This window comes from Rhinoderma darwinii, chromosome 3 (genome assembly GCF_050947455.1).
Source record: "Rhinoderma darwinii isolate aRhiDar2 chromosome 3, aRhiDar2.hap1, whole genome shotgun sequence".
In the NCBI taxonomy this organism is placed as follows: domain Eukaryota; kingdom Metazoa; phylum Chordata; class Amphibia; order Anura; family Rhinodermatidae; genus Rhinoderma; species Rhinoderma darwinii.
The window spans coordinates 253,111,570-253,399,927 of NC_134689.1; the positions used below are offsets into that span (position 1 = coordinate 253,111,570).

The following is a 288,358-nucleotide window of genomic DNA, read 5'->3' on the forward strand; positions in this document are numbered from 1 at the left end:
GTGGCACATCTTGCTGAAGCGGTCGACTACCACCCACACCACCGACTTGCCCTGAGATGGAGGCAAATCGGTGATAAAATCCATGGAGATATGGGTCCAAGGTCTCTGGGGAATGGGCAAGGAACGTAGTAGGCCCGCAGGTCGGGACCTAGGTGTTTTGGACCTAGCGCAAACCTCACAAGCGGCGACGTAAGCCCTAACGTCTTTAGGCAACCCAGGCCACCAATAGTTTCTGGTAATGAGGTGTTTGGTGCCCAAGATGCCAGGATGACCAGATAGAGCGGAGTCATGGTTTTCCCTGAGTACCCTCAGCCGGTATTGCAGGGGAACAAACAGTTTGTCCCCAGGGACGTTCCCGGGAGCTGCACCCTGATCAGCCGCGATATCAGAAGCTAAATCAGAATCCGTGGCAGAGACGATTATACCAGGGGGTAAAATACAAGCAGGATCCTTCTCAGATGGAGGATTGGCCATGAAACTACGTGACAGAGCATCAGCCTTAATATTCTTGGACCCAGCCCTATAGGTAACCAAGAAATTAAATCTGGTAAAGAATAGTGCCCACCGAGCTTGTCTAGGATTAAGCCTCCGGGCCGATTCTAGGAAAACCAGATTCTTGTGATCCGTAAGGACCGTTACCTGGTGTCTGGCCCCCTCCAGGAAGTGCCGCCACTCCTCAAAAGCCCATTTAATGGCTAGAAGTTTGCGGTTGCCAATATCATAGTTACTCTCCGTGGGCGAAAACTTCCTAGAGAAGTAAGCACAGGGGCGGAGATGGGTGAGGGAGCTGGTACCCTGGGACAAGACGGCCCCCACTCCCACCTCGGAAGCGTCAACCTCCACAATAAATGGCTCCTCCTGGTTGGGCTGAATCAGCACGGGGGCCGAGATAAAGCACTTCTTGAGGGTCTCAAAGGCCAGGACGGCCTCAGGGGGCCAATGGAGGACATCAGCACCCTTGCGGGTAAGGTCCGTAAGAGGCTTAGCGACGACCGAGAAGTTGGCAATAAATCTCCTGTAATAGTTGGCGAACCCTAAAAAACACTGTAACGCCTTAAGGGAGGCAGGTTGGACCCATTCCGCCACAGCCTGAACCTTGGCAGAGTCCATGCGGAATTCATGAGGAGTGAGGATTTGCCCTAAAAATGGTATCTCCTGTACCCCAAAGACACATTTTTCAGTCTTAGCAAACAGATTATTCTCCCGAAGGACCTGGAGCACCTTCCTGACATGCTCCACGTGGGAGGACCAGTCCTTGGAAAACACCAGTATGTCATCAAGGTACACAACAAGAAAATTACCCAGGTACTCTCTCAGGATTTCATTAATAAAATTCTGGAAGACAGCAGGGGCATTACACAACCCAAAGGGCATGACCAGGTATTCGAAATGACCCTCGGGTGTGTTGAACGCAGTTTTCCACTCATCCCCCTCTTTGATGCGGATAAGGTTATATGCCCCCCGTAGATCGAACTTAGAAAACCATTGGGCTCCCTGAACCTGATTAAAAAGATCCGGAATCAAAGGAAGTGGGTACTGGTTCCTTACGGTGACTTTATTCAGGTTACGATAATCAATGCACGGCCTAAGACCACCATCCTTCTTCCCCACGAAGAAGAAGCCAGCACCTACAGGAGAAGTCGAGGGGCGAATGAAACCCTTGGCCAGGCATTCTTGGATATACACCCTCATGGCTTCACGTTCAGGACATGAAAGATTAAATATCCTACCCTTAGGAAGCTTGGCACCAGGCACCAAATCGATAGCGCAATCGTAATCTCTATGGGGGGGCAACACCTCGGAGGCCTCCTTAGAAAACACATCGGCGAAGTCCTGAACAAACTCAGGAAGCGTGTTTACCTCCTCCCGGGGAGAAATAGAGTTAACAGAAAGACATGACATAAGACATTCATTACCCCATTTGGTGAGATCCCCAGTATTCCAATCAAACGTGGGATTATGCAACTGCAACCAGGGAAGGCCTAAAACCAGATCAGACGATAATCCCTGCATCACCAGTACAGAGCACTGCTCCAAATGCATGGAGCCAACAAGGAGTTCAAAAACAGGAGTATGCTGAGTAAAATAACCATTAGCAAGGGGAGTTGAGTCGATTCCTACTACAGGGATAGGATAAGGTAAATCAATACAAGGCATCTTTAGAGACATAGCAAATTCCGCAGACATGATATTAGCAGATGACCCTGAATCCACGAAAGCACTGCCCGTGGCAGCCCGGCCAGCAAACGAGACCTGTAAGGGAAGCAAAATTTTATTGCGTTTCACATTAACGGGAAATACCTGTGCGCCCAAGTGACCTCCCCGATGATCACTTAGGCGCGGAAGTTTTCCGGCTTCTTATTCTTGCGCCTGGGACAGGTGTTCAGTAGATGCTTGTCGTCCCCACAGTAGAAGCAGAGACCATTCATTCTGCGAAACTCCCTACGTTGTCGAGGGGACATGGAGGCCCCGAGTTGCATAGGTACCTCCGAGTCCTCCGTGGAGGGGCGAGGAGACGGGACCTCGGGGGGGATCGCAGAAAAGTCAGAGGGGAGCACACTGAAGCGTTCTAGCTGACGTTCCCTGAGACGTCGGTCAAGTCGTACTGCTAGGGCCATAACCTGGTCAAGGGAGTCAGACGAGGGGTAGCTAACCAGCAGATCCTTCAGGGCGTCAGATAATCCTAACCTAAACTGGCACCTTAGGGCCGGATCGTTCCACTGAGAAGCTACGCACCACTTCCTAAAATCAGAACAGTATTCCTCAACCGGTCTCCTACCCTGACGTAAGGTCACCAGCTGACTCTCGGCTAAGGCAGTCCTGTCAGTCTCGTCGTAAATGAGTCCGAGGGCAGAGAAAAAACGATCAACAGAGGAAAGTTCAGGGGCGTCAGGAGCCAAGGAGAAAGCCCACTCTTGGGGCCCTTCCTGGAGTCGGGATATGATGATACCCACCCGCTGGTTCTCGGAACCTGAGGAGTGGGGCTTTAGGCGGAAATACAGTCTGCAACTCTCCCGGAAGGAGAGAAACGTCTTACGGTCCCCTGAGAACCGGTCAGGTAACTTGAGGTCGGGTTCTAGAGGTGAGGTGAGGGGTACTACTAAAGCAGCGTCACCCTGATTGACCCTTTGGGCCAGGGCCTGGACCTGTAGGGAGAGGCCCTGCATCTGCTGGGCCAGGGTCTCAAGGGGGTCCATGATAGCGTCAGCGTAGGAGAAATGGTAGACTAGGTAAAGGCTTGTAATTATGTAATGGCCGGAAGGAGGTGAAGGGAAAGTGAGCCCTAATCTACCCACCGCCCTGTCCCTGCCTACTTGCAACGACCCGCCCTAGGCGACGAGGTACAACTGGGCGGCGGTCCCTACGCTGTCTAAGTGCACAGGAAAACAAACAGGGAACATGCAAGGGAAGGGGCAGTAGCCACGGAACGCCACGAGGAAAAGGAGCGGCGAACGGACAGTCAGGACCAGGACGAAGTGAGTACACCCAAGCGGGCAAGGAGACAGAAGCAAGCCAGGGGCAAAGCAAAGCAGGTCAAGCAGAACTGCAGCAAGGCAGAAGCACGGCAGAAGCAGGCTGGAGCAAGCAGCAGTGGGGCCAGGAATCCAAAAGAATTACAAGCACTGAGGGAGAGAACAGGGCCTGTAATAAAGGACAGGGGGCGGAGCTAACTCCGACAGACCAGGCCGCGATAGGCTCTCCCACTCCTGAGCCTGCCACCCTGGTTGGTGGGAGATGGTGTCAGTCGAACAGGTCTGGCCTCAGGTGTGGATTGATTAATCCCAGGAGTATACCTAGATGAAGTACCTGGCAGATCCCTAACAACTGTCCCTGGAAATACGCCCCAAAACCACAAGCACCTGATGCATCCGTAAAGAGCTCCAAATCCACACTGGACACTGGCTTATACATGAGAACAGACCGCCCATTGTAGCTTTGCATAAACTCCCCCCACACCAACAAATCCGCTTTTAACTCACAGGGCAACCTAATGAAATGATGGGGAGAATGAACCCCCGCGGTAGCGCTAACCAACCGCCTACAAAAAACCTGCCCCATAGGCATAATCCTACATGCAAAATTCAAATCCCAATAATGATTGCAAGTCCCGCAACTGAATCTTCTTCTTGCGCAACGCACTCGCCACCAACTCTCTCAATTCCAGCAATTTATCCTCAGGCAAACGACATTCTATTCTGTCCAAGTCAATCATTATTCCTGGAAACTTGATGACCGTTGTCGTAGGACCGATAAACAAAAAATTGTTGAGATAGTGCAATGCCGATGGCACCTGCTCCTTGCGCCGAACCACCCACTCCAAAAACGTGCTAAACATTTCAAAATAAGCGCAGGAAATGGAGCAGCCCATCGGGAGGCAACAATCAACTAAATAACCATCCTGCCAACAACAACCTAACAAACAAAAACTTTCCGGGTTCACCAGCAACAAACGAAACGCTGACTCAATATCAGTTTTCGCCAGCAGTGAGCCCTTCCCATACTTTCGAACCCAAACGACCGCCGCACCAAAGGAAGTGTAACTAACTGCGCAAAGGTTAGGATCGATGCCATCGTTCACCGACTCCCCTTCCGGATAAGATAAATGATTAATAAGGCGCAATTTGTTAACCTCCTTTTTCGGAACCAAACCCAAAAGGGGAAACCCGCAGAGCAGGAACGGGGGGGGGGGGGGCAAACGGGCCAGCCATGCGTCCCAAAGCCACCTCTTTCATCAATTTATCAGTAACCAATTCGGGCCGCGCCAAGGCAGATGACAAATTGCGGACCACCCCATCCCGTACCGCAGAAGTACAAGGAAGTACAGGGAAGATGGCTGTGGCCCCACTCCTCCTGCCACCTCCAATCCCACCCGCCTGCAGGGATTCCTCCCTGACCTCCTAGCCCCAAAGCCTGGTGCCCGCTTAGGAGCCGGAGGAGGAGGGTCCTTAGTGGGGCTCCCACCGGGCTGAAAGCTCTGCGGCCCTCCACACCCTACACTGCAGCTGCTGTAACAGGAGGAAGAGCCTTAGAAAAATGCTGCACCAACCAGCCGGGCACGAATCCTGACCATCATGGACTCCAAAGAAACATCCATGCTGAAGGTAAGTGACTCCCTCACACTGCACTGCACTACACAAAAACTTTCTTCTGTTGTCCAGCGGGAAAAAGGGCTGCCTCTATCCCACCAGGGCTTATATACAACATACTCCTCCCTTCACTTAATGATACACCCCTATGGCCAATCCCCTTTTCCTTAACCCCTCAAAGCCCTTAAACTTAGCCTCCAACTTATAGCATTACCCAAACCACCTTGTCATGCGCTCTCTTCATTACGTCTGCGCCTACATTACGTTGGGCTTACTGACCTGAAAAACAACTTGTTCCAGTTATCAATTATAGCAATAGTGAAATCTTTAAAACAAATCACAATTGAGACACTTTTCATAGGCCTTGCAACAGACATAAGTCAAGTTAATAACATGCATATCTAATACAGTATCTATATAAATTGCATATAGATACAAAGTAGCATGAGATAGTGGAGTCGCGGCGTAGTAGTTTTAGTCAACGTCTATTACAGTTACGGTGTGGCAAGGAGACGTTTAGATGTTCGTTTACTCCACATATGTCTGTGTATGGGTTAACATTCATATATTATGCGAATTTCAATGTATTTATGTACGTTGATTGTATATTATTGTAGAATGCCTATGTGGGTTTTATGTTTGTTTTGTGTGTGCAATATTCAGAGTTGTAAAAAACACAATAATTTCCCCGTAGGGATAAATAAAGTTTTTATTTATCTATCTATTATTAAAATATGTCCCTGTGATCGATAATCTGCCCCGCTTGGATGGGTTCAGGGTTCAGACAGGGCTTTTTCTTTTGCATTTTAAAACGCATGTTAAAAAAAACCAAAAAAAAGTTTGAAGCATTTTTACATATTTTTAATGTTTTTGGCGTTGTTTTTTGTAATATTTAGCTGTATGTTATGCATGCATTTTTCCACGCGTTTTGAAGTACTATAAAGAAGCCTATGGAGCCAAATGACAGAATTTTTTTTTTAATACAGAAATATATATATATATATATATATATATATATATATATACATATATATATATACAGTCCAGCAATATATATATAAATGCTGCATTTTAATAAAAATGACACTTTCCCCCAAAAAGCCACAAAAATTGCATAAACCAAAACGCTGTGTGTGGGTGGATGTTCTAATAATTGCTTATAGACTCCAAGAAAATATCTGATCGCATTGTTTTAGCCCAAGAAAAAAAAACGCAGAAAAAAAACACCATGCAAAACCAAGGAAAAATACCACTAAACACTGTAAGGCTATGTGCACATGCTTAATAAAAAAACGTCTGAAAATACAGAGCTGTTTTCAAGCGAAAATAGCTCCTGATTTTCAGACGTTTTTTAAGCAACTTGCGTTTTTCGCGGGGTTTTTTTACTACCGTTTTTGGAGCTGTTTTTCTATAGAGTCAATGAAAAACGGCTCCAAAAACGGCTCAATGCTGGTTCTTTCCATCCCCAGATATATATGTAGGCTTAGTCCCAGTTCTGGGCGTATGTGCAGAGTAAGTCCCCACCTTACAGAGGTCGCCTTGTCGTGGCAGATGGGCAAACGCTTTTCGATCAAAATGTGCACTAAGTACCTCCCTATTATAAGTATATTTAGCAGTAATGCATATTTATTTATATTTAGCGGTATAGGTTGCATTGGCGTTCACAGTGTGCTGTCGCCATTTTTTGTCTGCTGTATATTTGCAGTCACTGGTGTTCTTGCACCTGCATAGACATTTTATATGATTTTGTTGGACTGTGCTATTCAAACTTTTGTGTTGTTTATGTGATCCATATATAGACAGTGACGTCAGGGGATCCTCCTGGAGCGGAATCCCCAGCCAGAGCATTGCCGACGCTATGGCCTGGGATTCTGCTCCTGGAAGAGCCCCTGGCGTCACTATCCATATATAGGCAGTGACGTAAGGGGATCCTCCTCGAGTGTAATCCCCGGACAAAGCATTGCCGACGCACTAGCCGGTGATTCCACTCCTGGAAGAGCCCCTGGCGTCACTATCCATATATGGACTATGGACAGTGATGTCAGGGGATCCTCCTGTAGCGGAAACCATTGCCAGAGCGTTGGCAATGCTCTAGCCAGTCATTCTGCTCTTAGAGGAGCCCTTGGCGTCACTATCCATGTAAGGACAGTAATCTCAAGGGAATCCTCCTGGAGCGCAATCCCCGGCCAGAGCGTCGGCAACGCTCTGGCTGGGGATTCCGCTCCTAGAGGGAGCGCCAATGAAGGGGGAGGGGGTGTCTGGCTCTATATACAGGGGGGTGTCTGGCGCCGTCTACAAGGGAGTGTGTCTGGCACTATCTACAGGGGAGGGTGCCTGGCGGCGCTATCTACAGGGGAGGGTATCTGGCAGCACTATCTACATGGGAAGGTGTCTGGTGGTGCTATCTACGGGGGGGGGGGGGGTCCGTGTGGCGCTATCTACAGGGGTGTTGTGTGGTGCTATCTACGGGGGATGTCGTGGGGCGCTATCTTCAAGGGGGGGTGCCACTATCTACATGGGCACTGTGGCACTATATGGGCACTATCTAGGGGGACACTGGTGCCATCTACATGGGCATTGGGTGTCACTATCTACATGGGCACTGGGTGGCACTATCTACATGGGCACTGTGGCACTATCTACATGGGCACTGTGGCACTATCTACATGGGCACTGTGACACTATATACAGGGGCATTGCGGCACTATCTACATGGGCACTGTGATGTTTTCAGGGGGTTTGGACAAAAAAAAAAATACAAATTAAATCCATCAGTTTTTTTAAGGGCGATGAAAAACGGATGGCAAATGGATGACAAACGGCCATTAAAAACGGACAGAAATGGATGAAAATTTGGAGACACACCGATGCAAAACGGTCATTAAAAACGGACAGTTGATCAACTTTTAATGGCCATTTTTTTACACTGTCGTGTGAAAGTCGCCCAAAAAGGTCTCATTCTCACGAGCATGAATCTCGTCTGTGTGCTGTGCGTTGAAACAACGCAAAGCACACGGCCACATTGATTTCAATGTGGCTATTCACACATGCGTGAGTTTTGACGCAGCATGTCCGTCGCGTGAAATTCACTGCATGCCCTATATTGGTGCGTTTTCAGGCACCTAGCCATCCATTTTTACATGCATTAATCTGTTACGCTCGTGCGAATGTAGCTTAAGGCCTTATTCAGACGAAAGTTGTATACGTCCGTGTGCTGTGCGTGAAAAAAACAGACAGCACACCGACCTATGCAACTCAATGTGGCTATTCAGACATGCATGATTTTTCACGCAGCGTGTTTCCGTTGCGTGGAACTCACTGCATATCCTATTTTGGTGCGTTTTTGCGGATCACGCACCCATTGAAGTCAATCACAGACAATACACGGATGTCCTCCGTGTGCTGTCCGTGATTCACGAACCAGTTGCTAAAGAAATGCAGAGAAAATAAATAAATAAACTGTTCACCAGCACTGACATAAAAAACGGATGCCACACGGAACACACACTGATGCCACACGGAACTGCAATGCAGGAAAATTTTACATTTTTTGCAGACACAAAATGGACATGTTCGTGTGAATATAGCAGCTTCGTTCACATCTGTGTCGGGCTTCCGTTCATGGGTTCCGTCAGAATTTCCATCAGGGGAACCCATGAACGGAAACCATAGCTTTCCGTTTCCATTGATTTCAATGGTAATGCTTCCGTTGAAAATGTTTTCCGTTTGTCTCCGTTCTGTAAGGTTTCCATTTTTTTGGCAGAATTAATAGGGCAGTCAACTATGCCATTGATTCCGCCAAAAAAAACAATACCTTACAGAACGGAGACAAACCAAAACCATTTGATTCGGAACCATTAACATTGAAATCAATGGTAATGCAAATGGAAAGCTGTGGTTTCCGTTTGGTTTCCGTTCATGGGTTCCCCTGATGGAAAGGTCTGACGGAACCCATGAAGGAAAGCCCGACGCAGATGTGAACGAAGCTTAAGGTCTTATGCACACGACCGTTGTGCTACTCGGGCCGTTTTTGATGCCATCCGAGTGGCACCCGATATTCTTCACGGACCCATTTACTTTAGCGGGTGAATCTAGTCCGTGTGCATGAGGCGTTAGGCTACATTCACACGACAGTGAAACAAAAATGGCCATTGCATCAGTGTGTCACAAAATTTTCATCCATTTCTAGTCCGTCTGTCCGTTTTCAATGGCCGTTTGTCATCCGTTTGCCATCCGTTTTTCATGGCCATTAAAAAAAACAGATGGATTTCATTTGTCAGGATTTTTTTGTCTCAATCCCCTGAAAACACAACAGTGCCCTATCTAGATAGTGCCGCAATGTCCCTGTAGATAGTGCCACAGTGCCAACATAGTACCACAGTGCCCACATATAAAGTGACATAGTGCCCACATATAAAGTGCCAGTGCCCACATAGTGCCACAGTGCCCATTGTAGATAGTGCCAGAGTGTCCCCTGTAGATAGCACCACACCCCCATATAGTGCCACAGTGCCCATGTAGATAGCGCCACAAACCCCTGTAGCTAGCACCAACCCCCCTTTAGATAGCACCAACCCCTTTTGATAGCAACACCCCCCCCCCCCTGTAGATAGCACCAAGCCCCCCTGTAGATAGCACCAAGCCCCCCTGTAGATAGCACCACCCCCTGTAGATAGCGCCACTGTAGCTTCCGTTAGGGGCGGAATCCCTCTATCCATATATGGACAGTGACTTCAGGGACTCACTCTAAGAACGGAGTCCCCTGCCAGAGCATTGGCAGCGCTCTGGCCAGGGATTCCGCTTCAGGAGAAGCACCTGACGTCACTGTCCATATATGAATAGTGACGCCAGGGGCTTCTCCAGGAGCAGGGTCTGGCCGGGGATTCCACTACTACAAGGGAGTTACAGTGGCGCTAGCTATGGGAGGGGTGGGGTGCTGTCTACGGAGGACGTTGATACTATTTACAGGGGGTGCGATCTACAAGGGGGGGATGCTATCCACAGGGGGGTTGTCAGCTGGAGCCCCTGACATCACTGTCCATATATGCTCAGCGCTCAAAGTAGCACTCAAAGCGCTCCATATATGCTCAGCGCTCAAAGTAGCGCTGTGCCCGGGGAGTCCTCGGCCAGGATCAGTTTTTACTGGCCGTTACAAGGATTGATTCCTTAAAAACGGCCATTAAAAACTGATCCATTGAGTTCTGCCAGTATTCAGGGGCCGTAAAGAAAAAATGGCCGTGTGAATACACCCATAGAACTTCATTGTTCTGAAGACGCCATTCGACGGTCGTTAAAAAAAACTGCCATCACACAGCCGTTTTTCACTGTCTAAGGCTATATTCACATGACAGTGAAAACAAATGGCCATTAAAAATTGATCAACTGTCAGTTAGGACCCACGCACACGACCGTATTTTTCAACCGTAATTACGGACCCATTCATTTCTATTGGCCACGGAAACCTTTCCGTATTTTTACGGATGGGTGTCCATGCTGAAGACATTATAGAACCTGTCCTATTCTTGTCCATAATTACGGCACAGACTCTCCCATAGAAGCCTATAGGCGCTTCTATAAAAACAACGGACGGCTACGGATGTGCATCCATAAATCGTCCGTATTTACGGAAGCGTTGCTATGCAACATGGTGGTGACATCATTTGGAGCTTTCCTCTTTTTTACGGATCCGTATATACGGATCAAATACGGATGCACTGCTGACCATATTTGCGGATACCGTTCCGTATATACGGATAAGTTACGGATGACTACGGATCCGTATTTACAGACAGTATTTACGAATGGATGAAAATACGGTTGTGTGCATGGGGCCTTGTTCATGGTCGTGTTTCATCGGTGTGTCTCCAAATTTTCATCCAATTCAAGTCCGTCTGGCCATTTTTAATGCCCATTTGTCATCAGTTTGCCATCCGTTTTCCATGGCCGTTAAAAAAACGGATGTATTTAATTTGTTAGGGTTTTTATGTCCTAACTTCCAGAAAAAACCACAGTGCCCATGTAGATAGTGCCACAATGCCCCTGTAGATAGTGCCACAGTGTCCACTGTAGATAGTACCCACATAGTGCCACAGTGCCCACATAGTTACACAATGCTGACTGTTGATAGTGCCATAGTGCCCACATAGCGCCACAGCACCCACATTTAAGTGCTATATGAAGTGCCATAGTGCCCACATATAAAGTTAGTCCCTTAACTTTTTCCTCGTCTCTTCCCTTTTTCCCATACCTTGGTTGAACTTCATGGACATGTGTCTTTTTTCAACCGTACTAACTATGTAACATACATAGTGCCACAGTGCCTAAGTAGATAGTGCCACACACAGTGCCCATGTAGATAGCACCAGTGTCCCCTGTAGATAGTGTCCATAAAGTGCCACAGTGCCCATGTAGATTTTGCCACACCCCTCTTGAAAACAACACCACACCCACTGTAGATAGCGCCACACATCCCCTGTAGATAGCCGCACAAACACCACCCTGTAGATAGCGCTAAACCCCCCTGTAGGTAGCTCCCTCTAGGAGGGGTATGACTAGCCTGATCATTGACAATGATCTGGCTCGGGATTCCGCTTCTGGAGGAGCACCTGACGTCCCTGTCCATATATGAACGGTGACGTCAGGGACTCCTTCAGTCGGCAACGCTCTGGCCCGAATTCCGCTCCTGGAGGAGCCCTGGACTTTACGGTCATATGAATACGGAGGTAAGGGGCTCCCTCTGGAAGCGGAATCTCATGCCAGAGCGTCGGTAACGCTTTGGCTAGGGATTATGCTCCAGGACAGGGGCTCCCTCTAGGAGCGGAATTCCCGGCCAGACCATCGGCAATCCTCTAGCCAGGAATTCCGCTCCAGGAGGTGCACCTGACGTCACTGTCCATGTATGGACAGTGATGTTAGGGGCTTGGAGATTCCGGAAACCTCAGCCAGCTGGGAATCCCGCTCTTGGGGGAGCCACTGTCAGGAGCTTCCACAGCACCAAAGTCCCAGGGCAGAGCACTAGCAGATGCTTTGCCCCGGGACTCCGCCACCCCCCTTCCCCTGACTGCCTGGTTGTCAGGTCAAAGTTAATTTTGTTTTAGAAAAAAAAAATGCTTCTGCAGCTGCCCCACTAGTGGATGCCCTATGCACTGCTCCCCCAGTGCCTAGTGGCAAATACGGGCCTGTCTGCTCTGTGTGATTGTGACTTTCATGCAGTAACTTACACTGCGGATGTCTTGAATTTTGTCGATGTGTCCTAACAAAATAGCTGCTGTTGAATATTCATAAGGGGTTCTGCCCTTGTCCAGACCCCTTTTTAAGCAGCTGATTGGTTAATCGTTTCACCTGACATTCCTTCCAGAAACTGATTGGCCAGAGCCCCTTAAAGCAGCTCCAGTCTTTAGGGCTTGTCCACACATAACGGATTCGCTGCAGAAAATTGCTGCAGCAATGCCGTTGAAAACCGCAGACATTCCGCAGCGGGAAAAAACACACCATTTCCTCCGGTTTTTACTGCAGAAAATGGTGCGTGTTTTTCACAATGCCGGGAGATGGTGACATGTCCTCTGAAAAACTCAGCAATACAGTCCGCATTCCGCAGCAGTTATTGACATGCTGCATTCCAAAAAATACAAATTTTTACGCAGCGTGTGGATGAGATTTGTTAAATCTCACCCACTTTACTGCTACTATATTCTGCTGCATTTTTTTCTGTTCGCAATTCCAGACTGGAAAAAACGCTATGTGTGGGCAAGTTCTTAGACTCATTCATACACTCCTCAGACTCATATACTCCAAAGCGAACATTACTGAAAAAAGACATAAAGAGACATTAAAAAAATATATGTTCTTTATCTGAATGCCTGCAAGGGGATATATTATAAACGTATTAAACACCCAAAAAGTTGGTGACAGTTGCAATTTAAGTAAGAAGGAAAATAAATAAAATTGTATTACCTAGAATGAATGTGAAGAGAAAACAGTGCAGTTAAATACAGGAGTACAGGACACATAAAATGAGCAAAGATGATACAACTTTTAGTTCTTCAAATACATACAAAGATTTTGGTCAAACCTTTTTTGCACCAACTTGAGAATTTCCCATCTTCCAGCAGGACAACCAGTCACTCTACAACTCTTATCTCTTTCAGACAGATTTCTCAGCTTGGATGTTTGAAGTCTGAATCCAAACAGTTTAATTTTATCCCACAACACGGTCTGAACGCGAGGGATTAGCATCATCTGCCTAAACAGTAATTAAGGGCACTATGATGTTGAGGCCGGGCACCCAGGATCCTGTGCTTCTCTCCCTAATGAAAGACACAGCAGGCAATGCAAATGTAACATATTGAGAAAACACATAATTAGAACAAATGTTGGGAATAGCTGATGTGGTACAAGTTAATTGCTTGCAATGGAAATTAGTGGAAACTTACACAGCACACAAATCTATTATGCACAAAGGGGGCAACAATAACAGATCTGCCAGTTTAATGCAAAAAGAATCCAGTCAACCCAGCCATCCTAGAGAAATGTACCACTGCAAATATGGTTCCAAGGTTCTTGTTAGGCCATGATCACACACACACACAGTTTTGATGCAGTTTTTGGCTCAGTTTTTTTTAGCCCAACACAGGAGTGGACACAAAAGAAAGGAGACATATCAGTATTTTCTTCATACCTTTCCTTCTTTTTCCAACCACTTCTGGCTTTCGCTCAAATAACAGAGCCAAAAACTGCATCAAAAATTGCTTCAAAGCTTGTGTGTGATCCTGGCCTTAGTATGCTCAGATTGACAATTAGGCCTTATTTACACGAGCGTGTTAAACGTCCCTGGGACAGCCGGCCCACGGACCTCTGTAATTCAAAGTGGCCGTTCACACAGCCGTTGTTTCAACGGACCGTGTGAAGGATCCGTGGGAAAATAGGACATGTTCTATCTTTTCACGCATCACGCATCCCTCCATAGACTCTCATCTATTTGGGATGCGAGACATCGCGTCCCGCAGCGCCGAGCACGGATGCACCTCGGCTGTGAAAAACTGTCGTTTTACGGGCCGTTTTAAGGGCCGTTCTCCCATTATAAAGTATAGTAGCACGGCCCGTAAAATAAAAAAATAGGATATTTTCTATATTTTTCAACGGCACGGGCACCTTCCCGTAAGCAAACTGGAAAGTACCCGTGGCCAATAGAAGTCTATGGGCCCGTAATTACGGCCAGTAATTACGGGCGTTTTTATATTCGTGTGCATGGGGCCTTAGACTGTAGATGAAAGGCAGATGATACGTTTACTTACATTCCCAAGGTGGTACAAAAACTTCCAGTACTTAGATGTAAATGTAACCATACTGTCAAGTATTCCATGTATAGTGGTGCTTGAAAGTTTCTGAACCCATCAGAACTTTCTATATTTCTGTATAAATATGACCTAAAAATACATCAGATTTTCTCAGAAGTTCTAAAAGTAGATAAAGAGAACCAAATCAAACAAATGAGTCAAAAGTATTAGATTTGGTCATTAATTTTTTGAGGAAAATGATCCAATATCACATATTTGTGAGTGCCAAAAGTATGTGAACCTTTAGGATTAGCATATGATTTGAAGGTGAAATAAGAGTCAGGTGTTTTCAGTCAATAGGATGACAATCAGGTGTGGGTGGCCATTTATGTACTGCATAATGTACTGGGAAGCTGCAAAAAAATATTTTGTGGGGTGAAATGGACAAAAAACTGCGATAATGGGTTTTGATTTTACGGCATCCATCAGGCAGTAAAAACTACATATTCACCTGATTCTACAGGATGATACGATTACAGCGATACCAAATTTATATGATTTTTTAATGTTTTAGCACTTTTAGAAAAAAAAACAATTTGCTAAAAAAAAATGTTTTGTGTCGCCATATTCTGAGAGCACTAACTTTTTCTCTTTCCATCCCTCCCCTGGAGCGATCGACCAACAAAGATCACGCCAAGAGCAAGGTGTATAATAGTTTGCGATGTCACAATGGTACTAAAGGCCATTCTCACATTAGCTAATGTTAATGTTCATGAGTCTATCATCAGGACACTGAACAACAATTGCGCGCATGGCTGGATTGCAAGGAGAAAGTCGCTGCTCTACAAATAGAACATTGCCCATCTGCAGTTTAATAAAGATCACCTGGACAAGTCAGAAGGCTATTGAAACAATGTTTTGTGGACGGATGAGACCAAAATAGGGCTTTTTGGTTTAACCCCTTAACGACCGGCCACCGTCTTTTGATGGCAGGTGGGGCATGTGCTTAGTCTACAGCGACGTATTTTGGCGTTGCTGTAGAAGAGACTCATAAGCGCTCCTGTGAGCGCTCATCCTCTAAGCAGGAGCTGTAACTTACAGCTCCTGATCGTAGAGAAGCCTGCGGAATACAGCCGGGGTCGGAAAACATTCGGACCCCAGTTGTTTAACCCTTTGATCGCCGCAGTCTGTGAAAGGAAACCCGGTGACGTGATCAAAGAGCAGGGAATACCTCTGCAGTCAGCCCTGGGGACCTACAAAGGACCCCAGGGCTGTCTGTTCAGTTTGCCTGCTGTTAGGGCACTCTATGTGCTGCCCTAACAGCAGCCTGTGTCATAGTGATACAGTATATTGTATTAGCATACAGGAGTATGGTAATACATTACAAGTAAAAAGTAAAGTTATAAATAAAGTGAATGACGGCAGTGACAAATACCAACGATGCGCATGAGAACTCATTGAATTTAATGGATTCTGCCGGGCTTCTGTCATTGTTTCCGCTGGATACTGCACTATTTTGTCAGGGATTTTTGTCATAATGAGGTCAACACAGATGTGAACACAGGCTATGCTGCTTCTCTCCTGCTGCAGATTGTTTAGGCTGTACTCCTTCCAGCTTTTCTTATGGTCCCCTCTCACCCTCTCTCCTTCCATCTCAGCTACTTACACTCAGATAGCTCCCTTCTTCTTCCTCTGTCAGTCCCAGCCCATCAAAGGTGCACACATAGATGTCACACTAGGATGAGAGGTCAGCACGAGGGCTGATTCTAGCTTTTCTGCTGTCTGAGGTGAAAATTTAAATGGCGCCACCCAGATTTTGATTGACATCCCCCTGGCTGTTCTACATCACTAGCAGCCTCCTCAAACTCTTGCAGATGCGCCGTTGCCTTGTACAGGCATGTGCGGTGCAGCCGGGCTGAGTACACCTTGCTGCATGGTGCGTGCCCAAGTACACAAGGCAATGGCGCATCAGTCAAGTGTCAAGCATGGAAAGTTGGGTTTGGAGGCAGGACTATGTGACTCTTCAGGATGGCAGCACCGCTCCCTGATCCTTTATTGAGTAATTAGCATATAGTGTGCGCCGTTTTAAAAGTTGATTTTATAGATTTTTCTGCATCTGTAAACAACATACAGGGGACTGTTTGGAAATATTGTCAGGTAATGTATTACTGCATCATGGCGGTTCAATGGGTTAAAACTACCTGACAGGTTCCCATTAAATATACAATGAATTGAAAACAATTCCATCTGCCCTGCAATTTTGTTATTATAAATATATCCTATATAATTACAGCTCCAGAACCAATCCCATACATATATGCAGTACCAGAACCAAGCTCAATACATATACACAGCAGCAGAACCAACCTCAGTACATATATACAACACCAGACCCAAGCTCAGTACATATATACAGCACCAGAACCAAGCTCAGTACATATATACAGCACCAGAACCAAGCTCAGTACATATATACAGCACCAGAACAAAGCTCAGTACATATATACAGCACCAGAACCAAGCTCAGTACATATATACAGCACCAGAACAAAGCTCAGTATATATATATATATATACAGCATCAGAACAAAGCTCAGTACATATATACAGCAGCAGAACAAGGCTCAGTACATATATACAGCCCCAGAACCAAGCTCAGTACATATTTACAGCACCAGAACAAAGCACAGTACATGAATACAACACTAGCACCAAGCTCAGTACATATATACAGCAACAGAACTAAGCTCATACATATATACAACACCAGAACCAAACTTAGTACATACATACAGACCCAGAACCAAGCTCAGTACATATATACAGCTCCAGAATCAAGCTCAGCACATAAATACAACACCAGCACAAATACAGCTAAATGTAGTGCAACCCCTGCTGTATAGGTTTGTACGGCCTAAAACTACATCTCCCAGCATGAACCGAACACTGGTAAGGATATGCTGGGAGTTGCTGTTTCACAAAAAAAATCATACCACCCATCATCTGGCTGCAAATCATACTGTGACTACAGTACTGATTTGAGTCAGAATATTTACATTCAGTGACTCACCGGTGACGTCTTTTCAGATTCTAGTTGTTCTTTTTCTCTTTTCTTCTCCATCCAGTCCAGACCTCTATGATGACCTCTCCCCACCACAGCCCATTTCTGCAGTTTACCTCTCAGATGTCTTCAGCTTCTCATTTTTCAAAAATTTCTGCACTTATAAACGAAGATAAAATTCTCATGGTGCCACACACGCCCCTAAATATAATAGCGCCATACACTGCATCTCTAATTATAATAGCAAAATACACTGTGTCCCTGATTATAATAGCACCATACGCTGTGACCCTGATTATAATTGCACCATACGCTGTGTCACACACACACACACACACACACACACACACACACACACACACACACACACACACACACACACAGTGCTCCCTGTAGATGGTCCCCCCCTGTAGATAGTTCCCCCATGGAGCCCCCTGTAGATAGTACCCCCCATAGATCCCCCTGTAAATAGTACCCACATACAGTCCCCTGTAGATAGTGCCCTACATAGATCCCCTGTAGATAGTGCTCCTCATAGATCCCCTGTAGATAGTGCTCCTCATAGATCCCCCTGTAGATAGTACCCACATACAGCCCCCTGTAGACAGTGGCCCACATATAGCCCCCTGTAGATAGTGCCCCACCTATAGCCCCACTGCAGATAGCGCTCTACATATAGCCCCCTGTAGATAGCGCTCTAAATATAGCCACCCTGTAGATAGTGCCCTACATATAGCCCCCTGTAGATAGTGCCCCACATACAGGGCCCCCTGTTATAGTGCCCCACATATAGCCCCCTGTAGATAGTGCCCTACATATAGCCCCCCTGTAGATAATGTCCAACATATAGCCTCTCCTGTAGAATGTGTCCCACATATAGCTCCCCCATATATAATGCCACTCACACTTTTAAGTGAAAAAAAAACAAACATTACATACCTTGATCCCGTTCCTGCACTGTCCTGTGTCAATGCAGGCCTGCTCTATTCTGATTAGGTCTGCTGGGGCTGAATGACACAAGCGGCACGATGATGTCATTGTGCCGCTTGCGCTGTTGAAAGGCGCTGATTGGCAGGGCTGAATGACTTGCCCCGCCAATCAGCGCCTTTCAACAACGGATGCGCTAGCGTCATTGAAAGGCGCTGAACGGTGGGGCAAGTCATTCTGCCCTGCCAATCAGCGTCATTGTAAGACGCTGAATGGTCGGGCACGGTCGGCCATTCAGCGCTTATGCATGTAATTGTATCTGCGTGCTATAGACGCAGGTACAATTAGTGCACTAGGGAAAGCCGGCGGCTGGTTTCAGTTGCGCCGCCGACCCCTCAAAGAGGCAGCAGGCCTCAGCCTGAGGCAAGAAGCTCATCTCGCCTTATGGACGGTGCGGCCCTGGTCAGCACTATTGCAGTCTCTCAGGTGGGGCCAGGGGAAGAAACCACAGCTAACCAGCTGAACGGTTCTGTCATGCAGCAATATAGCTGACCCCCTCATACACATATAATTGGAGCCTACAGACGACATATAGTAATGAATACCGATACAGTGGCAAAAGTTGGAGGCTTCACGGGAGATAAGCATCAGGAGTATTTCCCATTTAATACCTCAGGTGTACACAGCAAACGCAGTGAGGGCAGGGCCTAATACATTTATAAAAAAAAGTAATGTTATTGAGGGTTGTAAGAGAGTAGAAAATCAAAAAGCCGCTCTTTATCCCCAGTCGTTCCTTTGCTATTTCTCCTGGAGATGTATGATTAAATTGACAACTGGGTGTTACCATTCGCCTTGTCAACGGGGCGTGTGTCTACACACACTGACACTGTCTAATCAATGCTGACAGTGTCAGATTGTGTAGCGACACACCCTATTGACAAGTAGAATGGTAACACGCAGTTCTGAAGTTATTAATACATTTCTAGGAGGAATAACAGAGGAATGGCACAATGCAGATTTATGAGAAAAGATGCTCCAAGATTAGTAATTCAAGGGGAATGCAAGTATTTACTAGAATAGACATGTCAGTAGATCTACAACATCCTCTTTCATATAGATAAAAACAATGGGAACCAGGTGGGATCCACTGTAAAAAAGAGACACCATCCAGGCGCAATACTTCCACGAGTCCAACACGTTTTTAAGAAGAAGAAAAAATAATATTTTATTGTCTAAAACAATAGAATCTACAATGGAGGGTCTCTTGAGGTACAACGCGTCTCAGGGAGACAGAACCCCTTTATCAAGTAATCATGAGACCATGAAGTGTTTGTTCTCTCTGTTCCCAACCAGCTTTTATATCCATCTGTAATATAGAAGGAGTTTATGACGAAGTACAAGAAGGGTTGATAAGTGTTGAATAAACGTGAATAAAAACAGATGGGAGTGCATGAGAAAGTGATGATGAACAATTTATATCATGGGGTGACACTCTAGGAAAAAATGTATGTGGCAGTAATGATAACATGCAGTATTAAATGTATAACTCAAAAAGGAAAGAATGTATCAGAATGAGGAGGGATTGAAGGAACACCCAGAGAGTGAATGTGTGAGACTGGAAGGAAAATATTATAATTCATGATAAAAGAGAAAATGAGCATGAGAATAACATGTTTTGCAACATACTGCTTGTCATTATCCACTCAAATCCTCCATTGTGCCTGTTCTGATGTCCTCCTGCTTGTAATGGGGTAACTCTCATATCCCCCTACCTTTCAGTAATTGTATGTGTTCCTCTTTTAAGTCATTGCCCCATGTGACATCCATTGCATTACACTGGACATGGCACGGTAAACTAGCTTATGCGTTAGTCAATGGAGGCCGCTGCCGGACATGCCTGATCACATGCCCGATCACATGCCCCTCCATCAGCGGCCAAGTACTAATATATAGATGGGGACATTATCAACCACTATTATGAATTGCAAATACAACATTAAAATTCTGCAATGGCAAAACCCAGGGTCAGCATGCTTTGTGCTTTTCTATTTTATACTGATCGATTTTATACGCTCGAATTGCTTTTACCCTTGTGAGTATATTTAAAACCATTTTATTTGAAACGCTACCTTGTAGTGCTGCTCTTTCATTAATTCCTAAGAGACAAACTACAGTACATCAGGAGTAGGACTACAGAGCCCAGAGTGAATGTGTGAGACTGGAAGGAAAATATTATAATTCATGATAAAAGAGAAAATGAGCATGAGAATAACATGTTTTGCAACATACTGCTTGTCATTATCCACTCAAATCCTCCATTGTGCCTGTTCTGATGTCCTCCTGCTTGTAATGGGGTAACTCTCATATCCCCCTACCTTTCAGTAATTGTATGTGTTCCTCTTTTAAGTCATTGCCCCATGTGACATCCATTGCATTACACTGGACATGGCACGGTAAACTAGCTTATGCGTTAGTCAATGGAGGCCGCTGCCGGACATGCCTGATCACATGCCCGATCACATGCCCCTCCATCAGCGGCCAAGTACTAATATATAGATGGGGACATTATCAACCACTATTATGAATTGCAAATACAACATTAAAATTCTGCAATGGCAAAACCCAGGGTCAGCATGCTTTGTGCTTTTCTATTTTATACTGATCGATTTTATACGCTCGAATTGCTTTTACCCTTGTGAGTATATTTAAAACCATTTTATTTGAAACGCTACCTTGTAGTGCTGCTCTTTCATTAATTCCTAAGAGACAAACTACAGTACATCAGGAGTAGGACTACAGAGCCCAGATAAACTTTGATTTGGAGCTTCACTTGCTGCGTTTATTATTACTTGATGTGGATAAGAGAAGTTGCCTTTCCTGGAAGAGTGAATTGACTTTGCATCACGGACTCTTTGCCTTCCATAGGGCGGCATATTCAGGTGATAGAGATGGATTGAATAAATATGAAGATATGGGAGATACTGTAGTATATACCCGTTAAAAATAACTTTAAAAAAAAAAATAAGGTAAAGGAATAAGAAGTGGTACATTGCAGCAGTGTAATAAGAATTGAAGGGGCCCATAGCAAAGCCACCTAATTTGCAGTAAACGGAACTTTAGTAATGAACAAGGAGGCATTGCTATTTTTCTTGACCAGCAATTTAGGGATGCATAGTAGTGTCATATAGAACAGCTCCATCACTATGGTCTTGTTCACACAGTGCAGATTTGATGCAGATTTTGCATGCATTTTTTTTAAAACAACACCAGAACTGGATCCTGGAGAGGAGACACTTTAAGGTTTTCCTTTATATATTTTTTCTGTTAAGCTTCTGTTCCTGGTGTGCCTTAAAAAATACATGCAAAATCTGCACTGTGTGAACAAGGCCTAAGGAGGAGCCACATTAAAGTTCCAGGTAGAAGAGAGCCAGCACCTTTTTTTTTTTACCCACATAGAGGAACAACTCTCATATGCCTGAGTGACCCCCCCCCCCCCCCCCCTTAGCCTTTAGGGACCTTAGCTAGTATATCTATATGTTTAAAAAGTAGAGAAATACTGGTTTATGACAAGTTAATGTGACTGAAGTGCTAGATTGAAGTTTAACATGTCACTTGGGGAATAGCAGTAACCTACTGCCAATGGGGCACATGGGTACTAGGTATTATGTTGCTGCCAGCATTGCAGAAATGTTTCTTGGGATATAATCTGCTGGAAGAGGAAATTTCAATGCGTCACTCAAGCTCTTTAGTCCTTCACAGCATGTAGTTGGCTCAGAACCATACAAGTAACATATACGGTACGTCTATACTTATATAATTAAGGACTTAGGTCTTATTCGGTCATGTGAAAAAGTAAGAACACCCCCATGTAAAGTATTATATGTGAACATAGCAATATTTGATCTCCATTCAAACAGTATGTAACGATAAAAGTTATATAATTGGATGTATGAATATTTGCCAACAGTCCAGATTTTGGCAGAACAGTCCCACGAACGAGAGTAGAAGAAACTTATTAATGCTAATTTGAGGCAAAATTGGGAGTTTCTGTGTGTTTTGGTTCATTCTCTGGCAAAATGGAGTGGGGCTTAAGGGCATGACCACACATGGCGGAATTCCTCCGCAACTGTCCGCATCAATGCCGCACAGAATCTGCGTTGCAGATTCTGCAGCGGATCTGCACAAAATGTGCAGAAAATTGATGCGGACTGGCCGCTGCGGACTGCAGGAAAAGTGCTTCTCTTCTCCCTATTCAGTGCAGGATAGAGAGAAGGGACAGCACTTTCCCTAGTGAAAGTCAAAGAAATTCATACTTACCGCCCGTTGTCTTGGTGACGCGTCCCTCTTTCGGCATCCGGCCCGACCTCCCTGGATGACGCTCCAGTCCATGTGACCGCTGCAGCCTGTGCTTGGCCTGTGATTGGCTGCAGCCGTCACTTACACTGAAACGTCATCCTGGGAGGCCGGACTGTAGACAGACGCAGGGAGTTCTCGGTAAGTATGAACTTATATTTTTTTTTACAGATACATGTATATTGAGATCGGTAGTCACTGTCCCGGGTGCAGAAACAGTTACTGCCGATCGCGTAACTCTTTCAGCACCCTGGACAGTGACTATTTACAGACGTCTCCTAGCAACGCTCCCGTCATTACGGGAGCCCCATTGACTTCCTCAGTCTGGCTGTAGACCTAGAAATACATAGGTCCAGCCAGAATGAAGAAATGTCATGGTAGTAAAAACAATACGCTCCGCAGCACACATAAGATCTGCGGACTTCATTGCGGAATTTTGACTCTCCATTGAAGTCAATGGAGAAATTCCGCCATGAGTCCGCAACCAGTCCGCCACTGCTCCGCAACAGACAGAGCATGCTGCGGACACCAAATTCCGCTCCGCAGCCTATGCTCCGCAGCGGAATTGTACGCATCGTGTAAACGAACACTGCTAAATTAAAGTGAAAGTCAATGGAGAAACGGCTCCGCTGCGGATTAACGCTGCGGAGTGTCCGCAGCGGAATTTAAGTGAAATTCCGCTATGTGTGAACCCGCCCTAATAGTCCTGTGAGTTGGTTTTCAAATGCTGGTATGTGTATGAAAGGCTAAATTTATGCCACGTTTGTGGTGTACGGTCAGCATACATTTAGTTACGATAATTGGAATGCAGAAGACCTAACTATATTGAAAAGTGCAGTCTGTATAAAATACATATATTAAAAAAAGTATACATTTATGCATACACCGTTCAACTACAACATTAAACCCCCCTGACTAATATTGTGGAGGTCCCCCCGTAATGCCAAAACAGCTCTGACTCATGGAGGCACGAACTCCACAAGATCTCTGAAGGTGTCCTACAGTATCTGGCACCAAGATGTTAGCAGCAGACATCAGATACTTTAGGGCCTGTAAGTTGCAAGGTGGGGCCTCCATGGATCAGACTTGTTTTTCCAGCACATCCCACATATGCTCGATTGAATTTAAATCTGAGGATGGTCAGTATCAACATCTTGAACTCTTGACTGGCCTAAGTAGAGTCATGTGTTATTTAAAACCTTTTACTCCTATTCACCCCTTTTCTGGCCCACCACCCAATAACGACACGTGACAACCGAGGTTGGATATGAAATGGCCACAGCAGCCGTTTATTTATTTACATAATTTTAAATGCAATTTGATCCGAAACATTCGGATAACTCCTTTTGGAATTCGACCGGAGAATTCCTCCTCTAATTCACATGACCCAACATGGGTCAGAATCAGAATTAACAATCAACATTTTTAATACTTTAACAGAGCAGGGGAAGTCCTTGAAGCCATTTTAAAACCGGATTTCCTTTAAGTTAGCCATCTGCAAACCACCACCAACTCTTTACCTCCAGCCGTAAACCAGCTCGGAGGCACCGCTCACCTCTGCAGATGGCTCCAACCACCAGAAGACCACTTCGAAGGGATAACACCCTATGAAGTCTTCAAATGATATACCTTTTTGGGGGACGCATACCCCCGATGCGACCCCCCCACCATTTTGTACTGACCAACCTCAAGGACTCTCCCCGCCACAGCGAAACAGGCCTTGACTACCTTAAGCCTGTGAGTTCCTCCATACCACAACCACCCTCTCAATTCCTTCTGCTAAGGCCAAGCTCCACAGATCAATTCCAGCCTCGGTCAAATGCACCCCATCACTGCGCCAATAATTTCCAACCCCAGACTCCAGATCCCTGTGCCGAACACAAATGCCCCCGTTCTTGGCAACGAATCGTGACACCACCCGATTCACCTTAATGCGGGCCTTATTGACCCTCTCCACCGACCTTGCCAGGCGCCAAAACTTCCTCGGAACTATGTCCGACCACACAATCACCAAGGACGGATGAGACACCCACAGACACAACAAATCGTGCTTTATATCCCGCACTAGCTCACGAAAGGGGCGTACCCCCAACATGCAACACCAAAACCTCCGGGACTCTATCCAGCAAAGCATATGTTTGAAACTCGGCCAGTACCCGGCTCCATAACATACCTTGAAATCCCAACCAATGTAAAACCGCATCATGCCGCGGAATGCGAAGCTGGCGGCCATCCAGGCGCACGTCTGCCCGCAGTGCCCCCCAGTGCACAAAAGAATGTCCTAACAGCCAGACTAAACATGGGCGATGATCTGAAATGAAAGGACAAGAAACTCAAAGAAAAGCCATAAGAAACAATGTACAACTCATAACAAATGAGGGCGAGCGTAAGTCTTAAACCTATTGGACTCCCAGCGGCCAATGCGACGCACACCCTCGTCATCCAACCCCCAACGCCCAGCTTCTGTAGCCGCGCCAATTCTGAACGAGTGAGACGAGTAACACCCGTCCCCCACACCAAACACAGCCAAGCATTTTCTGAATATTGCATCAAATTGATACTTAGACAGAAATGCGCCATTCTCATGGCGGAGCAATGGCGCCTCCGGCACCTCGCCAAGTGGCTTGAACGCAACCATGCAAGCGACCGGACACATCGTCGACCCCGGGAGAGCAAACAACACTATCCGCTTACCACGGCCCAACTGATCAGTCTTGGACCGCCGCACCAACAACTCGAGTCTATCCCCGTAAAAACCCACATCCGCCTGTCGCAACCCCCCAGCCTTAGCCTTACTAGGGGAGACCAACCGAAACAAATCTTCCTCATAAGGTGAATTACAAACAGCCTCCAGCGATGCGCCCAGTGAACCAAGGAGGGCAAAAGACACGGGTCGCCTCTGATCTGCTTCGGCCCTGCCTCTACGCAAACCTTTCAAAGCTTACCTTACTAGAAAATGCTTGGATACATCCAGGAAACCCCGTAATTTGAAACCGAACGCCAAACCAGCAACGAAACGATTCACCTTAGCCAGAGAAAACACCGCCTCCCACGCATCACCCAACCAGTACAACAATGCTACCAACCTGTCTTGTTCCGTGCAGATGTTGCCCAATACTCTTACCCACTCCTCCCATTGCTGCCATCAAGCCGAATAAGCGTTCCAAGTCGCCCTAGCCAGCGACCGTTCAATCAACCCGTCCACGGGACCGAAACCAGCTCCCAGAGATGCTCCGGGCAAGCCAAGCCGGACGCATCCACTCCCGGTGCCAATTGACGAAAACGATCACACTGCAAGCGAGAAAGAGCATCAGCAATACAGTTGGACACCCCTGGCACATGCACCGCCACTACCCACGCGTTCAGCGACAAGCACAATAACACTAGGTGACGCAACAACTGAACCACCGGTGAAGACGATGCTGATGAGTTGTTAATTGCTAACACCACCCCCATGTTATCGCAGTGGAAACAAACCTTTTTATCCCTGAGCCTGTCCCCCCAAATGGTCGCCGCAACCACGATGGGAAACAGCTCGAGCAGGGCCAGATTTTGCGTAAGCCCACTGACCACCCAGCTGTCCGGCCAGTTCCCCGCACACCATTGACCCCCCGCATATGCGCCAAAACCACCGGACCCCGCCGCGTCAGTAAAGAACTCCAACTCGCTCATTTCTTGCACCGGGGACAATTCCAAAATCCGACGCAACCTTCTGCAAGCAATACAATAGGTTACCACAAACAGGGGAACCGCTAGGGCCGACACACAAAAAGTCATCCAGATAATGTATCAATGAGTCCACCCCAGCTACACCCTTCGTCACCCATTTCACGAAGCTACTAAAAGCCTCAAAGTATGCGCACGACAGAGAACACCCCATTGGAAGACACCTATCGACATAAAACCCCCCGTTCCAGAAGCAACCCAACAGCCGTTGGCTCTCCGGATGTACCGGCAGCAAACGAAAAGCCGCCTCAATGTCTGTCTTCGCCAACAACGCCCCGGGTCCTGCCCCTCGCAACAACGCCACCGCTTTATCAAATGACGTGTAAACCACCGAGCATAAATCGTGATCTATCCCATCATTTACCGACGCTCCCCTGGGAAAGGACAAATGGTGAATCAAATGGAATTTATGGGGCTCCCGCTTCGGCACAATTCCCAAGGGGGATACAACTAAATTTACAATAGGCGGCTCGACAAAAGGACCGGCCATGCGCCCCAGCGAAACCTCTTTCAACAGCTTTTCTGAAAAAACCGCCGAGTGCAAATAAGCCGACTTAAGGTTACGCCGTGTAACCGGGACCTCATACGGAGGAGGGGGAATAACAAAACCAAACGAAAACCCCTCAAAAATTAACTTGGCTGCAACCCTATCCGGATATTCAGTTAGATACGGTGCCATTCTTTCCACCCTCACCGGTGACCGCCCCTTGGCCAACGGAGGAGGACTGAGGACCTGACCGCTTCCCTTTCCGCATACATTTTGCAGCCCCATGAGAGGAGCCATTACACTCCGAACAGACATGTTTAAATTTGCATGAGGCCCCGAACTTACACTGGCCATCATTGAACTGCCAGCAGAACCCATGTTTTGAACCGGAACCCTGTCCGGACTGACCCGACTGACCTCCTTGGCCAACGCTCCCGGGAAAGGACTGCTTAATCGGGGCCGTAACCCGTAACCACAACGCAATATCTTTTTGATCCCACCGAATCGCCGGCCGTACCGCTTTCCGCTGGCGAAATTGCTCATCATACCGCAACCACGCCTGCCCCCCGTACGCCCTATAGGCCTCCCCGATAGCATCGAAATAACAGAACAACACCGAGCAATTTTCCGGCGCCTTTTCTCCGATCACGCTCGCCAAAATAGCAAAAGCTTGAGACCAGTTAACGAACGTCTGCGGAATAAGCCTATACCGCCGTCGTTCTTCTTCTTCTTTTTTACTCTCATCCCGCTTGCCTTTATCCAAGTTGAACTTTGCAAGCGGCAGAAGAGAAAATATTTCCACGTATTCATCCTTCTAAATCCGGTCCCTCACCTCCTGCTTCAGGTGAGCCCCTAACGGACCCTCAAAACAGACATAAACCTCGCCCCGAGCACGATCATCCAGCCTAATTCTATCCCCATCCTTCTGCGCCTCAGTTTGAACCGACACTGCTACTGCTTCTCTTGACAACCCTGAAACATTACTACCCACGGACCGCGGCAATACATCACGATGACCTTCCCATACCACCGCCGGGGACACCGCAGGCACTACAGGGGCCGCTGCCCTATCTAAGCGCCCGACTAACTCGCGCAAACAACCCACCAAATCCGATAAGCCATCGTGCCCGACAACGCCACTATCGACAGCCGCAACCTCCGCGCTCGCTGCCCCACCCTCAAAACCCGACATGAAAATTGCTGGATACGGTAACGTAGGAGTTACACACTCACCGGGCTGCCCAGGCGCTGTATTCCCGCCAGCCGGAAAATCCTGACCGCGCTGCGTCTCATCCAGCTCTCCATCTTCTAGATCCTCTCTTGCTTCCGACTGGTGCTCACACCGACATCTCCGACATGGGGACCCCGATATGCTGACCGAGGGGCCGGCCACCTGCCGCCCGACCGTAGGGACCCAAACCTCCGACCGGACTTGTTGCCTCGACGTCGTCGTTGATCCTGTCGTCCTCCCCGATGATCTCGAGGAAGCCTGCCCCCTGGCCGGCACATCACCATGTGGGGTGGCCGTGGACTGCACCCGGCATACTGCGGTTGAAGGCGGGGGTGTGATAGGGAGCCCGGCCTGCGACTCCCTGTTAGCCGCCGAGCCCCGTCGCGGCTGGGGATTCCTGCCAGGACGCAGGCCCTGGGAGGAGGCGCCCGTCCCAGCAACCTGGCCTGCAGCGTCCTTAGAAGGGCTCCCCCTGCGACGCCCGGCCCGTGGGGCCATATCTGGGCTCAGACGCTCTGGTGGACGGGACCACCGGGAGTGGCGGGGTGACCGGGCCTGAGCCACCGCTCCCGACGACGCCCTCTGCTTTATTGGAGCAGGGGCCGCAGTGATCATCTCTCCCCCTGCTGCTATATTGCTAACGCCTGTGAGGAGGGCGGGGGAAGGGGGCGCCTCTGTGCCGGCTGCCGACACAGAGTGCGACGGGCCTGCCTGAGGGATCCGGGCTAGCGCTGCAACTGTTTCCTCCAGCCAGCCCAGATCATGGAACACCGCTGCAGCCTGCAGCTGCTCGAGCAATGCGGCCGGGGAAGGCATACTACTACTGCAGAGGCAGGTAAGTGAACGGCAAGCTCTCTCAGCACGTTCTCTCTCAGCTAAATTTCTACCTGTTGTACCTCCGGCTGCTTCCGGCTCAATGCCGAAAACAGCGGGAGGAACAGATACCTCCCCCCTGTCCCCTCCCCTATACGTCTCCTCCTTTCCCCCACCAACTATCTCCTCTCCTATTGGCTCCCTCTCCCTCCTATGGCAGTCATGGAGGCTTCCCCTTAAGTCCTCCGCGCTGTCGTCCAGCCTCGTCTTTCTCATGTTCCTCAAACCACTGCACTGTGGCAGGGTGCTTTATACTGCTGGAAGAGGCCACACCATTGCCATGAAGGGGCGTATTTGGTCTGCAACAATGTTTAGGTAGGTGGTATGTGATAAAGTAACATCCACATGAGTGCCAGGACCCAAGGTTTCCCAGAAGAACATTGCCCAGAGCATTGCACTGCCTCCGCCTGCTTGTCTTCTTCACATAGTGCATCCTTATGTCATCTCTTTACCAGGTAAGTCACATACACGAACCCTGCCATCCACGTGATGTAAAAGAAAACGTGAGTTATCAGACCAGGCCATCTTCCTCCATGTCTCCATGGTCCAGTTCTGATGCTTACGTGCCAATTGTAGGCGCTCTCAGCATTGGACAGAGGTCAGCATGATCACTCTACCTAATCTGTGGCTAGACAGCCACAAACACTGCAATCTGCGATGTACCCTGTGTGCTGACACCTTTCTATCATAGTCATCAATAACTTTTTTTTACAATTTGTGCTACAGTCGCTCTTCTATAGGATCGGAACAGACAGGTTAGCCTTTGCTCCCCATGCGCTCTAGGGAGTATTGGGCGCCCATGACACTGTTGCCGCGGTACTAACCGAAACATACTGGGAACAACCCACAAGACCTGCCATTTTAGAGACGCTCTGACCCAAACATCTTGATTACAATTTGGCCCGTGTCAAAGTCACTCAGATCCTTACGCTTGCCCATTTTTCTGCTCCCAACATTAACTTCAGGAATTGACTGTTCACTTGTGCCATTGTAATGAGATAATCATTGGTATTCACCACTTATCATTGTTTTTTAACTCCTTAGTGACCACAAATATGCCTTTTACGGTAGTCTCTAAAGCGCCTTAGGCTAGAGTGCCGCCTTTTGACGGCGCACTAGTCCAAGTGCTGCACAAGTGACCCGTGCCATCTAGACTGAGTGCTGACAGCCAAGTTGCTGCATTAATGGCCAGGATCAGAGGATCCTGGCAGTTTAACCCCTCAGATATTGCGGTCATTAGCGTCCACGACACCTAAGTGGTTTACGAAAAAGGTTGCTACCTCTGTAAGCCCATCGGCGCCCCATCTTTTTTTTCATATTTTTATAAAATAACAAATGATATTGTAAATATTTCAGAAATTATTAAATGGAAAGAAATAGATGTTTTTTAAGGTAGGATCTAGTGAGACCACATTGTAAAATAGAAGGACTGTATGAGCAGCTTATTGCACTAATGTAAGCAAATCTTATTATATTGTTTGTAAGAAACCTAAAAGTCTGATGTATCATGTAAGGCTCTGTTTACATCACGTCAGAGCAATACGTCAGAGGTATATGTTGGGAGCATTTCCTGATGTATACCCCCGATGTAAGGCTCAGACTTTGCGTGGTATACGTTTTTTGCGGTGGCCCAATGCATAAGAAAGTGCTGTTTGGGGGCTACGTTTGGCGTACATGCGCATATGCCAAACGTTCACATAATGTGATGTGAACAGAGCCTAACAACTTCGCAATGAAAAATAGAATCACTCTTGAAATCAGATTGCAATGTGAACAATGTATGTTAAAACAGATTCAGTGGGTGCTGCAATGATACCAAATCCCCAGTAACGGTGGGTGTAGAAGGTGATGTCAGCATTAAGCAATGAGTCATCTCACAAGAATGAGATTTCCAGAAATGATGATCTGATATTTCCTGGGAACTGTAATAATTCCCCTTATCATACAAAAGTCTGAGATAGACACTAAAATATTTATTAACCCCTTAATTTATTAACCCCTTAATGATTAACTCACACTGGGGCTAATTTTATTGACAAAAATACAGTAAAGCCTTGTTTACCAGCGCAATTTTGGTTCAGTTTTTGCATGAGTTCCCTGTAGTCAAAGGAAGGAGTAAATCCAAACAAGATGATAAATAGTTAGCAGACTTTCCGCTGCAAATTTTGCACGGATTTCACTTTATGCATTTCAAAGGGGAAAATCCACATCTTTTCATCAAAAAATGAACATGCTGCGGATTTGAAAATGCACATGATGCCTTGATTTCCATGTGGAATTGTCGTCTTTTGTACTGTAACTTTCCCAGGTTTTCAGTCTGAACGTGGTCTGGGGGTATATTTACACGCGGCAGATTAGTTGCAAACAATTCTGTGCTATATATCTGAATGGAGCTTTCAGAAATCCATGCACATGCAGAGTCTTTCTTTTATACTAGAAATGCACAACCTTTTCTGGTCGTAGGGCCACATTCCAGATTTTACTACTCCCAAGGGCTGCAATAATACTTAAAAGAGTATTTCAGATACAGTTGATGCACTGTGTTAATCCTAGTGCAAGTTCTAAGGGGGCAGTGCATGATACAGGCTTCAAAGAGCACCAAAGAGAGAATTGATGTAGCGTGCATAACCCCTCAGCTCCTGCACAAGGCATAACACAGATCAGTTTTGTCCAAATTCCTCCTTTAAAGGGGTTATCTCTGACTATTTAAAATCGGCAGCAGGGCATGGAATGGCAGAACATGAGAAGCTTGCAGATATTTACCCCTTAGGGCAAAGCCCCACGTGGCGGAATTGCTCTGGAATTCCGCTGCGGACAATCCGCAGCTTTAATCCGCAGCGGACCCGTTTCTCCATTGCTTTCCACTGCTTTTTAGTAGGGTTCGTTTAGACGATGCGGAAAATTCCGCTGCGGAGCATAGGCTGCGGTGCGGAATTTGGTGTCCGCAGCATACAATGGATGTTGCGGACGTGTGGCGGACTGGTTGCAGACTCATTGCGGAAGTTCTCCATTGACTTCAATGGAGATTCTAAATTCCGCAATGAAGTCCGCAGATGTCATGTACATGTTATGTGTGCTGCGGAGCGTATTGGTTTTTTAACATGACATTTCTTCATTCTGGCTGGACCTATGTATTTCTAGGTCTACAGCCAGACTGAGGAAGTCAATGGGGCTCCCATAATTACGGGTGACTACGTGTGTGCACCCATAATTACGGGTGACTACGTGTGTGCACCCATAATTACGGGTGACTACGTGTGTGCACCCGTAATTATGGGAGCGTTGCTAGGCGACGTCAGTAAATAGTCACGGTTCAGGGTGCTGAAAGAGTTAAGCGATCGGCAGTAACTGTTTCAGCACCCTGGACAGTGACTACCGATCACAATATACATCAACCTGTAAAAAAAATAGAAGTTCATACTTACCGAGAACTCCCTGCTTCTTTCTCCAGTCCGGCTTCCCAGGATGACGTTTCAGTCTAAGTGACGGCTGCGGCCAATCACAGGCTGCAGAGGTCACATGGACTGCCGCGTCATCCAGGGAGGTCGGGCTGGATGCCGAAAGAGGGACGCGTCACCAAGACAACGGCCGGTAAGTATGAAATTCTTTTACTTTCACTAGGGAAAGTGCTGTCCCTTCTCTCTATCCTGCACTGATAGAGAGAAGGGAAGTACTTTCACCTCAATACGCAACGACTAGTACGCATCAATTTACTGCACATTTTGGGCAGATCCGCAACAGAATCTGCAACGCAGATTCTGTGCGGCATTGATGCGGACAGTTGCGGAAGAAATACGCCACGTGGGGCTTTGCCCTTAAATTGCCCCCTGTCTCTAGCGCTGATGTCCCGTTCTCGCTCTGGTCTGGTAACCTCCTGCAACGGTCACTGCTGCCGATTTTAAAAAGTCCCGGATAATCCCTTTAAGTTGCTTTACACCTTAATGGAGTGCTCAATTTTGGACTTTAATTTTGGTTTTGGACTTTATTAATTTCGGCAGCCATAACCCATTTTTTCACTGACATAGCTGTATGAGGCCTTGTTTTATGCAGGAGGAATTGTATGCTTTTATCTTTAAACTGCTAATGGTTCACACTAAATATCCAGTTAAATTAATTTTTCAAGTTATTATGGTCCTGGGGATACCAAATACGTGTATGATTTTTATTATTATATAAGATAGGCATAAGAAACTTAATTTTATACTAAATAACCACGTTTAATGATTCTTTTCTAGACATGTTTTCTTTATTTTGTCATTGCATTTTATATTACCTTTTTTATTTCCATTCAGGAATTACTGTTTACTTTTTTTTTTTTTAATTAAATGTATAATATATTATCATACTTTTATGATAAAGAAAAATAACTATTATATCTTTTCCTGGCAGACCGCTACCAACCTTACCAAATTGATCTTTGCAGTCTTGGGGGCATATGTGAGGTCATATTATCAATGACATCAAGAGTGCATTGGGTGCTACCAGTTTACATTCCTTAAACGTCCACATTCCAATGGAATCTGGTTTACACGCCTTCTGCTCCCAGTTGGGCACTTCCTGTGGAGAACAGTCTTTTTGCCGCATAATCATTAATTGATCTTTATCAGATAGTTCAATTGAAGGAAAACATTTAAAAATGACAACTTTAAGTTAAGCATGTACATTGAGCAGTATACTAAATGTGATATATGCAAACTGATGTTCTTCTTTTTATATATACTTCCTCATGTTTCCCGTATACATAACTGAAAGAGACTAAGATAATCCTACCCCCCCCCCCCCCCCCCCCGGTCAGGTCCTGAAAGTGCCTGATTAATACAAAAAACTAAAAAAATTGTGTTACTAAAATCCAGAATAAAACTAACACTGTTCAGCCAATGTTCAGGTAATAATCACCTCCTCCCCATCTGAGTCTATAAAGACTCGCCTATCTAAGGCCAGATTCATACGAGCGTGTGCGTTTTGCGCACGCAAAAAACGCGTCGTTTTGCGCGCGCAAAAGGTCCATAACAGCTCCGTGTGTCAGCAGCATATGATGCGTGGCTGCGTGATTTTCGCGCAGCCGCCATTATGACACTCTGTTTGTATGTTTGTAAACAGAAAAGCACGTGGTGCTTTTCTGTTTTCATTCATAGTTTTGACTACTGTAGCGAGCATCGCACGCGGCACACGGAAGTGCTTCCCTGTGCAGGTGCGCGGTTTTCACGCACCCATTGACTTCAATGGGTGTGTGATGCGCGAAAAATGGGCAAATATGGGACATGTCGTGAGTTTTACGCAGCGGACATAAGCTGCATGAAAATCACGGACAGTCTGAATGGCCCCATTGACTAACATAGGTCCGTGCGAGGCGCGTGAAAATCACGCGCGTTGCACGGACGTATTATACGTTCGTCTGAATAAGCCCTAACAGTGCAGAATAGTGCACTATCACAAACAATAGGGTTATCACTGTTTTCCTCATTGCCATTGGGGTACAAAGGAAATGATAAAGATCAATTAACGAGAACCTTTCACCTCCCCATACATGTGCGGCTGAGTGCAGCATTTAATGGGCAGCGTTGCACAAACCCTGGAGCACTTTACATTATTTTTCTACCCTCCGTTATTTAGATATCGGTGCCGTTATATTTGGCGCCCGATATTTAAATAACCCCCTTAACTGTCAATGGGGCGCGTAATGGCAAGGAGGCGTGTTACTATGGCTATGACACTGTCCAATCAGATACGGACAGTCTTACAGCAAGACCTGGAGAGAGGAGAGCGTGTACGCGCACGCTCTCACTCTTCAGCTGTCAAGATCAGTCTTCTGACGAACTGGCAAGGGGGCGTGTCACTGCTACGGACAGTGTAAGAGCTGGAGAGAGGAGAGCGTGCATGCGCGCTCTCCTATCTTCAGCTCTTGCGAGAGATCAGTCTTGTACTTTGTCTGCTGAACTTGCAAGGGGGAGTGTCAATGCTACGGACACTGTAAGAGCTGGAGAGAGGAGAGCGCGCATGCACATTTTTAAATATCGGGCACCAAATATAACGGCACTGATATCTAAATTACGGAGGAGGGTAGAAAAAAATGTAAAGTGCCCCACGGTTTGTGCAGCCCCTGCCCATTACATGCTGCACTCAGCTGCACATGCATGGGCAGGTGAAAGGTTCTCTTTAAGGATTATTCGGCAAAAAGATTGTTCTCCACAAGAGGTGTCCAACTGGGAACAGAAGGAGTGAAAACCAGATTCTAATGAAATGTTGAAGTATAAGGAAGGTAAACCGCTAGCACCCAAGCACTGGTTTGAGTGGGGTTTTCAGACTAAGCCAATAGTAGTGAAATTGTTTAATATTTGGATTCAGGCTTTTGCGTTCCTGGCTAGTATTGTAGGGCAAAAGTATCCAGATCGGGCTTGTCAGCTATTCATGCATTTAGATACTATTTTTAGTACCTACAAGGTACACGGCGGTTCTGCATGGTGGCACTTTGATGGGGAATTCTGGAGGCGTATGGTGCAGATGGCTGATGTTCGTTGGGAGTCCAAGGCGACTGAGGCTTGGTTACGCCTTATTACCAATTTGACATTATTGGAACTGTGATGGTGCATTATGTGTGGTTTATTGTGAGCCCTCATCAGAGAGGAATGCATTCTGTAATCAGGTACCACAGGTCGTGTCTCCAGCGTATGGACAATCAGATGAGTCAGAGGTGCAGCCACAAGACATAAAATGTCCTAATTCTCCAGTCTCCACAGGGGATCATCTGGCGGCACCACCATCACTCAGCTAGTGTGCAGACCAGCAAACCAAGCAGATCCAATTATCTCCCCCCACTGTGTTCTCATCCTGGCTGTGGCAGACAATAGTTGGGTAATTCACATAATAGTATGGTTGGTGTGATACAATGGTTGGTGTGATACAAGGAGGAAATGGCAGCTCTGGGACCAGTCGTTACTCCAGAGTGTATGTTGGAAGCTGCTCGCATGGCAAAATATATACAAGCTGCAATGGAGGCTGAAACAGCGCAGAATATTACCTGGGGTGAGAACCAGGGAATCCAGGAACCTTTACGTGTCACCCGGAAGTACTTCAAGAAATTGAATGAGGTAACTGGGGATGTGGAAGGGTTTTTCCAGGACTTTTAACAGCAGTGCGCCCTTCTGGATGTACCTACCTCTGATTGGATGCGTTTTTTAGTGAGGCTTCTTGAAGGTGCCGCCGCAGAAGCATACCGGACCTTAGACCCACAGTGGAACCGGGACTATAACATTGTGAAACAAACTATTTTGGATTATTATGCCGTCACCCAGACTCACATCAGGCCCATTTCCGAGACCTTCCCTGTACTACTGGAGGATTTTTTAGCATGTATGCCCATAAAATGTCCCAGGCGTGTCGGAGATGGGTGGAAGTGGAAAGTGCATTCACTGTGAACAGTATTCTGCAAGCGTTCCTGAAATAAGTTTTATAAGTGCCCCCAGGAAATACAGGAATGGGTCTGGGAACGTAAGCCACCAACATTGAATAGAGCTGCAGCCCTGGCTGATGAGGAACTTACCATCAAAGCTCAGTGGAGGAGTCTGCTGGACAATAAACCTCAGCCTTACCCAGCCCCCCAGCCACCTCCTGTTATATATTCCCCTCAACCCATCCGCAGGCTAATGACAACCAGGCCAAACAATCCGGGGACCCCACAATTCCGACCACGATATGGAGGGTTCTCAAAAAGGAAATGTTATGGGTGCGGGCCACTTACAGTCCTGGTGCCCCTCAAGAAATCGAAGGGAGCTCCGACCTTTTCCCCCTTGCCCTGGGCATCTTGTGCACTCCATCCTGCCTGAGGAAGAGTTACCACCACCCCAACCAGAGTGGACTGCCGAACCCTGCACCATGGAGACCCCCTCTGGCATGTATGGCATTCAACCCCTTGCGCAAAGTTACCTAGAGCAAAAGCAGCACCATCTGCAGAATGCCTTGATTGATGGATACAGGTGACGGGCTTTAGAAACACTGGGGAGTACCTGACCATTGCTGACTCCCGTGTGGTTCAGCCAGAGGCAATCCAGGAATACCCATCGAACTGGCATGGGGTATTCACAAATATATCCAGGAGGCTGCTGTACATTTGGATTATGGTTACGGGGAAAGACTCTGCTGGATTGGTGTTATGTGGGGACTTCCTGCGGATGGTCTCCTTGGCAATGACATTGGGGAATTACAGTGCCATTTTGTGGGAGCTGCCACTAAGCTGCCCAAGCACAGAGAGTTTCAGAATTGACCGTGGAGCAGCCTCCAGGACCCCCAACCGAAATGGTAAGAGCTGCATCCACTGCTTATACATTGGGAGACTTTTGGGACCGGGAAGAGTTTAGGCAAAAAAAAAAAGATGATCTGACCTTGGCAGCTATTAAACTAAGGGCAGAAACTGGGCAAGAGGGTGAGAATGGGGATAGGATCACCAGAGATAAGGGATTGTATTATCGGTTAGTAGAGGCCTTGGATGGGGTCATCCCTGAAGTAACTACCAGGCAACTCATTGTCCCTCAAAAATATAGGCTGCAGCTACTCCAACTGGCTCATGACATCCCGTTATCGAGACATCAAGATAAGAAAACGGACAGAGAAAAGACTCACCGACAACTTTTACTGGCCTGGCATTTTGCAATCAGTAGTTCAATACTGCCGTAGCTGTAATATGTTTCAACGGATGCGACATACAGGCGCCCATCACAAGGTACCCATGCAACCCCTGCCAATCATTGAGGAGCCATTTATGCGTGTAGCTGTGGATATAATAGGACAGCTGGTGCACCCCAGCAGAACAGGGAAACGGTATATCCTGACGGTGGTGGACTATACCACCCGGTATCCTGAGGCCGTGGCTCTGTCCAGCATTACAGCCATGAAGGTAGCAGAGGCTCTTGTTACCGCCTTCACCCGAGTAGGGACCCTGTTCATGTCAGACTTGGTCCAGTCCCTCTGGCACACATGTGGCGGTCGAGCCATTCGCACCACCCCATACCACCCCTAAACCAATGACTGTGTGAGCGTTTTAATGGAACCCTAAAACATATGCTACGTGCCTTTGTAGACACTGAATGGGACTGGGAGCAATACCTGCCATATCTCCTGTTTGCCTACATGCTGAAAGAGTACCACAACCGGTCCCTGCCAGTTTTTGCCATCTGCTATCCCCCTAGTGATATGGAGGGAGGCGACTCCCTCCCGGACATTCTACATCTGGTTCGAGCTGGGGGTACTCTGGACCAAGTACCCCTGGGACCCCATCTGTCAGACATCCAAAAGGGTGATATTCTCACCTTGCTGGGACTGAGTGTTCTCCTCAGCCCCCGGACGGACAACTCTCACCAACCACCATGTGGAAACTCCAGGACAATGCCCCATCCAGCAAGCCCTTCTACGAAGTTCCAGAGGCCATTCGGGACATGATCAAGAATGAACTGGCGGACATGAAACAACTTGGGATTTTTAGGCCATCCCCTATGGTACTAGTGCCCAAGAAAGATGGCACAACGCCATTGTAATGTCGGGGTAGGGAAACAGGCCAGACGGAGCTAGCTCCCGCCCTCTGTCTATTTATACCTGCCTTTCCTGTTCCTCCTTTGCTTGTGATTCTTCTCTGTTGGTTTCCTGGCCCTGCTGTAGCTTCTTGAACTACTGATCCTCTGCTTGTGATTGACCTTGGCTTTTCTGACCACTCTTCTGCTCTGCGTTTTTGTACCTCGCTCATCTCCTGGTTTGACTCGGCTGGTTCACCTCGCTTGTTGCTCACGGTGTTCCCGTGGGCAACTTCCCCATTTCCCTGGCTTCTTTGTACCCTTGTCTGTTTGTCTGTCGTGCACCTATTGAGTGTAGGGAATGTCGCCCAGTTGTACCCCGTCGCCTAGGGCGGGTCGTTGCAAGTAGGCAGGGACTGAGTGGCGAGTAGATTAGGGCTCACTTGTCTGTCTCCCCACCACCTGTCATTACATAATCACAAGCCCATACCTAGTCTACCCTGGTCCCTGACACCACTATGGACCCCCTTGAGACCCTGGCTCAGCAAATGCAGGGTCTCTCCCTACAGGTCCAGGCCCTGGCTCAGAGTGTCAACCAGCCTGATGCTACCTTGGTAGTCCCCCTCACCTCACCTCTTGAACCCCACCTCAAGTTGCCGGACCGGTTCTCAGGGGACCGGAAGACTTTTCTCTCCTTTCGGGAGAGTTGTAGGCTCTATTTTCGTTTAAAGCCCCACTCCTCAGGTTCTGAGAGCCAGCGGGTGGGTATAATTATGTCCCGGCTCCAGGAAGGGCACCAAGAATGGGCCTTCTCCTTGGCTCCTGACGCCCCTGAACTTTCCTCCGTTGATCTTTTTTTTTCTGCTCTCGGACTCATCTATGACGAGACTGACAAGACTGCTTTTGCCGAGAGTCAGCTGGTGACCTTAAGTCAGGGTAAGAGACCTGTTGAGGAGTATTGCTCTGACTTTAGGAAGTGGTGCGTAGCTTCTCGGTGGAATGACCCTGCCTTAAGGTACCAGTTTAGGTTGGGTCTGTCGAACACCCTGAAAGACCTGCTAGTTAGCTATCCTTCTTCTGACTCCCTAGACCAGGTTATGGCTTTAGCGGTACGACTTGACCGAAGAAGAAGCCAGCACCTACTTCTCCGGTAGGTGCTGGCTTCTTCTTCGTAGGGAAGAAGGATGGTGGTCTTAGGCCATGCATTGACTACCGAAGCTTGAATAAGGTCACTGTAAGGAACCAGTATCCCCTTCCTCTGTTTCCTGATCTCTTTAATCAGGTTCAGGGGCCCAATGGTTCTCTAAGTTTGATCTACGGGGGGCGTATAACCGTATCCGCATCAAAGAGGGGGATGAGTGGAAGACTGCGTTTAACACGCCCGAAGGTCATTTCGAATACCTCGTCATGCCCTTTGGGTTGTGTAATGCTCCCGCGGTCTTCCAGAATTTCATAAATGAGATTTTAAGAGACTACCTGGGGTTATTTCTTGTAGTGTACCTTGATGACATACTTGTGTTTTCCAAGGACTGGTCCTCCCACATTGAGCATGTCAGGAAGGTGCTCCAGGTCCTTCGAGAAAACAAACTGTTTGCAAAGACCGAAAAATGTGTGTTTGGGGTGCAGGAGATACCATTTTTGGGCCAAATCCTCACTCCTCATGAATTCCGCATGGACCCCGCCAAGGTCCAGGCTGTGGCAGAATGGGTCCAACCTGCCTCCCTGAAGGTGTTACAGTGCTTTCTGTGGTTCGCTAATTATTACAGGAGGTTTATTGCTAACTTCTCGGTCATCGCTAAGCCTCTTACGGATCTCACTCGCAAAGGTGCTGATCTCCTCCACCGGCCTCCTGAGGCTGTCCAGGCTTTTGAGGTCCTTAAGAAGTGCTTTATCTCGGCCCCAGTGCTGGTTCAGCCCAACCAAATGGAGCCATTTATCGTGGAGGTTGACGCGTCCGAGGTGGGAGTGGGGGCTGTCTTGTCCCAGGGTACCAGGTCCCTCACCCATCTCCGTCCCTGTGCCTACTTCTCTAGGAAGTTTTCACCCACTGAGAGTAACTATGATATTGGCAACAGCGAACTCTTAGCTATTAAATGGGCATTTGAAGAGTGGCGCCACTTCCTGGAGGGGGCTAGGCACCAGGTAACGGTCCTTACCGACCACAAGAATCTGGTTTTCCTAGAATCTGCCCGGAGGCTAAACCCGAGACAAGCTCGTTGGGCGTTATTTTTTACCAGATTCAACTTTGTGGTTACCTATAGGGCTGGGTCTAAAAATGTTAAGGCTGATGCACTGTCACGTAGTTTGATGGCCAGCCCTCCTTCGGAGGAAGATCCTGCTTGTATTTTGCCTCCAGGTATAATCATTTCCGCTATTGATTCTTATTTAGTCTCTGAAATTGCGGCTGATCAAGGTTCAGCTCCCGGGAGCCTTCCTGAGAACAAGCTGTTTGTTCCCCTGCAATTCCAGCTAAGGGTACTTAGGGAAAATCATGACTCTGGAAGAGCGAAGCAACGGAACCTCGGGAGGCATCATGGGGGAGTCAGAGGGGAAAACACAAAAACGTTCAAGTTGTCGTTCCCTGAGACGTCGGTCAAGTCGTACCTCTAAAGCCATAGCCTGATCTAGGGAGTCAGAAGAGGGATAGCTAACTAGCAGGTCTTTCAGGGTGTTCGACAGACCCAATCTAAATTGGCACCTTAAGCCAGGGTCATTCCACCGAGAAGCTACACAACACTTCCTAAAGTCAGAGCAATACTCCTCAACAGGTCTCTTACCCTGACGTAAGGTCACCAGCTGACTCTCGGCAAAGGCAGTCTTGTCAGTCTCGTCATAAATGAGCCCGAGAGCAGAAAAGAAAAGATCAACGGAGGAAAGTTCAGGGGCGTCAGGAGCCAAGGAGAAGGCCCATTCTTGGGGCCCGTCCTGGAGACGGGACATAATTATACCCACCCGCTGGCTCTCAGAACCAGAGGAGTGGGGCTTTAAGCGAAAATAGAGCCTACAACTCTCCCGAAAGGAGAAAAAAGTCTTCCGGTCCCCTGAGAACCGGTCAGGCAACTTGAGGTGGGGTTCAAGAGGTGAGGTGAGGGGCACTACCATGGTAGCATCAGGCTGGTTGACCCTCTGAGCCAGGGCCTGGACCTGTAGGAAGAGACCCTGCATTTGCTGAGCCAGGGTCTCAAGGGGGTCCATAGTAGTGTCAGGGACCAGGGTAGACTAGGTATATGGGCTTGTGATTATGTAATGTCGGGGTAGGGAAACAGACAAGTGAGCCCTAATCTACCCGCCACTCAGTCCCTGCCTACTTGCAACGACCCGCCCTAGGCGACGGGGTACAACTGGGCGACAGTCCCTACACTCAATAGGTGCACGACAGACAAACAGACAAGGGTACAAAGAAGCCAGGGAAATGGGGAAGTTGCCCACGGGAACACCATGAGCAACAAGCGAGGTGAACGAGCCGAGTCAAACCAGGAGATGAGCGAGGTACAAAAACGCAGAGCAGAAGAGTGGTCAGAAAAGCCAAGGTCAATCACAAGCAGTAGTTCAAGAAGCTGCAGCAGGGCCAGGAAACCAACAGAGAAGAATCACAAGCAAAGGAGGAACAGGAAAGGCAGGTATAAATAGACAGAGGGCGGGAGCTAGCTCCGTCTGGCAAGGCTGTGATAGGCTCTCCCACTCCTAAGCCTGCCATCCTGGGTGGTGGAAGATGGAGTCAGTCTCACAGACATAGAAGCAGGTGCAGACTTATTACCTATGGGCGTCGACACAGAAGTTGTGTCTGGCAGATCCTTTACAGCCATTCTGCGCAGATTACCGGTGCCTAAACCATGCCACCAAATGTGACACATACCCTATACCCCAGTTTGATGATCTATTGAATCGGCTAGCCAGTGCTCAATTTGTAACTACATTAGTCTTGAGCCATAAACTCCTCCATGTAGATAGCGCCCCCACCTTTCCCTTGCAGATAGTGCCATACAGCCCCCCTGTCGATAACACCCCCCAAACAAATAAAACAAAAAAATTATACTCACCTAGGCCCCATTCCCACGATGAACGGAGCTGCTCCACAGCATCCTCGGCAGGCGTCACGGGCTCCCTGATGCCGAGGGCCTCGTAGCAGCCGCTATGTCTGCTACAGTGGTAGTTACGCCACTGCTTACACCCTTACTGCTTCTCCATCCAATACAAAAACACCGAAAAAGGCCATACTTACAAATGGACACAGCCAGGCCAGAAATGCTGATGAAAGGGCGAGCAGGTGCTTTAAATAATAATAGCCACTCCCACTAGTCTTGAGGGAGTGGTGTGTGGTGCATGGTCCCATGCACCACACACCACTCCCCTCAAGACTAGTGGGAGTGGCTATTATTATTTAAAGCACCTGCTCGCCCTTTCATCAGCATTTCTGGCCTGGCTGTGTCCATTTGTAAGTATGGCCTTTTTCGGTGTTTTTGTATATGTCCCTGTGTTTTTATCGGTTCTGTTTGTGCATCAGGAACGTTCTGTTCCAGTTTAGGAGTTAGGGACTCGCAAGTCTGGGGATCCTTGTCGTGGATTGCGAGCTTGCGTCCTTTTGGCCAAAATGATTACCAATACCCCAGGTATTTTTCATTATTATGTATATTCACTTCTCTTGGACACAGCCGGGTCTTTGATGCTGGGAGAGCATGGTGTGTTGTTGTTTGGCATAGCAAGCAGGGTAGCCCGCTCTATGAATTATCAAGGCGTCACAAATAGGCTTCTACCTGGCTATACACGTTGTGCCTCATGACGTACACACTATCCCTCCATGTTTCACTCACTTGCACTCTATTATCCATTTATTTCTATTGAGGCACTTCATTTATTACTGCCCCCTATATTTCACTTATAGTATTACACTTGCACACACACTATTCATTTATTATTTCTTACTACACATCCCATGCACCACACACCACTCCCCTCAAGACTAGTGGGAGTGGCTATTATTATTTAAAGCACCTGCTCGCCCTTTCATCAGCATTTCTGGCCTGGCTGTGTCCATTTGTAAGTATGGCCTTTTTCGGTGTTTTTGTATATGTCCCTGTGTTTTTATCGGTTCTGTTTGTGCATCAGGAACGTTCTGTTCCATTTTAGGAGTTAGGGACTCGCAAGTCTGGGGATCCTTGTCGTGGATTGCGAGCTTGCGTCCTTTTGGCCAAAATGATTACCAATACCCCAGGTATTTTTCATTATTATGTATATTCGCTTCTCTTGGACACAGCCGGGTCTTTGATGCTGGGAGAGCATGGTGTGTTGTTGTTTGGCATAGCAAGCAGGGTAGCCCGCTCTATGAATTATCAAGGCGTCACAAATAGGCTTCTACCTGGCTATACACGTTGTGCCTCATGACGTACACACTATCCCTCCATGTTTCACTCACTTGCACTCCATTATCCATTTATTTCTATTGAGGCTCTTCATTTATTACTGCCCCCTATATTTCACTTATAGTATTACACTTGCACACACACTATTCATTTATTATTTCTTACTACACATCCCATGCACCACACACCACTCCCCTCAAGACTAGTGGGAGTGGCTATTATTATTTAAAGCACCTGCTCGCCCTTTCATCAGCATTTCTGGCCTGGCTGTGTCCATTTGTAAGTATGGCCTTTTTCGGTGTTTTTGTATATGTCCCTGTGTTTTTATCGGTTCTGTCCATACAATACAAACCGTGAAGCCAGCTGATGGACTGTCCTGACAAGAAGAGCCACAGACTGCCCTTCCCCCCTGTGATGATCGAGGAACCCGGCAACTGTTAGGAATTGTTTTGCGGTCGTACAATAAACTGTCAAATGTGGATCAGTGTGCACTACGAGTGAGGTGGCCAGCGGCCTGTATGCCACATGGCCAGCTTACTTATTGCATGAGGGGAGAGGTTGTGATGGTGCATTATGTGTGGTTTATTGTGAGCCCTCAGCAGAGAGGAATGCATTCTGTAATCTGGTACCACAGGTCGTGTCTCCAGCATATGGACAATCAGATGAGTCAGAGGTGCAGCCACAAGACATATAGTGTCCTCATTGTCCAGTCTCCACAGGGGATCATCGGGGGGCACCACCATCACTCAGCTAGAGAGTAGACCAGCAAACCCAGCAGATCCAATTATCTCCCAACACTGTGTTCTCATCTTGGCTGTGGCAGACAATAGTTGGGCAATACACATAATAGTACAAAAGACCACAGCTCATATACAGACAGTAGAAATACAAACTAAAGTCAATATTATAATAAATCATGGTGATTAGAAACTGCCAAGATGTTCCTCCCCCTGAGTGGATGTAGACTCCTGGATGTAGACTTTAATGAGAGCTGAAGCTGAGGCCAGCGCTCTGAGGAGTTTTCTGTGATTACCTGATTTTGTGGACTGTGGGCTTCACTGCGTGGAAGGCGACCTGGTCTGGAAGAATTGGATACAATAAATCCTGTTGGAGTTACACTATCTTCACTGGCTCTGTTGATCGTGTATTAACCTAACAAACCCCATGACAGGTACTTTTTCCAATTGTGGTGGTGGTTGAACTGTGGTGCGGGCCATATGGCTAATCGGTCTGTCCTTTTTTGGTCGGATAATTTGGGTGCTGTCCACACTATTAACAATCTGACTTCGTCCTCTGAGCCGGTTGTGGTTTTATTGTGTCACCTTGTGTTCTGTTGCCTTCAGTATAATCACTTCTGGGCACGGCACGTTCCTGGTGTAGATAATGTCATTGCTGACTATCTCTCTTATTTTAATTGGCAGGTTTTTCGTTCTCTACTTCCACAGGCGCAACAAGAAGGGACCTGCTGTTCGGATTCCCTGTGGCTGATGTTGGAGCTCCTTTGCTCCCGTTAGTCAGATCATCTTTGGCTCCTTCCAGATGATCTGGGCATGGTAAGGCGTGGGGGGGGGGGGAGTGTTTGGAGGTGGCCGAGGATAGTGTTTGGATCAGCTTTGTTCTTCCATTACTTTATAGTACCTGACTGTCTTGCAAGATAAAGGGGTTTCTAGCAGTGGCGTAACTACCGCGGTAGCCGCCATAGCGACTGCTATGGCTGCTACAGTACGACACAACTGAACACTACGGCAGAGCAGGGAGGTATCTCCCCATTCTGCCATTAAAGGGTTGTTCCTACAAAACACATGTATCCCCTATCCACAGGATAGGAGATACAGGTGTGATCGCTGGGACCCCCAGCGATAAGGAGAACCGAAGGTCCCCCGAAGTTCTCCCTGAGAAACCTCGGACTTCCGGGTTTTGTGTAGGCAGCTCCATAGAACCTAATTGAACGTCGTTCCCGCTTGTGCACATGCGTGACCAGCGCTCCTTTAATTTTTATTGAGCTGCCGGACACAGACCCCGGTAGTCCGAGGTTTCTCATGGAGAACTTCGGGGGACTTTCAGTCACCCGTTCTCCTTATCGCTGGGGATCCCAGCAAGCAATCACACATGTATTCCCTATCCTGTGGATAGGGGATACATGTCTTTTGTGGGACAAATCATAGGCTACAGGCCATTTTTTTCTGGGGGGTTGGGGCTGTATGGTGCTATATACAGGGAGGCTGTATGATCCTATATACAGGGGGGCTGTATGGCGCTATATACAGGGGGCTGTATGGCGCTATCTAGAGGGGGCTGTATGGTGCTATATACAGAGAGAGGGCTGTATGGCGCTATATACAGGGGGGCTGTATGATGCTATATACAGGGAGGGGGCTGTATGGCGCTATCTACAGGGGGCTGTATGGTGCTATCTACAGGGGGCTGTATGGCGCTATATACAGGGAGGGGACTGTATGATGCAATCTTCAGGGAGATGTATGGCGCTATCTACAGGGGGGCTGTATGGTGCTTTATACAGGGAGGGGGCTGTATGGCGCTATCTACAGGGGGGCTGTATCGTGCTATCTACAGGGGGCTGTGTATGGTGCTATCTACAGTGGGGCTGTATGGTGCTATCTACAGGGGGGAGCTATGTGGCGGAATCTACAGGGAGTAACTATCTACAAGAAGGGGTTGTGTGGCACCCAGCGGAGGGGGGCCCCAGTCAAAAGTTTGCTATGAGGCCCAGTCTTTCCTAGTTATGCCCCTGGTTCATAGCCTGGTCACCCAGGGTCGTTTGGGGGAGTATCTTTTTTCTTAAAACATCGCTGTTGGTCTGATGTTACTAAATCATTTTTTATTCAGCAGGTCTTGCGGGGTTGGAAGAAATTCCCGGTTCGTCACAAAGCTCGTCGTCACTATTTCCATCCTAGTCAAGCTTATGTTGGTGCTGCCTTCAGTCTGTTCTGATTAGTTTGAAGTCTCGTTGTTTCGCACCGCTTTTGTTTTGGCGTTTTACGATGCCCTTCGCATATATGAACTTTTTCCTCCCAGCGCGGTCTGCCCCGGAGGTTTGTTATATGAGGATGTGGTTTTGTCTCGCTCTGTTTTGCGTTTTCGTATTCGCCGTACTAAAACTCACATTTTTGGCAAGGGTTGTTGTGTGTCTCTTCATCCAGTCCTGTTTCTTCTGTTTCCAACTATCTGCAACTGCAGCATTTCGGGGAGTGTTTTTTGTCTGACTGCAACGATTCGCCGTTGACACGTTTTCAGTTTACAGCAGTTTTTAAATAAGCGTTATCTCATTCTGGTTTTTCCCCCTCGGAATTCGGCACCCACTATTTTCGGATTGGTGCGGCCTCTTGGTCGGTGGCGATCCGACTGTTTTGCTAGTTATATTTGCCCTGAATTGTTGTCTCATTGATTAATTATTTTTGCAGGTTTTTGTCCAGCTGTTTGGATCGTCTGTGATTCGAATGTATCCTGGTCAGAACATCAGGCTGTCATCCGCCCTGGAGGTCGTTCCCTTAGATTTACGTCAGCTGATGTGCATTGGCGTGGACTTCGGGGCTTGTGCTGGCTGCAGGATTTGCCCGAAGTAGTGGACATCAGCAGAAACCGCATGGTTCTAACAGTTCTAGTGTTCATGTTGGCGGCAACGATCTGCGCAAAGTGCGGTTGGGGGAATTGATTTCGCTTATTCAGTTGGATTTAGAGTGTTTTGCCTCTGTGTTGGTCGGAGGTTATTCCTCAGGCAGTGTGACATGGGGCTAGTGATGTCAATGCTTTTGAATACCAGGGTTTCGAGGTTTGTGAGGTCCCGTGGGGGAGTGGTGGTTAGGCATAGACAGCTGGAGGGTGATAATCGAATGGCTACTAATGGACGGAGTTCACTTGACGGACATAGGCCTGGATATCTATTTATCTGGTCTTCAGGATGGTGGGGAGAAGGTGTTTTTGTTGGCTGGGGGTCGAAGGGTTGTGTAGGTGGGTTTACACATCCTCCTTACTGGCAGTCTTTTGTATTTATATCAGTCTACCTACATGCTCCTACGTAAGGACTGTTTGGCATTCAGGTATTTTTAAACTGAGGGTTAATTTGTTTTGGTATGAATTAACATTGTTCAAGTAAAGTAATAAACAAGTTTATAATTAAATAAATAACTTTGACTGACCACAAGTCAACCCATAATAGAAATTCAATTGGCTTTGAGTCTTTTATTATATTTTATTTACCTAGCGTAACTTTACAGAAAAGGACATTATTTAGGCAGTCTCATGTAAAGTTCTGGATCACTTGCCTTGGAATTGGACTATTGGAGGCTTGTGTCAGAGAAAAGGGGCCGCAGCGTGTTATAACTATATAAATGACAACTTCTCATTAGAAACAGATTCCCATTTATAAAAATTTTTTATTGTGAAAGGAAAACTTTAGAAAAGAAAATTCAGATCAGAAACTAGACATGGACCTGATCTCTTGTGTAAACAATATTATTTTGTTTGCCGAGGATTGAACCAGCTGTTTTATAAGAACATTTTGTTACATTTATAGGGCCGTGATTTGGATCAGAAAGCCGTCTAAACACCTCAGTATGGGGTAACCATTCAGGGTATGTTCACACGCCCTATTTACGGGTGTAATTCAGGCATTTTACGCCTCGAATTATGGACGAAAAAACGGCTCCAAACCGTCTGCAAACATCTGCCCATTGAATTCAATGTGTCTTACGGTGTTCTGTGCAGACAGGCTTTTTTTTTTACGTACCGCTGTCAAAAGTCGGCGCGTAAAAAGACGCCCGCATCAAAGAAGTGCATGTCACTTCTTGGGACGTAATTGGAGCCGTTTTTAATTGACTCCAATGAAAACCAGCTCCAATTACGTCCATAAAAGACGTGGTGAAAAATGCGTGCACTTGTCAAAACGTCTGAAATTCAGGAGCTGTTTTCGCCTGAAAACAGCTCTGTAATTTCAGACGTAATTGGCGTTGCCGTGTGAACATACCCGAATAACTATACTTATCCTCTCCCTTTTTCTATTGCTCAGGTTTGGCATGGTGTAAGTTGTCTTCCGTATCATTATGCGGTTTTCACTCTCAGATATAATTAATTGTTTAAATTGTGCGATCAGGGGAAGGTTTGAGGAGATTCCAGCCTGAGACTTGTTATTATTACTTCTGTGCTTTCTATCTCTTCACTTAGAAGTTGTTCCACACGGGAACACCCCGACAGGTTAAGGACTACTGACCATTTGTGGCAAGGAGCAGGCCTGAGTTTGTACCAGTTCTGGGAGCTGGGTCTGTGGGCTCTGGGAGACAGATTTTAACACAATGGGGCCAAGTGCAGTCACTTGCAGTTTCAGAGGTTCTGGGAATCAGCCCGCTCGCAGTGATGAGATTTACACATGGTCTAACCTTAAAGCGCCATCTCATACGCATCTCGTATGTCAGCCTAACACAGCCACGTTGGGCATGTATTTGCAGTACATACAGATAGTGTTTTCCGTGCAAGGCTCTCCTTTCCGCCAACTGTAACAATTATTAAAGAAAACAACAATAAGAATGGTGTAACAAATCAGAATAGAATCATCTATCATATCAATAAGCACATCCAATTAAGAACTCCGTAAAAAATATAAATGCTGTATTTTATGGTGGGTGATTGGGAAAACAACACCAGACAATGGATGCTGGGTGAGGAGATGGGGTGAGCACAGAGTATAAATATTGCTGCCTCAGGACCCCAGGGAAAGACCAATGGGGCCACAAGTAAAGTCTGTGATGGAAAGTAAGAAGAAGCCCTACCCCTTCAACATCACACTCTCCACCTCCCGACTACTTCTCAGGCACCTGCCTTAAGCAGTGTTATGCCTTTATACTTCCCTTGCCCTGCTCCCGCACTGCTCCCCTGACAAGTGCAAAATCTGGAAAATGCATGTAAGAGCCCTTAAAGAGGCTCTGTCACCAGATTATAAGTGCTCTATCTCCTACATAATCTGATCTGCGCTGTAATGTAGATAACAACAGTGGTTTTTATTTTGAAAAATGATCATTTTTGAGCAAGTTATGAGCAATTTTAGATTTATGCTAATTAGTTTCTTAAAGACCAACTGGGTGTGTTTTTACTTTTGACCAAGTGGGTGTTGTAAAGAAGTGTATGAGGCTGACCAATCAGTGACCAATCAGCCTCATACACTTCTCATTGTTCCAGCCCAGCATGATCCACAGAAAACAGTGTGATTGTGCAGTGAAAGAAGCTGGGCTGGAACAATGAGAAGTGTATGACGCTGATTGGTCACTGATTGGTCAGCCTCACACTTCTTTACAACACCCACTTGGTCAAAAGCACCCACCTACATGTTCACTTTACCCTAGTAGTCACATCCCAGCCCTTAATTCCCCCCAATAGTCACCCCAGCCCACTTGCCGCCAGTAGTCAATGTATGGACTCTATAGTAAACACAGCAGTCCAACTTCCCCCAGTAATCACAGTATGGACTCTTCCCTTCCTACAATAGTCATGGGTCTAGCCTTTAAGCATGGCAATATGTCAATAAAGAAACCTAGCTTTAACCCCTTAACGACCAAGGACGAAAATGAACGTCATGGTCGGCTGCTAGTTCCCGCACCATGACGTTCATTTTCGTCCGCATTTCAAACTGTCACTCTGTGTAAACACAGAGTGACAGACCCTCGCTGACAGTTGTCCCCGACAGCTGAGACATCAGTCTTGCCGGACAGCGGACCATCGCCGCTGATTTCGGCAGTTAACCCCTTAAGTGCGGCGACGGATTGCCGTCGCCGCATTTAAGTGGTTTGAAGCACATCAGCAGCCCCCACGAAGTGATCGTGGGGGCTACCGATGCTTGTCACGGCAATCGGAGGTCAGATAATGACCTCCGGGTTGCCATGCACGGAAGCCTCGGAGGAACAGCCTCCGGCCGTTCCTCCTCGGCTTCCTGTCAGTGTGACAGTCACGTCACAATGACAGTTAGAGTACATTACACTACGTGTGTAGTGTAATGTACTCTAGCAGCGAGCAAAGCTGCAAGACTAAGTGTCCCCTAGTGCGACAAGTTAAAAAAGTAATAAATTTTTTTTAAAAAAAGTGTCAAAATAAAAGTTATAAGTTCTATAAACACTAAATGCTTTTTTTCCTATAATAAGACTTTTATTATAGAAAAAAAATGAACACGTTAAAAAAGTACACATATCTGGTATCACCGCGTTCGTAACGAACCCAACTATAAAACTATAATGTTATTTTTCCCGCACGATGAACACCCCAAAAAAAATCAATAAAAAACTACGACAGAATCGCAATTTTTTGGGTCACCACCGCTCCCTAAATAAAGAATAAAAAGTGATCAAAAAGTCGCATGGACCCGAAAATAGTACCAATAAAAACTTCTATCCGTCCCGCAAAAAACAAGCCCTTACACAGCTTTTTTGACGAAAAAATTTAAAAATTATGGCTCTCAGAATATGGTGACACAGAATTTTTTTTTTTAATAAATAAGTCATTTTATTGCGCAAACGCTAAAAAAAAGGACCAAACCTATATACATATGGTATCGCCGTAATCGTACCAACCTGCAGAATAAAGTAAAAATGTAATTTATAGCGTACGGTGAGCGCCGCAAAAAAAAAACTAAAAAACGGTGTCAGAATTCCTGTTTTTTGCTCAGGATTGCAAAAAAATTGAATAAAAAGTGATCAAAAAAAAATCGCATGTACCCCAAAATGGTACCAATGAAAACTACAGATTGTCCCGCAACAAATAAGCCTTCACACCACTCTATTGATGGAAAAATAAAAAAGTTATGGCTCTTGGAAAGCGGGGAGTGAAAATCTAAAATATGAAAGCAAAAAATGGATCAGTCCTGAAAGGGTTAATTCATTTCTAATGAAAAAACGTATGACCACATGTGGGGTATTTCCGTACTCGGGAGAAATTGCTTTATAAAAAAATGGTTGTTTTTTTCCTCCTTTATCCCTTGTGAAAATGAGAAAATGCAACATTTTAGTAGAAAAAATGTTGATATTAATTTTTGCGCCCTAATTCTAATAAACTCTGCAAAAGACCTGTGGGGTCTAAATGCTCACTATACCCCTAGAAAAATTCCTTGAAGGTTTTTCCAAAATGGGGTCACTTTTGGTGGGTTTCCACTGTTTTGGACCCTCCAGTGCATTGCAAATGCGACATGGCACCGAAAACCATTCCAGCAAAATCATAAATCCAAATGGCGCTCCTTCCCTTCTGAGCCCTGCTGTGGGTCCAAACAGCAGTTTATTACCACATATGGGGTATTGTCGTAATCGGGAGACATTGCTTTACAAATGTTGGGGTGCATTTTCTTCGTTATTCCTTGTAAATAATAAAAATTTCTATGTTGTTTCAGAAAAAAAGTACATTTTAATTCTTACAGACTAATTTCAATATATTTAGCGAAAAACCTGTGTGGTCAAAATGCTAACTATACCCCTAGATAAATACCTTAAGGGGTCTAGTTTTCGAAATGGGGTAGTTTATGGGGAGTTTCTATCATTCTGGCAGCTCAAAGCTTCTCCAAATGTACATTGGGGCCTAAAACATTTTCAAGCAAAATATGAGTCCTGAAAGCCTCCGGGTGTTCCCTTCCTTTGGGGCCCTGCCGTGTGTCCAAACAACACATTAGGGCCACAATGTTGGTATTTTTGAAAACAGGAGAAACAGGGTGATAGATTTTGTGGTGTGTTTCTTCATTCTCATGGTCGCTTTACAAAGAAATTGGTCTTCAAACAAATACTTTTATGAAAAAAAGTGAAATTTTTTTTTTCTTCACCTGCTATGTATTAAATTTAGCAAAAAACTGTGGGGTCAAAATACTTACTATACCCTTAGGTAAATACCTTAAGGGGTCTAGTTTTCTAAATGGGGTCATTTGTGGGGGTTTCCACCATTCTGACACCTATGAGCCTCTGAAAACCTGGCTTGGTGCAGGAAAACAAAATGTACTTCAAAATGTATACAATTATTATTCAATTTGTAAGTCCTCTAAATTGCTGAAAATTTATTTTATTTTTTCAAAAGTGCTGCCAAAATGGAGTAAAGAGATAGAAATATATATTTAATTAAAAAAATTGTACAGTATGTATGTACATATGTGACATATTGCAGTTAAAAATATGGGAAAATGGTAATTTTTACAAAATTTCTTCCACTTTTCTATTTTTTCATTAATTTCCGCAAATCGTATCAGTCTACTTTTACATCTAAAATAAAGTACAACATGTGACGAAAAAACAATGTCAGAATTACTTGGATATTCAAAACTTTCACAGAGTTATTCTCTGATAAAGTCAGACATACCAGATTTGACAAATCTGGCTTGGTCATTAAGGTACAAACATGCCCGGTCATTAAGGGGTTAACTTTGACATTGATTAAAATAATGCAATTTTTGATAAATGTGGGCCTGTGCCTTGTATCCAGTCAACTGTATAATAGAAGTAGCTACAGATAAATAAAAAAAATAAAAAAATAGATAAGCAAAACAATGCTGAATAATTAAGCTTGGAATTCCAATACATTTCCAAGGAGATCAATGTATCACGAGTATATCAATAATATAATCTAGCTTGTATCATAGTGAGAGAAGGTCTGGGGCAAATTGTCAGATGTTACAGCTGATAGCAGGAAATAGACTTTGACAGTCGATAAGGACAGTTCTAAGTTAATAAACTAGCAAGTGAAATGTGTCATTAATCTGAGCACACGGATGTAAACACTTCCCCAGACTGCTAACCAATTCATTTTTCAGGGCCTGGACTGTTTTTTTAGTACCCGGACTCTGATCTAGAAATATAAAACCTCAATATGGTAAGTGTAAGGCTATGTTCACATGAATCCGATACGCTGTGGAAAAATATGCAGCATATCCGACCCAGATTCTGCAGGGAAATCTGGCCGAATATTTGCACCAAATGGTTAGCGGATATTCGGCCGAATTGACTACTGCGGAAAATGACTGACAGAAAAACAGACTATACTCAACTCTCTTGATGCTTTTATAGCCATGTTTCTGTGCTGCCCCAACTGGTCTCTGTATAGCTTGTCGTGACATTTTATCACATATGACAGCTGCAGCCTGTGAGCTGTCTGGGTGTACGATCGTCAGTGTACTGGTTATAGTCACTGCATTATACCTGATCACTCACCCAGTGAAGTTTTCTGTGTCATTTACACCAAGGAGAAAGAAAGAAATATGATCCAGCACTGAAAAGTCACTTAAAAGGGAAACAATGTTCCTAATTTTATTAGTAAACAAAAAAGTAAAATATCGGGACGCAATAGAGAGGCGGTTTATAATAATGAGTCGTCTACGCATTTCAGACACACTTTGTGTCCTTAGTCATTTACACCAAGCCTGAGATTTAGGTCGTAGACCCTGTGTGTCCAGGCCTAACTACCTATTCTGACATGAGGATTTTTGGGGAATAGAATTTGGATTATTAAACAGACCATAGGTCCTTAAATTCACTGAGTGTTTGAAATACCTCGTTTGTTTTCCCTAGTAAGGTTTTGATTAGTCACTGGTTTATGTCTTTAGGGATATATACTGTAATGAGACGATATCACTGTATTTTATTCAAAATGCAACCTGCTTCTGTTTGATTGCCACTATTAGCTCTGTGACCTGCTGGATATTTCAGATCTCCAGCAGGTCACAGAGCTAATAGTGGCAATGTTAGTGCATTTGCACTTGTACTAAGCAATGACATTACTGCAGTCTGCACTGTGTATCAAACAGAAGCAGGTTGCATTTTGAATAAAATACAGTGATATTGTCACATTACAGTATATATCCCTAAAGACATAAACCAGTGACAGACCATAGGTCCCCAAACATTTAAGAAAACCTATAAACGAGTCTTTAAGCTCATTAAAAAGAAATACTTTATTTCATAATATTAAAATTTAACAATAAAAATGAATCCACTCTGATGACAATAAAATCACCACTACAGGGATGTCGTATACAGATAGCACAAAAAATAGTGCAAGAATATTGAACAATTACATATATGACATGAATAAATATAAATTGAGATTCAGTATATATATATATAAATATATATATATATATATATATATATATATATATATATATATATATATATATATATATAAAATTAGAAAAGTAATAATAATAATAATCTTTATTTATATAGCGCCAACATATTACGCAGCACTTTACATTTTAGAGGGAACATGAAACAAACAATATCAGACATTATATAGTGACAAAGTTAATTTGCAATAAAAAACTTGAGGAGTGAGGACCCTGCTCGCAAGAGCTTACTATCTATGAGGAAATAAGGGAGACACAAAGTGTAACAGTGTTTGTTCTGTACAATAGTCCAACCATTTTTATACACATGGGTGGTACACATAAAGCTGCATGAGCAGGTCACCAGCCAGTATCCGTGTATGACGGACATGAAGAGGAGTGTGAGGGAATCTTATTCTGATGACTAATCTAAAAAGGAGGGCCATGGAAAGGAGTCAGATTAGGGAATGTTATAGGCCTGTCTAAATAGATGTGTTTTCAGGGCACGTTTAAAACTGTGGATATTGGGAATTAATCTCATTGTCTGGGGTAGCGCATTCCAGAGGACGGGTGCAGCACGAGAAAAATCTTGGAGACGGGAGTGGGAGGTTCGGATTATGGAGGATTTTAATCTAAGGTTGTTAGCAGAACGTAGAGCCCGAGTAGGGTGGTAGACAGAGATGAGGGAGGAGATGTAAGGAGGTGCAGCACTGTGGAGAGCTTTGTGGGTGAGAGTAATAAGTTTGAATTTTATTCGGAAGGGGATGGGCAACCAGTGCAATGACTGGCACAGATTATGGGCGTTGGTTTAGCGGTTGGTCATAAATATGAGCCTGGCTGCTGCATTGAGGATAGATTGGAGAGGGGAGAGTTTGGTGAGGGGAAGACCGACTAGTAATGAGTTACAGTAGTCAAGACGAGAGTGAATCAGAGCAACAATGAGAGTTTTGGCTGTTTCCTCAGTAAGAAAAGGCCGGATTCTGGAAATGTTTTTAAGGTGAAAATGACATAAAGCAGCACAGCGACAGCAGTGGGTGCAGGCCTCCTAGGTTAAGGCTATATACTCTATATGATGCTATATTACCAGTGGCCAATAAGCTAATATATGATCAATAGTTATATGTATTAGTACTACAGGTGCTCGTAAGCTACTATTCAAAAAACCAGAGTTTTGCCACGTGTGAAATTTGAAAGTGCTGAGTGCGGACCTTGATGAGACGTTATACCAAACCACCACAGCACTGCATTACCAATACTGACCAGTCAATTCTCGTTCCCTCAAATGGAATCTGTCCCCAACCATTTGTAGCTTGTGAACCACTTTGAAATACGACAGATTGTATTAGCCACAATGAATATTAAATGGCAAAAAGTCTATTGGTACGACTAACGAATATGGCTGGATGAGTCTATTCACACTTCTGTTAATTATTTTATGTTGCTCTTTGCCAGCCAAAATAGTGGAGCATGCTGCGCTATTTTATCCAGTGGAAAAAAAAATCAGAAACCAGACAGACCATTTATAATTCAATATGGTTGGTTAGTATCTGTAACAAAATGGATCATAACTGATCTATCATATCTGTTATGTTCCTGTAAAAACACAAGTGTGAACAAAGCCTTACCCCAGTGTTAGCTGTCGGTTATATGGTTTTGACTCTGATGTTAAATTCTAGTAATGTCATGACATCCCTGGTGCCAGTGGCAGATTAAGCGGACCATAGGCCCTGGGCTGTTACCCAAACTTGTGCCCCCCTTCTCCACCGCCGCCCTGTAACTATTGTTAGCACTTCCTTTTTGTCCAGACATTAACAAATGGGTGTTACTCTTCCCCTTATCAAAGGGCTGTGTCCCCACATCGCTGACAACCATCCATCGCTGACAGTATCACACCGTGTAGGGACACATTCTCCTGACAAGGGGAATAGTAACACTTATTTGTCTATCAGTCCTGGACTGCACAAAGACTTTTTGTGAAATACAAGGATTTCCTATAATAAACATGTCAGGAGAGATGACAAATTGTCTATAAATCTAGTGACTCACAGGTGACGACTTCGTTTTTTTCCTCTTTTCTTCTCCATCCGGTCCAGACTTCATGACGACTTTTCCCGGCCAATACCCATTTCTGCAGAATTTGCCACTCAAATGTCTTTGGCTCCTCACTTTTCCAACATTTCCACACCTATAAACAAAGATAATATTATCATGGTGCTACACACTGTGCCCCTAAATATAATAGCACCAAACACTGAACCCCTGAATAAAATAGTACCAAATGCTGGGCCCCTAAATATTATAGCACAATAGACTGCGCCACTGAATATAATTGTGTCAAACACTATAGAGTAAAGCACCACATACACACAGCCCCTGTAGATAGCACCACACACAACCCCCTGTAGATAGCGCTACACACAGGTCCCTGTAGATAGAGCCACACACAGCCCCCTGTAGATAGTGCTACACACTTACCCCTGTAAATAGCGCTACACAGCCCTCCCCCTCTGTAAATAGCATCACATAGTCCTCCCCCTCTTGTATATAGGGCTACACAGCAATGCCCCATAGATATAGTGATACACAGCGCTCCCCCCTTCTATATAGTGCTATACAGCAATCCCCCCTTGTATATAGTGCCACATAGCGCCACCCCCCTTGTATATAGTGCTACACAGCGCCTCCCCCTTGGACCTGCAGCTCTTGTAATTGCTCAGTATAATGTCACCCATAGCTGCCCCCACCATATATTACCACCCATAGCTGCCCCATACAGTATAATGCCCTCCATAGCTGCCTCTACACAGTATAATGTTCCCTTTAGCTGTCCTACACAGTATAATGCCCTCCATAGCTGCCTCTACACAGTATAATGTTCCCCGTAGCTGTCCTATACAGTATAATGCCCCCATAGCTGCTACACAGTATAATGTCATCCATAGCTGCCTCTACACAGTATAATGTTCCCCTTAGTTGTCCTATACAGTATAATGCCCCCATAGCTGCTACACAGTATATTGCCCTCCATCGCTGCCTCTACACAGTATAATGTTCCCCTTAGCTGTCCTACACAGTATAATGCCCTCCATAGCTGCCTCTACACAGTATAATGTTCCCCTTAGCTGTCCTATACAGTATAATGCCCTCATAGCTGCTACACAGTAGAATGCCCTCCATAGCTGCCTCTACACCAGGGGTCTCAAACTTGGCAGGGTAAGTGGGCCGCATATAGAAAAAATGGGAAGTTGACGGGCCGCATTACTTTCAAATTTGATACAACACAAAATGATTGTTAATAAATTACTTATTTGAACTACTATAACACTATATTAATATAATACTAATACTACATTACTATAATAATACTGCTAGGTTTAAAATTTGAGATATTTCTCCACGTGCTTATTTCAACAATCCAGTTTTCCAGTTTAAGTGTCGCTAAATGCAGTCTGGCGGCTCAGTTGGCAGCGTTTGGCAGACACACATGTCAAGATTGGGCAGCCCCTTTTTAGATAGTGCCACAGTGCCCTCTGTAGATGCTGCCACAGTGCCCTCTGTAGATGCTGTCGCTGTGCCCTCTGTGGATGCTGCCGCAGTGCCCTCTGTGGATGCTGCCGCAGTGCCCTCTGTAGATGCTGCCACAGAGTCTTCTGTAGATGCTGCCACATAGTCCTCTGTAGATACAGCCACAGTGTCATCTGTAGATGCTGCCGCAGTGCTCTCTGTAGATGCTGCCGCAGTGCCCTCTCTAGATGCTGCCGCAGTGCCCTCTCTAGATGCTGCCGCAGTGCCCTCTCTAGATGCTGCCGCAGTGCCCTCCGTAGATGCTGTCACAGTGCCCTCCGTAGATGCTGCCACAGTGCCCTCCGTAGATGCTGCCACAGTGCGCTTCCGCAGATGCTGCCACAGTGCCCTTCGCAGATGCTGCCACAGTGATGTCAGGGGCTTGCCCAGAGCTGGAGTCCCGGAGCAGAGCCGCTTCTAGCACTCTGCCTGGGATTCCAGCTCTGTTCCTGACATCACTGTCCATATATGGACAGAGATGTCAGGGGTAACCCCAGAGCTGGAGTCCCGGGCAGAGCGCTAGTAGGTTCTTCCTGGGACTCCAGGGGTGGTCCTGACATCACTGGGACTCCTGCTCTGGGGAAGCCCCTGACATCATTGTCGATGTATGGACAGTGATGTCAGGGAATTCCACAGAGTCCCAGAGCAGAGCCTGTACTAGAGCTCTGCACTGGACTCCGGCTCTGGGGAAGCCCCAGACATCGCGTGTCCAAACATGAACACCAATGTCAGGGAATTCGACAGAGTCCCGGAGCAGAGCCGATACTAGCGCTCTGCCCGGGTCTCCGCTCTGGGGAAGACCCTGACACACTGTCCATATATGGACAGCGATGTCAGGGAATTCCACAGAGTTTTGGAGCAGAGCCGATACTAGCGCTCTGCTCGGGACTCCGCTCTGGGGAAGACCCTGACACACTGTCCATATATGGACAGCGATGTCAGGGAATTCCACAGAGTCCCGGAGCAGAGCCTGTACTAGCGCTCTGCTCGGGACTCCGCTCTGGGGAAGACCCTGACACACTGTCCATATATGGACAGCGATGTCAGGGAATTTTACAGAGTCCCGGAGCAGAGCCTGTACTAGCTCTCTGCTCGGGACTCCACTCTGGGGTAGAACCCTGACACACTGTCCATATATGGACTGACTGGGGATTGAGGATTCCGCTCCTACAGGGAGCAAAAAAATACCCTCCTCTTATGCACTTCGCACTGTGAGGAGGAGGAGGAGAGAGCGATGGATAACACAGCCGTCACTCAGAACACATTCAAGTGATGGCTGTGTATTACCCGGCCCCGTAGACTTCTATGGGAGCCGGGGGGCCGGGAGAATGGCTGAAAATAGGGCATGTCCCATTGTTTCCCAGGCCGTCAAAAAATCGTTCGTGTGAATAGCCCCATTTGGGGTCCATTGTTCTTACTGCGGCCGTGTGACGGCTGTTTTTTGAACGGCCGTCGCACGGCCGGGAAACCCTGTCGTGTGAGTAGGGCCTTACTGGTGAGCTTGTGTTTATATACAGCAGCCAATCTAAAAAGACAGAGCAGCAGTGTGGAAGAAGAGAGCATCAGTCTGACTCAATGATTAGGCTGGAGGTGGATTTCAGACTACCTCTGACTCTTGTAGGCACTGTAGACTAGCTGTAGTTCCAGATCCCTGCTCTGCCTAATGGACCAGGCACATTTTACAGTACATTTTCAGCAGATTGTGGCACACTGAAATCTAAATATAAAGTATCCAGTTCACATTAAAACTAAAACACTTTCTCCATATATACAATCTAGTCAGCCGGCTGAGTGGCTCCACAAATGGCTATCTGATGTTAAAAAAGCAGAGCTGTATGGGTTGATGAGGTAATATACAATAGGTTTATTGATTTCTATCTGCAATATACAAATGAACACACAGCTGCACACCAGTCTTATGATGGAAAAACTGACTTTTTATTTTCATTGCTCAAAATGGCTAAACACACCCAATCCTTTGTTTTGTGGTGCGGAGAATTCCTGCAGGTGAATTCTGATAAATAATAGTTTTATGGGAAGGTATCAGTTTATGTATATTACATGCATTCCGTCATATTTTATTTAAGCTGAGCCATAAGGGTTAATAATTCTTATTCTGTTTGCTTTGTATTTAGCACTCATAAACTACGTGTATTTTATTACTTTGGAGATTACAGAGCTCAGGGCTCCGAGAGCTCTATGTTTTGTATGGTACAAAATCTCTATATAGTATCAACCATAGTAGCATAGTAGTTCTAAACGCCATAGAGTAGAATCTATGACAAGCAGCTGCAGGTTGAAGGGTTTGACAGCTGGGAAGTTTATGAGAGAAATAAAGAACTGTGAGACCGGGTATGAGTAAATGATATAGAATTTTTGTTTAGGAATTCTATTGTATTTTCCATTTTAACAAATTACAGGGGTTCTCCGGGACTAATAAAGTTTAATGAAGAGGCCGTAGCGGGTGCTCACACTTAAGTAACATATTCTATGTAGTAATTCAGTCTCCCGGAGTACATATCAGGGACCACAGCTACAGGTGCTCCTTACTCATCCATAGATGAAGAATACATAGGTAGACTTGCTCCATGTAAAAGAAAAAATACAGAAGCATTCTTAGCAAGTCTCAGGGACTAAATATCTCAACACACCACAAAGTTACATTGCACATTTGAATTGTTAGTCCTAGAGACCCTTTATCACATAAAATGAGGTTCCAAAAAGAAGCTAAAAGCCAATGAATTCCAAATTGTACAGCAAACTAATAGACGTGAAATAAGTGGTTAATGAACACAGTGTTCTATTAACTGAGCTGCATGAGTGTTTCACTAAGCTACAAACACAGTATCAGATGGATCAAAAGGACAAGATTCAGGTATACAATAAATTGTTTATATGGATTACACAAAGACTAGAGGTATGTCAGGAAGTTACTAATGTAGTCTTATGAGTCCCACTACCAACATCCACACCCCCCTTTTCTTGGATAACATCCACTACCTTCTTGCTGTGCGGGGTGTAAAGTTCTCCCCCCTCCCACTGAACTTTGCCTGCTCTGTCTGGGCGCTCTCCCCCACCTCCTCATCTCAGATAAATCACCCCCCCCCCCAATCACTTCCAGACCAGAGGAGTAAGGAGAGCGTGCACATATTTTCTTCTATCAGAATACAGGTGTCTCTGCTGCTCAGCACCTGCAGCATACAGGGAGGGCCACTTCCACCATAGGACAAAAGGTTTGTCTTTTTTTTTTTTTTTAGCAGGTGGATTAATATTCAAATAAAAAAAAAAAGGAAAACTTGGATGCAGGGACAGAGGTTATTCGGTATCTACGAGGAAGAGTACGGTAAAGGAAAAGACAGCACAGTAGGGTAAGGGTGACCTTTCTGTCACATTGTGGCTCTGACAGAGATTATTAGAAACTTTTCAGCATATTCAAAGATTGTATTGAGAGCAAAACTGCAGTTTAAGGTCTTAAACAGTGCATTGACCTGCGACTTACTAATGAAAGTAGACCAGAATCAGCTACCTGTAAAGCAGTGTGCCCTTATAGGCACAATTGTTCTTATGGAAAATCTGAAAAACTAATAAACAAAACAATAGCAACAAAACAGATGAGCGCGACCAATACGTTTCTTATTTGGACAGCCATATCTGAGTCTAAGGGTTAGAGTAGTAAAATGAATGAAGCTAGGTTATAGTCTTATTGGTAACATTGTTCTAACACAATTACTAGAAAGTGTCCGGTATGAAGTTTGTATGAGAAAATGAATTATTGCATTATCTACATTAAACAATATATTTAAGACCCATATAGTTGTATATACATATTCCAGGACCAGGCACCAGACAGAAACTGCATTGCCCGGAATTCATTCCTCACATATGGCTTATATGTCTTTATGATCTTTGAGTGCTGGTTCCATAACATTGCAGTCTATCATAATATTTCGGTAATACAGGAGCTCTCCACATTTTAGTTTAGTACTTTTAGTATATTGTTCTACACAACAGACAAAACAAAAAGAAAAGACCAACATTCCTTATCATTCAAACATATAATAACATTGCAACATTTTATGAAATGTTTCTAATAATAATTGTTGTTTTCAAGCTGATTTATACATATTGACAATGAAATTATACTATTATATGTTATATTCAGTATATGTTTTGTTCTGCTCAATGATATTTATAATGCTGTTTTACTTTAGAAACCTTGTATACTGCACAAAATGTGAAGATTTCCCGGTCACGTTAATGTGTAACAAATTACAATTCATTAATATTGAGTGCAACAAGAACATTTTAAGTTAACATATACAATATTTCCAATTTCTTGTCTTACATTTGTGTTCTTTAAACCCACTCATTATACATTCTCCCCCACCTCTGATGGCCTCTCACCCCAACATTCAGCGTTTGAAAGAATTATAACCCATTTTATTAAAAGCCTAACACTACTTTCACCCTACAAGAGGGGAGGAGATGTCAATAAATAGTAGGGGGCCTGCTCCCTAGTGGTGATAGATAGGGGTAATAGAAAGGTTCCTCATAAATTCACATATAAGCGCCCATTCACTTCCAGAATAGCCACATTACATTACTGATGAGATGTAAAGCAGCCCTCAGGCTACAGTAGTATTAGCAGACATTGAGAGATAACATAGTTCCTGCAGAGTAAGGATTCTGAAGTGCTGATATAGTACCAATTATGTCATTGCATGGTAGCCACGATTCTCCATATGGAGCAGCATTTTACATCATTGACCTGATGTGGCTTAAGCGTAAGAGACTCATTCATTTATGGCAGTTTGGAAAGTGAAATGCATTACAATGGCTAGTATAGAATAGCAGGAATATAGTTAGAAGCTGATATACCACTAAATAATATCTGAATAATTCACAAATGACACCAATGGGAAAACATTGTTATTTCAAGCCAATTAAGGTCTTAGGCCTCTTTATTACTCGCTAGAATATGATCTAATTTGATTAAAACTGACTTGATTTCACTTTACTGCAAGTACAGTACAAATCACAATGTATATGGAACGTCTTGAAGGCAATAATATATGTAATTATCAACCTCTTAACCATTTGGGAACCCCTGACTAATTCCTTCCCTCTCATTAGATGCCTTCTTCAACCCCTACCATAAAAATGCTTGATGTTGGGGTGGGCACAACTTGTGCCCAAGGTTTGTTGAGTTTTTCTTGCCCCCAGGCCCAGCATCTTTGAACAGGCTGAGATAAGTTTGCCATCCCTACTGTAAGGGCTCGTCCACACGTTGCAAAATTGCTGCGTTTCTGCAATTAACAAAACGCAGCAGAATACAGTAACAGCAAAGTGGGTGAGATAGAACAAATCTCATCCAAACGCTGCTTAAAAATTCCCACCAGATATTGACCTGCAGTGCATATTTTTCGGCCGCAGTATGTCAATTCCTGCTGCGGAAAGTGGACTGAATTGCTGCGTTTTTCAGAGGAGATGTCAACATCTCCCAGCACTGTAAAAAACGGCGCAAAATAGGCACCATTTTCTGCAGTGAAAACCGCAGGAAATGGTGCGTTTTTTCCGCAGTGGAAAGTCTGCTACTTTCAACGGAATTGCTGCAGAAATTTTCTGCAGCAATTCCGTTGTGTGTGGACAAGCCTTAAAGTGACAGCTCTTTCTCCTGCTGTGTGGGGAACCTCTAACCACAGTACTGCGGAACCCTGGTTGGGAAACATTGCCCATGACAATTGAATCAGCCTCAGAATAGATGGTTACATTGTGTCAGATGGATTTGCAAGCTTAGACTAGCTGACATATTTACTGCCAACGGCAAATCCTCTATAGAAAATTACATGACATACCAGGTTGTCATCAAAAGTTAAAAAACACAGAGAAGCCATGTTGTTTGTATGGGTTACATCAGGCCTGTGATCCAAGATATACAGCAGTCATTACCATTAAAGCTAGGTAATAAAGTGTTCAATAACTGGATGATAAGAGAGCAATAAGGCTCAGTGATTCTGAATAATCAGTCATTGTTCAGCCATCACTGAGGGGATCTGTCCTCATGTGACATGGACGATTATATTAATTAGTATTCTCATATTACTTATGAGCTGTTGGGAGTCATGTTGGTCTGCCATTGTAGAAGGGGATTAGACATCTGAAAGGGGTTGGAAAAGTTCAAGTTAATGTTACTTGCGTGCCACTGGACCCAACACATGTGAATGATCACCTAGCGTCTTCTACATAAATCTGTCTCTTCTTTATTGACTATGGACATGTTTCTTATACTTTCTAACCCTATAGTTTTCTACAAGTCTTCCTGTTATCCCATGCAAAAGTTTCTTCTGCCATTCCTCTGTCACTTTCTGATCCTAAGGGAATGTATATAATCCCTTAAACAAAAGGATGCTGTACAGGGCAGTCAGCTGAGCACGGTTATATAAGGTAGGGTCTTTCTTGTCCAGTTACAGGAGCAGTAAGTGAGCAGCATTATGTCAAGTCTACAGGGGAGCCCCGAACCTGGACAGGATGACCTTCTCTATGATGACTGGTATATTGATGATCCCCAAGAACCAACCGTGCCAGCTCATGAGTAAGTCACCCTTTATTTAGTGTTTTTATTCATTTAAAAACTTTCCAGCTTGTACCTAACATGAACCAAATGTTAATAAAAAAAAGTTTATTTATTTTTCTCCTAGAATTATCTTACCATGTTTCCCAACATTGTCTGATGGATTATATCACCTTATCCTGGCACCTGTATCTGTGAGTATATATAGTTAATCATAATTTTGACTTCTTTTTTTTTTTTTCATTAAATCCAACCAATGTTGCTTAATGACATCCCTGGAACATTACATAGTCCCACTTCGCTATCATGCATCATTTATAGTACTGCCCACCACCTATGGGACATGGTGACCTTTTGGGGCCCCTGAGGCTCCAGGGCCCATGGGTACAGCCACAACTGCTGTATTCCCTATAGCAATGCCCCTGGATTATAGTGGTTTTTAAAGCTTGGTCAAAAGTAGAATGTACACTATGCTTACAAAAAATGAATTGTCATCTTCTAAGCTTTATCTATGCATTTTATTGGATAGGGGGCATATATATATATATATATATATATATATATATATATATATATATATATATATGTATGCTGCAACTTCTGATCAATTAAGTAGATAAGATCAGAGTATTTTCTACTGAATGTTGGCTAAATACATTAAAAGCTTTGGCTTATGCACCTGTGCACAAAATGTCATGTCTTGCTGTTGCATTCAATTATTGAAATGTGATGCCCGTGGTTTTGGATGCCTCCTGTTTCCATAAAAGTTAACACCCAACACCCCCCAAAAAAAATATACGGGGTGACATTTGTGCTTTCTAAGAAGCACATGTCGTAGCTAATAATATTTCTATAAGTTTGTTCTTGTCTACAACTTTATTGTTTAAAAATCGGGGGCATATTTATTGTGGGGTTAGGGGTGCATTACTGCTTCAAATAGTCAAATTTGCATCCAACCACCCTAAATGTATTGCAGCAATGATAAGTCCTCAACAATTTTCCACCTCTAGGTTGCTTAAAATAATGGAACCGTTGCTACGATTCTATTACCTAGTTAGCACTATTTGTAAGATTGGTTTATTGCCACTAGCTTCCCTTCCCTGTGTTGATCAGCATAGTGCCCTTACTATAGACATAGCAAAGCATGCATCACTATCCTCATAAATCCAATTACGTAGTTTGTTTCATTTGGCCCTAGTTCAATAGTTACATTGGTTTAGTTCTGGTATTTAAACATCAAGAGACAAGTTTTAATAGAATTAAGTAAACTATGTAAGGTGGATTTAATATTCTACATTGTGATCAACCCTTCTTAATTTTACACAGTTTCTTTCTGTGGTTTATCCTGCACCATGTATCCCTTCCTTCCTAGCTGTGTACATTGCTGCTTCTATCTTTCCTGGTTAGAAGACGGAAGCTTTGCACCTCTTTCTGTTGGGGCATCCCCGGTGTGCTAAGGTATTTTGTTGTCACCATCTCCCTTGCTGGTATCAACCAATTTCCCGCTCTCAGTCTCAGTTTCATTGGTTTCCACATAGTACACCATATTTACCTATCATATTTACCTTTACAGTCCTTTGAATCTCTTGGAAGGTTCTGGCAACAACTGGGTGCCCTGTGCAGCATTTGGGTTGCTATTTTCCTCAATTTGTCGGATGCTTTTAGACCCTTCTGCTCTCAACTTCCTTCCTAACAGTGATGGGTCGCCCAAAGGTAACTTTCTAGTAATAATACAGTTCTGTTTGCATGAAATTTGGTATCAATTGCACAGAATCACTCCCCATCTTCTATGACATTACACAGTGTCAGATATTCCAGTCCATAAAATAAACAATAATTTTTCATGTTGCCTTTAAGGGCATACATCCCTTAGAGGCAGCCCGTGTAGCTGATATGGGCCCCCTGGAGACAGGGTGCCTAGCCTTGGATGGCTGGATCACTTATTTTAACCCCTTCTCGCCGCAGTCATTTTTCGGATTATCATTTTCATTTTTTTCTCCCCACCTTCCAAAAGCCATAACTTTTTTATTTTTCCGTCAATATAGCCGTGAGGGCTTGATTTTTTTGGGGCGAGTTCTAGTTTTTCATGGCACCATTTATTGTACTCTATACTGGGAAGCTGGTAAAAAAAATCTTTTTGGGGTGGAATGGGAGAAAAACAGCAATTCCTCAATTTTTTAGGAGGTTTCGTTTTACGGTGTTCACCGTTCAGTAAACGTCATGTTAACTTTATTCTGCGAGTCAATACTATTATTTATAAAATGTATATTGTTTTTTTTTTATGTTTTACTACTTTTATAAGGAAAAATAAAATTGATAAAAATAAAATTAGTTTCGTGTCGCCATTTTCTGAGAGACATAACTTTTTTATGTTTCCTTTGATTGAGCAGTATAAGGGCTTATTTATTTCAGGACGAGCTATGATTTCTATTGGTACAATTATGGGGTCCATGAGACTTTTTGATCAGTTTTTATTCTATTTTATATGGGAGATGTGATGACCAAAAAACAGAGATTCTGGCGTTTTAATTTATTTTTTACGGCGTTCACTGTGCGTTTTAAATAATGTTATATTGTGATAATTCTGACTTTTACAGCCACAGCGATACCAGTTATGTTATTTTTTAATATATTTTTTTACACTGCTTTTTGGGGGGAAATGGGAAAAGGTTTTTTTCTTTTATATATATATATATATATATATATATATATATATATATATATATATATATATATATATATGAAAAAAACTTTATTTAACTGTTTTTAACTTTTGTCTCTAGTCCCCTTAGGGAACTTGAACTAGCGATCATTGGATCACTTACATGATATACAGCAATACTAATGTATCACAATTTATCATGTTTCTGACAGGCACTTATTAAGCTTTTCTGTTGGCAGGGCTTGATAGGTGTACAAAGATGGCAGACTTGGAGGCCTTCATTAGGCCCCCAAGCTGCCATAACGACGACTGGAACCCTGCGATTGCGTTGCAGCGGCCGATGGCACATCAGAGGGTCCACCCCTTCATTCTAATGGCTTAGATGCCATGGTCATTATTGACTGTGGCATCTAAGGCAGTGGTCCCCAATCACCAGGCCATGTACTAATACCGGGCCGTGCATCATTTGGTACCGGGCTGCGGGTGCATACGCTGCGTAAAATTACACTGCGTAACCACCCCGGTGGCCACAGGGAATTCTGGGCAAAAAACACACCAAACTGGTGCAGTTTTTCACCCGGAATGTCCGCTGCGGGAAAACTGCTGCATTTAGCTGGCCTGCTACCAGGCCGGCCTCCTGGGATGATGTTTCATCCCAGGAGACCCCTGAAGCCTGTGTTTGGCTGCAGTTCCGGTCAAATGGGATGAAATGGGTTAATGGGTTGTGAGAACTTGTGTGAGATCTACTCTACCATAGGGTGTACTGTTAGAAAACAAGGATTGGGAAATAACTCAAGAATCATGGAAAGGAGACAGGGAGAAAACAAACACCAAAGTAAGTAGATGTATGGGGAAATCACCCAGTACCAGATAGGGCTCCCTAACCTTTATGTATGTTCCTGCCTGCATTTCCTAAGACTGGATATTATGGATTATGTAAATAAAATGTCTTAAACTAGACATTAACACACAGATTTACCTCAATGTAAGACATTTTACAATATGTTTGTTACGGTATTTTAATATTTTGCATCAGACAGTATGCATGTGACCACATTTACATAACATTTACATTCTATTACATTTACATAACACGTATAGAATCAATTCTTCCCATAGAATCAGAGTAAAAATGAAAATGTGATTAATTAATTGTTAGACAATATAAATTGAGTAATGATGATGTGTGATAAATATTCTGATCAAAAATTCAGCAAAAAAATCAGCACTGATGCTTATTTTATGTTTACTCGCTTTTATATTGTCATGCTATAACATTCTATATATCTGCAGAGCTTTGGAAAATCCTCGCCCTTTTCTATTATCCTGCATTGTACTACCCACTTCTGGCAAGTCATAGTGTGCAAAATATACCTGGGTACATTGCTGGCACCATTTTATCATGGATGCACTGTGGGGCATTGATATGGCAGAAGGCAGAATGTCCACAGACAACACAGGTAAGACACTAAACAAAATAAATTACTGCCAGATAGTGGACAGAAGTGTAAAACCATAGTAAGAAGAATGCTATATTGTAGAATACTATAGTAGAAGAGCAAACATGTTGAATAAAAACTAGAAGTTTTTTTTTATAATGTTTCAAAAAAAAGGACTAAAAATAATTACCTGGGTCAGCTTTAGGCTGGGTTCACACAGAGTTTTTTGCAGGCAGAAAATCTGCGTCAAAATTCAGTTTTGAATTTTGAGGCAGATTTTGCTCTGCCTGCACGCCGACTTTTGCTGCGTTTTTTGCCCGTGGCCATTGAGCGCCGTAAAAAAACCTCTGAATATAATAAACCAAATGAACAAGGTTTTTATGCATGTAGGCAAAAAGACACTAAATCTGGAATCCACAAATTATTAAAGGAGTTGCAAATATCATTCACATACTGTACATGTATGTAAATTCTTCTAGAGGTTATCAGAACTGTATATATATGAGATATATTAGATAAAGTAGTGATTTTGGGGGCAACATTTTTCTGGACTTCCTTTCAGTAATCCTTTTGAAATAGATTGCATCCAACTGGAAAGGAAATCTAGGGAAAAAATAGAATTTGGGTTAAAATTGCATAGTTGCATGAATTTATCACCAATAAGCTCATGTGTATGTGGATAGCCAGCCTGTCCCCTGACATCTATCTTTGGGGGAAGCTTGGTTGGATTTTAACCTATCCAATCCTTTCTTTAATCTGGAGATAAGCACATAGTTGCCTGGCAGCCACATGTTAATTTAGCCAACCAGATTAGGCTTGTTTCTGAGGGAGTCAGGGAAGATAGCTGTAGGCTGAGTGTTACGTATATAGCTTAAAGAAGACCTCCTGTGGAAACACAACTTTCCATGTCTGCATTCCCCACCTGACTGTATACCATACTCTACACTTCTATATTGATTTTTGGATTTACCCAGCTTTCTCTTCGTCTCTGCTTTGCTATCAATTCCATGATGCTTCAGCACAGCATCACATGACCAGTTAAAGACCATTTCTGCATGCTGGTGAACACGATGATGATCATTCTCTCTATATTCTCCTAAATAAGCTGAGAAACCATAAGTATGCAGACAGGAAGGCCTCACTATATACTTGTACATTATACCTGTGTGATGGGCACCTGTCTAAGTATCAGTGGTAGCTGATGATAGAAGTTTCTGTCCCCCCTGTGGAAAACTAGTGTGGTTCAGGAACTGCTGAAGCCTGTGATGGGTGACACATAGACCTCCATTTAATCAAGCCTGATACACACTGTTGTTAAGCAACCATCCCAGCCTGATATATAGATAGATAGATAGATAGATAGATAGATAGATAGATAGATAGATAGATAGATAGATAGATAGATAGATAGATAGATAGATAGATAGAGAGAGAGGAGCAGCAAGGAAAACAACAGGTGAGAGACTGATGCATGCAATACCATAATAGTACACATGGGAAAGTTTAGTTTTGGCCGGAATGTCCCTTTAAGTTTCCCTTTAGTACAGAAAACCATTTATGGAGGATAGATAGATTCCTGGTGTTAACTCTGTGCTATAGATAACAAATCTTCTGATACTATATATTTTATTTTTTTTGCTTTCAGTTCTACAGGTATTATTCCTTATTATCAACTGTGCCACAGATCTGCTGCCTTCTTCTGCTTAGTGGCATCTACCCTACGCTACTCCTTCAAAAAATACGCCAGCCCTCTCACTCCAAGCAGGTAGGTAGCAATCCCAATTCTGCTTAGATTCTGCTTAGATTTTGTGCTTGGAATCAAGGCTTATACTGTATGCAATGTGCCATGCTGTGTTTAAGAATGACTGACAGCATGAAAAGATGTCTGGCAAGATTTCTCTGCTCTGTATAAAAATAGAGGGTTTAGTGTGAGCTGGCACCAACCGAGTTATGTCCTGCTGTGCGTATTAATGGAGGAATTGGGTTGTTGGATTCTGTTCTTTTTTTTTCTTAATTCTGGACACAGTTTTTGGATTTTATAGTTCACAAATATGTTAATATACACCCCTGTATAAAATACTCATTGACAAGTTGTATGGTGTGTTAGTATGTGTTTTATTACAAATCTTTATATGTAACTGTAGAATGCTGATAAATATGATAGATTGTATGTGAGGTATTCTAATGTATAAAGGTATTTGCAAGGGGCACTAGTACAGCTATATTTTTGATATGATAGTAGACAGAATAAAGGTACCCCATTTTGGAGAAAATATGTGAGGAAGGGGGGCATAGCTAAAGAAGAGGCTACAAGAAGAGTGGCAAGGAAGTAGGAAAGAGGATTATAGGGAAGGGGATATTTAGTAAAGTAGGAGAAGTGTTATGTAACAGGAGTGGGCAGGGGAACAAGGATTTCTCCCATATTTGAATAATAAGATTTAAGGAATAAAGACCAGCTCATCCATTAAAGGGGTTTTCCCACGACTGGACAACCCCTTTAAAGACATACAGATTCATTTGTAGGATTTCTGCTGGTGTGTAGATCCTGTATAGTCCACATTATGTATGACAGATAGACAAATCATAACTCATCAATTAAAAAGGCAAAATCCAGACATCATCCCAAAAGGCAGAGATCTTCGGTAAAGTTTTATAACGCGTGCAGGCATAGAAATTGCCCTTAGTTATAGCATACAGAAGAAGCCAGATTTAGCAGGAGCCGTATAGGAGAACACATATTTCTACTATCTCCCATCTGTTCTATTATTTGACAGGCAATGGTGTTTTTGTGATAGGAGTGCACCCATTGCAGAGGCACTAAACGTGGCCCTGTAATGGTGCCAACCTCTGGGATCCCTTTACAATTTAAGCCAAACTACACATACTACAGTGCCAGCATCCGTGCACCCATTACAGTGCTCACTGCAAATCTCCCATTACAGTGCTAGCCACAGGGCACCCAAAGTGCCCTCATAACATAACCAGCCGAAGTTGCCTCCATTACAGTGCCAGCTGCAGATCCTCATTATCATCACAAGCCAAATGGCACCTAATATAGTACCAGCCATAGTGCAGCGATAACGTTGTTGAACCAGCCACAATGACCTCCATACCCCCATGTTACCCTTCTATACACCACTATAGAAATGTCTACATTTGGGTGTTCCTCGCTTTCTCGAATGATTGTTATCTGTGGCCAATGAGATATCATGCTTTTGGTTCATTGAGGTTCTAGACATTTTAGTTGGTATGGGTAAACTAAAAAAAGTGATGACCAGCACGTGAAATATTAACTCCTGGATTCTTAGTCCTCTTGGAATGTTAATATGTTACCTAATCGCTAATTGATTCATAAAGTAGTGTATCCATACAGTACCCATAGGGTCTCTTTTTGGCAGCACAGTGATGTCCATATAGATTTCATGAAGTGTAGTAGTAGAAATACTAGACTTACTCCTGTTGTCTTTGCACCAGCTGCAGATAGAACTAGAAGTATAACTATACACTGTTGCCCTCTGAAAATCCTGGCAAACTGTGTGCGATGGAAAGCTGGCATTGCTGCAGCCCACTTTAGATGTTACCTAAGTCGTGTCCGTGTAAAGGGATTTCAAGTGGGGAATGAAGTCCCACTGAATAGACTCATTGTCCCAAAAATCTGTCCCATGTGATTAATCAGCCTGGTTCCCATGGCGACAGGCCGTTACTTAACGCAGACTTTATCTGATTAATTGTCAGGTGATGTGACTGTATCGGATGTGTGCGAGTTTATGTTACATTTATATTATAGATACAGAACGTTATTTATTAGGTGGTGGGATAAACAGAATGTACTAATTAACCCTCGCATGTACCGATGCGAATAGACAAAGTGGCCTTTTTATAATGTGGATTTTACAACAACTTAGCCACTCCCATTTCTAACTACACTTTTTCGAAGACGTTAAAATGAAGCACATTTTTTCAAGTGCACCATTTTTTTTCTAGTGGTATAAATGATTTTGCCACAAATTACAACATTACAACATTTTTACCCTGCCGTATATTCATGCGTCCTATGTTACTAAATTTCCCCTATTTTTCTTGTGTCACTTGCACGCATTTATTCACATTTCCATGAAATCCCATGTTTTTTTTTTCCTGTTTGGATAATCCATCGAACAGTAATTAACCCTTGCCTAGCATTATTCAACTCTTCCCTCTATTTGTATTTTCAGCGTACAATTTATTTTCTCAGTATAATGGTTAGACCTTCCTTATGCAGATGCAGAATACAAAGTAAAGGGAATAAATACAGAACATCAGTCATTTTCCTTAGAGCCACACATTTACTAATAGTCCTGTTGGCATAATGTATGCATCATTTGCTGCATTATACCTGTCCCCAAATAATTGTGGGTGACAGGCTGTGCTGCATGGGGCATGAAAATTGCTTTGGCAGCTGTTTCAAGAGTGTTAGTGCTCTCCTGAAGCATAATGCGCAGCTTCAACCAGGCAAACATTTAGAACAATTGTACCAAGTGCACATTTATTCTTATAATATAAGCCTTATTCTAAAGTCACAATAGTAATGAATGTGTGACATTCATTATATATAATAAAGCAAAGCATCCAAGTGACCCATTGAAGCTACAAATTCTATTCGCTTATCACAGAGGTGATGGGTTATTATGGAACAAAAACCATATCCACTACATCTCTACCAATAAATATGTGACAATTAATATTTATATTATTATTATTATTATCATTATCATCCGAGACATTGCACAACCATAATTGTGAAACTGTATAAAATAAATATGTTAATAGCGTGGACTGGGCCTTCGATAATATTAAAATAATTATTTTGTAGTGGACTCTGTAGGGTGACAAGCGGAGTCATATTATGGACCTGTAGGCACTCTACGTGATACATAGCGGCCATGCATGCCTGCTGGTGAATAAGGTCTGTTTTATTTGTACTCTTTGTTGTTTGCTCCCCAGTCTCATTGACGTTCCATTATTCATAATTCAGCAATATATACGTAGTTATGAAACACAGATTTCAGCCCTCTATTTTTGGTATTCATGTCCTTAGGCTAAGTTCACACATAGAAGAGTCCCAGTGGTACAGTTGCAAAAAAACAAAACAAAAAACAACAACAAAGAACTATGTTCCTGTAAATAAACCTAGACAGTCTATATGGAAATGTAAATTTTAAGAAAGTATTCACAGTGTTTTCACAAGGATTTATTTGTATTCATTCCCACCCCCACCCCCCCCCCCCCCTGCTTATTTAGGTCAATGGAGAAAACAGTTTACTCGCTGTTATCTTTTGTATAAAAATGCAGTAAACACAAAAAACATGCAGGATAAATGTGCCACCTTAAATGTTAAGGAACTACCAGTCCCAGCATGACCTACCAAACAGAACCGTTTCCTAAGCAGGATCGTGTTATCTCCTTACTAATGATTTTTCTCAATGCCCCAATACTCCCTTTGGCTTTCAATTTACAAGTAGTGATAGGTGCCTGTTACTGCCTAGGCAATTTTCTTGTATCTTTCTGGTTGTCATGGACATTCAGCAGGGAGTCCTGTTTGTCAGTACATCACTACGCCACCCCCCGCACCTCTCTGACACCAGGTGGACTCCTCACACTGTGTCCATCCATTATTGCGTTTCCATTTGTCATTTGTACTGTTGCCCTGGCCTTATTAAAATCTAATATGATGTGACTTTTATAACCCCTTATAGACAACAATGATATTGAATCATACACTTAGTTATGGACAATAATATATAGAACAAAGTTGAATCTCATGCACACGACAGTAAAATAGCCTTGTTCCTGCTGAGTAGCAGTTTATGGGGCCATACTATTTCTCCCTATATCTACAGTTTCATGCAGAGGTTTCTTTTGTAAAATTTATATGGAATTCAAGCCCCATCGAATGCCACATTGTAAATGTACAGGAATATCTGCATTAGGCTGGGTTCACATGTGGCATAATTGGTAAAGATTTTTCATGTGGAATTTTGCCACAACATAATACAGTACAATGCAAGTGAATGGGGTTAGGCAAAACTCCATTGACGTGCTAAAGAAAATAATCTGCGGATTTTAGGACATTCTGTGAATTTTCAAGTCCACAGCATGCTCTATATGTGTGTATTGTGCCCGATTTTAGCATTCAATTTTACCTTTGAAATGCAAAGAGTGATATTTGCGTCAAATCTGCAGCACAAATCAGTCTTGCCTGAACTTTGCTTAAGGCCCCATGCATACGAACGTAAAAACGCCCGTAATCACGGGGCGTAATTACGGCCCGTAATTACAGGTCCATACACTTCTATTGGCCACGGGTACCTCCCGTGCTTACGGAAAGGTGCCCGTGCCGTTGAAAAATATAGAACATGTCCTATTTTAGGCCGTAATTACGGCACGGGCAGACCCATAGAAGTCTATGGGGCTCTCATAATTACGGGTGACTACGTGTGTGCATCTGTAATTATGGGAGCGTTGCTAGGCGACGTCAGTGGATAGTCACTGTCCAGGGTGCTGAAAGAGTTAACTGATCGGCTGTAACTCTTTCAGCACCAGGGACAGTGATTACCGATCACAATATAAATCAAGGTGTAAAAAAAAATATAAGTTCATACTTACCCAGAACTCCCTGCTTCTTCCTCCAGTCCGGCCTCCCGGGATGACGTTACAGCCCATGTGACCGCTGCAGCCAATCACAGGCCAATCACAGGCTGCAGCGGTCACATGGACTGCCGCGTCATCCAGGGAGGTCGGGCTGGATGTCGAAAGAGGGACACGTCACGAAGACAAGGCCGGGTAAGTATGAATTTCTTTTACTTTGACCTCAGAAGGGGCTGCACCTTCTCTCTATCCTGCACTGATAGAGAGAAGGGGCTGCAGATTAGTGCAGTGCAATTCTGCAGCGAAAACGTGCCCGTAAATATGTGTGGAATACTGGTGACACCGGACCCGTATTTACGGGCACGGGTCCGTAAATACTGGTGCAATACAGGTCGAATACGTGTGACCAAGGACCCGTATTTACGCCAGTATTTACGGGTGGACAAAAATACGCTCATGTGCATGAGGCCTAATACTGTGTCATTTAGAGGCACCATATTCCATCATACAGACAACTTGCACATTTGCTGTGTGCATGAAAACTACAGGAAATATTATGAAGAGGGACTGTCAATCCTCGTGACATGTCTATTTTTGTAAATACTTTCATTGCCCATAAAATAACAATTCTGGAGCATCTTTCTAAACACTTAATTGAATAATTCTTCTATTATTCCTCATGGCAATAATATCAGCACAGTGCCATACCTCCCTCCTTTGATCGCCGAGGACTCCCCGGGTACAGTCCTATATTAAGTACTGTGCTCGGGGTAGCCCTTGACGTTACTGTCCATATATGGGGCAGCTAAGGGGGCATTATACTGTATGGGGGCAGCTATGGGGGCATTAAGCTGTATGGGGGAATTTGTTTGGGCATTATGCTGTATGGGGGAATTTGTTTGGGCATTATACTGCATGGGGGCATCTGTATGGGGATTATACTGCATGGGGGCATCTGTGTTGACTTTATACTCTATGGGTGCAACTATAGGGCAGTATACTGTTTGTGGCAGCTATTGGGGCATTATACTGTATGGTGGCAGCTATGGGGACATTATACTGTATGGTGGCAGCTATGGGGGCATTATACTGTATGGTGGCAGCTATGGGGGTATTATACTGTGTGGGGGCAGCTATGGCGGCATTATACTGTATGGTGGCAGCTATGAGGGCATTATACTGTATGTTGGCAGCTATGGGGGCATTATACTGTGTGGGGGCAGCTATTTGGTATTATACTGTGCAGGAGGCACAATACTTGGAGCATGATAATGTGTGGGCTGAACCAAGTGTGCATGAGCAGGGATTGGGTGGGATTAGAAACATGGGTTAAAAGAAAAAAAATTGCAGTTCTGCAGTGCGCCGCATCGGTTGTCCCTCTTTGTGATACTTGAAAGTTGGGAGGTATGCAATGCAGAGTTTAAACAAAGAATCTGAGTATGTGCTATATGGACGTACTATATTTATAACTTGTGAATTTTTAACAAGGGCTGCAAAACCACTATGATGTCTTGTTCGCACAAGCACTTTCATGTCAGGTGTACACATGTCAATTTTGCAGCATTCTTTTTGCAGTATTTTTTTTTGCAGTCCTTTCTTTTGGTGTGTGTTCTTAGTGAAAAAAACAAAAGAAACATAAGTTAACTGTGAGTGAATAGACCAATATGAATTTATCTTTACAATGCGAGAGACTGAAAAAAGTGCTGAGAAAAGTGACAGTGAACTATGCCAGGTACATGTTGGTGTAGACCAGTAGCTATATAATATTACTCAATAGATGTGCACCATTTTGGGGAATACGCTGCATAGTACACTGGCATAATGGCATGCTTGGGTTCTACTTGGTGGTATACCAGTATTAGTCAATGTTCCTAGGAGCAATTAAAGAGTACCTAAAGAAGACTTTTCAGAATATGCCGTCATATGTGTGTACATGGTGAATAACACTATTTCTGGCCATTATATGACCTGTACTCTGCATTTTTTTTTAGAAGCTTTCCCCTCTGCAAGGTCTATCTTCAGTTCTTAGTTGTCTCTGGGCTAGTCGGTGGAGCTTAACTGCTATCATGTCCCCTGTACACTGCACACATAGAAGAGGAGAATCCTGCTCTCCTATTTCTATTTACCACATATATAGAAGCTGCAGCAGCATGGAGGAGATTATACAGCAGTACTGAGCAGTGTAGCTGAGATTCCAGCATCTGGGGGAAATAGTAACACTTACCAGGAAGCTGCTGCATCCTCTGTCTGTGTCTTGTTCACTCTGCTCTTGCTCCCTCTCCCCTCTGCATAGACTTCTATGGGCAGCGTGTCTGTGTCTCTTTCAGCTCCTCCCCCTCCCCTCTCCATAGACTTGTATAGTCAGGCAGACACACACACGCAGACACACACACACACACACACACACACACACACACACACACACACACACACACACACACAACTTCTGCAGTCCATCTGTAACTAGAGACAGATTTTGCTTGACAACAGGGGGTGGACAGCAGATTACAGGAAGGGAGACACCTAGTGGCAGCAACTTTACACAGAATTTGCATGGATAAAACAACTACATTTTAACAGTAAGTAAATTACAAATATGATATATATATATCAGCTATACTATTAGATTACCATAAGTTGTTTGAATAGTTAGTGTCCATTTAAGCCTCTTTGATACCTCCATGCACACGGAGTCCGATGAAACATGCCACAATTTTATTTTCTGTTGGACTCTAAAGGAATCTCACAGAAATAAGGCATAGAGATGTACATTAAGGTCGAGTACACTATGGCCCTGTACGTGAGCCATAAATTTGTTTCTGTTTGTAGAGTTGTATGTGCATTTTTTTACCATGGTGTGTTTTTCAAAATGTCAGCATTCTCTAGATGTTGTGTTTTAGTGGCATTTTTCACCCGCCTCAATTCACAGCAAAAATACAAAAAGGAAAAACAAATGATTGTTGTTTTGTGATGCATGTAAAGCACATTTTCATGTATGAACGAGCCCTATAACTGCGAGCACAAACCTCTCACCCAGTGTGATATCATAAACACTCCACTGTCTGTATTATACAGGCAATAAGGTCATTGAATATAGTCTTGTGGACTTGAAGGTTGTTTTATTTGAAGTTTTCATTAAAAGTACAAGATATCCACAAGTAATGAGACATTGATCACATTTGGCATGTAAACAGGGGTGAACCTAGCCCGTCTGCCGCCTGAGGCGAATTATAAAAAGGCGCCCCCCCCCCCCAAAATCTATCAGAGTTTTCTCATTCCTAACTTTACACATCAAATACGCAATATATAAATTTTTTAAATAGGAAAACATTTGATGTTTATTTGTTAGGCCCTGTTTACACGGAGTATTTTGCCGAGTTTTTGGGCGCGGAGACCGCTCCGCAAAACTCGTCAAAAACCGGCCGAAAATGCCTCCCGAGAAAGAAGGGACATGCCCTATCTTCGCACGTTTACGCCTCTGACCTCCTATTGACATCAATGGGAGGCAGAGAAAGGGTATTTCGCTGAGTTTTTTGCCCGTAGGACTCAATGGCCGTGAGCGAAAAACGCGGTGAAAATCGCGGCAAACGACGTGCAGGAAGGACAAAATCTGCCTCAAAATCCCAAACAGAATTTTGAGGCAGAATTTTCCTCCTGCAAAAAACTCAGTGTGAACACAGCCTTAAAGTGCTGTTTGAAGTATGGAAAATATTTAAAGAATTATTTTTACTGCCTATCAGTGCAGTGCAAATAGTACAGTCTGCCCTGCACTGCCCCATATCTCTCCTTGGCAGCCAGTCTCATTTGTGGCGTCACTCTCTGTAATTACATTCAGGCCAGTCCAGGACGGACTTAGCGCTGTTTTGAAGCGCGGGGGTTGTGAAAAATAGCGGGAACCCCACGTCTTTTTAAAAAAATAAATAGAAAAAAAATTACGTGAGATCCACTCCATTTTTCATTACCAGCCAGATACAATAAAGCAGCAGCAGCAGCCTAGCATTACCAGGGTGGGAAGGGCCATGGTTTTTTGCCATTCCGAGCCTGATATTACCTGCCTGCAGCCACGCCAGTACCCGCCCTTCTCTTCAGACGGTCGGGTGCTGGATCGTACCCAGCTCTTCCCGGTACTCCTGGTGGCGGTGGGTACCAGGGTAATAATAGGGGTTAGTGATAGCCTTATTACTGGCTAACACTAAGCCCCTTCTTAGTAATGGACGCTCTCAATCAGACAGCAGCCATTACTAAGGCGGTAATGAAGTATTAAAAAACAGAGACATAAAGAAATTAATTTTATTGAAATGACAACTCTTCCACAGAATCCACTTTAACCATTTTCTAAAAAAAAAAAAAAAAGAAATAAAGCTTAAATCAGCGAAATAGTCCAACGAATCTACGACGTAGTCCAAGTGGTCCAGCGGAACCTGCAAAACAAAAATTAGCAGTATGAAAAATAAAAATAAAGTTGGCTGCCCCCACAGACGTACAAACATATGAATAAATAGCTACCTTCGGAAACATATTAAAATAATTAGAAAAATTAGGACCATAAAATAAAACATATCAAATAAAAAATAAATAAAATGAGAACACCTTTCTTTTAAAGAGAACCTTTCACCTCCCCATACATGTGCAGCTGAGTGCAGCATGTAATGGGGAGGGCTGCACAAACTCTGGGGCACTTTACATTTTTTTTCTTAGCCTCCTTCGTTATTTAGATATCAGTGCTGTAATATTTGGCGCCCGATATTTAAATAACCCCATAAACTGTCAATGGGGAGGTAATTGGCAAGGGGCGTGTAACATCGCTGTGACACTGTCCAATCAGCTACGGTCAGCGTTACAGCAAGAGCTGGAGAGAGCGCGCGTGCGCGCAGCTCCGCCACCACTAAGGAACACAAGAGCAGAAGAAGAGTGTGAATTCTTCTTCTTCTGTTCCATGGCATCGGAGCTGTGCGCGCACGCACGCTCTCACTCTTTAGCTCTCGGCAGACAAGGACGACAAGACTGATCTCTCACCTGAGATCACAGTCTTGTACTTAACTTCCGAGAGCTGAAGAGTGAGAGCGTGCGTGCGTGCGCACATGATCTCCTCTCTCCAGCTCATGCTGTTGATATGGTCCGTAGCGGATTGGGCAGTGTCACAGCGATGTTACACATCCCCTTGCCAATTACCGCCCCATTGGCAGTTCATGGGGTTATTTAAATATCGGGCGCCAAATATTGCAGCACCGATATCTAAGTAAGGAAAGAGGGTAGGAAAAAATATATAAAGTGCCCCAGAGTTTGTGCAGCCCTGACCATTACATGATGCACTCAAATGCAAATCTGTGGGCAGGTGAAAGATTCTCTTTAAAGTGTAACATTATTTTTTTAAACTTTTGACATGTCAGAAGTTTTGATCAGTGGGGTCCGAACACTGAGACCCCCCACTAGTCGCTAAAACGAAGCAGCAGAAGTGCTCGGGTGAGCGGTGTGCCGCTTCAATTCTATTTGGCTTTCCTTGGAGCAGTGTACGGGCTCAATAGAAAGTCTAGGAGTCCGTACACCGCTCACTCGGCTGAAATTCGATCATAAATGAAGCGGCACAGCGCTCACCCGAGCACTTCTGCTGCTTCGTTTTAGAGATTGGTGGGGGCCTCAGTGCTCGGTCCCCCACCGATGAAAACTTCGGACATGTCAATATGATATATAAAGATATCTATTAATGCGATTGGTGCAAGTTTTAATTACTTTTTATTGAAAATGATTTGTGCTTTTTGAGATACAGCTGCTTTGTATCCTGTATATAGAGCAGCTGTATATAGCGCTGAGACCTGAATGCATTAGGTCGCCTATTACTGATCACATCTAAGTTATGAACTTAGATGTGATCGGTAACAGCTCGATCCTGCAGGACTCGCTGACACTGAATCAGTCAGTCCCGCTGACCTGACAGATGCAGGATACAGCGCTATATACATTATATAATATATTTATTTTAATTAGCGGGGTCAGGTTTATGGGGAAGGATTAGGGCCTGTTCACATCAGCGTTGGCTTTCCGTTCCGGGGTTCCGTGGGAGGTTTCCGTCGGGTGAACCCCGCAACGGAAAGTCAAACTGAAACCACAGCTTCCGTTTCAGTCACCATTGAAATCAATGGTGACGGAAACATTGCTAATGGTTTCCGTTTGTCACCATTCCGGCAGGTTTACGTTTTTGTGACGGAATCAATAGTGCAGTCGACTGCGCTAATGGTGACAGAAACGGAAGCTGTGGTTTCAGTTTGACTTTCCGTTGCGGGGTTACCTCCGACGGAACCCCAGAACAGAAAGCCAACGCTGATGTGAACAGGCCCTAAGGCTTCTTTCACACTAGCATTAATATACGTTTACCTCTCTTCCGTCAGAGGAAGAGAGGATCGATACGTTAAACGGAAAGCAACGGTTCCATTAGAATTACCATTGCTTTCAATGGTAATTCTTTTGTATCAGTTGCTTTCCGTTTGTCTCCGTTCGCTAAGTTTCCGTTTTTTTTTAAAGGAAACAAAAGTGCAGTCTGCAGAACTTTTATTTCTGTTCAAAAGAACGGACACCTAGCGAACGGAGACAAACGCAAAGCAACTGATACAAAATAATTACCATTGAAAGCAATGGTAATTCTAATGGAGCCGTTGCTTTCAGTTTAACGTATCGATCCTCTCTTCCTCTGACGGAAGAGAGGTAAACGTATATTAATGCTAGTGTGAACAAAGCCCAATACAAGATATTAATAATATTAAAAAAAAAAAAACCCCCATCGGGATTTGAACCAACAACCCTCCATGTGTAAGGCAGACAAGCTAACCACTACACTATATAAGCTGTCAGTCAATGCCTGTGAAACTGTAGTAGTTGAGGGTTTATTCAACGACAGGCACTATCAGTCTATCCTGTCTCTCTGCTGCGGTGACTGGTCAGAGACTCACAGTCAGACTGAATGCCGCAGCTGCTGCATGCAGTGTGCACTGGGAGTGACTGTGAGACTCACCAGTCACAGCCCTGCTTGTAGCTTTCCCACGCTAATTAAGCACAGGAAAGCTACAAAGCCAGGAGTATACTGCAAGGGGGGGGGGAGGGTGTGGGCGTTTTACTGACAGCAGAGGGCTCTATAGGGGGGAATTATCCCCCCACCATAGAGCCCTGACTAGTTACTATACTGAAAGGTTAGGGGGGTCTGAGCATCTGACTGACTGCTCTAAAGGGGGGGGGCAGCATCCCCCCCTATAGAGCTCTCTGCAGTAAGTCAGACAGACGCTCAGACCCTCCCCCACCCACACTAATCCTTCCATTATAGTGATGTGAGGGCTCTATGGGGTGGATTATTCCAGCCCCATAGAGCCCTCTGCTGTCGGTAAAATGCCCAGACCCCCCCTTGCAGTATACTCACGTCACGGGTCCCGGTCCCAGCAAGGCAGGAACTTACCTCGTGCTGCTCGTCGCTCCTCCTGCAGACTTGCTCCTCTCTGGCTGCATGTGCTGTGTACAGTGTCAGAGAGGAGGAGTGTTTCAGACGTTCGGCACATCTTCTATGTGCGTCTGCATGGCCCCTCCCCCCGGTCCAGTCCGTCCCGGGCTGAAAATGCCCCCCCCCCCCGTTTGGGTAGGTGGTGCCGCCTGAAGCCGTCAGCTCACCTGGCCTCATGGCAGGTGCGGCACTGCATGTAAATAACGAGACAACAAACTCTTTACAGAGAATTGGAGTAGGAAACATTATATAAATACAATCACAGGGTCATGTGTGAGGGAATGTGAGAATATACAGTATTCCCCCAGGGCCGATTCTAGCTTTTCTGCTGCCTGAGGTGAAAATTGAAATGGTGCCCCCCATATTTTGATTGACATCCCCCTGGCTGTTCTACATCTCTAGCAGCCTCCTCTAACTCTTGCGGAAGCGCCTTTGCCTTGTACTCCCTTGGCATGCACGGTGCAGCGATGAAACTGGGCAGAGTACACCTCACTGCACGGTGCATGCCCAAGTAGTACAAGACAATGGCACATCCGAAAAAGTTGGAGGAGGCTGCTAGTGATGTATAACAGCCAGGGGGATGTCAATAAAAAATGGGTTTGAGGGCAGGACTGTGACTCTTCAGGATAGCGGCACCACACCATGACCCTTTAATAAGTAATTAGTACATAGTGTGCGCCGTTTTACACAGCTAAATTGTATATATTTTGCTGCATCTGAAAAAAACCATACAAGGACATGTTTGGATATATTGTCAGGTCATGTATTACTGCATGATGGTGGTTCAAGGGGTTAAAACTACCAGACAGGTTCCCATTAAATTCCCAATGAATTGCAACATTTCCATCTGCCCTGGAATTTTGTTATTATAAATATATTCTATATAATTACAGCTTCAGAACAAAGTTCATACATATATTCAACACCAGAACCAAGCTCAATACATAAATACATCCCCAGAACCAAGATCAGTACATCAATACAACACCAGAGCGAAGCTATCTACATAAATAAAGCGCCAGCACAAATACAGCTCAATTTAGTGCAACCCCTGCAATAGATGTTTGTACCGCGTAAAACTACAGCTCCCAGCATGGCCCGAACAATGGTAAGGATATGCTGGGAGTTTAAAAAAAAAAAAAAAGAATCATACCACCCATCATCTTGCTGCAGATCATACAGTGACTACAGTACTGATTAGAGGCAGAATAAACATTTACATTAAGTGACTTACAGGTGACGTCTTCTCAGGTTATTCTTTTTCTTTTTTCTTCTCCATCCGGTCCAGACCTCTATGATGACTTCTCGCAGCCACAGCCCATTTCTGCAGTTTGCCGCTCAGATGTGTTCAGCTTCTCACTTTTCAAACATTTCTACACCTATAAACAAAGATAAAATTCTAATGATGACACACACTACACTCCTAAATATAATAGCGCCATACACTGCATCCCTAATTCTAATGTGTCACACACACACACACACACACACACACACACACACACACACACACACACACACACACACACACACACACAGTGCCCCCTGTAGATAGTACCCCCTTAGAGTCCCCTGTAGATAGTGCCCACCCATAGAGCCCCCTGTAGATAGTGCCCCACATAGAGCCCCCTGTAGACAGTGCTTCACATAGAGCCCCCTGTAGACAGTGCCCCACATAGAGCCCCCTGTAGACAGTGCCCCACATAGAGCCCCCTGTAGACAGTGCCCCACATAGAGCCCCCTGTAGACCGTGGCCCACATAAAGCCCCCTGTAGACAGTGTCCCACATAGAGCCCCTTGTATACAGTGCCCCACATAAAGCCCCCTGTAGATAGTGCCCCACATAGAGCCCCCTGTAGACAGTGCTTCACATAGAGCCCCCTGTAGACAGTGCCCCACATAGAGCCCCCTGTAGACCGTGGCCCACATAAAGCCCCCTGTAGACAGTGTCCCACATAGAGCCCCTTGTATACAGTGCCCCACATAAAGCCCCCTGTAGATAGTGCCCCACATAGAGCCCCCTGTAGACAGTGCTTCACATAGAGCCCCCTGTAGACAGTGCCCCACATAGAGCCCCCTGTAGACCGTGGCCCACATAAAGCCCCCTGCAGACCGTGCCCCACATAAAGCCCCCTGTAGACAGTGTCCCACATAGAGCCCCCTGTATACAGTGCCCCACATAAAGCCCCCTGTAGATAGTGCCCCAAATAGAGCCCCCTGTAGACAGTGCTTCACATAGAGCCCCCTGTAGATAGTGCTTCACATAGAGCCCCCTGTAGACAGTGCCCCACATAGAGCCCCCTGTAGACAGTGCCCCACATAGAGCCCCCTGTAGACAGTGCCCCACATAAAGCCCCCTGTGGACCGTGCCCCACATAAAGCCCCCTGTAGACAGTGCCCCACATAGAGCCCCTTGTATACAGTGCCCCACATAAAGCCCCCTGTAGACAGTGCCCCACATATATAGTTCCCCCTATGGAGCCCCATGTAGATGCAGCCCTCCATAGAGCCCAATGTAGACAGTGCCCCTCATAGAGCCCCTGTAGATAGTGCCCCCCATAGAGCCCCTGTAGATAGTGCCCCCCATATAGCCCCCTGTAAATAGAGCCCCTGTAGATAGTGCCCCCCATAGAGCCCCTGTAGATGCTGCCCCCCATAGAGCCCCCTGTAGATAGTGCCCCCTGAAGATAGTGCCCTACATAGATTTCCCTGTAGATAGTGGCCCCCATAGATTCCCCTGTAGATAGTGCCCTACATAGAGCCCCCTGTAGATAGTGGTCCCCATAGATCCACCTGTAGATAGTAGCCCCTGTAGAAAGTGCCCCACATATCGCCTCCCTGTAGATAGTTCCCTACATATAGCCTCCCCTGTAGTTAGTGCCCCACATATAGCTCCCCTGTAGATAGTGCCCCACATATAGCCGACCCCTCTGTAGAAACTTTGCATACTCACCTGATCCTATTCCCGTGCCGTCCTGTTGCTATTCAGGCCTGCTCTCTTCTGAGCAGGTCTGCTGCGGCTGAATGACACAAGCGGCGCGATGATGTCATCGCGCCGCTTGCGTCGTTGAAAGACGCTGATTGGCAGGGCAGAATGACTTGCCCTGCCACTCAGTACCTATTAACGAATAAATCGGTGCGATGACATCATCGCGCCACATGCATCCGTAAAAGACGTTGAGTGGCAGGGCAAGTCATTCCCCCCGCCAATCGGCATCTTTCTATGACGCAAACAGCGCGATGACGTCATCTCGCCGCTTGTGTCATTGAATGGCCCTGAATAGCAGGGCACGGAACGTTCCCTCCCATTCAATGCTTATGCATGTAATTGTATCTGCGTCCTATAGACGCAGATACAATTATAGTGTAGGAGGGGGTGGTGGCGGCCGGTTTCAGTGGCGCCGCCACCCCTTCAGAGCAGCAGCAGGCTGCAGCCTGAGGCCAAGAAACTCATCTTGCCTTATGGACGGCACGGCCCTCTACGCACCTGTAATGCAGTACGTCGAATAGTGACAATAAAGGTAATCTGACGACTCCTCCATACTGCCCTCTATGGGAGCAGCATGCAGTAGTGACAGGCTCACTGTATTGTACATTGATGCAGATTTACTAATACTGTCTTAGACCCAGTGGCAGATTAAGAAGACCATTGGCCCTGGACTGTTACCCAAACTTTGGCCCCCCTTCACCACCGCCACCCTGCTGCGTCGTAACTATTGCTAACACTACCTTTTTGCACAAGCATTAACAAATGGGTGTTACGATTCCCCTTGTCACAGGGCTGTGTCCCTACATACTGACAGTATCACACTGTGCAGGGACACATCCTCCTGACAAGGGAATTGGTAACACCAATTTTTCTATCAGTCCTGGACTGCACAAAGACGTTATGTGGAATACAAGGATTTCCTATAATAAACATGTCAGGAGAGGGGACAGATTCTCTACAAATCCAGTGACTCACAGGTGACGTCTCAGATGCTAGTAGTTTTTTTTCCTCTTTTCTTCTCCATCCGGTCCAGAGCTCATGACGACTTCTCCTGGCCATGACCCATTTCTGCAGCACTTAAATATAATATCATCATGCACTACGCCCCTGAATATAATTGTGTCACACACTGTAAAGTAAAGCACCACATACACAGTGCCCCCTGTAGATAGCGCCAACCCCCCCATGTAGACAACGACACACACACCCCCTGTAGATAGCGCCACACCCCCCCTGTAGATAGCGCCACACACACACACACACACACACACACACACACCTGTAGAGAGCGCCACAAACAGAACACCCTATAGAGAGCGTCACACAGCCCCTATAGATAGCGTCACACAGCCCCCTATAGATAGAGCCACACAGCCCCTATAGATAGAGACACACAGCCCCCTATAGATAGAGCCACACAGCACTCCCCCTTGTATATAGCGCCACACAGCGATCCCTTCCTTATATATAGTGCCACACAGCGCTCCCTTCCTTATATATAGTACAACACAGCGCTCCCTTCCTTATATATAGTGCCACACAGCGCTCCCTTCCTTATATATAGTGCCACACAGCTCTCCCCCCCTTGTATATAGTGCTACACAGCGTCGCTACAGTGCAGCCCTGGGATGTAATTTTATCCAATATTACTGCTGCAGTCTGTGATTGGCTGCAGCGGTCACATGGGGTGAAATGTCATCCCAGGAGGCCGGCCCGGACGAAGAAACTGAATTCTGGGCAAGTATAAGATTATTATTTTTTCTGAATTGCGTTTTTACATAACATCTGTTATTTGTTGCAGGTTTTACCTCCCCATTGAATTAAATGGGGAAAACCCGGAACAAATGAGCAGCATTTACGCAAATACAATTGACATGCTGCGGAATAAAAAACCGCACCGCAGGTCAATTTCTGAGCTTTTTTTCCCCACTTATCATTTACGCAGCGTGTGGGTGAGATTTGTTCACATCTAATCTACTCTGATGCTACTGTATTAGGGCTTGTCCACACTTAACGGAATTGCTGCGTATTTTTCGCCCGGAAAATACGCAGAATACAGTAGTGGCAAAGTGAGTGAGATTTACCAAATCTCATCCAGACGCTGCGTAAAATTTCCGACCAAACATTTTGTCCTGCGGTGCGTATTTCTCGTACTGCAGCATGTCAATTCCTGCTGTGGAAAGTGACTGAATTGCTGCGTTTTTTCAGAGGAGACGTCACCATCCCCCAACACTGAGAAAAACGCCGCAAAATACGCAACATTTTCTGCAGCAAAAAACGCAGGAAATGGTGCTTTTTTTCTGCAGCGGAATTTCTGCTAGTTTCTGCGGAATTGCTGCAGAAATATATATATATATATATATATATATATATATATGCAGGGTGGGCCATTTATATGGATACACCTAAATAAAATGGGAATGGTTGGTGATATTAACTTCCTATTTAGTATATGGGAGGGGGGAAACTTTTCAAGCTGGGTGTTGACCATGGCAGCCATTTTGAAGTCGGCCATTTTGTATCCAACTTTAGTTTTTTCAATGGGAAGAGGGTCATGTGACACATCAAACTTATCGAGAATTTCACAAGAAAAACAATGGTGTGCTTGGTTTTAACGTTACTTTATTCTTTCATGAGTTATTTACACGTTTCTGACCACTTATAAAATGTGTTCAAAGTGCTGCCCATTGTGTTGGATTGTCAATGCAACCCTCTTCTCCCACTCTTCACACACTGATAGCAATTTTCTTGTGAAATTCTCGATAAGTTTGATGTGTCACATGACCCTCTTCCCATTGAAAAAACGAAAGTTGGATACAAAATGGCCGACTTTAAAATGGCCACCATGGTCAACACCCAGCTTGAAAAGTTTCCCCCCTCCCATATACTAATGTGCCACAAACAGGAAGTTAATATCACCAACCATTCCCATTTTATTTAGGTGTATCCATATAAATGGCCCACCCTGTGTATGTATGTATGTATGTATGTATGTATATATATATATATATATATATATATATATATACACACACACACTATATATATATATATATATATATATATATACATACATACACACACACACTATATACATACATACATACATACATACACATGTACACATCAGAGACACATGAGTATGCACATTATACACATATAAAGTACACATTGTAAACACATTATACACATATAAAGTACACATTGTAAACACATTATGCACATATAAAGTACACATTGTAAACACACATGCACTTACCTTTTATGTAGGATATTTGTGAAGGGCGTTCAGCAGGTTGATGTGGCGGGAGCCTTCACTGCATCTCTTCTCCTGCTCACAGCACGACACAGAGCCCGCAGACAGTCTCCCCTGCCCCATGTCCCGACTGCTAGCAGCAGGAGGAGAGGTGTGTAGAGCAGGGTAGGGGGGCTGGTGGGGGAGCTTCTAAAGCAGCACAGGGAGAGATCGCAGCACAGACCATGGCTGCTAAGTAGGAGCGAAGCTCACCTCGCCTCATGACAGGTGCGGTCCTGGCACCGGGGCTCCCTACGGTGCTAGCGACGCCACCGGGCATGAGGGGGTTCTTGGGCTGCCCGAACCGCCCTAATGATGATCCGCCACTGCTTAGACCACTTTCACATGGCAGTATTTTTGGTCAGTATTTTGCATTAGTATTTCGAAGCCAAAACCAGGCCAGAGGTAGAAATCTTTTTATTACACTTTTTCTCTGTTTAGGTTCCACTCCTGGTTTTGGGGTTTTGGCTTACAACTACTGAAGCAAAATATTGCCAGCGAAAGTGGCCTTAAATTTAGCTAGCTTAGAATTAGACTATATGCGCCTAATTTATAACATAGGCTCATGCTGTATGATAAATGTGCGCATCTTTAGACACTACTGTCTAACTTTATACCACCTCTTTATTTTGGCACAATTCGACACATCTTACAACCAGCGGCGGCTGGGCAAGAGGAGCTCATGAACACGCAGGACTCCAGGATCAACAATGTGCACATGACCTGCAGCTAATAAAATGTTACGTTTAGCCAAATGACTCCATATTGATACATAAAAGACAGACTGTTTTCAGAACAGTGTACCTGTCCCTACTGCATGCTGCTCTTAGACCCAGGTTCCAACGTAGCATAAGCGCTGTGGATGAAATATGAACCTTTTTCTTTTTCCGCCTGAAAAACTGCACCATGACGTGGTGCGTTTTTTCGGATGGAATGTGCTGTGGATTCCAGGTCAGTTACGCTGCGTAGTATTACGCAGCGTATCCGATCCGTGGGAACCTAACCTTATAGAGGGCAGTATGAAATAGTCAACAGATTCCCTTTGACCCTTTTGCTGCCAGGGGTTTTTCGACATTTTGCACCTTTGATAGCCTGGACAATTTTCAGACTTTTGACAAGCACAATTAAAACCTAAATTACAAAATAAATAAATACTAAGCCCACATACTTATATAGTTTCTGATAAGTAGATACCTGGCACATTGTAAAAAAAAAGCCACTCAGCACTTTATATACAGAGGCACCGACGTGCAATTTTGTGTAAAAATGCAATTTTTCATTAAAAAAAAATATTTACAAATTGATATTTGGGGCTAAAAGTGTGACCCAAGCTGAAAATATGATACCCCACACATTCTAAAAATAAAATTTTAATATGTGCAGAGTTCATACATACCACTTATGCCTATGTTTAAATTCATATATAATCATAAAATCACCAGAATTGAAGAGACCAAAAAAAAATCTGGTTTTAGGCTGGAAGTGTAAAAAAGTAACAGCCTATAAAATACAGGGATTACACACCTTAAAAATGGAGTGCACCCCTAAACCCTATACATTTCCTGAAAGCAGACAACCTGTCGATTGCAATTGGTGTGACGTGCTCTTGGCCGCCTCGTTCAACCTTACATAACTTTGTGACACACAGGAATTATTTTTTCCTGTTTGTACAAGTAGTGGCTTACACACAAAAATAATATGAATATAATAGACTAAGGTGCAATGTTCATATATACCACATACTTGTATCCATTTATACGTGAATATGCCATAAATTTCTAAAATTGGAAAGCCCCTTTAACCCCTTAACGACCGCCAATACGCCTTTTCACGGCGCTGTGACATAAACCGGGCACAGGTGTCCTTTGCCGGCTAAAGCGGGTGTCGGGCGGTCTAAAGACTTCCGGGCACCTGCTCTAACGGGCCGGATCGATATCAACATCGATCTCACCCGTTTAACCCCTTAGATGCGGCGCTCAATAGCGAGCGCCGCAGCAAAGTAGTTTTGGAGGGAGGGGTCTCCCTCTCTCACCCCACCGGGACCCTGCAATTGCAATCACAGGGTGCCGATGGCTTCTATGGCAGCCGGGGGCCTAACAAAGGCCCCCAGGTCTGCCTGTAGTGGATGCCTGCTAGGCCATGCCAGAGGCATGACTTAGCAGGTGCCTGTCAGTTTTACACTGAGAGGTAGTAATACACTGCAATACAGAAGTATTGCAGTGTATTATAAAAGCGATCAGAAAATCACATAGTGAAGTCCCGTAGTGAGACTAAAAATAAAGTTATGAAAAAGTTTAATAAAGTTAATAATAAATAAATAAAAATCCCAAGTAAAAATAAATGAAAAACCCACTTTTTCCCATATAAAATACTTTAGGCCTCATGCACACGACCGTAGCCGTGTGCACGGCCGTGATTTTCGGGTCGGCCGGCTGCGGACTGTCAGCGGACTGTCAGCCGCAGGCCGCCCGCAAATCGTGGGACATGCACATGGCCGCGGCCATTGTTTTCAATGAGCCCGGACCGCAGAACCGGGCCGTAATAAGACATGCCCGTTCTTTCTGTGGTCCGGGCTCCCGGGCCGTGCACGGACCGCAAAAACTACAGTCGTGTGCACGGCCCCATAGAAAAGAATGGGGCCGCAATTCTCCCGTGCATTTTCGGGGGAATTGCGGCCGCAAAAACACGGTCGTGTGCATGAGGCCTTAATATGGAAAAAAATAAATAAAATTAAAACATTACACATATTTGGTAGTGCCGTAACGTCCGTAAGACCCCACCTATAAAGCTATTATGTTATTTAACCCGCATGGTCAACGCTGTAAAAAAATAAATAAAAAGCAATGCCAGAATTGCTGTTTTCTGTTCATCCTGCCTACAAAGAAACATGATAAAAAGTGATCAAAAAGTCGCATGTACTCCAAAATGGTACCAATAAAAACTATAAGTCATCCCGCAAAACACAAGCCCTCATACAGCTGCATCGGCGTAAAAAAATAATAATTATGGCTCTTAAAACATGGCGACACAAAAACAAATAATTTGGAAAAATTTTTTTTTACTGTGTATAAGTAGTAAAACATACAAAATCTATACAAATTTGGTATCACCACAATCGTAATGACCCACTGAATAAAGTTATTATGTTATTTATACCATACAGTAAACAGCGTAAATCTAAAACGCAAAAAAGTGTGGTGAAATTTATGTTATTTTTCCATTACCCCCTCCAAAAAAAGTTAATAAAAGTTAATCAATAATAATAAAAAATACAACTTGTCCCGCTAAAAATAAGACCTTATACAGCTATGTCGATGCAAAAATAAAAAAGTTATAGCTCTTGGAATGTGACGATGGAAAAACGTAAAAGATAGCTTGGTCATTAAAGGGGTTTTCCCACGAGAGACATTTATGACACATCCACAGGATATGTCATAAATGTCAGATAAATGCGGGTCCCAGCTCTGGGACCCACACCTATCTCCAGAACGGGGCCCCCTAAACCCCATTCAGCTGCTGTGTGTTGCAGTTGAATGAGGTGATTTCCGACCATGAAAAACTTTGATGATTGTGAGATATTTATGACATATCCTGTGGATGTCAAAGTAAAGAAAAATGAAGCAGCACAAGTCCCGAGTTTCTGGAGCGGTGCACACCGTCAGGCCAGGCAAACCCACTCTGGCATAGTGCAAACTCCAAGAGAAGTAGTAGGACAACAGCACACGTCTCCGAATCTTCAAAAAGGTTTTATTGTCAAAACATCTTACGGCAAACAGGCAACATTTCAACCCATAGTGAGTGAAGGGTCTTTTTCGTATCCTGTGGATGTGTCATAAATGTGTCTCGTGGGGAAAACCCCTTAAAGGTTTAAAATAAGCTGGTCATTAAGGGGTTAATTTTATGTTCAGATGTGGCATTTTCAGAGTTTTTCTGTCGCATTTTTTCCTGATTCTTTTGTGAAAAATATTTTTCTGTGAACATACCCTTACAGTAAAAACTAGGGCTTGCGCACACTGTGCAGCTTTGGTGGCATATTTGTTGTAGGTGAAAAATCCACACAAAAGCCGAGTACAACGCAAGTGAATAAGGTTTTACATAACATAATAAAGTATGCATCAGAAACAAAATCCGAAGTGGATTGTAGGCATGCAGTGGGAAATGTGTAAACCACCAACAATAATTGCACGTAAATATCTACAATTTTGCTCACGCAACTCTTACAATGAATGCATATTGCATAACCACACCTAAAAGCCGTAGCTGCAGCTTTTTATGACCACGGGACTGTAGAGTACGTTCAGTCTACTAGAGGATGATGTTACCATTAAGACTACCCTCCAAGTGGCCATACCACCAAACCAACCCCATTCAAGCAAACATAGTGAAAAACAACACTTTACATATAAGAATAACAAAGGAAGGGGTGTCCTTGGAGCTACAAAAGTCTGTCAACATAAAAACAGCTCACCTGAATTGTATTTTTACTCCCAGCCGTCACCCTAAAGGCTCAGGGGCACCGTCATACCTGCGGTTGGCTGACCTAGAATACAACCACTCCCCGGGACACCACCCAGCAGGAGCCCAAATTGACCAGACCACTAAACAATAATAAATTAGGCAGGGACCATACCCCTGATGAATCCCCCCACACCAATTTACCACCAACTCCAAGGACCCCCAATCCGCCACACGAACATACTTAGACAACCTTTAAGTATGAGAGCCCCCACCCAGCAAAAGAGCCCGTTCGATTCCCTCCTGAAGTCGCAGAGTCCAAAGGTAAATCCCCACAGCCGCCAGGTGAACACCATCACCCAACCAGTAATTATCTTGGCCATCTTCAAAGTCATAATGACGCACGAAGATGCCCCCATTCCTCACCACAAAGCCAGAAACTGCTCTATTGACCTTCACCCGGGCCTTGTTAAGGCACGCCCCCGACCGAGCATGCTGCCAGGACTTACGAGGGACAATTTCAGACCACACAACTATCACCCTGGGAAAACTGGACCACAATCTAAGGAGATGATGTCCTTGATGTCCCTAATCAATTCCCTAAAAGGGCAAAGATCCAAATCATTGCCCCCACGTGCAACACCAGCACATCGGGGGCTCTATCCAGCTGCGCGAACCGATGGACGTCAGATAAAACCCGACTCCAAACCATACCTCTCCTGCCCAGCCATCGAACCAAGACCTCATCCCGCTGAAAACCCAACTGTCGCCCGGTGGGACATACATCGGCCCTCTCCACCCCAATGAACATAGGAATGCCCGAGTATCCACACCAAGCGGTAAGAGGAATCTAGGATGACAAATAGAGCAGGTAACAAAACAAACACTGGGGAGGGAAAAAGGGGGGATGGGGATGGGAAAGGAAATAAGGGGAAATAGCAAGCAAATACATAACCACATCACAGACAGGCAAATAAGCATTACAAAAACGGGCGCACATAAGACTGAAACCTACGGGAGTCCCAGCGGCCTATTCGCTTTACCACGTCCGACCCCAACCCCCAGGATGCCGCCTCCATTGCAGCCCCAATGCGAAAAGCATGCGTGTCACATAACGACCCATCCAACACCATGTGCCCCAAACAACGACGAAAAACCCAAGTCAACTGATAACGAGACAAAAAGGAACCGTCTGCATGACTTAACAGCTACCCACTAGCAACCGGATGAACATCCCTGTAACCCGCGAAATCAGCCCTGTGTTCTTTATTCAGCCGAATAAATTGATGGGGGCCTTTACACCGGCCGTCGTGCCGACAGACGCCTGCTAAAAATCCGACCCATGGGCATAATTCGAGAAGCAGAATTCAGTTTGCCTAATGGAGACTGCAACTCTCGTAGTGAAATCTTTCACAAATGCCTGGCCCGATTCACCTCTGCCCGTAGCGCTTCAAGTTTATCCCTAGGAAGACGACATTCCAAACTTACGTAATCGCGATTACCAGGAAGACAATGCACGAGCTAGGCCCCTCCGTTTTGTCAGGGGCTAATGGAACGCAGAATTTATGCGCCACTCAAATGTGTGCAGCAGATTAGCGCAGACCGAGGAACCCGCCGGGCCCACACTCCAAAAATAATCTAAGTAGTGTATTACCGACAAGATGCCCGCTACATCACATACCTCCCACTTCAGGAAGAAACTAAAAGCCTCAAAATAGGTGCAGGAAATCGAGCAGCCCATCGGGAGGCATCGATCAACTAAATAAGCCCCATCCCAATAACACCCCAACAGCCGTATGCTATCAGGATGCACCGGGAGGAGGCAAAAAGCTGACTCAATATCTGTTTTCGACGTCAACGCCCCTGCACCATAACGACGCACCCAGTCAACCGCCGCATCAAATCAGATGTATATACCACGGGGCAAAGTTCAGCAGAGATCCCATCGTTAACTGACAGCTCTCGCGGATATGATAAGTGATATATGAGCCAAAATTTATTCGGTTCCTTCTTGGGCACCACCCCAAGTGGAGATACCACGAGACCCGGCAAAGGGATATCTATAAACAGGCCCGCCATTCGCCCTAACTCCACCTCTTTTCTCAACTTGTCCCTCACCACCCCAGCATACTGTAACGCCGACCGCAGATTACGCAATGAAAATGGAACCTCGTAAGGGAGGGGGGATACGGAAATCAACACAAAAACCATCTAGCAGCAAGACCGCCCGTTATCTATCGGGGAATCTTTTTAAGAAGGGCTGCATTTCTACCTACTTCACCGGAGTGAGGCCCCTGGTTAGCACCCTCAGACCCCTGGCTCTTACTTTTTTTTAAACACTTGGCAGACCCGTGGGAAGTCCCACCACAGGAGGAGCAACTATGCTTAAACTTTCAACCTGTTCCAAACTTGCACTGGCCCTCATTAAACTGCCAGCAGAACCCGGATTTCCCTCCTGACCCCCCTGTCCCTGCACTGGGAGGTGTTGAGGGGCCGGCAGAACCGGCTCCCCCAGGAAAGGACTGGCCATAACGCACTGGAGCCATGACCCGCAACCATAACCCTATGTCCTTATTGTCCCATCTGATGTCCGGCCGCACCGCCTACCGCTGCCGGAACTGCTCATCATAGCGCAGCCACGTCTGCCCTCCATAAACCCGATAAGCTTTGCCTATAGAAACCATATAACAGAAGAGCGCGGAGCAATGTTCCGGCGCCTTCTGCCCTATCACGTTTGCCAAAATCGCAAATGCCTGAAGCCAATTTACAAAGGTTTGGGGAATCAATCCATATCGACGCTTCTCCTCTTTCTCCTTTTTGCTTTCCAACTACTTGCCTTTATCCAAGTAAAATATTTCGACGTACTCGTCCTTCCATATTTTCTCCCATGACTTTCTGTTTCAGATGCACACCCAGAGGGCCCTCAAAGCAGACATACACTTCCCCTTTTGCCTTATCATCCAACCACACCCCATCAACCTCTTTATCCTTCTCCGTCTGTACTGACACCGCCACTCCCGCTTCCATCCATCATCGCAGGCCCAACCGACAGCGGCACCCACGCCGGAACAGGAGAAGGGGAGCCCAACGACCCTCCCCCGCATCGTGCCAGCAGCTCCCGTACACAACCTAGCAATTCACGGACCACACCCCCTTCATTTACCCCAAACCCAGACATAACCCTGCTACACCCCAACACCCCTGTTGTCCCCCTTGGGGGCCTTCCCCCCACACCCGGGGACCTAAATAGTTGGTATAGAAAATGTAGGTGATATAGACTCACTGGGCTGCGTAGGTGCTGTGTCCCCACCAGCCGGGGCAAAGGTGTCTTCCAGACGTCCATCCACTCCACCGACCTCCCAGTCGCCAGCTTCATCCGGACCTTCAGGACCCAAACAAGTGCCACATGACCGACAGCCACGACCTTCCTCCAAAGCGCTCGGGACCAGTGCGGACGAACTGGGCCTCTCCGCCCGATGGTTGGGGGCCTCGTCCACCCCACGGCCCGCAGGTAGCCGCCCACCTGTACTCCGCTGTGTCACCACCGACCGTGGCACACGCCTTGGACCAGGCACCTCATCCAGCTGGCAAGCGGGCCGCCCGACTGGATCATCGCCGTTGATCCACGTCCCATGCGACTGGAGACAGGGGGCGGTCCCATATGCTTCAGGGATCACGCGCTCCGGAGGCCTCTTGCCATGCGACCGCCGCCGAGGAGGGGATGACGTCACCGCCTGAGCCCCGGTTGATCCTGCCGACACGCTGCATCCTGCAGCTGGAGCAGAAGGCCCCAGCAGTTCACCGCTATTTCTGCTCACCGCCGAGTTTGGATCAGATTGAAGGGGGCCAGATAGACCCAGTCCCTACGCCAGTCACCGAATTCCCTGCTCTACCACTGCAGCCCGGAGCTGGACAAGTAAGGCCTCCATGACAAAAAGCAGCAGACAGCGGGACAAGTTCGAAGCTGTCTGCTCCCGTAATGGCGAGACTCTACCACAGCCCCCCCTTAAATATCCTCTAGCCTCGCCCCATTAACCTCCGCCTCCACTGACTCCTGACCACCCTTCCTAAACTACTTTAACTCTTTACAAACCTACATCCCTGGTCATGGTGGCCTACCCCTATGGCCTTTTGCCAGGTTCGGCCTGTACTATTGCATTTTAAGGCCGAGTTCCCATGTAGCGTAAACGCTCTGGAATTTCCGCAATGGAATTCTGTGGGGAAAGTCCGCAGGGTTTACTGTAGCAGCAAAGTGGATGAGATTTAGAAAATCTCGTACTCACGCTGCATAAAAAAAACTCAGCGTAAACGTTAATAACTTGACCTGCGGTGCGGAATTAAATTCCTCAGCATGTCAATTTATGCTGCGTTTTTGTTCATTTTTCGTTGCGGGTATTCCCCTTTGAATTCAATTGGGATGCAAAACCTGCAACAGAAAGCCAAGCGTTGCGGCTTTTGCGGCGTAATCACAGCGTTCACGCTACAAAAATCGCAACGCCAGAAGAAAAAAAAACCTACTTATCCAGAATGCCCTCCTTCTTCCTGCAGTCCGGCCTCCTGGAATGACATTGTGTCCCATGTGACAACTGCAGCCAATCACACGTTGCATCGCCACATGGCCTGAAACATCATCCAGAGAGGCCGGAGCAGACGTCAGAGGAGGGAGGGGGTAAGTATGAACGGTTTTCCTCCGCTGCGGAATTTCCATCTGAAAAATCGCAATCGATATTAGGGACAGAATGTCCTGCGGGTTCCGGGTCAGATACTCTGCGTGGTTTTTACGCAGCGTATCCATTCCATGAGAACCCGGCCTCAGGGTAAGTTCACATGTAGCATAAATACTGCAGATTTTCCGCAACAGATTTTGTCATGGAAAATCCGCAGCATAATACAGTAGCAGCAAAGTGCATGAGATCTGAACAAAACTCACCCACATGCTGTGTAAATTGTGAGCGGAAATACCGTTCAGAAATTGACCTGCGGTGCGGTTTTTTAATCCACAGCACGTCAATTGTATTTGCGGAATCGCTGCTTTTTTGTTGCGGGTTTTCCCCATTGAATTCAATGGGAGATAAAACCTGCAACAAATTTTTTGCAGCGGAAAAGCAATAACCTTAAACTTACCCAGAATTCGGTGTATTTTGTCGAGCCCGGCCTCCTGGGATAACGTTTCATCCCATGTGCATGTTGCAGCCAATCGCAGGTTGCAGAGGTCACTTTTGATGACATGTCATCCCAGGTCTGCGGAACATCAGGACTAGAGATGAGCGAACTTATGAAAAGTTCGGTTCGGCTAGTTCATCGAATTTCACGAAAAAGTTCGATTCGGACCGAACTAGTTCTGACCGAACCTGTAATTTCCGTGCGCCGAGCATTTTACTGTCCAGGGTGCTGAAAGAGTTAATGGGCTGCACTAACTCTTTCAGCAACCTTGACAGTACCATGCTCGGCGCGTGGAAAATACAATTTTAATGTAATAAAAAAAATAAAAAAATACGTTCATACTTACATTCCTCCTGTCCGGCCTCCAGCGATGACGTTTCATCTATGTCGCCGCTCGCTGCAGCCAATCACAGGCTGTAGTGGCGGTCACGCAAGTCATGTGACCGCCTCTGCAGCCAATCACAGCCTGCCGCGGTCTCTGCAGCCAATCACAGGATGCAGCGGCCTCTGCAGCCAATCACACGCTCCTCTCCTGAAATATTCTGTGCTGCTGTGAACTCTGCCCTTACCATTACGTAGCTCTCAGTCTGTTACCTCTCCTCCACTCCTGTCCTCAATAACACCTTCACATGATTGGCAAGTCACCACCCCGCACAAGATCCGCACGCTCATCTCCTGAAATACTCTGTGCTGCTGTGAACTCTGCTCTTACCATTACGTGGTGACTTGCCAATCATGTGAAGGTGTTATTGAGGACAGGAGTGGAGGATAGGTAACAGACTGAGAGCTACGTAATGGTAAGAGCAGAGTTCACAGCAGCACAGAATATTTCAGGAGAGGAGCGTGCAGATTCTGTGCTTCTGTGAACTCTGCTCTTACCATTACGTAGCTCTCAGTCTGTTACCTCTCCTCCACTCCTGTCCTCAATAACACCTTCACATGATTGGCAAGTCACCACCCCGCACAAGATCCGCACGCTCATCTCCTGAAATACTTTGTGCTGCTGTGAACTCTGCTCTTACCATTACGTGGTGACTTGCCAATCATGTGAAGGTGTTATTGAGGACAGGAGTGGAGGAGAGGTAACAGACTGAGACCTACGTAATGGTAAGAGCAGAGTTCACAGCAGCACAGAATATTTCAGGAGAGGAGCGTGCAGATTCTGTGCTGCTGTGAACTCTGCTCTTACCATTACGTAGCTCTCAGTCTGTTACCTCTCTTCCACTCCTGTCCTCAATAACACCTTCACATGATTGGCAAGTCACCACCCTGCACAAGATCTGCACGCTCATCTCCTGAAATACTCTGTGCTGCCTTAAACTCTGTGGACAGGTCAGGATACTGTTTCTTTTAAATGCTGCTGGGGAACCCGCTCGATCCACTATATAAGGCCTCATTTACACGAGCGTAATATACGTGCGTGCGACGCGCGTGCTTTTCACGCGTGTCGTACGCACCTATATTACTCTATGGGGTAGTGCAGATGATGCGTGAATTTTGCGCAGCGCGAGTGCGTTGCGTAAAACTCACGACATGTTCTATAATCGTGCGTTTTTCGCGCATCACGCACCCATTGAAGTCAATGGGTGCGTGAAAACCACGCATGCCGCACGAAAGCACTTCCGTGCGAACTGCGTGATTCGCGCAAGAGCTGTCAAAAGGATGAATGTAAACAGAAAAGCACCACGTGCTTTTCTGTTTACAACATCCAAACGTAGTGTCAAATTAGAGATGAGCGCACCGAACTTCACCGGGTTCGGCCGAACTCGTTTTGACCGAACCCGGCCAAAGATTTTCCGGTACGCGACGTCGGGAGACAGTCACTGTCCACGGTGCTGAAAGAGTTAAACTGGTTCAGCACCATGGACAGTGACTTCCGATCACAATATACATGTACGTGTAAAAAAAAACAGAAGTTCTGACTTACCGAGAACTCCCGGCTTCTTCCTCCAGTCTGACCTCCCGGGATGACAATTCAGTCCAAGTGACAGCTGCAGCCAATCACAGGCCAAGCACAGGCTGCAGCCAATCACAGGCTGCAGCGGTCACTTGGACTGCCGCGTCATCCTGGGAGGTGGGGCCGGATGACAAGAGAGGGACGCGTCACCAAGGCAACGGCCGGGAGACCGGACTGGAGGAAGCAGGAAGTTCATGGTAAGTATGAACGTCTTTTTTTGATTCACAGGTTGGTGTATATTGTGCTCGGAACTCACTGTCGAGGGTGCTGAAAGAGTTACTGCCGATCAGTTAGCTCTTTCGGCACCTTGGACAGTGACGGGCGTCGACTAGCCTCATCTCTATGATGGCGGCTGCGCGAAAATCACGCAGCCGCGCATCATACACGGATGACACACGGAGCTGTCAAATGCCTTTTGCGCGCGCAAAACGCAGCATTTTTTGCGCGCGCAAAACGCACACGTTCGTGTAAATCAGGCCTAAGGCTGCGCCTCCATCCTCTTCTGCCCCAGTCACTTATTCCCAAGCACTGTAGCGCAGCCTTATATAGTGGATCGAGCGGGTTCCCCTGCAGCATTTAAAAGAAACAGGATCCTGACCTGTCCACAGAGTTTATGGCAGCACAGAGTATTTCAGGAGATGAGCACGGCCGGGCACGGCCGGCCACGGGCAGCCGGTCGTTTTTCCGAGCCGTGCTCCTATTATAAAGAATAGGAGCACGGCCCGTAAAACAAAAAAATAGAACATGTTCTATCTTTTTAATGGCACGGGCACCTTCCCGGGAGAAAACGGGAAGGTACCCGTGGCTAACAGAAGTCTATGGGCCCGCTATTTCGGGTCGTAATTACGACCCGTAATAACGGGTGTTTTTATGGTCGTGTGCATGAAGCCCCGTAATGACGGGTGGCTACATGTGTGCACTCGTCATTACGGCAGCGTTGCTAGGCGACGTCAGTAAATAGTCACTGTCCAGGGTGCTGAAAGAGTTAACTGATCGGCAGTAACTGTTTCAGCACCCTGGACAGTGAATTCCGATCAGAATATAGAGTAACCTGTAAAAAAAAAAGACGTTTAGGGTATGTTCACACGCACTAATTACGGACGTAATTCGGGCGTTTTTGCCCCGAATTACGTCCGAAAATAGCGCCTCAATAGCGTTGACAAACATCTGCCCATTGAAAGCAATGGGCAGACATTTGTCTGTTCACACGAGGCGTATATTTACGCGCCGCTGTCAAATGACGGCGCGTAAATAGACGCCCGCATCAAAGAAGTGACCTGTCACTTCTTTGGCCGTAATTGGAGCCGTTATTCATTGACTCCAATGAATAGCAGCGCCAATTACGTCCGTAACTGACGCGGCGTTCAAGCGCCTGCACATGCCGTTACGGCTGAAATTACGGGAATGTTTTCAGGCGGAACATCCCCGTAATTTCAGCCGTTACGGACGCTGTCGTGTGAACATACCCTTATACTTACCGAGAACTTTCTGCTTCCTCCAGTCCGGTCTCCCGGCCGTTGCCTTGGTGACGCGTCCCTCTCGACATCCGGCCCGACATTCCTGGATGACGTTACAGCCCATGTGACCGCTGCAGCCAATCACAGGCTGCCGCGGCCTCTGCGGCCAATCACAGGCTGCAGTGGCCTCTGCAGCCAATCACAGGCTGCCGCGTCAGGAAAGAAGGTCGGACTGGAGGAAGAAGAGGGACTCGTCACCAAGACAACGACCGGGTACGTATGAAATGCTTTTTTTTTAATTTTTAATCAGCAGCCTCTTTTCTCTATCAGTGATTAATAGAGACAAGTGGCTGCCGATTTGTATAATATTTTTGACTGGGTTCGGTCAAAACGTGTTCGGCCGAACCCGGTGAAGTTCGGATTCGCTGCGAACCGAACTTTTCCCGATGTTCGGACCGAAACCGGGTTCGGTTGTCCTGGTTCGCTCATCTCTAGTCAGGACGTCGGAGGGACTCATTGCCATGATAAATATAAATTTGTATATTTTTTTCAGTGCTAGGTTTCCACAGCGGTCATTCCAGCCGAAAAACTGCACCACAATTTGGTGCGATTTTTTGCCTGGAATTCCCTGTAGCGCACAGGGCGGATATGCTGTGTGCTTTTACGCAGCGTATCCACCCTGTGTGAACATACCCTTACTCTTTCAATGAAAGCATATTGCATAACCACACCTAAAAGCCGTAGCTGCAGCTTTTCAATTAGGGTATGTTCACACGACAGCGTCCGTAACGGCTGAAATTACGGGGATGTTTCCGCCTGAAAACATCCCCGTAATTTCAGCCGTAACGGCATGTGCAGGCGCTTGAACGCCGCGTCCATTACGGACGTAATTGGCGCTGCTATTCATTGGAGTCAATGAATAACGGCTCCAATTACGGCCAAAGAAGTGACAGGTCACTTCTTTGACGCGGGCGTCTATTTACGCGCCGTCATTTGACAGCGGCGCGTAAATATACGCCTCGTGTGAACAGACAAACGTCTGCCCATTGCTTTCAATGGGCAGATGTTTGTCAACGCTATTGAGGCGCTATTTTCGGACGTAATTCGGGGCAAAAACGCCAGAATTACGTCCGTAATTAGTGCGTGTGAACATACCCTTACACTTAAGAATGGGATGTCAAAAAGTAGTAATTTACAGCAGCTGCAAAAATATTTACTTGTGAATACACTTTAACATCTTGTTGTTCTCAGAGTGCAATTTTGATGTAGTTGTAGATGATTTTCTATTCGTTAGCCCAAACCAGAATGACATTATGGCTACCTGCAGCCACTACTTGAAGGAGCTTGCAAGTTTATTACATTGAACTCTGTAATAAATCTTCTCAGTTACAGCTGCATGTACCCAGATTTCTATCGTTTTAGGCTGAGGGAAAGCAGAGGATTTGGAGCTCTTTATCAAAAAGTTCAAATCCCTGTAAATATAAATGAATCAGCATGAAGTCGACGCACACTTTGAAGTATACCTCAACTGTTCTGCTTTAAGTTCACATAATGTGTCCACCATAATGTTAATGTACAGTATATAAAAAAGTACAAAAGATAAAAATGGTATATTATCAAAAGAGATGTAAACATAAAACATTAAATATAAAATCTTACATATAAAATTAAAAATGTATACATTTTATGTGTTTTGTGTTGTTCTGACGTTCTAGAGCAGGGGTCTCAAGCACACGGGCCGAATGCAGCCCATGGGGCTGTCATCTGCGGCCCGCGAGACACATAGCCGCTAGTACAGACTCTGTTCCGGGACTCTGTGGAATTCCCTGACATCGCTGTCCATATATGGACAGTGTGTCAGGGTCTTCCCCAGAGTGGAGTCCCGGGCAGAGCGCTAGTATTGGCTGTGCTCCTGGACTCTGTGGAATTCCCTGACATTGCTGTCCATATATGGACAGTGTGTCAGGGTCTTACCCAGAGCGGAGTCCCGGGCAGAGCGCTAGTATCGGCTGTGCTACGGCACTCTGTGGAATTCCCTGACATTGCTGTCCATATATGGACTGTGTGTCAGGGTCTTCCCCAGAGCGGAGTCCCAAGCAGAGCGCCAGTATTGGCTGTGCTCCGGGACTCTGGGGAATTCCCTGACATCGCTGTCCATATATGGACAGTGTGTTAGGGTCTTCCCCAGAGCAGAGTACCGGGCAGAGTGCTAGAATCGGCTGTGCTCCTGGACTCTGTGGAATTCCCTGACATTGCTGTACATATATGGACAGTTTGTCAGGGTCTTTGCCAGAGCAGAGTCCCGGGCAGAGCGCTAATATCGGCTCTGCTCCGGGACTCTGTGGAATTCCCTGACATCGCTGTCCATATATGGACAGCGATGTCTGGAATTTCCCCAGAGCTGGAGTCCCGGGCAGAGCGCTAATATAGGCTCTGCTCTGGGACTCTGGGGAAGCCTCTGACATCGCTGTCCATACATCGACAGTGATGTCAGGGGCTTCCTCAGAGCAGGAGTCCCAGTGATGTCAGAAGCACAGCTGTAGTCCCAGGAAGAGCCTACTAGCGCTCTGCCCGGAACTCCAGTTCTGGGGTTGCCCCTGACATCCATGTCCATATATGGACAGTGATGTCAGGAGCAGAGCTGGAATCCCAGGCAGTGCTAGAAGCGGCTCTGCTCCGGGACTCCAGCTCTGGGAAAGCCCCTGACATCACTGTCCATATATGGACACTGATGTTAATGGCTTCCCCAGAGTTCCGACGCAGAGCCTATACTAGTGCTCTGCTCCAGAACTCCGGCTATGGGATTGCCCCTGATATCACATTCCGGTTCAGGAGGATCCCCTGACATCACTGTGTATGGACAGTGACGTCAGGGGCTCCCACGGTAGAGGAATCCCCAGCCAAAGCGTCGGCAACGCTCTGGTTGGGGATTCCACTCCTAGAGGGAGCTTCAATGGAGCTATCTACTTGGGGTGTGTGTGGCATTATCGGCAGAGGGCACTGTGGCAGCATCTACGGAGGGCACTGTTGCAGCATCTACACAGGGCACTGTGGCAGCATCTACAGGGGGCACGGTGGCAGCATCTACAGAGTGAACTGTGGCAGTATGTACAGAGGACACTGTTGCATTATCTAGGGGTGTGTTACATTATCTACAGAGGACACTATGGTATTATCTACAGAGGTCACTGTGGCATTATCTGCAGAGGGCACTGTGGCATTATATGCAGAGGGCACTGTGGCAGCATCTACAGAGGATTCTGTGGCAGCATCTACAGAGGGCACTGTGGCAGCATCCACAGAGGGCACTGTGGCATTATTTACAGAGGGCACTGTGGCATTATCTACAGAGGGCACTGTGGCAGCATCCACAGAGGGCACTGTGGCAGCATCTGCAGACAGCACTGTGGCAGCATCCACAGAGGGCACAGTGGCATTATCTAAAAAGGGTCTGCCCAATCTTGACATTTGTGTGTCTGCCAAACACTGCTAACTGAGCCGCCAGACTGCATTTAGCGACACTTAAACTGGAAAACAAGCACGTGGAGAAATATCCCAAATTTTAAACCTAGCGCTATTATTATAGTAATGTAGTGTTATAGTAATGTAGTATTATTATAGTAATGTGGTATTATAGTAAAGTAGTATTATTATAGTAATGCAGTATTATAGTAATGTAGTAATGTTATAGTAATGTAGTAATATAGTAATGTAGTATTATAGTAATGTAATAGTGTTATAGTAGATCAAATGACTAATTGATTAACAATAATTTTGTATTGTATCAAATTTGAAAGTAATGCGGCCGTCAACTTCCCATTTTTTAGATATGTGGCCCACTTACCCGGCCGAGTTTGAGACCCCTGTTTGTAAAGGATACTTCTGAAATATATCTACACAATAGAAATCATAAGTTCACTGTATATATCTGTATACTTTTTTTGTTATGCAGATCCATATGTCTAATGTAGGTAGAATCATAGTGTGAACCTTGCCTGAATTGAGGTCAGATTTCTTGTTATAAAATATAGAGCAATTTTGTAGTCTAAAGCATTTTAATAATCATTTTTCGTGTTTTTTTGCGTGTGATCACTTGTTTAAATCAATTATCTTGAGAGGGGTTTTAAATACCATTAGTTCGTGTGCGTTGATCAATATTGCGTGTACCATGACTGTATCTTGAGCAGGTTAATATATCATATTAGCAATATCAGTCTGCACTAAAATGAATATATTCCTGTAGTAAATTCCATTCTTTGTGTGTGACTTTTTGCTTTCTACGATCCATTTTAATAGGATATTAGGGTAATAAATGACCACTCTCACTTTTTGACTCTCATAACAATCAGCCTGATGAAATGACTAGTGAAATGGGTCAATTGACCACTAATTGCAGCTGCCTATTGTGTGCAATGATTGATAAAAAGCCCAAACCATTCAGAGCACAAAATGGATTTCTGCTGGCTGTCCTAATCCCAGTACGCAGGCCATTGATTTCATGAAATGTCTCCCTGAGAAGGCCGAATTTTGCAACCTATTTAAGGAAATCTGTTCCCTCCTCAAATTTACAATACATATTATTTCAATTAAACAAGTTGATTGCAGGAAATTCAATTATCTTGGAAGTTAACCCCAAAATGCTTCATACATAAGTTACTGTAGAGGGTGAAGAACAAGTCTCCGGCGCTTATTGAAGATTGCTTTGTGCAAATGAGCCTTTGGTGTCACTCTCCATGATGAGTTGGATAAAGATTTCTTTACACCCACTATTGACCTGTAGGTACATATACAGCAGATCCGCAATGAATATCTAGGTCCATTCTGCTTACATTTTTATTTTTTTCTGTTTAATTCTGCTTTAAGTACAGAACAAGGAGATACTCTATTTCAATAAGGACAGATATACAAAACACTGGACATTTTGGGATTAGCAAAAAGGAGAGGTAGAGTTGTAGAGAGTTTGAAGACATGCGTGTGGCGGGGTACCTGCAGCCTCGGGTATCATCTAACAAACACTGTAGTCCTATGGTAATTTGTGTAAAGCTACAAACAGAAAACACATACGGATACAGAGAAAGCTGTCAATCAGCCTATGTGGACGGGGCAAGCAGGACTCTGAGGGTAGGAACACACTAGGCATAAAAACTGCGCATTTTCCTCAGCGTATTACAGTAGCAGCAGTGTGGGCGAGATTTCAACAAATCCCATCTGCCGAAAAAAAACATAAATCGACCTACTGTGCAGTTTTTTCAGCCGCAGCATGTCAATTAATGCTACGGAATCGCTTCTCTTGTGTTGCGGATTTCCCCATTGAATTCAATGGCGTGCTTAAACCGGCAAGAAAGTGCTATGTGTTGGGACATTTGCGGCGGACTCGCAGCAATTCTGCCACAAAAATCGCAAGTAAGAAAAAAAAAAAAATTATACTTACCCAGAGTTCCCTGCTTCTTCTCTTGTCCGGCCTCCTGGGATGACGTTTCATCCCATGTGACCGCTGTACCCAATCACAGGCTGCAGCGGTCACATGGCCTGCAACGTCATCCGAGGTGGAGAGACTACGCACAGAAGAGAGGGAGGGGGTAAGTATGAATGTTTTGTTTTTTTTTCCGGCGTTGCTTTCTGCAGCGGAAATTCCACCCGAAAAAACACACCACGGTGTGGTGCAGTTTTTTGGTTTCATTCCCTGCAGTGTTCTGGGCAGATAGGGTGTGCAGTTTGATGCAGGGTATCCACCCTGAACATGCTGTGTGTGTTCCTACCCTGAAAGTTGTACCAGCATGTGATTTTACCGTAAATATGCCCAATTTTTAAATTGACTGCTAATTGCCGCATAATTTAGCAGCTAAACAGCAGTTTTACCCGTGAAACCAGATGACCATTAACCATTAAATGGCTGTTTTGCTCCAAAATCGTGAATTCATTAACAAGCAATTTCAGTAAAACCGCATACCGGCGCGGTTCCCAATCGCATCACGGCATCTCAGCCACCCAGAGGCCTTGCCCTTAGGCTGGACTCTTTATATCACACTTTGACGTATTTTGCAGTGGCATTTTTCGCTGCATTTTTTTAAATCTATTATTTTAACCCCTCCACACTATAGCCAGTTTTTGTTATTTCAATTTATTTTTTTCCTCCCTGTCTTCCAAGAGTCATTACTTTTTTATTTTTTCGTTGATATAGCCGTATGAGGGATTGTTTTTTGCGGAACGAGGTGTAATATATTAATGGCATAATTTAATTGACCATATAATTATTTTATTGTTTTTAAATTGTATTTGAAAAAAAATCACAATTCCACTGCGGTTTTTGGTCTTTTGTTTTTACAGCATCTATTGTGAGGTAAAAAATACACTGCAACTTTATTCTGAGGGTCAGTACAAATTTGTCAATACCAAATTTATATAGTTTTTCATGCTTTACTAATTTTTGAGTTGCCATACTCTGAGACATTTTTTAATTTTCCATCGATGGAGTTGTGTAAGGGTTTTGTTTTTTGCATGCAGAGCTGTAGGTTTTATTGGTACTATTTTAGGGTACATGTGACTTTTTGATAACATGATATCTTAATAGTTCAGATTTTTTAATGGATGTGGCGATACTAATTACGTTTTTTTTTTTTTATTGTTTACCTTATTTTATATGAAATTTTTTTACTTGTATTTATTTTTATTTTTTTTAAATAATTGTATTAAGCATTTTTTAAATGTTTTTTAAGTCCCCCTAGGGGATTTTACCATGTGATCGATGGATCGCTCATGCAATACACTGCAATACATATGTATGTGGCAGGGCTAAATAATAAAACCCAGAAGGCAGACCTGGAGGCATTTACTAGGCCTATGGGTGCCATGGCAACCACTCGGCTTACCGCAATTTCATTCGCGGAGGGAGGAGGAGCGATCTGGGGACAGAGAAAGCCCCGTCCCCCTGTCTAACCGCTCAAATGCTGCAGTGGTTATTGACTGCAGCATCTTAGGGGATAAACAGCCAGGATTCGAGTTATCACGATCCCGTCCTTTGTAATCAGGTGTCAAGTGTAAAAAACAGCTGGCACCCGTATGGTGTGGGCTCAGCCATATTATCAGAGCACACATCTTTCGTACATGAACATCATATTGCTCTAAGTCAATAGCATAATATGAGAATAAATTGATATAATATTATCCCTCTGATAACTAGGTTTTCGTTCCGTTAAATTGTAAATATTACTGCCTGAGCTGAACGATTAAAATATGTTTATTAAGATAAATCTTTCAAATTGGGCCCTTAAAGCCAAAATAACAGGCTCAATCATATGGTCAGCAGCAGAGACCTAGCCTAGGAGGCAAGGAATACTAACTACCCACAGACCAGTCTCTCCTATTATTATATATAAGCTGAATCCTAATGATAGATTAGTAATAGCGCCGTACCACGCTACACCTTGCGCTATATTGCGCTAGTCCGGCTCTTAAAGCCACGTCTAGTGATGTGGTCAGCAATAGGGTCAAGACCTCCAATGTTCGGTAGCAAGCCCCCTGTTGCCAGATCACTGACCAGTATTCACTAAAAGTTAGATTGTTAGTTGTAATGCTATATCGTTAATCCTACGCGTTTCAGAACCACCGTTACTGGTGGAACATCATCAGGGGTTATTAGTGTTAAACGATAATCTTAGATATAGATGCCGGATCGCACGGTTGTGTGCATTAATGAACCTCCCGGCTCGTGCACGATCAAGATATAATGGTCGCACACGACAGTTAACAAAAATTTATAAGGACCACATAAGAGCCTGGTGGGAAATTCAGACACTAGAGACATATATTAAAAATCAAATTGTTCCGAGGGGACTGAGAATCTCTTTAATACCAGCAGCGAGGATTAGATCACCGGAACTCATGAAAAAGTGGGAAAAGGAGTCCATAGAATCCTCTCTGAGATTTATGAATATTCTACTAGAGGAGGAGAAAAGGTGTATTACTAAAAGTAGTCAAGAACTGAAAGATAGTATAATTTCTGCTCAGAGATTCGCAAGTAACCTTGAATATGAGAGGAAAGAAAGTACCCTACAACTGGCAGTGGAGAAATTTACAGGACATATAAAGGAGAGGAAGCACTTTAAATTCGTACGCGACACCCTTGATTTCAAGGAGGGGAGAGTGTTTGATTATAGTGCTAGAATGACAACACCACATAACCCTGACACTGACATTTCTTCATCAGAGCAAGAGTGCTCAGACTCTGAATTAGGTAGAAACCATCAAAGAAGACAAAGAGGTGGGATGGGACTGAGCAGATACCCTACTCGGGTTAATTCAAGAGGTAGAGGGAGGGGCAAAGGTCCTAATAGGGGGGCTGGTTTTTTAGCCAAAAGCCGCCCCATCTCAGAGTACCTCCTGAGGGACAGGAGAGAACTATAAGGTCTAGCTCGAGTAGGGGTGATGAGGAATCACAGGTTATCAACCTGTCCTCACGTGTCTTATCAAAGGATGAGGTGGCCATACTCAAGAGGGGTCTATCATTTGTCCCAACAGGTAGATTTAACCTATTCACATGGGTGAAGGACCTAAATTTATTTGGTAGAAAATTAAAATGGAAATTTTTTTTTAGGACACATGATAGACGCAAGTGTCTTGAGCTAGGCCTAACGGAGGATGAACTTCCTGATCTCAGACTATTGGAGGGGTTATGGGAAGAAGACCAAAGGGAGGAAGGAAAAGGTCCATTCACGGATCTAAGGGTTCCTTCTAATAAATTTGCGCCTCTCAATGACAATACCCCGATCGATGTGTTCATCAAGGTTGTGGAGGATCAACTCCGGTTACTAGATAACTCTAAATGTGGCCGGTTCAATACAACCAGAGAGGAAATGGCAGGACTTAGATCGCTGGAAAATGATGACAGTATTATTATCAAACCATCTGATAAGGGTGGTAATATTGTGGTCATGGACCGGATCAAATATAAGGCAATGTGTCACAGAATACTACAGGACAAACAGTGTTACAGGGTGCTACAATCAGATCCGACCACTATTTTCAAAAACCAATTGAAGGGAATTTTAGGTCCTGCAAAAACGTTGGATCTTATTAGTGAGAAGGAGATGAGCTTCATGTTGATTGATTTTCCCCAAATTGCTACCATTTATGGTTTGCCAAAAGTCCATAAAGGACTGGAGCCATTAAAGGGTAGACCAATTGTCTCTGGCATCAATAGTCTATCGCAAAATGCCAGCCTGTACATTGACAGGATCCTAAGACCATTTGTGGTGTCACTCCCATCATACATCAGGGATACGATGGATGCTCTAAGGAAGTTGGATGGCATTAGATGTGAACAGGACGTTCTACTGGCCTCCCTAGACGTTGAGGCACTGTATAGCTCTATCCCACATGATCAGGGATGTCTAGCAATTCAACATTTCCTTAGGGGGAAAGGAACTCAGTTTGCAGCTCATAATGAGTTTGTTATCTCTCTTCTTAAATTTGTTCTTGAGCACAATTTCTTCCTATTTGACCAGAAATACTACCACCAACTCAGGGGAGTGGCGATGGGGAGCCCGTGTGCACCCACGTATGCGAACTTATACCTGGGTTGGTGGGAAGAGTTATGTGTTTTTTGTGAAAAAATGGAACAATGGGTATCGCATATCATACTATGGATAAGATTCATTGATGACATTTTAATACTATGGAAAGGGACCCAGGTGGAGTTTGAGGAATTTGTTGCTATACTCAATGTAAATGATAAAGGTCTGTTTTTCACATCAGAGATCAGTGTGAATAAAATTACATTTCTGGATATAGTGATATCTAAAACCGCGGGTGGCAATATTCATACCAACATGTTTCGAAAAGAGACGGCCACAAATAGTTTGCTTAGGTGGGAGAGTTGTCACCCTATGAATTTAAAACGGGGAATACCAAAGGGTCAATACTTGAGGGCACGACGAAACTGCTCCACTGTATCTGACTTCAAAATATCAGCACGTGAACTGGAAAACAGATTTATTAATAGAGGATACCCGAGGCATATTTTAAGAGCGGCTTATCAGAACGCCCTAGGATGTAACCGTGATGATTTATTGAATCCCAGACCAAAGCAAAGCGATGACAATATTATCAGAGTCATTGGCACGTTTGACTCAGCTAGTTCGGAGGTAAGAGAAATCCTCCAATGCTATTGGGGGATTCTAGAGGCTGATCCGGATATTGGAAAGCTGGTGGGACATTCTCCCCTTATAACGTTCAGGAGGGGTAGGAATGTCAAGGATCATGTGGTACATAGCCATATGGGTAGACAGGACTCTTCCACTACATGGCTTAATAGTAACCTCAAAGGGACATTTAGATGTGGATCGTGTAAGGCTTGTGCCTCTATTCAATGTGGCACGACTTTCAAGAGTATGAGTACGGGAAGAACTTTTGAGAACAGGACCTATATCAATTGTCGAACAAAGGGCATTGTGTATATGATTACCTGTATATGCGAAAAACAATATATCGGCAAAACCATTAGAGAGTTCAGGAGGAGGATCCGGGATCATATAGGGGATTGCAGAAGGAAGGAGGATACCCCGATATCTCGTCACATATGGGAATTTCATAATGGGGATAGTTCCTCTCTGAGATTCCAAGGCGTTGAATATGTGAGACCCACGATGAGAGGAGGTGATATGAATAAAATTATAATTCAAAAGGAAGCACAGTGGATTTTTCGACTGCGCACCATTGCTCCCCTGGGCCTGAACGAACAAATTTCCTATGCCTGTTTTCTATGACCCCGCTGTGTCATCCAGAACTCTAACATCTAGAAATCTATGTACCCTTGAATTACAAGTTGGTTTAGCATGTCCCGTTCAGCATATACGGTATGAGGCTAATCTAAGTCCGTATATAGGTATAATATTGAAAGGATACATGATCGATGTCCTATAATCCTTGAGAGTTATGGTAGTGGTCTAATAACTTCTCACTATAGATGTGTACCACTCTGATAGAGTAAGGAGTGCACTCTATAAGGTGTGAGGTATTGATGACAGCACTGAATTATGTGAAGGTCTACATCTAATCCATAGTTACTAGATGTCTTTGGAATTTTAACATCTTTATATCGATGAGGAGCAGCGTTACATGCTTGTAACCTGCCCATGGATATGTATGCGTCCGGCTGGTCGTCATGACAACGAGACGCAACTTTGGTGTCAAACAGACGATCTAGTGCCCTGCACTTGGTGAACTCTGCGTTCTGGCAATTGCGGGGATTTGTGCTGTATGTTCGGCACATTGTCCTCTGCACAGGGCATTGCTCCCACTTTGAATATATCATTCCCCATTTGAGTACTAGATCCGCTTCTCGGATCTCCAGCGTTACTAGGGACGCTAGTCGTCCTACCTATACCCTATTGGCTGCCGAAAATGGGAGGCGTGCCACAGTCCTGACAGGTCCAGGGTGACGTGTCGGATGTGGATTGGTGGCACGCCGGGGGCATGTCAATATGGGGGGAGGGCCCTAGCTGTTTAAAAGACCGGCACCTCGCCGGCTCGTGTGCGACCATTATATCTTGATCGTGCACGAGCCGGGAGGTTCATTAATGCACACAACCGTGCGATCCGGCATCTATATCTAAGATTATCGTTTAACACTAATAATCCCTGATGATGTTCCACCAGTAACGGTGGTTCTGAAACGCGTAGGATTAACGATATAGCATTACAACTAACAATCTAACTTTTAGTGAATACTGGTCAGTGATCTGGCAACAGGGGGCTTGCTACCGAACATTGGAGGTCTTGACCCTATTGCTGACCACATCACTAGACGTGGCTTTAAGAGCCGGACTAGCGCAATATAGCGCAAGGTGTAGCGTGGTACGGCGCTATTACTAATCAATCATTAGGATTCAGCTTATATATAATAATAGGAGAGACTGGTCTGTGGGTAGTTAGTATTCCTTGCCTCCTAGGCTAGGTCTCTGCTGCTGACCATATGATTGAGCCTGTTATTTTGGCTTTAAGGGCCCACAATATGAGAATACCTACATACACAGCTTTATGGTTTAGGCTCAGTAGTTTTTTTTTTTGTTTTTTTTTTTAAAACGCTGCATGTTTTGAGTATGGTGTTTTTTCTGCCAGTTTTCCCATAGACTTCTCAATAGGATTTAAAAAAGACGAGAAAAAACGCATGCATGAAATGTTTTAAAATAAAATACGAACCAAAAACACTTGTGAAAAAAGCCATGAAAATATCTTAGAATTAATGGTGTTTCTTTCAAGCAGTGTGTATGAATGAGACCTAAAAGCATTTTAAAATGCAAAGGAACCCTGTGTAATCTAGGCTTAATACAACTGAAAATACTGGCATACAAAAACTGATGCAAAATACTGACCAAAATACTGTGTCAAATTGGCCTTCAGTTCCCATACAGTTCTATGTTGATATAAGTTCACTGGAAGGTAGTCGCAAATGTAATAAGTACATTAAAATGTATGTATGTATGTATATATATATATATATATATATATATATATATATATATATATATATATATAGCAAACAAGAAAGCAGCAGCACTCACACAGAATCAATCGATTAGGTGCCCAGCAAAACGTCCCGATCCTCGGACGTGTATTGGTATATAAAGAAAGAAGATTTGCAGCACTCCAATGTGAAAAAAGTGGTGGTTTATTCAATCCAAGAACAACAGCAACGTTTCAATCCTACAATAGGATCTTTATCAAGCCTAGTGACACATCTACTGCAAGAAACTAATATAGGGTTGAGACTGCTCAATATAATTAGTCTCATTATAATATAATCAAGTATACAGTGTTATAAAACTCATATAATGCATGTTATAAGGTATCATTACGAAACACAAACATGATACAGAAAGTGCGAATGTGTATATATGACAGTGTAAGTGACAATATATAGTGACACAAACGTTAAAAACAGCTGATTACAACATAATCATTTATGCCTCAGTGGTGTTAAAAACAATCGTCATAGCCCCACTCACCAACCAGAACTTCAGATACATCAGATGAATCATTTAGTATGTAGATTCGTAAGCATACAATGTAACAAACCGCTGCACACCTAAAGTCAATAGACTTGAATACATGCGTAAAAAGCCAAGAGACGGAAGTGAATCATCGATCAGTAGCGAGACGCATCGGACGCATCAAAGTGATGTAATGCGTGTCAATGCGTTCCACTGAACTGGTCATGTGTGAAGCGGCTTCATAGGTTGCTAAGCAACTGATGCAACTATGTAACGGATAACACGTAACACGGCTGTGTCAGACAAAAAGTCTGTATTGTAACTAAAACAAGTAAATTAATCAGTGCTCCTCATGGTAAGGAATGGAGATATAAAAATAGTATTTCAATATTATGTTATATATTCTATGTTGATATAAGTTCACTGGAAGGTAGTCGCAAATGTAATAAGTACATTAAAATGTATGTATATATATATATATATATATATATATAATTGTAATGAAAAACACTTGAAATATTTTCATTCACATATTAATTGTGTAGGTTTCTAGAGTGTGTGTGTGTGTGTGTGTGTGTGTGTGTGTGTGTGTGTGTGTGTGTGTGTGTGTGTGTGTGTGTGTGTGTGTGTGTGTGTGTGTGTGTGTGTGTGTGTGTGTGTGTTGCCATGGCTTATTGCTTTTCCTTATTTATGCACGTCAAGGTCTTAGCTATTCAGGGCATTTCTCCTTGGAAACACATTGAGTTCTGTGTTACATTTGCTGTTAGCAATTAGCTGCCTGGATGTGGCCTGGCAATGTACTGTGGCCTTGGTAGAGATTGTTGGGATTTTAATTATAGTATTTAACAATGCAGCAGCAGTACCCCCATCAGACTGCAGAGCCATATGAAAAACAGTTATTTTAGTCACATTTCACTTAGCCAAAGAGAAAGGCAGGATATAGCTCTATAGTCATATATTGGTATTTTATCAGCTCCAGGACAAAACCAAATATATATAATCACATGAGCTGCAGGACATTAGACCCATTTATTCAGGCCAATAATCGGCCGAAGAAGCATTCTTGCAAACGCTCGTTCCGATTATTAGCCCGCTTAGACAGTGCAGAGATGAGTCGTCGGCTGATCATATTGTTTATGCAGGCTATAAAACCATAGTTGTCTGCAGCGTATCTGATGCAAATTGTATGGGGACCGAATGATTGTATTATCGATCGTTCGCCCCATACATTTTGCATTGGCCTGTGTTAAAGGGCCTGTAAACAAACGCTGATCGGATCGTTTTATATATATAGTCATTACTCCGGTGTCATGGTAAGTCTAACATTATTATATATGTGTATGTAAATATTTGTGTGCATTTGGATTATAACTACAATCCTTTTTAGTAGCACAATGATGTAGGAGCTGGAATTCAACTGCAAATCACTAAATGAGACGTAATTATTTTGGTCAGCAGAGTTGAAATAATTTGCATAAAAGACATCTGCTGAATTTGACTGACGTCTCGGCAGCAATCTCTAGAATCTAACCAGCCAAATAGTATATTTCTGTGTGCACTATAAACTGCAGTGCCGACACATCTTCCACATGAGTGTCCCGTGTTGCTGGGTAGACAAAGCAACTCCTCTCTCGGCATGTGTAGCGGATAATGCTTCCAATACACATTATCCAGGAATGCGTTTGTGTCTTTGTAGAATATGGATTATGTGAAGATTTAGGGTATGTTCACACGGCAGCGTCCATTACGGCTGAATTCACGGAGCTGTTTTCAGGAGAAAACAGCTCCTGAATTTCAGACGTAATGGCATGTTGCCGGCGTTTTTTGCTGCGTCCATTACGGACGTAATTGGAGCTGTTTTTCTATGGTGCCAATGGAAAGCGGCTCCAATTACGTCCCAAGAAGTGACAGGCACTTCTTTGACGCGGCGTCTTTTTTACGCGCCGTCTTTTGACAGCGGCGCGTAAAAAAAATGACCGTCGGCACAGAACATCGTAAAGCCCATTCAAATGAATGGGCAGATGTTTGCCGGCGCATTGGAGCCGTATGTTCGGACGTAATTCGAGGTTAAAACGCCCAAATTACGTCCGTAAATAGGGTGTGTGAACCCAGCCTTACTGATATTTGACAACAAGCATAACAATAAAGTCACGTATGTCCTCAAAACAGACAATTTATTTACAAAATTATTCCAAGAGGCCACATAGTTTGCGTCCACAGATTTGCTTACTGATATCACGGTTATTTTAAATTCAGATTTTTCTGTGTTTCTCCACAATTTTGCGCATGGCACCACTCCCCATCACAGTAAGATCTATATCAGTGCTCCTTCTAAGCATCCTGGTTCATTAATGCATTGTATAGTGAAACTTGAGGCGTAGCCACTCCATGTGCTGCCGTATGATGTCCTCTTAGAGCATCATATTCTCTCATATTCTTCTAGAAGAGAATACCTCGATATTGCGGCAACAAAATCTCAACTGTTTTCATCAGCCTCATAGACTTTGAATAGAGCGGCTTTGCACATTCCCACCTTTCGCTCCATTCAAACTCTAGTCGCTGTCTTGCGGCGGGGGTTGAATGGGGGACCGGGTTCCCAATTCTGGCAATGGTGCGGCTCCCAGTGGTCAGACCTCCACTGATCTAGCATTTTTTTTTACAAATCCAGCGGATAGGTGAAAAATGCTGGAGGCTGGAAGACCCCTTTCAATTTAAATTTTTTTCTGTGGTTTTGATTGACAACCATGACCAAGATACCTGATTACTATAGACATGCCAGGAAGCAAAGGCCAAAACTGTGGTGATAGAAGATGAGGAAATCCCAGTGAAGCTATTAATGGGATCTCCTGTACAAGGGAGTAGACCAGGGACCCCACTAATACAGCAGTCCCGATCAGTGGAGCATACCATATTTTCCCATGGGAATTCCCACCTGTAATCATGATGTCTGATACAACTGCTGTCTCTTGTAGGTTTCTCAATAATAAAATATCAGGAAGAATATGCCTGGGCCATTGCAAAGCAAGAATCTAAGAACGTACTAGGTGACAACCACAAATCTTATTAGCTCAGTACATTCTGCTGTTGTCACTAAATCTTTTCCAGGCTGCCTCTTGTTTTACTGACGATGATGTTAGGCCATTGCCAAACAATTATCTCTGCGGATCCCTGCAGTGGGCAAGAGTTTTCACGCTGCATGTGACATGCATGCTGCTGCATCTGCACAGTTCATGTCCTTTCATGTGCCTTGGACCTGTATCCTTGGATATCTCCAGCATCCTGCTCACAATTTGGAATGGTCTATGGAACTATAGCTCTTGCTAGATATTATCTGACTTCTCTTCCGATATGATGCCTGGTCAAGTTACGAGTTGCATGGGGGTGGGGGGGGGTGTAGAAAAACCATGCTATAATGCAGGCTAAGTGGGGGTCAGTGGAAATTATCTAATCCGTCAACTGGAGGTTCTGTTCCATAAAAAGATATATAGTGCAATATTTTGGACACGGTTGGGCACTATTATTTGCACAATTTAGATAGTTATGTAATTTTTTGTTCTGTATGGCCCTACAGTACTGTAAACAGAAGAAATATGTGTGTTTAAATCTGTGTATGACTATGTATGTACTGTATAAGGCCCCATGCACACGACCATAAATAAACTCCGTAAATGCGGACCGCAATACGGTCCGCAATTACAGACCCGCCCAATTCTATTGGCTGCGGACACCTTTCTGTACTGCTATGGTTAGGAGTCCGTGCCGTAGAACCGTGCCGTGAATTATGGAGCATGCCCTACTTTTCGTTTTTTACGTGCCGTGCTCCCATACTTTGTATATATATTTATAGAAAAATAGTTATTGATGAATGAATGGAAATGGCATGCAGCAGTCAAATAAATGAGCCGACAGTGACAGCGTTAAGAATCATAAGGCCAGGATCACACACACAGTTTTGAGTTTTGATGCAATTTTGTGGCAGTTTTTGTTTGTTTCAGTTTTTTGAGCTAAACACAGGAGTGGACAAAATAAGAAAGGGGATGCATCAGTCTTTTCTTTATACCTTTCCATCTTTGGGTATGTTCACACACTTAACAAAAAACGTCTGAAAATACGGAGCTGTTTTCAAGGGAAAACAGCCCCTGATTTTCAGAAGTTTTTTGAGCAACTCGCGTTTTTCGCTGCGTTTTCGCAGCGTTTTTTACGGCCGTTTTTGGAGCTGTTTTCATTGGAGTCTATGAGAAAACGGCTCCAAAAATGTCCCAAGAAGTGTCCTTCACTTCTTTTGACGAGGCTGTAATTTTACGAGCCATCTTTTGACAGCGACGCGTAAAATGACAGGTCGTCGGCACTGTACATCGTAAGGCCCATTGAAAGTAATGGGCAGATGTTTGCCGACGTATTGGAGCCGTTTTTTCAGACGTAATTCGAGGCGTAAAACGCCTCCATTATGTCTGAAAATAGGTCGTGTGGACCCAGCCTTTTAGGATCCGCTAAAAAAAAAAGTGCCACAAAAAGTGCCACAACTGCATCAATAATATGCGTGTGATCCTGACCCAAAAGCCTTTTTGGATTGATTGATATTTTGGTGTCAATATTTATCTACCAAACCAGCTGTAATAATTATATCAAATTAGAAGATGAATATACTCTGTATTTAGTTGTATTATTTTGTTGTATTTATTATACAACTAATTTAATTACATTTTTAAAATTGTTTTTTTTTTTAGATGTCTGAAAGAAATTATTATGTCAAATACCTGAAGAGCTTTCTGAGGCGCAAGGCATCCAAAACTAGGTCTGTTATTGCAAAAAATAAAATCCACAAGTAAATAGATATTATGCAAATATGTGCATTTGTTTTGTAGTCAGATTTGCACAGCCCGTTAAATTGCTAACATATGTTTCAGATTTGTGGGGTTAGCTATTTGCAGCAGTAGTCATGGGTTCTTCATAATCAATCTCTCACTCCCTGAGGCTCATGTAGTGGAAGTGGAAAATGTCATAATTCAGACTTCAAATATATACAGTAAAAGTAATATGTTATATTTTTAGCTTGTGCTTATGCAGCTGACAAAAACCCTTTAAAGGGAATGTATATTGTATTTAATTTAAGTTACATTAATTAGAAGTCAGTATGTAGAATAGATTTACTAATACTCTCTAAGGCCGGATTCACACGAGCGTGTTCAGTCCGTGATATACGGTCCGCAGGTCGGCTGCATTTCCCGGACTGAGCACACTGCAGGGAACTGGGCTCTTATCGTCATCGTCATCGTTATCTATGACCCTAGAAGTCGCTGCCTCGCTGCGGGAAAACTGTCACGTACTGAAAACATGTTTTCAGTACGAGACAGTAGATCCGCAAAGAGGCAGGGACTCCTAGCGTCATAGATAACGATGACGATAAGAGCCCAGTTCCCTGCAGTGTGCTCAGTCCGGGAAAAGAGGCCGACCTGCGGACAGTTTATCACGGACTGAACACGCTCATGTGAATCAGGCCTAAATTTTAGACTGTGTAAACTTAGACTAGGCAGTAAGAAAATGCACCAAATTTATCACAGTGTTGTATGATGCATGTGGCACATCTCGATAGAAATGTTAGACACTATTCGCTTCCTTATACCAACTCTTTCTTGATTAAAAAGAAAAAAAGAGAGAGAGAAGATGGCGCTCCTCTAAGGTGATAAAATACTGGAATGTGAATGTACTGTGTGAAAGTGAATCTAGATCGACTCACCTGGTAGAGTTGTGCGGGATCATCAGCACAACTCATCTTTGGAACGTATCAGGTGTTGTACACCCTGGTGTCAGCACACTGAGAGTCTCCGGAGCAGACCCTGGGTATGTAGCTCCGATGAAATGGAGATTCCTCCGTGGTCTGGTAATTCTCAGGTAGAAAACATAGAAAAAGTACTTCTTGTATTGGGCGCTCTTGTGCAGGTGGTTCAATAAATCCACAATCGGAGTTGCATACATAAGGCATAAACTGACAAAGACCTCAGTACGAGGTAGAAACGTGTTGCACTTGTATTCTACACATATTCATTGAATAAATCCTTATTTTTGAAAATCTGATTGTGGATTTATTGAACCACCTGCACAAGAGCGCCCAATACAAGGAGTACTTTTTTCTATGTTTTCTACCTGGGAATTATAAAAATGACGATATCTCCATCAGAGGCTTTTAACAGAGTCTTTGATGCAGATGGGAACAAAGCCTCAACTGTGTATATAGGCGGCAAGCAGTACAATAGAGCTGTCATTAACTCAACCACACTTTAACCCTTATTCACACACACAATTTTTTCAGAGTCACTATGATCTGCAAGCATTTTTTATTGCATTTGTGGTGGCTTTTTTTCATTATGGAACATTTTGAGCATGTGTTTTTTTCTGACATTTTTGACACCCTATAGTAAAGCCTATGGCAACAACGCCAGAAAAAACATTTTATACCCAGAGCATGCTGCAATTTGAAAAAAATTCAACAAAATTGCCACAAATCAGAGAAGTATTCATTCCTATTCGAAGCAACTCTAACTCTCCTTGTTTGTGTTTTACAGCAAAGACTCACAGGTGTCACTTCATCTCTGTTCGTATCTCTGTCCTCCCAAAACAGGTAAAGTACTTAATGCCCCATTCAATGCCTTTATAATACTTACACTGTGCACATACAAAGCAGAGCCATTGACATGATCATGGTTCAGTTTGTTGCATACGCCCTACTTTACTGTCAATCTCCTTTACCCACAGGTTTTCACTTATCACAAAGATCCTTATTGGCAGTTACTGTATCTGTACTATCTGCCTATCAGGTAATGTAGTACAAGGGGGTGATCTTGGATCAGATATTTCATAAAAGTGGAGGGATGGGCATACTTATAACTCACATTTTTTTCCCTGCAACCCATAGGTAGCCCTCCTTCTTCTGGCAGGATTCCTTCCAACGGTGCAAAAGATCCGCAGTTCTATTGATGCAGAATTTATACTTATGCTAGCTGGCTTTGGAGTCACTGTTGATGAAGATAAGAAAAAAGCAGTGGACTATATTGTGTACTATATCTGGGCAGTAGAAGGTGAGACACAAATACATGTGAGACCCAAATACATGTAAGGCACAAATATATTCTTTTTTAAATTGATTTTGAAAAAAACGACCAGACTAAACAATATAGCGTATGTGGTATTTTGCAGTGTAAAAAATGAAATGTGTTTCATTCCATAGGACGTTAATGGGATCCGTAAAGCATTTAAAAAAACTTCTGACATGTCATAGTGACATGTCAGAAGATTTGATCGGTAGGGTTGTGAGTACTGAGACCTCCACTGATCGCTAAAACAAAGCGGCAGAAGCGCTCCGCTGGGTCACTTGGTTTCTGATTGGCATTCCTCGGAAAACCAAGCAATTGGTGTACTGGCTTAATAGAAAGTCTTGGATTTAACTAAACATGTCGCGGGCGCTGTTCTATTGAATTTCAAATTCAACTGCAGTCACATCCATACTTAAGAACTATATTACTTCCGAGTTTGTACTAATGCTGGCTGCAGAGTACAAAATAATTAATTAATAGTCTCTCAATGCTCTTTAGACAGGTGTAGTGCATATCATAAGCTTATCTGCTACCAGGCAGTGTACATGATGGTTCTTTTAAAATGTGTTGTTGACGCAATTCCGGCCAAAAATATATATATTAGACTGAAACTTTAGGTAGGTGTGTCAAATGACACCTATTTCAGTACACTTGTTCAGATCCCAATTAATCCAATAGTTATAGATTATATCAATATATCGGAGAGGAGTAAGACACACAGATGCTGCTTGCGTTCACAAAATAATCCTCGAAACTTTATTGATCAAACAATTACAATAATATGATTTCAAAAAGGGTGTAGGCTTGATTCCAGCCAATCATTTATAATATGATAACTCTGATTCAGCCAATAACAGACAATGAGAATATTTCATATTGAGCCAATCACAGACATACAATACATTTCAAATGTAAAACTATAATTCTCATGAAACTGACGTCAGGCTAACGTTACACCATCTTTCTGCACCTGCTATCCACATTCCCAGGCCAGAATATAATACTATATTTTGCCCAACAAAAGTATCTCCCCCCCCCAGGCTAAAACAAACATCTTGTCTCACTCCCCTTCTTCGCTATGACCCACCTATTCATACATTTGCAATCCCCGAGTTTAAACACACATATGTCCGTATCAAACTCTCGATAAAAACTGAGATAGACATATTGCTAGTTGAGGAACAAGATCAGCATTAATATACTTGTCTTATGCTTGTCTTAAAGTAACATGACGTCTTATTCACTAAAATCTATTATTTAAAATACAAAATGGATACTTAAAGAGGCTCTGTCACCACATTATAAGTGGCCTATCTCCTACATAAGGAGATCGGCGCTGTAATGTAAGTGACAGTAATGCTTTTTATTTAGAAAAACTATCTATTTTTACCACTTTATGAGTGATTTTTAGCTTTATGCTAATGAGTTGCTTAATTGCTCAACTGGGCGTGTTTTTACTTTAGACCAAGTGGGCGTTGTACAGAGGAGTGTATGACGCTGACCAATCAGTGTCATACACTTCTCTCCATTCATTTACACAGCAGCATTGTGTTCTTACTAGAACACGATGTGCAGCCACATACACACACATTAATGTTAATCAAGTGTCCTGACAATTAATATACATTACCTCCAGCCGGGACGTGATGTGTATTCAGAATCCTGACACTTCTGAATCTTTTCTGTGAGATTTCCAGCAGGGCAAACGTAATCTAGTTTTAAATGACAGTTTACAGCATAATCTCTTGAGATTACGCTTGCCTTGCTGGAAATCTCACAGAAAAGATTCAGAAGTGTCAGGATTCTGAATACACATCACGTCCTGGCTGGAGGTAATGTATATTCATTGTCAGGACACTTGATTAAAGAGGCTCTGTCACCACATTATGAGTGCCCTATCTCCTACATAAGGAGATGGGCGCTATAATGTAGGTGACAGTAATGCTTTTTATTTAAAAAAATGATCTATTTTTACTACTTTATTAGCGTTTTTAGATTTATGCTAATAATTTGCTTAATGTCCAAGTGGGCGTATTTTCACTTTAGACCAAGTGGGCGTTGCACAGGGGAGTGTATGACGCTGACCAATCAGCATCATACACTCCTCTCCATTCATTTACACAGCGCATAGGGATCCTGTTAGATCCTTATGTGCTGTCTTATACTTACACATTAACAATACTGAAGTGTTTAGACAGTGAATAGACATTCCACGGAATGTCTATTCACAATCTCTGCACTTCATTACTCTGTCTGTGGTAGTTACAGCAGAGCCTGAAAGAACGATTAAAATACAGGAGGGGAACATGATCGCTATCCATTTACTCTGTGTTTTGTCGATCGGTATACCAGGAGCCGCGTCTAGCGTCCCCTGGTTACTATGGACACTCTCGTTGTCCGGGCGCCCTGATTGGTCGGCAAGAAGGAGGCAAGCCACCTCCTGCACGTCACAGCTGTGCCGTGTTGAACTTGGATTGGCGGCTGCCCCCGATGACGACATCTGAAGGGCGGGCTCTTAACCTTAAAAGCCCATGATTTCTCCGGCGCGTGTGCGGCCAGTACATCAGAGCCGTACACGCGGCTGGAGGTTAAAATCAGCACATAAACAGTGCTATCCAGTGTTCTACCTTTAGAATTTAACTACCTATGTATATCAATCCCTGATGAGGTATTGCTTTAGTGGCAATGCTGAAACGCGTAGGATCTTGATACATTGAAATTTTTGGCAAGAGTGCAGCGAATCAATATATCATAAATAGGGAGAGTTAGTCCTGGGTGTTAGAAATATACCATTACCCTGGACACTTCCCTTTTCGCCTAGCACTTGCTTATGCCTGTTTTCTTGGAAGTAGTGGCTGGTTGAGCCATTTTTAACTAATTGATAATAAAATTATTTTAATCGTTCTTTCAGGCGGTGAATCTACTATTAATGAATGTTTATGAACGACATCATATATCGATACTACAGTGAATTTTTAGTTACAGCAGAGGACGCGTAATCTTGTGAGATAAACACGGTAAATGACAGGTTACAACGAGATCACGCTTCCTCGGCTGTAACTACCATAGAAACAGTAACGAAGTGCAGAGATTGTGAATAGACATTCCGTGGAATGTCTATTGACTGTCTAAACACTTCAGTATTGTTAATGTGTAAGTATAAGACAGCACATAAGGATCTAACAGGATCCCTATGCGCTGTGTAAATGAATGGAGAGGAGTGCATGATGCTGATTGGGCAGCGTCATACACTCCCCTGTGCAACGCCCACTTGGTCTAAAGTGAAAATATGCCCACTTGGGCATTAAGCAACTCATTAGCATAAATCTAAAAACGCTAATAAAGTGGTAAAAATAGATCTTTTTTTTCAATAAAAAACATTACTGTCACCTACATTATAGCGCCGATCTCCTTATATAGGAGATAGGGCACTTATAATGTGGTGAAAGAGCCTCTTTAACGTTAATGTGTGTGTATGTGGCTGCACATCGTGTTCTAGTAAGAACACGATGCTGCTGTGTAAATGAATAGAGAGAAGTGTATGACGCTGATTGGTCAGCGTCATATACTCCTTTGTACAACGCCCACTTGGTCTAAAGTAAAAACACTTGCGCATTAAAAAACATGAATTAGCATAAAGCTAAAATCGCTCCTAACGTGGTAAAAATAGATTGTTTTTCTAAATAAAAAGCACTGCTGTCATCTACATTATAGCGCCCATCTCCTTATGTAGGTGATAGGGCACTAATAATGTGGTGACAGAGTCTCTTTAATCCAAGATGGAGTCACATAGCCATACTTTTAAATGGAATCAATGAAACATATTTTATTCACTTTCACAATGTGGCTAAAAAATTTTAAATAAAAGTTAGATTTTACAGTTCATGTTAGAAAGAAAATTAGTGGAGTAAAAAAAACTTTCCCCCCGCCAATCATTGTCGTAACGCTAGCCCTGAGCCAATTACCCTAATATAGACATGTGACATATTAAAATTTACGGTAGACAATGACGATCACAAATAAAAGGTCTATTTTAGGGTAAAACTATGTTACTACCAAAAAAATAGCTGAAAAGTAAAAAAGCTTATTTTTTTACTATTATTTTCAGACTTTGAAAAAGTCCTTGACAACCTGCGAATAGAAATGAAGCACTACCCTAAGGCCTCATGCACACAACTGTAATAGTTTTTACTGTCTGCAAATACGAATCCAACGACTATGGATAGTCTGTTCCGCAATTTCGGACAAGAATGGGACATGTTCTATATTTTGCGGGTCATTTCTACGGCACGGACACAAATTCGTAAATATACTGAAAGGTGTCCGTGGCCAATAGAAATGAATGGGTCTGTAATTACAGACGGAAATTACAGTCGTGTGCATGGGGCCTTAAACCACTACCCGTGACCATAATAGCTACAGTGGCGTCACCATGGGTATACTATAACTCCACTCCGTACCATGCTTTCCAGGGTCCGCCCCTTAGAGAAGCACAAGTCCACCACCATGATAACTTTTCCAAAAATGAAAAACCAATATATTGTGTCTAAGACAGAAATTTATAACATAATATACAAGGACATAGCTAAACTAGAACAGGTGCAAAGAAGAGCGATCAAGGTTATTAAGGCAATGGGTGGATTTCAGTACCAAGAAAGGTTATCGAACGTAGGTTTAGTCCGTTTAAAAAATGAATAAACGACTTAGGGGCGATCTAATTACCATGTACAAATAAAGGAACAGTAAAGAGGTCTTCCTAATCATCTTATTACACCTAGGCCTGTAAGAAGGACAAGGGGGCATTCTCTACATCTACAGGAAAAAAGGATTCACCATTATCACAGATGGGGATTCTCTACTGTAAGAGCAGTGAGACTATGGAACTCTCTGCCACAGGATGTTGTGATGGTTGATTTATTGAGCAAATTCAAGAAGAGCCTTGATGCCTTTCCAAAAAAATATAATATTACAAGTTATGAGTACTAGATTCTGAAGATGGAACTTTGATCCAGGGATTTATTCTGATTGCCATATTTGAAGTCGGGGAAGATTTTTTTTCCCCTTATGAGATAATTGGTATTAACCTTATGGGGTTTTTTGCCTTCCTCTGGATCAACATGGTAGGATTATAGGTTGGACTAGATGGACCTGTGTCTTTTTTCAACCTTATCACCTATGTAACTATTTAACTATGTTCAATGGGGAACATATGGCCATTTACAGGTACCGTTCCTAATGCTAATTGCCCAGTGTTAATGAATAAAACAATTAAAGATGAAAGATTATAAAAATATTATTTATAGTTGAAATTTACCATTTATAAAATTCCAAATGACCTCCCTTGCATACATGAAAGTATATCCTCCTGCTTGTTAGTAAATATATTGCAATTTGGTGATCTTTTATTGAAGATAACGTTGTGTAAACATGCATTTACGAGAAATTTACATTTAACACCCAGAAGAGTATTAAAATAGTGAGAATATGCTTTTGAAGTGACATTTGCAGCACATACATCCCTGTGGCAAACTGTTATCTCACGCTTGGTAGAATACTGAAATTCGCAAGCAAGAAAACTGCTGCTCTTCCGCTTTCTGCCCAGTTTGTTAATGACCTCCTGTAAATAATTACTCCTGGCTGGCCATGTGGAAATCATACACGGATGGGTCTATGTAAGGATTGGGCTAAGAAGCTTTGCTTTTTGGGCTCATGCACACGGCCATACTATGGCTCTGTTTTGTACAGAGGTGTATTAGGGTTGCCATAGAGGTGCTCTACTGTGCCTCCATATGTCTCCAATTTATATGAAGGCATGTGGAGCTTTTTCTGCCAGATTCTGCATGGATATGACATAAAAAAAATGGTAGCATGTTCCATCGGATGCCCTTTTCTCCCATAGAAGCATTGCTTGTAGGGCAGAGTATATCCATACACATGCAGCCTGTATGGCAGTGCACAGGGCTAAAACGCTCTGTGCTGAAGTCATGTTCAGAGAATTGCAGACAATTTTGTTTCTGTTACTAGATTTAATATATTTTCATTTTTTTATCTACAGTATGTTACATTGCTGCCCTGGTGCTGTCTTGTGCTGTGACAATAACAATGCTGCTGCGATCACTAGTCAAACACAGGTAAGATTTAGCAGGGAGGTGAACATGAGCTAAACTCATATCTAAGAAAGAGGGATTGTTTGAGATTAGAACAAAGGAATACGCTTTTTCCCCAGAAACAGCGCCACACTTGTTCATAGCCAGGGTCTGGTATTACAACTTAGCCCTATACGCTTGGATAGGTAGAAATTCAGTTTTTCTCCTCTGTAAAGTCATTGAAAATTCTGTTTAGCAGTTCTTGGTTACATCATGAAAAGCTGGATGACCATCGCTATGACAGCCATTACAGCTTTCAGAAGGTTACCACTAGTAACCCAACTTTCCCAGGCAACTGCACAGGTATGTCTGACCATGCAACAATACATGTATGGGGCTGTATAACTACAGAACTCGGTCAGATATCTGAGAAAGTTGGGTGTCAGCCTATGTGAGAGCTCTAATGGTAACTTTATTGGCTTATTCACAGCATTTACAAAAGCAGTTAGCTAAAATTTTAACAACTTAACAGAAGAGAACTTATATTTTCCGTCAAGCTTTCTGGTATTTTTGATCGCAGGAATAGCACAGTCTGCAGTTTTTGCCATTTAAAATGCCAGAACTTTTACTAACCCCATTAAAGAGGATCTGACACTAGTTTGTTAATTCCCTGTGTCCTAACTAATGTAATAGTCGCTATGACGCTGATAACTACAGTGTAAATTGTGTTTCAAAACATTTATTATTTGCAAACTTATGAGCATTTTTCTAAATATGCTAATTTGGCTATACTTGCCAAATGGGAGGTGACTCTTTCTTTTCTCTCTGGGCAGTGTAATGTTTTCTGTATGACGCTGTCCAATCAGCATCATACAGTTCTTCTCTTCCCAACCCAGCGTGATCTCCGTTTCAATCACGAGATCACAATGTGTTGCTGGGCGGGGAGAGGGGAACTGGATGATGATGATTGGACAGAGTCATACAGAAAACATTACATCGGCCAGAGAGAAAAGAAAGAGTCACCTCCTATTTGGCTATTAGAGCCACATTAGCATATTTAGAAAAATGCTCATAACTTTGCGAATTATAAACGTTTTTGAAAACAAATCACACTGTAGTTATTAGCATCATAGCGTGTATTAGATTTGTTAGGAGATAGGGCAATAATAAACTAGTGTCAGATCCTCCTTAAAGTCAATGGAGTTAGTCATCCGTATGAAAATGGATCCGTCATAGCAGTCATGGTTCCATTATAAACAGAAGCCATGACACTAGTGTGAACAAAGCTTACCTGTTGCATGTTCTCTCTTACCTGTGTTCTTATTCACATTCAATTTGTTGTTTTTCTAGATGGGCGCTGCAGTCTTTGTGTGCTGGTCAGGTCTCGCAGGTCTTTCTAAAGCCCCGCTCTCTTCATCCATCTCCAGCAGCTCTTGCCAGCTGGATGAGTCACATTAGTTACCAAGCTGCGGTGACCTGTATAGGTAGTTTCACTTACTGTAACTTGTAGTCTTAGTGGTGTTACTTCATTCATTAAAAACTGGTGATGGTGACTAGAGAAAAGTAACTGTACATGAGCAAGTGTTTGTCTTCTTGTTCCTAAAGGTCTCATCCTGCAGCATGTTGTCCTGTTTCTTGCTCACCTGGTTATTACCTTCCTTATCATTATACCAATTGCGTATGGAAAGTTCAAGATTATTCTACACATCCTAGAAAAAACATGGTATGTATATTGAATGCAGAATATACGCATTGGTAATATGTACGATCAGATAAATGGTGTGGAATATGTAAAGATGACAGGTATCAGTAACCAGTAATATTTGTTTACTAGGGATTATATGCTTCACATGTTTGACATATCTAGAGGTTTGTTTTGCTATGTTATTTATTTATTTTTTTATTGGTATTTGTCTGTATCTATTATACTGTTTTCTACTTGGACAAATATTTGTACATTTCATATGACAGGGATCTATAGGAATCAACGTTGTATAGTGTTGTGGATATTAGTATTTATAGTGTTCCTTGTGGAGTAAGAGAAAGCTGAATATATATCATAACTTGCATTTATTGTATTTCAGGCCATACTGGTTACTTTTGTTCCTGGCCACAGTAGTCCAACACCTTTGTACACGTTTTGTCTTCTTGCAGGGAAGTCCACGGCAGACTACTAACAGGTACTGTACATATCTACTTTCTCTGTACAGCGCTGCAGAATATGTCGCAGCTAAATAAAAATCTACATGTGACTGATATAGTGCTCGGATGTCTGCTTATTTTCTACCTAGAAAACGATAGAAGTCATGCACATAGACATTTATTAGTTCTATGCTTCATTCTATAGTTGATAACTATATTTGGATAGAAAATATAGATTTCTTTAGTGATATAAATGTGCAGTGCAAACAGACTTCAGCCCGACGGCAGATTAATGGGAGATTGATGGGAAAAAGAAAAACATGTTTCACTTTCCCTGTCTATGTTCTGACAGTTTACTCTGCAAAGACGGTCATGAGCACAACCCTACATCTTTCCACTGACATCAGTATTCTGTATGAGAGATAGCACTTCTCTAATATTCAGTTCTTTAACACTGAACAGAGGAGATGTAAATGTTATAAGCATTCAATGCATTTAATTTTGTCTTTAAAGTGTTTCTTATTTATGGAAATATTAGACATTATTATTGAAAAATTAGATCACATTCCTCTTACAAACTCAAAAATTCTGTACCTTTAGGGCTCATGTACACTGCCGTTTTGGGCCCATACTGTATACGTACATGTTTCTCACAGATGGATAGAAAATACTCAAGCAAAAGAATCTTGACATGCTTCATCACATGCCGTACTATGGTCTTTATGTAGTATTTGGTGCCTCCAGGGGCATGGCTGTAGGGGGAGCAGAGGCAACAGTCGCACCAAGGGCCAAAGGCCCTTTTTCACATCAGAAAACACCATTTTCATAAATGGTACATGGTAGGTGGGGGCCCTGTTACAGATGTTACATCAAGGAGCACCATATAGTGTTGTGCAGAATCCCTACAGGTCTGTATCAACTGAGTATAGTTTTTGAAAAGTTGTCTCAGGTGATAGGAGTTCTGCCTACATGAGTTTGGAAACTGATTATTTTATTATGATGGACTTCAAGACTTAGAAACAAGATAAAATAGTAGAAGGGGAAAGGAAGTCTATTTGCTTTCTAATATTTATATTAGTAGTTCTAATCAATTGTGGACAATGTTATTTCACAATGCAATTTGTGTCTGTACTAAAAATGTTAATAGTATGTAGATGTTTTTTAAGCACAGGTTAGGCTAGGTTTACACCATGTTTGTGGATTAACTCCTTCCCGACCGCCCACCGTCTTTTGACGGCAGGCTGTGCATGTCCTAAGTCTACAGCGACGTCTTTTGGCGTGGCTGTACATCAGGCTGATGAGCGCTCGTGTGAGCACTCATCCTCTAAGCAGGAGCTGTAACGAACAGCTCCTGATCTCAGAGCAGTCTCCTGAACACAGCTGGGGTGGAAAACATTCGGGCCACAGCTGTTTAACCCTTTGATCACCGCGGTCCGTGACCATGGTATGATCAAAGGGAATTCCCCTCTTTGATCGCATCACCGGGATTCTGGTGATGCGATCAAACACCGGGGAATTACTCTGCAGTCAGCCCTGGGGACCTACAAAGGACCCCAGGGCTGTCTGTTCCGTTTGCCTGCTGTTCGGGCACACTATGTGCTGCCCTAATAGCAGCCTGTGTCATAGTGACACAATGTAATGTATTAGCATACAGGAGTATGCTAATACATTATAAGTAAAAAATGAAGTTATAAATAAAGTTATATGGGATTAAAAAAAAAGTTACAAAAAAATAAATAAATTAAAAAAGTCATTTTGCATAAAATATATTTTATTGCCCCCACATTACATATAAACGAAAAACCTACACATAATAGGTATCTACACGACCGTAATAACCTGACTAATTAATTTAACAGGTTACTTAGCGTGAAACGTGAATGGCTTAAAAAAGAAACAATAAAAACAATGCCGAGTATCGCTTTTTCCTATATTCACACCATAAAAAAATATTTTTTTTCCGCCCAAACTGCGTGGAAAAAAAATACTATTTCTCTCGCATAAAACAAGGCCTCATACAGCCACGTCAATGAAAAACTAAAAAAGTTATGGCTGCTGAAAGGCATAGAGGCAAAAACAGAAAAATGTAGCTGGTCATTAAGGTCTTTTCAGGCCCAGTCATTAATGGGTTAATGTCGGCTGGATGTATTTGAAATGATCTGTTAAACGTATGCCCTTGATGTATGCAACTGTATATTTCTGCCAGTGACATACAGCTGTGTCCACCCTTACCTTTGTTAAACTGGTTAATTTATCATGAAACAAATCCAACGCAATATCGCAGCATGCTAACAGAACCCTCAAAATGTTGCAATTCACATCAAAAGCACTGGGTGGCCACACAAAGACCCATATAGCTTAGACATCTTGTGAAGAGTATCGTGAAATCATGTTGTTTTTTTTTCAAAGCTGGTCATCTCACGCCACACATCTCAAGTTATGTTGAGATAAGAGAAAGGGTAATGAAGGACGCATCTGTATGCTGAATGTGAACCCTAAAAATGCTGAGTTTCTTAAAAAGTAACCCATTCAAATACGGCTGCATTTTTTATTTCCTAGTTTTGAAAAGATGAATTCATTATATCAGATCAATATATGACTGTATATGCTTGGATTCCCAATTTTTGCCTCAATAGGTTTCAGCATCTTTTTGTAGTTGTATTTAATAAGAAAGCTTAAAAGCTATGTAAACTTTTGAAAGTGATTTTCTTAAAATAAAAATGTCTCTGTTTGGTCCAATATTCTAATTAGTTTTTATTAAAAATTATTTTTACTTCTTGAGATACAGCTGCTGTGTATTTTGTGTACAGAGCAGCTGTGTATAGCGCTAAGACCTGAATCCATCAGGTCCACAGGACTGACGGGTTCAGTGACAGCGGGTCCTGCGTGTATCTGACACGCAGGATCGAGCTGTTATCCATCACATCTACGTTCATAACTTTAGATTACAGGTGTATTCCACATGTCAGAGACACGCAAGGACCCGCTAAAACTGAACCCATCAGGTCTGTGGACCTGATGGATTCAGGTCTTAGCGCTATACACAGCTGCTCTGTATACAGAATACCATTGTATCTCAAAAAGTAAAATAATTTTTAATAAAAACTAGTTTGAAAGTTGCACAAAACACACTAACTGAAATTTTTATTAAAAATAAATAAATAAATAAATCACTTTGGAAGGTTTACATAGCCTTTAAGCATACATTTGAACCTCAAGGAAGAAGACTGGAACGATTTGCAAAATGATGCTCTATAGATAAAAATTAATGGCATGACCTAACCGATGTAAATGCTCATTGACTTCACCTCCATTTATTAGAGAGCCTCCGTGTAAACAGCAGACAGCATCTATTTACAGGAATCATTGTGAAAAGAAATCACAGTTGAAATTCTTTTCTGAGAAACATATTCATCATTATCTATTACAATGGTGTGAACCTAGCCTAAGTAATCGCAGAAACATGTGCTATATTTTCCAAAGTAAATGGTTTGGTAGTTTGGCTTAAACAATATACATTTTTATGTCCTTGCTAAATGTTGATATGGTGCTATAATTTTATGCATTTTTATTTTTTATTTTTTTATGGAACACTCCAAGCAAATCTTGAACACTGTGTTGTGCTAAGTGCAGGGCCTGAGGAGGCGGTGCATGACACAAAGCTTCAAAGAAAATCAAAGAGGGAATCTCTGTGTCATGCACCGCCCCCTCAGGCCTCCTTTCATTTCATAAGCTGATTATGATTTATTCCATAAATGAAATGATATAAATATCACATTGAAATACCTTTTTATATAAATATTTAGGAGAAGTCTCTTCCTATTCACATATCTTTTCCTCCCGGTGAATATTTTACGAGGCGGACTGCTCTCAATTGCACGTCTTGTGGTGTCCATTATCTTTAATGTCATCCACTTCTGTCGTCTGGACTTGAGTTTACTGCAGCATAGTGTACAGGGCTGGGACCCAGGTATGTGTTAAACATAAATCCCATACTTTTCAGGCTTTTGCTACCTACTCGTTCCTTCGCTACTTCTTTTATTCATTGTCATTTTTTGTGCTGTAAACTTTAGGCTTTCCATTTATATATTATTTTAAATCATTATACCTTTTCCAACATTCTTGCCGGAAAGCATTAATACCATAATATTCACAATCTTATTATTTGTCTGTTAACTCATTGATCTAATTTATTAATTTACCCATTGATTTGTTTATCTGCTCTGGAAGGCTACAGGAACTATTGTAATTTCCTACTGTTGGAGGTCAACGAGTGTCATCCGCTGGTTATAGCCTTTTGCTTGCTCTTGAAGCCCCCTAGTTGGAAGAAGCCTGACCTAGAGGAAGGTAAAACATTTTTATATAATCTAAATGTCTATGTCTGCCTTGCACAATGTTTAAACTGGGACTCCATGAGGGTTTAAAAAAATAAATAAAAAATTTGGAGCAGTGGGCCCAATTACATTGGCACAAGTCACAAACTTGTACCATTCTCCTGGTACAGATGTATTTACTTTTATATCTAAAGAGACTAAAACAATTTAACTGATATTTTAAAAAACATTAAATAATGCAGTATTTTTATACAATATTTCTCTGAACTCATGGATTAGATTTTTGGATTGTGATCACAATATAGTCATAAGAAAAAGCCTTCTGCAGAAACCAGTCAGCACGTCGTTTTTAAGCAACCAATCGAAAAATCTAATCCATGGGTTCAGAGCAATATTGTATAAAAATACTGCATTATTTAATGTTTTTTAAAATATCAGCAAAGTCTATGGACTCGCTTCATACATTAAAGTCTATACAGGCAAGGCATCCATAGATTTTAGTGTAGTTGCAGTTTGCAATTAAATATATTTCCTTCATACATATCTACGTTTGAGGACCGAAAGTTGTTGTCATCAGTATAAGCAAGGTTACAAAACAATATAGAAACCTTTTAAGGCTCTGTTCACACAACATTTGAATAGAACTGCTGAGGTTTACATGTTTAAGCACTGTAGATAATGCCCATTCTGAGCTATTCTCTACAGAAAACAGTATCCAGATGTAAACCTGTGAAACGTATGCTGAAATACATTCTTTTGGCCTACGTTCCCCCATAGATATCTATAGAAAAGGTACAGTATACATTGGCATACTTTTTTTTGATATGCAAACATATACCCATGACATATGGCTGTTTGACAATCAAATTAGCCTACTACGCTGCTCTAGTCTATCTATTAGTTTAAAAACATGGAAACCTGCCAGCTTCATTATGTCAATAGAGAATAAGTAAATGGATCCCAACCGATCATGATGGATCTGTGAAATGGATCATGACAGATTCGTCATGGATCCTGTAAAAACAGAAGCCATGTCAAGTAAATTGAGCTTTAGGGCTCATGAACACTGCTCTATTACAGCACTGGACATCCTCTGAGTTGTTCAGAGCCATAATATGGTACCCATATACGTGTACGAACCCTAGCTATACCTCCCTATGCCTCCGATATCATAAAAAGGTTTTTCCTGTCATATTCTGTACAAACCTGAAAGAAAAAAAGGGCCATGTTGCCTAGAATTCTGTACATGCAGAGGTATTCTCCTCTAGAAACATTGCTTCCAAGAGAGAATATCTCCATATGTATGGCACCCAATGGAACCCGTACGCAAGCACACATAGCCTTGTGCATGAGTGCTTATATTGATTACTGCTCCACATGGAAAAACACATACAGTATATTCTATCTGCCCGTATTCTGATTCTAAGTTTACAAAGAAAACACATTTAGAAACAATCAATTTATTTTTAGGATAATTGGCCATACTTTATTGCAATATGACAGTGAAGATTACTGCAGATTTTATTGCTCACAATTGTGCAGACAAATTTCTTACTAATGTAGTTTACTTGTTAGGATGGAGATATAAATGAAATCAGGGCTACTATTCCACCTCCCAGTGCTGATGTTATGTCTTCTTAACTTGATGTAGAAAAAATAATCGACCAGTTAGAATAAACTAATTTAGTTAAAATGAATCTGAACAACTATATTGGATTAAATATAAGAAACATTCTGGTTTCAAGTCAAATAGGGCACACACAGCATTGGTATTACCTTATCTAACAGGACATTCAAATTTATGTTACATAAAAAATAATAAAAGGGAAATTTATATTAGATTTAAAAGTTAAATCTATCACTGACTTAGTGTTTAAAGGGTAAATAAACATTAAAAAAATTTCTGACTCATCATCGTTACATGTCAGAAGTTTTGATTGGTGGGGGTCCGAGCACTGAGACCCCCACCGATCGCTAAAACGAAGTGGCAGAAGCGCTCGTGTGAGCGCTGAGCCGCTTTGTTTCTGTTTGACTTTTTCCGGAAAGCCGATGTAGCAGTGTACGGGCTCTGAGACTTTCTATTGAGCCCTTACACGGCTACATCGATTTCCAGAAAAAGCTGAACAGAAACAAAGCGGCCCCAGAGCTCACCTGAGCGCTTCTGCCGCTTCATTTTACCGATTGTTGGGGGACTCAGTGTTTGGACCCCCACCAATCAAAACTTCTGACATGTCACTATAACATGTCAGAAGTTTGTTGAACGTTTAGTTACCCTTTAAAAATTTTCACGCCCAATTTGTGTATCTTATTTGGCCCCTATACTCTCTACAATATATTCTCTCTAAAGCCGCTCATATTCATTATTTATCTTATCATTTTTGTTGCGTTCCGCTGACAATCTAGTGTCAACGGCAAAACAACATGTGACTTATGTAGCAGATACAACATACATTGTATGATTGCAGTCATTTTCCTGCGTGATGCCCAATTCTGCTCCAAATAATGTGCTCCTGCCTGCACCGGACAGTCAAATGACATCACTTCCTGTCTCAGTGACCAGAGAGTCCAGTCTTTAAACAGACCCAACTGTTGCAGTCAGAAGCATTAATTCAAAAACCTGGGAGAGAAAAGACAGGGAAATGCAGTCTGGGGTTAAATTGGAAGGACATGTGCTTGAATGATGTGATGGAATACAGATAAGTAGAAAAAATTGTGGTAATGTGCATTGAATTAGGGGTTATGTCTTAGGCTATGTTCACATGAATGATTTTCCTGATTAAAAAAAATTAACTTGGATTTGGCCTGAGATTCCGTGGCAGAAATTTGAGGCTTTGTCTTAAAAATAACGGTGCTTCTGCATGCAGGTTGGCTCCATTTAATAGCTGTAACCTGCATGTGGCGACCCAACTCTGTTTACGCAGAGGAAACTGCATCAAGGAGTGACATGTCACTTTTCTTTTTACAGTGTGGAGGTTTGCAATTTCGCATGCTGAAAATTCTGAAATAAAAAGCAATGGAAGGCTTTTTATTAGCGGAATTCACGCTGATTCCAACGTGGAGAAAATGCGTCAGAATCAATGTGAATTTGAAGGGTAGTTTTTGAGAAAAATAAGGCTCAATATATTAATTCTACCACTTGATATTGTAATTGCCCTACATCAGTGCGATACCCTGTACTTTTTTTGTTTCTCTTTATATACGTCCTTCATTTTACACATTTCCATATTTATACCGTGCTATCAATACAAATATATAACATACAGTTAGTCACCCTTCTTTTAGTTATAAAATTGATTTCTGTCTGCTTATCCATATTCTTCAGCATTTTACTATTTAAAGGGGCTCTGTCACCAGTTTAATACTTCTCTAACTCCTTCCTAATCTAATAAACGCTTTGATGCTGATAACTACTGTGTTGTTTTTTTTCAAAAACGTTTATTATTGACAAAGTTCTGATCATTTTTAGCTACATTCACATGACAGTGAAAAACGGTTGCGTGACATGTCCTATTTTTGGCCATTTTCACGGCCATACGGCCCCTATAGAAGTCAATGGATCAGTTTTTAACGGCTGTCAATACATGTAACAACCGTTAAAAACGGATCTGTGACATGGGTATTCAAGAGGCAAGGGAACTACTGGTTCCATTGCTGGCTATCGGCGACGCGATGACACATACTCACCGATGCAGCGCCGTCCTCTACAGGTGTGGTCTATAGTCTCATGGGTTCTGCGAAGGCGATGAGATGACGTCATCGCGCCGCCTTCGCAGAACTCGTGAGACTAGAAACCACACGTGAAGTAGACAGCGCTGCATCGGTGAGTGTGTAGGGCAGTCAGGCGGAATTATATGTCGGGTATTGTTGCGCTCACTACAAGGGTAGTGTGGCGCTAGTACAGGGGGCATTGTTGTCAACTGTAGCGAATTTTTGGGGACTGTCCAGAATTTGCAGAGACAGTCCCAGAAAATTATTACATGGAGGGGAGGTGTGGTGCTTTCTCCGGAGATGTGTGTGGCATCATCTACAGGGGGTCTGTGTGCCATCATCTACAGGGTGTCTGTGTGCCATCATCTACAGGGGGTATGTGTGCCATCATCTACAGGGGGTCTGTGTGCCATCATCTACAGGGGGTCTGTTTGCCATCGTCTACCGGGGGTCTGTGTGCCATCGTCTACCGGGGGTCTGTGTGCCATCGTCTACCGGGGGTCTGTGTGCCATCGTCTACCGGGGGTCTGTGTGCCATCGTCTACCGGGGGTCTGTGTGCCATCGTCTACCGGGGGTCTGTGTGCCATCATCTACCGGGGGTCTGTGTGCTATCATCTACCGGGGGTCTGTGTGCCATCATCTACTGGGGGTCTGTGTGCCATCATCTACCGGGGGTCTGTGTGCCATCATCTACCGGGGGTCTGTGTGCCATCATCTACCGGGGGTCCGTGTGCCATCATCTACCGGCGGTCCGTGTGCCATCATCTACCGGGAGTCCGTGTGCCATCATCTACCGGAGGTCTGTGTGCCATCATCTACAGGGAGTCTGTGTGGCATTATATACAGGGGGTCTGTGTGGCATCATATACAAGGGGTCTGTGTGGCAACATATACAGGGGGTCTGTGTGGCATCATATACAGGGGGTCTGTTAAACTATTATGACAATGACCTTCCTTTGGGTGTTTTCAGGGGGTTGGGACAAAAAAAGCCTGACAAATGAAATTCATCAGTTTTTTTTAATGGCCATGAAAAAGGATGTCAAACGGCCATTAAAAACGAACAGACGGACTGGAAATGGATGAAAATTTGGAGACACACATGCAAAACGGCCATGAAAAACTGACAGTTGATCAGCTTTTCATGGCCATTTTTTTTCCACTGTCGTGTGAATGTAGCCTTGTGCAATTTTTTTCTAAATGCCCAACTGGGAGTTTTTTTTTTGTTTAACCAAGTGGGCATTGTAAAGGAAAGTCTATGACGGTGACCAATCAGCGTCATACACTTCTCTTCATTCATGCCCAGCCAGGCATAATACTCCTGCCAGGACGATTATCCTCCTCAGCAGCAGTCCTGGCACGACTGGAGGCGATGTCTGGTCATTCTCCCGTCGCTCCAGTGAAGGAACTGCGGGAGGAAGTCACATCACAGCGTGTTCTCGCGAGATCATAATAAAGCTGGGCATGAATGACGATTGGTCAGCATCATACTCTTTTCTTTACAATAAATGTGCTCGAAAATCCATATTAATTTCTTTACAATGCCCACTTGGTTAAATGGGAAAAAAAACACCCATTTGGGCATTTAGAAAAAATTTGCATAAATCAAAAAACTTTGTCAATAATAAAAGTTTTTCAATAAAAACAACACAGTAGTTATCTACAACAAAGCGTTTATTAGATTAGGTAGGAGATTGAGAAGAATTAAACTGGTGACAGAGCCTCTTTAATCCCACTTTTTATATTACAAATTACTTAAGCATCTTTTTCTTTGTGTCTAGGAATTCATCTCATGCCAGCAGATGGTCGATTACTGAAAGGAGCACGTTCTCACTTAGCTCGAGCTCGCTGGGGTCTTGCGTATTCTCTAATTCACAACCCATCTCTTGTCAGTCATCGTGCATCCAGTACCATCAATGGAGGATCTCTTCCACGTTCTAAATAGCACCTGGCCAACATCCAGGGACATTTCAGTAACATAGTCTACCTCCCACCTCCCTTCTGTCCTATCCCCTAGAAGCACTGCTGGGCAGGGTATGGTTTTTGTAGGGGGATGGTGGCCCCTTTATTTTTGTAGTTTAGTAAAATATATTTCTCCAGTAGAACATTGTTTTCACTTGTTTCTATCAATAACCTGTTTTAATGACTCCGATCACCTAATGTGTCCTGTAATTGTACTGTGCCTCCTTGTTTCATATTTTTTTATGTACTACTAAATATATGTGTAGCCTACTTTTATCTTCCTACGTCTTTCTTCCTATGTCTTTCTTCCTATGTCTATGATATATTTTTCTGGTGTTAATAATACAAACTGTGAATTTAAATCTACACTACAGTAGTTTATATGCAGAATATGTTCTTGTGTTACGGTAAAAAACTATCAATTTGTCTCTGTTTTTTGTGGTGTTGAAGATTTCACCTCTTTTTTTCCTGCTCCGGTTGTTTATCTCCTTGTTGAGATATTTCAGTGAGTAGAGAGCTGAGTTGTATATTTGGATGTTCTTGTGTTACATATGTAATATAATATCCAAAAACTTCTCAAACAGTGAGTGATTATACTTTTCATTGTAATCATGAAACTTTGTGCCATAATACCATAAACAAAGCATGCCAAAATAGATTAGGGATAGCCAGAATTGTTGATCCTGCATTTGTAATTGACCTAATCTTTCCCGACACTTGAAGAAGCAGAAGTTTTTCCTCTCGATCCAATTGCCAACCTGAAATTTGATGATGGGCAAGAGTGACGGAAATTTCTCCAGTATTTTCTGTTGTGTAGTTGGATACATGACATAGATAAGCTGTACCCTGCGTAATAGGAGTTACTGTGACACTTCCATTCTCAAATGTTCTAATTGCTACCTCAATGTCATTGTAGTTTCTTTGCTCGTCTATGTCTTTTCGGATCATAAAGTAAGGTACTCCTACCTCTTTGCAAAGCAACAAAGTATTACCTAAATTTGGATCATCACTCATTATCTCAAGTGGTTTTCTGCACTGTAAGTCGGGTACCTTGTCTAATCTGATATCCTTTAGATCCTTTGGAGATAGGCAGATAATTTCTCTTCTTCTATCAATTGTGATCCAAATTCTTTTAATCCAATCTATTAGCCATTCCAAGGAGCAAGTGCAATGGAAGGCGTTCCTGTGAAGCTGAACATGTGATAATGAGGTCAATGGATCAAAAAGACCCTCGGGAAGGGAATATAACTGGTTGCTACTGAGTTGCAGAGATCTCAAACTTCTAGAGCTGTTGAAGGCTCCAAGTGGAATAGTAACCAGCTGGTTGTTGTTGAGGTTAAGGAGCTCAAGATCTACAATAGTTGAAAGGTCTTTCCATGGAAACTCATTGAGCTGGTTATGACTTAGGTCTAGAGTTGTCAAACTGGTCAGAAACTGGAATGTGCCAGGATGTATAGTAGATATGTTGTTATATGTCAGCCACAGTAATGTCAATTTTAAAACACTAGCAAAGGAAGTTTTGTTAAGTTCTTCTATGTTGTTGACGGATAGTGATAGCTGAGTTAAATTCTCAGGAAAACCCACCGGTACATGCATGAGTTCTCTGTAAGAGCAGTCTGCTGAAGGCCGGGCAGTAGTAATGCATTGGCAGGTGGCTGGACAAGATGTGCTTTGAACTAGACACAAGTATCCAACAATAGCAAATAAAGGAATAAAGGTGCCCATGTCCTGGAAATAACTGTAAAGGAGATTTCGTACAAAATGATCAGCATGCAACAATGTTTAAATCATTATTACTACATTCAGACATTCAAGACAAAGATGTTTTTTCACCATTGTGTATTGGACGACAAACAATAAGGTTGCTCTACTACTACCATGTTGTGTTTGTCATGCACATTTTATCAGGATATCTCTAGGTCAGTATTTCTAATCTAATCCTAATTTTCAATGCATCGACATTTTCTTTCTTATTTCTATTTCTTATTTCTATTCTGGGCACTGTACATATTTCCGCTTCTTGGCAATATAACTATAGGACATTTGCCAACCCCTGTTAACACGCGTTCCTTTCACGTGACATAACCAAATGTTCGCTAAACATAAGGAGACATTAAAGCTCTCTCTTCCACTTAATAACAATGAGCCCTCTCTGATTTTGATTCTTTGACCTATCTCTGTCATCACTATACACCGATATAGCCAAGGTTATCTTGACTCTGATAACTTGCTGCAACGTGATATCACACAACAAAAGCCATTGAAAAGTCATTGAAAAAGTCAAGTTAAAGTTTCTTGCCACTATGTATTTAATGTGTTAAAAGTCAAGATAAAGATGGCTACATCTTATATGTGTAGCTGTCCTGCTGAGTTCTCGAATACAAATGTACACCGCTTTTTGTTTATTATATCCAACCTCAATTATAATTTCTTTTGATAACTTCTTCAAGAGCTTTTCGTCAATGCCATGCAATATACAGTACACAAGCTTGCTCCTCTTACCTGAATATAGCTGTTTCTTCCACGTTATTCGGATAAAATAAATGAACTCAGCCCTTCTTTTCCTGTTCCTCCTCTAACAGGCTGGGTACAGGCCAAAAATGTATCCTTTGGCTGAAGTTAAAGAAAATAAACTCTACAGCCTGTTGTATTTTGTCCCTCCTCCACTGTTTGGTATCTATGAAAGTCTGTAGTACAGAATCAGTTTATACAAATAGCTCTTCTCCAAAAGGAAGAAAACTGCTTCCAAAATTCTGTTTACGTGGTTTCCTAGTAAGTCAATGTCTAAACTTCATACTCCCATCTGTGGACATGTCTGTTTTAACCTTTAGAAGCTCATCAGAGCAGAATATGGGGATATGGTTAGCAATGTGAAGTGCCATGAATATAACTTTACTGAGACTTTAGACAATAATGTACAAGTATTATAAAGAAGTGTGTTTAAAGGGTTAAGCCCGAAAGGTTTTGTCTGAAAATGAATATATGATTTATATATTACAGAAAAATGCTCTTGCAATACTAAGCATGAAGACAGAATTCTCCTTGCTTTAAGGCATGAGAAATATACAGTAGCCGTTCATTAGTTTTATATTGCATACTTTTAGTTTTTCTTTGTTTTAATTTTACTGACTTGTTTAGATCCCTTGTAATTTGTAAGTACAGTAGCTGAACCTTTTCATAATCTCTTGATGTGATCTATTACTGTACTACATATTTTTATATAGTGAAGGTCATTTACTTAGGCCTCATGCCCACCTCAGTTATTTTCTTCAGGGTGCTATAGTTTTTTTAACGGATAGCATTTGACATTTATTTCTATGGGGCCGTGCACACTTCTGTTGTTTTAACGGAACCGTGTGGCCGTTCCAACAAAAATAGGAACGGTCCTACTCCTGTCCGTTTTTGATGGAACAGTCTCGACCATTCAATTCACTTGGTCCATTGAAACAACGGACAGCACACGGAAGCCGTCCGTGTGCGGTCCGTGTTTCACGGATCTGTTATTAGGGGCCATACGACGGGCATCGGATGTGTGCATAAGGACTTAGGGTTAAAATGAAAAGGAAACCGTTTGGATTGAATTGAGCAACTTCTGCGGGGAATGGAGTGTGTTTTGATTCGAGACGTCCGTGTTTATGGGGAAGGCATAGAAGAGTAATGTTACAGAACCTTTGGGATGATGTAAACTAGCTGCTGCCTATTTAAAGTTTATATGGCAGGGTGCATTTATAGGCTTATACAGCCCCTTGGTCCCTTTACTCTAATTCTTTGAAAGTGCAGTGAAATCTCTACTTAACACTAATAAGTGGGGGCTGTTGTGATGTATATGTTATGGGTTATGTTAATGCAAGACTACCGCACTGGAAGGACATAGCAAAACCTAATGATAAACATGTGTTTGTGTTTTTGAAAAATTTTGATCTTTAAGAAGCAGTCCCAGGAAATGCACTTGGAACTACTTCTTTAAAATTGGCTAATTCAATTGAGGAAAACATGATAAAATATTGCAAAGTCACATGGATTTTACAATAACACAACATGCCCTAAAAACTCTGTATTTTTTAAAACACTCGAAAATGAATTTTTTTAATTGACACTTTGACCAAAATGCATCAAAACTGTAATTTTTTTTCCCATGTCTTGAAAACTTTTATTTAAATTGAGAAGGTAAAGATAGACTCTCTAGATTTTTACTTTAAGACGTAGGTTCTGAACCTGTAGTACGTGTACAATAGGGGGTACATGCTATGTCTCTAGAGGGTATCGGCACTGTGCTCATGCTGTGCTTTCAGTAGTCAGTAATCATGGTCTTGGGGGTACTTTGATGGAATTTGGGGTACTTGGTTTGGGAACATTGAGAAACACTAATGCAATCATGAGACACCTTTTGTACACGACAGAATGTCACCTCCTGGCACAACACAATATAGTGGTTCTGTACAGAATATAACATTGAAATTTTTCTAATAAATTTATAGATGATTAAATTTACTTTATCATTCTGTGCTTTTTATAATTGTTTGTTTTCTTTCTTAGTAGGTTTCATCGTTGTTCTTTTAACCCCTCCCCCTACTCACTCCACCACACTCCTCTTCTTCAGCTGTCAGATTGAGGTCACATAATAATCACACCTCCGATAAAAGCTTTTCCAAGTATCACAGCCTGGGGGATTTGACAGAGTGGTGGGGAGAGCTTGATATGCAGGAAGCGAGAGAGAAAGAGAGATGTGTGCAGTGACATGGAGAGCGAAGCTGGAAATCACAAAGTGAGAGACTCTAAGGAAGGGAGGAAGAAAGGGATGGAGGGAGAGAGAAAGGGATGGAGGGAGGAAGAAAGGGATGGAGGGAGGGATACACACAGACTCAAAATAAGACATAAGGGCCGTGACTAAGGCTTTCACCCAAACCGTGAATACTTGGTGATTCATCCGATACATCTGCAGTGCAAATTCTAGGGGTGGAGGACTGATGCAAGAGTGGAAATGTTGACATGGAATAGAACGGGAATGTCTGTGAATATTGCCTACTACAAGATACACTGTATATGTGCAAAAGTACAACTGATCACACGCATATCATTCTGGTGTAGGGCGTTTCACAACTTTACCAGCCCTCAGTTGATTCCGCCGGTTGTATATGAAATGTGTCTGGTGTGTTTTGACATTATTGACCTTTCTGTTAGTCAGAAATAGGTTTTGTGAACCATCGTGCATCTTTTTCGGTCCGAATCTATGAAACGACATAATGTGATAAACATTGGTACGCTCAGGACTTCTCCTGGATATGGGTAAATAGGGAATTCGATATATCGAATGTGAAATTGAGAATTTTTAAACTGAACGTGTGCCAGTACTAAGTACAATCTGTTGGCATTTATTTTTTTACTGTGAATAAACAGTTAGGATGGAAGATCTAAGAGAATTATTCCAGGCCAAAAAAAATATTATTTTAACAGCGACTGCATTTATGGGATTTCTGTATATATAACAAAAACAGAAAATGTGCCTGCATCATATAAGTGGTCATCACCAGCATGATTGACTGCAAAACAACCTCAATGTATCGTAAAATATTTAAGGTTTATATGAATTTATATTAGCATATGATTGTAGATTGTGTTATGCTGTGTATGTTGTGGTTTGACCATTTTTTCTTCTTGCTGTAACATAGAAGAATAACATTCTATATACTACAAATACACACACACACACACAAACTAGCATTGAGATGTACAATATACTGTGCATGTGCACAAATCTAGGCTTAACCAGTATACGTGTTTCTATGGTTTTATGGGTATCCATTATGTTGGAATAAAGTGTTCTCCCAACATTTCCTTGAATTCACTATGTACAAAATATGGTCAACAGGTCTAACAATATGGAGTAAGTGCCCTAAATCAAGTCAGCTTTTATGATGGCTTCTTGTTATCTTCTTGAAAGTAGGCAACGTCTGGCTTCTGATGTGACAGAAGGATGTTCATTGAAATTCATAAACATCTTGATATCACAATGCCATCACGTGTGTGTATTAATCAGAAATTATAATGTTATATTTGTGAGCCAAAATATACAACATTTCAGAACATGACACGTGACCAGTTCATCTGTCACCTTGTGCGCTCATCTTCACCCATGTCTTTGTTTAAGTTCTTCCTGCCTCTTGTCAGGTGCTTTGTTAGCAAATGTTCATCTGCCACCTTTTTATCACATGCAGACGTCACATAATCTATTGAACATTCTTGAATTTGACAGAATAATTGAGAGACAGAGTGAAAGCAAATTGGAAGACAAGAAAGGGGGGGAAGCCAAGGTTATTCCTAAAACAGGATCTAGAGTGTCAGCTCTTGCACAATGACAATGCCCTTGAGGATCATGGAAGGCCGGATAGCAATCCGGAGATGACAGGTTTCAGCTTCTGTACAAGAAGCTGTAAACTCCTATGTGTGAGACTTAGGCCTGGAGCAAAAAAAATCTCCACATCTAATTCACATCATGTCCCTTGTGCAAAGAACATTAAAGCAGAATATAGTGAACATTAAAATGAGGTCCTAAAAAAATTACATTGAAAAATAGGAAAGTAATGTCTAGGAAGGAGCAGAATAATACAGTGGACCCTCATGTTACAATATTTATTGGTTCCGGGACGATCATTAAAGCCGTTGTACTCGAGGGACCACTGTTAATTACTTTTGTTAAGTATAAAGGAATCAAGAATATGATCATAGAATCTTCTGGATTGTACCACATGCTATGTCCGTTTTATAATCCTTGTTTTCCATGGAGTAGGCATCTTGAGAGATGTTTCCGATTAGAGAGACATCACTACTTCTTAGGTAAGGTATACCCAGTGGCGTAACTACCGCCGTAGCGGCTGCTACGGGGCCCGCGGCATGAGGGGGCCCGTGTCGCCCGCTGGCACGGGCCCCCACCATGGCCGGAGGCTCTGCTAGCAGCTATGGCTGCTACAGCGCAACGCCACTTAACACTACGGCAGAGCAGGGAGGTCCCCTGAAGTTCTTCATGACAAACCTCGGACTTCCGGGGTCTGTGTTGGCAGCTCCGTAGAAATGAATGGAGCGCCGGTCGCGCTTGTGCGCATGCGTGACCAGCGCTCCTTTCATTTTTATTGAGCTGAGCAGACTCCGGAAGTCAGAGGTTAGTCATGGACAACTTTGGGAGACTTTCAGTCCCCCGTTCTCCCTATCGCTGCCAGCGATCACACATGTATCCCCTATCCTGTGGATAGGGGATACATGTCTTTTGTAGGACACACTGTAGGTCGCATTTTTTTGGGAGGGGGGACGCTGTATGGCGTTCCCTACAGGGGGGGGCTGTATGGCGTTCCCTACAGGGGGGGGCTGTACGGCGTTCCCTACAGAGAGGGGCTGTATGGCGTTCCCTACAGGGGGGGCTGTATGGCGTTCCCTACAGGGGGGGCTGTACGGCTTTCCCTACAGAGGGGGGCTGTATGGCGTTCTCTACGGGGGGGCTGTATGGCGTTCCCTACAGGGGGGGGCTGTATACAGCCCCCCTGTAGATAACGCCATACAGCCCCCTTTGTAGATAACGTCATACAGCCCCCTCTGTAGATATCTACAAAGGGGGCTGTATGGCGTTATCTACAGGGGGGCTGTATGGCGTTATCTACAGGGGGGCTGTATGGCGTTATCTACAGGGGGGCTGTATGGCGTTATCTACAGGGGGGCTGTAAAAAAGGCACTATCTACAAGGGGGGGTTGTGTGACACCCAGGGGAGGGGGGGCTCCAGTCAAAAGTTTGCTATGGGGCCCAGTCTTTCCTAGTTACGCCCCTGGGTATACCACAAAGTAAAATATCATAAAAGTAAACTTGCACAGTTCATCAATAGAGGATGCTCCACTACTTCAAACAAATAGTCCAAATAAAGTAGATTAAGACGTCAGCATGTCATACAGTATATATTTTATTCCGCCACAGATTTGTGAACTGTATGGCAGGATGAAAGATACTCTGAGCGTGCTGACATCTTAAGGCCCTATTACACACAACAATGATCATGAAATGAGCGTTCATATGAGTGCTCGTACCTGATCATTGCCCTGCGTAAACAGGGCAACGATCAGCCGATGAATGGGCAAACGCTCATTCATCGGCTGATCTGCTCTTTGATGCAGAATTAAAAATGATCGTTGCCATCTCTGTGTGTAAACCGGAATACATGATAAAGATGTACGGGGGCGAGCGATCAGAGTAACAATCGCTTGTCCCTATACATAAGCAATCTTTGAAAGAAGCAAACGAGCGCCGATCAATGAGTTGTCTCGTTGATCGGCGCACGTTTACACGGCCCACGTCGGGCCATGTAATATTACCCTTATCTCCTTTATTTGGACTATCTTGAGATATATGTCATATGATTCCAGAGATATAGAAATAATTGAGAGATGGGATTGTGTGAGTGAAAAAAGGTAATAAAATACCCTGGTGAGATTTAGACAGAAAATAGCAGAAAAATACAGAGGACATGAATGAATGCTGTTCATGTTTCAGGCCACTATACAAATAACATTCACTTCCAGCTTTTCTGTTATTACAGCATTTTATTGGAATTGTATACAGCATATCTCAGTGCCACTGTATTCTTAACCAACAATTCACAATGACAAACATCTTACTAATAACAATACACATTTGTTAGAGAAATAGTACATAGTCAATCATGAAAAATAGTAAAGAATAATAGTACTGAGCTAAATGGAAATTAAAAAAAGGATGCTCCTTTGGAAAAATGTCTATGATTGCAAGCCAAGTAAGCAGAAATTGGATAGAGACCATATAAGTACAGTGTGTATATATAATTTATAGAGATTATGAAGAAAAGAAACATCAGCAATTAAGGGTAAAATTATTATTGTGGGATAATGTATGGTCTACTTGTGTGTGTGTGTGTGTGTGTGTGTGTGTGTGTATGTATATATATATATATATATATATATATATATATAAAATATATATATATACATACATATGTATATATATTACTCAGACTCATTAATGGAAAAAGGAAAAATATTGCTATGCTTGGTCATAGATTGGCTACTGTGAACTCTTGTACTCGTCTTGTTCTCGTGCATTGTAATACATTGTTTTATATCTGTTATTCTGAGAATCTCTTCATTGGCTGTAATTGTGGACTTTGTGAAACTTTGGCATGTTTGTTTTATTAAATACAGCCATTTATAACGTGTAGAAAGGAAATGGAAACCTCATGTTGCTTTTGGTAATATACATAAATGAAACGTCCTTTAACTCTTGTACTTTTACATGAAAATCTATATTTGAAGGGGTTTTACTATCCGGGACATATATGACATAACCACATAAATGTGGATATGTGGATATACAGTGTATATATACAGCTATGCAATATACAACCCCCCTCCCAAAAAAAAGGCTATGATGTTTTTTTTAACTAAATTAAAAGCGATTAAATTTTTTTTTTAAATAGGGAATAATGAGGGTAATTTACAATTAGTATTCTCTGTAAATCAACATAATTCAATTTAAAGGGGTTGTCTGTTTACAAATGTTTTAATATCCTATTAGGGAATTCTGACTTAGAGGGGAATCTCGATTTGAGACTCTTATATATTAGCCAGAGTAGAGAATGACAGGCCTTTGATATCAATGAAAACTGTGTAATACTTTATTTCTGAAGCAAAATGTAACATTTTCTACAAGATTTCATTACAGATTATAGCAAAAAGGCATTGTCCAAAGTGGTCAACCCCTTTAATAATAATAATAATAATAATAATAATAATAATAATAATAATAATAATAATGTCTTTAACTAGTCCACCAGCTGTAGCCACAATCTGAGGTAAGTGTCCAATATCAATAAATATGATTATATCTGAATAAATTCACAATATACTTTATAATTAAAGAGGCTCTGTCACCACATTATATGTGCCCTATCTCCTACCTAATCTGTTAGTCACTGTAATGTAGATAACAATTTTTTTTTTTTTTTTTTTAAAAAAACTTTTATTTTTGACGGAGTTATGACTATTTTTTTGTTTTATGCTAACTTCTTCTAAATGCCCAACGGGGCGTTTATTTTTTATTTTTGACCAAGTGAGCGTTGTATAGAGAAGCGTATGACGCTGACCAATCCGCGTCATACACTTCTCTTCATTCATGTTCAGCTGTACTCACAGCACAGTGTGATCTCGCGAGATCATGCTGTGACGTCACTTACACCCACAGTTCCTTCACCGGAGCGACGGGCGAATGAAAAGACATCATCTCCTGGCTGGAGGCGATGTCTGGCCATTCTCCCGTAGCTCTATCAGATTAGGTAGGAGATAGGGCACTTATAAACTGGTGACAGAGCCTCTTTAAGCTTTGCTGCAGATGCATGTGCAATATTATTGTGTGTGTGGTTGCTATGAAATATGGCATCAAAGCAGGAAAGGTGCATATGAATAGGAAGCAGTAGGCCTTGCCTGTTTTGTAGGTAGTCGATTTACTTGCCCTTTTTTTAATAGATGTAACTGGGCTCTCAACGGAAGCAAATCTGAATATTTCATATTGCTAGCTAGAAATAGGGGTTATTTTGAGTAGCTAACTAAAGGTGGTGATTTATGTATGCTATGTGCATTTGTGCCTATAGCCTATAAATGGATGTATACCACCACCATGCTGCATTTCCAGTCTGTCTGAGCACTTTCTTCATATGAATAATTTATTGATATTTCTAATGATTATTTTTAACCAAAAAGTCAGCAGAACTAAAGATGTCACCCCAAAGTACAGTCTACTATGACTTTGGACATTGCCAGGTTAATTGGAGGATCATTTACTGTATCTATTATAAGGACCAGATTTATAATTAGTCATGCAGGGCTTATATACTAAGAGGGGCCTCCCTGCACAAATGCCAAGCCAACTTGCTTTCATTGCAAAAGAAAAATGGGATCGCTTTAGATTTAATATGAACTAGATGAATGCTTTAATGTATTTTAGCAGCACGTTTATTGTTAAACTTAGAAATAATAATTAAAAAAAAAAGCTACAAATGTTCCAAAAAGATGGATATGACAGGAGTTACGGCACCGAGAGATGTATAAATCTATCTGTGTTCTTCATGCATTTCACATCAGTGGAGATTTATCAAAGCTAGTGGAACGGAAAAGTGAAGCAGTTGCTCATAATAACCAGATTCTATTATCAATTTTTCAGATGTACTCTTTTAATTGAAAGTTGCAACCAAATTGGTTACTCAAAAGCGCAGCTTGGCTTTTATTTACCTAGCGTAAATATTTAGTTTGCCCCTGCCTTTTATCTTTATCTACACCCTGGCAAAGGCAAAGTGACTTGCTGCCCGCTTCGGTGCCCAGCATCCTGGGCATATGCCTTACCAGCCCCAAACCCCCCCCCCCCCTTACCACACCCATGGGTTACTATGGTCAAATGCTTTACTTTTCCTTTGTACCAGTTTTAAATTTCATCCACTGTGTGGTTATCAAATGTTGATGTGAATCCTATGTCTAAGTTCTAACTGCCACCACTATGCTCTGCAGGTTCTCTCACAACTTGTAAAGTTTTTAGATTTAAAGAGAGGTCTTAGGTGCACTTTGCAGTCCAATATTTCTCATAAATAGTATTGATTCGAGTATAATTCATGCAGCAATTGCTAACCCTCTTGGGCAAATGCCAGCAAGCAATGCCACCCTAATAGGAAATTCTCTTTGAGTAGATACAAGAATGTAAAATAGGTGCTTTATATTACAAAACAATAAGTTACAGTACATGTTTTCCATGCTCTGCAACACTCTTCATATGACCCGATTGTAAATAACCCTCTGAGACATTCTAGATTTCAAAACTCTACTTCCAGAAGTTAATATAATGAACACCATGTTTCTAAAAAATGTCCTGTGTAACATTTATATTATTCCCTTATTATTCAAAGAAGTCACTACCATAAAAAACAAATAAAAAACACCCAAAATATCCAAAGTATCAAACCACAACAAAACAGATTACAAAGGTAAAAATCTTTTACATCTTTAACAATGGATATGGTTCAGGCACTAAGAAAGTTACAAATAAGTGCATGAATATGTGCAGTATAAACATATACAGATTGTATGTATATGATGTTATACTGTAAATATAGTACATACCTGCAGTAACGTTCACATTTTAGGTGCCAGTCACTGGCAAACCTAACTAAAGCAAAGTTGGTAAGGTTTCTAATAAGAATATACAATTGTGGGCCTGCGGGTCTAGTAATAACCATTTAATAGTAGATCATAATTTATATTAAAAGTATTTTTCTCTAATATTCTTTCCACCCTGCTGAGTATCCCAGTTGTAAAATTGGACTGAACTGGACTCATCAGGTGATAACAACACTTCACAGTAATATCTGTCATTTTATACCAGGAAGCAATAAAAAATGTAATAAAACACTGTGTGATAAGAAAAATTTGTTTTTAACATTTGTAGCCGATTTCCTAATTTTCCATTCTGCGTACTTTAAGTCAAAAGAAATGAAAACAAACTACCAAAAGAAATGAAAACAAACTACATGTCCATAGTAGACTGAAGGTTATGTCCAAAGCCGACTTCCAGATTCAGTTTATCCGTGACAGTAAAAGGTGAAGACCACAAACTACACCTTACTTCACTCTTTAGATATAACAAACATTTTCTCCGTAGAAATATTGTGCTGTCATCTCTTCAGGGCAGTTAGAGGTTAACTGTGTGTCCAAGTGTTTTTGACTCGCAGCAGAGGGACAGTGATGTAGTCCCTGGAGGACAAGTTGGAAGATTGTATACAGTATTGTAGCTCAGAGAAGACACTGAGCAGGTGCCCCCTTATTACTCCTTTTTCATTCCATAATCCTCCACTTTTAATGTTATTAGATCTCCTTTGGGAATTCCATAGATCTTTATTTCTATTTTAAGTGGTGACAGAGAACCATCTGATCATGTATTATGGAATACATATACTGTATAGTCCTGGTTGATATATGCACCTAATGGATTCAGTCGTGATTTGATGAAAAACATTTGTATACTGTAGTAGATTTTTAGGCCCATAATATTAGAAGTAATTGTTTCATCATCTTGGTTCCTGTGTGGTTTATAGACTCCAAAATTAAAAATTCCAGTTGGGCCTTTTGATAGAATATGCAAATTCTTAGTAGCTCATTATATTCTAATAATGTGTATATGTACGGCAAATGCTTGAAACAATAAGTTAAATTGCAAATATTTAGGATACCAGGTATGTGTATACGGTATATGCATAAGTATGCTATTTTGTATGCAGGTATACACTATGTGCTATGTCATAAGTGCTCTCTGCAGAAACACTCCTTTATATACATTTACCTATAGATAAATACGCACTGTGCACTCACCTTTTGGCAAAACATTTACACACTTTTTTTAGTCTAACCTAAAGTACACATTTTGCGGCATGTACACAAACATTGCTACATAAACACTGATGCACACAGATATGCAACACACAGGGCATGCATCCAAATGTGCAGTGCTATGAAACCACCAGCAAAGCTGTCTACTGCTATGATGGGCAGAATTCTTTCATTATGGCTTCGGACTGGTGAGTATTGGTTTAATAATATTCTCAGGCTGACAAACATTAGTGAAAACACTCTCATTGTGGTTATTAGTAAAGTTTATCCATTGCACCTTTTAACATGTGGTAATGCTTTACACTCTTCTTTTCACCTGTAATATATAGAGCGAGCAATAGGTAGCAGATTTCTGGAGACTCTGGGAGAATTGTTTTTACTCTTGTAGGAATACTGATGCGTTAGTGAATTAAAGAAGGTCTCACTCTTGAACACATTTGCGGATAAATCAAAGGGATTGAATGAAGGTGAAAGCTTGACACCTCTTGTCATATCAGCGAGCAGGTTCCTTGTAGTTACCATTAATCTCTTCAGAGATGGTCACAGCCTCAGCTCCCAAAGGGAGCTTATCACTGTACTCCGAACCCACCTCAAAATCTTCCTGGTTGGTTTTGGATTGAGAGCTTGGAAGAGCTTCATCTGATACACTTCCCTCAACCTCCTTCTCAACATCTTCTTCTGCAGGTGCTTCTTCTGCATCTGCTTCTCCCTCTTCTCCCCCTCCAGCTTCACTAGGGTCAAAATTCTTTTCTGACTCCACATAAGATGATCTGGGGTCAAAATCAGCAGCCATGTTTTGCTTCATTGGATCTTGCTTTTGGGTCTTCATTATTAATTTATAATTTTTACCATGATATTTCGATAGTAGGTGACAGCATGTGGCTCCCACTAGAGGTATTGTAGCCAAACCAAGAAGGAAAATGCTCACTACAATGATAATGATCAAAGAAGGCACTTCTTTCTTAGTAGTAAACACCACCTGCACTTGACAGTCTTCTCCTTTGTATGTTAGGCATACAGAATAGTTAGTACCAGGTGTTAGACCTTGAAACCAATAGGAGTTTACTCGATCCTCAATTTCTGACCACTGAACCAAAGAAAAACCTTTAGGATTTTCCTGGCAGAGGTATAGCATCTTTAGGTTCTGCTTACCAGAATGTGTATTATATGGAGTTATTTGTACCTTTGCATCTTTCTCTGACACATCCAGTGCGATAACTCCCAGCTCAAACACATGAGGTTTCAGGTTGCCACTCTCGTTGAATGCATGGTTGGAAACATGAAGGCCTCCTACACTAGGACCACATTTCTTCTCGTTTGAGTGAGAATTTTCGATGGTATTTATTTTATCCTCAGTACCAACAAGTGACACTGTTGGAAGTATGGAATTCAATTTTTCCTCTGCTTTATCTATTTTAAGAACACTGTTACCCAATTCCTTATCTGCTGTTTTTTTAGTGTCTGTAGGTATCTTTCCTGCTGCCGGATCCCCAACCTTGGTGGGATATTTTTGACTTCCTGCAACAGAGACATTGACCGAACTCTGGCTACTTCCCATCTCATTTGTGGCTATGCAAGTGTATGCCCCTTCTAATTTCTTGCTAAGGTGTGGAATGACCAGTGTTCCATTCTGATAAACTAGAAAATTTCCAGATAACTCTGCTTTGGCCACATCACTGGGCAATTTAATCTCTGTCTCTTGGGTTGAGTTGCGAACTTTCCACTGGATAGTTGCCTTGGGACTACCACTAACCAAACAATGTAAAGTGAGAGTGAATCCATCATATAGCTCTGTGCTATCAAGGTTAGGGTGATAGCTTAGTTGCACAGTAGGAACCTCACATGACAAATCTGGAATTTTCAGAAGTGTATTCCCTTGGAGCTCTTCAGGGGAACCACATACTATTAAATCCTTCTCTGCTACAGTGATTTGAGCTTCTTCAATCCATTTTTTCAGCCACATAAGTGAGCAAGTGCAGTGGAAGGGATTATTGTAGAACTGGATGTGTAGAAGAGAAGCTAGAGGCTTGAAGGTTCCTTCCCGAATGACAGTAAAATGATTGTTATTTATTCGGAGAGACCTAAGATCTTTTAAATTATCAAAGGCATTGATAGGTAGGTTGATCATGCGGTTGTTGTTCATTTTTACCAGTTGAAGGGCAGGAAGACTGGCCAGGTCCTCCCACGGGAATTCCACTAGTTGGTTATGACTAATATCCAGGTTTTTAAGATGTACCAATGTTGCCAAAGTACCCTTTTCTACTAAACTAATATCATTATGAGCTAACCACAGTGATGTCACCTGTGGCACCCCTACGAAGTTAGATTTCTTTAGAGCGCTGATTTTGTTAGCTGAAAGACTAAGAGTGGTGACATTGGAAGGGAACCCAGTGGGAACCTTTTGTAGCTTCTTGTAAGTACAGTCAGCAAATTGTTGATTGTATTTGTCCACACAGGAGCATGCCTCAGGGCAGCTGAATGTTGTCCTCAGAAGAGACACAGCAATGTAAAGGAAGAGGAATGTACCCATCCTTCCACCTGCAAGACAGATAAATATAATATTACATTGGATAAAACATCTTTCAGAATGAAGGATATGTTTAGAATAAATATAAATTGCATATGAAGAGATGATTAAGATAACAAATAATATGTCCTTTGAAACAAGTAATCTCATCTCAGCAGTGAGCTCACACACTATATGAAACTAAAACTAATTTGTCATGGACTGAAACTTTTTTGCAATGTTAGGTCTCATGCACACAGCCTGTGTACAGAGTCTTTGCGGAGCTATATGGCATTTGTACGGCACCGCACTACGGAGCCCTTGGCACCATGTATGCTTACTGACTGGTGTCTCTCTACTGTAGGGTATTACTGATGTATTCTCCCCTAGAATCAATTTTAATCCTAATGGAGACTTGTCCCCCTTGATTCTCAAACAAGACAAATATATAATGCATCTGTGAAGGCTGTATGGTTGGCCCATTATCATTGTTAAACCATGGAGAAAGCTAAGCAGAGATGTCAGAAGGACAAAGTGGCACAGATATTTCCTAGCGCATTTGCAATTTCGCTCAACAGGGGCAAGGGCGTACATACTACAGAGTCAGGCCCTGTGCACTGTTAAGAGGCCCTGGAGAAAAGAGGCAGAGCCCTGGTTGGTCCCGTCCCCCTTTATGACTGGCGAAAACTTCTGCAGGACTTCCCTCTCTAGAGGAAATGCATTGTTAGCAAACAAGGGTGTGTAGAATTAGCCCAAGGGGTATTGAAAATAGCATGGAGGCCATTTTGTCCTGGGTGACAAAACTGGATCACATAATGGGGGTACTCATTTTGATATTTGCTATGGGGCCCCCTCTCTCCTGTGTATGCCACCGAGTGAGGGTCACAGCGATTGGGTCCTAGTCAATTAGACATTGATGGAGTATCTTAGCGATATGCCATTAGTGTAAGGACAGACAACACCTGTAAGTTTCTATTTAAGGGTGCATGGGTGTTCTATGGTTGCATTAGTGAGCATGGCTTTGATCAACTTGTTGTTGCTTCATTCTCCTCCGCTCTTGCTTTACATTTATTTACAGAGGGTTTATAAGTCTTGCGAGGCGGACCTGGCCAAATGAAGATTATTATTAGGCTATTGTTTTATTGTCTTGATGAAGATCTGTATTTTCCTATTAAAGGCTAAAGTGGTTTAAAGCAGGAATCACACAAAAAGTTTTTGTAGCAGTTTTTGAAGAAAAACAGGAATGGATCTAAAAGTAAGAAAAAGTATAAAGGAAAGACTGAAGTGTCTGCTGTTTTTTTTATCCACTCCTGGGTTTGGCTCAATAAACGACATCAAAAACGTAATCGAATTCTGTTCATGTGATTCCAAACACTAGCTAAAAGCTAGCACTTTGACTATGTGTGCATGGCTCATGCCCAGCAATTAACTTACACCTAATAGCAGATTTGTGTCCATATGATATTTCCTAAGAAGGAGACATGGGCATGGCCCTTAACCCCTTCGGTGCCTCAGCTAGTGTTTGTTTTTTTCATTTTATTTTTATATACTCGCATTTCCAGAGCCATCATTTTTTTATTTTTCCACCAACATATCCGTAAGAGGGCATTTGTTTTGCTAGACGAGAAGTATTTTTAATGCACTATTTAATGTACCATGTAATGTACTGAAAAACTTTTTAAAACATGGTAAAAATTTAAAATAATCAACAATTCCACGATTGTTTTAAAAGTTTTGATTTTGTGGCATCCGCCGTGGGTTAAAAATGACATGTTGACTTTATTCTGTGGGTCAGTACGATTACGGCAATACCAATTTTATATTATTTATTAATGTTTTACTACTTTTATAAAGTAAAGACTGTGGCTTGTTTTTAAAGACTTTTTATTCCATTTATTTTGGGGGGGTGAGCTTTTTATGATGTTCACCTTACGGGATAGATAACATTATATTTTAATCGTTAGGGTTATTATGGATGCGGCGATACCAATTATTTTAATTTTTTTATTATTTCAATTATTATTATTTGAGCATCTAAGTACATTTCTGGAACAGCAATTTTTTCAAATGTTTTGCAGAAAAGAAAACAAAAACAGAAAAAGATAAAGCCTAAGACCATTTTTAAACGGCCTTAGTACAGTTGTATTTTTGTGTTCATATAAGAGATGGAAAACTTGCACATTGTGGAGTCCTACTGATCTAAACTTAGATCACCATCGGACTGCATTTTAAAATCTGTATTATGGCCAAAGGGTATTTCAGACAGATATTATTTTACCGGTGGCGTACTCACCAGAAGTAAATTGCTTGAAGCATCCCTAAAACTGCCAAAGTCTTTGATCCTTGTAACAACCGTTGGTTCCCTTATACACAAACTATTTTGACAGCTCCTGATCTATAGTCTTAGTTCAGCTGCAATCATAAAACAAAAGTTTGACCCACCACCTAACTGGCATTGTTGTCACATGACAGTGAATATCATGGCTTCATGATGTCTACCATGATTACATAACTGACAGACCACTAACAGTGCTACTATTTTCTTATATTTCTCTTCAAGCATATGGCTCAACCCAAAACATAGGAGCCCGGTTGCAAATGCACCATTTGGAAACTACTATAGTTACACCATTCCTGATAGCGAGCATTTAACTAGGATAGCAGTGATTCTTCCGATATTTGCCCCGATGAGAATAGGTTTCTGTATCATTTGCGAAACAGTAATAATACTGTTATTTCTTTTTTGAGGCATACGGCAAGAGATATTACACCCAACAATGTTATTTTTTTTCTAACTGCCTAGAAAAGAAAAAAAAAATACCTGACAGATTGGACAGAACCGACAATAATCTTACCACATCAAAACTGTTTTTGGAGCAAAAACAGTCTGAAATGTCAGTTAATCCTTTGATTTACCCAATTATTTTTAATTTAATTGCTGGTAATTGTAATACAACAATCTTCACCATTTTTAAGATTAAATGGAATCATTCTTGTGGGCATCAAGATGCTGAAAATCCATTCAAACCTAATACTTCTCATGGCTTAGGCTATATTCAGATGACAGTGAAAGGAACCCGCTGATAAAAACAGATCAACTGTCAGTTTTTCATGGCCATTTTGCATCACTGTGTCTCTTAAATGTCATCCATTACCAAGCCGTCTGAACGTTTTTGCCATCCGTTTTTCACGGTCGTTAAAGAAAATGGTTGAATTTCATTCATGAGGGATTGTTTTTTTGTCGCAAGCCCCTGAAATAACCATAGTACCCATGTAGAAAATACCACAGTGCCCACTGTAGATAGTATCAACATAGACAGTTACACAGTGCCCACTGTAGATAATGCCAAAGAACCCACTGTAGATAGTACCACAGTGCCCAAAGTAGATCGTGCCGACATAGATAGTGTCAGTGCCCACTTAGATAGTGCCACAGTGCCCACTGTAGCTAGTGCCCACATAGATAGTGAAACAGTGCCCACTTAGACAGCGCCCACTGTAGATAGTGTCCATATATATAGTGCCAGTGCCTACATAGTGCCACAGTGCCCATATAGGTAGTGCCACACAGAGTGCCCATGTATATAGCGCCACAGTGTCCCCTCTGGATAGTGTCCACATTGTGCCACAGTGGACAGTGACGTCGGGGGCTGACGCTCTTGCCGTGAATTCTTGCATTACAAAGCCCCTAACGTCACTGTCCATATATGGACAGTGATGTCAGGGGCCTTCCCAAGACGTCCCTGGAAAGAGCGCTTGTGTTGCTCTGGCTGGGGAATCCATAGTTTAAAGCCCCTGACATCACTGTTCATATATGGACAGTAATGTCATGGGCTTCCCCAGGCACAGCGCCTAAAGTTGTGCTGTGCCCAGGGAGTCCACTTGTAAGGGCCAGGATCCATTTTTAATATGCGTCACATGAATGGCTCTCTGAAAAACGGCCATTAAAAACTGATTTATTGACTGCTATTTTGGGCTGTCAGGCGTGAAAACAGACAAAAATAATACATCTCCTATTTTGTGATGGCCGGTGTTCGTGAGCCATTAAAAAAACGGCTGTGTGAATACACCCATAGAAGTATATTGTTCTAAAAACAGCCATGTGACGGCCACTAAAAAAAAAACATCAGCCACATGGAAGTTTTTAACTGTCATGTGAATATAGCATTAGCGTTTACAACAATTGTATCCAGTCTAGGCTATCATCTTGACTTCAGGCTTATAAAATTTACCAACATTGATCCATTGTAGCAAACTATCAGGACTAAAAGAGATGTGTGTCGGTGATGAATTACTACATTGTTCCAATCTCCTTCTTACTGAAAATTCTCAACAAACTATAATGCAAGTGGATAAGCTTTTTAAAGAAAAAGAAACCCTCTTAAGAACTGATTGTAAATCCACGTGTTTCAAGGATTTTTTAAGGGTGTGCTGCAGAAAAATCCCACTCTGTGTGAACATGTCCTTATGTCAGTATGGGGTTTGAGCCTCTGGATGTATATAAGAATGTTTGTATTCAATGACAGTAAGACAGTGAGGAATTTAAGCCCAAAGTACAGTAGAAAATTAAATTGTATAACATTTTATTAAGGCGCACTCACACGTGGCATATGTGCCTCGTAATTCTGCAGCAAAAAAGTACACTGTGGAATACTACAATGTATGCCTATGGGAAAAAAAATTTGCAACTCAGACAGATTTCTCTAGTTCTTACATTGCTGAAATTCTTCCCATAGGCATACATTGTAAAGCTTTTTTAATCTTATTTTTACGCTAAGGAAATATGAGGCACATGCGCCACGTGTGAGTGCACCCTTATACAATATTTAAACTAAACACAATTGAAAAGACACCCAGTCCAGTATGAACATAAGTTTTAATATTGACCTGACCTTTTCTTTATCCCTAAACATTTACATCAGGTACACATTCTTAATTCATACCCCTACGAATCATGTGTCACATTAATTCGAGCCTGAACAACAATGCTGTTTTTCTCCTGATGGTATTATACGTACTGCCTTACAGTATATCATTTGTCATTGAAGCCTGCCTAGCAGTTATACACAGCTGTCATGTGTTATTATGCAGAGATAGAGCTTGGAACAATTGTGTGGGCAACCAGATGACTTTTCTCATAGTGCTAACGTACTGGAAAAATATGCAAATGAAAAATTAAAATTAAAATCTGAATTAGGAACACTTCTAAAATGTATTTCGATATCTGCAAGCTGAAACTTCCAACCAACACTTATCACCTCAGAGTTCCCCTTTAACGTCACAATATTGTTAATGAATACAAGCCCTGTCCATTAAAGCCTTATTAGGGCACATATACTTTATAGGGGGGTCCCCTGATTGGAGAGCCGCTCACATTTAGAAAAGTGGGAAATACAGTAGCACTAGGTCCGACCTGCCATTGTAAAGCATACCTAGCTTTTCAGGGGTCGGGTAATTTCCTCTTCCATTCCTGAACTCTACAAGGGAATATTCCAATGGCTTTCACAAATTGCAGAGGTATACAACATTTTAATAATATAGTGTACTGTCCACTAATTGTTAGATACCATTTTCACGTATTAACCCCATGAGGGCCAAGCAGAATTTTTTCATTAAGGGCCACAGTAATTTTCTCTGCTTTCCGTCAGGTAAACATTTTTTTTTGTATGACTACATCACTATTTGAAGCCTTATTTTATTGCAGGAATAGTTAAGATTTTTTAGATATCATTTTGGGGTACATAGCAGAATACAAAGCAGCTGTATCTCAAAAATTCTAAATAGTTTTTAATAAAATGTTTCTAGGAAGTTGCAACAATTACTCTGATGGACAAACTTATAAAGAACAAAAAAACATTTCAAAGGTGTGAATAGCATTTAAAAGAATATGTCTAAGGCTTCGTTCAAAAGCGCAGACGACTACACTATTGAGTCTGCAAAAAAAAAAAGAAAACCTTATGGAACAGAGACAAACCGAAACCATTAGCAACGAAAGCATTACCATTGAAATCAATGGTAATGCAATCGGAAAGCTATGGTTTCCATTTAGTTTCATGGGTTCCCCTGACGGAAAGGTCTGACGGAACCCATGACTGGAACCCAGACACAGATGTGAACGAAGCCTAACATGCCAAGTATAATATGGCGCATCTGCCATTTTGATAAAGCAGGTGTAATTTATGCAATTTTTGCTGACATAAAGTCATGCATGATAAATTCCCCTTACTGCATTTATTGCCAAATAAATTGTAGAGTATTGTATTATTCACCATTCAGTTTTCCTTTGTTGCAATGTAAATAAAAAAGGAGTTTAATATTGAAATAATTACATTATGTGGTATTTGCATACAGCATATTTATTAAATGGCACACATTTTTTAACACATTTTACATAAATCAATAGTAAAAACGAATATAAGAAACTTTGTAATATATCTTATTAGAGAAAAATGTCTCTTCCTCCACTAATAAGGCTTATTTTCTCCCCTTCCCTCCTAACCGGTCACTCATTCTGAATTTACAGATTTTTCCGTCTCCTAAACACAAGATGGACCATCAGCTCACTGAAGGATCATGTTACAGCTGCCCATAAAAGGCTATGGAGAGGGGAGGGGTGAGAAAGCAGAATCTGAATGAAAGACACGCGCACACCGTTATGCTCTACTCGCTAACCCAGGGAGAACTACAAATAGGGACTGCAGAGGCTGGATACTGCAGGATACAAGACATATAATGGCCGGAAATAGTGTTATTCCATTTGAGATGGCAACACTTGATACAATCTAAGGGTGCATGTACTCACATGGGATGGTCTCCACTCCCACAACGATGTTCAAAATAGTAGTTGAGAAAACAGCAGCTTTTCCAATTAATTTTTATTATTGTGCCAATCATCGTACAAAAATAGAAGCGCAACATTTTGACCTGTTAGGCGGAATTTGTTGCATAAAATATGCATCCAAACTACAGGTAATTCCGCAGATAAGATCCGCACCTAATCGTTTTTGCGATTTTTTTTATGGGTTTTTACTTATTGTTTTTTACTTATTGATGCGTAGATAGGTGCATTTTAATGCTGCAGATTTTGGTGCATTTTTTTTTTTAAACTAGTCAGATACAATTCGCAAGTGGAAACGCAAGATAAATTAACATGCTGTGGATTTTAAAATACGTGCCACTGGTCAATTTACGTTCAGAAAACAATCTGCAACGTGTAGATGAGATTTTTTTACATCTCATTTACTTTGCTGGCACTGAATTATGCTGCGGATTTTCAGCATGAAAATAATTCACACGTAATACGCATAGTCTGCATTTAGCCTTACAGTGGTTGGGTGTTTTTCAATCTCAAATGTCAGTGAACAATTCCACATGCTTATGTGAGTGACAGTCAATGGTTACACTTAGTCAATCAACCAATCACAAATATCATAACAGTGCATAAAAATACTTTCTGTATTTCTATCAACCATTCATATGTATATAACCAAAAAACAGTGTATTCCATTTAACCCGTTGACAACATGCCACGTACATGTACGTGGCAGTCGCAAAGTATGGAGCAGGCTCACGGGCCGGGCTGACACCCTACTGCAACGGGCGGAATCGAAGATCACTTTGATTCAGCCCATTTAACCACTTATATGGCGAGATCAATAGCGACCATCAATAGCATCTAAGCTATTGGAAAGAGGGAGGCGGCCCCCTCCGACAGCTTGTCAACCTCCCCTTGACACGATTGCAGGGTGCCGATGGTTGTCATGGCAGCCTGGGGACCTTATGAAGGCCCCCTGGACTGCCATCTGTACTCTTATTAAGCCCTATTCAGGGTTTTTTGCTCCCAGTCTTTTCTTTAACAAAGAAAGGACTGGGAGCAAGGATCCCTGTTTTTTTTTCTATTATTATGGCATTTAGGAGGGCCAGAAATTTACAGGACACGTTGGATAATACTGATGTGGGATCTAGCAATAAAATTATACAAAAATGTTTACATCCACCGAAGAATGGTCATTTTCTTGTTTACAATGTAGCAACTGTAATTGCTTGATTAAAGAAGATTCACATGGGTTCTTTAGCTCTGTATATACAACAGAAGAAAGAGCAGCTGATGTAGCCGCTGCCAGTGCTGTTAATATATCAGTTGATATACTGAATTGGATGAATGTAGATATGGTCCAAGCTAAATTAAATAAAATAAATGTGCACAAGGCCCCGGGACCAGATGGGTTACACCCTAGAGTCCTTAAGGAGCTTAGTTCAGTTATTTCTGTCCCCCTTTTCATAATATTCAGAGAATCTCTAGTGACTGGTATAGTGCCAAGGGACTGGCGCAGCGCAAATGTGGTGCCTATTTTCAAAAAGGGCTCTAGGTCTTCCCCAGGTAATTATAGACCAGTAAGCCTAACATCCATCATGGGGAAAATGTTTGAGGGGCTATTGAGGGACTATATACAGGATTATGTGACAATAAATAGCATTATAAGTGACAGCCAGCACGGTTTTACTAAGGACAGAAGTTGTCAAACTAACCTAATCTGTTTTTATGAAGAGGTGAGCAGAAGTCTAGACAGAGGGGCCGCTGTGGATTTAGTGTTTTTGGACTTTGCAAAGGCATTTGACACTGTCCCCCATAGACGCCTAATGGGTAAATTAAGGACTATAGGTTTAGAAAATATAGTTTGTAATTGGATTGAGAATTGGCTCAAGGACCGTATCCAGAGAGTTGTGGTCAATGATTCCTACTCTGAATGGTCCCCGGTAATAAGTGGTGTACCCCAGGGTTCAGTGCTGGGACCACTATTATTCAACTTATTTATTAATGATATAGAAGATGGGATTAATAGCACTATTTCTATTTTTGCAGATGACACCAAGCTATGTAATATAGTTCAGTCTATGGAAGATGTTCATGAATTGCAGGCAGATTTAAACAAAATAAGTGTTTGGGCGTCCACTTGGCAGATGAAGTTTAATGTAGATAAATGTAAAGTTATGCATCTGGGTACCAACAACCTGCATGCATCATATGTCCTAGGGGGAGCTACACTAGCAGATTCACTTGTTGAGAAGGATCTGGGTGTACTTGTAAATCATAAACTCAATAACAGCATGCAATGTCAATCAGCTGCTTCAATGGCCAGCAGGATATTGTCGTGTATTAAAAGAGGCATGGACTCACGGGACAGGGATGTAATATTACCACTTTACAAAGCATTAGTGAGGCCTCATCTAGAATATGCAGTTCAGTTCTGGGCTCCAGTTCATAGAAAGGATGCCCTGGAGTTGGAAAAAATACAAAGAAGAGCAACGAAGCTAATTAGGGGCATGGAGAATTTAAGTTATGAGGAAAGATTGAAAGAATTAAACCTATTTAGCCTTGAAAAAAGACGACTAAGGGGGGACATGATTAACTTATATAAATATATTAATGGCACATACAAAAAATATGGTGAAATCCTGTTCCTTGTAAAACCCCCTCAAAAAACAAGGGGGCACTCCCTCCGTCTGGAGAAAAAAAGGTTCAAGCTGCAGAGGCGACAAGGCTTCTTTACCGTGAGAACTGTGAATCTATGGAATAGCCTACTACAGGAGCTGGTCACAGCAGGGACAGTAGATGGCTTTAAAAAAGGGTTAGATAATTTCCTAGAACAAAAAAATATTAGCTCCTATGTGTAGACATTTTTCCTTCCCTTTTCCCTTCCCTTGGTTGAACTTGATGGACATGTGTCTTTTTTCATCCGTACTAACTATGTAACTATGTAACTATGTAACTATGTAACTTGTGGTATGGCATAAATAGATGAAACAACTAATGAGGTAAAAACTAGTATCAATAAACATAAGAGTACCACTAGTAAAGTCCAAGATTTACCAGTGGTTTAACATTTATTGGATATAATGTGAGCTAGTTGAAATTTAGGGTAATTGATCACGTTCCAATACTCAGAATAGGAGGAAATAGTGAACAGGTGAAACACAAAGAAAACAGGTGGATACATGGACTAAAAAGGGAGGAAAAGACTCGAATTGGGACACTTACCAGTGGCATAGCGATAAGGGTTGCAGCGGTCGCAATTGCCCCCCGCACCACATCTATTAAAAGATACTATAGTAACTGGGGCCTATGTAATAAACTACACGGGCCCCTGTTACTATAGTAACAGTATACTTAAGCTCCTATTTCCCTACCGCAGTGGAGGTCCTGACGTCTTTCCATGTCATGATGTCACAACATTATGTGCATGATATCACAACGGAGTGACACTTAATTGCGTCAGGACCTCTGCTGTGTCCGGAGAAGAAGAGGAGGGTAAGTATAGGATTGCTGTCTGCTGGGGTCCTGTATCTAAGCCTACCATGTGGTAGGCTTAGATACAGAGCATAGCAGACAGCATCACACACGGTGTGATCCTGTCTGCTGGGCCCTGTATTTAAGCCTACGATGTGGTAGGCTCTGATACAGCGCCCAGCAGACAGCATCATACATGTGTGATCCTGTCTGCTCGGCCCTGTATCTAAGCCTACCATGTGGTAGGCTTATATACAGGGCCCAGCAGACAGGATCACACATGGGCCCCTGTATCTAAGCCTACCATGTGGTAAGCTTAGATACAGGGCCCAGCAGACAGTGTCACATATGGTGTGATACTGTGTGCTGGGCCTTGTATCCAGGCCTGTATTTGTCACTAGGCACTAGTGCTCTGCCCGGGGACCCCAGTACTGCTCCCTATGTCACTGTCCATAGATGGACAGATATGTCAGGAGCTCCCCAAGGTATACATTTAACGTATACCTGTGATGGATGTCATACAGTTGCATCTGTCACCCAAGCCTAATTCACATCTGCATTGTAGGCTCCGTTAGGGACCTCCGTCGCGGATTCCACCGGAAACAATAGGGCAGCATGCTGCCCTATTGTTTCCAGTAAGACCACGAACACTGAGATGGAACCCATTAAAGTCAATGGGTTCCGTCTGCGCCAGTTGTCTCCTGCACTTCCGGCATTTTCGTTGTCACGTAGGCGACCCAGCGATGCAGCTTAAAGCTGCGGGCCATCGGCCATGAGAAGAAGTTGGGGAGGCCAAGAAGTACTTTTGCACCAGGGCACATGAGCCGTATCTACGCACCTGACACCTACCATTGATGTTGGATCATTAGATGGGACTTACCCTGATGTCATGGAAACCGAATAAAATAAAACATTTATACATATATGAGCTTGGTGGTTTAAGTGGCTTGTGATATAAGTGGAGTTATAAAACCAAAGTTTTAAAGGGGAGTAGAGGCCCCAGTAAGTACTCTTCTTTTCTTTTACTTTGAAAATTTTGTTGTAACTGGGATAATGGACAGCAAGATTGGAGGTTTTCTTCAGTGCACAGTTTGCCATATGTATGCAGGGTGAATACCTCGGCGGCAGATGTGAGCATGTTGGTCACCTGGAAGCTCGCATTAAAGATCTGGAGGAGCAGAATGCAACACTGAGGAAGATAGACAATCTTGAGCGGAGCATGCTGCTCACGGAGCACGCAGTTAGTGGGGTAGAACTGGAGGGTGAAGACATGGGTGAGCAGGATTAGGTAAGTAGCTGGGTTAATGTAGTTAGGGGCAGTAGAAAGGGATCAAAGAAAAGGAAGGCCAATGCTGTTTCTGATATTCCAAGCAAAATTGCCAAGTTGGGTGATGATGCGAGGGTGTCGGTCTCAGAAATGGCAGCCCTAGTGGATACTGATCTCCCTAACAGCCGGAAGAACAGCCCAGCTAGTAGTCGGCGGGATGGTAATGCAGGTAAGCCAAGACAATTGATAGTTGTAGGGGATTCTATAATCAGGAAGACGGATAGAATAATTTGTCGCCAAGACCGTCTCAACCGAATGGTTTGCTGTCTCCCTGGTGCCAGGGTTCGGCATGTGGTGGAACGGGTGGAAAAATTGCTGGGAGGGGCTGCTGATGATCCAGCTGTCGTGGTCCATGTGGGTACCAACGACAGAATAAATGGTAGGTGGGGGAGCCTTAAGAATAATTTTAAAGAACTAGGCTACAAGCTGAAGGGAAGGACCTCCAAGGTTGTATTCTCAGGAATACTGCCTGTGCCATGCACATCACAGGAAAGACAGCGGGAGCTCAGGGAGTTAAATGCATGGCTCAAGTCTTGGTGTAGAGGAGAAGGCTTTGGGTTCCTAGAGCATTGGGCTGACTTTTCATAGGGGTACAAACTGTATTCTGCAGATGATTTGCACCTAAATGGAAGGGGGTCTGCTGTGCTAGGGAGAGAATTCTAAGTGGGGTGGCAGAGTATTTAAACTAGGGCTGAGGAGGGAGGCCAATGTAGAAAATAAAGGGGTAGTTAGGTTAGAGAGGGGTCAGACTGTATTGGTGGGGGGAGAAACAGACGGCGGGGAGAGGACTAGGCAACAAGATAAGGAGATACTTTCGTTACAAAACAGCAGTGAAAATAAAAAAGCCCAAATAATGTCAAATAATCACATTTCTGATACTGAAAATGAAACATTTAAAGTCAAGTTAAAGTGTATGTTCACAAATGCAAGAAGTCTAGCATGCAAAATGGTGGAGCTGGAGGCCTTGGTACTGGAAGAAAATATAGATATAGTTGGTGTTGCTGAAACATGGCTAGACTCTTCTCATGACTGGGCTGTAAATCGACAGGGTTTTACACTTTTTCGGAAAGACAGGGCGAATAGGAAAGGTGGTGGTGTATGTCTGTATGTGAGAAGCCATATGAAGGCGAGTGTGAATGAGACATTAGAGGGTGAAGATTGTGAGGAGGTTGAAACCTTGTGGGTGGAATTACAAAGGGAGGTAAACACTAAAAAAAAATACTTTTGGTGTAATCTATAGACCCCTCAATATAACTGAGGAGATGGAAGGTCAGCTATATAAACAGATGGAGCAGGCTGCACAGGCGGGTACTGTAGTGATAATGGGAGATTTTAATTACCGGGATATTAATTGGTGTGATGGTTCGGCTTCAACTGCAAAGGGGAGACATTTCCTCAACCTGTTGCAGGAAAATTTTATGGGCCAGTTTGTGGAAGACCCGACTGGAGGTGAAGCTCTGTTGGATCTGGTCATTTCTAATAATGCAGAGCCTGATGGGAATGTCAATGTTCGTGAAAACCTCGGTAACAGTGATCACAATATAGTTACATTTTACCTATACTGTAAAAAACAAACACAGGCTGGGAGGGCAAAAACACTTAATTTTAAGAAGGCTGCAATTCAGGATATAGACTGGGAAGAACTAATGTCAAATAATGGTACAAATGATAAATGGGAGATTTTCAAATCTACTTTGGGTAATTATACTGCAAAATTTATTCCTATAGGTAACAAGTATAAACGACTAAAATTATACCCCACATGGCTTATACCTTCTGTAAAAAGGGCAATACGTGACAAAAAAAGGGCATTCGAAAAATACAAATCTGAGGGTACAGCTGTAGCCTTTGTAAAATATAAAGAGCTTAATAAAATCTGTAAAAAGGTAATAAAATCAGCAAAAATACAAAATGAAAGGCAGGTGGCCAAGGATAGTAAAACAAATAGTGGTAATGGGGAGTTGGTCACAGGGGATCAAGAGAAGGCAGAGTTACTAAATGGGTTCTTCCGCTCTGTATATACAACAGAAGAAAGAGCAGCTGATGTAGCCGCTGTCAGTGCTGTTAATATATCAGTTGATATACTGAATTGGATGAATGTAGATATGGTGCAAGCTAAATAAAATAAAATAAACGTACACAAGGCCCCGGGACCAGATGGGTTACACCCTAGAGTTCCTAAGGAGCTTAGTTCAGTTATTTCTGTCCCCCTCTTCATAATATTTTGTGATTCTCTCGAGACTGGTATAGTGCCAAGGGACTGGCGCAGGGCAAATGTGGTGCCTATTTTCAAAAAGGGCTCTAGGTCTTCCCCATGTAATTATAGGCGAGTAAGCTTAACATCCATTGTGGGGAAAATGTTTGAGGGGCTATTGAGGGACTATATACAAAATTATGTTACAATAAATAGTATTATAAGTGACAGCCAGCACGGTTTTACTAAGGACAGAAGCTGTCAAACCAACCTGATTTGTTTTTATGAAGAGGTGAGCAGAAGTCAAGACAGAGGGGCCGCTGTGGATATAGTGTTTTTGGACTTTGCAAAGGCATTTGACACTGTACCCCATAGACGTCTAATGGGTAAATTAAGGACTATAGGTGTAAAAAGTATAGTTTGTAATTGGATTGAGAATTGGCTCAAGGACCGTATCCAGAGAGTTGTGGTCAATGATTCCTACTCTGAATGGTCACCGGTTATAAGTGGTGTACCCCAGGGTTCAGTGCTGGGACCACTATTATTCAACTTATTTATTAATGATATAGAGGATGGGATTAATACCACTATTTCTATTTTTGCAGATGACACCAAGCTATGTAATATACAGTAGTTCAGACTATGGATGATGTTCGTGAATTGCAAGCGGATTTAAACAAACTGAGTGCTTGGGCGTCCACTTGGCAGATGAAGTTTAATGTAGATAAATGTAAAGTTATGCACCTGGGTACGAACAACCTGCATGCATCATATGTCCTAGGGGGAGCTACACTGGGGGAGTCACTTGTTGAGAAGGATCTGGGTGTACTTGTAAATGATAAACTAAATAACAGCATGCACTATCAATCAGCTGCTTCAAAGGCCAGCAAGATATTGTCGTGTATTAAAAGAGGCATGGACTCGCAGGACAGGGATGTAATATTACCACTTTACAAAGCATTAGTGAGGCCTCATCTAGAATATGCAGTCCAGTTCTGGGCTCCAGTTCATAGAAAGGATGCCCTGGAGTTGGAAAAAATACAAAGAAGAGCGACGAAGCTAATAAGGGGCATGGAGAATCTAAGTTATGAAGAAAGATTAAAAGAACTAAACCTATTTAGCCTTGAAAAAAGACGACTAAGGATGGACACAGTTCTAAACTAGCTGGGCACGCTGGTGTTCGTAAAACCCGAGACCTAATTGCTCGTCAGTTCTGGTGGCCCACGCTACCTAAAGATGTTCTGGACTTTGTCTCTTCTTGCACGGTGTGTGCTTCTAACAAAGTTACTCACTCCAAGCCTGCCGGCCTGCTTCAACCTCTGCCTGTACCCAATGCCCCCTGGCAGCACATTGCGATGGACTTTGTCACAGACATTCCTCCCTCGGCAGGATGCAACACTGTCTGGGTGGTGGTGGACCGGTTCTCGAAGATGGCACATTTTATCCCGCTGACCAGCCTACCTTCTGCACCCCGACTGGCGAGTCTTTTCATTCAGCACATCTTTTGCTTGCATGGCTTGCCCCTTCACATTGTGTCTGACCGGGGGGTTCAATTTACCTCAAAGTTCTGGAGAGCCCTCTGTAAACTCCTGGATGTGAGATTGGACTTTTCCTCACCTTATCACCCCCAGTCCAATGGGCAAGGCGAGAGGATCAACCAGATCATGGAGAATTATCTCCGCCACTTCATTTCTTTACAGCACGATAACTGGGTACAGCTTCTTCCATGGGCCGAGTTCTCGTACAACAACCACACAAATGAGTCCACCACTTCCACTCCGTTTTACATTGTGTACAGTCAACATCCTAGAGTCCCTCTTCCTGTGTCGACTACATCTCAGGTACCCGCTGCTGACTCTGCATTTGGGGACTTTTTGCAAATCTGGCAACAGACCCGGTCCTCTATTTTGCTGCCAGTTTATCGCATGAAGCGAAAAGCGGATACAAAGAGAAGAGAGCCGCCTCAGTATCTTCCGGGTACCAAAGTCTGGCTGTCTTCTTGGAACATTCGTTTGAAGGTGCCTACAAGTTTACATGTTTACTTTTGAATTTTGCAACAGATAACCCCTGTCTCCTATAAGCTGCGGCTGCCTCCTACCCTCAGAATCCCCAACTCCTTTCATGTGTCCCTCCTGAAACCTGTGGTCCTGAACCACTACAGCAAGACTTCTAGTTCCACAGTTGCTCCCAGCGGTTCTTCTGATGTGTTCGAGGTGAGGGAGATTCTGGACTGCAAAAGGGTAGGAGGAAGGACTTTCTATTTGGTGGACTGGAGAGGGTTTAGTTCTGAGGAGAGGTCCTGGGAGCCGGAAGAGAACCTCAGTGCTCCTGCCCTATTGTTAGTTTATCCCAAGTCTGTCTTGCAAATGGTCCCTTAGTGTTTCCCGTTCCATTTGTTACCCGTGCCCTGTTACCTGTTCCTGTATCCCATGCTGTGTTCTTGTTCCTGTGCCTACTAGTGTTGGAGTCGTGTCCTACTGCACCTGCTGTCGTTTGCCACGTCCTGTGTCTTCTGCCACGTCCAGTGTCTTCTGCCACATCCAGTGTCTTCTGCCACGTCCAGAGTCTTCGGACATGTCTTGTACTGCCCGCCACGTCTGGCGCAACCTGCTGCACCGACCTCCATCCGTGCTGAAGCCACAGCCACTGTCTGGACTAGTTCAGGTACCCGAGTGTTACGAACTGCTGTAGAATTTCGTATAGACTGAGACCTGGTCAGCTGCCTCTCCGCTACGGCAGAGCGGCCTATTGGGTCCACATACCCTGTGACCGTGACAGTCTGCTGTGCAAGATGTAAATGAAGCCTATGCTGTGCATTTACATCGATACATTTTGATGATTTGAACAATGTTTAATGAAACAGAAAAAGAGTGCTATTCCTCATAATTGGATCTTCTCTTATCTCCATTTACATGTTTCAGAATAATGTGGACTGTTAGGGTATGTTCACACACCAACTCGAAAATGTCTCAAAATACGGAGCTGTTTTCAAGGGAAAACAGCTCCTGATTTTCAGACGTTTTTTAAGCCACTCGCGATTTTCGCTGCGTTTTACGGCCGTTTTTGGAGCTCTTTCCAATAGGGTCAATGAAAAATGCCTCCAGAAACGTCCCAAGAAGTGACCTGCACTTATTTTTTGCGGCCTGTTTTTTTTTACGCATAAAAAACGCTGCGAAAAACTATCCTTCGGATTCTGCTTCCGATTTTTCGGCCTTTTTTCGGCCGTTTACGGCTCTAAAAACGGCCGAAAATAGGTCGTGTGAACATACCCTTAAAGACGAAATTTTAAGCAGCTTTAAAAAATGTCTCACCTCACAAGGATGAAAGCGATTATCTTGTTCACTTAAATGATATAATCTCACTTCTGGAGAAAAGCAGCACAGTGTAAAAGCAGAAATACACATCTCTAACAGGATTGTATTCACAACCCTTTCACAAGTAGTAGGATCCAACCTTAGGGGTTGTGCGACCTGTGCGGCCACCCATGGCCCTTGCACAGTAAAGAGGGTGCCACCTTCCCTACAACTTCCGTTCTTCCACCATTGCCTTCCTTCTTCTCCCTCGATTAGGCGTGCTAAGTCAATGGACGCCACAAGACTACTAAGGACACCCCCAACCATCCACAAACCCCTCCTGCTTGCACCAGGGGCGGACATACCGCATGTGCAGCCGGTGCAGCTGCACAAGGGCCCCGCGTGGGAAGGGGGCCCGTTCAGTGGCGTAACTACCACAGTAGCAGCCGTAGCAGCTGCTACGGGGCCCGCGGCATGGGGGGGCCCGTGTCGCCCTGACAGGCACATTACATTTTATGTACCAGGCCTGGCGGCACGGGCCCCCTCATGCCTAGTAGCATCACAACACTAGGCATGAGGGGAGGGAGGGGGCGGGGGCCCGGTGATAGCCGCCACACTGCACTACCAATCGGGAGGGAGGGGGCGGGTGCCCGGGCCCGGTGATAGCCGCTACACTGCACTGCCAATCTGGCACAGATGAATAGGACAGGACGGCGATGCTGGTGGTAGGAGGAGCGCTCAGGCAGGGGAGAGGACAGGGGGCGGTGCGACGTAAGACTTCGGGCGGCTGGACAGTACAGTCAGGACTGCCGGAGAACTCATAGGATGAGCGGAGGACAGACACAGGACGAGTGGAGGACGTGCAGACTGCAGAGGACAGGTAGATGAAGTTAAAAAGTTCATGTCAGAAGGGAGAAGTTTTTATGTAGAAAAATCTGCCTCATAATTCCTTCCGGAATTTTGAGGCATATTTTGACCTGCCGGTAGAACACTTCCCGCGTTTTTCATTGCGTTTTTTTGTGGCGTTTTTCGGCCATCGGGCCGTGGGCAGGGAAACGCAGCAAAAAACGCATTTTCTGCCTGCCATTGTTGTCAATGGGAAGTCAGAGACAGAAACGCCCGAAGAAAGGGCATTGCGCTTCTTTTTCCCGCATGCGGTTTTTACTGCTCGCAGGAAAAATTTCATGGATTTCAATGGGAGGCACTTTCTGACGTTTTTCGCGAAAAAAACCTCAGTGTGAACTCCCCCTAACACAGGGGCGTAACTACTGCTATAGCAGCCGTAGCGGCTGCTACGGGGCCGCGGCATGAGGGGGCCCGCGTCACCTGCCGGCACGGGCCCCCACCTTGGCCGGAATCTCCGCTAGCTGCCGCTATGGCTGCTACAGCGCGATGCCACGGAACACTACGGCAGAGCAGGGAGTATCTCCCCGCTCTGCCATTAAACATAAGACATGTATCCCCTATCCACAGGATAGGGGATACGTGTGTGATCGCTGGCATTGATAGGGAGAACGGGGGACCGAAAGTCCCCTGAAGTTCTCCATCACAAACCTCGGACTTCCGGGGTCTGTGTCGGCAGCTCCGTAGAAATGAATGGAGCGCCGGTCACACTTGAGCTGCGCAGACACCGGAAGTCAGAGGTGAGTGATGGAGAACTTCGGGGGACTTTCGGTCCCCCGCTCTCCCTATCAATGCCAGCGATCACACATGTATCCCCTATCCTGTGGATAGGGGATACATGTCTTTTGTCTTTTCACACTGTAGGTCGCATTTTTTTGAGTGATTGGGGGTGTATGGCGTTCCCTACAGGGGGGGGGCTGTATAGCGTTCCCTACAGGGGGGGGCTGTAAGGCGTTCCCTACAGGGGGGGCTGTATAGCGTTCCCTACAGGGGGGGCTGTATAGCGTTCCCTACAGGGGGGTCTGTATGGCGTTCCCTAAAGGGGGGTCTGTATGGCGTTCCCTACAGGGGGGGGCTGTATGACTTTCCCTACAGACCCCCCCTGTAGGGAACGCCATACAGAACCCCTGTAGATAACGCCATACAGACCCCACTGTAGATAACGCCATAAAGTCCCCCCTGTAGATAACACCATACAGCCCCCTGTAGATAACGCCATACAGCCCCCCTGTAGATAACGCCATACAGCCCCCTCTGTAGATAGCGCCATACAGTCCCCCCTGTAGATAGCGCCATACAGTCCCCCCTGTAGATAGCGCCATACAGTCCCCCCTGTAGATAGCGCCATACAGTCCCCCCTGTAGATAGCGCCATACAGTCCCCCCTGTAGATAGCGCCATACAGTCCCCCCTGTAGATAGCGCCATACAGTCCCCCCTGTAGATAGCGCCATACAGACCCCCCTGTAGATAGCGCCATACAGACCCCTCTGTAGATAGCGCCATACAGTCCCCCCTGTAGATAACGCCATACAGCCCCCTCTGTTGATAGCGCCATACAGTCCCCCCTGTAGATAACGCCATACAGCCCCCTCTGTAGATATCTTGAGATTCAGTCCTGCTTGATAGGTAACAGTGCAGTAAGCTAAGCATGATAAGATCATCTAAATTATTGCATCTCAGTTGCATGAGTGCTTTGTGTTATATTCAATGATTCAATTTAACCTAAGTCTCTAAATGTGGGCAAAGAAAATAAAAAAACTATACTCACCTCCTCCCTCGCCTCCGTTCACCCGCCGCAGCCCCCATCCTCCTGTCTCGGTCTGTGTTACAAGTGTACAAGGCTGCACTGGTGACGCGCTGCCGATGGCACGTGACCGCTGCTGCCAATAACTCCTCATTGGTGTGCTGCTGAGGACAGTAGTTCCACAGCAAATCGCTGTTGAGGGCATTGATTGGCTGCAGCGGTCATGTGCCATCGACCGCGCGTCACCACAGCAGCTTTGTAAACACAGAAAGGGATAGGGGCTGCGGAGGGGGAACGGAGGCGCCGGAGGAGGTGAGTATAGGTTTTTCATTTTCTTTGCCCACATTTAGGGACTTAGTTTAGATAAGAATTTAACCCGGAAAAAAATGTGTTACTTGTGTTCTAAACTGGTAATAAAATGTACAATATAAATCTTCCTTCATAATTTTTATTAGTAAGGTTTATTTTTATATGCATATATATGTTTAGGTAACTTTGTCGGTATTGGGGGGGGGGCGGGGGGGCCCTGGCACATTATCTGCACAGGGGCCTTTTGCAGTCTGTGTCCGCCACTGGCTTGCACTAAGAGCCGTCAGCAGAATCCAGCAGTTAGATTCCAGCAGCTAGCTTGATAAACTCAATTTTCGCCACCCCCATCCTCCTGCTTCTCTCCCTCTTCTCCTCCTTCTCTCCTCCCCCTCTTGCTCTCCCTCCTCTCCTAGGTGTCCTTCCTTTCCCTCCTCCGCACAACATTATGCTGGTTCCTGCGAGATAGTGCTTAAGCAGACGTGGCTGGCAGAGAACCTCTCATTGCGGCCAGCCGCGTCTGCTTAAAGAGGCTCTGTCACCAGATTTTGCAACCCCTATCTGCTATTGCAGCAGATAGGCGCTGCAATGTAGATTACAGTAACGTTTTTATTTTTTAAAAACGAGCATTTTTGGCCAAGTTATGACCATTTTTGTAGTTATGCAAATGAGGCTTGCAAAAGTCCAAGTGGGTGTGTTTAAAAGTAAAAGTCCAAGTGGGCGTGTATTATGTGCGTACATCGGGGCGTTTTTAATACTTTTACTAGCTGGGCGCTCTGATGAGAAGTATCATCCACTTCTCTTCAGAACGCCCAGCTTCTGCCAGATCACGCTGTGACGTCACTCACAGGTCCTGCATCGTGTCAGACGAGCGAGGACACATCGGCACCAGAGGCTTCAGTTGATTCTGCAGCAGCATCGGCATTAGCAGGAAAATCGATGTAGCTACTTATAGGTATAGGTGTGTACGGCGTAAAACTACAGCTCCCAGCATGGCCCGAACAATGGTAAGGATATGCTGGGAGATGTATTTTCACAAAAAATAAATCATATTATAATCACACCACCCATCATCTCGCTGCAGATCATACAGTGACTACATTACTGATTAGAGGCAGAGTAAACATTTACATTAAGTGACTCACCGGTGACGTCTCAGATTCTAGTTATTTTTCTCCATCCGGTCCAGACCTCTATGACGACTTCTTCCGGTCACAGCCCATTTCTGCAGTTTGCCGCTCACATGTCTTCAGCTTCTCACTTTACCAACATTTCTGCACCTATAAATAAATATAAAGTTATCATTATACCACACACTACACCCATAAATATAATAGCGCCATACACTGCACCTCTAATTATAATAGCACCTTACACCGTGTCCCACACACACACACACACTGTGCCCCCTGTAGATAGTGCCTGCCATAGAGCCCCCTGTAGATAGTGCCCCCATATAGCCCACCCCTGTATATAGTGTCCCACAAATAACTCCCTCTATAGTGCTCTACAGATAGCCCACCTCTGTATATAGTGCTCTACAGATAGACCACCCCTGTATATAGCCCCCTGTAGATATAGCCTACCCCTGTATATAGTGCTCCACATATAGTCCACCCCTATATATAGTGTTTCACAGATAGCCCACCCCTGTATATAGCCCCCTTGTACATATAGTCCACCCTCCTTGTATATAGCCCCCCTGTAGATATAGCCTACCCCTGTATATAGTGCTCTACAGATAGCCCACCCCTGTATATAGCCCCCCTGTAGATATAGCCTACCCCTGTATATAGTGCTCCACATATAGTCCACCCCTGTATATAGTGCTCCACAGATAGCCCAACCATGTATGTAGCCCCCCTGTAGATATAGCCCACCCCTGTATATAGAGCTCCACATATAGTCCACCCCTTTATATAGTGTTTCACAGATAGCCCAACCCGTGTATAAAGCCCCCTTGTACATATAGTCCACCCCTGTATATAGTGCTACAGGGGTGGGCTATCTGTGGAGCACTATATACAGGGGTGGACTATATGTACAAGGGGGCTATATACAGGGGTGGGCTTTCTGTGGAGCACTATAGGGGGAGCTATTTGTGGGATACTATACTATACACTATATACTATACTATACTATATACAGGGGTGGGCTATATCTACAGGAGGACTATATACAGGGGTGGGCTATATCTACAGGGGGACCATATCTACAGGGGGACCATATCTACAGGGGGACCATATCTACAGGGGTGGGCTATATACAGGGCTGGGCTATATACAGGGCTGGGCTATATACAGGGCTGGGCTATATACAGGGCTGGGCTATATAGGGGGCTGGGCTATATACAGGGCTTGGCTATATACAGGGCTGGGCTATATCTACAGGGGGCTATATCTACAGGGGTGGGCTATATACAGGGCGACTATATACAGGGGGGCTATAGCTACAGGGGGGCTATATCTACAGGGGGGCTATCTATGGAGCACCATATACAGGGGTGGGCTATATCTACAGGGGGCTATATACTATATAGCCTCCCCTGTAGCTATAGCCCACCCCTGTATATGGTGCTCCATAGATAGCCCACCCCAGTATATAGCCCCCCCTGTAGATATAGCCCCCCTGTAGATATAGCCCCCCCTGTAGATATAGTCCCCCTGTAGATATAGTCCCCCTGTAGATATAGCCCCCATGTAGATATAGTCCCCCTGTATATAGCCCACCCCCTGTAGATATAGTCCCCCTGTATATAGCCCACCCCCTGTAGATATAGTCCCCCTGTATATAGCCCACCCCCTGTAGATATAGTCCCCTTGTATATAGCCCCCTGTAGATATAGTCCCCCTGTAGATAGACACCCCCCCCCCCCGTAGATAAAGCCCCCCGCGTGTAGACAAAGTCCCCCCCACAGATACAGCCACACTTTTATTACAATAAAAAAAATAAAAAAATAAAACTATTCAAACTCACCTTATTCCCGCTCCCACGCCGTCCGGCAGCCATGGAGACCTGCTCTCTTCTGCGCAGGTCTCCAGGGGGTTGAATGCGGCGTCTATGAAAGGCGCTGATTGGCTGGGCAGGATGACTTTCCCTGTCAGTCAGTCAGCGCCTTTCATCGACGGAAGCGTCACTGGTACAAAAGGTACCAGTCGCTTCATTCGTGGAAAGGCGCTGAATGGCCGGGCACGGAACGTACCCGGTCATTCATTGCTTCTAATTGTACCTGTGTCCTTGCGACACAGGTACAATTATAGTGCAGGAGGAGGTGGCGCTGGCGCCCCCCTCTAAGCTGCGCCCGGGGCACATGCCCCGCCTGCCCCCTCCCTAGCTACGCCCCTGCTTGAGTCCAAAAACTTTTAGAAGATGTGATATAGAGTGGCATGAAGAAGGAAAAGGCTACAAAAGCATCGCTAGAGACCTGGGTGTACATCAATCCACGATTAGAGACTTTGTCTACACAAAAGAAGACTGCACACCAACACCAAAACCTCATCCCAACTGGCATCATGGTTTGTGGCTGAATTGGGATCATAGAAGGAACAATGAATTCCATGGTGTCGCACAACATTTTACAGAAGCAGCCCGTGACCTCAAGCTGAAGGGACATTGGGTAATGCAACAAGACAATTACCCAAAGCACACAAGTAAATTGGTTGAAAAAGCATGCGGCCAGATTTTTGTTTTGTAAAGGCCAAGTTAGAGTCCTGATCTGTGGCAGGACCTGAAGAGGGTTGTGCACGCAAGTCATCCCAGAAATATTGATGAACTGAAACACATTTGTGTAGCGCCCACAGCCGCTGACCACTGACATTCCCCTCCTGCCCGCGGTCGCGGCCGCCAGCTGATCTGTGCTTATCGCCACTCGCCTCCTCCGGAACGCTGGCGAGCTCTGAACTTTGTGAGGTAGAGTACGATCTGCCTGTAGGGTGCGCGTGCGTGCGTGCTCTCTGTCAGTCTCTTAAAGGTCCAGCACACGCACCAGTAATAGTTTCCCCAGCCTGTCCCCACATACCCTGGACTATTAAAGTAAATCTGCCCAGTATCCCAGTGCCTGAGCAATATTGTACTAACCTAGTATTAGCCTGCGAAGGTTTTGTATACTGTGTCAGTTACCAGTGGGTATCCTGTGTCCGTGACCAGTCGGTATCCTGCATTCTGTGTCTGTGACCATTCAGAATCCTGTGTCCTGTGTTCTTGACCAGTCAGTATCCTGTATCCTGTGGCCACTTCCAGTAATCCGGCACCAGCCTGCTTCCAGTAATCCGGCACCAGCCTGCTTCAAGTAATCCGGCACCAGCCTGTTTCCAGTAATCCGGCACCAGCCTGCTTCCAGTAATCCGTCACTAGCCTGCTTCAAGTAATCCGGCACCAGCCTGCTTCCAGTAATCCGGCAAACAGCCTGCTTCCAGTAATCCGGCACCAGCCTGCTTCCAGTAACCCGGCAACAGTCTGCTTCCAGTAATCCGGCAACAGCCTGCCTCCAGTAATCCGGCACTTGCTTGTATCCGCTACCTACAATCTGACTGTATCCAGCTGCCCCCAAGGTACCATCTACCTGTAACTGTGTAACGGCTGTCTGGTCATCAGCTACTCCGTTACGGCAGAGTAGCCCAGTGAATCCACAAACCAATTGGATGTTACAATTTGCAGGGAGGAATGGTCAAAAATTCCACCTCAACATTGGGCAAATCTTATTTGCAGCTACAGGAAATGTTTGGTAAAGGTGATTACCGCTAAATGGGGATCTACAGGTTATTAACCCCTTAAGAACACAGCCTGTTTTTACCTAATGGACCAGGCCATTTTTTTCAAATCTGACGTGTCACTTTATGTGATAATAACTTTGGAATGCTTTTATGTTTTCAAGCGATTCTGAGATTGTTTTCTCGTGACACATTCTGGTAAAATTTGGTCGATACATTCAGTGTTTCTTTGTGAAAAATACCAAAATTTAGAGAAAATTTGCAAAAAGAAGCATTTTTCTAGATTTAAATGTATCTACTTGTAAAACAGATAGTAATACCACACAAAATAGTCACTAGTTAACATTTCCCATATGTCTACTTTATGTTTGCATAGTTTTTTGAACATTCTTTTGTTTTTCCTGGATGTTACAAGGCTTGGAACTTTAGCAGCAATTTCTCACATTTTCAAGAAAATTTCAAAAGGCTATTTTTACAGGGACCAGTTCAGTTCTGAAGTGGCTTTGAGGGCCCTATATATTAGAAAACCCCTATAAAACACCCCATTTAAAAAAACTGCACCCCTCAAAGTATTCGGAACAGGATTTAGAAAGTTTCTTAACCCTTTTGGTATTTCACAGGAATTAAAGCAAAGTGGAGGTGAAATTTACAAATTATTTTTTTTTTTTGCAGAAAATCTGTTTAAACCATTTTTTCTGTAACACAGAAGGTTTTACCAGAGAAACGCAACTCCATATTTATTGCACAGATTCTTCAGTTTTTTGAAATATCCCACATGTGGCCCTAGTGCGCTACTGGACTGAAGCACCGGTGTCAGAACAAAGAAGCACCTAGTGGATTTTGGGGCCTACATTTCATTAGAATATATTTTAGGCCCCATGTCTGATTTGAAGAGATTTTGTGGTGCCAAAACAGTGGAAACCCCTAAAAAAATACACAATTTGGCAATCTCCACTCCGCAAGGAATTTATCAAGTGGTATAATGAGCATTTTAACCCAGCAGGTTTTTTGCTGAATTTAGTGGAATTAGGTTGTAAAAACTAAAATCTAAATTTTTTCCAATAAAATGTAGAAATCTTCAATATTTACAAGGCATAAAAGACAAAAAACACCCCAACATTTGAAAAGCAATTTCTCCCAATTATGGCAATACCCCATATGGGGGTCATAAACTGCTATTTGGACACACGGCAGGGCTCAGAAAGGCAGGAGCGCTATTTGGCATGCAGATTTTGCTGGCTTTGTTTTTGGGCGCCATGTTGCATTTGCAAAACCCTAAGGTACCAGGGTACAGTGGTAGCCCCCAAGAAGTGACCCCATTTTAGAAACTACACCCCTCAAGGCAATTATCATTTGCCTGGACATATGACAGGGCTTAGAAAGGAAGAGTAGCATGCGCATTTGAGGTCTATTTTGGTGATTTTCACACCAATGGCCCACAATTGCTGGGCTCTGAGGTCGAATAGTAAACTTTTTGATCACACTTTATTCCATGTTTTCGGAAGGGTGGTGATAAAAAAAATAGCGATTCTGGCATTGTTTTTTATTTTTTTTCCTATAATAAAAGACTTATTATAGGAAAAAAGGCAGTGTTTTTTTTAATGAAATTGAAACTTTTATTTTTACACTTTTATTAAACTTTTTTTTTGTCCCACTAGGGGACTTGAGGGCCTGCACTTCTGATCTTTACTCTAAAGCATTGCACTACCCACGTAGTCATTCACTGACAGCAAGACTATTAGGTTCCGTCAAATCATGTCGATGCCGATCGCTACAAACCACTAAGATGCCGCGATCGCTTTTCATCGCGGCATCTAAGGGGTTAATGGCAGGGTTCGGAGCTAGCTCCGTTCCCTGGCGTTACAGCACGGTGTCAGCTGTAACATACAGCTGGCATTGGCGGCTAATGTCGCAGGCTCAGCTTCTGAGCCTGCGCCATCTTTCTTTTGCGGCCGGATGCCTTTTTGGCCCCGTCTCTGGGCAAGACCAGCAGGCTTCTGTACTTGGCAGACAGGAGGCCATTGTAAGGCCTCCGTTCTGCCAGAACAGCCATCGGAACCCCGCAATTTGCATTGCGAGGTTCTGATCTGCTAGGAAACACCATAGATGCAGCGCTCGCTTTTGTATCTAAGGGGTTAATCGGCCGGATCAGAGGCTAGCTTCGGTCCTGGCCATGCAGCAGAGTATCAGCTGTAACATATAACTGACATCCGCTGGCGATGGTGCATCAGCAACACAGCGTATCAGTACGTTGTGTTGCGTTAGTCCGTTAAGTCCTACTTAAAGAGGCTCTTTCGCCAGATTATCAAATCCCTATCTCCTATTGCATGTGATCGGCGCTGCAATGTAGAGAACAGTAACGTTTGTTTTTGTTTTTTAAAACGATCATTTTTGGCTAAGTTATGAGCAATTTTATATTTATGCAAATGAGCCTTTCTAATGGACAACTGGGCATGTTTTCTCTTATTTCCAACTGGGCGTGTATTGTGTTTTTAGCCACTGGGCGTGTTTGCTTCTTTCACTGCACAATCACACTGTGCTGTGGATCATGCTGGGCTGGAACAATGAGAAGTGTATGACGCTGATTGGTCACTGATTGGTCAGCCTCATACACTCCTCTGTACAACACCCAGTTGGTCAAAAGTAAAAACACGCCCAGTTGACCATTGAGAAACTCATTAGCATAAATCTAAACTAGCTCATAACTTGCTCAAAAATGATTGTTTTTCAAAATAAAAATCACTGCTGTTATCTACATTACAGCACCGATCAGATTATGTAGGAGATAGGGCACTTATAATCTGGTGACAGAGCCTCTTTAACGACAAAGACGTACTATTAGGGTATGTTCACACGATAGCTGGCATTTACGGCTGAAATGACAGCCTGTTTTCAGAAGAAAACAGCTGCGTCGTTTCAGCCGTAAATGCTCCTCCTTGTAATATACGAGGCGTCTGTGACGCTCGTATATCTTGAGCTGCTCTTCATTGAGTTCAATGAAGAACAGCTCAAATTACGTTGCAAAGAAGTGCCCTGCACTTCTTTGCCGAGGCAGTCAATTTACGCGTCGTTTGACAGCTGTCAAACGACGACGCGTAAATTACAGGTCGTCTGCACAATACGTCGGCAAACCCATTCAAATGAATGGGCAGATGTTTGCCGACGTATTGTAGCCCTATTTTCAAACGTAAAACCAGGCATAATACGCCTCGTTTACGTCTGAAAATAGGTCGCGTGAACCCAGCCTTACATTGGATGTCGTTAAGGGGTTAAATACAAGCATTCACTTAATTTTTATCCCTGCCCTTTGGATGTTTACTCAATTTGCTCAATGAAACACATGAACAGTATAAGGCTATGTTCACATGCTAAACGAAAAACGGCTGTAAAATACAGAGCTGTTTTCAAGGGAAAACAGCCTCTGATTTTCAGCCAGTTTTTAGCATCAAACATTTTGAATTCTCCAGCGGCCGTTTTTCATATTTGTTTCTATACATTAGGAAAGTTAGATCAGATGTTGCGGAAAACTCCGCTGCGGACCATAGGCTGCGGTGCAGAATTTTCCTCCCGCAGCATGCATTGTCTGTTGCGGAGAAGAAGCGGAATTTCACTGCATATTTCAGTCTTTGCAATGCAAAAACTGAAATCTGTGGCAAGGCCGCTGTGTTTTCTGCAACGTCTGAATTACCTGTCAAATATGCAAATGTTGGTGCAGATTCGTTGCATAAATGCCCCAAATCTGCACCAATATTTGCAGCGGAGAAACTCTGCCACGTCTGAATGTGCCCTAAGGCAGCTTGCTGCATATTCGATTGCGTAGCGGCAGAGTGGTCACAGTGCGCAACCTGACCCATATCCACTCCCAAAGCTACTACAATGGGCACCTGAGTTTCAAAATTGGACTATGGAGTAATGGAAGAAGGTGGCCTAGTCTGATTCTTTTACATCATGTGTGCGGTCAGGTGTGTTTGTGTGTCGCTTACCTGGAAAAGAGATGGCACCAGAATTCCATATGGGAAAAAAGCAAGCCGACAGAGGCAGTGGGATGTTCTGGGCAATGTTCTGCAGGGAAACCTTGGGTCAGCGCAGTATTGTAGATGTTACTTTGACATGTACCACCCACCCAAACATTGTTGCAGACCAAGTATACCACTTCATGACAGGGTTGCCAACCGTCCGTAAATTTACGGACAGTCCGCAAAAATGGGTGTTTTATTCTGCCGTCCGTGGCGTCCAGCAGAAAAAAGCACCGTGGGGATTTTTCGTCAATCTCCTGGAACTTTGCACTGCGCATGCACCAAAATGTACATGTGCAGTGCAAAGGAATAGTAGGCCGCGGCCGGGCATATTTTCAGATTCTGCGGAATCTGAAAATATGCCGGCCGGCCGCTGCCAAGTGAAGTCAGTGCCGGGAGTGGACCAATCCAATCACCAGACATGAGGTCAGGTGACTCAGGTCAGGTGACTGCACTGGTCCAGTCCTGTGCCGTCACCGACCCCATTCAAAAGTGATTATTCGCCGCATGACCACCTCCACATCCTGACGGTGAGTGCCAGGTATCAGGCAGAGTGGAGAGTGGTAGCGGCAGGCCTCCGCTCTGTTTGCACTAAGTACAAGGGAAGGGGGGAGGCTGTGCGGAGCGGCGCTACTTACAAGGGAAGGGAGGGCGCTGTGTGTGGCTATCTACAAGGGGAGCTGTGTGGCTATTTACAGGGGGAGCTGTGTGGCTATCTACAAAGGGGGAGCTGTGTGTGGCTATCTTCAAGGGGGGAACTGTGTGTGGCTATCTACAGGGGGAGGGGCTGTGTGTGACTATCTACAAGGTGGGGCTGTGTGGCTATCTACAAGGGGGAGCTGTGTGTGGCACTATATACAAGGGAGCTGTGTGTGGCTATCTACAAGGGGAGCTGTGTGGCTATCTACAATGGGGAGCTGTGTGTGGTGCTATGTACAAGAGGGGCAGTGTGTGGCGCTGTATACAAGGGGGGCTGTGTGGCTATCCACAATGGGGCTGTGTGGCTATCCACAAGGGGGAGCTGTGGGGCTATCTACAAGGTGGGCTGTGTGTGGCTATCTACAAGGGGGGGCTGTGTGTGGCTATCTACAAGGGGGGCTGTGTGTGGCTATCTACAAGGGGGGCTGTGTGTGGCTATCTACAAGGGGGGCTGTGTGTGGCTATCTGCAAGGGGGGGCTGTGTGGCTATCTACAAGGGGGGGCTGTGAGTGGCTATCTACAAGGGGGAGCTTTGTGTGGCTACCTACAGGGCCGGCCCAAGGATAGATGGCGCCCTGTGCAAAATGATCTTTCGGCGCCCCACCCCATCATTAAAAAAAAGCCCCATAAAAAAATTATAATGCCCCTTTAGTGCCCCCATACAGTATAATAATATTTAATAATATTATATATTACAACCGCTTCAAGGACACAGTATTTTGTCCTCTAATTGTGCCCACAGTATTATGCCACCTGTAGTACCCCTACACAGTATGATGGCTTAGTGGCCCCGATACAGTATAGTGCCCCCCTGTAGATTTTGCCATATAGCCTCCCTGTAGACAGTGCCATAATCCCCCAACTCCTTTTTTGTAGATCGTGCCATACAGCCCCCCCGCCTCCCCCTTGTAGACAGTGCCATACAGTCCCCCACCTCCCCCTTGTAGACAGTGCCCCGAAAACAAAAATAAAAATTGTACTCACCTAGGCCCCATTCCCATGACGAACTGAGCTGCTCCACAATGGGATCCTGTAGCCTAGTACAGAGTTTCCCAACCTTTTCGGACTCGAGGCAGCACTGGAAAAATAAAATTTCCTCAGGGCCCCCCTAACAAAAATTGTTTCGAGAAAGACAGAAAACGGCTAAGAACAAGCACTACACTCGTAGGGTATGTTCACACACGTTTTTTGTAAGGCCAAAAAAATCTGCCTCAAAATTCCTTCAGCAACTGACAGCGTTGTGTGACCTTTTTTTGGTCTTTTTTCTTAAACTGTTGAAGCGAATGCAAAAGACGCAGGATAATAAGCTCCAAACGAGCGCCGCAGGTATTTTTTGCCTACTATTAATTTCAATTGGAGGTCAGAGGCAGAAACCACTTGAAGACCATCAGCCCCCCACTCACAGTAAAATGACCCTCAGCCCCCCACTCACAGTAAAATGACCATCAGCCCACCACTCACAGATTCCCCCTGTAGGTAGCGCCACACAGCCCCTTGTAGGTAGCGCGACACAGCCCCTCATGGGTAGAGCCACACAGCCCCCTTGTGGGTAGCACCACACATCCCCATGTAGGTAGCACCACACAGCCCCTTTGTAGGTAGCGCCACACAGACCCCTTATAGATAGCGCCACAAAGCCCCCTTGTAGATAGCGCCACACAACCCCCTTGTAGATAGCGCCACACAGCCCCATGTGAAGAGTGCCACACAGCCCCCTGTAGAGTGCGCCACACAGACCCCTGTAGGGAGTGCCACACAGCCCCCTGGTAGGCAGTGCTGCACAGTCCCGTGCTATGGAGTGCCGCACAGCCCCCTGGTAGGGAGTGCCGCACAGACCCCTGGTAGAGAGTACCACACAGACACCTGGTAGGGAGTGCCACACAGCCCCCTGGTTGGTAGTGCCACACAGCCCCCTGGTTGGTAGTGCCACACAGCCCACAGCCCCCTGGTTGGTAGTGCCACACAGCCCACAGCCCCCTGGTTGGTAGTGCCACACAGCCCACAGCCCCCTGGTGGGAAGTACCACACTGCTCACAGAACCCTTGTAGGTAGTGCAAGGACTACGAAATGACCCTGACAGCTGGCGGGCAATAGACATTCAAAAAATGACAACTATGCAGGAGCACACAAAATACCCAGCTTTCCCGGCTATCAAATAAATGTGTGGAAATAAACTAAGATATAACTTTTATTTAGTCTAGCTAAAGGATTAATCCTTTTAGCCAGATTAAATAAAAGTTATATCTTAGTTTATTTCCACACATTTATTTGATAGCCGGGAAAGCTGGGTATTTTGTGTGCTCCAGCACAGTTGTCCTTTTTTGTAGGTAGTGCCACACAGCCCACAGCCCCCTTGTAGATAGCAAACCCCCCCCCCTCCCTTCCAGTATAGATAGCGCCACTGTAGCTCCCTGAAGGAGCGGAATCCCCGTGTGGCCGTGGATTCCGCTCCTGGAGCGTTGCTTGATGTCTCTGTCCATATATGGACAGTGACATCAGGGGAAACTCCTGAAGCGGAATCCACGGCCACAACGCTGTGACCGGGGATTCCGCTTCAGGAGTTTCCCCTGATGTCACTGTCCATATATGGACAGAGACATCAAGCAGCGCTCCAGGAGCGGAATCCCCGGCCACATGGGGATTCCGCTCCTTAAGGGAGCTACAGTGGCGCTAGTAGATAGCAGAGCAGGGAGTTACCTCCCTGCTCTTCTATAGTGCCGTCGCTACCGCTATAGCAGCCGCAGCGGCTGCTAGCGGCTCCACCGCCCTCATGCCCGGTGTCGCCGCTAGCAGCCGCTATGGCTGTTACAGCGGTAGCGACGGCCACTAAGTGAAGAAGCGCCCGGGCGGAAAGGCGACTGCCTAAGGCCGGCCCTGGGTGCAGTTAGCGAGTGGCACCTGACCTGCTGGTAGTTGCAACGGCGCAGGGATACACACACCCGCTGGCGCCCCTGTTGCAGTGTGGCGGCTGGCGCCCTGTGCGACCGCACTGGTCGAACGTATCTAAGGCCGGCCATGGCTATCTACAACGGGGGGCTGTGTGGCTATCCACAAGGAGGGGGCTGTGTGTGGCTATTTACAAGGGGGGGCTGTGTGGCTATCTACAAGGGGGGCTGTGTGACTATCTACAAGGGGGGCTGTGTGTGGCTATCTACAAGGGGGCTGTGTGACTATCTACAAGGGGGGGCTGTGTGTGGCTATCTACAAGGGGGGTTGTGTGTGTCTATCTACAAGGGTGGCTTTGTGTTGTGTTATCTGTAGGGGGCAAGGTTACTGATGGGCACGTTTATTGTGTCGAGCACTGAGGGATCATTACTACCATCTGGAACACTGTGGGTTACGAGTTTGTCTAGAGGATGAGGTATACGTGAGGAGGATGCTGGAAAAGCGAGAAACCAACATGTCTGTGTGTCAAATTCTGCAGAGACGAGTCGTGGCTGGAATAAGTCGTCACAATGGTCTGGGCCGGATGGAGAAAAAAAAGGAAAGTGAACGACTCTAATCAGAGAAAACATTACCTAAGGGTGGATTTACACGAACGTGATATACGTCCGTGCAACGCGCGTGCTTTTCACGCGTGTCGCACGGACCTATATAAATCTATGGGGCAGTGCAGACTGTCAGTGATTTTTGCGCAGCGTGAGTCCGCTGCATAAAACTCACGACAGGTCCTATATTTCTGCGTTTTTCGCGCATCACGCACCCATTGAAGTCAATGGGTGCGTGAAAATCACGCATGCCACACGGAAGCACTTACGTGGGACGCGCGTGATTCGCGCAACAGCAGTCAAAAGTATGTTTGCTTTTCTATTTACAAACATCCAAACAGAGTGTCATAATGATGGCGGCTGCGCGAAAATCACGCAGCCGCACATCCTATGTGATGACACACAGAGCTGTTAAGTGCCTTTTGCGCACACAAAACGCTGCGTTTTTTGCGTGCGCAAAACGCACACGTTCGTGTAAATCCGCCGTAAGTTAGCGGGGGAAAGCTACAAGTGCAGCTGTGATTGGTGAGTCACTCCTAGCACCCTGCACAGTGCACAGGCAATGATTTTGTAATGTGTCCGTAAAAATTTTGGTTTGTCCGTGAATTTTAGCTCAGTTGTTCAGAAATTTCTGAAGTGGAGGTTGGCAACCCTGCTTCATGGCAACAGCATTACCTAATGGTACTGGCCGCTTTCAGGAGGATCAGGTGCCCTGCCACACTGCAAAAATTGTTCAGGAATGGTTTGAGGAGCATGACAACAATTCAAGATGTTGACTTGGACTCCAAATTCCACAGATCTCAATCCAATCTAGCCTCTGTGGGATGTACTGGAAAAGCAAGTCCGATAAATGGAGGCGACTTACAGGACATAAAGGGTCTGCTGCTATCGACTTGGGGCCAGATACCACAGGACACCTGCATAGGTCTTTTGGAGTTTTATGAGGGTTTTTTTTCAGTACATATACGTTGGTATTTAATTGATATGATTTTATTGATGGTGGAATTCATATAGAAAACCAATTTGCCATTTTATCTTAAAGGGGTATTCTCATCACAGACATTTATTGCATATCCACAAAATATGCCATGAATGCCTGATAGGCCGCTGCACCTAGGCGGAGAATAAGTGGAGAGGTAGCCGCACAGCATTCTCCATTCCCTTCTGTGGGAGCTGTGCAAGCATATATCCTGCGTATATGCTATAAATGTCTGTCATGAGAATATCCCTTTAACCCCTTAAGGACGTGGCCTGTTTTGGAATTCAGGATGCAGTGCTATTTTCAAATCTCACGTGTCACTTTATGTGGTAGTAACTTTTAAATGCTTTTACTAGTCCAAGTGATTCTGTGATTATTTTGTGACACGTACAATTTTAGTTCATATATTTTCTCTTTATTTATAAAAATAAATTAGAAATACCAAGAAAATGTAGAAAAATTTGCATTTTCCTACATTTAATATCATTTGCTTCTAAAATGGATACTGATACCACACTAAGTTTTAATAAATAAGGTTTATCATATTTCTATTTTTTTTTTTTCTTCATTTCATTGGACGTTTTAAGGCTTATAAGTTTAATAGCAGTTTTTAAAATTTTCAATAAAATGTGCAAAATCTATTTTTAGGCACCAAGTGCTGATTGGGCACACGGCAGGGTTAAGATGGGTAGGAGCGCCATTTGGCTTTTGGACCGGAGATTTTGCTTGAATGTTTTTTTGAAATAATGTCACATTTGTAAAGCCCCTAATGTACCAGTACAATGGAAACCCCAAAAAAATGATCCCCTTTAGGAAATTACACCCTCAAGGAATTCACCTAGGGGTGTAGTAAGCATTTAGACCCATTCGTGTTTTAGTGACTTTATTAGAATGTAGCCATAAAAATTGAAACTTAATTGTTTTTCCAATAAGATGTTGTTTTAGCTAAAAATTTCCATTTTCACAAGGACTATAGGAGAAAAAGCACTCCAAAATTTCTTACGTAATTTTTCCTGAGCGCGCCAATACCACATATGCAGTAAATATCTGCACTTCAGTATTGCCTAATCTTTTGCTTATCCACTAGTACCATATGCAGCTCAAGGCCCTAAAATGTCATCATCACCGATGGGGTTTTGGGCGAAAAACTGCTGGGCCTATAAATTAGTCTGGGCCTTTATTTTGCATCATTGCTTTCCGAGAGTCATAACTTTTTATTTTTCCATTGACGGAGCTGTGTGAGGACTTGTTTTTTGCGGGACAAGCTTTTTTGGTACCATTTTGGGGATAATGCAATTTTTTAAACACTTTTTATTCTGTTTTTTGGGAGGCAAGACCAAAAAACAGCAATTCTGACATTGTTTTAAAAAAATTTTATGACTTTCACCGTGCGGTATAAACAACATGTTAACTTTATTCTGTAGGTCAATATGATTACTTCGATACCAAATTTATATAGTTTTTTTTTGTGTTTTACTACTTTTACATAACAAAAACACTTTAAAAAAAAAATAATAATCATGTTTTGGTGTCACTATATTCTGAGAGCCATAGCTTTTTTTATTTTTCTGTTGAATAAGCTGTGCGAAGGCTTGTTTTTCTGTTTTTATTGGTACAATTTTTGGGTACATGCGACTTTTTGATCACTTTTTATTCCATTTTCTTAAAGGCAAGTGTTAAGGATCTGCCAGGCACAGCTTCTGTATCCACGCCCATAGGTAATCAGTCTGCACCTGCTTCTATGTCTGTGAGACTGACTCCATCTTCCACCACTCAGGATGGCAGGCTTAGGAGTGGGAGAGCCTATCACAGCCTGGCCAGACGGAGCTAGCTCCCGCCCTCTGTCTATTTATACCTGCCTTTCCTGTTCCTCCTTGCTTGTGATTCTTCTCGTTTTGTTTCCTGGCCCTGCTGCAGCTTCTTGAACCATTTGACCCTGCTTCATATTGACCCTGGCTTACTGACTACTCTCCTGCTCTGCGTTTGGTACCTCGTACACTCCTGGTTTGACTCGGCTCGTTCACCACTCTTGTTGCTCACGGTGTTGCCGTGGGCAACTGCTCCTTTTCCCTTGCTTCTGTGTACCCTTGTCTGTTTGTCTGTCGTGCACTTATTGAGCGTAGGGACCGTCGCCCAGTTGTACCCCTTCGCCTAGGGCGGGTCGTTGCAAGTAGGCAGGGCCTGAGTGGCGGGTAGATTAGGGCTCACTTGTCTGTTTCCTTACCCCCATCATTACAGCAAGGTGACCAAAAATTAGCAATTCTGCCATTGTTTTTTTATTAAAAATAACGTGATTTTTTTTTAGTTCCGGTTGTTACAAACACAGTGATACCAAGTATGTATAGTTTTGGTTGTTTTTTTTTTCGGGTTTTTTCGATAATAAAGAACTTGATAAGGAAAAAAGGTAATTTTTGTTTTTATTACTTTAAACTTTTATTTATTTATGTCGTTTTATAAAACTTTTTTAATTATCTTTTTTTCATCCCAGTAGAGGATTTGAAGTCCTGATCTTCTGATTGCTGTTATTATACATTGCACTACTTATCTAGTGCAATGTAGTATAACTCTCATTTTCAGGCAGAATATTAGGCCCTGCCTCAGGCCATTGTTAGGCCTTAGGTTGCCAAAGCAACCAATTGGCACCCTGCGATCGCTGGCAGGGGCAATGGGGTCAGGGGCGTAGCTAAAGGCTCATGGGCCCGGGTGCAAGAATTCAGCTTGGGCCCCCCTACCCCTACCCCTCCCCAAAACCACCATCACCAGACCCCTGCACGCGCCTATGCCCAGCAGCCTTGCCCAACAGCCCCCATAGTATAATGCCCCCACACAGTATAATGCTCCCATAGCTGCCCCCACACAGTATAATGCCCCATAACTACCCCATACAGTATAATGCTGCCCCCCATAACTGCCCCATACCATATAATGCTCCCCATATCAGCCCCCACAGTATAATGCCCCACATAGCTGCCCTCATACAGTATAGTGCCCCCCATATCAGCCCCCATACAGTATAATTCCCCCCATATCAGCTCCCCATACAGTACAATGTCCCCCATATCAGCTCCCCATACAGTATAATGCCCCCATATCAGCTCCCCATACAGTATAATGCCCCCCATATCAGCTCCCCATACAATATAATGCCCCCCATATAAGCTCACCATACAGTATAATGCCCCTCCATATCAGCTCCCTATACAGTATAATCCTCCCATATCAGCCCCTCATATAGTATAATGCCCCCCATATCAGCTCTCCATAGAGTATAATGCCCCTTCATATCAGCTCCCCATACAGTATAAAGCCCCTTCTTATCAGCCCCCATACAGTATAATGTACCCATATTAGCTCCTCATACAGTATAATGTCCCTCCATATCAGCTCCCCATACAGTATAATGCACCCCCATATCAGCCCCCGTACAATGCCCCAATATGTGCATAATAGAAAAATAACATAACTACTTACCTATCCCCGTTCCCTTGCCGGGTGGAGGATCCTTTGCCTCCTCCGGTGTGTGCTATGAGTGACTCTGTGCAGACAGGTGCGATGATGTCGCTACATCGCGCCTGCCTGCGTCAAGCCGCTCAGGGCACAGTGAATGCTGGAGCAAGGAGACGTAAGCTCCTTGCTCCAGCATTGAATGGAACCGGGACCTCGGTGAGTGACTTGCGACCCCCCCCGGAGGTCTTCACACGACCCCCCAGGGGGACGCGACCCACGGTTTGTAATGTATTGTGTTGTATTGTGCAGTTTGCGGTGGAGAGAGGAGGGGGGGGCTGTAATTTAACGGGCCCCCCCTCTCCACCGCAAAAACAGACAGCACAATACAACACAATACATTACAAGACAACACAATACACTACAACACAATGCATTACAAGACAACACAATACAATACATTACAATACAGACTCTGCAGCTCACCTGGAGTCCTCCGCACCGGCTCTTCCACTGCATTGGCTGGAATACGTGTCACGTGACGTCACGGTCACATACTACACTAAGTGTACCATTTGACCGTAACCAGGAAGTGCCGGCTTCACAACACAGAAAATTTATTTACTCAGCATGCTGTATGGCAACGGGGGCCCCGTGGGCCCCCCAGGCTTAGGGACCCGGTCGCATATACGACCGCTGCGACCCCTATAGCTAGGCCACTGGATGGTATATGGAGGGTGCCTCCTTCCCTCTGTAAACCAATTAGATGCCACAGTCGCTATTAACCGCTGCATCTAAGGGGTTAAACGGCTGGGATCGGACCAGCTCCAATCCTAGTTAGTGCCATGGGAGCCCAGCTGTATATTACAGCTGGTTCCCACTGTGAATTGAGCAGACTCAAGTCCTAAGTGCCGTAACTGTACGGAAAATCGCGGGAGCCGCTTCCCTCCCAGGGTGCACCTATATGTCTTGGGGCATGAAAGGGTTAATGCCTTTCACCATAAATTACATGAACTTCTTATTATACGGTTTTGCTACGGTTATAGGAATACCAAATTTGTGTTTAAGTATTTAACAACTATTATTTAATAGAAATGTTTTATCGAACAAAAGTCAGGTTTTTAGCAACATTGTGTGATTTTTACTTTTAAACATCCTTTTTTTAAAAATGAAATGCAATGTTATATTTTTTGCTTGAGATTAGATGATTGTATATGCATATAAAATGCTCAGATATCTGTTGGGGCATATCTAAAGTATTATTACTGGACAGCCCTGGGGCCTTTGTTAGCAATGGAATGACTCGTCTGCCGTGGAAGTGTTAGGCCGGGTTCCCACATAGCGTAAACGCTGTGGAATTTCCGCAATGGAATTCCGTGCGGGAATTTCGCAGCATTTGCAGTAGCAGCAAAATGGATGAGATTCAGAAAATCTCACACCCACGCTGCGGAAAAAAACACAGCGTAAACGCTAATGGAAACAATGTATACAAAGTACAAAGAATACAAAACAGTAGCTCAATTAGAAACCCCTGTAGAAAATGTAATAATGGCAAGTGGCATGTACAAAAAGTTTAGCATATTCGTTTTAGAGGTAAGCCTGTGTAAATAAAACACTAGGGTATCTTGACAATAAATACTAATAAGTGAAACCCCTTATAATACAAATATATTAGATAATAATTTATACGGTAAATATATTTAATTTCCTTGGCGCATATATAAATATATACAGTATATACACAGAATTTATGCAGAAGTACAGTGTCACTGTAAAATGTGCGTGTGTATGTGTGTTTACATATATACATATATATATATATATATATATATATATATATATATACATATATATATATATATATATATATATATATATATATATATATATATATATATATATATATTCAAAATAAGAATGTATGCAGAAGTATTAAGCACAATGTCACTGTAAAATATTGATCTATAGACCCAGTGATAATCACACTGTAATATATCAGTTTACATGGCCTTCTTCTGTAAACAGACAATCATTTGTATTAAATGTAAAAAAATATATATAGTGATTTCAGTAACCTGCATGCAGCCTACAAGAGAGCCCTTTAGTATATGTACCAAAGACATTGTGGCATCTGTACTTCTGCTACTTACATCATCACATGGTCATTGACATTGAAAAAGCAATAGGTATGCACTCTAGTGGCATTCTCCAGATTTGGAGAAGACAACTCAGGACAACAGGTGCCTGTGGAATGTGTACATTCATGAGAACAATGGCAGCACCCCCTCCCTTCCTACATCCACTGCTAATCCCTCCATGCTACAGAGAGCAGGGCACATTGTCACTGAGAGAAGTGTCTCTATTATCTTGTCCAGGCTGACTGTCTGCAGCTTATCAGCCGTGTAATCACTGTGCATCTAATGGAGGGACATGCAGAGAACCCTGCAGAGCATCTCACCTTAGACACATCTCTGAATGCTGCCTTCACATCAAGCCTAACGTTCTGCAATAACCGCAATACAGCACTACTTTGTATGTAGTTGGTATTTGGGAAACATAAAATCATCAAAATTAACTAATAATAATATGCGTAGTCATCATAAATTATATTTGTGAAGATTTCTATGGTATGTTGAATATTATATAGACATGATATTCATCATTCAAAACAATGAGGTTTATTTTAGTACTTATATATTGAGGTAATTTTACATTATCTATCTATCTATCTATCTATCTATCTATCTATCTATCTATCTATCTATCTATCTATCTATCTATCTATCTATCTATCTATCTATCTATCTATCTGTCTATCTATCTATCTATCTATCTATCTATCTATCTATCTATCTATCTATCTCTTATCTATATGTATGCCTATTGTATTATCTATCTATCTATCTATCTATCTATCTATCTATCTATCTATCTATCTATCTATCTATCTATCTATCTATCTATCTATCTATCTCTTATCTATATGTATGCCTATTGTACTATCTATCTATCTATCTATCTATCTATCTATCTATCTATCTATCTATCTATCTATCTATCTATCTATCTATCTATCTCATAAATACTATCTATCCTATACTATTTATCTTTCTATCTCTATCTAATCTTCTAAAGTATTGATATCTAATCATCTTTTGTCTGCTTTTTATAATTTTGGTTACTCGGTATGTAATAAATAATTTGTTTCTTGTGTGTTTTCATCCTGGAATGGCTCGTTTATCGGGAGATATATATATGTAATTCTTTCTATTATTTGTACTTATATATATTTATATATCTCTTTCTATTATTGCATAGTAATATTATAGATTTAATCAGATTGTAGTTATGTTTGTATACAAAGATGAATGTATTTAAAAATGAATCAAAATCGAATCTAAATGACAGAAAATGAAATCAAAAGAAAAATAATCACCACGAGTATACATTGATTTGTAGTGATTTAAAGTAGATCTAAATAAGTAATGTATGTTTTATCATTGGGTTTGTGGATATAAATTACGGACATAACGTATGGAAAACGAATACATTGCAAGAGCAAGTTAAAGGTGCGGCTAAGATATATAGCAAAATAGAATATGTATACACACATTTTAGCATTTTGAAAGAGTGGAGGCTGTGTTTACTTTGTTAAATAGCTTTTTTTTTCTTCTTGTATTCACGTATGTGCAAGGAATGAGAGGTCCGTAGGTGAAACATTGATAGTGAGCTCTATAATGTAGATGGACATATGGTAAAATGACCTTAAAAACCCTATATTATTTCTAATTTGTATGCACAAATTTATTTATGTATTTATGTATGTATCTAATTCTCATCTATTGTTTTATCTATCTGCTATATATACAGGTATGCTGTATTTATTGTCTACACCTATTGCACGCTATCTAGATGAATAAATAAATGCTAAAAATATAGAGTTAATACTGTATCTGAAAATTATTTAGGCTTATTTTTTAACTTGTATATCGAGGTAATTTTATCTATCTATCTATCTATCTATCTATCTATCTATCTATCTATCTATCTATCTATCTATCTATCTATCTATCTATCTATCTATCTATCTATCTATCTATCTATCTATCTATCTATCTGTTAGGTATGTATGTTGCCTTTATTGTCTACATCTATTTATTTCTATTACGTATCTACACGTATCTATTTGTCAATCGAGTCATCTATTTGCTTTTATATATGTGTATCTATATCTGTGTCTCATGTTTGAGCTGCCTATTGTATTTAGTATTTCTCTATGCCTCTGTATAACATGCATCTACCTCTATTCTATCTATTTCTGCACACGATGTGACAGTTGCAGTATTTGTCCATATGTTTTCTATGAGTGTTCAGCATGTGTTCCGGCATTGTCCTCTGTGACCTTGGCACACGTTCTAGAATGAGATTTGAAGATTCCAATTCACCGGCTACCATCTTACAAAACTGCTACCCCCACCTCCAAAATACACACATCCCCATCACCATCACCTTCACCACCATCATCATCATCAATCATCATCATCATCATCATCATCATCATCATCATCATCATCATCATCAGTTTATGTTGTATTCCTTTACTTTGTTTAGTTTTCTAATTTGTGCCCGTTTTACACCAGCTATTCGTCCAGTAAGATCTTTCTTTACTGTGTCCGCATCATTGTGGCATTATACTGTGGATTTAATATTTTGTGTCATTATTCCCTCCCATTTATCTCGATCAGTGTGAACGTCCATTTGGCCTCTTTTAATCCACAATCCATTAGTTTAGAGCCCATATTTCCTCCCCTCTCTCCTCCTGTTGATTTAATTTCCACATTCCTCTTTTCATGTATCCTGCCCTAGTAAATGTCACTTCAATAATGACTTTCCCTTCTTCCCCAGAGAAAACACACTGGTGCCCACATCTCCATTAAAATAAAAGAAAACCCTTTAAAAGTTGACACACTGCCTGAGGCAAGCAAGAAAATGTGCTGTTCTCTAATCCTTGTTTTTCTTCTTAACTCTGCTCCTCATCTCTGCCTGGCATCATTCATGCTCTCGGTGTCCTGTCCCAGTCATTTGCTAAATTAACCTTAAATGCTGCAGCCACAAAGAGAACAGGTTGGGGGGGCAAATGCAGTCTGTCCTGCTCTGAATGGCCCAGTGGCCTCATGCTGAGAGGGCAGAAAGAAACTAATGCAGACATGCAAGAGAATTATACATGCATTAAATATACACAGGGAGTGCAGAGGAACAGAGGGGAAGAGGGAGAGTGATGGAGGAAGGGGGGCACAGAAACTACAGAGAGATAATCGCGGAGATATGTATATAAAAGGCTAGAAGAATACAGTGTCATAGATTGATAGCTAGAGAGAAAGGTACGTGCATGCATATATTAACAGACTCATACATGTACATACATAAATACATACAGAGATATACATACAACATGCACATATTAAGACTCATACATTTACATACATACATAGATATACATACACAGATATACATACAACATGAATATATTAACACTCATACATGTACATACATACATACATACATATACAGATATACATACAACATGCATACATTAACAGACTCACACATGTTCATACATACATATACAGATATACATACAACATGCATATATTAACGGACTAATACATAGACATACATACATACAACATGCATATATTAACAGACTCATACATGTATGTACATACATACATACATACATACACAGATATACATAGAACATTAATATATTAACACTCATACATGTACATACATACATACACGGACAGACATGCATATATATATATATATATATATATATATATATATATATATATATATATATATACACACACACACACACACAGATATACATACAACATGTATATATTGGCAGACGTATTCATATACCCCTGCATAGATGGATGCATATGGACATATACTAATATAATTGTTATACATACTGTACACATATCTAACTACATATACACATAAATACATACAGTACATATACATGGTCACTTAAAGGTATATATATGCACAAATGTGATAACACAGTTATACATATACTTGTACATAGATACAAACATTAACATATACACAAATATACATGTAAAGATACACATAAGCATTCATATATCATTTGTATACATACACACTCCTAAGACGTGTACACATATAGGTAAACATATTCACATATATACTTTTCCACAGTCATTCATATATTGATGTAGCAAACATATAAGAAACAACACATTTAGAATATGACACATGAAGAGAATACTAGAACACGTAGACAATAGGTCATTATTATAAAAGCCCATCTGAACAGGCGAGCCCCATGCAGTATGTGTAAGTGAATGTGGCCAGCCATAAAACACAACCAGGGTCCTCTCCTATGGGAGGCATAAAGCGGTAGAGGCTCATTGAATTCATCAGGAGCTGTCCACGGTGCTGCAATAAATTCTCGCTGATTAATTCTCAGCCACTTGAAGGAATACATTGTTGCAGCCTCAACGTGTTGCTTTTGTTGGAAGTAAAATCTCCTCAGAGGATAGATAAGAATCAGATCCTGCAGCTGCCTGCCCCATCCTACCAGTATAATCCCTCCACAGATTGCTGCCCAGATCACTATCACACATTCAGCCTGATCGCTTATAATAGCAAAGCGCTCAGTATTCACTGCTCTGTGGGCAGCACTTGGGAGAGTCTCCAGTCTCTATAATTAATGTACATTATGTGTGTGTTGCCTATATATATCTATCTATCTATCTATCTATCTATCTATCTATCTATCTATCTATCTATCTATCTATCTATCTATCTATCTATCTATCTATCTATCTATCTATCTATCTATCTATCTATCTATCTGTTATGGTATGTATGTGGTCTCTATTGCCTACATCTATAGCTTCTATTACGTATCGACAAGTATCTATGTATCTATCATGTCATCTATATATATATATATATATATATATATATATATATATATATATATATATATATATATAGTGCTAACCAATAACTAGGCACATGCCATATTACTTCTATCTGTATTGATATACAGCCACAATCTACATTCTTCGCATAAACCCATTCCCAATGCTCTTTTCCTAGAGAGCAGAGACTTACCTCCTGTCTGTGCCTCCAGAGTGCTGTCAGGGCTCCAGTATAACAGGTATCCAAAGTTTAGACTTGACAAAGCAGAAGAATTAACAATAATAGGCTAGGTTTGGGGTTACATTGGCAGCAGTTCTTAGGGTATGAAGGAAATAACTAGGGTTTTGTGGGTTTTCTCAGCTTCCCATCAGTAAACTGTGCACTATGGTTAGTCCACTCCCATACCCCACCCCAACTACTGTAGATTGTGAGTGGGCTAAAGCTGCAGGAACCCCCCTCAACAAATAAAATGAAACATTAATGACACAAGAGTGTCCCTCCACCCCATACATGTGCCTGGACCCCTCCCTCTGCAGTTCTGTTATGCACCTCTCTTCCCTTATTCCAGGTTCACATCCCTGTGTGGGTAATTGAATGTAAATATCTCCAAGTCAACAGATTGGTGATTCATGCTAGACACACACTTATATTTATTTCATACGTCTGGAGCAGTCCGGTGCCTAATGGGTTAACTCCACATTTTTATTTATTTCTTTTATCCTCTTTATTCATCATTCCTTCCAGGAAGCGATATAAATAATTGATTTTGTAACCAGATTTTAATTTCTCGACAGCTTAGAATACTCCAGAGACAAAAAAAAAAAAAAAATAGTCAGCACTGTAATAAGGGTGTGGGTATGAATATACATAGGCAGCTCCCACTAGCCCTCTGCGCCTGCCTGCCATCTTTCTGTGCCTTCTTTCCATCTGGCTAGAACAAATGTATACAGAACAGCTATTTACAAAAAACAACAACTATATATATATATATATATATATATATATATATATATATATATATATATATATATTAATATGATTCTACAGTCATGTAAACACCTGCGCAGTAAACATTGTGTTATCAGGTTGGTGCACTCACCTGTTTGGTCAATTTTGGTGTTTCCTATACTGATATTTTGTCACAGCACATTGATATGAAATCTAAAATATTATTGAAAAATACAATGGACAGGGCTGGTCTATGTGGTCGTTATTAAGGGAGATCATTTTGGCTTATATATTATTTTATGGAATATTAGATCAGGTGAGTGTACTATAATTATCATCATCATCATCATCATCATCATCATCATCATCAAGGTGTCGGAAAACTGTACTAATCCATAAACAAGCAACATGTAAGATTTTTGTTAAACAGGCTTTTGTTCCAGTGTGTATTCCATACAATCTACATTGTGTGGGATAAATCATACAGCCTATTCTCAACATGTTGTGTTATACAGGCTGTGCTGTTTAAATTGGGGTATATAGACTGTGTATACTAACCTGTATAACCCAACCTGTAGAGCACAGACTATACTATACAGGTTGTGCTATAAATCTCTGCTGCAGAGATTATGCAATTGTATTTATGCTATACCGTTTAAGTCATAAGAGCTCTGCTATATATGTTGTGCTACAGAGCTAGCGTTAAAAAGGCTAAACTGTGCAGGGTATTCTATGATGGCTGTGCTCTACAGACTCTGCTAGGCATCACACAAGGTACAGGAATATAAAGAAGGAAAAGTGATATCCTAATTTTAGGTTTCAAGAAAAAGTAGGATCCTTTATGTTGTTGAAATCTAAGAGGCTATCAACGTCTTGCCTAAATATTGCATTTCATGTGTGGTGAGTAGAGCCTTTACCAGCTCACTACATCTGGAGACCCACAGGTTGGAGACCACTGCTCCATATCATAGGGTGAATATTGGTTCTGCAGTTAAAGGAACACTCCAGATAAAATTATACAATTATACTGTTATACCTAGTGCAGTGCCTGAAGATTCTCTTCATGCACCACTCCCTTAGACCCAGCACTAGGCATAACACAGTGTTTCAGTTTTGCCCAGTGTTCCTTTAGGGTACGAACACACACTGGGTGTTATAGCTTCGCAGCGTATCCGCCCTGAGCACCGCAGGGAATGCCGTCCGAAAAATCGCACCACGTTGTGCTGAGAAAGCAGTGCCGGAAAAATAAAATAAAACGTTCAGACTAAGCCCCACCCTCTTCTCTGCAGTCCGGCCTCCTAGGATGGCGTTGCAGGCCATGTGACCGCTGCAGCCTTTGATTGGCTGCAGCATTCATTTGGGATGAAAGTAGAAGAAGCAGGGAACTGTGGGTAAGTATAACTTTATTTTTATTTTTTATTGCATGCGATTTTTGCGGCAGAATCTCTGTGATTCCACTGCAAATGTCGCAACACACACCACTTTCTTGCCCCCCCCCTATTGGATTCAATGGCGAAAACCCGCAACAGAAGAGCTGCGATTCCGCAGCATTAATTGACATGCTGCGGTTGAGGAAACTGCACCGCAAATCAATTTTTGTGTTTTCAGCACCATTTTTCCACAGTGTGGGGACGAGATTTGTTGAAACATCACCCACACTGTTGCTACTGTAATACACTGCGGATTTTCCGCCATTAATCCATTGAGGAAAATCTGCAGTGTTTAGGCTTTGTGTGTTCGTACCCTAAGGGCATGGCCAGACGTGGCGGAATTGCTCTGGAATTCCGCTGCGGACAGTCCACAGCGGAAATCCGCAGCATACACGTTTCTCCATTGCCTTCCACAGCTTTTTAGTAGGGTTCGTTTACACATTGCGGACAATTCCGCTGTGGAGCATAGGCTGCGGTGCAGAATTTGGTGTCCGCAGCATACAATGGTTGTTGTGGACGTGTCGCAGACTTGTTGCGGACTCATTGCGGAATTTCTCCATTGACTTCAATGTAGAGTCAAAATTCCGCAATGAAGTCCGCAGATGTTATGTGTGCTGCGGAGCGTATTGGTTTTACTAACATGACATTTCTTCATTCTGGCTGGACCTATGTATTTCTAGGTCTACAGCCAGACTGAGGAAGTCAATGGGGCTCCCGTAATTACGGGTGACTACGTGTGTGCACCCGTAATTACGGGTGACTACGTGTGTGCACCCGTAATTACGGGAGCGTTGCTAGGCGACGTCAGTAAATAGTCACTGTCCAGGGTGCTGAAAGAGTTAAGCGATCGGCAGTAACTGTTTCAGCACCCTGGACAGTGACTTCCGATCACAATATACTTCAACCTGTAAAAAAAATAAGTTCATACTTACCGAGAACTCCCTGCTTCTTCCTCCAGTCTGGCCTCCCGGGATGACGTTTCAGTCCAAGTGACGGCTGCAGCCAATCACAGGCTGCAGCGGTCACATGGACTGCCGCGTCATCCAGGGAGGCCGGACTGGAGGAAGAAGCAGGGAGTTCTCGGTAAGTATGAACTTATTTTTTTTACAGGTTGAAGTATATTGTGATCGGAAGTCACTGTCCAGGGTGCTGAAACAGTTACTGCCGATCGCTTAACTCTTTCATCACCCTGGACAGTGACTTCCGATCACAATATACTTCAACCTGTAAAAAAAATAGAAGTTCATACTTACCGAGAACTCCCTGCTTCTTCCTCCAGTCCGGGATGACGTTTCAGTCCAAGTGATGGCTGCAGCCAATCACAGACTGCAGCGGTCACATGGACTGCCACGTAATCCAGGGAGGTCGGGCTGGATGGCGAAAGAGGGAGGCGTCACCAAGACAACGGCCGGGTAAGTATGAATTTCTTTTACTTTTACTAGGGAAAGGGCTGTCCCTTCTCTCTATCCTGCACTGATAGAGAGAAGGGAAGCCCTCTTCCCCTCAATATGCAACGGCTAGTCCACATCAATTTAATGCCCATTTTAGGCAAAGCCGCAACAGAATCTGCAACGCAGATTATGTGCGACATTGATGCGGACAGCTGCGGAGGAAAACCGCCACGTCTGGGCAATCCCTAAAGGAGCATAGATGCAAACTTTTGGCCAGGATCAAATGGCATTCCAATAAAAGATTGGAATTTTGCTCTGCATTGTTGTATATGGGACATTCTCTACTGATTGTTATGAAATATTATAAAATTTGGCAGTACTGACCAGCAAACAAAATCATTAGGCAGGTCCAAATTTTATAATATATTGCTACATCTGCAACATTTGTGGCCACCTTTAGGCCATGTTCAGACATGGCGGAATTTTTCTGCTGCAACTGTCGGTGCAGATTCGGGGCAATTACGCAACAAATCTGCACCAACATTTGCATATTTGACAGATAATTCAGACGTTCCAGATATCACAGCGGACTTGCCACAGATTTCAGTTTTTGCATTGCAAAGGCTGAAATCCGCAGTGAAATTCTGTTTCTTCTCCGCAACATAATGTGCATGCTGCGGAGGGAAAATTCTGCACCGCAGCCTGATTTCCGCACAGTTATTTTCTGCAACGTCTGAACTAAGTTTCCTAAAAAGCTATAGAAAGAAATGTAAAAACCGGCTGCTGCAGAATTCCACTGCGAACTGTCCGCACTGGAATTCAACAGCAATTCCGCAATGTATTTTGCTTGCCCATTTATTTCTGTCTGCTGCATGCTTAGCTGCTTTATCCTCTTCCTTTACTTTGTGCAGCTCACAGATTTTTAGTTTTTCAGTAAATGCATTCTCATTGATGTTAATTCAGGATGCTGCTTTTCTTTCTGCCATCTATTGGTTGTTTGTAGGGCAGTGTGTGTGTGTGTGTGTGTGTGTGTGTGTGTGTGTGTGTGTGTGTGTGTGGTGTGTGTGTGTGTTGTGTGTGTGTGTGTGTGTGTGTGTGTGTGTGTGTGTGTGTGTGTGTGTGTGTGTGTTTCTACGCTCTCATGCAGAAAATAAACAGATCTGCAAACTGTCTGCTCTTCTCTCAGCTCTGGGCATCTGAGACTGAACAATGTAACATGTAATTCCTATTTCTTCACACCTGAATAATCTAGTGTGGAATAGATGGGGAGAAGTAGCGCTAGTAAGATATACAAGGTGATGAGAGAATCAGGAAGACAGGTTGGGTGGGGAAGAGGGAACTGGATGGCGATAGAGATATTTAAAGGTGATAAAAGCATTGTTATATACGAGTGTGGAATGGAGGAGTGAAAACAGGAGGGTGATGATGTATAGAGAGGAAAGATAACTGGCACATTAGTGTGTACAGTTCTGTTCACACTGGCATCATGGCTTCCATTTTTATAGGTGCCATGATGTCACAGATCCTATTGGCTTATAATGACTCTATTAGGTTTGCTTTTGGATATAATATTGCTGCTTTATTCTGACTTTAAAAGAGTAACAGAAATGTAAGTGTGAAAAGAGACAAAATAAGACATAATTCGGTAAGTTTATGGTCACACGATACTCTCAAATTTTTTTATGCAGGTTTCCAGTTTATGTGCCACGGCTCCTAATAAAGGTTAGCCTAGTCTTTTCAACTGCCATGCAGATTTCCCATTCAAATCTATGGGAGGCGGTTTGTGAGCAGATTTCATGCGGATTTTGGCACGGTTTATAGCCTAAGCATATAAGGGTGTATTCACACTAATGTGTCCTTCTTGATAGTGTCCTCCACCTTTTACACTAAAAAGTCAAAGAATAGTTTTCCTGTTTTGATCAAAAAGTTACCAAAATGTCATCCACCATAAACAACGGTCAGAGAAACATTGAATGTACCGTTTCTCTTTCTTCCAGGATCTGTGACCACTAATATGAATGCATTACAGCTTGGGAATGATCTGGGTCCGTCATTCCTGTCAGGCCAGGCTGTTGTTTTTAAAGATGGGGTGAACTGATTCCACGCCTGAAAAGTATAAACTCTCAGGCCGGTTTTACACAGTGGAGGAGATTTATCAAAACTGGTGCAAAGGAATAGTGGAGTAGTTGCCCATGGCTACCAATCAGGTTGCCGCTTTCATTTTCTGAAGGGCCTCTGAAAAATGAGAGGTGGAAACTAATCCCCTTTTTATTGCGTTTTTTTTTTGGGGGGGGGGTGAAAAATGCTGCGGTCAGATGTTTGTTTAAAGTCTCTAGTGAAATATGAGAATGCATAAACACATGAAATAAATCCATAAACATTGTTTTGGTTTTTGAAGTGTTTTTGGGGTAAGTATCATTTTTGGCAAAACACAGTATCCTCTAGGCATAGTGTTTTTTCTGGCGTTTTTCTCCATAGACTTCTCTATAGAACTTAAAAAATGCACAAAATAAAAACATCTTGCATTTACTTACATTTTTTCATGTAGTTTAAAACACCAGACAAAATCCCTGCAGGTCTCAGAATGATTTTTTTTTATCCGCTATATTTTTGTTTCTTGTTGTGTATTTTACTGTCCTGGTCAAATGTGCAATGGGACTGGATAGAAAATTATGAATTTAAAATATGCGCTAATTTTTTTAAATCACTGTATGCTCTAGGTGTGGCATTTTAGGACTTCTTTTTGCCCACAACCATACTGAACAACTCATGCAACAGCCATGTGTGCAGTTTTTACATCTGCTATTACAAATATAGTTAATTAGAAACATTTAGGGCTTATTTAGACAAACGTGTTATACGTCCGTGCAACGCGCGCGGTTTTCACGCGCCTCGCACGGACCTATGTTAGTCTATGGGGCCGTGCAGACTGTCCGTGAGTTTCACGCAGCGTGTGTCCGCTGTGTAAAACTCTCGACATGTCCGATATTTGTGCGTTGTTCGCGCATCACGCACCCATTGAAGTCAATGGGTGCGTGAAAATTACGCGCAGCACACAGAAGCACTTCCGTGTGACGCGCGTGACTCGCGCAACAGCAGTAAAAAGTATGAATGAAAACAGAAAAGCACCACGTGACTTCAATGGAGATTCTAAATTCCGCAATGAAGTCCGCAGATGTCATGTACATGTTATGTGTGCTGCAGAGCGTATTGGTTTTTTAACATGACATTTCTTCATTCTGGCTGGACCTATGTATTTCTAGGTCTACAGCCAGACTGAGAAAGTCAATGGGGCTCCCGTAAGTCCGGGAGCATTGCTACGCGACGTCACTGTCCAGGGTGCTGAAAGAGTTAAGCGATCGGCAGTAACTGTTTCAGCACCCTGGACAGTGACTTCCGATCACAATATACATCAACCTGTAAAAAAAAAAGAATTTCATATTTACGAGAACTCCCTGCTTCTTCCTCCAGTCCGGCCTCCCGGGATGACGTTTCAGTCCAAGTGACGGCTGCAGCCAATCACAGGCTGCAGCCAATCACAGGCTGCAGCGGTCACATGGACTGCCGCGTCATCCAGGGAGGTCGGGCTGGATGCCGAAAGAGGGACGCGTCACCAAGACAACGGCCGGTAAGTATGAATTTCTTTTACTTTCACTAGGGAAAGTGCTGTCCCTTCTCTCTATCCCGCACTGATAGAGAGAAGGGAAGTACTTTCACCTCATTATGCAACGGATAGTCCGCATCAATTTACTGCACATTTTGGGCAGATCCGCAACAGAATCTGCAACGCAGATTCTGTGCAGCATTGATGCGGACAGTTGCGGAAGAAATACGCCACGTGGGGCCAGGCCCTTAGGGCATGTTCAGACGTGGCAGAATTGCTGTTGAATTCCGCTGTGGACAGTCCGCAGTGGAAATCTGCAGCAGACGTTTTTTCCCATTGTTTTCTATACCTTAATATGTAACTTAGTTCAGACGTTGCAAAAAATAGAGGTGCAGAATTTTCTTTCCGCAGCATGCATGGCTGCCAGCGGAGAAGTAGTAGGTTTTCAGTGCAGATTTCAGCCTTTGCAATGCAAAGGCTGAAGTCTGTGGCATGTCCGCTGTGATATCCACAACATCTGAATTACCTTTCAAATATGGCTACAGATTCGTTGCGTAATTGCCGTGAATTTGCAGCAACATTTGCAGCGGAAAATTCTGCCACGTCTGAACATGCCCTTACAAGCATGTATTATTCTCTGTCGTTTTTGGTGCAACAGTATCACCGCTGCGTGAGGAGGAAAATAAAGTTAGGCCATGCATGTATTGTACACTTAGCCATAAGTGTAATCCAGAAATCCCAGAGAAATCTGCAAAATATAGGGCATGCCATGTGAATTACTTCTATAGCAGTTATATGAGGTATGTAAAACCCCATTCACATGCATTGTAGGGTACTTTTCAGATTTTCAGAGCAGAATCAAACATGCCACTTGGGAATACGCTCAATACCATGTATACATTAGCAATACCAGATCAATGACATCATTGAACTTATGCTACGTAATCATCAGTATTGTACCCTGTAAGCTAAAATATATACCCAGCATTTTTATGCCATTATCTAAAGTTACAAATTTCACTTTAAAAAAATAAAAAATGGATATTACTACTTTCCACAGAAGGGTTATCTTAATGGTAACACTTGCATTGATTGTAGACTAAAGGCATGTTCAGACGTGGCAGAATTTTTCTGCTGCAGATTTTGCTGAAAATTTGTGGCACCTACGCAACGAATCTGCAGCAACATTTGCACATTTGACAGGTAATTCAGACGTTATGGATTTCACAGCGGACTTGCCACAGATTTGAGCCTTTGTATTGCAAAGGTTGAAATCCGCAGTGAAAATCCCCTGCTTCTCCGCTGGTGGCTATGAATACTTCGGAATGAAAATTTATTTTCCGCAACTGCTTTTTCCACAACGTCTGCAGTAAAGTTACCTAAAAAGCTATAGAAACTAATGGAAGAAACAGTATGCTGCGGATTTCCACTGTGGACTGTCCGCAGCGGGATTTCACAACAATTCTGCCACGTCTGAACATGTCCTTACAGAATTAGGACTCTTTTAAACAGTGCAGTTATATTGCAGTTTTTGATGCATATTTTTTTTTGGGCAGCATTTTTGTGATGTTTTGCACATCGATTTTTTTTGCCCCAAAATATTGCAGCCATATATTAGTTCAAAGTGTATATTAAAATATGAGAAAGTCTACATATACGGCTTTTTGGTTTGTGTCTTTTTTTGTAGCGTTTTTGGATTTTATTTCAAATGCTCAAGGTATGCCGTTTTTTTCTGCAGTTTTTTCCATAGAGTTCTCTAAACTTCAGAAACTCCAAGAAAAAGTCATGTGCAAAATGTCACAAATTGAAAAACGCCACCAAAAACGCACATCTGCGGAGAAAGTCTAAAATTTAAGATAAGTTCCTATCTAAACCAAAACTGCATTGTGTTAACAAGGATTAACATACAATTTTGCACCACAGTTGTTAGGGCATGACCACACGTGGCAGATTTCCTCCGCAACTGTCCGCATCAATGCCGCACAGAATCTGCGTTGCAGATTCTGCTGCGGATCTGCACAAAATGTGCAGTAAATTGATGCGGACTAGCTGCTGCGGACTGCGGGAAAAGTACTTCCCTTCTCCCTATCAGTGCAGGATAGAGAGAAGGGACAGCACTTTCCCTTGTGAAAGTCAAAGAAATTCATACTTACCGCCCGTTGTCTTGGTGACGCGTCCCTATTTCGGCATCCAGCCCGATCTCCCTGGATGACGCGGCAGTCCATGTGACCGCTGCAGCCTGTTATTAGCCTGTGATTGGCTGCAGCCGTCACTTAGACTGAAACGTCATCCTGGGAGGCCGGACTGGAGACAGAAGCAGGGAGTTCTCGGTAAGTATGAACTTCATTTTTTTTTACAGATACATGTATATTGGGATCGGTAGTCACTGTCCCGGGTGCAGAAACAGTTACTGCCGATCGCTTAACTCTTTCAGCACCCTGGACAGTGACTATTTACAGACGTCTCCTAGCAACGCTCCCGTCATTACGGGAGCCCCATTGACTTCCTCAGTCTGGCTGTAGACCTAGAAATACATAGGTCCAGCCAGAATGAAGAAATGTCAAGTTAAAAAAGCAAGACGGATCCGCAGCACACATAACATGTGCATGACAGCTGCGGACTTCATTGCGGAAATTAGAATCTCCATTGAAGTCAATGGAGAAATTCCGCCATGAGTCCGCCACTGCCCCGCAACAGACAGAGCATGCTGCGGACACCAAATTCCGCTCCGCAGCCTATGCTCCGCAGCGGAATTTTACGCCTCGTCTAAACGAACACTACTGCTAAATTAAAGTGTAAGTCAATGGACAAACGGCTCCGCTGCGGATTAACGCTGCGGAGTGTCCGCAGCGGAATTTAAGTGAAATTCTGCCACGTGTGAACCCAGCCTTAGAGTTATTAGAATTGTGCCAGGTACAGTAGTTATACAGTGTTCTTTACCCATGTGAACTTCTATTAGCACTAGTGAGAACATGAACAAAGAAACATGCCCTGATCTAGGAGGTCCTCATCAATCAAATGTAGATGTAGAGCTGGAAAATCCCTTTGTAATCATGCAATGCTTCCCTTTTCTTATAAGATTCCCAAGAACTGACCCTTTCTGTATTAATGATGCTGAGGGGTTCTGGGAGATGTCTCACCTACTATAGGTGATGGATGAGATATCTATTTATTCCTAGTGTAAAGGATCATGGCATTTAATAACCTTTACATAATCAGGCGGCATGTTAGGACAAAAATAAGGCGGTATTACGGGTTCAGAAGAGAAGCAGTATAGAATCGTATATAAATGCAAATTATATATGGCCAAAATAGTAAAGTAATTATAAAGTAATAATATAGTTTAGATGGCAGTATTGATGGCAATATTTGATTACCAAGGGTCTGGCTGCTGAAACACCCTGTTATAAGTTCATTTGGCGTAACAGGGCACATGGAAAGTGGCTATTCTGATTGGATACTTTTCTACAGAAAAAAGTGGTGGTAAACAGTGCCAAGTACAGAGCAGGGTAGACCAGTTCTTCAGACAGTTTTCACAAGGAGATCCCAATATACGTCAGCATTTTACAGAGCACTCATTCAAAACCACTGTCCTAAAAGGCAGGACCAGCTTGCTCATTGGCAGGTACTGAACATAATGCACACTTATAAAAAGTACATAGAATCCACAAAGACAAGGTGCTAATGTTACACAACACAAATGGCAGGGGCAAACATACCATTAGTGCAACCTTTGCATCTGCACAGGGGCCCGGTAGGTAAGGGGGCCCAATGTCACCCTAACACAACCTTCTTCTGTCTAATAGATTCGCCCCTCCCCCCCCCCCCCCCGTCGTGCTGATTCTGAGATTATAATAGATTTTTAAAGCGCTGGCGGGGGACCGGATGTCCAGTTGCACAGCTTTCTTTGATGACGATACAACTCTTTATCATGTGACCGGCCCTGCTGTACTCTATGTACTAGAAGTAGCAGTAGTATAGCGAATACATAGAGTACATCGGGGCCGGTCACATGACAAAGAGCCATATCGTCATTGAAGAAGGCTGTGCAACTAGACTTCAGTCCCCCTCTATGAAATCTATGAAAATCTCAGAATCAGCACGACGGGGGACTGAAATGTTACATAGTTACACAGTTAGTACAGTTGAAAAAAGACACATGTCCATCAAGTTCAACCAAGGAATGGGAAATTCCTTGCTAATGTATATTAGCCTCGTGTACGTACATACTGCAGTGAGAACATTGCTAATAAGTTTTGGACCCCACATAACTCCTTTAAATGTAAAAATCTGAGCTAATGAATTTTATGCCCAACATCTACTGGTGGATTGTTAGGCTGGATTCACACAAGCACATTACGTCCGTAATGAACGGAACGTATTTCGACCGCAAGTCCCGGACCGAACACACTGCAGGGAGCCGGGCTCTTAACATCATAGTTATGTACGATGCTAGGAGTCCCTGCCTCGTTACAGGACAACTGTCCCATACTGTAATCATTTTTTTCAGTACCGGACAGTAGTTCCACGGAGAGGCAGGGACTCCTAGCATCGTACATAACTATGATGCTAGGAGCCCGGCTCCCTGCACTGTGTTCCGTCCGGGACTTGCGGCCGAAATACGTTCCGTCCATTATGGACGTAATGTGCTCGTGTGAATCCAGCCTTAGAGAGACATAAGGTGGTGAACTATGATGAGATATAGGAAAGCAAGGGACCCATATACTCTTCTTGCACAGGGGCCTTCAGCTGTCTGTGCCTGCCCCTAACCCATGATATGGTAAAAACTTTTATGCTCAGGTCCATATGTAGGAACTATACCAAATAAGTTCTGTAGAGAAAATTAGACGAAACAAAAAAACACCGCCATTTTGGCCGTTGTTCACATCTGTGCTGTGTCTCCGTCAGGACCCTCTGTCGCAGATTCTGCCAAAAATCCCAGACAAAATAGTGCAGCATGCAGTGCTTTTTTGCCTGGGAAAATGACAAATACCGTGACGGAAACTCGATAGAATCCATTGAAATCAATGGGGTCCGATACAGACATGTAATTAATAAGTTTTATTAACAAACTATTTATCTGGATTTATTCTAAATAAAAAAACTGGATTAAATTATCCTTAAAATAATTTAATCCACTTAAAGGCTTGAAACTGGACGTCCGCCATAACCTGCGTTTATGACTCTGATGTGTGTTTCAGAGATGAATCTACTAATGAAATCAATAGGGTGTGAAACAGCTTCGCCAGACACTCTATGTGCTGGAGTGGATATCATCCAGTAGATCATGCTGCATAATAGGGAAATACATAAACGGTAAGTTTATTTTATGTATATGACATTAATATAAAGGGTGTACGATGTATGTAACCATTTATACGATAAGTGATACGCGGCATCTCCACATCTCACTCTTCACAGTACATGATCTTTATGTGGGGCCGTGTCTGTAACAATCTGTTTTATGATCACACAATGTTGTGTTAACAGCTCCAGGGAGAGATAAATATAAAGAGCAATATACAGAGACCTCATAAAGATTGGAAGAGAGAAGAGTCAGGGAAATAGAGAGCAGAGAGTGTGATGAACTGGTGTCTCAAGTTATACATGAAAGCACAGTCATAACAGGGGGTAATATGAGAAAGACGAATAACTTTACAGTGAGATTCACAAAAACGAGGCAAATGCGTATTCTTCATATATCGTCCACTGCAAACTGCCAGTCTATGAGATTAAACAGAAAATAAAAGCAATAAAATGAATTCTAGGAAGGACTTACCATTAATCCTTGCAAATTTAAAGTCTGGACATACAAATGTGGTAACACAAAAGATTGATCTCCGTTTTCTGCAGGGAAGAGGAGTATATTTCCTGTTATTCTTCTCATGTTATCACTTAGGTATTGTCCATTCTAAAAGTGCTTTACTGGAATGTTATCACTAATATAAGTATAAAGGCTTGTCCACACGTAACGGAATTGCTGCAGAAAATTCCTGCAACAATTCCATTGAAAGTAGCAGACTTTCCGCTGCGGGAAAAACGGACCATATTCTGCGTTTTTGACTGCAGAAAATGGTGCGTAATTTGCAGCGTTTTTCACAATGCTGGGAGATGGTGACATCGCCTCTGAAAAACGCAGCAATTCAGTCCACTTTCCACAGCTGGAATTTACATGCTGTGGTCCGAAAAATACGCACCGCAGGTCAATTTCTGGTCGGAATTTTTAAGCAGCGTGTTTTGTTAAATCTCACCCACTTTGCTGCTACTGTATTCTGCTGCGTAATTTCCATCCGCAATTCCAGACGCAAAATATGCAGCAATTACACTCTGTGTGGACGAGCCCTAATGCCTCATGCACACAGTAGAGCCTGTATGAAGGCACAAGGATTCATACAGAATCTGAAAAACCACTATATGCCTCTGTATTAAAGGGGTTTTCTAGTCCCTAAAAACTGATGGCCTATTCTCAGGATAGGCCATCAATAGCTGATTGGTCAGGGTCCAACTCTTGGGACCCCCGCCGATCAGCTATTTTGAGGGGGTTGCAGCGCTCGTACAAGCGCTGCTTCCCGTTCATTTCTACGTGCTCACTGTAAGGCTATGTTCACACTGAGTATTTTGACGAGTTTTTTGACGCGGAAACCGCATCGCAAAACTCGTCAAAAACGGCCCGAAAATGCCTCCCATTGATTTCAATGGGAGGCGTCGGCGTCTTTTTCCCGCGAGCAGTAAAACTGCCTCGCGGGAAAAAGAAGCGACATGCCCTATCTTCGGGCGTTTCCGCCTCTGACCTCCCATTGACTTCAATGGGAGGCAGAGAAAGCATATTTCGCGGTGTTTTATGCCCGAGGCGCTCAATGGCCGCGGGCGAAAAACTCCGCGAAAATCGGCGTGCAGGGAGAGGAAAATCTGCCTCAAACTTCCAAACGGAATTTTGAGGCAGATATTCCTCCTGAAAAATACTCCGTGTGAACATAGCCTAAATTGTCAACACAGTTGTAGCGGTGATTTACAGTATTGCAGCCTTCTCCCATTCACTTCAATGGGGCAAAAGTTCTTATTGGCCCCCCCCCCCGCAAACTTCTCATGGCCGACGGTCCGCTGCTTTCAGCTGCATCGCTGGGTCTCCTAAGTGACCCAATATTGAAGCACTAGCAGCTGGGGGCGTCACTAAGGTCTTAAAATGTCAGGGGAAATAGACCCAATACATATCTGTCCGCCCAAAAAAAAGTGTACGTGTGTGTGTATAGGAGACAGCATATCTATAGCACCAGGAATTTCAGGGCCCCCTACAGCTAAATTTTCTGGGCCCCCCTACCGTGGCACCGCCTGTTAACGGTACTCCGTCCAGCACTATATCATGGTACCCAGGGCCGCCATCAGAGGGGGTATTAGGGGTACTGATGTGAGAGGCCCGGCCAAACCTAATTGAAAGGGGGGCCCGGCAAACTGCCGCGACTTGCCTTTGGTAGAAAAAAAACAGGCCCCTGCAATGGGGCCCATTTTTTTCACCAAAAGAATGTCATGAGCTGCGGGCCCCCCTTTCAATTAGGTTTGGCCGGGCCTCTAACATCAGTACCCCTAATAACCCCCCTGATGGCGGCCCTGGGTAGCATGGGGGCCGTCAAACACCGCCGTCCGTGCGACCGATCGCGCGTACCCGCAAACTCCCGTGCATGCGCACCGGCGACCGCCTGGAACCGCGCACCGAATTTTGAGGCAGATTTTGACCTGCCCACACTATCTTGCCGCGTTTTTTGCCCGCGGCGATTGAGGACAGCAGACAGAAAACGCAGCAAAAAATGCATTTTCTGCCTCCCATTGATTTCGATGGCAGGTCAGAGGCGGAACCGCGGCAAGAAAGGACGTGCTGCTTTTTCTTTTTTCCGCGACTGGCTCCCATTGATTTCAGATTAAATCAATGGGAGGCGGTTTTGGAAGTTGTTTGGTGCTGATTCTGACGCAGTGTCCGAGTCAATATCAAGGCCCAAAAACTCTGTGAACTGGGCCTTATTGTTAGGGCTTATTCAGACGAACGTGTAATACATCCGTGCAACGCGCCTGATTCTCACGCGCCTCGCACGGACCTATGTTACTCTATGGGGCCATGCAGACTGTCAGTAATTTTCACGCGCCTCGCACGGACCTATGTTACAGTAAGGGGCCATGCAGACTGTCAGTGATTTTCACGCAGCGTGAGTCCGCTGCGTAAAACTCACGACATGTCCGATATTTTTGCATTGTTGGCGCATCACGCACCCATTGAAGTCAATGGGTGCGTGAAAATCACGCCCAGCACTCCCGCAGCAGTATAATCTATGAATGAAAACAGAAAAGCACCACGTGCTACAAATATACAAACAGAGTGTAGTAATGATGGCGGCTGCGTGAAAATCACGCAGCCACGCATCATATGCTGCTGACACACAGAGCTGTTATGGAACTTTTGCATGCGCAAAACGCCACGTTTTTGCGCGTGCAAAAAGCACACGCTCGTGTAAATCCGGCCTTAGGGTAGGAACACACTAGGCATGAACACTGCGGATTTTATGCAACACATTTTATTGTGGATAATCCGCAGCGTATCACAGTCGCAGCAGAGTGGGTGAGATTTGAACAAATCTCATCCACACGCTGCAAAAAAAATGGACCTGCAGTGTGGCTTTTGGCTTTTTAAGCCGCTGCATGTCAATTTATTCTGTGGAATCGCCGCTCGTCTGTTGCGGAAATGCTGCGGTTCTGCCGCAAAAATCACAAATGAGAAAAAAAAGAAAGGCACTTTTTTAAGTTTATAAAAAAGTCTAGACTTGCCCCGGCCGTAGTCCTGGTGACGCGATCCTCTATTCTTAGCGCAGCCCCGCCTCCTGTCATGACGTTTCATCCCATGTGACAGCTGCAGCAGTCACATGGTCTACAGCGTCATCCCAGAAGAGAGAGATGGGTCACCTAAACTACGGCCGGGGCAAGTCTAAACTTTTTTTTCCCTGCAGGATTCCCGCAGCGGACATGCCTCACGAAACCTGCGCCACTATTTGGTGCGGTTTTGCTGGCAGAATTCCCTGCGGCTACCGGGGCGGATAAGCTGTGTAGTTTTACTCAGCATATCCGCCTAGTGTGTCCCTTATGATGTCGCTCCTGGAGCTGCTGCCGGTCTCTAAATAGGCAATTGGTTCAGTAAAATTTGGAATAATTTTTTTTGTGAACCAGCTTAAAAAAATACAAAACTTTTGTGTTAGGGCCTGTTCACATCACCGTTCGCTTCCATTCCGGGGTTCCGTCTGAGGTTTCTGTCGGGTGAACCCTGCAACGGAAAGTGAAAGTGACAGCACAGCTTCCGTTTCAGTCACCATTGATCTCAATCTTTAAAGAGGCTCTGTCACCAGATTTTGCAGCCCCTATCTGCTATTGCAGCAGATAGGCGCTGCAATGTAGATTACAGTAACGTTTTCATTTTTTAAAAACGAGCATTTTTGGCCAAGTTATGACCATTTATGTATTTATGCAAATGAGGCTTGCTAAAGTCCAACTGGGCGTGTTTAAAGTAAAAGTCCAACTGGGCGTGTATTATGTGTGTTACATCTGGGCGTGTTTATTACTTTTACTAGCTGGGCGTGTATTGTGTATGTACATCTGGGCGTGTATTATGTGTGTTACATCTGGGCGTGTTTACTTCTTTTACTAGCTGGGCGTGTATTGTGTATGTACATCTGGGCGTGTATTATGTGCGTACATCGGGGCGTTTTTACTTCTTTTACTAGCTGGGCGTTCTGACGAGAAGTATCATCCACTTCTCTTCAGAACGCCCAGCTTCTGGCAGTGCAGACACACAGCGTGTTCTCGAGAGATCACGCTATGACGTCACTCACTTCCTGCCCCAGGTCCTGCATCGTGTCGGACGAGCGAGGACACATCGGCACCAGAGGCTACAGTTGATTCTGCAGCAGCATCGGCGTTTGCAGGTAAGTCGATGTAGCTACTTACCTGCAAACGCTGATGCTGCTGCAGAATCAACTGTAGCCTCTGGTGCCGATGTGGCCGACACGATGCAGGACCTGGGGCAGGAAGTGAGTGACGTCACAGCGTGATCTCTCGAGAACACGCTGTGTTGTCTGCACTGCACTGGGTGTTAACGAACAGAAGTGGATGATGCTGATTCGTCAGCATCATACACTCCCATTCCTAACGCCCAGCTAGTAAAAGAAGTAAAAACGCCCCGATGTACACACATAATACACGCCCAGTTGGACTTTTACTGTAAACACGCCCAGTTGTACTTTTGCAAGCCTCATTTGCATAAATACAAAAATGGTCATAACTTGGCCAAAAATGCTCGTTTTTTAAAAATAAAAACGTTATTGTAATCTAAATTGCAGCGCCTATCTGCTGCAATAGCAGATAGGGGTTGCAAAATCTGGTGACAGAGCCTCTTTAAAGAATCCCTGTGAAGATAGTTGTTTCTGATCTAGGTTTCTATTGACGGGATACAGATCTGTCATTTGGCATGGACCACTGCACCAAACAACGACCAAAAAAATCCATACACGTTATAACAACTTTTTTTTTTTACAAATTTCTGCTTTTACTCTACTGTCACACCTTTTTCAGCCATCCAAAATCTCTAGTGTATGGCCAGCTACATGGGCCCAAGTAACTATATTAACTCCTTTATTTATTTCCCCTACTTGTTCCCAAGTTCTCTTCAGTTCCAGGTGCCACATTCCGCCACATTTGAATTAATTTTGGTGTCTGGTCTGGGGTCTGAACTAATTTTTGCATCTGCTCTGGGGTCTGGATTAATTTAGGTGTCTGATTTGGTGGCTGAATGAATTTCGGGTTTGGTCTTAGTTCTGGATTAATTTAGAGGTCTAGTTTTGTCTGGGGTCTGAATGAATTTAGGAGCCTGGAATAGGGTCTTTATTAATTTAGTGCAGAGCTGTACTATACCTTTGTACATGAGCCCTTATTCATATGATGTATACACAATAATATTTTGGGTATGTCATAGGTGGTGGGCCCACGCTTAACTTTTGCACCAGGGTCCATGAGCCTTGAGCTATGTCTCTTCTAAATTACCATGACTCTCACTTCATCTTAACCTTGAGACAACAAACAATGGAAAGCTTAGCATGGCTTTTCAGGCTGTGTTCACATAGTGCAGTTTTGGTGAAGCCAAAGACAGGAATAGCTAACAAAAATGCATGGTAAAAAAAAAAGAGGCTCTGCGGCAGGGTCAAGTGGATTTCTCTAGATGACACATATTTCTCAACATAGAGGCGGACACAGACAACTGAGGGCTCCCTTCAGTGGCGTAGCTATAAGCTATAGGGGTCGCAGCGGTCGCAGTTGCAACTGGGCCCACAAGCCTAATACAAAGTTTGTATGTGCCATGATGCTGGCATTTCCTGGTTACGGGCATGGTTTGCTTAGAAGTCACAGTCACCATGTGTCCGTGACGTCACGAGAGGGGGCGTTCCAGCCACTGTGGAAGAGCCGATGCGGAAGAGCATGGAAGACTGCAGGTGAGCTGCAGAGGGGGACCGTAATGTATGTGACCTGTCTGCGTCCTGCTGGGAATGGGTTTTCACCCACCCACCTACCTAGTAAGTATGGCCTTTTTTGTGGTTTTGATGTTATCTATGTCCCATTTTTTCTGCTCGCGTAATGTATGTGTGTTGTATTGTATTGTGTTGTACTGTCTGTTGTATTGTACTGTCTGTGTTTGCGATGGAGAGAGGAGAGGGGGGCTTTAAATTACAGTCCCCCCTCTCCTCTCTCCACCGCAAACACAAACTGCACAACACAATACATTACAAACAGTGGGTCGCACTCCCCCTGGGAGGTCGTGTGAAGACCACCGGGGGGTCGCGAACCACTCACCGAATTCCTGCTTCCAACTGTATTTGCGTCCTCAGGACGCAGATCCAGTTGAATTTAATCCTGGAGCAAGGAGCTGACGGCTCCTTCCTCCAGCATTCACTGTGCCGTGAGCTATTAGCGGCTCGGCGCAGACAGGCGCAATTTAGTGACATCATCGCGCCTGTCTGCGCCGAGTCACCCATAACACAGGGCAAAGAAGGAGAAGGATCTCTTCCTCCACCCGTCATGGGAACGGGGATAGGTAAGTAACTTTATTATTTTTCTATTATGCACATATGGAGGAATTATACTGTATAAGGAGGGGGGCTGATATGGTGGCAGCTATGAGGGGCATTACTGTATTGGGAGCTAATATGGTGGCAGCTATGAGGGGCATTATACTGTCTGGCGGGGCTGATATGTTGGCAGCTATGAGAGACATTATACCATATGGGGGCATTATCATGTCGGGGGGGCTGATATGGTGGCAGCTATGGGGGCATTACACTGTAGGGAGACAGCTATGGGGGCTTTATACTGTGTGGGGGCAGCTGAAAGGGGGCATTATACTGTATGGGGGCATTATACTGTGTGGGGCAGCTAAGGAGGGCATTATACTGTGCGGGGGCAGCTATGAGGGGCATTATACTGTATGGGGCTGCTATGGGGGCATTATACGGTATGAGGGCATTTGAGGGGGGCATTATACTGTATGGGGCAGCTATAGAGGAATTATACTGTATGGAGCCGCTATGGGGGCATTATACTTTATGGGGAGCATTATACTGTGTGGGGGCAGCTATGAGGGGCATTATGCTGTATGGGGCTGCTATGGGGGCATTATACTGTATGGGGCTGCTGTGGGGGCATTATACTGTATGGGGGAATTTATGAGGGGCATTATACTGTATGGGGTCTTCTATGGGGGGCATTATACTGTATGGGGGCATGTTGCTGTGTGTGGGGGGTAGCTATGGGAGCATTATACTGTGTGGGGGCAGTTATGGGGAGCATTATACTGTATGGGGCAGTTATGGGGAGCATTATACTGTATGGGGCAGCTACGGGGAGCATTATACTGTATGGGGTAGCTACGGGGGGCATTATACTGTGTGGGGGCGGCTATGGGGGGGAAGTATACTGGGGGGGCTGTTGGGCAAGGCGGCTGGCCATAGACGCGGCATGGGTCTTGTGGTGTTGGTGAGGGGTAGGGGGGCAAAGCTGAATTCTTGCACCAGGGCCCATGAGCCTTTAGCTATGCCCCTGGCTCCCTTGCAGAAAGTTGGGTCCCCTTTCTGTATGATTGGGACGATGTAGTGTCCGTGTAATCTATGAGAGACCTGTGGTTAGTGTGAGCAGGAAGAGGGGACATTAGAAGCAGGACACTGTAGAAAATAAATGGAGAAACCACCCTTTGGTCAAAGTAGGCCCCCTACCCCCTGTGCAGATAAACATGTGTCACAGGCTGTAAGGTGGCCTCTGTCTCAACCTGATGGGTTTTGCAGATGCCAAATCTTTAGCAAGGGTCATTGAGCAATGTATTTTTACTCATAAGAACTTCTTCTAAACATATAACAAAACTGAACATAAAATTGATAACATAGTAAGAATATTTCAGAAATGGCATGTTGACTATCTGTGTCCAATATCCATCAAAATGTAATGCCGTACTGCATCTTCAGCTGTAATCGTCGCTCCCTGTCAAGCTGAAGACGGCTCTCATGGACGATCTATATGAGCCGTCTTCAGCCTGACGATGAGCACCCGGACTGCTCACCGATCCAAACTTTTGATATGTCTCTATGACATATAAAAAATGTGATAAATGGGTGTAATTCCTATTTAAGTGTATGTTCAAACGCGTCGGATTTGCTGCAGCAAACTCTGCAGCAAATCCGACCCAGATTCCGCAGGAAATTGCTGCCAAAAGTCTGCTGCGGACAACGGTGATTACAACAGTTAGATAAGATGAAAAGTCATCCAAGGAGGCTGACTGCAGAAAGATTTTTTTTATTTTAAAGTGAAAATAGGATTTTGTTTTTCTTCTACTTGCGATTTTTGCTGCGGAATTGCAGCTAATCCACAGGCAAAAAATGCAACATGTGGCATTTGTTGCAGATTTTCACTTCCCAAATGAAATCAATAGAGAAAATCTGCAACAAATGTGGAACCATTCTTGCACTGCAGGTCAATTTCTGCACAGATATTCTACAGCACGTGGATGAGATTTGTTAAAATATCATCCACTTTACTGTTACTGTAATACTCTGCGAATTTTCCGCCTGCAATGCCGGATGAAAAATCCGCAGAAATTCCACTATGTGTGAACATTGCGCAGTTGTGCAGGTTTGGAACAAAGGATCTGCTATTTTTTTTGTAGAAGCAGGACTACGCTTGTCCATGGGATGTGTCTGGTAATGCAGCTCAGTCTTATTTACTTGAATGCAGCTGAGCTGCAATAACAGACACAGACCATAGAGAAGCGTGGCTGTTTCTAGAAAAAAAATCAGACCTTTTTTTCTAATCCTGAACAACCCCTTAAAACTCATATTTTAAAAAACAACATTTCCACATTGTTATACCATCAAGATCTGACTTAAAAAGCTGCAAATATTGGATTATACAGTCAGCACTGGAGGCTGAAACATTCAGGGCTACTTGGCTTTACTTCATTTATTCCGTAAATTATTAATGATAATGAGAGAACATCTGAATTGTTCTTATCACACTTCACTTGCATGTTGTGATAATGCTTTTATTAGGCTTGACATCTGCATCTAGAAATTTGCTTTTCTAAAAAAAAAACAGCAGGTGAATGGTCCAAAAATTGTGCGCAATTAAAAAAAAAAAAAAACAGGAAAGAAAAAGACTATTTTTTGTACAATTCTTTAACCCCTTGTAATCATAATGTTGCTTTAAAAGCCAGTGAATATTCCATAAGATAAAAGAACAACACTTTAAATTTGATGCTAAAAAGGTGAGCATGACCTATATGACAGTCGATGTCTTAAGTTGTACAGTCGATTACTCCTTACGGTCAGGTTGTTCGGGTTGATGGCAAGCCAGTGTCCACAGATAGGATCCTCATTCGGGTAGTAATGTATTCCATCATTCAGTCATAGCTTCTCTATTACTGCACTCTATCATAGACCCGGTGAGCCTTTCTTCATGTAGAAGCACACTTGCTGGATCGGAACTTGTATACGTTTTAACATTTTTGGCCTCAATGTTTTGCAGCAGCAAATCAATGAGAAAATAAGATACATTTCTGTAGAGCAATGTCATCTATGGTACACACATTAAAAGTTTAGTGTTGGTGGCTACTGGGTGGTTGTGTGGTGATTTTATAAGCTTGCCACACAATATGACAACACAGCTGAGAGCAGTGGGTATATAGGAGTCAAATTAGGGTCTATACATGGTCTAACATCTCTGTGGAAAGTGGGACATATGTTCTAGCACCTGATATGGCTGCTTTCTTCTAAAGCATATTGCTGTGTGGTGCTTTAGAAGACAGCAAGTATGTTTTTCTAATCATGGACAACCCTTTTAAGCTACTACTGTTATGCGGGCACAATATGCAAGTATAAGGGGGTACTGTAGAAAAAAAGGACATTGCATTCCAGTTTGAAAATTTGAGCACTGCATACCTGTACAATGTGAGCCTTGTAAGAAGTTTTACTAGGGCATTGTATGTTGGTTTTATTTGGCACTGTGTAGCATTCTTATTTGGGAGATTATTGCTGTTACTATTTGGGTACTGTGTGGTAATTATTTTTTTTAGTACTACATGGTAGAATTATTTGGCCACTTTCTGTGGTATTATGTAAACATTGTATGATGGTTTTAACTGAGCACTGCACGACAGGATTGGAAAAGCAATGTGGAGTTATTATTTGTGTACGTAACAGAAATATTATTGGGGCACTTTACGGTAGTTTTGGCACTACATATAATTATTATGTGGTCAATATCTGTTAGAATTTTTATAATAACTGAATTGTGGTTTAATTTGGCCACTGCATGCTGGAATTATGAGGCATTATTTGGGCACTTTATTATAAATAGTGGTTTTATTTGGATACTACATGTTTTACATAGCCCTTTTAACCTTAACTAAGTTTGGTCACTATATGGTGGCATTAATTGGGCATTGGGTGGCTTCAGACAATCTCCTTTAATTTTCCCTATTAAGGCCTGCTGGGCTAATAGATGGGGGTAACTGCAATAAGTTCCTAACTAGAGGCAAAAGCTACATCCACCATGGCCTACATCTCTGAAGGACTACATACATCCATATAAATTAAAGCTAGAAATAAAACCCTGCTCACTTAAATATTACTTCTTCCCACTTCTGAATTGTATATGGCCAGACCGCTCATGAACACAAGATGTGATTAAGCTCTTTAATGTATTCCCTGTAGCAATTCCATCCCTGAGAACAGATGGGACAGGGACAACAGCTTCAGGTGTTCCATTGTCTATTTGCTTACATAGAGTCAGTCCATACATTAAGGAATGCATACAGTATATAATATATATATATATATATATATATATATATATATACACACACACACATATATATATATATATATATATATATATATATATATATATATATATATATATATATATATATATATATATATATATTAGAGAATCTCCTTAAGAAATAGTATCATAAGTTAACATTCTCTGGGTTACATGAATCTGGTATAGGAGAAAACACTCCCACCATACAAATTATTGTAAATATGATCAGTAGGGGAAACTGTGGTATTATAGTTTCTGAAAACATTTAAATTAAATGTAAAAATTGAGTATAACAAATGTGATTATTTAATTTCTTTATCTTAAACAATATTTACATTGAAAGTTTTATGTAGTCATGATCTCATGTTTTGTACACTTATATTTTACTGCTTTTAATCAAGTATCACTCCACTAAAACCTTGGCACATTCAGCAAATGACCCTGAGTTCCAGGGATTTATTACAATCTCAGGGTCTTTTATTACGTAGACAGATATGTTATGTTATACTTTAATGTTGGCTTGTTGTGAACACTCTGTTCTGCTTATTTCTGAGCAGAACTGATCTGGATGGTACAAGTCCCATTCTACAACCAGCATTACAACCATAGACATAAATTACACATCTCTATATGTAAGAGGTTAAATTTTATGTATTTTTGTTCTTTACAATCTTAATAAACATGTGGGGACATAAAACAAAATAATAAACAATATCAAATTATTCACATAATGCATTTAATAAAGGATTACACTTCCTATTTTATATTTATCTAGATGTGGGGTCAAATGGACCAATTTAACCTAAACCTCTTGATTCTACTATTGTAATCTAAAATTAATTACGTGGTAAATCCAATTACAACTGACAATTTGATATAATCCAGCAGATTACTTACATCGGATTAGGAGTTCACATGATTTTAATGCTTCTAGATATCTGCTGATCAGGTAATTCTTGCTTAATCTGAAGGGTAGAGTCTATGAATGAAAGCTATCAGACGCAATCAATGTCACAGCAAAAAACGCATTATACACCAATTGTTCAGCATTGTAATCCAAGCTCCAACAACCAGAAAATCAAATAGATAAAACAGGGTTCATGTGCTATGCAAAGCATTACAAACCTCCCAATTTATACTGGATAACAATACTTCTGTTATATATGGGTTCTTGCTTCATGGGTAGACTGCGCTGCGCACAGATTTGTCTCCTTTTTACTGGGACATAATTTTTACCTTGCCTTGGTTGCTTGATTTGGGTGATTCAAGCTATATTCATGTGTAATAAAGCATAGTTATGTTCTGGGCTGTTTCTAGAATGTCAATATGAGGTACGTCACGGTGCTATAGGCTAGGGTAGTGAGCGCTGTTCACAAAATAGCATGCATTTTTTGGGGGATTCTAAATTAAACCAAATGTAGCCAAGTAACAATGTATAAATAATACTGCAATAGAGTGCACAAATAATACTACCATACAATCCCCACATACCAGTGCCAGAAAGTGTAGACAAAATACTTCCCTAAACTAATCATGTAACAGTGCCATACATGCATATCATACAGTGCCTAAAATAATGCCAGCATGTAATGCCCAAATAATACTACTATACAAAATCCAATGACGGCATAAAGCATGTAGTTTAATAGATTTTCCAGCCCTATAGAATATTGAAGTCAACTGAATATGGGAAAAATAACAACAGAAGTTGTACTTCATTTTTTAAATCCCCTGTTGCTTCCGTACCAAAATCAAACCATATTCAGTTGATTTAAAAAACATTGTTATGGGATTAAATATCCCTTTACATTTTTAACATTTAACACTTAAAAGGAAGAAAAGTGATTCTTGTGACTTATAATTTCATGTTTCAGTACTCTGTACCCTATTCCTGTGTCAGCCACGATGCCTGTAGTGTCTGCTACAGTTTCCATGTAAGAGTGACAGTCACAGTACCCATGTAAGAGTGACAGTCCCAGTACCCATGTAAGAGTGACAGTCACAGTACCCAGGTAAGAGTGACAGTCACAGTACTCATGTAAGAGTTACAGTCACAGTACCCATGTAAGAGTGACAGTCGCAGTATCCATGTAAGAGTGACAGTCACAGTACCCATGTAAGAGTGACAGTCGCAGTATCCATGTAAAAGTGACAGTCACAGTACCCATGTAAGAGTGACAGTCGTGGTATCCATGTAAGAGTGACAGTCACAGTACCCATGTAAGAGTGAGTCACAGTACTCATGTAAGAGTGACAGTCACAGTTCTCTTTTAAGCGTTACAGTCACAGTACCCATGTAAGAGTGACAATCACAGTACCCATGTAAGAGTGACAGTCACAGTACCCATGTAAGAGTGACAGTCGCAGTATCCATGTAAGAGTGACAGTCACAGTACTCATGTAAGAGTGACAGTCGCAGTATCCCTGTAAGAGTGACAGTCACAGTACCAATGTAAGAGTTAGAGTCTCAGTACCCATGTAAGAGTGACAGCCATAGTGTCCACATAAGAGTCAGCCTTCTTGCCCCTTAAAGACCAGCCCGTGTTTCAATAAAACAGCCACACTGCCAGCATATACAACCACAGTATTCCCGTAACCATGTCAGCCATATTGCCTCATATTAATGCCAGCCACAGCGTTCCCATAACAATATCAGCCTTATTTCCTCATAATAATGCCAGCCACAGTGTTCCCATAACAGCCACAGAGTCACTCAATGCCTCATAACAAAGTCAACCAAAATAGAAATACCTCAATCTTCACAGTACTGTAGTGCTCCCTCTATTAGCTGATGATCACTTCTACGGTAGATTTAATTCAACTGCATCCATATCCTCCTAAGCATAGTGACAATCTACTGCCTAGACACCAGGGTGATTGGGAAAGAGACCGGAAACTTATGCCTCAGTCGTCCAGGCTTAGAGATGTCACTCCCTAAGTTTGCATCCTGTTATCCCCTGTTATTTATTTTTTTAAATCTCTTTATTAAGTTTTAATAAAGTAAAAAGGAACAACAATAAACACATTTTTTACATGAATTACAGCCAGCAAATATCAGAGTAAATATCCCACTCCCTACCCTCCCTACCTTTACGTATTTCAAGCTAAGTCAAGTGGAAGCGCATCTACCCTAAAGATATTGGAGTCCACATTAGGTTGTTGTTAGTAGATCATACGATTGTGTGGGAATGTAGGATGTTAATCGCACAATAAAATATTTTTTAGCCAACAATTAGTCTATGTATATGGCCATATGACAGTATACAGTAGAGATTTAGATTTTTCGAATTAAGTTTAGAAATGTAAGTCCCCACATATGCATACTGTATTTGCATGTGCAACAGTGGAAGCTGATGGAGTGGATGTACATCATATTTATTTATTATTTCCTGTTGCGTATAACTTATATTACGGCAGCGCTGTACAGCCATCATTTAGATCAGTCCCTGCCCACACGAACATAGAGAACATATAAACTCCATGCAGATGTTGATCTTGGTCGAATTTTAAGTACGTAGAAGCCGGCATAGGTAGGGAGAGTAATGGATATGGAATTTCTCTCATAATCGTTCTTATCTGCAGAAATTTGTAGAATTGAGTTTTATCAGATTGGTTCCCAATCACTTACCTTTGAAAATCAAATACATATATCTAAATGGCATAGAGATCTGAACGGCCAATTTTCAAGAGACCAGTGGTTAAGAGCATTCTCCATCTCTCTTAAATCCTCTTCCTGTACTAATCATCAAGAATTATATTATAAAATATTCTATAGATGGTATCTCACTCCGTATAAACTTTCCAGAATATATAGTGATGCATCGCCCCAATGCTGGAGAGGCTATAACCATTTGGGATCCATACTTCACATATTTTGGGAATGTCCTTTATTATTATTTTTTTTAAATTCTTTATTTTCAAGGCTAACAGCCAAATTTTTACAACAAAAAAGAATACAGATAAACGTCCATACATACATACATACGGGGAGGGTGATATACATGTACAAGGTTAGGAATGCATTGAATTGAGTGATATAACCAAAATTTAGCCGTGTATAACAACCCTGTCATTTCTAGATTATAGTGTTATAAACTCCCCCCCCCCCCCGTGCACATAAGAGGTAGTGAAGGACACAATGAAGGAGGAAAAGATGAAGGATGGACAAGTGGGTGGAGGGATAGTTGCTCCCTCCGGGGACATCCCCGCCGCCCCAGGCCACGTCCAATAAAGACTATTCACCAATGCTCGTCTGTCCCAGAATGTCTTTGTAGGAGTTAGAGTCCTGGAATATAATCCACAGAGCCCAAGTGCGGCAGAATCTGGCATGATTATCATGAATGCTCGAGGTCAAGTCCTCCATGTGCATTATGTAGTTAACCTTGGAGACCCAGAGGGACAGAGTGGGAGGAGAAGAATTCTTCCATCGCAAGGGAATGCAGTGTCGCGCCGCCATCACTAGATAGTGCAGCAGGGAGCGTTTGTAGGTGTTTGCTGGGATATCACAGTGATGGAGAAGGAAGAAAGCCGCGTCCATAGTTAAGCTGGTATCTGTTACCTCGTAAATCACCCTTTTAACCCCATTCCAGAATTCTGCAAGTAGCGGGCATGACCAGAAAGTGTGAAGGAGGGTACCATTGTCCAATCCACATCTCCAGCAGAGAGGAGATATATTAGGAAAAATCCGATGTAGGCGCACCGGGGTCCTATACCAGCACGAGAGTAATTTAAAGCTAGGCTCTTGGTAACGCGAGCTAATTGAGGTTTTATGAACAAGAGAGTTTGTGGTTAGGGTAATACCCAGATCCGACTCCCATTCAGAAATATACCCAGGCGCTGGGAGGCCAGGCGGGTTCAGGAGGAGATGATAGATCGTGGACAATGAATGACGAACCGGCTCAGCGCCCACGCACAATTCTTCCAGTAGGGACTTCGGAGATAGGAATAGTTCCGAGGGTGGTAAAGAGGAGTAGATATGGCGGAGTTGAAATATGCGCCAGTAACCCAAAGAAGGGAATTCAGGCATCTGTGTCAACTCCTCAAGGGAGAGCCATTCCGAGTTCTTCAGAAAATGCTCTGCCCTAAATACACCCATCGCTGCCCAAGACTTGAACACCGAGTCACTCAACCCTGAGGAAAAAGATGGGTTCCCCAGGATCGGAGACATGGGGGAGCAAAGAGGCAGGAGGTGTGAACGGACCGCTACGAGGGCACAACATCTGAGCGTGGGACCGATCGTGGGGTGATGATGTAAGGATGTGAGAAGTCCGCGTTTCAGCCACGGAGATACCTCGAGAGTGACCGTCGAGAAGCTTTGTTCAATACCTACCCATACCTTAAAAGGGGCGTGTCTACACAATCCACTATGCGCACCAAATGAGTTGCGTTGTAATACGAGCGAATGTCAGGAAGAGCCAGACCTCCCGACTTCCGAATGTCCTTTATTATTAACCTTTTGGCAATCTATTAGCGCACTACTAAATGAGGTTACAACTCAAAATATCAACCTCACGCCGAAACTTGGGTTACTACGGCTTGGAATTGAGGTTATTCCCAAACAATTCCAAATTGTAATATGTCATATTTTAATATCTGCCACATCAGCTGTAGCGTTCAGATGGAAAACATGTAACATCCCGACTATCACAGACATCATTAAAAGAGTCAATACAAACTATCAATATGAATATATTTATGCCTGTAGCATACAAAGACATGACCGGTTCTGTAAAGATTGGATGTGCTGGAATAATTCTGTATATGCCGTACCACTCCCTTTCTAGTGGGAGCTCATCCGTTGCCTGTTGTATACATTTTATTTTTTCTTTATGACCTGTATACGTTCTTCACATTTATTTTATTTACCTTTTATTACCCATATTATTTTGAATCCCATTTTCTCAAAATGTTAAAACTTATAGGAATTAACGATTTAATTATTATTTGAGACTAACTATTTACTTCTACCTGCGAGTAGAACTGTTATACACATATATTTTCTGATGTCTCAACTGTTTAATAAAGACATATTGAAACAGATCTTGGTCGAATTTTAACCCAGGATCCTAGTGATGCAAGGCAATAAACATTGCTAACCAATGAGAGACAATGCTGCCCCAAGATCATGCAGTTACTTGAAACATACCTAGGAACAAATACAAGTACTAGATCCAGCAACACATGTTCATCTGCATATATCTTCTTCTTTACAATAGTAAGCATACAAGCACAAAGTATGTCCACACATTGCTTTAAGATCTACCAAATGTGAACTAGATTATTAAAGGCCTTGTACACCTTTGAAAGAATTTTTTTTTTTTTTTTTTGTAAATCAGTGTTTTATGTGTTTTTAAAAAAAGTTTAAATTGACTATTATTGTTTTTTTTAAAAATGAAATTTTTAGGATACAGTTTCTATGTATCCTCTATACATAGAAACTGTATCATTCTCTCTCAGCCGATTCCATCAGTTCAGTTGAACTGACGGCTCAGCTGAAAGCGGGTACTGTGTTTCTCTGACATATGGGATTCAGCTAATGTTCACTCACATCTAAGTTTTATTAAATAAAACATTGACTTATTATAAAAAATTAAATCCTTTCAACGGTATACATAGCCTTTATGTAAAATGTGCAGAATAGCAACCCATTGGGACACATGAAACAATTAAGGGTATGTTCACACGACCTATTTTCAGACGTAATTCAGGCGTTTTACGCCTCGAATTACGCCTGAAAAGACGGCTCCATTACGTCTACAAACTTCTGCCCATTGCTTGAAATGGGTTTTATGATATTCTGTTCAGACGAGGTGTAATTTTACGCGTCGCTTTCAAAAGACGACGCGTAAAAATACGCCCACGTCAAAGAAATGCAGGACACTTCTTGAGACATTTTTGGAGCCGTTTTTCATTGACTCCAATGAAGAACAGCTCCAATTACGTCCGTAAAAGACGTCGCGAACAACGCGAGTACATGCAAAAACATCTGAAATTCAGGAGCTGTTTTCGCCTGAAAACAGCTCCGTAATTTCAGACGTATTTTGCGTTTGCGTGTGAACATACCCTAATAGTGGTAGGTTTTGATTTAGTTTAGTCATATTTAATTGTCAAATAAAGGCTCTCCCAATGTTGTCATTCAACCAATTTCCAACTTCCATGTGTAGTGAAATTTCTATTATCCACAGTTCGGCACACGCTTATTATATTTATTTACAGGGTCTTGCCCTGTTCAATATTTATCGGCTGAGATTGTAGCTTTGGAAAAATCAATATTTTCTGCTATGTGTCAAAGACTGGAGTGCTCAGAATGTCAATCAGCCCCCCCCCCTCCACATGTCCAGTGGTACACTACCCAGAAATGACCCTCCTCCTCTTTCACTACTCTTTGAAGCTTCTCCTTTAGAAATTAAATATTAAGAGATACACCAGTGAATGTGCTGAATAAGACCGTCCTCAAGGACACAGCAATGACCCTCCCCCTCCTCTGTCTTACTCCCTTACACCTTAATCTCTAGCATATATTGCTAGCACAATAACCATTCAATCCAAAAAATGATTTATAATTTCCTGATCTTTTCTTATTACTTTTAATGCTTTTTTACGCTGAGCTCCCTACTATGTATTTGTCTTTTCTATAATAACTGTTACTTTGCCAATCACACCTCCTCTGTCCTCGCCGTACCTCCTTCTGTCACTCCTTCTGTTCACAATAATATCCCCCACCTCTATTTTCTGCTCTGAAAAAGCTGGAAAATCTGAAACAAAGCCTGAGATTTCTACATCCAAGCTTATGAATCAGGACTCTCAGGCGTAATTACAATCATCAGCACCAGCAAGTAATATAAGCTTTCTCCATGTGCAAGGCTGAGATGGCGATGTAGACTGGTGTAATATATTTCTCATTGAAAGTCGATGTAGCTCTTTCTAAATGTCTCAAAATGGCAAATTTGTCCTTCCTACTCTTGGGAGATGCAAATACAACAAAACAAGGAAGCAAAAAGCACAGGGAATCAATGAAATGAATATGTAACGTATTCCTGTTCAACCACATGGCTCCAGTGAGCAGTCTGTACATCTGTAAGATCCCATTCCAAACATACATGGACATTAATGAGTTAATAGCAATACCCAGCCAATTAAACCTTATGCAGAGGTTAATAGAGGATATGTGCCTTCTAAAATCACATAGTCCAGCTTACTCTGCCTTCAATACAGTTTCATATCTTATATAAGAAAAATACACAATGGACCCTGCACTCATATATGGCCAGTAAACAGTACTGAACTAAAAAAGATAAGACAACAGGACATCTATACTTCTACCAGAAAGCGTCATTAGATCATCAATGTCTTGACATTTGGAATGGTCTGAGAGGTAAATCAATAATCTATACTAATTCCTAATGGAAATACCCTTTCTATTTAGAGATTTGCATAAGGTAAGGAAATTATAAGAGGTACTAGACCATTATTGATTATAGTGAATGTAATGAATCAAATATATGTGTATATATTCATTGCTCTACACAGAATTGTATTTACATCACTACGTGCTATCAAATAAGGTTTGCACAATGTTTGGAGTCTACTAGAGAAAGTTATTATGAATGTCCCTACTTCCCTGTCACGGTTTGTGAGTATGTGGACCCACTAGGCCGCACCTCCGTAGCGGGGAGGCAGCTGGCCAAACAACAGGGAACTCCAGCAATACAAAGTACCGCACAAGGGTACCTGGATAGTCCAGACAATGGCCGCAGCTCTGGCACAGATGGAGGTGGGAGCAGCAGGTAACGCCAGACATGGCGGATGACAGCAGGTGCCACAGGTTGCACCAGATGTGGCAAATCACACTGGATGTGGCAGATGGCAGAGGACGTGGTGGATGACACAGGACGTGGCAAACAGCAGGTGCAGTAGACACGACTCCAACTAGTAGGCACAGGAACAAGAACACAGCACGGGATACAGGAACAGGTAACGGGGCATGGGTGGCACCTGGAACGGGAAACACTAAGGGACCATTTGCAAGACAGACTTGGGATATACTAACAACGCTCAGGCAAGGATCAGAAAGGCTAGGGCCTTCTTATAATCCAGGAAATCATGTGAGTTGATGATGATGATTGTCTTCATGTGCGCCCTTTAAGAGCGGGCACGAGCGTGCACGCGCACCCTACGGGACACAGCGGACCGGAGCGGAAGTGAGCGCTGGTGTCTCCTAGGAAGGAGAGAGGGACCAGCGCTCACAGAACCATCCCCCCTCTTACGCCCCCTCTTCTTGGGACCAGAGCGAGAGTGGAACTTCTTAACGAGAGCAGGGGTATCGAGGTTCTCCTCCGGCTCCCAGGACATCTCCTCAGGACCAAACCCTCTCTAGTTCATCAAATAGAAAGTCCTTCCTCCTACCCTTTTGCAGTCCAGGATCTCCCTCACCTCGAACACATCAGAAAAACCGCTGGGAGCAATTGTGGAACTGGAAGTCTTGCTGTAGCGGTTCAGGACCACTGGTTTCAGGAGGGACATATGAGAGGAGTTGGGGATTCTGAGGGTAGGAGGCAGCCGCCGTTTATAGGAGACAGGGTTAATCTGTTGCAGAATCTCAAAAGGACCGAGGAACCTGGGAGAAAAATTGTATGAAGGCACCTTCAAACAAATGTTCCGTGAGGACAGCCAGACTTTGGTACCTGGAAGATACTGAGGCGACTCTCTTCTCTTTGTGTCCGCTTTTCGCTTCATGCGATCGACTGCCAGCAAAATAGAGGACAGGGTCTGTTGTCAGATTTGCAGAAAGTCCCCAAATGCAGAGTCAGCAGTGTGTACCTGAAAAGTAGTAGACACTGGAAGAGGGACTCTAGGATGTTGACTGTACACAATGTAAAACGGAGTGGAAGTGGTGGACTCGCTTGTGTGGTTGTTGTACGAGAACTCAGCCCATGGAAGAAGCTGTACCCAGTTATCATGCTGTAAGTAGATGAAGTGACAGAGATAATTCTCCATGATCTGGTTGATCCTCTCGACTTTTCCATTGGACTGGGGGTGATAGGCTGAGGAAAAGTCCAATCTCACGTCCAGGAGTTTACAGAGGGCTCTGTAGAATTTCGAGGTAAACTGAACCCCCCCCCCCCCCGATCGGACACAATGTTGAGGGGCAAGCTATGCAAGCGGAAGATGTGCTGAGTGAAGAGACTCGCCAGTCGGGGAGCAGAAGGTAGGCCGGTCAGCGGGATAAAATGTGCCATCTTCGTGAACTGGTCCACCACCACTCAGACAGTGTTGCATCCTGCTGAGGGAAGAAGGTCAGTGACAAAGTCCATCGCAATGTGCTGCCAGGGGGCATTGGGTACAGGCAGAGGTTGAAGCATGCCGGCAGGTTTGGAGTAAGTAACCTTGTTAGAAGCATACACCTTGCAAGAAGAGACAAAGTCCATAACATCCTTGGGTAGCGTGGGCCACCAGAAGTGACGAGCAATCAGGTCTCGGGTTTTACAAACACCAGGGTGCCCAACCAGTTTAGAACTGTGTCCCTATTCCATTTGAGAATTCTTCTCCTGTCTGCCAACCGAACAAAAGTCCTCCCTAGAGGGATGTCCCTAACCTGCAAAGGTTTGGCAGTGACAATGCAGGATGGGTCTATGATACTTTGAAGGACTCCACCCTGTCATTAGTCTCAAATGACATGGACAGAATCGACCCTCACATTTTTGTCAGCGGGACGGTAGTGGAGCATAAATTGGAAACGGGTGAAGAACAGCGACCATCTGGCTTGACGGGGATTCAGACGTTAAACGGACTGAAGGTAGGTGAGGTTCTTATGGTAGGTGTAGATCAGGATGGGGTGAGCTGCGCCCTCTAACAGATGTCTCCACTCCTCCAGAGCCAATTTGATGGCCAGTAGCTCCCGATCCCCAATAGAGTAATTGCGCTCTGCAAAAGAAAATAGTCTTGAGTAGTAGCCACATATTACTGCTTTTCCTTTGGCGCTCCTCTGGAACAGAAGTGCACCTGCACCAACAGAAGAGGCGTCCACCTCCAGAGAAAACTGCCGAGATACGTCAGGATGATGGGGGATCGAGGCTGAAGTGAAGGCCTTTTTGAGACTAATAAATGCAGACTCTGTCTCTGGAGTCCACACCTTGGCGTTCACACCCTGCTTGGTAAGGGTGGAAATTGGAGATGTCAGTGATGAGAAGTTTGGGATAAACTGCCGGTAGAAATTGGCGAATCCCAGGAAACGCTGTATGGACCTCAGTGGCCACTCCAGGACAGCTCTCACTATCTCAGGATCCATCTTGAGACCTTGATCTGAAATTATGTAGCCCAGGAAGTACAGAAAACTCTTCTCAAAGATGCACTTCTCTAGCTTGGCATATAAACGATTCTCCATTAATCGTAGTAGTACTCGACGGACATTCCTCTGATGAGTCGTCGGATCTGGGGAGAAAATCAAAATATCATCGCAATAAACTACAACACAGATATAGAGGAGATCTCGGAAGATATCATTAACGAATTCCTGGAAGACCGTGGGAGCGTTACACAGCCCAAATGGCATCACCAGGTACTTATAGTGCCCGTCTCGAGTGTGGAACGCCGTCTTCCACTCGTCCCCTTGACGGATTCGGATCAAATTATAAGCCCCACGCAAGTCCAGTTTAGAAAAAATTCTAGCTCCTCGTATACGATCAAACAGTTCAGATATAAGTAGCAACGGGTATTTGTTCTTGACCGTGATCTGGTTGAGACCACGGTAGTCAATGCAGGGTCGAAGGAATCCGTCTTTCTTTTAAACGAAGAAGAACCCAGCCCCGGCCGGGGTGGAAGACTTCCGTATGAAACTCCTCTCCAAATTCTCCTTGATATAGGCCGACATGGATAGAGACTCTGGCAAGGAGAGAGGATATACTCGTCCACGGGGGAGAGAGGCATTAGGGCCCAGTTCAATGGGGCAGTCATAAGTCCGATGTGGAGGCAGCGTCTCAGCCTCCCTTTTGCTGAAAACATCTGCAAACTGAGCGAAATGGGGGGGCAGTTCCGCCAATGACTGAGGCAGAGGTGGCTGGACACGGAGAATCTGCAACAGACAACGACCGAGGCACTTGGAGCCCCACTGGAGAACCTCTCCAGAATTCCAGTCCAGGACTGAGGCATGCAGTCGAAGCCAAGGCAGGCCCAGCAGAATATGATTGATGACCTTGGGAAAAACAAGGAAAGAAATTAGTTCAGAATGAAGGACTCCATCCTGGAGCTTCAACGGCTTGGTTTTAGAAACGATGGGATCAGGCAGAGTCAGTCCATTCACTGAGGCAACAGCCAAAATGTCTCCAGGGGAACTGTGGGCAACTGAAGATGATCCACTAGCTCCTTTTCGATGAAGTTTGCCGCAGACCCAGAGTCAAGATAGGCAGAAACCCGATGCGTCCTCTCGCCGGATACTAGGGTCACAGGAATAGTCAACTTGGAACAGAATGCTTTATTAGGTACCGTTCCACCTAGGGTTGTCTCTCCAACCAATCCTAGGCACTGGGGTCTCTCTAGCCTCTGGGGACACAGAGGCACAGTATGGCCTCCGAGGCCGCAATACAGACAAAGTCCAGAAGTGCGTCTGTGTTGTTTCTCTTGGGTAGACAATTTGACATGGTTCATCTGCATAGGATCCTCTGGTGGGACGACTGAGGAGGATAGTAAGGATTGCTGGAAAGTAGAATCCAGCCTGGGAAGTTCTCTCTCCTGTAGAACCTCGTAGGATAAGATTGTCCAGGGTAGATGGCAGATCGCGAGCAGCCAGCTCGTCCTTAATCCCCGAAGACAGTCCCTGCCAGAATGTGGCCACCAAAGCCTCGTTGTTCCAGGTTAATTTAGCAGCTAGGATTCGGAACTGAATGGCATACTCGCCCACAGAGAAGTCTCCCTGGTGTAGGGTCAGCAGAGATGCAGCAGCCGAAGAAACTCTCCCAGGGTTCCTCAAAGATCGAGCGGAAAGTCCATAAGAAGCACTGCAAGTCACGGGTCTCTGGTCCCTGATGTTCCCACAAAGGATTTGCCCATGCCAGGGCTTTAGCAGTAAGGAGAGAGACGATGAAGGCGATCCTGACGTCATCTGAAGAGAAGGCCCTGGCATGTAGTCTGAAGTGGATATGGCACTGATTAAAAAATCCCCTCATGTCCTCGGGTCTCCGTCATAGCGTGGAGGTAGCGGCAAGAAGCACAGGGGATTGGCACTGGTACAGACAGGAAGTGTAGCAGGAGGAACAGCAGGAATGGGTGCAGTGACAACTGTGGTTGGAGCAACCAGCCGATGGGCAATGGCGTTCACCGACAGGAGGAGCTAGTCTTGCCGTGACTGGAGGTCTTGCATCTCGGCCAGCACGGCTTGTGTTGTCAAGGTCTCAGGTTGACCAGCGGGGTCCATGGCCTGTAGCGTACTGTCATGGTTTGTGGGTATGTGGACCCACTAGGCCGTACCGCCATAGCGGGGAGGCAGCTGGCCAAATATCAGGGAACCCCAGCAATACAAAGTCCCGCACAAGGGTACCTGGATAGTCCAGACAGTGGCCGCAGCTCTGGCACAGATGGAGGTGGGAGCAGCAGGTAACGCCAGATATGGCGGATGACAGCAGGTGCCGCAGTTTGCGCCAGACGTGGCGAATCACACTGGACATGGCAGATGGCACAGGACTTGGCGGATGACACAGTATGTGGCAAACAACATCAGGTGCAGTAGACACGACTCCATTTAGTAGGCACAGGAACAAGAACACAGCACGGGATACAAGAACAGGTAACAGGGCACGGGTAACAACTGGATCGGGAAACACTAAGGGACCATTTGCAAGACAGACTTGGGATATAATAACAACGCTCAGGCATGGATCAGAAGGGCTGGAGCCTTCTTTTAGTCCAGGAATTCATGTGAGTTGATGATGATTGTCTTCATGTGCGCGTGCTGGCCCTTTAAGAGCGGGCACGAGCGTGCACACGCACCCTACGGGAGACAGCGGACCGGAGCATAAGTGAGCGCTGGTCTCTCCTAGGATGGAGACTGGGACCAGCGCTCACAGATCCATGGCTGCGGGCGTCAGGAGGTGAGTAGACCTGACGGCCCGCGGCCATAGACGCTACATTCCCTTATACAAAAAAGAACATATTTAGTACTAATCGCAAATAAACCAAGACCATTTTCTCTTAAAGGGGTTGTCCCTTGATTAAATATCTGTTAGATCTCACAAAACAGTACAGTTTTTCAATTGAATTCACTTAAAAAAGTGATTCCGTGTCTAGATATTGCTGTTACATACTTGTTATGGCGTCCCCTGGTGTTTTTTTTTTTATTCCCTCTCAGAAAGTACACCTGATGTGTCCAGTGCGGGTGGACATACATGCTTAGTAGCTGAGTCCGACCACCTGGATCTGATGTGATTCATGCTATTATGCAGGCCAGCCTATAAGAATCAGCGCACTTATAGCAGCTTCTTCACACTCGAGACAATAAAGCGGATTAGTCACATACTTATGCTGCCCTGTATGAGGTCAGCATAAAGAAGTGACAGACATGCTGATTTCAGCGTGCTGTCACTTATTAGTTAATGTTCTGTAGTTTAATAGTAATTAGAACTTATACTTAGAACTTATACCCAGGGAGAAATATTACCAATAAGCTACTGGTGGGCGGGGGAAAGCCGGTGAAAGGTGAATATATACGATTATACATGGACTAATACTTGTGCAGAGGCCGCGTGCTGCAAGTTCTAAATACTCCTGTACTACAGAACACCATATACTAATATATAAAAGAATATAGAACATCATATACTAATATATAAAAGACTAGCCGTGTTACCAACGACTCACTTCTTCTCCGATTGTCTGCAGCAGTCACATGGTGTAACCACTTCAGCCAATCAGTGGCAGGTTGAAGCAGATATATACAGGGTGGGCCATTTATATGGATACACCTAAATAAAATGGGAATGGTTGGTGATATTAACTTCCTGTTTGTGGCACATTAGTATATGGGAGGGGGGAAACTTTTCAAGCTGGGTGTTGACCATGGCGGCCATTTTGAAGTCAGCCATTTTGTATCCAACTTTAGTTTTTTCAATGGGAAGAGGGTCATGTGAAACATCAAACTTATCGAGAATTTCACAAGAAAAACAATGGTGTGCTTGGTTTTAACGTTACTTTATTCTTTCATGAGTTATTTACAAGCTTCTCTTTGTTTACAGCCATTGACATGTCGCATTCCTGGATGAACAGTTTCCTGGAAAGTGGATTGGTCGTCGTGGGCCAGTTTAATGGCCCCCTAGGTCTCCCGATCTGACCCCCTTAGACTTTTATCTTTGGGGTCATTTGAAGGCAATTGTCTATGCTGTGAAGATACGAGATGTGCAGCAACTGAAACTACGGATACTGGCAGCCTGTGCTAGCATTTCTTCTGCGGTGTTGCTATCAGTGTGTGAAGAGTGGGAGAAGAGGGTTGAATTGACAATCCAACACAATGGGCAGGACTTTGAACACATTTTATAAGTGGTCAGAAACTTGTAAATAACTCATGAAAGAATAAAGTAACGTTAAAACCAAGCACACCATTGTTTTTCTTGTGAAATTCTCGATGAGTTTGATGTGTCACATGACCCTCTTCCCATTGAAAAAACTAAAGTTGGATACAAAATGGCCGACTTCAAAATGGCAGCCATGGTCAACACCCAGCTTGAAAAGTTTCCCCCCTCCCATATACTAATGTGCCACAAACAGGAAGTTAATATCACCAACCATTACCATTTTATTTAGGTGTAGCCATATAAATGGCCCACTCTGTATAGTGCTAACTGTAACTATTGAGGCATGACTTGCCAGCCTTCCTCTCATCTCCCTGCATGGACTAAAGCGAACCTGTCACCATTATTTTCAACACTAAACACATAGCACCCTCAGTTAGGGTGCTGTGGGTTTGGTTCTGAAAATGCTGGTGACTGGTTCCCTTAATAAATGTGTTGTTTTAGTGAGCAAAGAAAAACAGTTTGTTGCCCATCACCAATCACAGCACAGCTTTGATTTTACCAGAGCAGTTTAATTAAACGCCGCAAAGTCAATTATCACCGAAAAAGGCGGCAACAACGAACTGCAGATGAAAGAAATGCTGAGCTTTAGCATCTGCGTGATCGTTATTATGAAATGACACCACAATAAATTGAAGCTGAATCACAGCGCATGTGTAATGTAAATATTGCAAAAGCACAAAACATGACCCCCGAAAAAGGGGCGTATCACAGTAATCGAAAGGCACAAAAACAACTTAGAAACAGACAACAAGAACGGCATGCAGAAACTATTCAAAGGCGTCAAAACCACAAAAATATAAATGTTATAGCTCTCCAGGCTAAACAAAATGCTACATGCTATAAGGCCTTAAACGACATACATGATAAATTCTGTTGCAAGACATTTATGTAGCACTCTTAACCAAATTTGTAATGCTAAACACTTTCCAGGAGAAAGACATTCCGATAGAATGTTTTATAAATGTTGCTCCAATGGAATAGCAAAATTAGATCGCATTCATGAGCATTCTAAAAACTTTATTGATAACAAATGTCAATTAATAGTTCTCTTGCATTTGCATCGATCTCAAGGTCAAACACTGGATAAAGTAGGTTTCTAACTTCTGGAACCAGTTTAGCCATGGACAACTCTATGTTACATTTCAAGAATGTGATGCTTTCATGATGTAAATGTTACAATTGTCCATGGATCAGAGCAAGACAAATTGCTTCACGATTCTGAAAAACTCTTTACAAAAGAATTGTATACAAAGAAGTCTTCCAATGTTGATGACTGATTTGTAAAGAATCAGCATCATACTAATATATAAAAGGCAAGCTGTGTAGCCAATGATTCACTTTTTAAAGAAGGAGGCGCAGTGCATCCCACTCTTCAACCATGCTGGGAGAGTCCACTACTCAATAGCCCTCTTCCCCCTCTATTCCTCTGCTACGGGAAGAGTCATATTGAGTAGTGGATTCTCCCAGTGTGGGTGTAGAGCGGGTTATGTTGCGCCAGCAGAAAGCAGGGGCGGATTGGCCATGCACTTGACCGGAAATTTTCCGGGTGGGCCGGCCGCTCCACTGCTCAGGAGCCGCTCTCTTCTACAATCCTGTACAGGATCGCACCGTCCATGAGGCGAGATGAGCCCGAGATGAGCTCAACTCACCTCGATCAATGGCCTGCTGCCTCTATGAGGGGCCTGTCAGCGCCACTGAAACCAGCCGCCGCCACTCCCTCCTGTACTAATTGTACCTGCGTCTATAGAATGCAGATACAATTACATGCATAAGCGCTGAATGGCCGACCACTCAATGCCTTACAATGATGCTGATTGCCCCACCAATCAGCGCCTTTCAACTATGCTGGCGGCGCAATAACGCTTTCGTTGTTGAAAGGTGCTGATTGGTGGGGCAAGTCATTCTGCCCTGCCAATCAGCACCTTTCAACGATGCTAGTGGCGTGATGACGTCATCGCGCCACTTGCGTCATTCAGCCCCAGCAGATCTGCTCAGAAGAGAGCAGGTCGGCATCGCCACCGGATGGCGTGGGAACGGGGTCATGTGAGTATGTAAAGTTTTTTGTTTTTTCTAATAAAACTAAGAATGGCATTAGCTACAAGGGGGCTCTATCTACAGGGGGTCCTATATGTGGGGATGTGGAGCACTATCTATAGGTTGAGCTATATGTAGGGCACTATCTACAGGGATGGGCTATATGTGGGACACTATATACAGGGGGAGTTATATGTGAGACATTATCTATAGGGGTGGGCTATATGTGGAGCATTATCTATAGGGGGACATATATGTAGGGTACTATCTACAGGGGTGGGACACTATATACAGGAGGAGTTATATGTGAGGCACTATCTACAGGGGTGGGCTAAATGTGGAGCACTATCTATAGGGGGAGCTATATGTAGGGCACTATACACAGGGGGAGCTAAATGTGAGGCACTGTCTACAGGGGTGGGCTATATGTGGAGCTCTATCTATAGGGGGAGCTATATGTAGGGCACTATATACAGGGGGAGCTAAATGTGAGGCACTATCTACAGGGGTGGGCTATATGTGGAGCACTATCTATAGGGGGAGCTATTTGTAAGGCACTATCTACAGGGGTGGGCTATATGTGGGGCACTATATAGAGGGGGAGCTATATGTGAGGCACTATCTACAGAGGTGGGCTATATGTGGAGCACTATCTATAGGGCAGCTATATGTATGGCAGCATGGTGGCTCAGTGGTTAGCACTATTGCCCTACAGCTCTGTAGTCCATATGTGGGCCCTATCTACAGGGGGCTGTATGTGGGGCACTATCTACAGGGGGCTATATGAAGGGCACTGTCTACAGGGATGGGCTATATGTGGGACACTATATACAGGGGCAGCTATATGTGAGGCACTATTTACAGAGGTGGGCTATATGTGGAGCACTATCTATAGGGGGAGCTATATGTAGGGCAGCACAGTGGCTCAGTGGTTAGCACTATTGCCTTGCGGCTCTAGAGTCCATATGTGGGCACTATCTACAGGGGGCTGTATGTGGGGCACTATCTACAGGGGTTTCTATGTAGAGCACTATCTACAGAGGCTCTATGGGGGTCACTATCTATAGGGGGGCTATGGGGCCCTATCTACAGGGGGGCACGGTGTGTGTGTGTGTGTGTGTGTGTGTGTGTGTGTGTGTGTGTGTGTATGTGTGTGTGTGTGTGACACAGTGTTTGGTACTATTATAATCAGGGACTCAGTGTATGGCGCTATTATAATTAGAGGTGCAGTGTATGGTGCTATTATATTTAGGGGCGTTGAGAATTTTATCTACGTTATAGGTGCAGAAATTTTTTAAAAGTGAGAAGCTGAAGACATCTGAGCGGCAAACTGCAGAAATGGGATATGGCCGGGAGAAGTCATCATAGAGGTCTGGACCGGAAAGAGAAGAAAAGAGAAAAAGAACTAGAATCTGAGACGTCACCGGTGAGTCTCTTAATGTAAATGTTTATTCTGCCTCTAATCAGTACTGTAGTCACTGTATGATCTGCAGCGAGTTGATGGGTGGTTTGATTATGATATGATTTTTTTTTTTTTTGTGAAACAGCATCTCCCAGCATATCCTCACCATTGTTTGGGCCATGCTGGGAGCTGTAGTTTTACGCCGTACAAACCTATACGGCAGGGGTTGCACGAAATTAAGCGGTATTTGTGCTTGTGCTGTATATATGTACTGAGTTTGGTTTTGGGGCTGTATATATATTCTGAACTTTGTTCTGGTGTTGTATATATGTACTCAGCTTGGTTCTAGTGCTGCATATATGTATTGAGCTTTGTTCTAGTGCTATATATACTAGTGCTTATCAATGAATTAGAATATCAAAAAGTTAGTTTATTTCAGTAATTCAATTCAAAAAGTGAAACTCATATATTATATAGATTCATTACACACGGAGTGATCTATTTAATGCATTTTTCTCTTTTAATGTTGATGATTATGGTTAACAATTAATGAAAACCCCAAATTTAGTGTCTCAGAAAATTTGAATATTATATTAGCCCAATTTCAAAAATTATTTTTATTACCGAAATGTTGGCCTACTGAAAAGTATGTACAGTATATGCACTCAATACTTTGTTGGGGCTCCTTTTGCATGAATTACTGCATCAATGCGGCATGGCATGGAGGCGATCACGGCATGTTACTTTGATAGCGGCCTTTAGCTCATCTGCATTGTTGGGTCTGGTGTCTCTCATCTTCCTCTTGACAATACCCCATAAATTCTCTATGGGGTTTACGTCAGGCGAGTTTGCTGGCCAATCAAGCACAGTGATACTGTGGTTATTACACCAGGTATTGGTACTTTTGGCAGTGGGGGCAGGTGCCAAGTCCTGCTGGAAAATGAAATCAGCATCTCCATAATGCTTGTCAGCAGAGGGAAGCATGAAGTGCTCTAAAATTTCCGGGTAGACGGCTGCGTTGACTCTGGACTTGATATAACACAGTGAACCAACACCAGCAGATGATATGGCTCCCCAAACCATCACTGACTACAAACTTCACACTGGACCGCAAGCAACTTGGATTGAGTGCCTCTCCACAATTCCTCCAGTCTCTGGGACCTTGATTTCCCAATGAAATGCAAAATGCACTTTCATCTGAAAACAGGACTTTGAACCACTGAGAAGCAGTGTTGGTCCACTGTGTTGTATCAAGTCCAGAGTCAACGCAGCCATCTACCAGGAAATCCCCCTTGCACATACAATTCTCTCGGATGCGCCATTGCCTTGTACTACTTTGGCACGCACCGTGCAGCGAGGTGTACTCTTGTACTAACCTGTCTGAAGAAAAGATGGAGAAGAAAAGAGAAAAAAAACTAGAATCTGAGACGTCACCAGTGAGTCACTTAATGTAAATTTTTATTCTGCCACTAATCAGTACTGTAGTCACTGTATGATCTGCAGTGAGATGATGGGTTGTGTTTATTATGATATGATTTTTTTGGGTGAAACAGCAACTCCCAGCATAACCTTACCATTGTTTGGGCCATGCTGGGAGCAGTAGTTTAACGCCGTATAAACCTATACAGCAGGGGTTGCACTAAATTGAGCTGTATTTGTGCTTGTGCTGTATATATGTACTGAGCTTTGTTCTGGTGCTGTATATATGTACTTAGCTTTGTTCTGGTGTTGCATATATGTACTCAGCTTTGTTCTGGTGCTGTATGTATGTATTGAGCTTTGTTCTAGTCCTGTATATATGTACTGAGTTTGGGTCTGGTGTTGTATATATGTACTGAGCTTGGTTCTGGTGTTGTATTTATGTACTGAACTTTCCCATCGCTGCAGCGCTAGGCCCAGGAAAGGGAAGTATAATAATTATTTCGCTTTTTTATGTGTTACTGATTATTTATTTTTTTTGCGTTTTTTGACAGGTTTGGTTGTTGGACTACTTCGGATTCGAGGACTACTTCGATGGCAGTGGTTTTTTAGATGTATTTAGAGTTGATGCTGCCCTATAACTCCTGAAGTTACGGCAACAGTGTAGCTCGCTCACATTGCGGCTCCAGCGCTGGACCCAGGAAACGTGAGTGTAATAATTGCTTTGCTTTTTTATGTGTTACTATTTATTATTATTTTTGTGTTTTATTACAGGTTTGGTTGTTGGACTGCTTTGGATTCGAGGACTACTTAGATGACGGCGTTTAATTTATTCTCAATAAAATGGTTAACGAGGGTTGTGTGTTTTTTTTTTATTTCAATAAAATATTTTTTTTAATGTCTGTTTTTTTAACTTTATTACTACTGCCTTAGTAATGGCCGCTGTCTAATTGACAGCGTCCATTAATAAGGAGGGGCTTAGTGTTAGCCTGTGAAAAGGCTAGCATTATGAGGGTGGGAAGGGCCACTGTTTTTGGGCTTTCCCAGCCTAATAATACCAGTCTGCTGTCGCCCCAGTACCCGGCCGTCGCTACAGGTGGTTAGGTACTGGATCATAACCGGCTCTTCCCAGTACCCCTGGGGGTGGTGGGTACTGGGGTAATAATGGGAGGGTTAGTGTTAGCCTCTGCACCAGCTAAAACACTAAGCCCTGCCTTAGTAATGGATGCTGTCAATCAGCCAGCGGCTATTACTAAGGCAGTAGTAATAAAGTAAAAAAAAAACAGAAATTAAAAAGAAATATTTTATTGAAATCAAAAACTCCCACACAATCCTCATTAACCATTTTATTGAGAATAAAAAAACGCAGTCATCTAAGTAGTCCTCGAATCCAAACCAGTCCAACAACCAAACCTGTAATAAAACACAAAAAATAATAATAAATAGTAACACATAAAAAAGCAAAGCATTTATTACACTTACGTTTCCTGGGTCCAGCGCTGGAGCCGCAATGTCAGCGAGCTACACTGTTGCCGTAACTTCAGGAGTTATAGGGCAGCATCAACTCTAAATATGGCCCAGCTTTCACCAACACTTTCCCCCCTGCCCCCCACTTAACCTCTACCTCCTTCTATGCCCCTTTCTCGCTCCTCCCACAGAGCCTCTGCCACCATCTGTCCCCCCACCACAAATAAAGGTTCAAAATCCCCTTCAATGTCCCCTGTACCCCATGAGAGCCCCCTGCCCCTCGTCATGGGGGCCATCAAACACCGCTCGCGCGACCGATCGCGCGCACCCGCAAACTCCCGAGCGTGCACACTTGCGAGCGTGCGCGATCGCGCACGCACCCGCGACCGCCTGGAAGCGCGCACCGAATTTTGAGGCAGATTTTGACCTGCCCACACTATCTTGCCACGTTTTTTGCCCGCGGCGATTGAGGACAGCAGACAAAAAACGCAGCGAAAAATGCATTTTCTGCCTCCCATTGATTTCAATGGGAGGTCAGAGGCGGAACCGCGGCAAGAAAGGACGTGCTGCTTTTTCTTTTTTCCGCGACTGGCTCCCATTGATTTCAAATTAAATCAATGGGAGGCGGTTTTGGAAGTTGTTTGGTGCTGATTCTGACGCAGTGTCCGAGTCAATATCAAGGCCCAAAAACTCTGTGAACTGGGCCTTATTGTTAGGGCTTATTCAGACGAACGTGTAATACATCCGTGCAACGCGCGTGATTTTCACACGCCTCGCACGGACCTATGTTAGTCTATGGGGCCGTGCAGACTGTCAGTGATTTTCACGCAGCATGTGTCCGCTGCGTAAATCTCACGACATGTCCGATATTTGTGCATTGTTCGCGCATCACGCACCCATTGAAGTCAATGGGTGTGTGAAAATCCCGCCCAGCACTTCCGCAGCAGTATAAACTATGAATGAAAACAGAAAAGCACCACGTTCTTTTCTGTTTACAAACATACAAACAGAGTGTCGTAATGATGGCGGCTGAGAGAAAATCACGCAGCCACGCATCATACGCTGCTGACACACGGAGCTGTTATGGACCTTTTGCATGCGCAAAATGCCACATTTTTTGTGCGCGCAAAAAGCATGCGCTTGTGTAAATCCGGCCTTAGGGTAGGAACACACTAGGCATGAACACTGCGGATTTTATGCAACACTTTTTTTTCCCTGCAGGATTCCCGCAGCGGACATGCCTCACGAAACCTGCACCACTATTTGGTGCGGTTTTGCTGGCGGAATTCCCTGTGGCTACCGGGGCGGATAAGCTGTGTAGTTTTACTCAGCATATCCGCCTAGTGTGTTCCTACCCTTATGATGTCGACTACGCTATTGATTCCGTCGGAAAACCAAAAACCAGCCGGAATGGTGACGAACGGAAACCATTAGCGATGTTTCCGTCACCATTGAGATCAATGGTGACTAAAACGGAAGCTGTGCTGTCACTTTCACTTTCCGTTGCGGAGTTCACCCGACGGAAACCTCAGACGGAACCCCGGAACGGAAGCGAACGGTGATGTGAACAGGCCCTAACACAAAAGTTTTGTATTTTTTTAAGCTGGTTCACAAAAAAAAATAATTCCAAATTCTACTGGACCAACTGCCTATTTAGAGACAGGCAGCAGCTCCAGGAGCGACATCATAAGGGTAGGAACACACTAGGCGGATATGCTGAGTAAAACTACACAGCTTATCCGCCCCGGTAGCCGCAGGGAATTCCGCCAAATAGTGGTGCAGGTTTCTGCAGGAAAAAAAAAGTTTAGACTTGCCCCGGCCGTAGTTTAGGTGACGCATCTCTCTCTTATGAACGTAGCCCCGCCTCCTGGGATGACGCTGTAGACCATGTGACCGCTGCAGCAGTCACATGGGATCAAACATCATGACAGGAGGCCGGGCTGCGCTAAGAATAGAGGATCGCGTCACCAGGACTACGGCCGGGGTAAGTCTAAACTTTTTTATAAATTTAAAAAAGTACCTTTTTTTTCCTCATTTGTGATTTTTGCAGCAGAACCGCAGCATTTCCGCAACAGAGCAGCGGCGATTACACAGAATAAATTGACATGCTGCGGCTTAAAAAAAGCCACACTGCAGGTCAATTTTTTTTGCAGCGTGTGAATGAGATTTGTTCAAATCTCATCCACTCTGCTGAGACTGTAATACGCTGCGGATTTTCCACAATAAAATGTGTTGCATAAAATCCGCAGTGTTCATGCCTAGTGTGTTCCTACCCTAAGGCCGGATTCACACAAGCGTGTGCTTTTTGCGCGTGCAAAAAATGTGGCATTTTGCGCATGCAAAAGTTCCATAACAGCTCCGTGTGTCAGCAGCGTATGATGTGTGGCTGCGTGATTTTCGTGCAGCCGCCATCATTATGACACTCTGTTTGTATGTTTGTAGCACGTGGTGCTTTTCTGTTTTCATTCATAGTTTATACTGCTGCGGAAGAGCTGGGCGTGATTTTCACGCACCCATTGACTTCAATGGGTGCGTGATGCGCGAACAATGCACAAATATCGGACATGTCGTGAGTTTTACGCAGCGGACACACGCTGCGTGAAAATCACTGACAGTCTGCACGGCCCCATAGAGTAACATAGGTCTGTGCGAGGCGCGTGAAAATCACGCGCATTGCACGGACGTATTACACGTTCGTCTGAATAAGCCCTAACAATAAGGCCCAGTTCACAGGGTTTTTGGGCCTTGATATTGACTCGGACACTGCGTCAGAATCAGCACCAAACAACTTCCAAAACCGCCTCCCATTGATTTAATCTGAAATCAATGGGAGCCAGTCGCGGAAAAAAGAAAAAGCAGCACGTCCTTTCTTGCCGCGGTTCCGCCTCTGACCTGCCATCGAAATCAATGGGAGGCAGAAAATGCATTTTTCGCTGCGTTTTTTGTCTGCTGTCCTCAATCGCCGCGGGCAAAAAACGTGGCAAGATAGTGTGGGCAGGTCAAAATCTGCCTCAAAATTCGGTGCGCGCTTCCAGGCGGTCGCGGCAAGATAGTGTGGGCGGGAGTTTGCGGGTGCGCGCGATCGGTCGGCGGTGTTTGACGGCCCCCATGAGAGGGGGGGGGCCCGCAGCTCACGACATTCTTTTGGTGAAAAAAACGGGCCCCTTTGCAGGGGCCTGTTTTTTTCTACCAAAGGCAAGTCGTGGCAGTTGCCGGGCCCCCCCTTTCAATTAGGTTTGGCCGGGCCCCCCTGCCCATGATAAATGGATCCATAGACCCCCATACACCCAACGGATCCTAAAAAAGATTTTTTTTGCTGTGTGGAATAGCTTTGAAGGCTGCACTATTGCAATGCATATAAATGTGCTTTATTTTTTATTTTTTTTAACATGGGCGTCTATGGAGGACGGATAGAAGACATACGTAATTTAAACCATTTAATGCATCTCCTGGGAGCTTTATCAGCACATACATTATATTAATAGAAATACTGTGATGTGAAACGTGCCTAAGAGCGTCCAATGCAGATATGAACACAGCCCAATGCTGCCAATAATAATAAGGCTGCATTATAACATCTACCACCAAAGTGGCTACAGCTAACTGTTTGCTGACTACGCCTACTTGTGCTGGCCCCACCCACAAAATATGGCCACGTTTAGATTTTTTTGCAGGGCCACTTTAAGCTCCCAATCCACACCTAGTAGAAAGATATTGAGTAGGGGGGTCTATCACTGTCTGGAGGTCAGTGTGCGGATACAGTCAGTATAATACTGTAGATATAAAAAAAAAAAAACCTATGAAGCAACACGAAGGGGTCCATTTCTCCTGCCTTGGGAGGATTATCATCCTGTAAATCCTTCCGCATTTTATATTTTAATGTTTCATGAAAAATGAAAGAACTGACTAACAAAAGTTTTCTACAGCCCTCTGTATTTTTACAGGGGTTAAAGTGGTAACACAGGCGACAGGGATCATACAGGCTACAGAGTGGTGACACACAGGGGACAGTGTGGTGGCACACAGTGGGAATAAATGGCATATAGGCAACAGAGTAGTGACATACCCAGGGGACAGAATGGTAGCATACAGAAGACAGTGATGGCATACCCAGGGGACAGAGTGGTAGCATACAGAAGACAGTGATGGCATACCCAGGGGACAGAGTGGTGGTATATAGGTGGCAGAGTGATAGCATATTAGGAGGCAGATTTTTCTAGAGCCCGTTGTATTTTTTCACAGAACTTGCTTTACTGCTAGTTAACTAATAAAAAACAGCATGCTGAAATCAGCATTTCTGTCCCTTCTTTATACTGCCCTCAGACAGGGCAGCATAAATATCTAACAGATCCACGCTAAGTAGACATTCTAAGAGGGAATCAATACAACACCAGGGAGCGCCATAACAAACATGTGGCAGCAAAGTGTTGACACAAGATCACTTTTTTAAGTCTATTTTAGTAAATACTTGTATTCACCATGAAATAACAATTCTGAAATAAGTTTTCTTAGAACTCTGCATTGTGAAATTCCTCAGTTATTCTTTCCTTACCAAAGGGATGTGTCCCTACACAGTCTTACACTGTCAGTCCTAATTGGACAATGTCCGTCTGTGTAGGCACACACCCCTAACTGGTAACAGGAATTACAGAGGAACGACACAACGCAGAGTCCTAAGAAAAGATGCTCCAGGAATATTTAAATTTTTATCTCACAACATTTTGTCAGCCATATTTTTATGACTATGTCGCTATTTGAGTCCTTGTATTTTCAGTATTAGTTACAGAAATTTTTGGCGGATTTTGAGATACAAATAAGGCCCTGTTCACTTCACATTTGTGATGTATGTTTAGCGTATAGACCAAGAGAGCTCCGGGCGTGCACACTAAACTTGTCCATAGGGCTCTATTAACCCGACAGATGCCAAAATATTGTCTGTTTGGTCTCCGTCGTGCTGGTTTAGGTCGGTATATATTTTTGAGGAATGGGATAATGTAGTATCTCCTAATAGTCTATGGGTGATGGATGCTACTGTTAATCATCTGTTACAGTCTACATTTACTGTACACTTCGGAAGCTTTTCCCGGCATTTACGTTAAATGTAGACCAAACATGTAAAGTGATTGGGGCCTTAGTTAGCGTTTAAAATATATTCATAAAAAAAGCAATTCTGTCTTCTTTTTTTTTTTTTATTTATCCACTATTTACCTTAAATTAAATGATAACTTCATTGCGCAGGTTTTTATATGTATGTGGATACCAAATATGTATATGTATTTTGGAGATTATTCCCCAAAAAAGTAAACCGTGACTCAATCTACTATCAGCGTTAGCTGGGGTTGTCCTTTGCTGGATCTCTTAGGCTCTTTTGTGACTGTGCCCTGTTTTTTAAAAATCTGGGATCCTCCTGTCCCCCAATGGTCAGGTCTGACCCTGCTTAAAGAGGCTCTGTCACCACATTATAAGTGCCCTATCTCCTACAAAAGGAGGTCGGCGCTGTAATGTAGGTGACAGTAATGCTTTTTATTTAAAAAAAGATCTATTTTTACCACTTTATTAGCGATTTTGGTTTATGCTAATGAGTTACTTAATACCCAAGTGGGCGTATTTTTACTTTCAACCAAGTGGGCATTGTACAGAGGAGTGTATGACGCTGACCAATCGGCATCATGCACTCCTCTCCATTGATTTACACAGCAGCATCGCGTTCTTACTAGAACGCGATCTGCAGCCACATACACAGACATTAACGTTAATCAAGTGTCCTGATAATGAATATACATGACCTCCAGCCTGGACGTCATGTGTATTCAGAATCCTGACACTTCTGAATCTTTTCTGTGAGATTCCAGCAAGCCACGCGTAATCTCGCGCGATTACGAGGTAATTTTGTTTCCCTTGCTGGAAATTTCACAGAAAAGATTCAGAAGTGTCAGGATTCTGAATACACATGATGTCCAGGCTGGAGGTCATGTATATTCATTATCAGGACACTAGATTAACGTTAATGTCTGTGTATGTGGCTGCACATTGTGTTCTAGTAAGAACGCAATGCTGCTGTGTAAATGAATGGAGAGGAGTGCATGATGCCGATTGCTCAGCGTCATACACTTCTCTGTACAACGCCCACTTGGTCGAAAGTAAAAATACGCCCACTTGGGCATTAAGCAACTCATTAGCATAAAGCAAAATCGCTAATAAAGTGGTAAAAATAGATCTTTTTTTTAAATAAAAAGCATTACTGTCACCTACTTTACAGCGCCGATCTCCTTATGTAGGAGATAGGGCACTTATAATGTGGTGACAGAGCCTCTTTAACTATGTAATATCACCATCCAATCACATTTTCTTCTTCCTTCCTACTCATGTTTGCTCATTTTGTTTGCAAAAATGTACAAATGAAAATGACATTGAAAAAGACTTAAAGAAGCATACATGATGTAACTTTGTTTAGCAAGTACTATGGATAAAAAGATACAAAACTGCTTTCCTTTTATAAATGGATCAATAATTAATATGCCGCAAGGCTGACTTTCTATATGCACTCTAGTGAGTTGAACACAGAATCATGCATTTTTTTTCCCCTTGCATTAATTTCTAAACTAAATGATTATGCCGTTGGTTGTCCAGGAAATTCCCTGATCAACAAACGAGTATCTGATGAACAGAACAATGTTGTTTTTTAGATACTCACATTTGGAAAACAATGTTCTTGATAATTGAAAAGGATGCACCAGTGAGCATTTAAATTTACAAACGTTTTAATATTGAACAGTTGGCTTTCAGTCATTGGCAAAAGTTTAAATTTAAACTACAGTAATAAAAAAAAAACTGTAGATGCATATCCTTTCTAAGGAACACTGTGAAATGCGTAGTGAAGCTCAACCATAAAACATTATATAAGGCAATTAGTTTAACAGAGATTCATTTCTAGAGAACCCTTTCTTTACAAATGTGAGCATTGAGAAAACAGACCAGGACAGCTTCGGGGAATTCAAATTCACTATAACTGCCCTCTTGGTACCATCAAAACAAAAACCATTTATGGTACATGTAGGGGCTGTAACAATAACAATTGACAGGCAATACTACTTAATACATTGAAAAAATACTAGTGTCACAAATGATCTTTCGGCGCCCCACCTCCATCATAAAAAAAATGCCCCATAAAAAAGTATAATGCCCACACAGTATAATGCCCTATATAGTGCCCCCACACAGTATAATGCCCCTTTAGTGCCCCCATACAGTATAATAATAACATTTAATAATATAATATATTATAACTCCTTCAAGGACAGTATTTTGTCCTCTAATTGTGCCCACACAGTATTATGCCTCCTAAGTGCCACACACAGTATATTGCCCTGTGTAGTGTCCCTACACAGTATAATGTCCGCTCACTGGCCTCCACATAGTATAATGCCCCCTCCCCTGGCTGCTACACACAGCCCCCCCTTATTAGATTGTGGCCCCTGTAGATTTTGTCATACAGCCTCCTTTTAGACAGTGCTATAATCCCCCACCTCCTCCTTGTAGACAGTGCCATACAGCCCCCCACCTCCCCATGTAGATAGTGCCATGCAACCCCTCACTTCCCCCTTGTAGACAGTGCCCACCAAACAAAAACTTTTTTTACTCACCTAGCCTTGTTCCCAAGACAGACTGAGATGTGTAACGTCCACAGCCATGGACCATAGTGCTTACCTGCCACCCCACGGCCGCGGCCATGTACAAGTGAGTGCCGGGCGGCATCTCCCTACTGAAAGATGCCGACACTCACTTCCGCATCGCTGCACTAGTTCCCATAGTGTGCGCGCACGCTCTCAAGCCCGGCCTTAAATGGTCAGTACACACACATGTAATTAGCCCATGATCCTCCTGGACTATAAAAAGGGCTCTGCCCTTTCATTTATTGCCTGAGCGGTGTTGCGTTTACCCTTGTTAGTCTTGCAAATGGTCCCTTAGTGTTATCCTGTTCCCAGGGTTCCCATACCTGCTACCTGTATCCTGTATCCCGTGCTACTGTTATTCGTATGCCTTAGAAAATTGGAGTCATGATGTGCCACCTGTCACGCCTGCTGTGTTACACCACGCCTGGTATCTGCTGCCAAGGTCCCATCTGAACCTAGCCGTTACTACTGTCTGAACTGCTACAGGTACCCTTGTGCTTGGACTTTATAGACATTGACTTGGTGCACTGTTTGGCCAGCTGCTATCCCACTACGGCGTTACAGCTCAGAGGACCTGTCATGTCCATGGCCGCGGGCCGTCAGGCTCTTTCACCTCCTGACGGCCGCAGCCATGGATCTGTGAGCGCTGGTCCCCATCTCCTCCTCAGGAGACGCCAGTGCTCACTTCCGCTTCTCCTGGTCGGGTCCCGTAGGGTGCGCTAACGCGCTCGTGCCTGCTCTTAAAGGGCCAGTGCGGGCACCTGAATTAAAGTACAAAATTAGCCCATGAGCCCCTGGACTATAAGAGCGGTCCAGCCCCTTCCTGCCTTGCCTGAGCTTTGTTGTTATGACCCTAGTCTGTCTATGCAAACGGTCTTGTTAAGGACCTGCCAGGCACAGCTTCTGTGTCTACGCCCATAGGTAATCAGTCTGCACCTGCTTCTATGTCTGTGAGACTGACTCCATCTTCCACCACTCAGGATGGCAGGCTTAGGAGTGGGAGAGCCTATCACAGCCTGGCCAGACGGAGCTAGCTCCCGCCCTCTGTCTATTTATACCTGCCTTTCCTGTTCCTCCTTGCTTGTGATTCTTCTCGTTTGGTTTCCTGGCCCTGCTGCAGCTTCTTGAACTATTTGACCCTGCTTCATATTGACCCTGGCTTACTGACTACTCTCCTGCTCTGCGTTTGGTACCTCGTACACTCCTGGTTTGACTCGTCTTGTTCACTACTCTCCTGCTCTGCGTTTGGTACCTCGTACACTCCTGGTTTGACTCGGCTCGTTCACCACTCTTGTTGCTCACGGTGTTGCCGTGGGCAACTGCCCCTTTTCCCTTGCTTCTGTGTACCCTTGTCTGTTTGTCTGTCGTGCACTTATTGAGCGTAGGGACCGTCGCCCAGTTGTACCCCGTCGCCTAGGGTGGGTCGTTGCAAGTAGGCAGGGACTGAGTGTCGGGTAGATTAGGGCTCACTTGTCTGTTTCCCTACCCCCATCATTACAGGTCTCCTAAGTGTTCTCCAGTTCCCAGTATTTCCCGTTACTGCTACCTGTAACCTGTATCCTGTGCTATCCTGGTCAAGTGCTGTATTGATTTGGAGTCGTGCTGCCCTGAGTACCACGCCTGTCCTGCTTCACCACGCCTGGTGTCCGCCTGCTGCCTAAGTCCCAGCCGAGCCTGTCTTGCTACTGTCTGAGCTACCACAGACTATACGAACTATAGACTGTGACCTGTGTCCTGTTGGCCAGCTGCCATACCGTCAAGCCTTACGGTTCAGTGGGTCCACGTACCCAACGTGACAGGGTCCACATACCCACAGATCGTGACAAGATGCTCCATGACGGGATCCTTGCATAGGCCGGCGTGATCCTGTAGCCTAGTACAGAGTTTCCCAACCTTTTCAGACTCGAGGCACCCCTGGGAAAAATAATTTCCTCAGGGTACCCCTACCAAAAATAGTTTCGAGAAATACATAAAATGGCTAAAAACAAGCACTACACTCTTAGGGTATGTTCACACAGCGTTTTTTGTAAGGCAGAAAAAAATCTGCCTCAAAATTCCTTCAGAAAAATGACCATCACTCACAGTAAAATGACCATCAGCCCCCCCCCCCCCACTCACAGTAAAATGACCTACAGCCCGCCACTCACAGATGGCCCCTGTAGATAGTGGAACACAGCACCCTGTAGATTGTGCCACACAGCCCCGTGAAGGTAGTGCCACACAGCCCCCTTGTAGGTAGTGCCACACAGCCCCCTTATTGGTAGTACCACACAGCCCCCTTGTAGGTAGTGCCACACAGCCCCCTTGTAGGTAGTGCCACACAGCCCCTTTTTAGATTGCACCCCCCTTCTTGTAGATAGCTCCACTGAAGCTCCCTGAAGGAGTGGAATCCCCCTATGGCCGGGGAATCCACTTCTGGATGAAGTGCTTGATGTCTCTGACCATATATGGACAGTGACATCAGGGGCAACTCCTGAAGTGGAATCCCCGTCCACAGCATTGCCGACGCTGTGACCGGGATTTCCACTTCAGGAGAAGCCCCTAACGTATCTGTCCATTTATGTACAGTGACATCAGGGGCTTCTCCTGGAGTGGAATGCCCTGTCACAATGTCGGCAGCGCTGTGGATGGGGTTTCTACTTCAGGAGTTGCCCATGATGTCACCATCCATATATGGACAGGGACATCAAGCGCTCCCTCCAGGAGCGGAATTCTCAGCCACACAGGAATTCCGCTCCATCAAGGAGCTACAGTGGTGCTAGTAAAAAAAAAGAGCAGGGCGATACCTCCCTGCTCTGCTATAGTGTTCAATAGTATCTGTGTCCTAAGGATGCAGCTTCTATTGAATGTTGCGTCGCTACCGCTGTAACACCCAAACCGGCTACTAGTGGCACCGCCGGCCATGGGGGGGGCGCGCTGAAGGGTGGCACGGGTGCCTTCATGCCCGGTGTCGCCGCTAGCGGCCACTATGGCTGCTACAGTGGAGGCGACGCCACTGAGTGAAGAAGTGCCTGGGCAGAAAGGCAGCTGCTTAGTCACCGGGCCTGGGCGCTTCTGAAACAAGCAGGGGAAGGGAGCCAGCACAGCGACCCCTTCCACCTTGGAGTAATGCGCCCTGTGCAATGTCACAGCTCTGCATACATGCAAAGATTTTTCTCTCGGATACAAATTATCTTTCACATTTCTTATACATTTATATTAAAATTATACAGTACTTCAACAAGGCACATGGAAAACAATATAAATACCATAAAAATGACATATTTGGACATACCAATATTTCATTCTCACTCAAAGAGTATATAAAAATGAAATAGATGTAACTGAATAAATGCATTGTGTTTGCAATAATTATTGCATTTTGTGCGCTGGCCCTTTAAGCGGTGGCCGTAGTGCGCGCGAAATTCAAAAGCCACTCAACCAATCCCTGTTGCCTTCAGGACTATTTAAAGGCTATGTACACCTTTGGGGGCTTTTTTTTTTTTAATAAATAGATTAGTCAGTGTGATTTATGTAACTTACTAATTAATTTTTATTAAAAATTTGTTTTACTCTTGGAGATACAGCTGTTCTGTAGTCTCTATACAGAGCAGCTGTATCATTCACTTTTCACTGAATCCGTCAGTCCCGCGGACCTGACCGTTTCATTGACAGCGCGTCTTACATGTCTCTGACATGAAGGATCCACCTGTAATCTATCACATCTAAGTTATGAACTTAGATGTGAACGATTACAGGTGGATCCTGCGTGTCAGAGACACCCAGGACCCGCATGGCACTGAACCCGTTAGGTCCGAGGGACTGACGGATTCAGTGAATATCGAACGATACAGCTGGAATAGTAAGAGTAAAACTTATTTTTAATAAAAACGAATTAGTGAGTTACACAAATCACACTGACTAATCTATTTACTAGAAAAAAAAAAGCCATCAAAGGTGCACATAGCCTTTAAGGCACCTCCACTATCCACCAAGTGCGCAAGAAACATTGGAACAACCTAGTGATAGAAGCTGAGATCACGCTGTGCAGGGAATGGGAGAAGCTGTATGACGCTGATAAGCAGGGGCGTAACTAGGAAAGACTGGGCCCCATAGCAAACTTTTGACTGGGCCCCCCCTCCCCTGGGTGTCACACAACCCCCCCCCCTTGTAGATAGTGCCTTTTTTACAGCCCCCCCTGTAGATAACGCCATACAGCCCCCCTGTAGATAGCGCCACACACAGCCTCCCTGTAGATATCTACAGGGGGGGCTGTATGGCGTTATCTACAGGGGGGACTGTATGGCGCTATCTACAGAGGGGCTGTATGGCGTTATCTACAGGGGGACTGTATGGCGCTATCTACAGGGGGGCTGTATGGCGTTATCTACAGGGGGCTGTATGGCGTTATCTACAGAGGGGGCTGTATGGCGGTATCTACAAGGGGGCTGTATGGCGCTATCTACACAGGGTCTGTATGGCGTTCCCTACAGGGGGGGTGTATGGCGTTCCCTACAGCGGGGGACTGTATGGCATTATCTACAGGGGGGCTGTATGGCGTTCCCTACAGGGGGGGACTGTATGGCGTTATCTACAGGGGGGCTGTATGGCGTTCCCTACAGGGGTCTGTATGGCGTTCCCTACAGGGGGTCTGTATGGCGTTCCCTACAGGGGGGGGGGGCTGTATGGCATTCCCTACAGGGAGGCTGTATGGCGTTATCTACAGGGGGCCGGTATGGCGTTCCCTACAGGGGCGGTCTGTAGGGAACGCCATACAGCCCCCCCTGTAGGGAACGCCATACAGCCCCCCCCTCTGTAGGGAACGCCATACAGCCCCCCTGTAGGGAATGCCATACAGCCCCCCCCCTGTAGAGAACGCCATACAGCCACCCCCTGTAGGGAATGGCATACAGCCCCCCCCTGTAGGGAATGCCATAAAGCCCCCCCTGTAGGGAACGCCAAAAAATGCGACCTACAGTGTGAAAAGACAAAATACATGTATCCCCTATCCACAGGATAGGGGATATATGTGTGATCGCTGGCAGCGATAGGGAGAATGGGGGACCGAAAGTCCCTCGAAGTTCTCCATGACTAACCTCTGACTTCCGGTGTCTGCGCAGCTCAATAAAAATGAAAGGAGCGCTGGTCACGCATGCGCACAAGTGCGACCGGCGCTCAATTCATTTCTACGGAGCTGCAGACACAGACCCCGGAAGTCCGAGGTTTGTGATGCAGAACTTCAGGGGACTTTCAGTCCCCCGTTCTCCCTATCAATGCCAGCGATCACACATGTATCCCCTATCCTGTGGATAGGGGATACATGTCTTTTGTTTAATGGCAGAGCGGGGAGATACCTCCCTGCTCTGCCGTAGTGATCAGTGGCGTCGCGCTGTAGCAGCCATAGCATCTGCTAGCGGAGCCTCCGGCCATGGTGGGTCGCTACGGCTGCTACGGCGGTAGTTACGCCACTGCTGATAGGACAGAATCATACATCCAACAGAGACCCCGCTCCCAGTGAAACCTCAGCGTTACCGCCACTTTGGCTAGTATAGCCTGATTAGCATAATAAGAAAATTGCTCATAACTCGGAAAGTAAAAAACGGATTGAGACGTAAATTATACTGACATCATCAGCACGAAATTGGGCTTTACTGACCTGGTGATGGGTCCTCTTTAAGAGATGTCCTGCATGTAGTACTGCATGCCGACCACAGGGGGAAGTTTCGGCTCTGAAAATAGCTGAAAGACGATGGTGAACACGGTAATAGGGGCTTGGCGCTGTTTGTCATAATCCATTATGTCAATATTTCCGCCCTTATTTAACGGTTTTATGACACTTATGTGGTCAGACTCAAAATTAACGCGGGCCTTCCTCTATTCTCTGGTAAGGTTATTTCTAGATGGGACAAGATCTCCTGAAAGTGGGTTTACTTGTTCTATATAAAATAAAATCTATCGCCCCAGAGTACCAGTCACCAGTTGCAGAAATATATCTTATGTCAATCTGTACCCTGCAGCGTAGTTTGAGCAACAGTCTCTCACCCATCCTCCCTGCTCCTGCGCTTCTCCTTTGCTTAAATACTATAGATGCTAGTAGGTAGTTAGTTTTACAATATTTTCAGATACAACTTTCAGGAAGACAACTATGATTTTATCATCCCCCACAGGAGACATCTTTGTGCTTTTTCTCTGACATTTAGTAATAGGTCCACGACTCCTGTCTCTTAAATTCTTGTCAAAGAGTGATGCTAGATCTTTGACATGAGGAAATTCCTTATTCTTCACCTTTTCAATCTACTTAAGAATAAATGTAAATCCTTTTCATGCTACACGTCCACTCCTCTTGACTCTAGTCTCTTCCCGGGTCAGGCACTTGCAGCTCTCTGGGCCTGCCTTAATATTCAGACTTTTTGGTCACGTATTCGATCCTACACGTCTCAAAACCTAACGAACTACAATCCTGCACTTTGGGCAATTTTCGGTTACATAGATCCAGACACACATAGATGTTCTCAGGGGGGTATATAGACTGTTACATTACGTGGCAGTGGCAGGTGTGAAGGCCATTTTTCAAACCTGGCTGCACAATCAGGCAACACCCTTTAAATTGCTTCTTGACAAACTCTCATACTTATTTAAAATGGATTGGATGGAGGCATCTCTCCATAAAGAACTCCAAGTGGAGCAGTTTTTTTGCCACATGGGAAACCTTCATCTCCCTACTTCCACAGAGAGTTAGGTCGGATATTAGGAACTGCTTTCAGCACACTATCTGGTTTCAATAACAGACACTTTTTAGGAGACACACCAGTGTGAGGGTGTGCAGGATTCTGGAGCGATTGAGGTATTGGTGGGAGTCGTGCACTCAGTTGGCGTGTTCTCTTCTCTCAGTCGCCCCTGCAGCTTTTGCAGTGGCGTGGACGGAGATGGGCGGTTGGCTGCTCCCCGTCCCACCTCTTTGCTCATGGTTGCATTAAGCTTTGATTAAGAGAGGGAAGGGCATGCTTTCTACTTTCGAATGTCAATAATGAAGTAGGAGATTTTGTTTTGAATACAGGCTAACTTGTTTGTTTGTTCCCTCCCTTTCCCCCTCTTCCCCTCGCTAATATTACAAGATATTCTGATTGATTGCTGTGTATTATATAAAACCTGTAATCTCTTGTAACCATGCTTTGCTTCTGGGGATCCCCCCCACCATTCTTTTATTTGTTTTTATTTATTTATTTTTCCCCCTTTTTATTCCTGTATCCCATATTTAAAAAAGTTTAACAAACATAATTGTAAAAAAAAACAAAAATGTAAATCCTTCACCTAGTTAAATACTTTGAACCTAGCTGTGTGAACAAAAGAAAGACACCTACTGAGAATGGAGACCTCACTCTGGGTCAAACTTAAGACAGATAAATTGATAATATGTGAAGATTTTGTTACATTGTTGCTCTGAAAATGGTTCATGTAGCTTGGCCCATTTCCCCTCTAGTCCTACCCCTCTTTAAGAAAGAGGAAAGCGGAGGAGGAGGAAAAGAAAATTGAAATGTAGTCTTAAGTTATTTTTTTTTTTAATTAATTAAAAGTATATTATATATTTTGTGGCTAATCTTTAAAGTGCGGTCTATTTTCTTCATTCTAAAGTCATTTATGGGCACCTGCAGAAAATCCATAAAGGCCAGAGCTGTGGAAACTTCGGAGCTGGGTGAGCTGAATAGATTGCAGAGTAACATGTCTAGTTGCATGCTTCTCCATCCTTGACCATATTAGGAAAGGGATCCGTGGCCATAAGGAAGATACTGTGGTCATGACAAGCGGGCGTTGCTCATTACTTTGGGAAAACGATGCTGAACTGAAACTAAAGTTAAATATTAAGTTTAACAAAAATATTGCTAATAATGCACTGCTGATATTTTTCCTAAAGTGGCCAACCCCTTTAAAGAGTATTTCCATCCAAATTGTCATATTAAAGAGGCTCTGTCACCAGTTTATAACTGCCCTATCTTTTGCCTAATCTAATAGGCGCTTTAATGTAGATAAGTAATGTGTTGTTTTTTTTTAAAGATTTATTTTTTACAAAGTTATGAGCATTTTAAGTGTTATGCAAATTTGTTCTTTTTTTTGTACTCTTGACCAAGTGGGCGTAGTAAAGAGAAGTGTATGACGCTGACCAATCTGCATCATACACTTCTCTTCATTCATGTCCAGCTTAATCCACAGCACAGCGTGATCATACCTTGCCGTTCCTGGGAGCCCCATATAAATGGAGCGGTAATGTACATGCTCAGCCACTGCTCCATTCATTTCTATGTAGGTTCTATTCTCGTGATTGGTCCGACCCCGCCCAATTAGATATTTATCACATATCCTGTGGATAGGTAATAAATATTGATTATGGAAAAACACTATTTAAGGCCCATTTACACAGGGGAAATAATCGGCCAAACAAGCTTTCTATAACAGATGCCTATTATCAATGAAAATGTCACTGCAAACAGCAGCATGATTGCTCAAGATCAATGATAACCGTTGATTTCCTCCTTCATTTACATCTGCCAATTATTGTTACAATCTCTTTAAACAATTCAAACTTCTTAAAAAATTCTACCCAGCATTTATCTCAAGTCATGGCTTGAACTAAAAGAGTTAGCTGATATCAGAAATGAGTTCATGACAGGGGCATGCAGGGTTAGGACAAGTTTCTATAATGCCCAAGGCAAAGTTTTCAAGATGTGTGATAATATTGCCCTGTAGTAATCCTCCCTGTGTCTAGACTTGGGCTAAACAAGGACACCGGATATACAAACCTCTGATATTGCAAGCGATCGATGTATAGCCTTTAAAAACACATTTCACTTTTTAATTCTTTCGAATATTTGTACTATTTTACTGCATTAATATTCTGCCCTCCGAGCATTTCCACTTGGAATTGCACTTTAGACCTCCATGACATTTTCCTTAGCACTATGGATGTAAGTGCAAAGTGCAAAGTGGCATTAAAAGTACAAGGACAAAACAAAACTTTATTTGCTTACTTGACTAAAAGTTTTATTGGAAAGTCATACTAAGCTTAGTTAACATTAATACCCACTAAATCATAATGTCAGGGAGGTGCAGGAAAGACATGTTCTGTTTCCTGCATAAGAGTAGTAAATATATCACTATTAAATGTGATGTAATGGCCAGTTCACATTAGAATACTGTAAACAGTGATCTAAATAAAAAAGAAAGGCAGTGTCGTTCATGCAATGTTGGGCACAAATTTAACCCCTTTAGGATTAGGACACAGCCTGTTTTGTTCTTGTGGACACAGACGATTTTATCAAATCTGACGTGTTAATTTATGTGGTAATAGCTTTGGAATGCTTTTACCTATCCAAGAGATTCTGAGATTGTTTTCTCGTAAACATATTTTACATTATGTTAGTGAAAAAGTTTGGATAAATTCAATATTTATTTGTGAAAAACACCAGAATTTAGAGAAAATGTGCAAAAATTAGCACTTTTCTAAATTTAAATGTATCTGCAAGTAAAACCTACGTAGTGTAATGTATTCTAAGGGTATGTTCACACGCTTAGCAAAAAACGTCTGAAAATACAGAGCCGTTTTCAAGGGAAAACAGTTTTTTATTCAAACTCACGTTTTTCGCGGCGGTTTCTACGGACGTTTTTGAACTATTTTTCTATAGAGTCAATGAAAAACGGCTCCAAAAACGGCTCAAGAAGTGACATGCACTTCTTTTTCATGGGCGTTTTTTACGCGGCCGTTTTTCAAAACAGACTTGTGAAAAAAATGCCCTGTTGGAATAGAACGCCGTTGTTCCCATTGAAATCAATGGGAAGATGCTCGGAGGCGTTCTTCTTCAGATTTTTACGGCCGTTTTTGGCCATTTACAGCCCGAAAAATTACCAAAAATAAGTTGTGTGAACATACCCTAACTGTCATTGTGACGTTCCTGTCACTCTGATGGGAAGCCTATCAGGATGAGCCGGAGGCAGGTCCTGATAGGCTTCTGTACATGGCCTCCGGTTGCCATGACAACCATTGGTAACCCCTACGATCGCATCGGGGGGGGCTGCGATGTGCTCAAAACCCCTTAAATGCAGCGATCGCAATTGATTGCCACGTTTAAGGGGTTAATTGCCAAAATCAGCGGCAAAGGACCGCTGGCCGGCAACAGTAGAGTGTCCGCTGTCGGAGACCGAAAGTGTGCACCGGAAAGACTCAGTAACTGTATGTCCTCGTGCGGAGTAACCTCCTGCAATGACGTATAGTTACTGAGTGGTACGGTTAGGGGTTAAAGGGGTTGTCCAGGATTAGAATCTTCTAATTTTTCAGGAAACAGCGCCACACCAGCCCATAGGCTGTGTCTGGTATTGCAGTTCAGACCCTTTCATTATATCCTTTTTTTAATCTACTTCTGTTTACAGTAGATTTGTTAGAGTTATCTATTTTGGTGTCTGGAGTGCCCAAGAGGCCTCAATTTATGTTTCTCCTTCCTTTTTTTTTTTTTTAAATCTCTTTTTTTTTTAAATTAAGTTTTCACATAAACTCAAGGAAAAGTCATAACATTCACATGCGACACTTACATGTGGCAACGAATAGCTGGTTGAAACAAGCATATATAATAGACTTACATATTTAAGTGTAATAAGAAATAATTACATAAATTAACTATATACAAACAATGAATTACACACTTGTCAGAAAATATGAAAAGAAGTTAAACCAAATAACCTCTGTCTTTTAGAGAATACATCAGATATTAATATGCTCATTGGGTCTTTCTAAAATCTATCCATGGTTGCAAGGTCTTCAGATATCTATCATGGCGCCTAAGTTCCCAACCAAGTAACTCTTCCATTCTACAAATGGAGTCCAATTTTCCAAACTATTCCTGTACAGTGGGTGTGTATGTAGATCTCCAGTGAAGAGGTATAATCAGTTTTGCTGCAGTCAGCATATGAGTGGTAAGGTCATGTTTTTTGGGGGTGGTCTCCAGAAGGTTCCCAAGGAAGCACCAGAAGGGCATTTAAAGATTAACTATATCCAGAGACTGTATGTATAGTTTGAGCTACTTCCTGCCAGAAAGGCTGGATACGAGAGCAATCCCACCATAAATGTGTCATGGTCCCCCTTTGGTTATGACAGCGCCAACATTTATCCGACCCAACGAGATTAATTCCATGTAGAAAATGGGGGCCCTATACCACCTAGTCTTGGACAAATGCTCTTGGATTTTAATGCAACTAGAGAAGCCGTGGGAGTGTTTTAATATCTTAGTAGTCTGTTCTTTAGTAAATGTGGTGTGAAGTTCTGTTTCCCATGCAAAAAGATAGCTAGGTGTTGTCGGAGTTCTGTCATGTAGAAGTCCTGAGTAAACTTTGGAAAGCAGGCGTCTAGGTAAAGAGGGTAGTAATAAAAAGGTCACTATCCAGGATGGTTCTGGCAACCTCGGAAACCTATGTAGGAATTCCTTCACTAGGTCATCAAAATGCAGTTCTTGCAAAAAGTTTGTAGCGTTTCCGGGCATATCTGGGACCAAAGAGCTGAGTGCTGGAGTGACGCCGGGCCTAAAGGCCTCAGTAATTGTTATTTTCTCCAGTTTACTCCAGAGAATATGTGTTGAACTCGAGTGCCCCAGAATGGAAGGAAGTAAACTTAAAGGAGTAAGGGATGAGATGTTTGCAGGTGGGTCTCTAGCTGTCATGAATCTACGGAACACTTCGATAGTGCCTTTAACAGTAGGGCAGGTATCACGGGGCAGGTGTGACGTGGCTGTGGGATTCCAAAGTCGTATCGCTAAAGGCTAGGAAAGATTCCTGTAATCTAGTTAGTGCTGTCCATCTGGATAAATGTACAGCTTGGTAATATAACTGCGTATCGGGAAGCCCCATTCCCCAGAAGAGGGTTTAAGGATTAACAAACTGTGAGGCAATATTGGACGCCTGGAGGCCCATATGTATTCGGAATATAGTTGCCTAATAGTATCGAAGAAGGAATTCGGTATATGGATGGAGAATGCCTGTAAAGTGTACAGTAATTGAGGAAGGATGTAAGCCTTAATGTAGTTTTTACGTCCTGTCCACGACAAAAATAGGATATTAAGTGAGCTAAGGTGATTTTTAAATTTAGTGACCAAGGGAGGATAATTCAAAGAATAAAGCATAGATGTATCTTTAGACAATATTATGCCCAAGTATTTTATGGAAGTAGGGGGCCAACGCAAAGGAGCTAATGTTTTAAGTTCAGTACTTCTCGGTCAGCAATAGTAATATTAAGTATTTCCGATTTTAAAATTGGATATCCATCCAAAGTATTCAAATATGTGCAATACGCTTGGGAGCGCTTGTCTGGGGTTAGTAATCAATACCAACAGATCATCAGCAAAGGCGGCTGTCGAATGTGTAAACCCACCCAGTTTGAACCCTTGGATAGAGTCAGTTTGGACAATCTTTTGAATCAATGTTTCTACTGTGAGTATAAATAATGCCGGAGAAAGGTGGCAGCCTTCCCTCGTCCCATTTGTTATTTTGAAGGAAGGGGAAAGGGTACCGTTCAGACGCAGTCTCCCACTAGGTGAGGAGTATACTGAAAAAATTGCATCAATGAATGGGGGGGAACCAAATTTAAGAAGGGTTGCATGCATATAAGACGACTGGACCCTGTCAAATGCTTTTCTGCATCAGTGCTTAACAACACTTTTTTAACTTAGCATAATGTATAATATTAATGAGCCTGGTGGTGTTATGTTTACCTTCCCTAGATGGAACAAACCCAACCTGTTCAGGAGAAATAAGCTTAGTTAACAGAGGTTTCGGCCTGTTAGCGAGGATTTTGGCCCACCACTTAATGTCTGAATTGAGAAGGGAGATCGGACGGTAACTGCTACATTATGTAACATCTTTACCTTCTTTAGGTGCCAGTGTGATGTGCGCCTCCAGCGTCTGAGGCGGGAAGTGAGCTCCTTTCAGGAGGTCGTTACACATAACTAAAAAATTTGGTAAAAAGATTTGGCTAAATTTTTTGTAATAGCTTATGGGAAAACTGTCAGGACCTGGACTTTTGCCATTAGGGATGGTATTAAGAACTCGTAAAATTTTGGCATGAGTGAAGGGCTCTAAAAGTGATTGTTTTTCTGTAGAGGTCAAAGCGACATGGAGTCTAGAAAATCTGTGGTCAACTGTTCTGCATCTGGGTGATCCCACAGGCCATACAAAGCCGAGTAAAAATTCAAAAATTCCTTGGTTATTCCTTGAATAGTAGCGGTCAGGGAACCAGAACTCTTTCGGATTTCATGAATGAAAGAGAGGTCTTTACGTCTCCTGAGAAGTGCAGACATAACTTTAGAGCCTCTGTCTCCATGAGCGTAGAATTTGAAAGCACTCCTTTGATATAACCTGGCGGATCGTATATTAAGCAATTTTTTGAGTTTGTTCCTAAGCTCAGCGAGGGAATGTTGGGTAGAAGCAGCTTCAGCGCGTTTACTTATCAACTCCATAGCTGCAATTTGTGCTAAAATAGAGTTAAGTTCGGCTGAGTACTGTTTTTTACATCTAGATCCCAGCGCTATCAGTTCCCCTCTGATGTAAGCTTTATGGGTTTCCCAGATGGTAGTGGAGGCAATTCCTGGCATTTCATTACGTTCAAAAAAACTCATTTAGGGAGGATTTCAGATAATCTAAGTGTCTAGGATTATCAAGAAGGTTTTAATTTAAGGACCATGACCAGGACCTAGGGGGCAACTTATGAAAAGAGATAGTTACAGAAACAGGTGCATGGTCCGACAAGGTAATAGAATCTATACGTGAGGAAGTCATGGCAGGTAAGTATCTGTTAGAGAGGAGAATATAATCCAATCTGTGATAGGACTTGTGTATGTGTGAGTAATATGTGTAATCTTTTGTCGTGGGGTGATGTATTCTCCAAACATCTAAAAGGTCTAAATACCTAAGCCTAATTTTGAGTTTCTTGAGTAATGAAAATGAAATACATGAGTTACCGTTGGAGATAACTATCAAGGGGTCTAATGCCACATTAAAATCTCCTCCCACTATCAGTTGACCTTCAGCAAAGTCTCTTAAAGCATCCAGCGTGGGAATCAGCCATTGGACCAGGTGCCTGTTTGGGGCATATAAGTTCGCTAATGTGACCGGGTTACCTGCCAGAGTGCCTTTGAGAAAAATAAATCTTCCCTCAGGGTCAGAGCATGTGAGTACATGGACAAACGGTACCTTCTTATGAAAGGCTATACTCACTCACTTTGATGAAGCCAAGGGGTCCGTGCTATGGTACCAGGCTGAGTACTGGTGGTGGGAGAGGGATGGGATACTCAATGCTTTAAAGTGGGTCTCCTGTAGCATAAGGATGCTAGAGCCCGCTTTAGTTAAGAGAGACAATACCTGACATCTTTTTCTAGGATCATTGAAACCCTGAAAATTAAATGAAGTAATACGAAGATCGTTATTTTGTGACGCCATAATAAGTCACTACAGTGTATAGTGTATATGCAATATTCATACTGGAAGTGTTATGGTCATCCCTAGATTTGGAAAGAAAAAGGCAAGTGATGTATTTCAGACAGTAATTGGGAATAGAGGAGACTAGTCTTGGACATGTGGAAAGTGAAACATTCCCTGGGGAATAATTAGAACAAGTAAATTCCAACAAACTTAAACAAGGAAAAATAGAAATTGGTATCATCTAGACCTATAGAATAATAATGAACACTAGATGCACTGGGACATCAATTCAAACCGCAATACACAGTGACAATGACCTGACAAACACTGGTAAATCCGCCCTCTCAAAGGGAGACACTATGTACCTTTCGACTCCGGTAAACAATAGAAAGAAGGGTAGTGGGTACCGGAGGGTGACGGTCAGCATCCGCTCCAAAACCCCAACTCCTCTGTATGGGGTCATAACGTTTAGAGATAAGTTAACCGCAAGCTCCGCCTTCAAGAACATTCTCAGGCATTATCAAATTGGTAAAGAAAGAGCTCGTAGTTAGTCAATGAAAACCACATTTCAAGTAGCTTCTAAGTAAACACAGCAAGGTTTGAACCAGGAAAGGTAAGTATGCATTCTGTACCGATATAGGTTAACAGTTCCACTAGTTCAACTCTATAGGATACAACTCATACAAGTAGTCCGTGGGGCCTAGCTGTAAACAAACTAGAGAGAAACCCCTGTAGCCCCTGGTCAGCAAGCAAACTGAGTCGCAACCCCTAATGGGTAGGAAAGGTCCAATAAGTGTCTCTGCTTGTGCCTATACAGAAAAGGAGATTAAGAAAATATACTTATCAACAAATCAAGTGGAGTCCATGGGGATCTTCTTGGGGGTGAGCTTCCCCAGCCTTTTTCGAGCCTTGGTAGGTTTACCGGAATGAACGGTCTCCCATGGGATCTGTGTCAGGAACTCCAATAGAGAGGTCACATCAAGAGCGGCTGACCAATCTGCAACCTGAAGGTTAGGTTCGTTGAGTATCGCCAATGCTTCAGGTAGATCTTCATATTTCCGAACCATCACCTGGTGACCCTCGGTAGCAAAGGATATCCCGAAGGAAAGAGCCATCTGTAGTTGATGTTTCTGTCTCTGAGCACATCTGTAAGGGGCTTAACCCCTTAATGACCAGCCTATTTTAAACCTTAATGACCAAGCCATTTTTTACGTTTTTCCATCGTCGCATTCCAAGAGCTATAACCTTTTTATTTTTTCCGTCGACATAGCTGTATAAGGTCTTGTTTTTTAAGGGACAAGTTGTATTTTTTAATAACACCATTTTGGGGGACATATTATTTATTGATTAACTTTTATTAACTTTTTTTTGGGAGGGAATAGAAAAAAACCTGAAATTTCGCCACTCTTTTTCGCGTCTTAAATCAACTCTGTTTACCGTGTGATATAAATAACACAATAACTTTATTCAGCGGGTTGTTACGATTGCAACGATACCAAATTTGTATCGTTTTTGTATGTTTTACTACTTTTACACAGTAAAAACGCTTTTTTTTCAAAATTATTTGCTTTTGTGTCTCCATATTTGAAGAGCCGTAACGTTTTTATTTTTTCGCCGATGCGGTTGTATGAGGGCTTTTTATTTGCGGGAAGACTTGTAGTTTTTATTGGTACTATTTTGGAGTAGATGCGACTTTTTGATGACTTTTTATCACATTTTTTTTAAGTCAGGATTCACAGAAAACAGCAATTTTTCCATAGTTTTTTATTACATTTTTTACAGCGTTCACTGTGCGGGTTAAATAATGTAATAGATTTATAGTCGGGGTCGTTACGGACGTGGCGATACCAAATATGTGTAACTTTTTTACTTTATTTAGTTTTTTTAATAGTAAAGCATTTTGTAAGGGGAAAAGGTAGGTTTTTCATTTTTTTTCACATTTTTTTTTAAATTAACTTTATTAACTTTTTTGTAACTTTTTTACTAGTCCCACTAGGGGACTTTAATATGCGATTCTCCGATCGCTATTATAATACACTGCAATACTTTTGTATTGCAGTGTATTACTGCCTGTCCGTTTAAGACGGACAGGCATCTGCTAGGTCATGCCTCCGGCATGATCTAGCAGGCATTCACTCCAGGCAGACCTGGGGGCCTTTATTAGACCCCCGGCTGCCATTAGAGACACAGACACTCGGCGATCGTATCGCCGGGTGTCGGTGGGGGAGAGAGGGAGCTCCCTCCCTCTCTCCAAAACCACTCAGATGCGGTGCACGCTATTGTGCACCGCATCTGAGGGGTTAAACGGGTGAGATCGATACTTATACTCTGGCAGCTGAGGGCAGGGAGATTATAAGGCTCCCTGCTCTGTTTACTTTATCCTGATGCAGTGCCGTAAAAAGGCATATGCATCAGAATAAAGCCCGTTAGTGGCCGCCGTTAAAAGGCGTATTGGCAGTCACTAACGGGTTAAGCATACGCCTCTTGGAAAGGGTAACATTCGCCAGATCTTGATATAGTGCAACTCTGGAACCTTCCCACATTAGAGGCTCCAGAACCCGTGCTCTCCTCAGGATGTCATCTCTCGTTTTGGAGTTGATGATGATGTCTCTGGGAGGTTCGGTAGGCTTAGGGTATGTGCACACACACTAATTACGTCCGTAATTGACGGACGTATTTCGGCCGCAAGTACCGGACCGAACACAGTGCAGGGAGCCGGGCTCCTAGCATCATAGTTATGTACGATGCTAGGAGTCCCTGCCTCTCCGTGGAACTACTGTCCCGTACTGAAAACATGATTACAGAACGGGACAGTTGTCCTGCAGCGAGGCAGGGACTCCTAGCATCGTACATAAGTATGATGCTAGGAGCCCGGCTCCCTGCACTGTGTTCGGTCCGGTACTTGCGGCCGAAACACGTCCGTCAATTACGGACGTAATTAGTGTGTGTGCACATACCCTTAGGCTTTGCTCTCAGCGCCCTGTGGACACGTTCTATGGTAATTTCAGTAGGGTATGAATGGAGGAGGAAAGAGCTTCCGTTGGGATAGATTCAGGAACCCCTTTGAGACGTAAGTTGTTATGCCTCCCTCGATTGTCTTGGTCCTCCAGCCAATCCACTATTTTGTTGAGGTGACAGGCTGAAAAGGAGGAGGAGGAATATTCTGTGTACGAGATGAGTTGAGATTTTGTGTAGCTTCCAGCTGTTCCACTCTTTGGCCTATCTGTCGAACCTCATGTTTAATGTCAATTAGTTCTTGTACCACCGGTTCCAAGGCCTTAATCATAGCTCTACTGATAAAGGAATGAGAGACAGGTAAATCTTTGGCAGTGGAGGATTCTTCCATGTCACTGTCTTCTACCATCATAGGAGTTTCTGTTAGTTTTGGGGAGGCAAACTTTTCCGGGAGGAGGCTCTGTGTTTGGTCTTTGAAGTCAAGGTGGGGTTTCTTGACAAAATTATCAAGGCTAGTGGATTTTGCTGTCCCAGAAGATTCCCTCGTTTTTTGAAGACCAATTTTAACCATAGTGTCTCTCAGAAGCGCTATCTTAGCTGTTGGAGAACCCATTAGGTAATAGTAAGGACCATTTAAGTTAGATTTGCTATGAAGGCTGAGAAGCCCATGTAGTGGTGCAACTAAAGTGTATTGGGATGCAATCATTGCGGGGGTAGATCAGGGTCCGTTCATCTCGTAAAATGAAGATAAAAGCAAGATCATGTAGGGCTTCCCAGGCACTGAGGTCAGTAAGGAGACAGTCTAGTTGTTCTTCAGAATTATCATCTTACAGGCTGTTGTCTCAATGCCTCAGTTTCTGAGGCTACAATGTCTGAATGTAGCTAAGAGGAGGGAGGAGGGGCTGCTATGCAGGCATGGGGCAGCAGTTGGAATCCCACCTTACCTCAACTCCTTGTGCAGTACAACTCCTCATGTCCCAGAAGCAGGTCTCAGGGGCCTTCACCTCTTACTTCCTGAGAGACGGTGCCCTCACTGCTGTACTCCTTGTTGGAGTGCAGACAAGTCTCTCCTAAATCTACCTGTCCCACTTAACATCAGTGAGAAGGGCCTTGGACCACCAGGAATCCATGGCAATACTGCAGCTCCCAGGAGCCAAAAAAGACCGTTTCAGCCAGGCCACTCCGGCGGGAGCAGCTGCAAATCGAGGCCGCGGCTTCAGGCCTATGTTAGGCCGCAGGAGCAAAAAATGCCTGACGGAGGCAAGATGTGGTGGCAGCTGATCAGCCCACAATGCTGTATGTAGGCATGGGAGACCCTGGACCGCAGGTATCCTCTGTATTATCCCAGCTGTTGGATTCAAAACGGGCTGGTTCGGCCGCTCCGATTGGGCTTCTCCCGCAGTAGCAAGGGCAAATTTAGGCCGCAGCTTCAGGCCAGTGCTAGGCCGCAGAAGGAAACAGCACCCAACGGAGCCGAGACTGGGCTCCAAGTGTTCAACCCACGATGCCCAATGCCAGGGTAGGCTCAGATTCCAGGTAAGCCCGCTGGAAAGGGTAGGATGGCGCTGGACACTATGTGCAATGGCAGAGCTTACAGCATATGCGTCCGTCCATTTCCCTCGCTAGCCACGCCACAAGTTTCTCCTTTCTGATGCAGATTGAATTTTATCATTTGAAATTTTCTGCCGTTTAGAAATGTGCTGCAGAGTGAATGGCTTGACTGTATGCATAAACCCTTCTATCACGCTAGGTTAGACTAAACCCTTTACCATAAATAAACCAGACCACTGCCACTGAACTTTTAAACGTGGGTTGACACGGAAGGTCGGCCACAGCTTTATTTATTTATTAATTTAATATTTTCAAAATATATAACTTTAAACCATTATTAATGTACCCGTATGCCAGCCCGCCTACGGCAGGGCATGCAGGTCGTACTTTCACAAATACCGCTTGCTGTGACATGAGAAACAACAAACACACCGAGAAGATAAAACAATGACAACCAAAATGGCCATCAAACAACATATTGGACTCCCATGGAGTGTCATGAACATACATAAAAAAGCCAAATCGTATGCGGTTTCCTTTCTTAGTATCACCAAGGGTATCATGCTTCTTTTCTCTCATTTCCTTTGAGTTTTACCACTTTCCTTTTTTATGATATATATTTTTTTTGTTTTTTTTTAATAAAAAGTAAAATTGGTAGGGAGGGTGGGAAAACACGTAAGTGTACACACGGTTCTTTGGCAATACAAATCCCTGAGTGGTAACAGCCAAAAGAGGAAGATGTCCTACCCACCTCCCCTTATAAACCCTAGCCTGGGAGGGTGTGCCAGCTACCCTATAACCCTCCCCAAAACACCCCTTATGGGCAGGTGCCCCACTGCTATAGGCTCCCTTTCATACCCCTCCTATGTAACCAGACCCACCTAGCTTACGTAGCCAACCTTAACCCCTTCCTAGCTACACAGTCCTGGGCACAACGGCCAATAAGCCTGAGTGCCTTCAAAGACTTATGTAAACGAATGCCTGTACAGTAGCATATGTTTGCCCATAACTACCATTGTTAAAAAAAAAAAACATATACTGCGCAGTATATGGTTTTTTTTGTGGGATTTCATTCTATTGAGAAGCATAGTCAATTACACTTTTCGACACAGAGAAAAAATACCGTTCAAACATATGAGCATTTGGGCATATGTCTGGCTTTTGAAGTCTTTGTGAACAATGGCTTATGTGCCCGTAAGTGCTCTTCATATATACTCCGAACTTACAACACAAATATCTGTGTCTGTTTGTGATTATTAGTACTCTTGTTGTTCTGCACAAGATAGTCAATTTTGTGTTTATACTATATTACGGTGTCTACAGAAAAAGTACTGGAGGAGGTGTATACTCACTCAGTTTATTGGGATGGGTGAGATAAAGGCATCCAGGAAAGCTGGGTTTTCTCAGTAAACCTAGTTTGCTGAGGCCTTCGTTAAATGTGTCTTCTGGGACTGTATTTTTATGCAATGCCGGTAGGATTGGTAGTGGGACCTGTCATTCCCTTCCCCACTCAAGTTCGGCTCCTTACTGAGTTATTAAAGCTTTGCAGTTAGTGTAGAGAGGGTCAGAGCCTGGGAATCCACACAAGGATAGTGTATAAGGCGTGATCCATGGAACACTGTACTTGTGGTCCATAATAGATGAGTAAGCCTGCTGTTTAGTTAGTGCCTAGACTGACCAGGTGTTTGTTTGGTTAATATGCTGCAAGTCTTGTATGTTGGATAAGCACTTTTTTATTTTTGGACGGAATTAAAGTCAAGTGTGGCACATCCTAACAGATTGCCTGTCAGTTTTAGGGTATGTTCACACGGCCTATTTTAGGCCGTTTTTCGGGCCGTAAACGCCCGAAAAACGGCCAAAAAATCGGAAGCAGAACGCCTCCAAACATCTATCCACTGATTTCAATGGGAAAACGGTGTTCTGTTCCGACAGAGTGTTTTTCGCAGCGTTTTTTAGTGCAGGACACTTCTTGGGACGTTTTTTGAGCCATTTTCCATAGACTCTATTGAAAAAAGCTCCAAAAACGGCCTGTAAAAAACGCAGCAAAAATCGCGAGTGGCACAAAAAAGTCTGAAAATCTGTTGTAGCTCTCTGGAAAGCGACGATGCAAAAACAAATAATTTTAGATCAAAAGTGTTTTTATTGTGCAAAAGTCGTAAAACATAAAAAAAAACCTATACATATGTGATAACCCATAGAATAAACATTATTTGCGCGGCACTGTGAACAGTGTAAATTTAAAACGCATAGAACAATGGCAGGATTTCTTTTTTTTTTTTCTATTCCCCCCCACAAAAAGTTAATAAAAGTTCAGCAAAAAATGATATGTACTCCAAAATGGTGCTATTAAAAAATACAACTAATCCTGCAAAAAAACAAGTCCTCATACAGCTATGTCGACAGAAATGTAAAAAAGTTATAGCTCTATGAATGTGACGATGGAAAAGCGAAAAAACATTGCTTGTCATTAAGGCCTAAAATAGGGTGGTCAGGCTAAGGGGTTAAACCTGAATGGTATCAACATTTTTATTACGAACCGCAACCCCTCCCAAACATACAGATCCCAACAAGTAAAATCTCTGCAAAATGCCGTGTTTTTTGCAGAATTATGGCAAAAGCCACAGTAGTTTGCCGCAATTTCACTTCACCAGTTGAATAGACCCTAAAGGGTTATATTCTAACAATAAAGCAAAACTGTTTGCAATACATTCCATTTTAAAATAAAAAAGTAAAAAATAAACACGTCATTAATATTGCACAAACAACACACGTGAATGTAAGAAACATACTGGAAGGGACAGGAAAGGGACAGTGAGCCAAGAATTTTATATGCGCTTAACAGAACTGTGCTCTATAACAAGAGAAAATGGGTTAAAGGAGGGCTAAGTAGCTGGTCCAAAGACTTCCTCTGGGAGCACACCAGCTGCAATAGCCTAAGAAGTGGCAATAGACAAAGAGGAGTGGGCCTTAATCCTCTCCCATAATTCCATTTTCTGAAAAGCATAAGCTACCTTTATGAAGTCAACCAAAATCTATTTACTGTTTGTCTAGAGGAAGGTCTGTTCTATTTCCCATATGTTTCCCTTCAGTCATAGTCGTTTCTCACTAAATGAATAAAGCCATTGCTCTATCCTACATAAGAAGTATATGAAATGTATATACGTATTATTTATGGCTTCTAGTTATATAGTGCCAACATATTCCTATGCACAAATGGAAGGCTTCACTGCTTTCCTGTCACAAGAGCTGAACCTTTTTTCCACTAAAGATACAGCACTCTCACATACTGTTCATATGGTTATGGTTATGGTTAATGAAGCTTAAATTTTGTAAGGCCGAATTCAGACGAACGTGGGGAAACTCGGATGTAAAAACGGCTGTTTTTCACGTCCGAGTTGTCAGTATCAATCTTTACACTAATTGAAGGCGACCTAACATATAACAGTCTTGCCCCTCTTCCTCTTTGCCCCTACCTATAAACTCATGATATATACTGGTGGTGTACACCTGGGCAAGAACTGACAACCTAAAGAACATAATAGGTTGTTCTTTCTTTATTTTTTCTATTATAACTATTATAATTAAAAGGGCACTATTATATGGGTACCATAGCTGGAATGATTGAATGGCAATATGGATGGTGTTACCTGGCCCTATTTTTGACCTATTTATGGGTACAGATATTATTATTTAATAGACACTATGGATGGTAGAATTATAAGGACATTACAATGCCTGGTATTATATGGGCACTGTGGGTTATATTTTTATATAGCCAATGATTATATGGTCAATGATATGTGCTTGAAACTTTATAGTAGTATTATGTGGGACTATTATTTGGGAAATGTACATGCAGTAATATTTAAGAATTGAATGGTAGTATTAAGTGGACGCTCTATTATTTGGGCACTGAATGATACTAAACTTTTGGATTGACAACAATTTAGCGTCTATGGCCATAATAGCTTCAAATGTATAAAATTACACATTTAAAAAAACGTTATATAGTTGAAACCAGGGATTTACATAGTTACATAGTTACATAGTTAGTACGGCTGAAAAAAGACACATGTCCATCAAGTTCAACCAAGGGAAGGGAAAAGGGAAGGAAAAATTTCTACACATAGGAGCTAATATTTTTTTGTTCTAGGAAATTATCTAACCCTTTTTTAAAGCCATCTACTGTCCCTGCTGTGACCAGCTCCTGCGGTAGGCTATTCCATAAATTCACCGTTCTCACTGTAAAGAAGCCTCGTCGCCTCTGCAGCTTGAACCTTTTTTTCTCCAGACGGAGGGAGTGCCCCCTTGTTTTTTGAGGGGGTTTTACATGGAACAGGATTTCACCATATTTTTTGTATGTGCCATTAATATATTTATATAAGTTAATCATGTCCCCCCTTAGTCGTCTTTTTTCAAGGCTAAATAGGTTTAATTCTTTTAATCTTTCCTCATAACTTAAATTCTCCATGCCCCTAATTAGCTTCGTTGCTCTTCTTTGTATTTTTTCCAACTCCAGGGCATCCTTTCTATGAACTGGAGCCCAGAACTGAACTGCATATTCTAGATGAGGCCTCACTAATGCTTTGTAAAGTGGTAATATTACATCCCTGTCCCGCGAGTCCATGCCTCTTTTAATACACGACAATATCCTACTGGCCTTTGAAGCAGCTGATTGACACTGCATGCTGTTATTGAGTTTATGATTTACAAGTACACCCAGATCCTTCTCAACAAGTGAATCCGCCAGTGTAGCTCCCCCTAGGACATATGATGCATGCAGGTTGTTGGTACCCAGATGCATAACTTTACATTTATCTACATTAAACTTCATCTGCCAAGTGGATGCCCAAACACTTAGTTTGTTTAAATCTGCCTGTAATTCATGAACATCTTCCATAGTCCGAACTATATTGCATAGCTTGGTGTCATCTGCAAAAATAGAAATAGTGCTATTAATCCCATCCTCTATATCATTAATAAATAAGTTGAATAATAGGGGTCCCAGCACTGAACCCTGGGGTACACCACTTATAACCGGTGACCATTCAGAGTAGGAATCATTGACTACAACTCTCTGGATACGGTCCTTGAGCCAATTCTCAATCCAATTACAAACTATATTTTCTAAACCTATAGTCCTTAATTTACCCATTAGGCGTCTATGGGGGACAGTGTCAAATGCCTTTGCAAAGTCCAAAAACACTTAATCCACAGCGGCCCCTCTGTCTAGACTTCTGCTCACCTCTTCATAAAAACAGATTAGGTTAGTTTGACAACTTCTGTCCTTCGTAAAACCGTGCTGGCTGTCACTTATAATGCTATTTATTGTCACATAATCCTGTATATAGTCCCTCAATAGCCCCTCAAACATTTTCCCCACGATGGATGTTAAGCTTACTGGTCTATAATTACCCGGGGAAGACCTAGAGCCCTTTTTGAAAATAGGCACCACATTTGCCCTGCGCCAGTCCCTTGGCACTATACCAGTCACTAGAGATTCTCTGAATATTATGAAGAGGGGGACAGAAATAACTGAACTAAGCTCTTTAAGAATTCTAGGGTGTAACCCATCTGGTCCCGGGGCCTTGTGCACATTTATTTTATTTAATTTAGCTTGGTCCATCTCTACATTAATCCAATTCAGTATATCAACTGATATATTAACAGCACTGGCACCGGCTACATCAGCTGCTCCTTCTTCAGTTGTATATACAGAGCTAAAGAACCCATTTAGTAACTCTGCCTTCTCTTGATCCCCTGTGATCAACTCCCCATTATCATTATCTAGGGGTCCTACATGTTCAGACCTGGGTTTTTTTGCATTTATATGCTTGAAGAATTTTTTGGGATTTGTTTTACTATCCTTGGCCACCTGCCTTTCATTTTGTATTTTTGCTGATTTTATTACATTTTTACAGATTTTATTAAGCTCCTTATATTTTACAAAGGCTACAGCTGTACCCTCAGATTTGTATTTTTTAAATGCCCTTTTTTTGTCATGTATTGCCCCTTTCACAGAAGGTGTAAGCCATGTGGGGTTTAATTTGAGTCGTTTAAACTAAATTTTGCACTATAATAACTCAAAGTAGATTTGAAAATCTCCCATTTATCATTTGTTCCATTATTTGACATTAGTTCTTCCCAGTCTATATCCTGAATTGCAGCCCTCATCCTGGGGAAATTGGCTTTCTTAAAATTAAATGTTTTTGCCCTCCCAGCCTGCGTTTGTTTTTTACAGTATAGGTAAAATGTAACTATATTATGATCACTGTTACCGAGGTTTTCACGAACATTGACATTCCCAACAAGATCTGCATTATTAGAAATGACCAGATCCAACAGAGCTTCACCTCTAGTCGGGTCTTCCACAAACTGGCCCATAAAATTTCCCTGCAACAGGTTGAGGAAATGTCTCCCCTTTGCAGTTGAAGCCGAACCATGACAGCAATTAATATCCCGGAAATTAAAATCTCCCATTATCACTACAGTACCCGCCTGTGCAGCCCGCTCCATCTGTTTATATAGCTGAACTTCCATCTCCTCAGTTATATTGGGGGGTCTATAGATTACACCAAAAGTAATTTTTTCAGTGTTTACCTCCCTTTCTAGTTCCACCCACAAGGTTTCAACCTCCTCACAGTCTTCACCCACTATTGTCTCTTCCACACTCGCCTTCATATCATTTCTCACATACAGACATACACCACCGCCTTTCCTATTTGTCCTGTCTTTCCGAAAAAGTGTAAAACCCTGTAGATTTACAGCCCAGTCATGTGAAGAGTCCAGCCATGTTTCAGCAACACCAACTATATCTATATTTTCTTCCAGTATCAAGGCCTCCAGCTCCCCCATTTTGCTTGCTAGACTTCTGGCATTTGTGAACATACACTTTAACTTGCCTGTCAGTTTTTCACTTTTATTATCAGAAATGTGATTTGACATTAATCGGGCCTTTTTATTTACACTGATGTTTTGTAACGAAAGGATCTCCTTATCTTGTTGTCTAGTCCTCTCCCCACATTCTGTTTCTCCCCCCACCAATATAGTCTGACCCCTCTCTAACCTGGCTACCCCTTTTTTTTTTTCTACATTGACCTCCCTCCTCAGCCCTAGTTTAAATACTCCGCCACCCCAGCTAGAATTCTCTCCCCCAGCACAGCGGACCCCCTTCCATTTAGGTGCAAATCATCTGCAGAATACAGTTTGTACCCCAATGAAAAGTCAGCCCAGTGCTCTAGGAACCCAAATCCTTCTCCTCTACACCAAGACTTTAGCCATGCATTTAACTCCCTGAGCTCCCGCTGTCTTTCCTGTGATGCGCATGGCACAGGCAGTATTCCTGAGAATACAACCTTGGAGGTCCTTCCCTTCAGCTTGTAGCCTAGTTCTTTACTTTTAAATACTACAGAAGACTTAAACCACTCAAAATAAATCCGCCATTACACTGTAAAAATTGGAAGAAAATATTTTATATTCTAGAGATATAAATTATCAGGACATGGTAAATGATTTTACATACGGCTTTCAATCAATTACCCCACTCCCATGAACATCGCCTAATCTGGCTAAAAGTTAGAAAAATGTTTATAAAGAAACACTCAAGCAGCACTTACAATAAAAATCCTCTTCTTTGAAAAATGAAAAAAGTGGCCCACCTCTCCAGTGCTAATGTACAGTGGATATAAAATGTCTACGCACCCCTGTTAAAATGCCAGGTTTTAGTCATGTCAAAAAATCAGTACAAGATGAATCATTTCAGAAAATGTTCCACCTTTAGGGTATGTTCACACGGAGTGTTTTCAGCTGTTTTTCAGGCCGTAAACGTCCTAAAAAATGGCTGAAGAATCGGAAGCAGAACGCCTCCAAACATCTGCCCATTGATTTCAATAGGAGAAACAGCATTCTGTTACGACGGGTTGCTTTTTACGCGGCTGTTACGCGTAAAAAAGCAGCCGCAAAAAAGAAGTGCATGTCACTTCTTGGGACGTTTTTGGAGCCGTTTTTCATAGGCTCTATAGAAAAACAGCTCCAAAAATGGCCGTTAAAAATGCCACGAAAATCGCGAGTATGATTAAAAAAAACGTCTGAAATCAGAAAACAGCTCCGTATTTTGAGACATTTTTTTTATTTTGTGTGTGCACATACCCTTAATGTGACCTATAATCTGTACAATTCCATTATGGTGCATGTGGTTGCATAAGTGTGAACACCCTCTTATAATTATGGGGTGTGGTTGTGTGCAGAATTAGCTAATCACATTTAAACTCATGTTAAATAGTAGTCATTACACAGCTGCAATTATTTAAAGTGATTCTGAGTAACCCGGTATAAAGTTCAGCAGTTCTATTAGGATTTTCCTGACATTTTCTTTGTTGCATGTGACAGCAAAAGCTATGGTCCGTAAAGAGCTTACACCACATCAAAGGGATCTGATTGTTGAAAGGCATCAGTCAGGAGAAGGGTACCAAAGAATTTCCAAAGCATTAGATATACCATGGAACACAGTGAAGACTGTCATCAAGAAGTGGATTACATTTGGCACAACAGTGACATTAACAAGTACCAGACGTCCCTCAAAACTTGATGAAAAGACAAGACGAAAATTGGTCCGGTAGACTACCAAGGGGCCTACAGCCACATTAAAGGAGCTGAAGGACTTTCCGGCAGGTACTGGTTGTGCAGTGCATGTGACCACAATCTAATTTATTCTTCATATGTCTGGGAGGCAAGACGGAAGCCTTTTCTAACAAAGAAAAACATCCAAGTCTGGCTATGTTTTGCAAAGACCTACATCAAGTCTGCCAAAAGCATGTGGGAAAACGTGTTATGGTCTGATGAGACCAAGGTTGAACTTTTTGGCCATAATTCCAAAAGGTATGTTTGGAACAAAGCCAACACTGCACATCACCAAAGGAACTCCATACCCACAGTGAAGCATGGTGGAGGCAGCATTATGATTTGGGGCTGTTTTTCTGCAGCTGGAACTAGGGCTTTAGTCAAGGTGGAGGGAATTATGAACAGTTCCAAATATCAGTCCATTCTGGCACGAAACCTGCAAACCTCTGCTAAGAAGCTGAAGATGAAGAGGAATTTCACATTTCAGCACGACAACGACCCAAAGCATACCTCGAAATCAACAAAAAAATGGCTTCACCAGAAGAAGAGAAAAGTTTTGGAATGGCCCAGCAAGAGCCCAGACCTAAATCCCATTGAAAATCTGTGGGTTGACCTGAAGAGGGCTGTACACAGGAGACGCCCTCACAATAGGACAGATTTGTTACATAGTTAGTACGGCTGAAAAAAGACACATGTCCATCAAGCTCAACCAAGGAATGGGAATAGGGAAGGTAAACATTTCTACACATAGAGGCTAATATTTTTTTTTCTAAGAAATTAAATAAGCCTTTTTTAAAGCCATCTTCTGTCCCTGCTGTGACCAGCTCCTGCGGTAGGCTATTCCATAGATTCACAGTTCCCACAGTAAAGAAGGCTTGTCGCCTCTGCAGATTGAACCTTTTTTTCACCAGACGGAGGGAGTGCCCCCTTGTTTTTTGAGGGGGTTTTACATGGAACAGGATGTCACCATATTTTTTGTATGTGCCATTAATATATTTATATAAATTAATCATGTCCCCCCCTTAGTCTTCTTTTTTCAAGGCTAAATAGGTTTAATTCTTTTAATCTTTCCTCATAACTTAGATTCTCCATGCCCCTTATTAGCTTCGTTGCTCTTTGTATTTTTTCCAACTCAAGGGCATCCTTTCTATGAACTGGAGCCCAGAACTGAACTGCATAATCTAGATGAGGGCTTACTAAAGCTTTGTAAATATTACATCCCTGTCCTGTGAGTCCATGCCTCTTTTAACACACGACAGTATCTTGCTGGCCTTTGAAGCAGCTGATTGACACTGCATGCTGTTATTGAGTTTATGATTTACAAGTACACCCAGATCCTTCTCAACAAGTGAATCCGCCAGTGTAGCTCCCCCGAGGACATATGATGCATGCAGGTCGTTGGTACCCAGATGCATAACTTTACATTTATCCACATTAAACTCCATTTGCCAACTGGATGCCCAAACACTTAGTTTGTTTAAATCCGCTTGCAATTCACGAACATCTTCCATAGACTGAACAATACAACATAGCTTGGTGTCATCTGCAAAAATAGAAATAGTGCTCATAACCGGGGACCATTCCGAGTAGGAATCATTTACCACAACTCTCTGGATACGGTCCTTGAGCCAATTCTCAATCCAATTACAAACTATACGTTCTAAACCTATAGTCCTTAATTTACCCATTAGACGTCTATGAGGGACAGTGTTAAATGCCTTTGCAAAATCCAAAAACACTATATCCACAGCGGCCCCTCTGTCTAGGCTTCTGCTCACCTCTTCATAAAAACAGATCAGGTTAGTTTGACAACTTCTGTCCTTAGTAAAACCGTGCTGGCTGTCCCTTATAATACTATTTTTTGTCACATAATCCTGTATATAGTCCCTCAATAGCCTCAATAGCCCCTCAAACATTTTCCCCATGATGGATGTTAAGCTTATTGGTCTATAATTACCCGGGGAAGACCTGCGCCAGTCCCTTGGCACTATACTAGTCACTAGAGAATCTCTGAATATTATGAAAAGGGGGACAGAAATAACTGAACTAAGCTCTCTAAGAATTCTACTGTGTAACCTATCTGGTCCCGGGGCCTTGTGCACATTTATTTTATTTTATTTAGCTTGGACCATATCTACATTCATCCAATTCAGTATATAAACTGATATATAACAGCACTGGCAGCGGCTACATCAGCTGCTCTTTCTTCTGTTGCATATACAGAGATAAAGAGCCCATTTAGTAACTCTGCCTTCCCTTGATCCCCTGTGACCAACTCCTCATTACCATTATCTAGGGGTCCTACATGTTCAGACCTTGGCTTTTTTGCATTTATATACTTGAAGAATTGTTTGGGATTTCTTTTACTATCCTTTGCCACCTTCCTTTCATTTTGTATTTTTGCTAATTTTATAAAATTTTTACTTATTATGCTCTTTATAATTTGAAAATGCTACAGCTGTACCCTCAGATTTGTATTTTTCAAATGCCCTTTTTTTTGTCATATATTGCCCTTTTTAGAGAAGGTGTAAGCCATGTGGGATTTAATTTTAGTCGTTTATACTTGTTACCTATAGGAATAAATTTTGCACTATAATTACCGAAAGTAGATTTGAAAATCTCCCATTTATCATTTGTCCCATTATTTGACATTAGTTCTTCCCAGTCTATATCTTGAAGTGCCGCCCTCATCCTGGGGAAATTGGCTTTCTTAAAATTAAGTGTTTTTGCCCTCCCAGCCTGTGTTTGTTTTTTACAGTATAGGTAAAATGTAACTATATTATGATCACTGTTACCGAGGTTTTCACGAACATTGATATTCCCAACAAGATCTGCATTATTAGAAATGACCAGATCCAACAGAGCTTCACCTCTAGTCGGGTCATCCACAAACTGGCCCATAAAATTTCCCTGCAACAGGTTGAGGAAATGTCTCCCCTTTGCAGTTGAAGCCGAAACATGACACCAATTAATATCCCGGTAATTAAAATCTCCCATTATTACTACAGTACCCGCCTGTGCAGCCCGCTCCATCTGTTTATATAGCTGAACTTCCATCTCCTCAGTTATATTGGGGGGTCTATAGATTACACCAAAGGTAATTTTTTTCAGTGTTTACCTCCGTTTATAATTCCACCCACAAGGTTTCAACCTCCTCACAGTCTTCATCCTCTAATGACTCTTTCACACTCGCCTTCATATCATTTCTCACATACAGACATACACCACTGCCTTTCCTATTCGCCCTGTCTTTCCGAAACGGTGTAAAACCCTGTAGATTTACAGCCCAGTCATGTGAAGAGTCTACCCATGTTTCAGCAACACCAACTATATCTATATTTTCTTCCAGTATCAAGGCCTCCAGCTCCCCCATTTTGCTTGCTAGACTTCTGGCATTTGTGAACATACATTTGTGGAGCGCATTTGCAAGGAAGAGTGGGCAACAATTACCATTTTAAGATGTGCCATGCTGATAAACTTCTACCCAAAAAGACTGAATGCTGTCATAAAGTCAAAGGGTAGTACAAGAAAGTATTAATTTAAGGGTGTGCATATTTATGCAACCACATTATTTTTGTTCTTTATTTTTATTTTTGCACCCTAACAGATTTCAGTTTGTTTTTCAATGGAATTGTACAGATTATAGGTGACATTAAAGGTGGAAAAAGTTCTGAAATTATTCATTTGGACTGATTTTGTAACGCAACAAAAACCTGGCATTTAAACAGGGGTGTGTAGACTTTTTATATCCACTGTACGTGAAACAATTTTAAGGCAACCTGTTAGCCATTCTGAGGTCTCAAAACTGCTGATAGAGCCATAAAGGGGAGGGCATTTTGAATATACATTTTACTTGGTTATCCAAGTTGCATGACCGGGAAACCAACATTTGATTCCCACGATGTGGCGGTCACATGTGCCACTCTCTGCTCTAAGTGACAGCTCTAGCGATCAATCAGGAGACCGCAATAACCATTACTCAGAGCATAGGGGCAGGGCTTGCAGTGTGCAGTGCAGGAGCACTTGCACATCATGTCCCGCACAAGTGGCGCTTGTGATTGGAGTGCCGGGAAATTAAACATTGTTTTCTAGGTCATGCAACTTGCATGAGTAAAATGTCCTCCCCTTTATCGGTCTGTCAGCAGTTTTGACACGGGTAAGCTTAGAATATTTTTTTTTCTGTTACTAGGGGAAACTTGTTGTAGCAGAAATAAACCCCCAATGTTCTGATGACCAGGCAAGATAGACTCTGTCCCTATAAATAAACTCAAAAAGTGTTTCAAACTGACAACAATGTATTTTCTACCTGTTTGTGACGCAATCACTTCTAGATTTAATGTTCCTTTAAAGGATTGGCTGAGCTCCCATAAAAGTCAATGCCACACATGATTCTTTTACATCTCTCTTTTAAAATTTAAACCAATTGAAAAAAAATAAAAACAAACACCGGATAACATGTACTACGAGGCAATTCCACATTTCTCTATACATGTACTACAGCCACGCTGTGCAAATTTAAACTTTACTGTCAATTTTTTTTATTAGTATACTATATGTATTACCAAGAAATGTAAACTATGTAGCATACTGCACCCTAATTCCAGACTGCTTTTAAATCAACTGTAATACCTTATCTTAAAAATATGGATACGTACACGGAAAGATTTTAGTTTGCTAAATTAAAGGACAGTTAAAATACATAGATCAATAGGTATTGTTCAAACCATATGCATATGAGCTGGGGACTGGCATACGGCCATGCATATATTAATGAGCCGTTTAATACAGATCTGAACTAAATTCTGATGATCACACTGATGATATCAGAATTTATTGCAACTCAATCAAATTCTGTATTTTGCAGCTCATACATTTCTCTGCCTTTCTTCTTCCTTTTCACATAGCTTTTCTAATTTGATCTATCTCCCTTTTCTCTAATCTAATAGCTCTTTTATCCTGCGTCCCCATCCTGCCTGCTCTCCAGACCTTTTCCTGTGGGATGCTGAGCTCAGGGTGAAAAGTGTTAATTGGAATACATGTCGGAAAAAATACACACTGCTGTCTGCCAGGATTTTCTTCAGCTCACACAGACTGCTACACATATTATTAATAGACAATAGATAGGTAGGTAGATAGATAGATAGATAGATAGATAGATAGATAGATAGATAGATAGATAGATAGATAGATAGATAGATAGATAGATAGATAGATAGATAGATAGATAGATAGATAGATAGATAGATGATAGATTTACACACTGTAACTAATCTGCCAAAATCTTGTAAACACTGTCTAATAGCAATATATCTATAAACCACAGATCATTGTATTATAAAGAACAAATAATGACCGCCACTGACAATACACCATCTAAGACAATCTTGTAAATTAGTGCATATTGGATTTTTTGTTTCTAGGCTGAGTTCACACCCCAACAGTAGTTGTGAAACCATAGCAAAAGACCCATATTGGACAGGGAAAAAAAATTGCAATTTATGGCTGTGAATTCATTAATTCCCGTTGGCTAACGTCGCACATCTGGCCCCTGCCATATAAACTGCAGCTGTAAGATCACTGAAAAACGCCCTGTTTGAATCTGGCTTTCCAGCTAAATAATTATAATATATTAATGAAAGCCTGAAGACGTTTCCTTGTAGGATGCCTCACCAATACAGCTCAGGGTACATACTCCAGATAAGGCCCAGTGACATTTTAACTCTTCTCTCTCATAGAACATAATGATGTTAAAGGGAATCTGTCATGTTGAGAACACAGTCCAAGAGGAGCAAAACAGATTTAGACATACAGTTTGGTGGTAAAAGATTCAGGAGTCCAGTGGGCGGTCTTACTGAGTGATTGACAGCTATCTTTGAATGCTCATTCATACAGGCAGATAAGACTGTATATCACTGAGTAGTACCGCCCACCAGACTCCTAAGTCTAGAATAAGCTGAGCTTTAATGAATACTAAATCTTTTCCCCAAAAATCATATATCAATGTGATCATCTCCCCCTGCTCTTATAACATGCTGCCCGCAGATTGGACGGCATTGTCAACATGACAGGTTCCCTTTAACAGCTGGACAGACAGAAAAGGGTTTAAGGCTACATTTTCATGTGTGGCTAGAATGTCTACTGAAGGGGGGGGTTGGTCAGGTAATATGGAAGATAATAATTCATTTGAATTGTATAAGTGCAGGACCATGTTTGTTTGTTCGTTCATTCATTTGATACAACTACATGCACACAATGGAAATGTCCGT

General features: G+C 43.3%; 3 protein-coding genes across 5 annotated transcripts; 1 reads left to right on the forward strand and 2 right to left on the reverse strand.

Annotated features, from left to right (window-relative positions):
• The first annotated feature begins 61,649 nt into the window (after positions 1-61,649).
• Positions 61,650-145,347, forward strand: STRA6 (signaling receptor and transporter of retinol STRA6). Its single transcript, XM_075857755.1, has 18 exons — positions 61,650-61,748; positions 64,980-65,107; positions 65,214-65,280; positions 66,459-66,544; positions 66,660-66,799; positions 69,042-69,208; positions 70,833-70,952; positions 120,330-120,397; positions 122,166-122,221; positions 122,356-122,417; positions 122,516-122,678; positions 128,749-128,824; positions 130,130-130,263; positions 130,385-130,502; positions 130,864-130,959; positions 134,728-134,891; positions 135,152-135,268; positions 140,743-145,347. The coding sequence occupies exons 2-18, from the start codon at positions 65,007-65,009 to the stop codon at positions 140,904-140,906; spliced, it is 1,899 nt and encodes a 632-aa protein (XP_075713870.1). The 5' UTR covers positions 61,650-61,748; positions 64,980-65,006; the 3' UTR covers positions 140,907-145,347.
• Positions 140,657-143,491, reverse strand: LOC142749559 (immunoglobulin superfamily containing leucine-rich repeat protein-like). Its single transcript, XM_075857756.1, has 2 exons — positions 143,426-143,491; positions 140,657-142,661 (listed from the first exon to the last, which is right to left on the reverse strand). Exon 2 carries the CDS (start codon positions 142,646-142,648, stop codon positions 141,533-141,535), a length of 1,116 nt encoding a protein of 371 aa, XP_075713871.1. The 5' UTR covers positions 142,649-142,661; positions 143,426-143,491; the 3' UTR covers positions 140,657-141,532.
• A 4,136-nt stretch (positions 145,348-149,483) lies between the features above and the next one.
• LOC142749560 (immunoglobulin superfamily containing leucine-rich repeat protein 2-like) lies at positions 149,484-227,830 on the reverse strand. Of its 3 annotated transcripts, XM_075857758.1 has the most exons (3): positions 201,413-201,751; positions 178,068-178,202; positions 149,484-156,898 (listed from the first exon to the last, which is right to left on the reverse strand). In XM_075857758.1, the coding sequence occupies exon 3, from the start codon at positions 156,888-156,890 to the stop codon at positions 154,854-154,856; it is 2,037 nt and encodes a 678-aa protein (XP_075713873.1). In that variant the 5' UTR covers positions 156,891-156,898; positions 178,068-178,202; positions 201,413-201,751; the 3' UTR covers positions 149,484-154,853. The 3 variants fall into 3 exon arrangements, with proteins under 3 accessions (XP_075713873.1, XP_075713874.1, XP_075713872.1); XM_075857759.1 differs by lacking the exons at positions 178,068-178,202; positions 201,413-201,751 and adding an exon at positions 227,737-227,830; XM_075857757.1 differs by lacking the exon at positions 178,068-178,202 and having other exon boundaries at positions 201,413-201,750.
• Positions 227,831-288,358: the final 60,528 nt, after the last annotated feature.

Excerpts from the sequence above, each read along its gene's own strand:
- LOC142749559 (XM_075857756.1), bottom strand. The coding sequence starts at position 142,648 with ATGGGCACCTTTATTCCTTTATTTGCTATTGTTGGATACTTGTGTCTA.
- STRA6 (XM_075857755.1), top strand. The coding sequence starts at position 65,007 with ATGTCAAGTCTACAGGGGAGCCCCGAACCTGGACAGGATGACCTTCTC. Across the intron at positions 69,209-70,832 it reads AATGTCCACAGACAACACAG|TTCTACAGGTATTATTCCTT; the intron begins GTAAGACACTAA and ends TTTTGCTTTCAG. Across the intron at positions 134,892-135,151 it reads TGTACAGGGCTGGGACCCAG|GCTACAGGAACTATTGTAAT; the intron begins GTATGTGTTAAA and ends CTGCTCTGGAAG.
- LOC142749560 (XM_075857759.1), bottom strand. The coding sequence starts at position 156,890 with ATGGGTACATTCCTCTTCCTTTACATTGCTGTGTCTCTTCTGAGGACA.